Source organism: Schistocerca serialis, chromosome 1, assembly GCF_023864345.2.
Source record: "Schistocerca serialis cubense isolate TAMUIC-IGC-003099 chromosome 1, iqSchSeri2.2, whole genome shotgun sequence".
NCBI classification, from domain to species: domain Eukaryota; kingdom Metazoa; phylum Arthropoda; class Insecta; order Orthoptera; family Acrididae; genus Schistocerca; species Schistocerca serialis.
The window spans coordinates 970943257-971231614 of NC_064638.1; the positions used below are offsets into that span (position 1 = coordinate 970943257).

General features: G+C 42.2%; 1 protein-coding gene across 1 annotated transcript; it reads right to left on the reverse strand.

Annotated features, from left to right (window-relative positions):
- Nucleotides 1–11341: 11341 nt before the first annotated feature.
- Nucleotides 11342–134521, reverse strand: LOC126453251 (uncharacterized). The gene is made up of 5 exons (XM_050091126.1): nucleotides 134136–134521; nucleotides 37241–37509; nucleotides 28104–28484; nucleotides 21029–21202; nucleotides 11342–12121 (listed from the first exon to the last, which is right to left on the reverse strand). The coding sequence occupies exons 1-5, from the start codon at nucleotides 134377–134379 to the stop codon at nucleotides 11894–11896; spliced, it is 1296 nt and encodes a 431-aa protein (XP_049947083.1). The 5' UTR covers nucleotides 134380–134521; the 3' UTR covers nucleotides 11342–11893.
- Between the last annotated feature and the right edge of the window lie 153837 nt (nucleotides 134522–288358).

Here is a 288358-nt window from a genome sequence, read left to right on the forward strand (position 1 = left end):
AAATCCCAAAAAGTTTTCTATTTGGAGAGTGAAAAGTGTTAAGTGGCTTAACAACGTCCTTCTTTGCTCATCGTACTCCATATGTTGCACGTTTTCCTAATCTATTTGTGAATGACGTCCGTGTTTAATTTACTGTATAGTGCATAGTGCAGAAGATCCCATCGCGCCACGATCGCACGGAAAGGTTTGTGTTCGTTTTTCCTGCACGCTGTTCGATAGTGGAAGTCGGTTCGATGAACCATCTGCAAACACTTAATGGTGGATTGCAGATTAACCATACAGATGTAGATGTAACTTGAAATCCTTTAGACTGATATTACGTTGAATTGTTCTACATAAGCTAACTTTCACTACGAACATAGAAACAAGTCCGACGTAGTATTATCTTCTCTTAAAAGTTACAACTGTCTTGATTTTTCCATCATTTAGTGCTACTTCTTCCCTACCTACATACCTTATTCACTCGTATCATGTGCTTATTTGTTAAATATATGTTTGTCTCTACAATATATCTCCCCGACTATGTGGTCCTTTACAAATGATTTATTCTTGGGTACACCCGTAATTCTTTTCCCTTTCCTTCTAGTGCGTCTTCTGTTCATCAATTTGTAGATTTCGTAATTTATCTACACTGTTGTAATACTAGAGACAGTAGTACTGCCTTGTGCACTACTTTTACATTAGTTCAGATTTTTCGTCACTAGTGAAAAGTCGTAATCAGTGTGCATACTTCCGTGAGCTTTGTTGTCTTTTACTTCATCAGTAAATATTTGTATGACTATAGTTATTTCCGATATCTTCTTGTGTTCACTCCCTTTATCCGATACATCTGTGTCGTTTATGATGTTGGAAATATTAGTTCGCAATAATAAATTGGAATCCATCACATGACTCTGAAGCCGTCTCCAGTTCTTGTTCTTCAAACAAACTCAGTAGTACATTCTCTTACCTGTAGCAGCATTCACACATCAGATTTATAATATCTGCCGGCCGAGGTGTCCGAGCGGTTCTAGGCGCTACAGTCTGGAACCGCGCGACCGCTACGGTCGCAGGTTCGAATCCTGCCTCGGGCATGGATGTGTGTGATGTCCTTAGGTTAGTTAGGTTTAAGTAGTTCTAAGTTCTAAGGGACTGATGACCTCAGAAGTTAAGTCCCGTAGTGCTCAGAGCCATTTGAACCATTTTTTGTAATATCTTTCTATTCTTTGATTAGTTCTGGATCTTGCTTCGATTCTTACTATTCCATCTCCAGTTTGTGAGTTAGGCTTGTGCACCTATAAAATACTGAACAGCACTGGCAGCCTTCCACAACTCAGACTAATAATTACACCAAAGCGTTGGTTATAATTACCTTTCCTTCCTTTCATACTCACAATGTACATGGTATTTAAACATTCCACTGACATGTTTTACTACACTGTAGAGTCCATGTTTAAAATCCTCGGTTTCTTTCCCAATCGCTTCACTAATCACCACTAAGTTTAACTTTAATTATTCATCTATCTGTTCAGATTTTTCCTATAAATTCATCTTAATTTTCATGCTTCGTTTCAGCTACATCTATACCGCTCCTGGAGGAGGTTCTTCATGTGCCACTGTGCCCCACCTCCTCCCCCCTTCCTATCTGTTACAGTCGTCAATGGTGCCTGGCAAGAAAGAGATCCTCTACATGAGTTCCCTGATTTCTTCTTCATTGTCCTTTCGCAAGAAATATGTGGTAGAAAGTAAGATGTTGGCAAACTTACCTGAGAATTTTAATAGTAAACGACATCGTGTTGGGCAATTGGATAAGCATCCCCGTACGGCTTTTACGCTTACTTATTGAAGCAGTGACGAAACGTGCTGCTCTTCTGGATGTTCTCTACTTACCAATCTCACCTGGTAAGGGTTCCCCGATGAGATAAGATATTCCAGTATGGGTGTGTAGAATGTCATTACTTGTCTTTTTCCCCTGGTGACGTTCACAGGGGCAGTCAAATACGTAAGTCCAACGAATCATAATCTTACCTCTGAAATTTTTCTGCGGCGGAAAATTTCATCATAAAGTAATTTTAAAAGGCTGTATTGAAAATAGAAACACACATTTATTTACAGAACATGCAGTGATTTCCGTTTGTTATTCAAGGGAGACGAAAATTTAATAGTCATGGGTGATTGGAATTCGTCAGTAGGAAAAGGGAGAGAAGGACAAATAGTAGGTGAATATGGATTGGGGGGAAGGAATGAAAGAGGAAGCCGCCTTGTAGAATTTTGCACAGAGCATAACTTAATCATAGCTAACACTTGGTTCAAGAATCATAAAAGAAGGTTGTATACCTGAAAGAATCCTGGAGATACTAAAAGGTATCAGATAGATTATATAATGGTAAGACAGAGATTTAGGAACCAGGTTTTAAATTGTAAGACATTTCCTGGGGCAGATGTGGATTCTGACCACAATCTATTGGTTATGAACTGCAGATTGAAACTGAAGAAACTGCAAAAAGGTGGGAATTTAAGGAGATGGGACCTGGATAAACTGAAAGAACCAGAGATTGTAGAGAGTTTCAGGGAGAGCATAAGCGAACAATTGACAGGAATGGGGGAAAGAAATACAGTAGAAGAAGAATGGGTAGCTCTGAGGGATGAAGTGGTGAAGGCAGCAGACGATTAAGTAGGTAAAAAGACGAGGGCTAATAGAAATCCTTGGGTAACAGAAGAAATATTGAATTTAATTGATGAAAGGAGAAAATATAAAAATGCACTAAATGAAGTAGGCAAAAAGAAATACAAACGTCTCAAAAATGATATCGACAGGAAGTGCAAAATGGCTAAGCAGGGATGGCTAGAGGACAAATGTAAGGATGTAGAGGCTTGTCTCACTAGGGGTAAAATAGATACTGCCTACAGGAAAATTAAAGAGACCTTTGGAGAGAAGAGAACCACTTTTATGAATATCAAGAGCTCAGATGGCAACCCAGTTCTAAGCAAAGAAGGGAAGGCAGAAAGGTGGAAGGAGTATATAGAGGGTTTATACAAGGGCGATGTATTTGAGGACAATATTATGGAAAAGGAAGAGGATGTCGATGAAGGACGAAATGGGAGATAAGATACTGCGTGAAGAGTTTGACAGAGCACTGAAAGACCTGAGTCGAAACAAGGCCCCGGGAGTAGACAACATTCCATTAGAACTACTGATGGCCTCGGGAGAGCCAGTCATGACAAAACTCTACCATCTGGTGAGCACGATGTATGAGACAGGCGAAATACCCTCAGACTTCAAGAAGAATATAATAATTCCAATCCCAAAGAAAGCAGGTGTTGACAGATGTGAAAATTACCGAACTATCAGTTTAATAAGTCACAGCTGCAAAATACTAACGCGAATTCTTTACAGACGAATGGAAAAACTGGTAGAAGCGGACCTCGGGGAAGATCAGTTTCGATTCCGTAGAAGTGTTGGAACACGTGAGGCAATACTAACCTTACGACTTATCTTAGAAGAAAGATTAAGGAAAGGCAGACCTACGTTTCTAGCATTTGTAGACTTAGAGAAAGCTTTTGACAATGTTAACTGGAATACTCTCTTTCAAATTCTGACGGAGGCAGGGGTAAAATACAGGGAGCGAAAGGCTATTTACAATTTGTATAGAAACCAGATGGCAGTTATAAGAGTCGAGGGGCATGAAAGGGAAGCAGTGGTTGGGAAAGGAGTGAGACAGGGTTGTAGCCTCTCCCCGATGTTATTCAATCTGTATATTGAGCAAGCAATAAAGGAAACAAAAGAAAAATTCGGAGTCAGTATTAAAATTCATGGAGAATAAGTAAAAACTTTGAGGTTCGCCGATGACATTGTAATTCTGTCAGATACAGCAAAGGACTTGGAAGAGCAGTTGAATGGAATGGACAGTGTCTTGAAAGGAGGATATAAGATGAACATCAACAAAAGCAAAACGCGGATGATGGAATGTAATCTAATTAAGTCGGGTGATGCTGAGGGAATTAGATTAGGAAATGACACACTTAAAGTAGTAAAGGAGTTTTGCTATTTAGGGAGTAAAATAACTGATGATGGTCGAAGTAGAGAGGATATAAAATGTAGACTGGCAATGGCAAGGAAAGCGTTTCTGAAGAAGAGAAATTTGTTAACATCGAGTATAGATGTAAGTGTCAGGAAGTCGTTTCTGAAAGTATTCGTATGGAGTGTAGCCATGTATGGAAGTGAAACATGGACGATAACTAGCTTGGACAAGAAGGGAATAGAAGCTTTTGAAATATGGTGCTACAGAAGAATGCTGAAGATAAGGTGGGTAGATCACATAACTAATGAGGAGGTATTGAACAGGATTGGGGAGAAGAGACGTTTGTGGCACAACTTGACTAGAAGAAGGGATCGGTTGGTAGGACATGTTTTGAGGCATCAAGGGATCACAAATTTAGCATTGGAGGGCACCGTGGAGGGTAAAAATCGTAGAGGGAAACCAAGAGATGAATACACTAAGCAGATTCAGAAGGATGTAGGTTGCAGTAGGTACTGGGAGATGAAGAAGCTTGCACAGGATAGAGTAGCATGGTGAGCTGCATCAAACCAGTCTCAGGACTGAAGACCACAAGAACAACAACATTCTTCAATTACTTCAGGACTGTGCAATAACGTGCCCTGGCACGTTACCATCTCTGGGGCGTAGTATGACATTTGTTTTGTTTAGAAGATGCGGGAATGAAGCGTAGCTTAAATATTTTATTATTTTCAGAAAGCTGCACTTCTTGCGCCAAACGATAACTTCCTGTGTGGGAATATTTTTGGAGTAACTGTAATTGGAAGTACTAAAAATTTACTTTTACGAAATACGGTTTGGACTTGTGTGTTGTCAAGACAGTTGTTTCAGTAGTTTCCGTTCCGTGTCACCGTTGATCTTGAGTATATTCGGATTCAAGCTTATCGAGCCTGGCGGTGTAGCGGTATGCATTGACGATTAAGAAGCTGTAAGATTGCTTGAGTGGCCTCGTGCCCTACAGAATGCGTTCGCACTCTGCGAAGTCGCCACATGTAGTCTTGTGCCCACGCGTTGCAGGGCCACTCAGGTGCCGGCACAGTATGCATTTCAGCCACACACCAACTGGTGTATTAGTCAAGTCACTTCCTGTATTCCAGTTGTCATGAAATTGTACATACCTTTAATAATGACAATAGTTAACTGCTGTAAGAAATTAATTTCTATATTTTTGGAGATATTCATTATTACCTAAAAACTGAGTGGAAAAATTTCCGTTAAAAGCAACACCATGTCACGTTAACACGCTTATGTAAATACAGCGTAGAATGTTAGAATGAATGTCATTCTGCAGCGGAGTGAGTGCAGATCGAGAACTCCCTGGCAGATTAAAACTCTTTGTCGCACCGGGGCTCGAATCTGAGACATTTGCCCTCCGCGAGAAGATAGGAGGTGATGTACCGCTGGAAGCAGATGAAGCTGTGAGGACGGGTCGTGACTAGTGCTTTGATATCTCAGTCGGTACTGCATTTGCCCGACGAAAGGCAAATATCCCAGGTTCGAGCCCTGTTCGGCACATAGTGTCAATAAGCCAGGAAGTCACATTAAAGGTTAGCTTGATCTAACGACCTTGTCACTGAATGATCAATTTTATTATTTTATCCATCATCAGGAACTCTAGTTGTATATATCGAAGTAATAAGCAACCAGTTGCATAAAAGAAATTTAATTTATTTACCGGTTTGGGGAACTTAGCTCTCTTCTTGAGAAGATCATACCTATAGCAGTTATGAAATTCTGAAGAACGGGTAAAGAGACGAAACTTCTTTTATGCAGCTAGTTGCTTATTAATTCATTATATAGTTAATTGAACACTATTTTTGTGCATGACAGTTGCTACTATTTTGAGTAGCCTGATATCATTATTTACATTTGTCATGCCGTCGAGTTGAGTGATGGGAGGGGGATGACTCATAAATCTTGAAATTTGTTAATAATAGTCGAAGAATGAGCGTCTGAATCAAACTGTGTGATTACACAGTAGATCATATACAGGTTACAGTATATTAACTAATTAAAGGATTCTAAAAATAAATTCTTTATTGCTATTTTAAGACAAATGAAGTTCGATTGTTTTCAGTTTACTTACTTTTCAGAAAATTGTAAATTTGGAAAATGATTGAAATAAATGTAGGTTTGACGCTCTTTAAGGAAGAAAATCCGTGCTGTCCACAAATATCTATGGAGCTGGTTGGCTTTAGTATGTTCCAGTCAATTACAGAAGAGAACGTGAGAGATTTCTGCGCTCTCGTCTCGACACGCCTTAGCTTCGGTAGTGGGAGGACCTACGTTTCGGTGTAATTTCGCAGAAAAGTGTTGTAATTCTCTACTAGGGGTCTAGGAGTTACAAAGATTAAAATCTAAACTGGACTGAGCACTTAACTACAATATACAAGAAGGCATCAGCATCCCTTTGCGGCCCCCAAAAACATAACAAGGTCTTCCCTCTTGACCTGAAGAAGAAACTTGTACACTTCTACTTCCAGTTGTTGATTACATCAGTGATATCCATCAAGGTCTTTCTCAGAAAAGCCCACGGCGCCAGAAACTGGTTACGAGTGCTTGTGTTCTTAATATCTGTGGCTTTCGACTCTTTGACAATATTTCACCATCATACACAGCCGTCTTGGCTGCTGCAGATAAGAACATAGATTTTCATACACTCCGTCTTCTGTCTTATCATCTACGCTGTCCCTCATCTCTCTCTTCGATCTCAACGCTCGTGTCTGAACAACATGGCAGAAACACACATTCCCATCAGAGCAAAATCCTTCCTCTCCCATTCCACCGTTCAGCTACTTTTTTCACGTCCGTCTAGTATCATTTAACAGACTCTGGAATAATTTCCTGCATTATATCAGAGAACTGAATAACATCTCCAGCTTCAGAAACGGTTAATTAAAAATCTACTAAGTCAACAATAGTGAATATTATTTTACCGGTACACATTCGTTATCCTTGAACATACTTCTTTCAAACCAGATCTTCCTCTTTTTCCCAGTATTCTTAGCTGATGCAGTCTACTTGAATTTCTTTTTCCCCAACCCGCTACACCAGAAATCATATATTTTGTACACCTGCAAGTTCTTTTTATATTTGCAAGAATCATTATTTTTACTGATGCCATTATTACTACTACTACTACTATTATTAGTGGAAGCAACAGCAGTCATAGAAGTATTGGCAGTTTTAATATTAATTATTCATGGCTAGTTTTATTCAATCAAATTGTCGCTAGACACACTCAAATAATTTTAAAATTTTGTCGTACTAAATTTATTTCTTAGTTAAATAAGACGTGAAAAAATGTTATTTACGAGTGAATCTGAGGTCTGATTTAAGTAAGAGCCTGATGGCCCTAACCAGATCAAATAAATAAATTCGTACGTACATATTATCAAAACGAGTGTGTGTGTTTTTTCTCCACATCATCTTCTAAACCAGTGGCGAACTTAACCAAACTTGGTACATATATCGCTTACTGTCAGGAAACGATCGCTGTTGGGGTAAGAACCTATTTACCATTGTTCAGGAGGTATGACGTCATAAACAGTGAGTTACGTGAAACACTGACGCATCGTGCATGAGGTTTTAATACATTTATTCTTTATTCCTAAGACACTCCTGCGATCGAATTAACATAAGGAAACCTCTGACACCTTTCAGCACTTTTGACATGTTTCAACTGCGAAGCGCAAACAGATTTAGGCAAAAACATTAGCCAGCTATAGAACTGTTAACAGGCGTTGCCATAGAGCACCACCATCACCACATGTATAGTGATGCGTAGAGACGTCTACAAGCGTTGTAGACACATGAATCAACTCTACGTATACATTCGTAGATTAGATTAGACGAGATTAGATTAGATTAATTATTCATTCCATAGACCCATAAAAGAGAGAATCCTCCTGGGAGTAGAACATGTCAGATAAACACATTACAAAAATGTAATTAGAAAAATTTGAGCTTCATTAATTTTAATGATCCTTAGTCAATAAACAGTAAAATTATGTACATGAATTAAATTTAAACTTCTAATATTTACAGGTTGAATACTTACATCTGCTTTCATTAAATTCATCATTCAGACATTTGCTAGTTTCTTAGCTATTACAACCAAGTATTGTCAAAAATTAAAGTATATTTTTCATTTCAGTGATCCTCAGTTAAGAACACTAATTACAGACTTAAGACTTAAATCTGCTTTCCGTACATCCATCATTCACACAATAGGTAGTTACTTGGCTGTTACAACCAAGTATTGTCAAAAATTAAAGTATAATAAATTTTCATTAAAATGGTCTGCTGCACTTGTTGAGAAACTCATGGATGAATAAAAGGAGTTGGCCACCAAAAATTCTTGTAAATTATGTTTAAATTGTGCCTTGTCTGAAACTAAACTCTTAATGGTTGCTGGTAACGTATTGAAAATATGCGTTGCTGAATACTGGACTCCTTTCTGGGCAAGAGTAAGTGATTTTAAATCTTTATGTATATTGTTCTTATTCCTCCTAAATCAGACGTTCTCATGGTAGCGCTCAGCTGTTACGTAGTTTACTCGAATCCAATTGATGAACCAAAAATTATTGTTTGTTTGTTTGAGGGATCAGAGGTGGTGGCCTGCCGTTACAAACACACGGTGTAACAGTGTCGTGGGTTAAATTCCAAAACTCTGCATTAACTTACGGAGAGAGAGGGACTCCAACATTGCTGATGGCGATCTGCCGAACAGGTACGTTTAAATCGGAGTCGTCCTTGATCCATTTCCCGAAAGTAGGCTGCGGCCCCTCCATTCTCTTATCGTCATTGACCCAAGTATGGCGCAACATTCTAGACAGATTTATCACAGTCCTCTTAAGTGAAACTGTTAGCACTTCATTTGGCACGAATACCAGCAACATGGAGTCAACTTTAAAAGTTTGTCTGGAGAGTAACCCACAGGAAATGTCTGCACCTTTATCTTACTTGTGACATTGAGGGCAACGAGATTGGTGTCCTCAAAGTGATGACACATTCATCCGTTTACCTATTGTGTTCTTTTGTACGAAACACAACTTTTGCTCTATAGCCAGTTTCGGGTAATTCATTATTATGATATGGTAATCGGGTGAAGCACTCCATAGCATATGTCTCGACCATCAAAATGTTATGTCAAATCTACACTGGTTCCCAATTACACAAGATACAGTCAAATGCGACAGCTGTTGCATTGTGATTTAGAGGACTGGATGCTAATGTTGGTTTGACAAACCACATTAATGTCGCTGATATGACGATGTAGAACGTACGAGGTGCGACAATAAAGTAATGAGACTGCAAGATGTGGCAACCCTGCAGGCTTACGTAGACACAATATCTTTGACCTTGGTCTATAAGCTGCTTCTAGTCCAAGCGGCACATCGATGCAACTGTTCAATCGTGGGTTGTGCTGTAATACGTTAACACGTGTTTGTTTCTCCCGTCACGGGAATGGAACTCCATAACATTGCGCAACGGTATGCCATTTCTTTTTGCGTTAAATTGGGTGAAAACGTGACTACAGCTTACGATAAGCTTCAGAAGGCTTTTGGAGAGGAGGTTATGTAAAGAGCTTAAGTTTTTCGTTGGCATTAAATGTTTAGTGAAGACAGAACGAATGTTGAAGATGACGACCGCAGTGGACGACCGTATACTTGGTCCCTTCACTGTTTCTGGGCATGGCAGTTTTTCGGTTGGCGTGGAGCAGTGAGGAAATCTCCGCGACGCGTAGTTAGGCCGGGCTCGCTGGCGGCCTCTATGCAGTGTCAGAATGTGTGGAGCTGTCCCCATTGGTACAATGTTTGTGGCTCACCGATCCTGGACATGAAAGTTGAGTTTTGACTTAATCTGCCAGCATGACACGATTGTTCACAATGTGTCGTTTGGAGTTTGTTGTCAGCTGTTGGGATATTCCTGTGAGCAACATCATGTGTTTTCAAGTTGGCAAATTTTAGCCACCCTCCGGTGGAGTTTAACTGTTCTTGGTTATTTGAGTTGAAGTGCACCAGCGGAATCTTCTGCCTTGTGGCCGTCAATTTTCCGGTTACCTGCCTTGGCCTTGTGTATTTTGCGCATCGTGTTATCGTTGTCCAGCATGGTGTGTAGTTTGACAGCTCAATGTATAACTGGTTCAAAATGGTTCAAATGGCTCTTAGCACTGTGGGACTTCTGAGGTCATCAGTCCCCTAGAAATTAGAACTACTTAAACCTAACTAACCTAAGGACATCACACACATCCATGCCCGAGGCAGGAATCGAACCTGCGACCGTAGCGGTAGCGCGTTTCCAGACTGTAGCGCCTAGAACCGCTCGGCCACCCTGCCGGCGTATAATTGGTTGTGGGCGCCAATACCATCTACGACGTACGTTGTTCCATTGAACTCCCTGTTGTATGCTGGTCGGGTGAAGTGGAGGTTATCTTGTCGGTGGGTCCGTTGACTGTCTGTCGGTTGGGTTGTCGTCGGATCGACAATGGTTGGGCTGGCTGCCTATCTCATCTAAGTGAGTGTCAGTGTTTGAATTCCAGGCTGACCCTCAGAACTTCTGAGCGCACTTGGGTGTACTGCCTTTGCTTGTTTGTTCTTGTTGTTTGTACTTCTATGGCTTCTAGCCGACTTTTAGGTTAAGGTTGTTTTGCCCTTAAGGCGTCAGATGGTTTGGGCCTTCAGCCTAACTTAAGAATTGTTTTACATAAAGCCGTTGGCATTTTTAAAATTAATGTTATTGCATCTTAAGTGTTGGGCCTTCAGCCAATTTTGAATTTAAGTTGTTTGCTCTTGAAGTGCCAGATTCTTTGGGCCTTCAGCCTAATTAAGGAAATGTTTTAAGATATGGTTTTGCCTTTTAAATTTCTGATTTTGGTTGAGCTTTAAGTTATTGGCTTTCAGTCGTTTTTAAATTAAAGTGGTCTTAAGGCATGAGATTGTACTGCGCATTCACCGCTAATTAAGTTCCAGTTTTAAAATTTTTTGGTTCTTGTAATATTTGATCAAAAAGAAGGTTGTATGTTCGAGTGTAACTGACAGTTGCTTATTTTGGCCCCTTTCCACAACTTAAACGACATGTCCTGTCCTGAGGGCTTAGCAGGGCGTCTCAGCAACACTTTCAATGTGCAAGTGAGGTCGAAATTTTTAGAGACTGGTTTTTGAACTAGTTGGTAGTCTCTTTTCGGTCATTTCTACTTACCTGTCTGACAAACTTACTCACTGGCTGTTACGCCATATGAGCAAATATTTTTGACTCGATTTATTATGGAAACAGTGAAGAATGTTTAATCTAGGCTCTTTACAATATGTACAAGAAAGTGCTTTTCATTTTATACAGCATTCATCTAAAGGAAACATAAAAGGGGTAAGGAAACAAAACAAAACATCTTGACTCTGAGGATAGTAAAACGTTAAAGACAATGATTTTCAGTCACGAAGTGATCAGAGAAGAACCTTTAAAATGACTGGTAACGTGATCTTAACTTGTGAACATTGGTACCTGAATGGGTAGCATTACTTACAATTAAATAATAACAAAATGATGCGTACAAGAAATTACTATTAAAAAATTTTTTAGCAATTGTTGCAGTACGATTGATTTATAAGTAAAAACGAATTTAATCCTCGTTTATATAACGTAATAGCGCCCTTCGATTACAAGTGAGTGGGTAAAACAGTGTCATCGATAAAATATTGTAGGAGTCAGTGATGTAAAAACTACGTTTTACGTAAGACTGTAATAGTATACGTCAGTTTGTCAGAGGCAGTTCCCTTTCCTAAACACTACTTCTTATTAAAATGTTCATTTCCGTGCACGGCAAGGTCTGAGAGGCCCGCCCCCGGCTCCGGCCCCTAGGCAGTTTCGGCACCTGGCCGAGACCTCAGTAGTGTGATGTAGCTGCGCATGATGCTCTCGATGCGCACGCAGTAGTCGGGGCCCAGCTTGCGCGCCCACTCGCTGATGCGCTGCTTGGACAGCGACTCGCTGCCCTCCATACTGGGTACGTTCTGCGGACTGATCATCATCGCCGGCATCAGCCAGAAGCCCATCAGCAGCCCCCAGAGAGCGTGGCGTTGCACCTGCAATGTTTCACACATCTCACTTGTAGGTCACCTCTGGACCTCAAATTTGTTGCAAAATAGAAATGGAAGGTAATCGTGCTCGTGGACTCTCATATGTTGTTGTTGTTGTTGTTGTGGTCTTCAGTCCTGAGACTGGTTTGATGCAGCTCTCCATGCTACTCTATCCTGTACAAGCTTTTTCATCTCCCAGTACTTACTGCAACCTACATCCTTCTTAATCTGCTTAGTGTATTCATCTCTTGGTCTCCCCCTACGATTTTTACCCTCCACGCTGCCCTCCAATACTAAATTGGTGATCCCTTGATGCCTCAGAACATGTCCTACCAACCGATCCCTTCTTCTGGTCAAGTTGTGCCACAAACGTCTCTTCTCCCCAATCCTATTCAATACTTCCTCATTAGTTATGTGATCTACCCATCTAATCTTCAGCATTCTTCTGTAGCACCACATTTCGAAAGCTTCTATTCTCTTCTTGTCCAAACTATTTATCGTCCATGTTTCACTCCATACGAATACTTTCAGAAATGACTTCCTGGCACTTAAATCAATACTGGATGTTAACAAATTTCTCTTCTTCAGAAACGCTTTCCTCGCCATTGCCAGCCTACATTTTATATCCTCTCTACTTCGACCATCATCAGTTATTTTGCTCCCCAAATAGCAAAACTCCTTTACTACTTTAAGTGCCTCATTTCCTAATCTAATTCCCTCAGCATCACCCGACTTAATTAGACTACATTCCATTATCCTTGTTTTGCTTTTGTTGATGTTCATCTTATATCCTCCTTTCAAGACACTGTTCATTCCATTCAACTGCTCTTCCAAGTCCTTTGCTGTCTCTGACAGAATTACAATGTCATCGGCGAACCTCAAAGTTTTTATTTCTTCTCCATGAATTTTAATACCCACTCCGAATTTTTCTTTTGTTTCCTTTACTGCTTGCTCAATATACAGATTGAACAACATCGGGAACAGGCTACAACCCTGTCTTACTCCCTTCCCAACCATTGCTTCCCTTTCATGTCCCTCGACTCTTATAACTGCCATCTGGTTTCTGTACAAATTGTAAATAGCCTTTCGCTCCCTGTATTTTACCTCTGCCACCTTTAGAATTTGAAAGAGAGTATTCCAGTCAACATTGTCAAAAGCTTTCTCTAAGTCTACAAATGCTAGAAACGTAGGTTTGCCTTTCCTTAATCTTTCTTCTAAGATAAGTCGTAAGGTCAGTATTGCCTCACGTGTTCCAGTGTTTCTACGGAATCCAAACTGATCTTCCCTGAGGTTGGCTTCTACTAGTTTTTCCATTCGTCTGTAAAGAATTCGCGTTAGTATTTTGCAGCTGTGACTTATTAAGCTGATAGTTCGGTAATTTTTACATCTGTCAACACCTGCTTTCTTTGGGATTGGAATTATTATATTCTTCTTGAAGTCTGAGGGTATTTCGCCTGTTTCATACATCTTGCTCGCCAGATGGTAGAGTTTTGTCAGGACTGGCTCTCCCACGGCCGTCAGTAGTTCCAATGGAATATTGTTTACTCCGGGGGCCTTGTTTCGACTCAGGTCTTTCAGTGCTCTGTCAAACTCTTCACGCAGTATCGTATCTCCCATTTCATCTTCATCTACATCCTCTTCCATTTCCATAATATTGTCCTCAAGTACATCGCCCTTGTATAGACCCTCTATATACTCCTTCCACCTTTCTGCTTTCCCTTCTTTGCTTAGAACTGGGTTTCCATCTGAGCTCTTGATATTCATACAAGTCGTTCTCTTATCTCCAAAGGTCTCTTTAATTTTCCTGTAGGCGGTATCTATCTTACCCCTAGTGAGATAGGCCTCTACATCCTTACATTTGTCCTCTAGCCATCCCTGCTTAGCCATTTTGCACTTCCTGTCGATATCATTTTTGAGACGTTTGTATTCCTTTTTGCCTGTTTCACTTACTGCATTTTTATATTTTCTCCTTTCATCAATTAAATTCAATATTTCTTCTGTTACCCAAGGATTTCTACTAGCCCTCGTCTTTTTACCTACTTGATCCTCTGCTGCCTTCACTACTTCATCCCTCAAAGCTACCCATTCTTCTTCTACTTTATTTATTTCCCCCATTCCTGTCAATTGCTCCCTTATGCTCCCCCTGAATCTCTGTACAACCTCTGGTTCTTTTAGTTTATCCAGGTCCCATCTCCTTAAATTCCCACCTTTTTGCAGTTTCTTCAGTTTTAATCTACAGGTCATAACCAATAGATTGTGGTCAGAGTCCACATCTGCCCCTGGAAATGTCTTACAATTTAAAACCTGGTTCCTAAATCTCTGTCTTACCATTATATAATCTATCTGATACCTTTTAGTATCTCCAGGGTTCTTCCATGTATACAACCTTCTTTCATGATTCTTAAACCAAGTGTTAGTTATGATTATGTTGTGCTCTGTGCAAAATTCTACCAGGCGGCTTCCTCTTTCATTTCTGTCCCCCAATCCATATTCACCTACTATGTTTCCTTCTCTCCCTTTTCCTACACTCGAATTCCAGTCACCCATGACTATTAAATTTTCGTCTCCCTTCACAATCTGAATAATTTCTTTTATTTCATCATACATTTCTTCAATTTCTTCGTCATCTGCAGAGCTAGTTGGCATATAAACTTGTACTACTGTAGTAGGTGTGGGCTTCGTATCTATCTTGGCCACAATAATGCGTTCACTATGCTGTTTGTAGTAGCTTACCCGCATTCCTATTTTCCTATTCATTATTAAACCTACTCCTGCATTACCCCTATTTGATTTTGTGTTTATAACCCTGTAGTCACCTGACCAGAAGTCTTGTTCCTCCTGCCACCGAACTTCACTAATTCCCACTATATCTAACTTCAACCTATCCCTTTTTAAATTTTCTAACCTACCTGCCCGATTAAGGGATCTGACATTCCACGCTCCGATCCGTAGAACGCCATATGTTATCATAGAGTAAATGTGCAGTGTGAATGAAAATTTGCGCACTCTAACGCCACAGAGCGATTCGTTGTGTGCTAACAGTACAAAGATATCTGTAACAAAATTTAGTTCCGTGCATATTTTAGATTGAAAACATGTGTCAAGGAAGCCCCTCCATGAAACTTCCTGACAGATTGAAACCGTGTGCCGGACCGAGACTCGAACTCGGGAGCTTTGCCTTTCGCGGACAAGTTCAAATGGCTCAAATGGCTCTGAGCACTGTGGGACTTAACTGCTGAGGTCACCAGTACCCTAGAACTTAGAACTACATAAACCTAACTAACCTATGGACATCACACACATCCATGCCCGAGGCAGGATTCGAACCTGCGACCGTAGTGGTCACGAGGTTCCAGACTGTAGCGCCTAGAACCGCTCGGCCACTCCGGCCAGCGCCCGGGCAAATGCTCTTGGTAGGTGGGAGATGAGGTACTTTTAGGGGCGTCGTATGACGTCTGCCCACACCAAATTACGAGAACCGTGACGAACAAAATGAAGATAAAAGAAGAAAAAAGTCCGTAGAGCACTTGCCCGTGAAAGGTGAAAGTCTCGTGTTACACAGTTTTAATTTTCCAGGAAGTTACATCTCACCATACACACCGCTGCGGAATGAAAATATCGTTCTGAAGCCGAGCCACGCTTTACGGTCCATTGCCTGTACTGCTTCTCTTTTATTCAGATATCTCCCTTCTACCAATGCAAAAAGAAGGTATAAAACATGCAGAATGTCTCCACATTTATAGGTTTTATAGTTATGGTGTCCCGTCAAAAGCAAATTTATTTCCTTACTGACTAAGTATTTATGTCATATGTTTTCAATGATTATTGTTCATTGCTAAAAACGAACTATAAATGAATGTGTGTATTGGAGAAATAAATTACTACAGCAATATTGGTCAGATAAAGAAAGACAAAAAAAATCCACTGACACACCTTGACCCGAAACTACTCTCGAATTCAAGTTTTCAAACGGAGAACCGCAGCCACTGTGCACAATGGACAGTACAACTACTGAGAGCTGTTTGAGGATTCTTATCGAACGTGGTATTACCATGTTGCCAAATTTCCTACCTCTGACGTCCATTTTCTGCTGAAAATATGCACAGGGCGAAAAGTTTTTGCACGCCACAGAACAATTATCTGCACACTAACAGCACAAAATGTCTCAGAGTGGACAAATTGTACTTCACCTAACATCTAAGGAATCCGACAGTGACGAAAATGAAAAATTTGATTAATGGCACCTTGTGAACATTTATTAATTGGAAGAAAACTTCATGGCTTTACTAACAAACTTTCTCATATCGAATATGCCTCTTGAAGATGCTAAAAGTACGGAGGAAACCAACACCTTGGCTAACTGATCAAATAAAACAGTTCATGAACCTCAGACAAAAATGAAAAACTCAAGTATGCCCACACATTAACTCAAGACAGAAAAAGACCAGCTGTGCTAAGGAAAAACCTGAGTGGTTTTGGTATAGACAAAGTAAAAGCTGCAGCTGATCCCATTGTCCCAGCCAAGAACAGAACCGATACTTCACATTACCAACGACAATTGAACCACAAACGAAACGCAGTCATTGATTACTTCGTGTGGGTAAACGACTATAGCCACGAAAAATTCTGTCTAAGCCATGTTACTTGCAGCACCTACAAAAAAGGCATCAGCATCTACTGGACACGATGACGTCACAGTCCCAATGATGAAGCTTATCATTGAGCCAATTCTGCGCACAATCACATACATCTTCAACTACTCCGTAACCATAGGTAGTTTCACTGAGGCATGGAAACGTGGACCAGTTAAGCCATTACGTAAAAAGGACGCTGCCACAGCACCCTCTGATTGCCGACTTGTTTGGATTCCTCCTGTACTGTCCAAGGCCTTAGAATATACAAGGTGGTCCATTGATCGTGACCGGGCCAAATATCTCACGAAATAAGCGTCAAACGAAAAAACTACGAAGAACGAAACTTGTCTAGCTTGAAGGGGGAAACCACATGGCGCTATGGTTGGCCCGCTAGATGGCGCTGCCATAGGACAAATGGATAACTGCGTTTTTTTTAAAAATAGCAACTCCCATTTTTATTACATATTCGTGTGGTACGTAAAGAAATATGAGTGTTTTAGTTGGACCACTTTTTCGCTTTGTGAAAGTATGCTATGTAAAGCCTATGTACCATAAAATAACTTCCATATAACGAAAAAAACGAACGATTTTGATCGCAACCGTCTCTAGTCTCAGTGAATTTCATGTAGGTGGTGCGCCGCAGCTTGTAAATAGTTCACCATGATAAGCTGGTAGTTAGTATAGAGGTTTTCTTGAGTATACCATCTTCGATATCCAATGTAATCATAAGTGAGTCTAATGCACTTACGGTAATGACAATAATAAAGTGTAATCTGAGTGATTCTTTTACAATCATATTCCGTTGTATGGTATCATAGTTATAATGCTTAAAAGACGTCTGTCACATATGTGAAACGATGGATCTGATGACGTCTGAAGCCGTAACTGGTACTCCACGAAACATCTTTATTCAAACAACACCTCATTCTGGTGTTTATGACGTTCCCTCAGCCTGTTCTTGTAACAGTCTAACAGTTTGTCTATTTAAATGTAATGTACGTAGTAGTGCACAAATAGAACACGGTATGGAAATTTTCATAAGAAAAATTACAGTCAGTTTGGTAAATGGAACAACTAAGAGAAAAAGAAACAGTGGCAAATGAAGAAATAGCAGCGCACACAAGTGAATTTTAATATCTGAGACATAATCTTGAAGTATATGAAATCAGACGATGTTGAAATGAAATTTCAATGTTTTAACCTACACTGCGACCAATATTAAAATTTACTTTCAAGAGGGAACCCAACGCAAAACATACTTATCTGAAGCTCTTCGCTTATTGATCCATGAATGTGAAAGCTGGACTAATCTCTGAACTAATTTCTGACCAGCTAAGACAAACTGAAAACTCTGAAATGAGGTTTCTCCGCTTTGTAGGGATTGTTACACGCCCCTCCATCGTAAGAAGAATGTTGTCGGGCATTAAATTTGGAGTCATCTAGACACAGAAAACAGAATAAGCTGGAGGAAAAATGTTGAACGGAAGGTAGGCAGTAGGATCACTAACGGCTTTGCAATATAATCACAATGGGAAACGAAGTATGACCACTTCTCAAAAAGCGTCAATATTTTTGAGGCGGAACAGGCCAGTTGGTCTAAGCCTTGATTCATCGTCGTGATTTTCTTTTACCGACAGTATTACTGCAATACATAAAGTGCCTGTCTATTCCAGCTTTGTGAAAGTATCATATCGACTGCTCATGTAACTTCATAGCTTCAGCGGCATGATCGCTGTATCGAAAGGTTTGGGAGGAGATGGGAGCACAGGATTATTACACACTAGGTTCTTACAAAACACAGTAGGGCTGATACAAGATGTTGAAAACACGAATGTCAGCTTTTGATACAGAATTTTAACTTTCAGGGGAAGCATACACCCAAGGGGCTCCGAAGTTGTTCGTATTTCGCATTACTGTAGTACATACAGAACTCTTCCAAATGCTGAGACTTCCTGGCTGATTAAAACTGCGTGCCAGACCTGGAAAAGAACCCTGGAACCTTTGCGTTTCTTGGGCAAGTGCTCTATCAATTGATTTACTCTATAACGATGCCGGGGTAGCTGAGTTGGTAGAGCACCTGCATCCAATAGCTTAGCCGGCATGGTAGCTCAGCGTGTTCAGTCAAAGGGATAGCTGCCCTCTGTAATAAAAAAATCTGAGGGAATGGATCAACGAGCGTCATGGGAGGTCCGCCCCCAATAAACGCTCAATAACGAAGAAAATGAGATTTTTTTAAAAATAAAAAGGTTCTGAGTTCGAGTCCCGATCCTATCTGGGGACACTGCGCTGGAGAGTGAAAAAGAATTTCATTCTGGTTACAAATGGTGCTCTAGTACGATGCGCTTTGAAAAATTGATATTCAGTGCTTCATGAGCCTGCTTCTCCATTCTTCTGATTGTTCTTGAACTGGACAATTGGCTAACGGCTACATCATCTGTAGGATCGAAATAAAGTGGTTTACAACGGACCATGTAGGCAAGCAGGCAACCCTGGCTCATTCCACGAGCAGGGCACACAGGTGCATTCTGTCGCAAAAACGACATAAATAAAGTGCACATTGAATTTTCCTGAAATATTAAGATTGAGTGCCTGACTGGGACCTTTGCCTTCTGAGGGCAAGTGCTCTGATGACTGAGCTAGCCAACCGCTACTCACAACCCACTCTCACAGCTTTACTTTCGTCAATACGCCTTCTCCTACTTTCAGACTTCAGTGATGTTATCCTGCATACTCCTTGAAATAAGAATATTGTGGAGAAATGGCATAACCACAGCCTAAGGGATTGTTGCGAATCTGAATTCTAACTGCAGGTAAGTATGCAGTTATTCGAAACTTACTAGCCTACTGAAATTACACTGACTGTTAAAAATGAAGAACCCAGGAGACAAGATCATACGTCAATGAAATTTTGTCCTCGTACACACTGTCGGCGGGTATGTAAACGATTCTAGTTGCAGTTCTCTGTGGCAAGTAGAATGGCTGCCAGAGTGCATTAGTTTAGTTAGTGCTTAGTGTTGTTACCAAGCGTGGTGGGGTCGAAATGGGGTTTGAGTAGTATCAGATGTTGAGTGCTCACTGAAGGACAAGTAGATTCCGCATACTCGTGGGAGACAGTGTTATCTGCTTCTGGCAGAGTATGGAAGGGGCCCCATTGTGGGTGCCCGTTTGACCGCATGGTCGAATTGTGCTTCAAGATTTGAGGGGTAGTCGTATGTGATAGTGACCTGATGTTGGACAACACTGGAACATTCGGGCAGGAATATTCGTTGTCAAGGTTCCGGTCGACTACGCCTGATGACTTTAAGGCAGGATTGTCTTGTTGTACACCAAGCAGATCTGACCCCCTTCAAAACATCTCCGATAACAATGGACACTCTGTAACATTCTGGGTCATGTCTCACCATTAGTCTGAGACTAGCAGCTACTGGAGTAGGGAACTAACGTTTCATGCGTAGGCTGCCGTTAACGTTACAACACAAATAGCTCTGTTTCGAGTGGTGCCATAACCAGTAAGCGTGGACTGCTGAAGAACGGCGTCGAATTATGTTCATCGACAGATCACAGTTTTACACTGTCCCGGATGACCATTGTCTGCGAATCCGGCAGTGACCTGTGAGAGATCCTAGTTTTCTAATGTTTTCGGGAGGCGCAGCGGTATAATCCTGGCTTCATCGTTCGGGGAGCGATTGGGTATGACTTCAGGTCAGGACTGGTAGTGATTGACGGAACTCTGATGGCACAATGGTATGTCACAGATATCCTGTGTCCTCACGCGACAGTAGCGGGGTGCCAGTTTCCAACAGTACAAAACTTGGTCTACACATGACACATGTCTCTATGAACATTCTTGGTAATGCTGAGGTACTCCCCTGACTAGCAAGATCCACAGATATGACAGCGACTGAACACTTGTGGGAACAGCTCGGACATCAACTCCGTCCCAGTAGCGGTATTCAGGGTACCGACGACCAGTTGCAACAATTGTGCGTCAGCTTGCCTTAGGAGTGCATATAACAGCTTTGACACCCTTCCCCCAATCGAATCATCCAGTGGGCTTATTCTGCCTATTTCTTCGTAAATCTGACTCGATTTTGTAAACAGGGGTAGAACTTAACCTACCCTAACAATGAGTTAAATTTCACTTAGTTTCACCCTATCCGCCCGTGTGATTTACTTTTACTTCTGGCAGTTTATGTACTACAATGTAGCGAAAGATGAACGAAATCGGTAACCGATTAGTGTATGCCACCCTCGAGAACGGTGTAGTCCATGAAAGTACCTCCGAATGCAGATGGTCCAGAGTGATGTGGTCCGCGGCGCCGGCCGCCTCGTGCTGCAGCTGCTGGTGATAGGCGCCCACCAGGTCCTGCAGGTGTTCGCTGAGGACGGCACTCTGCACGGTCGTGAACAGCAGGTACATCACGTCGGTAGCAGCCGATGCGTACCGCAGCACCTGCCACGTGACCCATATCATTGGTAAGCGGGTACAACAGGCTCAACACAGTACAATAAAGATAGTAATCCTGGGAAGGTCAGTGGGACGGAACAGCTAATGTAAAATCCATCGAACTGGATATGCTTGTGATAAGAAAAGCACCATGGAAGCAAACTCGTGATCTGAAGCGCAGTGGGAGGCGAGAGATTTTTAATCTTCGTACTAGTTTGATTCCATCATCAATTTCTTTACTGTTTTGTGCCAATGTTTCCCCCACTTCATCTGTCTTACTCCACATCCTCAACAATAAGTAACGGTACATATACATTAGTACATCCATAAGTGGCGATCAACAAATTTCCGTTTGAGGGCGTTGCTGCAACCGATACACGAAGTAGCTCGACTCCGAGGAAGGTATATAATCACCGGCAAATAGACAAGTGATTAATGACATTCGTGTTCTTTCGAAGGCTAGCGGTAAATGCGAAAACGTGAACCATGGCGACGTTGCCTACCACATGTGTCCAAACAGGACTAATGTGGGGACTAATGTGGTGTCATTATTTTGTGGGCTACCGAAGGAAAAATAGCGGTAGACAGCCATCGGAGAATGAAGAGTGTGTATGGAGCAGCAGGTATGTCGGAAACCATCGTTGTTGAATGGTGCGCCAAGTTCCGTGTGGTGTGCTGCTACTTCATGATAACACATGTTCCCATGTCGCAAATTTCGCAACGCAGAAGTTACGCCAACTTAAGTGGGAGACACTCGAGTACCCACTCTACAGCCCTGCTCTCTCCCCATTCGATTATCACGCTTTCGGTCCCCTAAAAATACGAGGGTCGTCCACGAAGTAAGTTCCGTTTCTATCTGTGGCAGCGCTACGATCGCAGTTCTGAGCATGCGCGGCAGTTACTCTGACTCAAGGAGAGGAAATAGAAACGGAACTTACTTTGTGGACAACCCTCGCAACTTTCAAGTGTTGACGATTGCAGTGGAAGGAGAATGTGCAGCAAGCAGTTACGGACCTATTCACGTAGCAGGGCACGTGTTTTACCAAATGGGTGCCTTCAAACGGGTGCGTCGGTAGGATGAGTGCCACTGCGATTTTATCTGAGTGGCATATCGATTTTGGATTTACGGCCAAACAAACATTTTGCTCGTCGCTCTATGACCTCAGAAGTTAAGTCCCATAGTGCTCGGAGCCATTTGAACCATTTTTTTTTAGATGCTGCTATCGATCGCATTACAGTTAGTCGGTGGGCAAGCAGGTTACGTGACGAAAGCGGGCACGGAAATTTTGAGGATTATCCTCGCAGCGGCAGGACTCGTACTGCACACACTCCAGACAATGTGCAGAGAGTTAACGAATTGGTGACTGCTGAAAGACGCATCACAGTGAACGAATTGTCACGCTATGTTGGGATAGGGGAAGGAAGTGTTTGCAGAATACTGAAAGCGTTGGCGTTAAAAAAGGTTTGTGCCAGGTGAGTTCCCAGGATGTTGACAGTGGCTCACAATGAAACAAGAAAAACTGTATGCAGCGAACTTTTGGAACAGTACGAGAATGGTGGAGATGAATTTCTTGGAAGAATTGTGACAGGTGATGAAACATGGCTCCATCATTTTACACCAGAGACAAAGAGGCAATCAATGGAGTGGCATCATACAAATTCACCTAATAAAAAAAATTCAAAACCACACCTTCTGCTGGAAAAGTTATGGCTACGGTGTTTTTCGATTCCGAAGGACTCTTGCTTCTGGACATCATGCCAAGTGGAACTACCATAAATTCTTATGCATATGTGACGACACTGAAGAAACTTCAAGTTCAACTGAGTCGTGATCGACGTCCTCGGCAAAAGCAGGATGTTTTGCTGTTGCACAACAATGCACGGCTACAAGTCAGTCAAAAAACCATGGAAGCGATCACAAAACTCGGATGGGGAACACTGAAACACCCGCCTTACAGTTCTGACCTGGCTCCATGTGACTATCATCTCTTTAGGAAATGAAAGACTCTCTTCGTGGAACAAGGTTTGAAGATGATGACTCCCTTGCGCACGCTGCCAAACAGTGACTCCATCAGGTTGGTCCAGAATTTCACCGTGCGGGTATACAGGCGCTGGTTCCGAGATGACGTAAGGCAGTTGAGAGGGATGGAAATTATGTGGAGAAATGAAAATATTGTTCCTAAAGGATGTATCTACACACTGTAAATCTTTAAAACATGTAGAATAAAAGATGGATTTAAAAAAAAAATACTGTGCATTTCTTTTGGAGTGACCCTCGTACTTGTTCTTGATAATTTCCGACCGCCTTAGCTACCTCGAGCTTTGAAACCTGCCCTCCTCGTAATAGACATGCTCCACCCTCGTCTATCACTTTGTCGTATCTCTCTACTTCGGGCTGAAACTGTCAGATTAGTTTTGAAGGTTCAAAATTTAAAATGTGTTCAGTTTATTTTTACAACGATCTCTTATTTTCTAACAATACTATGTTCTCAAACAATTGTTTCCGAAATAATTTGCTCAAGCCCGTGTCAATACTTGAGATGAATAATCTGATTGTGTTTTTCTTTCTCAGTTACCACTCGCCTTAGATCGTAGAATTATTACACGATTCCACACCTTCTGTCCTGGTGTTATGAAGTCATTCATTCTCGTACAGTTTCGGTTCCCTTTATTTCTCCTAATCACTTGTTCTAATATTGTAATTCGCTATCTACATTGCTTAACTGACACGCAACCAAGACGGCAAGTCCCAACTCTGCATATTTTCTACTTCTATTATTATTATCTAATTGTTGCTGCTGTTGTATTACCCACAGCACCATCTTGTTTAATGCTACTATAAAATTGACACGAATATCTGGAAACTGAACACAGCAGCTCTTATCAACGAGTCTCCCGTAGAGCGGTCACGGACAAATGCATCTTCTGAATTAGAAATGAACTACATGTTGAAAGAAGTGAAATCATGAGCTCAGAAAGAAAATTTTCAATCCATATACCAGATATCTTCTCTTTGTAGTATTGTCAAACTCAATTTATAAACTAGATTAATTTCTACGTGTCATATTGCACTGTTTCAGCAACATTACAATGTTGATAAAGGTAATAAATATACTCTAAGAGTCCTCGATTATTGTGTTTTGTGAAGAAAACTGTCTAGCTCGGTGAATAAATTTCTTTTTTATTACATGTTTCGGCTACTGCCAACATCAGGGATCAAAAAACTCGTGAAACAAGGTTCAGAGCCAATATTAAAATACACGTATATGGCTAATCTGGATAGCAACCGAGATAACCTCACCTTGATTACGCATAAGTTTTAACATTAATACTAGACCTCGTTTTCCAAGATCAAGATTTTTTTACCTGATGATGGTAGCAGCCGAAATAGAGTGTTAAAAAAGGAAATTAATGTGGCGACATACACGGTTTTATTCGCAAAACATTACAATATGGATTTGCGAGTTGTTGCTGTAACTCATCCTACGAATCGCAGCGTTGGGGTGAAGTATTTGTGTCGCTTATTTAGCCTGGTATTGTGTATATTGCACTGAAATTTCCCAGATATATTCGATGAGGCAACTTCTAGTGGCTACTACAAATACGTTTATTTCTCACCTTGCTCCTAGGAAGTAGATGACATTGATATCGTTGGGCCACAGTAAACTACCTAAATGCAATGTAAGAACAAACGATGATGAAGTAGTAAGAAACACCTCCAATATTCCCTCTGTGCTCTTTCATCCTATTCATCGATTTACACAGGAATATTTGTTTTTGAGATTACCCATGAACGCACATATACACACAGACTGTGCAGAGTACGCATTTGACCTCTGAGCACTTGAAGGAAGTTATCGGAAGACTGTTTTCTTCGACATTTGGCAAGAGACACTATCTTATGTTCATTTGTCGGGAGCTTAAGGAGTGAGCAGTCGGCACACTTTCACTTCGATTTAAAGGTTTTTTAAATAAATGAAAGAGGAGACAATAAGATAGTCAAGTCCTAACACAAACGTACCAGAGAGCAAAGCAGTTTTAAAGAATTATAACTGCTTGTAGATTCATATGAATAAAGATGGATATTTAAAATTGTTTAACTGAGAATCGGAGGCTTTGTCGTTTGACACGATTGTAAAAAATGCCGAACTGGGAAAGGAACTTCTCTGCCCTGACATTCTGCTGCCTGCTTGTATTAAAGCACATGTCGTCATAGTATTGAATAGCATCTCTTATTCCATAAATACAGGTTTTTCCAGCTTTCTTTTATATTTTTAAATCTTTAAATGTGAATCTAAGACAATCCTAAAATATAATTTTTGTTTTTATCGTCTAAAATACGTTTCTACCTGCTTTTCAATAACAGTTCATTCTTTCCGCGCACTATACGAGATTGGAATAATAGAGAATTGTGAAGGTGGTTCAATGAACCCTCTGCCAAGCATTTAAATGTGATTTGCAGAGCATCCATGCAGATGTAGATGTGAAATAATTTACAAATGCCCTTGATGAATATATAGAAAATACTTGCTAATGGGCTGAAATCGAATGTGCAATCGTGTAACCAATAAAGGAAAAATGGCAGCTGCAGGCGGCGCTGTATCATTTGAACTCTCCTTATGTATTGTATGTACGAAAACGTGCTGAAAAGTAAAGCCTTTGAAGTTTTTAATCTGTCCTCAGTATCAGTTGAGGTATCACGTGTCAGGCATAACACACTGTGGACTTTCCCGCTTCACTGACGCGAGCAGCAACCATCTGCCACTAGAGATCTCCGAATTCTAGCGTGGAACTACGTCTGTGAGGAACGTGCTCTAATCGAGTTTCTAATCGCGGCAAACGTGCTAGTAACTGAAATCCATAGACGAACGAAAGTTGTATTCGGTGATGATTCTGTTGACAGCAGTAATGTGTGTTGTTGGGGTTTTCCATGCCCGTAAAGAAGGTCTAGGGACAGCGTATTTAATTAGTGGAAACTGCGGAAAGTAAACAACTATTCACGCTGGTATGTAGAATGTATGTGTCTGGCGACATATCATCTGACTTACGGAAAAATATCATCCATACAGTTCCGAGGACTGCAAGTGCTGACAAGTACGAGAATTATAGCACGATCAGCTTAACAGCTCATGCATAGAAGTTGCTGACAAGAATAATATACAGAAGACTGGAGAAGAAAATTGAGGTGTTAGATGATGACCAGTTTCGCTTTAGGAAAGGTAAAGGCAACAGAAAGTCGTTTCTGACGTTCCGTTTGATCATGGATCAAGACTAAAGAAGAATCAAGGCACGTTCATAGCATTTGTCGACCTGGAAAAAAGTATTCGACTATGCAAAATGGTACAATATGTTCGAAGTTCTGAGAAAAATAGGGGTACGCTATAGGGAGGGACGGATAAAGTACAGTATGTACTAGAGCCAACGTGAATTATAGGAGAGGACGACCAAGAACGAAAGTGCTCGGATCAAAAAGGATGTAAGGCAGGAATCTAGTGTTTCACCCCCACTGTTCAATCTGTATTTCGAAGACACAATGATGAAATAAAAGAAAGATTCACGAACGGGATTAAAATTCAGAGTGAAAGGATATCAACAATATGATTCGCTGGTGACATTGCTGTTACGAGTGAAAGTGAAGAAAAATAACATGATCTGCTGAATGAAATGAACTATCAAATATGCATAGAAAGCAAATCGACAAAAAATACGCAGGTAATGAGAAGCAGCAGAAATGAGAAAAGCGATGAACTTAATATCAAGATTGATGGTCACGAAGGAGATGAAGTTAAGGAATTCTACTTCCTAGGCAGAAAAATAATCAGTAACGGATAAGAGCAAGGAGGACATCAGAAGTAGAGTAGCACTGGCAGAACGGGGATTCCTGGCCAAACTAAGTCTACCACTATCAAACATAGGCCTTAATTTGAGGAAGAAATTTCTGAGAATGTACGTTTGGAGCACAGCATTGTATGGTAGTGAGTCGCAGTGCTGTCAACTAGATCAAATGACAGAGTACACTAGATGCTGTCAGAAGAAAAGGTTTCTGGGTGTATATTACTACCCAGCTTCACAAACTAAGGAAAAACCAACAAAATATAAGGAAATGTTCGCATATTTACTATAACTTACGATTGTACAAGAAAAAATTAACTTACTGAAATAGACTAGAAAAAAAACCTGAATAAAAGTTGATCTGAAGAGTTTCGATAGATATCCACAAATCTGATAGTGTATCTGGAATGGATGTACATTAAAAGTTGATGGCTATTTACATGCACAAGTCCTGATCAAGCAAACAGTGTGTGTGTTCCCATAACTATCCATACTCAAGACTAAAATGTGGATATGTTATGAAGTGCACAACAATTCATAAATTGATCACTTGGTCGTTATATTACTGTGTAACGTTATTCCGTTAGAAAAAAAAAGTGACCTACAGTACCGAACAGTAAGTGCACCCCAGTTCGATTCCCGACGATATTAGGATTTTTTTAAAAAAATAAATTGTTCCTCACAATGTTAAACTAATAATTATAAAATTTAAATGTGTTTAAACAGTTCCGTTAATGTACGTAAAATTAGTATATTCAATTTATGTGTAGGCTTTCGTGGCCGATGTCACTGAAGTTAAAATCTTTTGTGTTGTTGGGCCACGTCATACTTCTCTAAACGATCTAAGTTTCGAGCACTCCGCTGGGATCTCCTTTAGGATTTTGTGGTGTGCTCAATTTGCAGTGGACGCCACAAGGTCCTGAAGAAGATGCCAGCAGGGGGCCGAAACGATGATCGTTTGGAAGGAATTTGCAGAAGATGTTAACTTGAGATTCAGTTAGTTGCGATTACTATCACTGTAAGGAAGGAGGTATAGGGCGGGATATTGTACCCACTGAACTTCGGTCTTGCCCACCTGCATGTCGAGAAAGCGCAGGTCCTGCGGGCGCCGCTGGTCGTCGTATTGGAAGAGCATGTTGTTGGCGCTGCTGTCGCCGTGGCAGACGACAGCGGTGGCCTCGTCGACGTCGGCGAGCAGCCGCCGCAGCCGGTCGTACAGCTGGTCGCGCAGCGGGCGCACGGCGGCCACGGCGGCGCGCAGCGGCTCGTCCCACTGGCGCTCGTCGCTCAGCGACTCCACGGCCATGAGGAACGCGTTGTCCACCGAGTCGCTCGTCAGCAGGCGCGCCGCCGTCGCGAACGTCAGGTCCGGCTGCAGCATCCGCCTCAGGCGCTCCGCCGTCTCCGGGCTGTCCCTCTTCAGAACCAACGTAGTCGCGTGGAACTGGGCCAGTTTCTGTGCAGGCCAAATAACGGAGAGTTAGGGATCTGTATGCAACGGGCAATCTTACGCTTTCAGTACTCGAACGGCGATGGTCCAACGGCTACCAAGATTTAGGTTTCCGTGATTTAGTATTGGAAAAAAAAACAGTCTTAGTAGCAGTTTTAGTTTTGGTTTTTATTTTTATTTTTCAACGATGCGTTTCGCCTTATTCAGGCATGTTCAGGTTATCTACATAGAAAACAAATACATCTATTTAAGAATCGCGATCGCGTTGTGCAGATTTGGATAACCTATAAGCATGTATAAACAGATCACCTATTGAAAGAGCAAATACCTTAATTTGGTATTTCTTAGAAGAATCCTTTAATTAGTGTAGCCAAAGGGCATCGTCAAATATATCATGCCAACATCGCCTTCGTTACACTCAGTAAAAACTAGAAATATAAAATAATAAAATCATTACCTAGATGGACGCGAGAGGCAACAAAATCTGCATAACGCGTTCCCGTTCACAGGAGCGAGTAACAGAGTAAGATGGGGGCACAGGTAGTAAGCATAATGCGCCACAGCGTCGTGTGCCAGTACTGAATCCTAATACAGAGTCACCTAAAGAGGTGGCACTGCGACGCAGCGGTTATAAAAATGAGAGATCGTAAACTGGATATGCATACCCACTACAACTTTATAAACGTAATGCACATAAAACATTGATAAGATGGAATTACTAGGGGCAACACCTGTGCATAACTTATCCTAAAATTTTGACGAAATAAAATATAAATTAAGGCGGTAAATTTAAAATGAGAAAACAAGGTGTGTAATACAACACACAGATGCCGTACATAAACAGATTTTTCGTATTATATACCACTAGAACAAGAACATTAAAAACACAGGACTGTAATTTCAGATAAAGAGGCCGCCCATGTAACACTCAATAGTGCATCATTCGGCGCTAGAACTTCTAGCAAGAAAACTTTTTTTTATAAAATACAAGTGAAATTATTAGGCTTAAAAAATACACACCAACGTGGACGTTATGCGGGTAAACTTTTCCCCCCTTTTTTTATAGATACATTGAAGTGTGTAAAATGCGTCATCATTTAAAGCGACAAACTCGCAAGTATCCTATTTGAGTCATAAAAAAACCCTAATGGCATGGCTAAGAAGACGACATAAGACCAGAGAGGAACAGGGCTCATGTTTAGGCAGAATTACGAGAGCTCCAGGATTACATTAATAACACCGATTTCATAACTTCTAAAAAGGTCTGATTGGCACCAAATATTTGGCCGTTAAGGAGAGACAAATCTTTGTCTTCCATATGCCTAAATATTTCAATTTCTTCCAAAATGTTTAACTTCTTACCCTTTTGCGCAAAATGTAAAATCTTAAGATTTTGTACTTGCGGAGTACTATGGCCACTGGCTTTAAGGTGTTGGGCAAAGGCAGAGTTCTGTTTTACCTGTCCCCATCTATTAAGAAGATGTTCTTGCAATCTAATTTTGAAGATTCTGCCTGTTTGTCCAATATACTCTGCATTACAATCGCGACACTCCAGCAGATATACCCCCGATGCCAAAAGGTTGTTCGTTTTAGATGATTCATGATGTATGTACATAAACTGGGGATTGGTGATCGCGGAAAATACTATACGAGAGCCCACTGCCCGGAAAAGTTTTGCCAGTTCATAACTAAAATTGCCCATAAATGGCAAAGAAATGTAATTGTGCTGCGCGACAGAAGGTGCATTGGGGGAACTCCGAAGTGGCATTGTTGTTTTGTCTTGGTATATCCTATCAACGAGCGCAACACTGTAGCCATTATTACGGGTGATATACTTTGGATTGTTAAGTTCTCTATTAACTGCGTCTTCAGATAATGACAATTCGCATAGACGAGTGATCATAGCTCTAAAAAAACTAATCTTATGCTGGCGAGGATGGCAGGAAGAAGCATGAATAATAGCATCTGTGTTCGTGGGTTTGCTAAAAATAGCTATGGATACTTTGTTATCACGTAGCTGTAACCGCAGATCTAGGTAATTGAGGACTCCGTCAGTATTCATATCCTCATGTGTGAAAATCATCTTTGGGTGAAGGGCATTAAATTCATCAACCAAACCCGAAATTTTTGATTCATCGCCATTAAACACAACGAGAATGTCGTCAACATAACGCCGATAAAATAAATTTTTTTGACAAAAGTAGGAATTGCGTTTAAACACCTGAGTTTAACGAAGGCGATGTTGGCCTGATATATTTGACGATGCCCTTTGGCTACACTGACTAGAGGATTCTTCTAAGAAATACCAAACTAAGGAATTTGCTCTTTCAATAGGTGATCTGTTTATACATGCTTATAGGTTATTCAAATCTGTACAACGCGATCGCGATTCTTAAATAGATGTATTTGCTCTCTTTTTTCTATGTAGATAACCTGAAGATGCCTAAATAAGGCGAAACGCGTCGTTGAAAAATAAGAAAACTGAAATTGCAACCAAGTCTATTTTAACCAATACTGTTAAGCACTGGTTTGCTGTATGCCACATATGAATTGGAAGAATTCCGTGATTTACTTAATTTGCTCCAAGAAAATGCCAAAATGGTTTCTTTGAAAGGTTACGACTGATTTAATCCGGTGATCTCAACTGCACGCAGACCCGATATTTTACGTACTCTCTAAGTTGTCACTTTTCGAAATAGGTCAACTGCACGAGGTGGTCAATTTTTGAATCAAGTCAACTGGGCGCGGACGAAAGCAGAAGTTGCCATTATAGCATTTTCCTTCCTATTTTCGCAGTCTTAGGACTCTATCGCTACTATTCCAGACTAGTCATACGTATGATCTTTCACATGATTCAGTGGTAGCCTTTAATTTTACACTACTGGAAGTTATCTGGCTGTTTAAATTATCAGTGGCTTCATGGTTATTATTAGTATACAGAATATAGGTGAAGGATCATTTAAGTAAATGATTGACTTACATGGTTTTCCTTAACACCTCCACGCTATTCTAAGTTGTGTTTCTCTATCTTTCCGAAATTTAGTGCTTTCACTTGCCGTATGCTTCACAGGAATGCCACAAACCATTTCTAATCTATTAGTCACATACGAGAAGTAGGCACTGGCACATACGGCACACCATTTTACACACACTGAGATTGTGACTGACGGTAAGTGTTGCCAGCAGTTCAATGCAAACATTACCAAGTAGCAAATAAAACACTTGCGCGCAGTCTACCTGTTTGCTGAGGTAATGCTGAATTTGGTCTCGTGCACTAGGGCAAACAGTAAAACTTTTCCGCGTATTCGGTACCCACCAGATTTAATTCCCCATTCTTGACAGAGTGCGGCATTGTCCCCCGGCTCTAATGCCATTCCACATTCGAAACTCACTTTAATGTTGACGAAGTGAGACTGTTGCTGCGTCTTTCTAATTCCCGAAAGTAACTAAGAGGAACAAAAATAAAGCCGACATTTGAGCTGTGGAATGAAAGGCAAATATAACAGATCTGTTCAAATGGTTCAATTGGCTCTAAGCACTATGCGACTTCCCATCTGAGGTCATCACTCCCCTAGATTTAGAACTACGTAAACCTAACTAACCTAAGGACATCACACACATACATGTCCAAGGAAGGATTAGATCCTTCGACCGCAGCAGCAGCGAGGTTACGGACAGAAGCGCCTAGAACCGCTCGGCCACAGCGGACGGCAGCAGAGAGGAAGGTATCGCTAAACTTCCAGATAATATTTATTTACTTTTACCTGAATATGTTATTAAAACGTGTAATTCATTGAATCAATACATGGATTTCTTTCTAAATGTAACCTATTCACTTTAGTTCTGTAAGGACGAGAAGAAGTGTGGAATTTAACTTACCGTCGTTAATGTGATCGTCAAAGAAGGAATCGTTAGAGAAGGACCACAAGTTGGATAAGGATGGGGAAGGAAATTTCCCGCTCTCTTTCGAAGAAACCAGTCCGCATGTGCCTATAGTGATTTCGGGAAATCACGGAAAACATAGATCTGGATGACCGGTCGGGGATTCGAATCGTCGCCATGATGAATGCGAGTCCAGTATGCTGATCACTGCGTCACCCCTCTCGTTGCATTAGTATTTACATTTTTTGGTTTTCCCTAGGTTGTGAGGCTGTGTAGTGGTACAGAGCCAAAAATATTTTCTTCTGTCAGTATGTAGAATATTGTACGTCCTCTGATCAAGTTCACAGCATTGCGTTTTATGATTGGGTGTGGAACGTCATCGGGGTTTAGAAAATCTGAAGGTGTAGTATCTTTGGGAGCTGTCCCTTTTGTACTCGATGGTTTCTATCTGACAGCTTGCCAAATTTCAGTTACTTTTTTCATACAAAGCTTTGGTCTTCAATGTCGATTAAATTAAAAGATGTACGTGACGGTGGATCTGCTAGGTGACAACGTAAAGTCTTAAGTTAGTCTGTTCTTTTCTGTTAACTGCTATATACCAGGTTGCCTTCACATTTGATGGGTGATTGCGAATCGCTCACGGTGAAGTCATGAGAACAGGCCTTTAAAAATCCCTCATACTCTATGTTCGCAAAGTACGCTGTGAGCTGTGAGCAACATAGCCCCCGTTGTGCCGGAAGGAGTGAAGTCACATCAGGGTATGCACAGTAGAAAACAGACAACAGCGTCGATTCTCCGAGTTGATCTCTGGGGAACCTATGTGAAAAATAAGTGAAAGACGCTAAGATGAAAAAGAAAATAGTAAATGAAAAGAAACGAAAGACTGGGTTGAAGAACGACGATGGGAATGCTGCATGTGGGTGCTTTACCGAGTAGCCACGAAAAAAGAAAATGAAAACCAGAAATAAGGAGGAAGCAACAGAGTCATCGGACTTATGAGATGTCAGCGACATTCGTGATGACGTTAATGACAGTGATTACTGTAGGTAACCAGTTTACTGAAACTGCAGTTACGACCTAAAAGATGCATTCAGGTTTCAATGGAGTCGACACAATCCTCTAAATCTTCCATAAATGGAAAATCCAGTTTCACGAAGCTGAAGATGGATACTGCGTCAGTGTAATATTGCGTCAGGGTAATATTTTCACCATTATGTCTTCAGTGCTTATCAAGGCATTCTACATGTATTAAACATCATAGGTTATCTACATGTACATCTATATGACTACCCTGCAATTAACAATTCACACGTAAGTGCTTGGCATAAGTGCTTTCACACTGTTTCTCTGCCGTTCCAGTGTCGAATAGTACTCGAGAAAAGCGAACACTTCAGTCTTTCGAAGCGTTGACACTCAAAGCTGCTTCCTGACTGCTCGTAATGGACAAATACAGGCCTCGTATAGTCTTCAAGGTAACTTTTTACTGTTCTTCCTGCTAAAAAGTGGCTAGTTCGGATAACTATGAAAACGGTGGACAGCGATCATGCACCCTTCTCTCCAAAGTAGACCCCAACGGTTCAATAAAATTGAGATCTGGTGACTGAGTCGGCCAGGGGAGATGGAACAGCTCGTCCTTGAGCGCAGAAATCCAGTCCTGGACGAAAATGGTTCAAATGGCTCTGAGCACTATGGGACTTAACATCTATGGTCATCAGTCCCCTATAACTTAGAACTACTTAAACCTAACTAACCTAAGGACATCACACAACACCCAGTCATCACGAGGCAGAGAAAATCCCTGACCCCGCCGGGAATAGTCCTGGACGATGTGAGCTATTTGGACAGGTGCTATCTCGTCTTGGAACACAGCATCACAACTGAGGAACAAACATTGTATAATGGGGTCGACCTTCTCAGCCAAAATGGTCGTGGCCGAGCGGTGCTAGTCGCTTCAGTCCGGAACCGCGCGACCGTTACGGTCGCAGGTTCGAATCCTGCTTCGGGCATGGATGTGTGTGATGTCCTTAAGTTAGTTGGGTTTAAGTAGTTCTAAGTTCTAGGGGACTGATGACCTGAGATGTTAAGTCCCATAGTGCTCAGAGCCATTTGAACCATTTTTTGAACCAAAATGGTCACTTGATCCTTGGCAGTAATGCGATCGTGAATAGTAACCATGTGTCCCATGGAATTCCACGATATCGCTACCAAAATCACCGTCTCCCTCCCCCCTCCCCCACTTCCACTCCCACCCCTCGCCAGGTTTCACTCTTGTTACTTAAAAACTCTGTCAGAAGTTGGGAATAGTGTTAAATAAGAGTCCTCCAACCAAATGTCTCATTTTGTTGCTGACAGGCTTCGCGAGGACAGCTTTATCTGTTGTCGTTGTCTTGTTTTTCGTCAAAATCCTGCTCAACGACTGCTTGTCGAGATCATTCAATAGACACTTCCGTCTGCGCTGTGACTTTTGAATGTTGGGCTCCATAAGGTTCCCTTTCTGTGCAGCGACCGTGGAATATAATTTTAATAATAAATTTAGCGTATTATGTTCCTCCGCTTTTGCTCTATGCGGGAACTCGCAACAACTTGCTAACGTTCAGCTTCACTTAGCTCTGGTATAAGGCACTCATAGTTATACAGAACTCTGTTCTGATAGCTACTGACACTTACAAGGTGCTGAGGTTATTGCCAGGTGCCGTTCGTGGTCAAATGCAAGAGCGCCATCTGCGATCTTGGCTGGCAACTGCATTTTTGTCAAGAGAAAACGCTTTTCGCGGAGGTATGTACCGTCTACGCAACTAATTGAAGGGAGTTTGTTTATTGGGAAACGTGTTTCGCTTCTTTTATTTGGGAAGCATCACCAGTGGCGATTTACAGCGCTGTTAACTGATGCGTGCAGTCCTGGAGACGCATTAGTTAGTTACCATACTCCAGCTGGCCGATTTGTGGCGTTCTTTCACCCCCTTTTGTCACATCGCATGTGTCACTTGCATTCCGCCTTCAGACCACAAGTGGCCGATCGAGACAATCCGACCGCCGGGTCATCCTCAATTGAGGATGATGGATTTCTTTGACCGGAGCCGCTACTATTCGGTCGAGTAGCTCCTCAATTGTCATCACGAGGCTGAGTGCACCCCGAAAAATGGCAACAGCGCCTGGCGGCTGGATGGTCCCCCATCCAAGTGCCGGCCACGCCCGACAGCGCTTAACTTCGGTGATCTCACGGGAACCGGTGTATCCACTAACGCAAGGCTGTTACCTGCCTGTGTCACTTGCATATCACAAAATGGAAACTGCAAGTGATATACGCGATGTGACAAATGTGGCCGCGCGGTTTGAGGGGGAATGTCACGGAATGCGCGGCCCCTCCCGCCGGAGGTTCGAGTCCTCCCTCGGGCACGTGTGTGTGTGTGTGTGTGTGTGTGTGTGTGTGTGTGTGTGTGTGTGTGTGTGTGTGTGTTGTTCTTCGCGTAAGTTAGTTTCAGCTACTTTAATTAGTGTCGTAAGTCTACGGGTCTGGGGAGCGATGACTTCAGCGTTTGATCCCTTGGGAATTCACACACACTTAATGACAAAGTTGGGTGAAAGAACTCCAGAAATTGGCCAACTGGAGTATTGAAACTAAGGAATACATCGCCAGGACCACACACATCAGTTAACAGCGCTGGAAATCGCCATTGATGATGTTTCCCAAATAAAGGAAGCGAAAGACGTTTGGCAATAAACAAACTGCCTTCAATAAATTGCATAGACGGTACATACCTCCAAGAATTTAAAGCAGCTAGGGGAAAGACGGAGAACAGAAAAAATGACGAGAAAAAACGCTCTTTTTAAACATAAACGCAGATGCTAGCGAAGCCTGCAGGTGACACTGTTGTATTTGAGCAGGAATGGCACTTGTGCAATGTTATTAGTGCATTGCAAGTGTGACCTGTAGTCAGAATCGTATTCTTACCGATGGTAAGACACAGGCGTTAGTTTTCATTGTTTGCTTTGTTGTTGTGAATTTTGGTAAATAGCCTTTACCATCTACATCTACATTTATACTCCGCAAGCCACCCAACGGTGTGTGGCGGAGGACACTTTACGTGCCACTGTCATTACCTTCATTTCCTGTTCCACTCGCGTATGGTTCGCGGGAAGAACGACTGCCGGAAAGCCTCCGTGCGCGCTCGAATCTCTCTAATTTTACATTCGTGAAGTCCTCGGGAAGTATTAGTAGGAGGAAGTAATATATTCGATACCTCATCCAGAAACGCACCCTCTCGAAACCTGGACAGCAAGCTACACCGCGATGCAGAGCGCCTCTCTTGAAGAGTCTGCCACTTGAGTTTGCTAAACATCTCCGTAACGCTGTCACGCTTACAAAATAACCCTGTGACGAAACGCGCCACTCTTCTTTGGATCTTCTCTATCTCCTATGTCAACCCGACCTGGTACGGATCCCACACTGATGAGCAATACTCAAGTATAGGTCGAACGAGTGTTTTGTAAGCCACCTCCTTTGCTTGGACTTCATTTTCTAAGGACTCTCCCAATGAATCTCAACCTGGCACCCGCCTTACAACAATTAATTTTATATGATCATTCCACTTCAAATCGTTCCGCAAGCATACTCCCAGATATTTTACAGAAGTAACTGCTACCAGTGTTTGTTTCGCTATCATATAATCATACAATATAGGATCCTTCTTTCTATGTATTCGCAATACATTACATTTGTCTATGTTAAGGGTCAGTTACCACTCCCTGCACCAAGTGCCTATCCGCTGCAGATCTTCCTGCATTTCGCTGCAATTTTCTAATGCTGCAGCTTCGCTGTATACTACAGAATGAGCCGCGAAAAGCCGCGGAGAGGAACAAGATGAGACCGCGATACTCACCCTGATCGCGAGCTCGGCGTGCGGCAGGTCGAGGCCGACGCGGCGGTCGGCCATGCGGAAGCCGAGCGGGCGCAGGTCCTGCAGCACGACGACGCCGGCGGGCGAGGCGTACAGGCAGCGCGGGAAGAGCGCGGCGGCGGCGGCGCCCAGCCGAGGCACCACCTCGCCGTAGCCGCACGCCTCGCGGCTGAACGCCTGCGCGCAGCGGAACAGCCGCCGCCGCTTCGCGTCCGCCGGCCACAACTTCACCACCAGCTGCTCCTCGAACGCTGTCGGCAGCCGAAGAGCTCCCTCTAACCACTCGAAAATTCCGCAGGCCGGCCACAGAAATCGTGCAAACAAATCACCCACGCACTGTTAACTGAATCGGTTACTTTTAAAACTCCGTAAGTCACTCTTTTTGAAAATTCCATTTGTGTCTCATAGTTGATGGGAATATACATCACTGTGCTTCCACTTCACTGACTTGAGGGATTTCACAAAGTAAAACCGTTTTACTGCTAGAGAACGTTGTGAGCACCAGCTTACGTTCTAAGGCGAATTGCACTAATCGCGGGAAGCACACTGTTCTTCGTTTATTGTAAAATCATAGGATTTGTCGACCAGGAAAAGCGTTAGACAATGCAAAATCGGGCAATATCTTCGAAATTCTTAGAAAAATAGAGAAGGACTGGTTGAGCCGTGGTAAAAATTGCTGTTTTGAAGAGCGCGCCGCAGCCCGTTGTGTGAAGCAGTGCCGGCCGGAGTGGCCAAGCGGTTCTAGGCGCTACAGTCCGGAACCGCGCGACCGCTACGGTAGCAGGTTCGAATCCTGCCTCGGGCATGGATGTGTGTGATGTCCCTAGGTCAGTTAGGTTTAAGTAGTTCTAAGTTCTAGGGGACTGATGACCTCAGAAGTTAGTCCCATAGTGGTCAGAGCCATTTGAACCATTTTGTGAAGCAGTCGCCCTGCGTTTCTGGCGGTGGCGCCGCTGTGGCAATCACAGCTTAAGTGTCTCTCTCTGGTGGGAAAGGGGAAACGTTGCCTGTTCACGTGCATTGAAGGGGCGCTATGAGCTCGCCAGTCGGTCAGTCTGGGTACGTCTCTCGTCCGCATTTGTTAGGCAGTTAGTGTCTGTCTGTCGTTCGGATCAACCTTTAAAACCGGCAAAATGAGAGTCCTTCGACTCCCTCAGTAAGAGAACTCAGCGAGTGGTCGCTCGGTCGGGGCTTAGTTCCTGCATCTGAGTCTGGGCGTTAGGCCGCCAGTCTGCTCGAGTTTGCTCAGGCAATGGTCATTGGCGGTTGGGTCGATCAGTTGATCGGTCGCGCACTGAGACACAAGATGACTTGTCCGTCTTGAGCGTCACCGCATGTGAGGTCGCCACGTGAGTCCAGTGGGCCGCGGCGTATATCGAGGGGTAGTGGCTTCGCTGCTGATACGAGAGCAGCAGGAGTCAATCCACGACATCGGTCTGGCCGGTGCGAGCTGCGACGCCGTGAGACGGGAGATCAGCGCGCCTTCCTGCGTCCGTTGAAGCGGCTGGCTGCGGACGGTTCGGGAGAGCGTTTTCGAGGTGCTCCGCCAGGTCTTCGCCGGAAACCGCAGTTTATTAGAAGTTAAGTGATTGGTGATGTGTTGTTTCATTTACTTGTTAAATTCTACTTGTTTGCTTGGTGAGGTCACCAGCCGCTTTGCTTTTGGGTCGTCCCACCACCCGCGGGAAGGTGGTTATTTATGAATTGGGTTGTCCGTTTTTCCCTTGTGGAGTAGGGGCGAGTTAGAGCAACCTGCGGTTCGGGTTGTTCGGTAATCTTCCTATCACTCTGCCACACGTTAATAGTTGCCTCTGTCATGTTTGTCGGATTCGGTGTGTTAACGAATTTATTGCCTGGAGTGTAACGGCTTAATTCCTGAAATATGTTTTTATATCGCCTATCATCTTGAGAGGCGGTATATGTGTACTGTAGAGCATGTTTGGCCAACCTTGTATAATTTTATGTAAGATTGCATTTCGTGGGCTTTTATTTAAATGGTCATTTTAGTATATAAAGTTACCACCCTTCCACCGTAAGACTTTTCTTAGAAGTTAAAATCAAGTTGCACCTTCGGTGGCAAGATTATTATTTTAATTGTTAGTGTTTTGTACCATTTCCATCCCTCCTACGGAGGGTGCATAGTTTGTGTGCTTGTGTAAGTTGTTAAAAGTCTTAGTTTAAAGTTATCTGGTGTGTTGCAGATTTGCACCAGTGTAGCCTTCCAGAGGCTGTTGTGAGCGGTCGTAATTACAGCCGTGTCAAAAGGGAGCGGCAAGGTTTTCTGCCCGAAAGCTCATACAGTCAAAACTAGTTTCTTTCTGCTTCTGTATAAATTGTAACTTTGATATTTAGAGGGTGCTTTCTGATTATAATTTTAAATCTGTTTCTTCTAAAAAATGTTTTTGGCACTATTAAAGTGAATAAAATTCCCATTTGTTAAAATGAATTTGGCTATGATTTCATCAGTTACTCCTTGGAAACTACTTCCATGCTTACATAGTGTGATAAAATGTGTTAATGTTCTTGATGAATCGCTAGTAAATAAAATAAATTCTTAAGAATATTCTTTGAAAATAAATTATTGTTCACTGGTAAAATACAATATGTACAAGAGCCAAGACGGAATAATAAGAGTGGACGACCAAGAACGAAGTATTCTAATTAAAAAGGGTGTAAGACAGGGATGTAGCCTTTCGCACCAACTGTTCAGTCTGTACATCCAAGAAGCAGTGTTGGAAATAAAAGAAAGGTTCAGGAGCGGGAATACAATTCAAGATGAAAGGACACCAATGATAAGATCTGCTGATGACATTGCTATTCTGAGTTAAGCGAAAGAAGAATTACAGGATCTGCTCAATGGAATGAACAGTGTTATGAGTACAGAATATGGAGTGAGAGTAAATCGAAGAAAGACGAAAGAAATGAGAGGTAGCAGAAATGAGAACAGCGAGTAACTTAACATCAGGATTGATGGTTACGAAATAGATGAAATTAAGTAATTCTGTCTCCTAGGCAGCATAATGACCACTTAAATGTTTTATTTTTTTTTATTCCAGTCTTTGATCACAATACAAATTCATTTGACGACGACCGGTTTTAGTGACTAATGGCTACCTTCACATCTTTTTTTATATATTGTAGATCTGAAGATGGCCATTACTGACTGAAACCGGTCATCATCAAAGGAACTTATATTGTGATGTAAATGTCGTGTGACTAGGGCCTCCCGTCGGGTTGACCGTTCGCCGGGTGCAAGTTAAAAATGGTTCAAATGGCTCTGAGCACTATGGGACTTAACAGCTGAGGTCATCAGTCCCGTAGAACTTAGAACTACTTAAACCTAACTAACCTAAGGACATCACACACATCCATGCCTGAAGCAGGATTCGAACCTGCGACAGTAGCAGTCGCGCGGTTCCAGACTGAAGCGCCTAGAACCGCTCGGCCACCCCGGCCTGCCGGGTGCAGGTCTTTCGATTCCCTGAGCAGAGAAAATCTTCGAACCAGCAGGGAATCGAACCCGGGCCCTTACGATTGACATTCTGTCGCGCTGACCATTCAGCTACCGGGGACGGACAATATTGTGATCAAAGACTGTAATAAATAAACATTTGACAGTATTCGCTCACTGTTCACATTCACGACTATGTCGCAGCTGGTGAAAATAGCCAGCGACGGACGGAGCAAGGAAGATATCAAAAGCAGAGTAGCGCTGGCAAAAAGGGCATTCCTGGCCAAGAGAACTTCACTAGTATCAAGCATAGGAGTTAATTTGGGGAAGAAATTTCTGAGAATGTACGTTTCGAGTACAGCATTGTATGGTAGTGATACATGGACTGTGGGAAAACCGGAACAGAAGAGAATCGAAGCATTTGAGATGTGGTGCTACAGACGAATGTTGAAAATTAGGTGGACTGATAAGATGAGGAATGAGGAGGTTCTGCGCAGAATCGGAGAGGAAAGGAATGTTTAGTTAACATGGACAAGGAGAAAGGACAGGATGATAGAACATCTGACGGAACATCACGGAATGACTTCTATAGTATTAGACGGAGCTGTAGCGGGCAAAAACTGTAAGGGAACACATAGATTGGAATACATCCAGAAAATAATTGAGGACGTAGATTGCAAGTGCTATTCTGAGATGAAGAGTAGTAAACGTGGAAAGAAAAAAAGGAGTTTGATACACACATGTATATAATTGTAACATGCAATGATGTGATGCACACATCGGATAGCGATATGAGCAGATACAGATGTCGGTAATATCGCATACACAAGGTGTAAGAGAACAGTGCATTAACGGAGCTGTCATTTGTACCCAGGTAATTCATGTGAAAATCTTTTCGAAGTGATTATGGCCGCAAGACGGGAATTTAGACTTCAAACGCGGAGCGGTAGTTGGACCTAGACGCGTGGGACATTACATTTCGGAAATCGTCAGGGAATTCAATATTCCGAGACCCACAGTGTCAAGAGTGTGCCAATAATAACACATTTTAGGCATTACCTCTCACCATGGACAAGCCATGACCGGCGGCCTTCACTTAACCGCCGGAAGCAGCCGCATTTGTGCCGAGTTGTCATTGCTAACATACAAGCAACACTGCTTGAAAGAACTACAGGAATTAATGTTGGGCGTACGACGAACTTATCCATTAGGACAGTGCGGCGAAATGAGATGTTAATAGACTATGTACGATAGCGGAGGACCGACGCAGGTGCCTTTGCTAACTTGACGACATCGCATGAAGTGCGTCTCCTGGGCTCGTGACCGTATCAGTTGGACTCTAGACGATTGGAGAACCGTCGTCTGGTCAGCTGAGAGCCGATTTCAATTGCTAAGAGCCGATGGTAGGGTTCCAGACTGGAGCAGGCCTCACAAAGCCATTGATTCATGTTGTTAACAAGGCACTGTGCTGGCCGAGGGTGACTCCATAATGGAGTGGGCTATGTTTACATGGAATGGAGTGAGTCCTCTCATCAAGTTGAACCGATCACTGACTGGAAATGTTTATGTTCGGCTAACTGGAGACCATTTGCACCCACTCATGGGCTTCATGGTCCCAAACAAAGGTGGAATTCTTATGGATGACAATGCGCCGCCCACCTGGGTCACAAGTGTTCGCGATTGGTTTGAAGAGCATTTTGGACAGTTCGAGCGAATGATTTGGCCGTCCAGATAGACCGACATTAATCCCATCTAACACTTATGACACGTAAAAGAGAGGTCAGTTCGTGCACGAAATCCTGCACCTGTAGCACATTGGTATTTATGGACGTCTATAGACACAGTATGGCTCAGTATTTGTGCAGGAGCTTCCAACAACTTACTGAGTCCATGCCACGTCGACCTTCTGCAATACATAGGACAAAAGCAAGTCCGACATGATATTGGGAAGTATCCCATGTCTTTGGTCACTTCAGTGTAATAAAAACAGCGGGAGTGAAACAGACTCCATATGTAGGATACAATAAAGTAGTGCTTCCACGGAATTGGGATGTTCCTTCCAAATAAGTTTTATTAGTCCGTTACTAATGAAACATGATTTTATTATAAATACCTTAACGAATTCAAATCATTTCTCGTCCCTTGTTGGAACTGGTGAAAAATAATCCGTTTCATATCCAGTACAACCTTTGATCTACTGATTTGTTCTTAATACTAGGTGACAGGACATGTTGAAAGGTCTCTGTTGGATTCCCTTCATGTTAATTTCTGAAATCTGTTGTCATTTACTGTGGTGTTTCTGACTATCTGGGAGGAGACTGAGCAGTGAAACGTGTTACTTTTACACATAAACAAGAACGATCTGTCACACTACTACACTTTAAAACACAGTTTATATGTAATTCATGTCACACAGTCTCATACGGAACCTACATCCGCTTTCTTTTATATACCGTATATGATAAGATACTGTCATCCCCCTTCCCGCCTGTGTGAGAGTATGAATGAGCAAATGTATTTCTAGTTGCATGCTGGATGGTAGCAGACAAGCCTGTCTGCTAGAGAACAGTAGGACCAACGTCGGAACAGGTAGCTACGCTTTCTAAAAGCAAAGAGGTTTCTATCCTTAGTATGGTCCTGTCCATCCCTTGTCATGTTGGTATAGGAAGCTGCCTCTCTGGCCACTTCCGTTTGTATTTGTGAGCCACCCTCAGGAAGGGACCAGGTCAGTCTGTCGGCGGCGAGCGTCTGAAGTGGTAAGATCTCCGGCTAAGCGCGTGTCTGCTAAGTCCGTAGGACAATGGATTTCGTAAGTTCAGCCTAACTGAAAATTTAATCACCTTTATTTCAGGTTTAGCTCTAAAATATCTAATGTTATCTTAAATTGCAGCGCAGTGTAATTCGAGTGTGAAGTTCAGAATATATTCCGGTAGTTGCTTTGTCACTACTTTGTGAGTAAAGTGGAACCATGTGTTGATCAATAACTAACTAGCATCATCAATCTTCAATACGAATGTGCGTGAGATTATAACGTCTCGTCTTGACAATATTTTTCGATACAGCAACTTTTCTTTATGTTCAAGCCACTTGGGGTGTACTTTGTGAGACCAGTGCCACGTGCTTATACAATTGTTTGACCCATCAGGTTAATAGTATGACGACAGTAACCAGTTCGAGGTTTTTCTTTTGTAAATTGCTTTTCGATCTAATTTATTTTAATTATCAAAATTATTGTGGAGCTACACTCTTTGTGTAAACCAAGTTGACCACGTGAAGCATGTGGTGTATTCATCAAAGTAGCTCTCAGCTATTCTTTTCAGGAAGATTTCACAGAGAGTTAGTATGAATTTAGTGCACCAGTGTGTGGTAATTACATGACGGACAGGATTGTGCTAAGAACGTAACTTCTTTGGGTGAAAATTGAATCGGTTGGTTGTGGTTAATTTCCTCTTGCATATGTTTCAACGTTCTTCGTGTGTTATTTTATGAATGCAGTGTTGTATGCAGTTTCCCAATCTTGGCTCCATATTTGATGTGTTCCGTAAGATTACAATCTCACATTTTCACAGTCCTAAATAAGGCACCAGCTTAGTTATGAATCGAGTTTAATATGCTGAAATTTCAATGATCAATGCTAAAAAAAAATTTCCAAATACAAACTGATTTATTTCTTTTTATTTAAATTCTCCTTTTTATATACAGATCACCGGTTGTCGTATGACTATTAAAAGATTATAATTAATGTTAGTCTGGTTGGGGATTTGGTAAGCTAGACTGGATACATGGTGAAACAGTTGCTCAGTAATGCAAGGTTAACTTCGCCAGACATCTCACAGCTTTTAACCCGCTTTTATTGTCTATCAGCACCGCTTTCATAGCAATTAAACTAACAACGTTACAGTGTGACTGGGTACACACACTGGAGTATGTGTCAATGGTTACTTATGCATCTAGGGGTGACATATTCACAGACCACGTCGTAGATAATAATATTGTTGCGAATAATACCTGGTGGCTTCTCTTATGAAAGAAATCTGCCCTATGTGTTGAATTCCACGGTAAAGCATAACCTTAGGGTGAGGAAGTATCATAATGTAATCAACATCCTTACTCGAGAAATAATTTTGGCATAATCAGACAGCCAATGGATTATTGGCCTTGTGCGCCACAAATTCAGACTTGTATATTGTGATCGAAGCATCATTATGATACAAAAAATGATAGTATACACCAGTAACCTTCCAACTGATACAGTAGAAAGAAAATAGAGTCTCCTAGAAAGCTGAAGGGATACCTGCCTTTTGAGGAGGAATTTAGAAATTTTTGGAATAATATATGGAACTGGAATAGCACTGCAAGGAGTGAATTGGGAATTCTTATGTTCGCTGTCATTTAAGAAACAAGTTCTATGTATCATTATGTATTAAATATTTTTTTTGTGAAAAGTTGGGCAGAACATATTGGTACTTCAAACGTTACTTTTCATACTCAAAGTGAACAAACACACAAATAAATCATATGAGTATGAAATTTGTTTTTTCACACGACAGTAATAAAGCGATGTTCATCTAGTTTTAAAATCTCTTAGGTCACAGTGTTTTAAACTTATCTACTGGAAAATTTAATAAGCAATCACAGTTCATACCCTATATTTATGATGTCTTTTCATAAGTATTAATTCTCACAGGCATAAGAAATTACAAAAAACTTCCAGTTTATTCAGGCATCAGTTTACTCTGTTTTCTCAAAAGTTTTCATTACTTGACTTACCTGATGATGAAGATATAATCGTCAGATACGCGTCGTGGGTAGAGAATTATACGTGACTGATTATAGTAATGAGCATTTTCGAAATGATTCGATAATTCTTCTCTGTTTGATGTCGAGTTAAGTGAAAGAGGTGGTATCACGCCGTTCTCGTTAAGGCAGCCCTTCACTGCGTCATACGATCTTTAATCGACAGTTACAGAGACAGTCAGGAGACGCAATCGCATTATTAAGATAGCCTACATTCTGTTCTGTGGACTTTCCGACTGTTACGTTTTCGACCATTTAGCAACTGCCTCAAGCACCGTGGCATTTGAAAACCAGAGCATACCTCACAATTGTTGCTTCCTTTGACACAGCAACTGAGAGATGTATCATCAGCGTTGCTCGTTTGATTCTCAGCAGTTCAAGTTGTACTCTTGGGTTCCTGCCTAACCACACCATCGGGAAATTTTTGACAAGCAAGAATACAAGAACTCATATAATCATACTAAAAATACAAAATCGTTTAAACATGCCTATGTACTATGCGCATAGTCAGTCCTAAACCTGGATAAGATATGAAGGGATGTTCTTACTGCTGAACAGTTGGTAAAACCACGGCTCAAACCATCCAGGTTTGCATCGTGACACTTCCGATCTGAGCCTCCTCCACTGTTGCAGTTTCCTTTGGTGTTCGGGAAACCTACGCGCATAATTATTTTCAAATATTTATTTAAAATAGTAAATATTCGAATATTTTAATAAAGCTGGCGCCAAATTAAGCATAAATATCCAGTTTTTCATCATCTTCATAATAGTAAAAATGTCAAATTTTGTCATTTTGGGCGGTACGATTCCCCTTAATCGACATAAAAATATAGGTGGCTGTTGAAACAGAGCTAGTGATTTCATACAAAAGATACTAGAAAATAATCTCGAATAAAGGTAGCACACACATAATACTCCAAGCCCATAAAAGATATTAGCAAGCACTGCAAGTAGAATTCAAACTAATTTCGCTCCTGGAACAATTTTCCTCAATAATCATCACCCAGAATTCATGCAGCTCTGAGTTAAAATAATTGTTGCCTAACACTAACGTGTTGATCTATTTTTAGGAGTTCTTCTCATAAAAACAGCGCTGACAGTACGTTGTCAAGATTCACGTTACTTGAGTTACGTGTCTTAGAACATTCACAAAACTGTTGAAATATTAAGTCTGCATATTATCAAAATATCATTCTCCGAACGACAAAAAAGAAAACAAAAGCATTGTCAGATAAAAACAACTTACAACTTTTGAAAAATATCGATGGAATATTTGCCTGGTGTTTTGAAACTATAAAAAACTGTGTAACTATTTTCTTTTCAAGTGCAGTATGGAAATGGAAATGAGCGTTTGGCGTCATTGGCCGGGAGGCCCTTGCGGGGCATGTCTGGCAGCCTTGGTGCAGGTCTTATTACATTCGGCGCCACATTGGGAAACCTGTGCGCCAGGTGGGGACGAAATGATGATGAAGACAGCACAACACCCAGTCCCTGAGCGGAGAAAATCCCCGACCCAGCCGGGAATCGAACCCGGGCCCGTAGGACGGCAATCCGTCACGCTGACCACTTAGCTATCGGGGCGGACAGTTCAGTATGAAGACACGATAATAATGTTTGTGAGCGATATTAGGAGAAGTAATTCCCATAGTATCATTCAGACATACATAGAATAATATGAGTGTTCAAGATGGTTCAAATGGCTCTGAGCGGACTTAACATCTGTGGTCATCAGTCCCCTATAACTTAGAACTACTTAAAACTAATTAACCTAAGGACATCACACACATCCATGCCGGAGGCAGGATTCGAACCTGCGACCGTAGCGGTCACGTGGTTCCAGACTGAAGCGCCTAGAACCGCACGGCCACACCGGCCGGCTAATATGAGTATTATGTTGCTGTTTTGAATATAATAATCCAATAATGAAATTTGGAAAAAAACTGTATTTATGCATTTTAAATACGTATGCAGCTTTAAATTTAAAAGAGAGAAAATGTACTTGCCAATGTAGCTCTATGTGGACGAGATAGGTAATGTGGAACATTAATTACGATAGCTTGCATATTTTGTTTTCCTTACATGCATTGCAAATTTGTGTTTTGTCTGTAACCGAGAACAATGTTTACTTCCAGTCTGAGTACTGCTGCAGGCAGTTTTCATTAGAGAAGTGGTCGAATGTCTGTATTCTCGGACTCACTCGCACGTACTGAGCTGCAAATACTGAAGACACAATTTGCATTTCAATGGCTTCCTTTTGATTACATTATCGCCAAGTCAAAAAGGATTTCTGCTCTCTAGAAATGTGCTTTATTTCTAGCAGATGTGAAACAAAACTCTCTGCAGTCACTCGTTCTGCGTATGATGAATACTGGAAACTCTGTTGCCTTCACCATTTGCGTGGTAGAATGTTTAACGAGCGATAGCCAGAGGCCAGGAACAATATCATCTACCGCTGAAGATGCAAAGCATTAGATATTTAACCTCTATAATGAATGAACAATTTTCATATTAATTAGAAATCCTCACTGACGACGATTTCTTTGAGATGCTGTATGTATTTCTGTAGCTGATACATGTAAGTTTTCCAGTTTCAGTTAGTGATGACAGGATTTTTAAAGGTATAACGAGGCATAATACTGCAACTAAAAGGTTAATGTATATCAACAGGTGATGTACTCTAAGCGAACGGCATAAATAATTTAGTGTTTTCTTCATAAAAGCAAACCTCTGTTTACGGTATAATTGCCCACAAAACGTAAAAGATACTTGCAACGATAACTCGATTGAATCAAACATGTGCAGAAATTCATTCCATAAGTTTGAAAACAAAACTTCAAGTATCGTTTGTTACACCTTTTATTTTGTGTCGCGTTAAAACAGCTTGGAAAATGTGATATACCCCCGAGAGCATTTAATCTACAACTGAAGCTTTAGTGTGACACTCATCGTATTCCAGATTAAGTCAAATTAGTGCAGGGTCATTAATTTGTATTTCAGCTGATAGCTATACCGAAGTTCATCAGCGTGCAGCAGCTGCAATTATGTGGCTTAAATATGTAAGCGCCGCATGAAATTGTGGTTTCCGGGGTTATAATGATGACTGACAATGATCAAATACCGTTTGTTATCAAGTTAATGAGGTATGAGCTTAATTTGCGCTTTTGTTCAAAGTCTCGCGGTTATTGACATTGTTTTCATGTCTTCTTCACTATGAGATGAGTAGCCTACTGCCACGAACGTCAATAAAGAAAAAAATCTATTGCAGAAGAATTGCCATTGAGTTTACGATCTTAACAGAGAGAGTATCAGTGAGCATGGGAAGTGTACATTACTTACATAAAGCAATGTTTAAATAATAATTTTCGAAAATATCCATCATTCTTTAAAACCAAAGAAAACTTACCTGTTTTATCTGACGTACGAGGAATTATCGCTTAGTGAATATTATACATATTCAGGTTGCAATGGGTATTTTCTATTTCCATAAGACACATGTGTCTAAACACACTGTCACACCAACACACCCGAAATTGCATAATGCATACACAGTACAAACAACATTCTTTGTATGTGAATTCTCTTTCTTTTGTACTTTGTGCTGTTACCTAGAGGGGATAGCAGGGAAGTTAGTGCTTACCTAAATTCAAAAGTGATTTTCTTCTACAAGTCGTGTGAGTTTTAAAAAAGGCAACAAATTTGCACATTTTCTGCAGGTTTTTATTCAATGTGATGATATTGTTCTGCTTCTGGCTGATAAAAGAAAGCTTCTTCGCATCAGTGACACAAAAAAGGAAAAAGAACTCGAAATTAATAATAAATTAGATATGGAAAACGTTTCAAAATAGAAAGTTCAGATTTTCAGATATTTTATGGGACGCAAGAAAACAGGAAGCGGTTTATCCCTCTGAAATACGTAAGCTATGGGAATAATTTTTCCTTTTTATCCAAACGTTGTCAGCCGATTCAACTAAATACCAGGGATTACAACTTAAATCGGAACGGTGAAATAGAAAATTTTGTTGCCAAATCGAACGAAATGCTACGTTTCATTGGCGTAACACTTAGAAAAGCTCGAAAGCTTCTTAAGACTGCCTGCAGTCCCATTGTCCGTCCTTTTCTGTAGCACTGCAGCGCGGTATGGAACTTATGCCGAATAGGTTTTGTGGGGAATATAGACAAAATTCAAGGAAGTGCAGTTCGTTTCGTGTTTTCAACAAACAGGGGAGAATGTGACATGTGTGGTGAGAGAGTTGTGATAGAAATCATTAAAATAAAGATGTTATTCGTTGACTTTTCAAGAAAATGCAAACGTCAACTTTCTCCTCCAAGACCAAGATATTTTACTCCCACCTAAGTAGGGAGAAATGACCATCACGATGAAATAAGACAAATCAGAGTTCACATAGAAACATGTGAGTGTTCTCTTTTTCCCGTATGCTAGTCGAGACTGAAACGGTAAAGAAATAGTTTTGAAGTGATTCTATGCACACTCTTAACAACTTAACTGTGGATTGCAGACTAATCGTGTGGATGAAGACTTCTCCTTTTCTCTCTTCCAATTCATTCAGTTCAGGCAGTAACATGGTGTATAGAAGCTGCGAAGAGAAATAACAATTTAACTTGCATTACTCACCATTTCACAAGCCCTAATCCTCACAGGTCTGTGACTGTTCATTGTGCATAAAAAGCTATATTATTCCTGCGCATACTACATCTTTTTCAAAATTTGCTTAACAACCATAACAGGTTTGAAGTAAGTCATTATGTTCTTTTTCTTTTTTCCTCCATCCGCCTTCTGACTGATTTGCTACGACCCGTCACTACTTTCACTCGTTTGAAAACCTTTCCATCTCAGAGTAGCACTTGCACAGGAACAACCTCAATTATTTTTGAAACATATTCCATTCTCTGTCTTCCTCTACAGCTCCCTCTAATACCATAAAAGTTATTCCCAGATGTCTTAAAGCTGTCCTACCATCCTGTCCCTCCTCCTAGTCACTGCTCTCCATGTATTCCTTTCCTCGCTGATCCTACAGAGAACCATTTGATTCCTAATTAGTCAACCTAATTTTTAATATTCTTCTGTCGCGCCGTATCTGAAGCATTTCGATTCCCTTCATTGCCCGTTTCCCCCCAGTTCATGATCCACTACCAAGCAATGATGTGTAATAAATGTACATTTTCAGAAATTTCTTCCTCAAATTAAGGCCGATATTTGATAATAATACATTTCTTTTGGTAAAGAATTCCCTCTTTGCCTATGCTAATCTAGTTCTTATGTCCTCCTTGTTTCGTCTGACATGTATTACTTTGCTCCTAAGGTAGCAGAATTCCTTCACTTCGACGACACTACGATCACATTTTGATGTTTAATTTATCGGTAATCTCATTTCTGCTACATCTCGTTACTTTCGTCTTACTTCGAGTTTCTCTTAACTTACAATGTGTGCTGATTAGATTGTTCATTTCGTTCAAGAGGTACTGTAGCTGTTCTTCACTAGAACGGTTCAAACGGCTCTGAGCACTATGGGACTTAACATCTATGGTCATCAGTCCCCTAGAACTTAGAACTACTTAAACCTAACTAACCTAAGGACAGCACACAACACCCAGCCATCACGAGGCAGAGAAAATCCCTGACCCCGCCGGGAATCGAACCCGGGAACCCGGGCGTGGGAAGCGAGAACGCTACCACACGACCACGAGATGCGGGCTTCTTCACTATAACTAAGGATAGTTATGTCATCAGCGAGTCTTATCATTGATATCCTTTCACCCTAAATTTTAATTTCACTCCTAAGCCTGTTTCTCTAATCGTCCTGCTGTACATTATTCGTCCGTACCTATAGCTTACGCTTGTTTTTCAGAGAATTTCAAACAACTTGTACCATTTTACATCGTCGAACGCATTTTCCAGGTTGACTTTTTCTGTGAACCCGTCTGTATTTTTCTTCAGTCTTGCTTCCATTATCAAGGTGAGCGTCATAACTGCCCATCTGATACTTTTACTTTCCTGAAGCCAAACTGATCGTCTTTTAACAGAGCCTCAGTTTTTCCTTTTTCATTCTTCTGTGTGTTATTCACGTCAGAAACTCGGGTGAACAAGATGTTGAACTGATTATGCAATAGTTCTCTTTGTTATCTGCCCTACACATCTTGGGCATTGTGCGGTTGATATTTTTCGGAATGTCTCGGGTCTCATGGATTCAATGTACCAGCTTGAATAGGCTCTTGTTTGCCAATTCTCCAAATGCTCTAAGAACTTCTGATGGAGTGTTAAGTATTCCGGCTGCCTTATTTGATCTCAGGTCTTCCAAAGCTCTGTTGAACTCTAACACCGGATCTCCAGTATCTTCCATATCGGCTCCCATTCCACTTTTGTCCCATCATGCTGTTCATCATTCTCGTAAAAACTCTCAGTGTACACCTTCAATCTATTCGCTCTTTCCTCTATAGCCTTAGAGAACCTCAAGCGTACCTCGTAATTCCTTCCACTTCTTTGCGGGATGATTCCTACTGGCTGGTTTCAAACTTCAGCCTACTCTTCATCACTGCTACATTGTGATACATTTCATATATCACCATACTTATATCCTACACACCAAAATAAATAGTCTTTCATTTCCGTCATTGGTTCTGCCACCTGTAGATTGAAAAGTAGGGGTCAAAGACTACGTCCCTGATAGGAATGGCATTTTGGACAGATATAAGTACTACACTACTGGCCACTAAAATTTCTACACCATGAAGATGACGTGCTACAGACGTGAAATTTAACCGACAGGAAGAAGATGCTGTGATATGCAAATGATTAGCTTTTCAGAGCATTCACACAAGGTTGGTGTCGGTGGCGAACCAACAACGTGCTAACGTGAGGAAAGTTTCCAACCGATTTCTCATACACAAACGGTAGTTGACCGGCGTTGCCTGGTGAAACGTTGTTGTGATGCCACGTTTCCGACTTTGATAAAGGTCGGATTGTAGCCTATCGCGGCATTGCTGCTCGCGTTGCTCGAGATCCAATGACTGTTAACAGAATATGGAATCGGTGGGTTCAGGAGGGTAATACGAAACGCTGTGCTGGATCCCAACGGCCTCGTATCACTAGTAGTCGAGATGACAGGCATATTTTCCCCGTGGCTGGAACGGATCGTGCAGCCACGTCTCGATTCCTGAGTCAACAGATGGGGACGTTCACAAGACAACAACCATCTGCACGAACAGTTCGACGACGTTTGCAGCCGCATGGACTATCAGCTCGGAGACCATGGCTGCGGTTACCCTTGACGTTGCATCACAGACAGAAGCGCCTGCGATGGTGTACTCAACGACGAACCTGGGTGCACGAATGGTAAAACGTCATTTATTCGGATGAATTCAGGATCTGGTTACAGCATCACGATGGTCGCATCCGTGTTTGGCGACATCGCGGTGAACGCACATTGGAAGCGTGTATTCGTCATCGCCATACTGGCCTGTCACCCGGCGTGATGGTATGGGGTGCCATTGGTTACACGTCTCTGTCACTTCTTGTTCGCATTGACGGCACTTTGAACAGTGGACATTACATTTCATATGTGGTACGACCCGTGGCTCTACCCTTCATTCGATCCCAGCGAAACCCTACAATTCAACAGGATAATGCACGACCGCATGTTGCAGGTCCTGTACGGGCCTTTCTGGATACAGAAAATGTTCGACTGCTGCCCTGGCCAGCACATTCTCCAGATCTCTCACCAATTGAAAACGTCTGGTCAATGGTGGCCAAGCAACTGGCTCGTCACAATACGCCAGTCACTACTCTTGATGAACTGTGGTATCGTGTTGAAGCTGCATGGGCCGCTGTACCTGCACAGGCTATCCAAGCTCTGTTCGATTTCATGTCCAGGCGTATCAAGGCCGTTATTAATGGCAGATGTGGTTGTTTTGGGTACTCATTTCTCAGGAAATATGTACCCGAATTGCGTGAAAACATGTCAGTTCTAGTATAATATAATTGTCCAATGAATACCCGTTTATCGTCTGCATTTCTTCTTGGTGTAGCAATTTTAATGGCCAGTAGTGTATATGCTGAACGAAACAAAGTGTCAGTTTATCATAGTACTTAAAATATTAAGTATATGAGAACTGAGCTGGTGGATTGGTTACTACCTTAAGACAATGACGGTGCAGCTAGGTCGCTTAGGCAATTTCCACGAATAATTATGCATGCGTGATTGTGAACGGCCTTGTAAATCTTTCCATACTCGCTCACGTAAGCTCACACGTCAGATGCACTAGCTAAGAAAATATTATCTACTTCAAGAAGGACGGAGACGTCCACGTGTAGGTGTACAACGACATTTTGTGTTGCGTGAGGCAACGTAAAACAGTTTACTTGACCCTGACCTAAGCAGTACAATATCTCAGTACATTATAAGCAGTTTAAATATAAGGATTACACCTTGAGCAATACTGTGTTCTGATCGATACGGAATACTCTAGTATATTTATTGTTTTAGCAAAGGCGGAGGTAAATAGTGATTTTTAAAAGAAAACTGTCAAGATGAACGAACTGTTAAGACGTTGGCCGCCACCCCCTCATCCCCATTAGAAATATCTGAACAAATGAAGTGTCAATGGTGAAATGCGATTGTACGCATCATAGAAGGGAGAAAAACATTGATGTAGGGTCTCATGTATGGACTACATGACATCCTGGGCTATGTATCAGTTACATTATCTGTTGTCGAAGTGACTCTTGCAGTTTTAGTCCACGAAATCCAACTGTTCCATTAGTTTTGAATGGTTATAGTCTATTAAGCAGTGAGGTGAGAGTTCGTTGCTTGGGTTGAGTGGATTTTCGTTACGCTCTCCAAAACCTTATGCTTTGTGTTTCATTCCACGACTAAATTTGGTGGGCCCACTGTAGTTTATTCTCTTTCGTCCTCATTTTCTTTGCGCACACTTGTGAATATCGCTACCTAACTTTTTTCATTATTCGAATTCAAATACATTAGTAAATGCGATAAAGTCAGGTCTGTCTTTTAAGGACTAATTTCAGTGTTAAGGCAATTTACATGCATTTTACTATAGCAAATATGTTTTCCAGACTAAATCTCTTTGCTTTAAACAAAATAGTGTCATATTACATGCTCTTCGTTAGATTACGTATGTTCCCACAGCACGGCATTTGTTTTCTGGAAATCGAATTAAATGGTTAATTATGTCATTTTATGCTCAAAATAGGCTTCTCTTCCTCATAAATTTAAAGAACCGAAATTCGAATAATTTACAAGTCCGCTAATACTCTTCATTAGAGTCATGTGATTCCTGTGACGCTGCTCCTTTTTTATTTTTTTTTTATTTTGAGTCATCAGTATTGTGACTGGTTTGATGCAGCCCACCACGAATTCCTCTTCTTTGACAACCTCCATCTTAGAGAAGCATTTTCAACCTATTATTTGCTGGATGTATTCCAATATCTTTCTTCCTCCACGGTTTTCGCCCTCTACAAATCCCTCTAGCATCATAGAAGTCATTCTCCGATGTCTTAACAGCTGTGCTATCATCCTGTTCCTGTTTCTTGTAGATGTTTTCCACATATTCCTTTGCTCTTCGATTCTGCGCAGAAGCGCCTCATTCTTTAACTTATCCGTCCACCTAATTTTCAACATTCGTCTGTAGCACCACATCTCAAATGCCTCGATTCTCTTCTGTTCTGGTTTTCTCACTGTCCACGTTTCATTACCATATAACACTGCTCCAAACGTACATTCTCTGAATATTTTTCCTCAAATTAAGATCTACAGACTTCTCTTCGCCAGAAATGCCCTTTTTGCCAGTGCTAGTCTACTTTAGATATACTCCTTCCTCCACCCGTCAATGGTTATTTTACTGCCTAGGTAGTAGAATTCCTTAAATTCATCTCCTTCATGAGCATCAATCCTGATAAGTTTCTCACTGTTCTCATTTCTGCTGCCTCGCACTACTTTCGTCTTTCTTCGGTTTACTCTCAACCAATATTCTGTACTCACTAGACTCTTCATTACATTCAGCAGACCATACAATTCTTCTTCGATTTCACTCAGGATATCAATATCATCAGCGAATCGTATCACCGATATCTTTTCACCTTGAATTTTAATCCCACTCGTGAACATTTCTTTTACTTCCATCATTCCTTCTTCGATGTAGAGATTGAACAGTAGTAGAGAAAGATTACATACCTGTCTTACACCCTTTTCAATCCAAGCACTTTGCTCTTGCTGTCCACTCTTATTATTCCCTCTTGGCCTTCGGACGTATTGTATATTACACGTCTCGCCCTATAGCTTACCCCCATTTTTCTCATAATTTCGAAAATCTTGCACCACTTGATATTGTCGAACGCTTTTTTCAGGTAGACATTCTATGAGCGTGTCTTGATTTTTCTGTTGTCTTGCTTCCGTTATGAACTGCAACGTCAAAATTGCCTCTCTGGTGGCTTTACCTTTCCTAAAGCCAAACACACAGTCATCTAACACATCCTCAAGTTTCTTTTCCATTCTTCTGTATATTATTCTTGTCATCAACGTGAATCCCAGAGCTGTTACGCTGATTGTGGGGTAATTCCCGCACTTGTCAACTCTCGTAGTCTTCGGAATTGTGTGGATGATATTTTCCGAAAGTCAGATGGCATGTCGCTAGAATCATACATTCCACACAACAACGGGAACAGATGTTTTGTTTCCACTTCTCCAATGATTTTAGAAATTCTGCTGGAATTTTATCTATTCCCTCTGCCCTGTTTGACCTTAAGTCCTCCGAAGCTCTTTTTAATTCTGATTGTAATACTGGATCCCCTATCTCTTCCAAATCGACTCCTGCTTCTTTTTCTGTCACAACAGACAAATCTTCCCCCTCATAGAGGCTTCCAATGGATTCTTTTCATTTATCCACTCTCTCCTATGCATTTAAGGGTGGAATTCCCGTTGCAATTTTAATGTTACCACCGTTGCTTTTAATGTCACCGAGAGTCAGTTCTTCTTCACATTTTTCATGCAGCCATTTCGTCTTAGCTTCCCTGCATTTCCTATTTATTTAATTAAGGCTCAGTGCCTTATACTTCTGTATTCCTGAAGTTTCTTGAACGTTTTTGCACTTTCTCCTTTCATCGATCAGCTGAAGCATTTTTTGTTAGCCACGGTTTCTTCGCAGTTACCTTTTTTGTACCTATGTTTTTCTTTCTAACCTCTGTGACTGCCCTTTTTAGACACGCTAATTCCTCTTCAACTGTACTGCCTACTGATCTTCCCTTAGGGTTGCTGTGTCTATAGCTTTAGAGAACTTCAGGCATATCTCCTTCATTCCTTAGTACTTCTGTGTCCCACTTCCTGGAGTACTGATTCTTCCTGACTAGCCTCTTAAACTTCAGGATACTCTTCATCACAGCTTGATTGTGATCTGAGTCTATATCTGCGCATGAGTACCCCTTACAATCCAGTATCTGATTTCGGAATTTCTGTGTGATGATGATGTAATTAATCTAACTGAAATCTTCTCGTAACACCTGGTGTTTTCTAAGTATACTTCCTCCTCTTGTGAATCTTGAACAGAACATTTGCTATTACTACCTGAAATTTATTCCACAACTCAATTAGTCTTTCTCCTTTCTTATTCCTTATGCCAAGTCCACGTTCTGCTATAACCTTTTCTTCTTCTTCTTACTGTTTGATTTTCATCTTTTATGTACTGTATTAACGTTTCAATATCCTCATATACCTTCTCTATCTCTTTATCTCCAGCTTGTGACGGCGGCATGTATACCTGCACTATCGTTGTCGGTGTTGGTTTTCTGTTGATTCTGATAAGAACAACTGTCACTAAACTGTTCACAGTAACACACTCTCTGCCCTGCCTTCCTGTTCCTAACAATTCCTACGCCCGTTATACCATTTTTTCTGCAGCTGATATTATCCTATATTTTTCTGACCAGATGTGCTTGTGTCCTTTCCATTTCCCTTCACTGAACCCTATTATATCTAGACTGAACCTTTGCATTTCCCTTTTCAGATTTTCTAGCTTCCTTACCACATTCAAGCTGCTGACATTCCACGAGCCGACTCGTAGAACGTTATCCTTTTGTTGATTATCCATGCTTTTTCTCATGGTCACCTCTCCATTGGCAGTTCCTCCCAGAGATCCAAATCGGGGGCTATACCAGAATCTTTTGTCAATGGAGAGATCATCATGATACTTTTCCAATTACAGGCCGCATGTCCTGTGGATACACGATGTGTGTCTTTAATGCAATGGTTTCTATTGCCCTCTGCGTCCTCATGGTTTTGATCACTGCTGATTCTGTCTCGTTCAGGGGCAGTTTCCGACCCTAACGGCAAGAGAATGCCCTGAACATCTGTCCGCTTCTCCCTTTTTTTGACAAGTCCGTTGGCAGAATAAGGGTAACTTCTTATGCTGGAAGCCTTCGTCCGCCATTGCTGATTATTAATCAAAATTTAAGCGGGGGGGGGGGGGGGGTTCGAACCCCGGGATCGAGAACACGAGTCCTTGACCCCTACACCACAGGTCAGTACAGTACTCTTTATTAACGAGAAATTCAACACAGTAACGTTACACACACACATACACATACACACACACACACACACACACACACACACACACACACACACACACACACACACACACACACACACACACACACACACAGGAGCACATTTAGTTTTCGTTATAACAGATAGCCTTATCCATGGCGCTGATTTCTTGTATTTGGTAATAAATTAGAAACCTCCGTGCGAAATATACACTAAAATAAATAAAAAAGCGGCACATCACGAAAGAATTATGCGAATGGGATGCAAATCGGAGATGAGATTTACAAGTACAAACAAATGATTACAATTTCAGAAGAACTGAATTATTTATTCAAGACAAAGAGCTTCGCAAACCGAGAAAGTCAGTAACGTGCAAGCAGTACAACCGTTATTCGGCCTGGCATCGATTGGCAGGGAGAGATCCGACGACCTTGCTAACCAACATACACACAGCTTGGCAAGCAAAAGACAAGGAGTAGAACCTTTCGTCGTGTGCGACAGGCCAGGACCTTACCAAAATGTAAGCCTAGGATGGAGTGCCTTGAAGGACAAGAAAAGGTGGGCATAGGATACCTCTGACGTACCGCTGCGCTTTAAGGGTGCCGCGGACACCCAAAGGTATCCTGCTATGTAATGAAATGGCGCTCCAGACCATATCTCCTGATTATCGGGCCATATAGGAGACGACAGTCAGATTGGTATCTAACCTCTATTTGGGGGGAGGGGGGGGGGAGCGACTCCAGCACATCTTCGTCCTGGAATCTCATTGACTGGAGCAGTCTTAAGTGATGAGTTCCGTTTCGAAATGGGTCCCTATGATTATCGAAGACGTGTCTGCAGATGCCCCGGGCAGCGGTGGGATACTCACTCCGCCATACGGTCCGACACCCACAAGTGGTGGTCTTGGAATACAATTTCATAGCAGAATTCCTTTGGTTGTTATCCGTGTCGCCCTTGAAGCTCAACGGTAGATCGGAGATATTCTACGCCCCATTTTGTTGCGCTTCATGACAAGGCATCGTGGCTTTACATTTCAAAAAGATAATGCCTGCCCGCACAAGGCGAGAGTGTCTACTGCTTGTCTTCGTGCTCGCCACACAGTACCTTGGCCGGATCTCTCCGTAGCTGGGAACGTCTGGAACATTATGGGCAGGGCCCTCCAACCATCTCGGGATTTTGACGATCTAAAGCACCAATTGGACAGAATTTGGCGCGGTATCCTTCAAGAGGACATCCAACAACGCCGTAATTCAATGTCAAGCTGAATATCTGTTTGCACTGTTTGCGTGTTATCGAATTGCTTAGTTTGCAAACCCCTTTCTTTAGAATGAATTATTCAGTATTCTGAAACTGTAATCATTTGTTTGTGTGCATGTACATGTCATCTGCCAGCTTCCATCTCATTCTTATAATTCTTTCGTGATGCGGCAACTTTGTCAGAATTTATATCTTGGTGAAGATTATTATCCAGTAATGCCATTATTTCCAATTATAATGTTCGTTTTATAAGCCGCACCACGAATGACTTCTGTTCTATCACATCTCGTAGGACAAAAATACATTGCTAAGTCATACAGTTCCGCCAAAAGATGGCACTCGCCGGTTATAGTATTATTCACCTTCTACGCAAAGTAGAACTGTTTCCATTCTATCCAAATGATATAGTATTTGTATCTACCTATTAGTACACATAATTGTACCATATGTAATATAACTGTCAAGGGTAACATATTATTAGTGTTACCTTCGTAACATAATTATGCCACCTTGTTAATAACTAACCTCTAGCGTCAGCTTTCTCCCTGATCACTTTAGCTGTTACTGGGATCAGGTGACGCTCTGTTCTTTATGTAAGTCTCCTGTGCACGTAACACATGCAAATCGTGCTAGTTGAACGCTCAGCAAAATTCTTAAGGCGTTGGTACTAGCAGCCAATGAAGTTACATTTACTTGTTGTGCTAGAATATAGGAACTCTCTCTCCGTCCCTTGATGCTTTATAACGTAACTATCCCCGGTGAGTGTTTTAGAAAACCTCTTATGTAACTTAATTTTTTCCATGTATATATTTATTTACTGAACTATTGTTTCAGTTTTATTTCATGTATCATAATAGTGCTTACTACTGCAACAGAATTTCACTATTTCGTTACTGCCCATAAGACCAAGTTCTTGTATGTATCCCTTGTGTCTGAAATATTGTGGAGCGATAATGAGATTTTCATTCTGCAGCGGAGTGTGCGCTGCAATGAAATGTTCTGGCAGATTAAAACTGTGTGCCGGACCGAGACTCGAACTTGGGACCTTTGCCTTTCGCGGGCAAGTGCTCTACCAACTGTTATCACTTCTGTGAAGTTTGGAAACTAAGAGACGAGGTACTGGCGGACTTAAAGCTGTGAGGACGGGGCGTAAGTCGTGCTTGGATAGCTCAGTTGGTAGAGCACTGGCCCGCGAAAGGCAAAGGTCCCGAGTTCGAGTCTCGGTCCCTCACACAGTTTTAATCTGCTAGGAAGTTTCATATCAGCGCACACTCCGCTGCAGAGTGAAAATCTCATTCTGGAAACATCCCCCAGTGTGCGGCTAAGCCATGTCTCCGCAATATTCTTTCTTCCATGAGTGCTAGTTCTGCAAGGTTCGCAGAAGAGCTTCTGTGAAGTTTGGAAAGGAGGAGACGAGGTACTGGCGGAATTAAAGCTGTGAGGACGGAGCGTGAGTAGTGCTTGCGTACCTCAGTTGGTAGAGCACTTGCCCGCGAAAGGCAAAGGTGAGTTCGAGTCTCGGTCCGGCAGACAGTTTTAATCTGCCAGGAAGTTTTATTGTGGAGCGAACAACAAATGCTTCGTAAGATTTGCTTTTGCAAGGCATCAACCAGCCGTTATGATTAGGATTGTCTGTTATGGATGAAACACTTACACGAATATCGCCTTATGACATAGCAACGACTTGTGCGACAGTCGCACTTATGAATGACTCATTTCCCTATAGAACGAGATATGCCATTAAGGAGGATGAATGCAGCGTGTAGTATGGTAATATTCCACCCATTTCACAGTATAATTTTTCTGTTTTCCTGTTGCTTGAATGGATTGCTGTGCATGAATATGAATGATAGCTGCAAGATGCCGATGGCCTGTCGCAATCCAACGTTTTACTCGGCCAGCTGCTTCGCAAGACCCGTGTCCACGAGCAGAAACAAATGGTCACTAGAGAAGTGTCATGCTGTGTCGACGCCCTGCTGCAAGTAAACATAGCCCTTAAGTGTAGCTGGCCGGTGTGGCCGTGCGGTTCTAGGGGCTTCAGTCTGGAACGACGTGACCGCTACGGTCGCAGGTTCGAATCCTGCCTCGGGCATGGATGTGTGTGATGTCCTTGGTTAGTTAGGTTTAAGATTTTATTTAAAGCTGGTTCTGCTATCGTTAGGGAGAGGATCCGATTTACACGAAGGAAGCTGGATCTTGTTTCTCAAGAACTGTATCGTCTGCACCTGAAGATGTCTGTGGAGTTACCCAGGGACTCTTGGAACTGGATAGAGGGTACAACATGGGCCAAATCAGACTGGGTTCGTGAGGTAGCGACATCAAGACAGACTGCAAAGTTCAGCCGACTTGAGCCATCTCCACAGCAAGAAAGTATCATTCGACGCTCTGTCATTAATATGACGGATAGAGATTTGGACGACGCTACGATGATGGTCTTAAGCAAAGGACTGAATTTTGCACCCACGCCAAAGGTTTTGCCTATACCTGCATTCATCAGTGCCGTTGAAGAAGCTGTCCGACCACTCTCTACGGATTCTGCAGATGAAATAAGACGCGAAACTTGTCGAGCTGTTATGAAGGCTCGCCCCCAAAGAAGCAATATATCAGTGGCAGAGAGGACTGCACTACGTATGCTCCGCCAAGATACCGAAACGGTGGTTCTCCCTGCTGATAAAGGTAATGCCACTGTTTTAATGTCCCGTGACGACTACCATGATAAGATATACAGCTTACTGAATGATAGTATGTACCGGAAGATCGGTAAGGACCCCACCAACAAGGTGGTAAGGAAGACGGCGTCGCTTTTGAATGCCTCCCCATTTCCACCGGAAGTCATACGAAGACTGAAACCAAGTGGTGCAGTGCCTCCAAGGCTTTATGGTCTCCCAAAGATCCATAAGAAAGACGTTCCTCTACGTCCTATCGTGAGCAATATTGGTTCTCCCAACTATGATTGTGCCAAGCACCTGGCGTCACTATTGAGGCCGCTTGTGGGAAAATGTGATCATCATATAAGGAACTCTGCAGATTTCATTGGCAAATTAAAATCTTTGAAACTGAACACCTCTGATCTATTAGTCAGCTTTGATGTAGTGTCGCTATTTACTAAGGTACCTCTCTCTGAATCTTTAGATCTCATTGGAAAAAGTTTTGATAAGGAGATTTTAGCTTTGTTTCACCATGTGATGACCTCCACATACTTTTTATTTAATAACGACTTTTTTGAACAGACTGACGGTGTTGCCATGGGTAGTCCTTTGTCACCCTTGGTGGCCAATTTATTTATGGAGGATTTCGAGGAGAAGGCCCTGGAGTCTGCTAGTTTGAAGCCTACAGTTTTTTGGAGGTACGTTGACGACACCTTTGTAGTGTGGCCCCATGGCGAGGACAAATTGCAGGACTTCTTAAACCATCTGAATTCCATCCATGAACAAATTCAGTTTACAATGGAAGTGGAAAACGAGGGATGTCTTCCATTTTTGGATGTCTTGGTTCGGCGTAAAGAAGATGGCACTCTGGGTCATGCAGTATATCGGAAACCGACCCATACGGACTTATATTTACATGCAAATAGCTGTCACCATCCTTCGCAGACGAGTAGTGTTCTAAGAACTTTGGTACACCGAGCACACGTCATATCTGATGAAAGTAGTTTAAAAGACGAACTTTTACATTTGAAGAGAGTTTTTGAGGACAACGGGTATTCTCCACAACAGATACGTAAGGCACTACAAATAAAACCTAAGGTGTCCGTAAGGAATGCAGAAGATGACGAGGAAACATTTAAATCCATGGCTGTCCTGCCGTATGTGGGAAGCCTTTCATCCAAAATAGGACGGATCCTCACTAAACATAAAGTAAAAGTGATTTTTCGTCCACCGGCGAAGACGGCTGCACTCCTGGGTTCCGTTAAAGATGACTTACTACTCCGCAAACCTGGAGTTTACAAAATACCATGTGAATGTGGCCTTTCATATATCGGACAAACGAATCGTACAGTCCAAGAGAGGTGTACGGAACATCGCAGGTACACTCGGCTCTTACAACCCAGTAAATCGGCCGTGGCAGAGCATTGTATTGATTCAGGTCACTCTATGGTATATGAAAATGTCGAAATTCTGACTTCTGTGTCATCTTTCTGGGACTCCGTAGTAAAAGAGGCCATTGAAATCCGCTTGGCGAAGAATTTAATTAATAGAGACAGCGGTTTCACATTAGATAGATCATGGAATCCGGCACTTTCAATATTGAACTTACAAAGACGTCGCTACAGTTCAGCTCCCAGTAATACATCGATCTCCCAGCATGGATCGAATGCGCAGCCACAGACGTAACTCATGCATATGTTACGTCTTTGCCGCCGATCAACATCACTGGCGCCTTGTTCATCTGTGGCCGCATGCGCAGTGGCGCGGTCCGCGAGTTTAAAAGGATGGAGCGAGCGCTGGAGCGTCAGTCGTACGGCTCTCTCTGAAGATGGCTGAAAGATATACAGCCGAAATATTAGAAGAAGAAGCAGAATTTATGCGGCTGCATTCCCGAAATTTAATGGAGCAGTCTTTGCGCCGCGAAAACCTGAAGATTCACAGGTTTAAGTAGTTCTAAGTTCTAGGGGACTGATGACCTCAGACGTTAAGTCCCATAGTGCTCAGAGCCATTTGAACCTTAAATGTAAGCGATTCTCTGTTTGCCGATCATCCGCTAGAGAGGCACAGCAACAGCATTGTGTATAAGCACCCTCCACAGGCATCATGGCTTTGAACTGGTCAGAGGCATGTCTTGACGACAGTCTCACGTTGTCACCGAACTAGGCCGTACATAGGAAATACTATGCCCAGAAAACAAGCATGTTAATCCCTCGGGAGAGAACCGCTGGAACTTCGGCAGAAATGTTGCTGTTTCGAAATGACGCACCGCAAAGGGATTTTTTTTTTCAAAATGTTTGTGTACAGTTATACACAATAAGTATATGAAACGAGCAAGGCCACTACTTGCTTCCAGTTTCAAGTGATCTGCAGACTTATGAAGACAGACAGTTACCTGTCCACATCGCAGAGAAATACGTGTTTGAGACACTAAATTCTTATGTGGGAGGAACACGGTTCAAATTCACGAGCAGCTGTGTGTCAGTATGGTTGGCTGTGAATTTGATCCCTTTTCCTTCCAGGCAAGACTTCAACCATACTTACACCTTTGTTAATTATTTACAAACATCTTGTGTGGCGAAAATTTAATCTCTTTTCTTCAGTAGGATATCAGTTTCGCATCGTTTTCTATTAAGAGCTAGCGATTAATCTAAGAAAGGACCTCTGCTGAACTTGGTAATTACACTTGGAGAAACAAACACCAGCAGAGGTAATTCTCAGAACGCAACGTATACAGTAGCTTTGTTTGTCTGTGCATTACTCCCTTCTGCCAGTCTGGATGAACAGAATCTCATACTGCGTAGACGGTTCCGGCTCACGACTAATTACGACATTTGTGGAACAATGCTCCGACGCTTGTTTGATGACAATGGGAGTTGGGTTTGGCAATGGTGCTACGTTCAGTAATTCCATCGCAGAAGCAAACAGTGGCATTGTGTTCTTATCTGCGGCAAGATATTATAGGACTCACGTCTAAAGATTTGTTGTTTTGCTGTCTTGCCCAGGTGCAGGCATCGTTTCCCAATAACTTGTTGATGTGTTGCCGATACGGTAGTCTGTGTTTTGTTTCAGCGATAAACTTTACTCTAAGAAAGTTAGACCTTTATCCTTGTAGGGAAAAATAAGGAAATCAGTGCTCCTAGGCTGAAACAGAAGACTAACTAGTAGTTTATTTTTATCTGGATTTGAAAGTAGTTTTTGTCAGAATGGAACACAAATATCTGTTTCACAATTTGACAGAATACCTTATGATAAAGGAAAAAACAAATACTGTTTGAAATTTCTGTAGAGAAGAAATAGCTACAGAAAGATCCATCAGAGACAAGCTGCAGGATACATAATACAACAAGCACAACTAAAAATCATCTAGCAGAAGTTCTGTTGAAATCTCTTCGTACGCAGGAGACTGCGTACGAAGAGATTTCAACACGCAGGAGACAACTCTTCAGTTCGGTCAGAAAAGTAAATCTATCTGTCCAACCTTGAAGCAGCGTTGGGGAGGAGAGTGAAAATCCACACTGGTATGTATGAAACGCGCGCGCGCGTGCGTGCGTGTGTGTGTGTGTGTGTGTGTGTGTGTGTGTGTGTGTGTGTGTAACTGTAAAAAATCACTTTTTAAGATTCCGTACTTCAGTCAGTGAAATTGAATTCTTATAGGATGGCTTCGTTGTTCGTCCGTCTGCCTGTCAGACTCTTAAGAACCCCTTTACCGCGGGAAGTGGGAGGCGCATCAGATTTAAATTTGTGTAACGTACATATGTACATACATGACATACATTAATCCTTGTTCCACAGATCATGAATACGACATTTCGTAATGATGTGGAACGTGTCACTTTAACATAAGTATTCTTTACACAAAATAATTAATTAATTATTTTTTTTACAGTTACTACTTCATATCTAAGAATTCATCTACTGTGTGGAAGGAGGTATCATTCAGAAATTCTTATAATTTGCTTTTACAGGGTGTTTCAAAAATGACCGGTATATTTGAAACGGCAATAAAAACTAAACGAGCAGCGATAGAAATACACCGTTTGTTGCAATATGCTTGGGACAACAGTACATTTTCAGGCGGACAAACTTTCGAAATTACAGTAGTTACAATTTTCAACAACAGATGGCGCTGCAAGTGATGTGAAAGATATAGAAGACAACGCAGTCTGTGGGTGCGCCATTCTGTACGTCGTCTTTCTGCTGTAAGTGTGTGCTGTTCACAACGTGCAAGTGTGCTGTAGACAACATGGTTTATTCCTTAGAACAGAGGATTTTTCTGGTGTTGGAATTCCACCGCCTAGAACACAGTGTTGTTGCAACAAGACGAAGTTTTCAACGGAGGTTTAATGTAACCAAAGGACCGAAAAGCGATACAATAAAGGATCTGTTTGAAAAATTTCAACTGACTGGGAACGTGACGGATGAACGTGCTGGAAAGGTAGGGCGACCGCATACGGCAACCACAGAGGGCAACGCGCAGCTAGTGCAGCAGGTGATCCAACAGCGGCCTCGGGTTTCCGTTCGCCATGTTGCAGCTGCGGTCCAAATGACGCCCACGTCCACGAATCGTCTCATGCGCCAGAGTTTACACCTCTATCCATACAAAATTCAAACGCGGCAACCCCTCAGCGCCACTACCATTGCTGCACGAGACACATTCGCTAACGATATAGTGCACTGGATTGATGACGGCGATATGCATATGGGCAGCATTTGGTTTACTGACGAAGCTTATTTTTACCTGGACGGCTTCGTCAATAAACAGAACTGGCGCATATGGGGAACCGAAAAGCCCCATGTTGCAGTCCCATCGTCCCTGCATCCTCAAAAAGTACTGGTCTGGGCCGCCATTTCTTCCAAAGGAATCATTGGCCCATTTTTCAGATCCGAAACGATTACTGCATCACGCTATCTGGACATTCTTCGTGAATTTGTGGCGCTACAAACTGCCTTAGACGACACTGCGAACACCTCGTGGTTTATGCAAGATGGTGCCCGGCCACATCGCACGGCCGACGTCTTTAATTTCCTGAATGAATATTTCAATGATCGTGTGATTGCTTTGGGCTATCCGAAACATACAGGAGGCGGCGTGGATTGGCCTCCCTATTCGCCAGACATGAACACCTGTGACTTCTTTCTGTGGGGACACTTGAAAGACCAGGTGTACCGCCAGAATCCAGAAACAATTGAACAGCTGAAACAGTACATCTCATCTGCATGTGAAGCCATTCCGCCAGACACATTGTCAAAGGTTTCGGGTAATTTCATTCAGAGACTACGCCATATTATTGCTACGCATGGTGGATATGTGTACTATAGAGTTCCCCAGACCGCAGCGCCATCTGTTGTTGAAAATTGTAACTACTGTAATTTCGAAAGTTTGTCTGCCTGAAAATGTACTGTTGTCCCAAGCATATTGCAACAAACGGTGTATTTCTATCGCTGCTCGTTTAGTTTTTATTGCCCTTTCAAATATACCGGTCATTTTTGAAACACCCTGTAAATGATGGTTGCTGTCTGTCAGACTTTTAATACTATTTGGCAATTGACCAAAGATTTTTGTGGGAGCATAATTCATCTCTCTCTGTGCCAAACTGAGATTTAATCCAGAATAGTGAATATCATTCTTTCTTCTAGTGTTGTAGGTATGCACTTCGCTGTTATTTTTGAATTGGGATGTGTTATTAATGACAAATTTTATAAGTGAATATATGTATTCTGAAGGTACTGTGAATATCCCGAGTTCCTTAAATAAATGTCTGCAAGGTGATCTTGGGTGGACCCCAGCCATTATTCTGACTACACGCTTTTGTGCAATGAATACTTTATGTCTTAGTGACGAATTGCCCCAAAATATGATTCCATATGAAAGCAGGTAATGAAAATAGGCATAGTAGGCTAATTTACTGATATGTTTATCACCAAAATTTGCAATAACCCTAATAGCATAAGTAGCTGAACCTAACCATTTCAGAAGATCATTGATGTGTTTCTTCCAATTCAATTTCTCATCAATGCACACACCCAGAAATTTTGAGTAGTCTACCTTAGCAACAGACTTCCGTTCATAGTCTATATTTACCAGTGGTGTTATGCCATTTACTGTACAGAATTGTATAAACTGTGTTTTCTTCAAAATTTAGTGAGAGTCCAATTGCAGAGAACCACTTATAATTGATAAGACATACGGATCCCTAACTGTCTAAAAGAACAAACTGCCTATTGACTTCTGTCTCGGGTTCTTCCGCCAACGTTCATCTGATGATTTTACTGACGTTTCGCCAGCACGAGTGACTGGCATTGTCAAAGTTTCATCCTCCTCGCTCGAAGAACCCGAGACAGACCTGCATTGTTGTATAGATGCATGTCTGTTACTTTGGATCTCAGTATGGTCTGTCTCCGTACGATTGCTTAAATTTATCAGGAGATCCATAGTGCACCACTATACAGGGTGTCTTAGGAGAAATGTTCAATATTCATGGATATAACAGGAACGCTAATTTGAATCAAAATCTTGATATTGACATATGTCCTATTCCGAATGGTTTCCGTGATAAAACACATTTAATCTCCTTTTTTTTGTGGGGGGGGGGCTAGTAGTGTCTTACTCATCCAAACACTTCGGCATTCGTCTCGGAAGCTACGTAGTCACCGTGACAGATTGCTAACCGGAGAAGCCATGGTTCGATTCCCGGCCGGGTCGGAGATTTTCTCCGCTCGGGGACTGGGTGTTGTGTTGTCCTTACGCTTGTATCGTCGTACCTGACATTCCACTGTTGAGATGGCTGTGTAAGCACATACCGAAATCCGATAAATAAAAAAAATTAAAAAAATGATGTTTTATTCTAGCCCAGTCGACCTTATTGATTTGAACATATTATTGGCCTTATTGATTTCAACATCTTCGCTAGGGATGTATTTCTGCCACTAAACTAACTCATAGAAAGCACAGCAGTCCATGATGTGTTGTGAGTGAAGTAGTATGAGGGGCTCAGAGTCTATCAGAAAGAAGCATCGGTTAACTATGTGTGTACTCATGCTAGCTAAAATGCCACTAATTACGAATATGAAGGTACGGTGTATGTTTACAGCTTCTGTGATGGTGTTGCCCCTGCTGCTGTGTAATAATACCGGAGACAGTTTCCGACAGGCCGAGTTTCTCATCGCAGAATGTTTAGCAGAGTTTTCAGCACGCTGCACATTCTTCCAAGTTCTCATTTTTCTTCTGAACGACTAATTGAACAATCTGTGCAGCAACGGCAACAAGTTATTGAAATGGTACAGCGTAGTCCTCCTACCAGCACACGGCGACTCTCTGTACATATCAGACGGATTAGTGGATTGCGGGCATTACATGCGGAAAACTTTTACTTATTTCAGATGCAGCGCGTCTACAATCTTCACGCTGTCAACAACGCTAAACGACTTGAATTTTGTCACTGGTTAAATGAAAGTCGCCATTTTTTCCCATTAATACTATTCGCTAAAGAAGTCACGTTTACACGGAATGGAATCGACAATACACGTGATAATCATCGATGGTAGCAGGAAAATTCACATGCTATAGTGGAAACAGATTTCTAAGTGCGTTTTACGATCAGTGTTATGCGTCATGATAGGTAACATTTTGACACGTTTAGTCATTTTAGAAGACTGACTGGACAGAATTGTTGGAACATTTTGGAAAACTGTTTTGTTGAACATCTCGAGCACGTTCCTTTGGTGCAGTGTGCTTCTACTTCCAAAATTACAGAGCTCCTCTGTTTTATTTTACCAGACGTGTAAGGGATCATAAGGGATCACTTCAACCGCATTTACCCAAATCGCTGGACTGGTCGTGGTAGTACGACGTGTGACATATAAAAGTGGCCCGGATGAGTCGATACGATTGGACGTGAAGGTATGCTCATAACCACAGCCTGTTACTTCCAACAGGATGGAGCAGCTGCCCATGCAGCCGACAGAACCGTGGAGCACATTTACACAATCTTCAGCCTCACACAGTTGTTAGCACAGGTCAATCTGGTCGCTGCACCAACTGGCTACCCAGGTCACTAGATGTGGCAGTGTGCGACGACGTCGTGTGGGGAGCCCTCAAGTCTAAGGTGTATCACAACAACCTTGCATAGTCTTCAAGAATTGCAGCAGAACATTTAGGATGAGACTGCTGCAGTTCCAACAGACCAGCTTTGACTAGCCGTCAGCAGCTTGCTGACGAGGGCCCAGAAGTGCCAAGAGATGATTGGTGGTTACTTTCAACATCTGCTGTAGTCACGTTAGTACTGTGTTTCCTTTTCTGTGCTGTGTATCGTTGTTCGATGGAACTCTGGTTTCGGTTTCACTTTTATTTGCCCCAACCCCTACAATTGAAAAGCCACCAAGACCACCAGGTGTTTATGGCGTTGGATGAAGTCTGAGGTGTAGAAACGAAAGTTGAATAGGCGATATGAACAGTTTGCATCATGGACGCTGTTGCCCTCATTAGGGAACGAGTAGAGGCGCTCAGACAAGCAATACAAACTGTTCTCCTAATAGTAATGGCAAGGAAAGCGTTTCTGCAGAAGTGAAATTTGTTTACATCGAGTACAGATTTAAGTGTCAGGAAGTCGTTTCTGAAAGTATTTGTATGGAGTGTAGCCATGTGTGAAAGTGAAACATGGACGATAAATAGTTTAGACAAGAAGAGAATAGAAGCTCTCGAAATGTGGTGCTACAGAAGAATGCTGAAGATTAGACGGGTAGATCACATAACTAATGAGGAGACATTGAATAGAATTGGGGAGAAGAGGAGTTTGTGGCACAACTTGACCAGAAGAAGGGATCGGTTGGTAGGACATGTTCTGAGGCATCAAGGGATCACCAATTTAGTACTGGAGGGCAGCGTGGAGGGTAAAAATGGTAGAGGGAGACCAAGAGATGAAAACACTAAGCAGATTCAGAAGGATGTAGGCTGCAGTAGATATTGGGAGATGAAGAAGCTTGCACAGGATAGAGTAGCATGGAGAGCTGCATCAAACCAGTCTCTGGACTGAAGACCACAACAACAATAATAGTATACTAGGTAGTGTATACTAGTCCGCAGCTCGTGGTCTCGTGGTAGCGTTCTCGCTTCCTGAGCATGGGGTCCCGGTTTCGGTTCCCGGCGGGGTGAGGGATTTTCACTTGCCCCGAGATGACTCGGTGTTGTTGGGTCGTCTTCCTCATCATCATCATTCATCCGCATTACAGTCAGAGGAAGGCAACGGCAAACCACCTCCATTAGGATCTTGCCTGGTACGGCGGTTTGGGTCTCCGGCATCGTTCCCCTACGCTCTGTCAAGAAGCATGCGACTTCATTTCCAATAGTATACTAACGCACTGAAGTTGAGTGGGATAGTCGAGCATTTAATGTGAACTGTGCGACATCTGTAATGGTCGTGTAGGATCATGTTTAGAGGTGACTGTGTGAAAAACGTATTTTTATTTGATATCATGTAAGAAGCATTTTGTAATGATTACTAAACTGTTGTAAGCGTGTAAATCTGGCAAAGTTTTTAATAATACAGAAAATACATTTAAAGCAAATTGTTATTTATCTCGCAACCATTCGTCCACCATACGTCCATATGAAGTTGTTTTGCTTCAGATGATCGTTTCTGGCGCTATAGTCTGGAACCGCGCGACCGCTACGGTCGCAGGTTCGAATCCTGTCTCGGACATGGATGTGTGTGATGTCCTTAGGTTAGTTAGGTTTAAGTAGTTCTAAGTTCTAGGCGACTGATGACCTCAGAAGTTAAGTCCCATAGTGCTCAGAGCCATTTGATCGTTTCTGTCATATCCCTCAATATCGACCATCCCTCATGGCCACCCTGTATGTAAGTGATAGCTGTCCGCTCACGTTTAAAATCGCAATACCAACACTTTGAAACCATAGAAACAAAGAGGAGTAGAGAGTGATATTTAAGTGGATATGATGAATTCTCCGAATGGAAATCCACATGTATGATACTGATTAACTTGGGTTTTCTCATTTGCATCACGTAGATACGGTAAGTTAAACCTTAGTATGTTCGCTAGGACATTTATCTCTACGCGATCATCATAGAAAATACAGAAACTGCTGCACCCCCATGAGCAAGTACAAACACTGTTACCAAACAATGTTACCTGGAGTGGCTTTGTCAACCGCAGTCACGACCTTCTGTTCCTCTCATATATAGTACCTCTCTGAACCTTATTTGCCTTTGTTTCCTACAGCGGGGACTTGCCTTTGACCATAATGTCACACTCTTAATATGAGTGTCCTTCCTTCCTCCCTCGATACTTACCAAATGAAACATTTTAGTTGAAACTTTGACATCCTCGTTCTTGATTCTCACTTTGAAATTATTTGTATCGCATGCACATTGTTCAGTTAATTCACTCACAGTTAGATTCTCAATTAATCGCTTGTACTATTCAAGTTAGCCTTCGATCGTCCGAAGTTAGGTGACAGTCTCTTACATCAGCTTCCTATCACTCAGGTACTAGGTGGTGTCTAATGTCCCCAAATGTGTTATGCACTATTTTTGTGTAGTTGATGCAACCTCGTGTACTTGTATCTGCAGTGAAGGATTTAAAACAAATAACTGAGAATTTATGAAAGTAGGTACAATTGGTTTTTCGAAGCTTGGTCTCTGTCTCCAGCATCTGATCCATTCTTGAGAGAGACCTCGACTTTTCCCTCCTTAGATACTCATAGCACAATCGGGAGATTATAGGTGGTTGTGTAATGTAACAATCGTCGTACTCATTGTAAAACATAGGAGTCGCTCATGGTTAATTCGCAAATAATTGTCCGTGCACATTTACATGGGGCTTCCAAAAGACAGCGACTTCTTCATGGTCACAACGGTGTCCCGTAGTTACAGGTGTTAGCTGAGTTTTCAGGATATGGATTCTAAATTAGTTCTTTGTTGCACCGAAGAGGAATGTAGCTTTAAAGATGCGGTTTAGGCTCTCCTTAAGTCATAAGGTTTTTAACATGGCTGTCAAAAAATGTTTCAAATGGCTCTGAGCACTAGTGTAGCGGTCGCTCGATTCCAGACTGTAGCACCTAGAACCGCACGGACACTCCGGCTGGCTCATAGCTGTCAATCATCGACTGTTGTATAATACAAAATGGAATTGAGAAGAATTTTAACCTAGGTTATGAAGCTCGGTTGGTAGATGATATTCTCAGAAATAAGACTGGCAAGAAGGGTACTACACTTGGTTCTTTCATCAGCGTTCCAGAAGAATCGGAGAAAAAATTCTTCTCAATTCCATTTTTAGGTCCAGTGTCATACCAGACTCAGAGGTTGCTTCAGATTAAATACAAATGTAATATTGCCTTTTCTACAAATGACAACTTGAGAAAAAATGTCATCCATAATTTAAAGTCAACTACTAGCCCTCTGCAGAATTCTGGTGTCTACAAGATTTCATGTGACTCTTGCGGTGCCTATTTAATTGGTCACACTGGTCGTGCCTTTTAAATTCGCTGTAAAGAACATTTACTGAGGAAAAAAGGTTCGTGTGCCTCTAATTCTTATTTTGCAGATCACCTATTAATCACAGGGCACTCTCCTAAAGGGGTGAGGAGTGGGAAATTTTGTATAATGAAAAAAAAAGGGCGTAAACTTGATATTTTGGAGGAGCTGGAAGTTTTCAAGCATTTACTTTCGAATGATGGACTTTTTCTCAACGAGCAGGTGCAGTTGCGCGGAAGAAGTTATTTCAATGGTATAAAGCCGCTGCTTGACGAGATCTAACACTTTGATGTACCAACTACTTCTTGCAGATTCAGCGATACCTTTTCTTTCTACTTTTTACGGCTCATATACGTAAATTAAAAAAAAATAAATAAATTTGGTTTTTATAACGTATCTATTATAGCAAGCAGTAATGTCATTTAATGGATTATTTCGTATATGTCTTCTTTATGCATTTATTCTGGAATTTTTGTACTACAGCCAGTCATTCATTTGTCGTATTTTATATCATTCAGTATCCCGCAATTGTAATTACTTCATGTACATCTTTCAGGTGTTTGTTTATTTCCCCTCTCTGCAGTTACGTGAGGTGTTTACAAAATACCTTGTTTTACCAATTAGCCACCAGATGGCGGTATTGTCTTGACGTTGCCGTGGCGCACAAGCCACATGGTGTTTCAGTTTTGTGTTGACTGTAGCAGAGGACACATGGCAGTCCCTAGGGGCATGCACCTCTGGTGCATTTTATTTTAATTCTGACTATCTGACATTGCCAGGTATGTCCGCAGCTTTCGTATTTTTTGGTACGTTATGCTATAAAATTTAGTTTTAATTTTGTCCGAAGAAGGTGTCCCTTGTAACACCGAAACCTAGGTTACAAATTAAATGTGCACGCGACTGAGGGCTGTGTGCCGGCCGGAGTGGCCGAGCGGTTAAAGAAGCTACAGTCTGGAACCGTACGACCGCTAGGTCGCAGGTTCGAATCCTGCCTCGGGCATGGATGTGTGTGATGTCCTTAGGTTAGTTAGGTTTAAGTAGTTCTAAGTTCTAGGGGACTTATGACCACAGCAGTTGAGTCCCATAGTGCCCAGAGCCATTTGAACCATTTTTTTTAGGGCTATGTTTTTCAAAATTTTGTACTCCTGAAGATGTTCATTTCCAATTGAAGTTCCACGTGAAAGACACCCATTTGGATTTTGGCTGTCACCGTACACACGTGTACCAATGAAAAACTTGATACGTAACTACTAACTCAACAGGCTCCCCAATGTAGGTATGTAGATGTAGAATGTCTCTACTGTTACGGAATTTACCTGCTCTCTAGTCACAGGCGCAAAGCCACACCTCCGACGTGAATACGACACCGAACTACAGCTTTCCTGATGAAAGCTTGGGTTTCCAGTTGGGCATGAGTGTTGTGATACCATCAGGCTCCGACGGATATCATAACCATTGTCTTCTGACGAAGAAGAAAATATCGCCAGATGACGATGATAAGTAAAATACCCGTTACAATTTTGCGGGGTAAGTCAACACGGCCACCAGGCGGGAAAACCGAGGGACTTTTATCAGTGTTATACGCCAGGAAAGACTGCGTTCTGTAATTTCGCTACTTTTATCTTGACTCTGTCTGACAGTATTCGGATGAGGATATTGTGTAACATGTGCACGTGGCTCCTTTATGCGACTTCGCTGCACTGCGACCGTGCAGTCATAGCGATTGCACTTCCTGCTCGCAGCACGGAAGCAGCCGCCCGTCGCGTTATCTGAATGGCAGGCCTTCGACGCGCGGCACGTGCACCGGGCCTCTCAGCAGCGGCTGTGGCGCAACGGGGCCGGGCGATTATGTGGCAGGCTCAGCGTGAGCCACGTGCGACGGGGAGCTCCTGTCCCCTGTTATGAATGCGCTCCGCGCGGCCGCGCTAGCTGCGCAGTTGCACAGCCAAGGCCGCGGCGCGCGCACTTGCGCAACCTGCAATTGCATTTCCGGCGCTAGAGCCGGGACGCTCGCTCAAGGCCGCTGCGACCGCCCGCTGTCCACTCCACTGCGGCTAATGGGCTCAGAGCTGCACCGCGCCGTGTGGGCTGTTGCTAGATGCCGTTCCGGCAGCGCAACGCGCTCTAATACTATGCTGTGCAAAGTTTTAAGGACGAAAGTAGCTTTCGCATTGATGTGTCAACTGTCAAGTAACAAAGCTCGATGAACTTACAACGGGAGGCGACGACGTTGGAACGCGGATTTACTTCAAACTTCGTACACTCGTAGTACTCCATGAGGACAACAAAATGTGTAAGCAGTAGCGCGTACTTCTCAAGCGTTGCTGAGAAAATTGCAAGATAATTTCAGTCGTCAAATACATACCTGTGGTTCATGGTGTGGGTTCCTGTAGTCATGTCCTAGTTCATGAACCACGGGCAACGTATGAGTGGCCAAGTAAGTGGCCCCGACAGTCGGGATACCAGTTACCTTGGAATAAGGCTGGGCATCTCGGACATATTCTGAGTCGTGGTCACCTTTGTGCTCATACGGCAAAGACTACCAAATCCACCGGTTAGTCCCTCAACCGTTAGGGGTAAAACCCAATGTGACTCGGGGCAAGTAAGGCTAACAACCTGCTTCCCTGGTACTTTAAATATGGTGCTGGCAACAATCAGAGCATAATGCCTCGGACCTTTGGAGGTGACGGAGTCCCACCTCTAACTGACAAACCAGGGACTCCTAAGATACGACTTGGCAAACAAATGGTAATGAGATGGGGAGCTATTAATATCAATGGGGGCTACTCTGGGAAGAAGGTAGAGCTGGCAGAGGCTGCAAGTAAGATGGGGCTGGACGTTTTAGCTGTTAGTGACATTCGGGTAAGGGGTGAGAAAGAAGAGTAAGTGGGAGAATACAAGGTCTACCTGTCAGGAGTCAAAGCAGGAATAGCACAATGGGGTGTAGGGCTTTACATCAGGAAAGAAATGGAACCCAGCGTAGTTGCAATGAGGTATGTAAACGAACGACTGATGTGGATAGATTTGAAAGTGTCTAGCAAGAAAATTAGGATTGTGTCAGTATATTCTCATTGTGAAGGGACAGATCAAGATAAGATGGATAGTTTTTATGAGGCACTCAGTGATGTAGTTGTTAGAGTAAAGGACAAGGCCAGTGTTCTGATCATGGGTGATTTTAACGCCAGAATTGGAAATCGAACAGAAGGGTACGAAAAGGTTATGGGTAAATTTGGAGAGGATATGGAGGCCAACAGGAACGGGAAACAACTCTTGGATTTCTGTGCCAGTATGGGCTTAGTAATCACAAACTCCTTTTTTAAACATAAGAACAGTCACCGGTATACTTGGGAAGGCAGGGGAACCAGATCTGTCATTGACTATGTAATAACAGATCAGGAATTCAGGAAGGCTGTGAGGGACACACGTGTATTCAGGGGATTCTTTGATGACACTGATCATTATTTAATCTGCAGTGAAATTGGGATTGTGAGGCCGAAAGTGCAGGAGGTCAGGTCCATATGTAGGAGGATAAGAGTGGAGAAACTTCAGGATAAAGAAATCAGGCACAAGTACATAACAGCGATCTCAGAAAGGTACCAGTTAGTAAAATGTAGTCAATTACAGTCATTGGAAAAGGAATGGACAGGGTACAGGGACACAGTACTAGAAGTGGCTAAAGAATGTCTTGGAACAGTAACGTGTAAAAGTAGGATGAAGCAAACAGCTTGGTGGTATGACAGTCAAGGCAGCCTGTAAAAGGAAAAAGAAGGCGTATCAAAAATGCCTACATACTAGAACTTAGGTAGACAGAGAAAGTTATGTTGAAGAAAGAAACAAAGCCAAACAGATAATTGCAGCATCCAAGAAGAAATCTTGGGAAGACTTTGGAAACAGGTTGGAGACATTGGGTCAAGCTGCTGGAAAACCATTCTGGAGTGTAATTAGCAGTCTTCGAAAGGGAGATAAGAAGGAAATGACAAGTATTTTGGACAGGTCAGGAAAACTGCTGGTGAATCCTGTGGATGCCTTGGACAGATGGAGGGAATATTTTGAAGAGTTGCTCAATGTAGGTGAAAATACGATCAGTAATGTTTCAGATTTCGAGGTAGAATGGGATAGGAATGATGATGGAAATAGGATCACATTTGAGGAAGTGGAGAAAATTGTAAATAGACTGCAGTGCAATAAAGCAGCTGAGGTGGATGGAATTAAGTCGGAACTCATCAAACACAGTGGAATGTCAGGTCTTAAATGGCTGCACAGGATAACTGAAATGGTCTGGAGGTCGGGACAGGTTCCATCAGACTGGACAAAAGCAGTAATCACACCAATCTTTAAACATGGAAACAGGAAAGATTGTAACAACTACAGAGGTATCTCTTTAATCAGCGTTGTGGGTAAAATCTTCTCAGGTATTGTTGAAAGGAAAGTGCGAGTATTAGTTGAGGACCAATTGGATGAAAATCAGTGTGGGTTTAGGCCTCTTAGAAGTTGTTAGGACTAGATCATTAGCTTACGGCAAATAATGGAGAAGTGTTACGAGTGGAACAGGGAATTGTATCTATGCTTTATAGATCTAGAAAAGGCATATGACCGGGTTCCTAGGAGGAAGTTATTGTCTGTCCTACTAGATTATGGAATAAGAGGCAAACTTTTGCAAGCAATTAAAGGTCTTTTCATGGATAGTCAGGCAGCAGTTAGAGTTGACGGTAAAATGAGTTCATGGTTCAGAGTAGTTTCAGGGGTAAGACAAGGCTGCAACCTGTCTCCACTGTTGTTCATATTATTTATGGATCATATGTTGAAAACAATAGACTGGCTGGGTGAGATTAAGATATGTGAACACAAAATAAGTAGTCTTGCATATGCAGATGACTTAGTTGTGATGGCAGATTCGATTGAAAGTTTGCAAAGTAATATTTCAGAGCTAGATCAGAAATGTAAGGACTATGGTATGAAAATTAGCGTCTCCAAAACAAAAGTAATGTCAGTGGGAAAGAGATATAAACGGATTGAGTGCCAAATAGGAGGAACAAAGTTAGAACAGGTGGACGGTTTCAAGTACTTAGGATGCATATTCTCACAGGATGGCAACATAGTGAAACAACTGGAAGCAGTGAGCGCTCAGCTACGATCTACTCTCTTCTGCAAGAAGGAAGTCAGTACCAAGACTAGGTTATCTGTGCACCGTTCAATCTTTCGACCAACTTTGTTGTATGGGAGCGAAAGCTGGGTGGATTTAGGTTACCTTATCAACACGGATATGAAAGTAGCTAGGATGATTGCAGGTACTAGTAGATGGGAACAATGGCAGGAGGATGTCCACAATGAGGAAATTAAACAAAAACTGGGATGTAGCAGTCAGGGCGAACAGGCTTAGATGGTGGAGTCATGTTACACGCAAGGTTACCCAAGAGACTCATGGGTTCAGCAGTAGAGGGTAGGAGGAGTCGGGGCAGACCAAGGAGAAGGTACCTGGATTCGGTTAAGAATTAGTTTGAAGTAATAGGTTTAACATCAGAAGAGGCACCAATGTTAGCACTGAATAGGGGATCGTGGAGGAATTTTATAAGGGGGGCTATGCTCCAGACTGAACGTTGAAAGGCATAATCAGTCTTAAATGATGATGATGATGATGATGATGATAATAATAAAAATTTGTAGACCGCCAAATGAATTTAGTAGAAGTTCATCCCATTACACGTATTTTTCCTATTATATCAACTGCGATATAAATGGTAAAGAAAATGAGTGTGTTAGAAATTTAAAAGAAAACTGACGAACGGGACTCGATCCAGCAATCCAGCGACTACGGGACTTGAACGCTAACCACGTTTTTTTTTTTCTTTTTTAAAGGGTCCGTTGTTGATCGTTGTGTTTGGTCGTTGCGGACATCACATGACATCGGTTCAAATTCGTTTGTTGAGCCTTCCAGGCCACGCACAGGTATATATTTGACGACCGAAATTATCTTGCGATTTTCTCAGCAACGCTTGAGAATTACGCGCTACTGCTTACACATTTTGTTGCCATCATGGAGGACTAAGAGTGTACGAAGTTTGCAGTAAATCCGCGTTCCAAACGTCGTGGCGTCCCTTGTTAGATCATACATAGAACTGTTACAGTATAGTGTAGTCAAGTAGAGTATAGTACCGTACAAAAGGTAACTGAAAGAAATATTCAATGAGGCGAACAGAGATGACACCTTTACGCAAAGACACTGAATCACGGTGATTTATTATGGTACCCTGGACATTACAGAAGGCGACACATTTTTCCTAATAGGATGTGTGCTCACGACGGACGGCAATTCGTGCTCTGCAACGTGCTACAAGGTTGGTAAGATGTTTTTGTCTTCGGGCAGCCCATTCTTCCACCAGCGGGGTTGACAGCTCCTGGATGATCGCTGCTGCATGTGGACGTGCTGCAATAGGTCTGCCCAGCGCATCCCAAAATTTGCTCTATGTGATTCAAGTCTGGGCAATGGGCTGGCCAGTCAATTTGCCGAATAGCTTGTCATTCCAAGACATCCCCCACCTGTGCCGTTCGATTCGATCGCGCATTCTCATCCATAAAAATTAAGTCACTGCCGAATGAGGTCATGAAAAGACGCATATTGGAAAGGACAACAGCGTCACAATAGCGTCGACTGGTGAGTGTGGCAAGTTCAAAAATGGTTCAAATGGCTCTGAGCACTATGGGACTCAACATCTGAGGTCCCCTAGAACTTAGAACTACTTAAACCCAACCAACATAAGGACATCAACCACATCCATGCACGAAGCAGGATTCGAACCTGCGACCGTAGTTGTCGCGCGGTTCCAGACTGTAGCGCCTGGAACCGCTCGGCCACTCCGTCCGGCGTGGCAAGTTGACAGATTTTTTCAGTGCGCTTATCCATTGAGGGAAATGGAAATAAAACGACTATTCACGTTAGTGTGTAGAATGTATGATTCTGGCGACATACCATCTGACTTTCGGAAAAAATATCATCCACACAATTCTGAAGACTGCAAGAGCTGACAAACGCGAGAATTACCTCACAATCAGCTAAAAAAGCTCTGGCATCCAAGCTGCTGACAATTATACACAAGAATGGAAAAGAAAATTCAGGATGTGTTAGATGACGATCTGTTTGACTTTAGGAAATATAAAGGTACCAGAGAGGCAATTCCGACGCTGCGGTTGATAATGGAAGCAAGTCTAAAGAAAAATCAAGACACATTCATAGGATTTGTCGACCTGGAAAAAGCGTTCAGCGCTGTAAAATGGTGCAACATGGTGGAAACTCTGAGGAAAATAGGGGTAAGCTATAGGGAGAGACGGCTAATATACAATATGTACAAGAGCCAAGAGGGAATAATAAGAGTGGACGACCAAGAACGAAGTGCTCGGATTAAAAAGTGTAAGACAGGGATGCAGTCTTTCTCCTCTACCACTCAACCTACGTTTCGAAGAAGCGATGGTGAAAATAAAAGAAAGATTCAGGAGTGGGATAAAATTTAAGGTGGAATGATATCAATGATACGGATCTCTGACAGCATTGCTACCCTGAGTGAAAGCGAAGAAAAGAATTACTTGATCCCCTGAATGGAATGAATAGCCTAATGAGTACAGAATATGGATTTGGAGTAAATCGAAGAAAATAATGAAAACTAGTAGAAATGGGGACAGCGAGAAACATAACACCAGGATTGACGGTCACGAAGTAGATGAAGTTTAGGTACTGTACTACCTAAGCAGCAAAATCCAATGATGGACGGAGCAAGGAGGACATCAAAAGCAGTCCAGCACTGACAGAAAACCATGTCTGGCCAGTAGAAGTGTACTGGTATCAACCATAGGCCTTAATCTGATGAAGAAATTTCTGAGGATGTACGTTTGGAGTACAGCACTGCATGGTAGTGAAACATGGACTGTGAGAAAACCGTAACAGAAGAGAATATTATCATTTGAGATGTTGTGCTGCAGACGAATTTTGAAAATTATGTGGACTGATAAGGTAAGGAATAAGAAGGTTCTGCACAGAATCGGAGAGGAAAGGAATATGTGGTAAACACTGACATGGAGAAGGGACAGGGTGATAGAACATCTGTTGAGACATTATGGAATGACTTTCAGGGTACTAGAGGGAGCTGTAGAGGGCAAAAACTGTAGAGGGACAGAGACTCGATTAAATCCAGCAAATAATTCAGGAAGTAGGTTGCAAGTACTGGCAATCGGGCAAAGCGACGAAACCCATTTAGTTACAGTGCAATTGTGCAGCGTGATACTCCTTGATTCGGAGCGCTGTTAAACCTGATTGGAACTGCACACTCTGTTTGAGATGGGTCCCTACTTGCCTGTTCCAATAGGTATCATTTGCTGCCGTAGTTGATCCTGATTGACTATCTCTTGGCGTTCGGGCAGCAGTGCTTATGGTACGGAACGCTCTCCATGCACGTGAAAGAATTCTGCGAACAATACCAAACAGCTGGGAAACCCTCATGACTCTGTCTATCTTCCGTTTTCCCAATGATTCTCCCCCCCCCCCCCTCACCAACATGAACTGCAGATGGTTCAAATGGCTCTGAGCATCTATGGTCATCAGTCCCCTAGAACTAATTAAACCTAACTAACCTAAGGACATCACACAATACCCAGTCATCACGAGGCAGAGAAAATCCCTGAAAATGCAGATGTCTGAGAGCCATATTGTAATGATGAATACCGTATGAGTGCACCGGAACTGCTCGCTGATTGACCAATACTGTGTTTTCTCTTTCTTTCAACTGCCTCGCGTTGCCATCCGCATCGGCTCTCTAGTCATGCTGATCTCACGCCATGTGATGTCCGCCTTTCTGTGCACTATAGGGAGACTTCCGACAACATGTGCCCACACTTCCACTCATTCGCGCCAAGTTGTTAATGCGTTATATTACTTTATCTATTTCATCCTTAAGTTTTGCACAAATATTTATTTTCCCCCAAGTTCACTTACAAGCTACGTACAGAGACGAAGGAACAGTCGTGTTAGGTGTCGGAGAAATAAGCTTCTTCCCTCTTCCTCCCTTTCATATTCTGGGTTATTACACGGTATCGAACGACAAGAGTCTTTACTTTAGACGAGTAGTGTCTTACGAAAAGTGTCGAACTTATAAAAGATGAAAGGAAAGTATCGGCCGGCCACGGTGGCCGCGCGGTTCTAGGCGCTCCAGTCCGGAACCGCGCGACTGCTACGAAAATGGTTCAAATGGCTCTGAGCAGTATGCGATTTAACTTCTGAGGTCATTAGTCGCCTAGAACTTAGAACTAATTAAACCTAACTAACCTAAGGACATCACACACATCCATGCCCGAGGCAGGATTCGAACCTGCGACCGTAGCGGTCGCTCGGCTCCAGACTGCAGCTCCTAGAACCGCGCGGCCACTCCGGCCGGCCGACTGCTACGGTCGCAGGTTCGAATCCTGCCTCGGGCATGGATGTGTGTGATGTCCTTAGGTTAGTTAGGTTTAAGTAGTTCTAAGTTCTAGGGGACTGATGACCTCAGATGTTAAGTCCCATAGTGCTAAGAGCCATTTGAACCATTTTTTTGAAAGTATCGATACTTTGAGATATCAATGACTGTCGTTGAATAAAAGTTTGGAGAGCTACCAGTAAACGAAATTTCATTCATATGATTTAGATATTTTAGGAGTTTCGAGATTCCAACATTATTAAAATTTGTGAAAAATTAAGAAACCGAGATCGCAGCTTTGAGGTTTAATTTGGATGTATTATCAACAGACTGATATTTTAGGAACTTTACACACGCACACTTTTCTGTCTGTGATCGTTTTTTATATATTTATTTTTTGTTAAATGGTACAAAATGTGTCCGTTTATGGCAGAAGGGCATAACTCAGAATCGAAACACAGCTGATAAGTCCCGGATTTATAGAAGTATTTAAAGTGAATTTTTACGGATACTCAAATTTATCATGGGAGGTCGCGCTACTGAGATTGATTTGCTAGGATAGCTTTTCTTTTTTTTTTTTAATAGATGTTTGAACATCGACTATCTCAAAACCACAGTTTTTAATTACACAATTCCTCCGTTGGTATCCTCATGTATTTAAACTAACCCATATGTAATACTCTATTCACTCTTATTATCTTGTTTAGCAACTAAATTTACCTTGCTGTCACGGTGGGATGCGTGGTACTATCTGAATGGCACGACTACAGCGGAAGTCGGCGATTCTATCGTTAGACGAGGACCCAAGTCCAGTGTTTTTGCAGTACTATTGATTGATTTTTTACAGATTTCACCCCACGAGTTAAATTTGACAACCTGCTGATGAAAGCATTATCTCCCGAAATGCATTTTTAGGTTGTATGTAATACATAAAACGATTCAGTGCAAGCTTTTCTACTGTAAAATATAACAACCGCTACCTCACATTCTTAAATGGATAATTCTAAGTTAGTTAAATGACTTTCTATGTAGTAAGTATTTCCTGAAGATTTCCCACTTTTGAAACGGATTTTGCGCTTCATTATTAACCAGTTTTTCAAAATACTGCCAAGCTTCACTTTTGACAGGTGCCATTCCGTCAGCTGAATCAGTAATTCTTGCACTTACACCAATAGCGTTCGTTCAAATGCTAGCATTTGCAGCTAGATTGTTGAAAGTGTTGGAACTGGGTCATGAGGCCAAAATTTTGGATAAATAATGAAAACGAAATAAATCATAACTACTAGCGTTCCTACGATACCTGTTATAAGGAACTGAGTAAGAGTATCAGTTGAAAAGCATCGAGTTTAACAATACTGATATGGAGACGGAAGTAGTCGATATCAGACTGTAGGTTGTTTTTGAGGGAGGAGACCAAACAGCGAGTTCATCGGCCTCATCGGATTAGGGAAGGAAGTTGGCCGTGCCCTTTCAAAGGAACCATCGCGGCATTTGCCTGGATCGATTTAGGGAAATCACGGAAAACCTAAATCAGGATGTTTCCTTTAATTTACGTCTATGGTCACAATCTTTTTTGTTTAACAGATTACCGGTTTCGGTCTTTAATGACCATCATCAGATCTGTTTCATTAAAAACAAAGTCCTAATGTACTGCAGCCATAATGGCATCGTCAAATGTTAAATGCGGATGCGATGCCACTATGGCTGCAGTACATTTTTTTTAACAAAATAGCTTTTTTGTGAGAGTTTTCTTCGTAACACACATATTACAAGAAACAGATAAAGAAGCAAGCTCGTTGTACTAAAATGGTCCACTGATCTGCCATCAAACTATTAAGTTCTAAATTGAACGGTCATCAGACTCGGAGGCTAGATTTCCAAGTCACGACAATGTGCGCGCACGAGAAAATCATCTATGGATAGTTAAAAATAAGGAAAATGATGTAGCTAGTGCCAAATCTAACGTTTTTAAGAAAGAAACGCTTGCAGCGTACGTCAAGTACTGGAATTTCAAGACAGTAGGTAAGTGAACGACAAGGAAATACTCTTGAACGAAACGAATCCTAACCGTTAGAAAATACAAAGAAATTAAACAGCTTACGAGAATGTAGGCATATATATCAATGTGAAATGCTGCCTGAGTCACCTCTACTAACAAGGGGCATGTAGATGTACGTGTGCTGCGTCATATTACACTGGTCAATCTGACAACGGATGTTCAATCTAGCCTGAAAGTCTCTGCGAACACAGAAAGGAACAGTTTCCACAGATTTTAAAAATTCAGCAAAAAACTCATAGAAAAACAACCAGAGGTCAAGAAAATTTTTTAGAAAGCAAAACGTTTCATCGCGTGAAATTTATTAATGTATATTGTACTCTATATTCCTACGATAGATCGGGGATCAGGTTGTTGTTGTTGTAGTCTTCAGTCCTGAGACTGGTTTGATGCAGCTCTCTATGCTACTCTATCCTGTGCAAGCTTCTTCATCTCCCAGTACCTACTGCAACCTACATCCTTTTGAATCTGCTTAGTGTATTCATCTCTTGGTCTCCCTCTACGATTGTTACCCTCCACGCTGTTCTCCAATGCTAAATTTGTGATCCCTTGATGCCTCAGAATATGTCCAGCCAACCGATCCCTTCTTCTTGTCAAGTTGTGCCACAAACTCCTCCTCTCCCCAATTCTATTCAATACCTCCTCATTAGTTATGTGATCTACCCATCTAATCTTCAGCTTTCTTCTGTAGCACCACATTTCGAAAGCTTCTATTCTCTTCTTGTCCAAACTGTTTATCGTCCATGTTTCACTTCCACACATGGCTACACTCCATACAAATACTTTCAGAAACGACTTCCTGACACTTAAATCTATACTCGATGCTAACAAATTTCTCTTCTTCGGAAACGCTTTCCTTGCCATTGCCAGAGTACATTTTATATCCTCTCTACTTCGACCATCATCAGTTATTTTGCTCCCCAGATAGCAAATCTCCTTTACTACTTTAAGTATCTCATTTCCTAATCTAATTCCCTGAGCATCACCCGACTTAATTCGACTACATTCCATTATCCTCGTTTTGCTTTTGTTGATGTTCATCTTATACCCCCATTTCATGACACTGTCCATTCCGTTCAACAGCTCTTCCAAGTCCTTTGCTGCTTCTGACAGAATTACAATGTCATCGGCGAACCTCAAAGTTTTTATTTCTTCTCCCTGGATTTTAATACCTACTCCGAATTTTTCTTTTGTTTCCTTTACTGCTTGCTCAATATACAGATTGAATAACATCGGGGAGAGGCTACAACCCTGTCTCACTCCCTTCCCAACCACTGCTTCCCTTTCATGCCCCTCGACTCTTATAACAACCATCTGGTTTCTGTACAAATTTTAAATAGCCTTTCACTCCCTGTATTTTACCCCTGCCACCAATAGAATTTGAAAGAGAGTATTCCAGTCAACATTCTCAAAGGCTTTCTGTAAGTCTACAAATGCTAGAAACGTAGGTTTGCCTTTCCTTAATCTTTCTTCTAAGATAATTCGTAAGGTCAGTATTGCCTCACGTGTTCCAACATTTCTACGGAATCCATACTGATCTTCCCCGAGGTCGACTTCTACCAGTTTTTCCATTCGTCTGTAAAGAATTCGCGTTAGTATTTTGGAGCTGTGACTTATTAAACTGACATTTTCACATCTGTCAACGCCTACTTTCTTTGGGATTGGAATTATTACAGGGTGTTACAAAAAGGTACGGCCAAACTTTCAGGAAACATTCCTCAAACACAAAGAAAATATGTTATGTGGACATGTGCCCGGAAACGCTTACTTTCCAAGATAGAGCTCATTTTATTACTTCTCTTCGAATCACATTAATCATGGAATGGAAACACACAGCAACAGAACGAACCAGCATGACTTCAAGCACTTTCCTGTTACAGGAAATGTTCAAAATGTCCTCCGTTAGCGAGGATACATGCATCCACCCTCCGTCGCATGGAATCCCTGATGCGCTGATGCAGCCCTGGAGAATGGCGTATTGTATCACAGCCGTCCACAATACGAGCACGAAGAGTCTCTATATTTGGTACCGGGGTTACGTAGACAAGAGCTTTCAAATGCCCCCATACATGAAAGTCAAGAGGGTTGAGGTCAAGAGCGTGGAGGCCATGGAATTGATCCGCCTCTGCCAATCCATCGGTCACCGAATCTGTTGTTGAGAAGCGTACGAATCTTCGACTGAGATGCGCAAGAGCTCCATCGTGCATGAAGCACATGTTGTGCCGTACTTGTAAAGGCACATGTTCTAGCAGCACAGATAGAGTATCCCGTATGAAATCATGATAACGTGCTCCATTGAGCGTAGGTGGAAGAACGTGGGGCCCAATCAAGGCATCACCAACAATGCCTGCCCAAACGTTCACAGAAACTCTGTGTTGATGACGTGATTGCACAATTGCGTGCGGATTCTCGTCAGCTCACCCATGTTGATTGTGAAAATTTACAATTTGATCGTGTTGGAATGAAGCCTCATACGTAAAGAGAACATTTGCACTGAAATGAGGATTGACACATTGTTGGATGAACCATTTGCAGAAGTGTACCCGTGGAGGCCGATCAGCTGCTGATAGTGCCTGCACACGCTGTGCATGGTACGGAAACAACTGGTTCTCCCGTAGCACTCTCCATGCAGTGACGTGGTCATCGTTACCTTGTACAGCAGCAACTTCTCTAACGCTGACATTAGGGTTATCGTCAACTGCACGAAGAATTGCCTCGTCCATTGCAGGAGTCCTCGTTGTTCTAGGTCTTCCCCAGTCGCAAGTCATAGGCTGGATTGTTCCGGGCTACCTAAGACGCCGATCAATTGCTTCGAACGTCTTCCTGTCGGGATACCTTCGTTCTGGAAATCTGTCTCGATACAAACGTACGGCACCACGGCTATTGCCCCGTGCTAATCCATACATCAAATGGGCATCTGCCAAATTCGCATTTGAAAACATTGCACTGACTACAGAACCACGTTCGTGATGAACATTAACCTGTTGATGCAACGTACTGATGTGCTTGATGCTAGTACTGTAGAGCAATGAGTCGCATGTCAACATAAGCACCGAAGTCAACATTACCTTCCTTCAATTGGGCCAACTGGTGGTGAATCGAGGAAGTACAGTACATACTGACGAAACTAAAATGAGCTCTAACATGGAAATTAAGCGTTTGCGACACATGTCTTTTCTTTATTTGTGTGTGAGGAATGTTTCCTGAAAGTTTGGCCGTACCTTTTTGTAACACCATTTATATTCTTCTTGAAGTCTGAGGGAATTTCGCCTGTGTCATACATCTTGCTCACGAGATGGTAGAGTTTAGTCATGACTGGCACTCCCAAGGCCGTCAGTAGTTCTAATGGAATGTTGTCTACTCCCGGGGCCTTGTTTCGACTCAGGTCTTTCAGTGCTCTGTCAAACTCTTCACGCAGTATCGTATCTCCCATTTCATCTTCATCTACATCCTCTTCCATTTCCATAATATTGTCCTCAAGTACATCGCCCTTGTATAGACCCTCTATATACTCCTTCCACCTTTCTGCTTTCCCTTCTTTGCTTAGAACTGGGTTTGCATCTGAGCTCTTCGTATTCATACAAGTGGTTCTCTATTCTCCAAAGATCTCTTTAATTTTCCTGTAGGCAGTATCTATCTTATCCCTAGTGAGATAAACCTCTACATCCGTACATTTGTCCTCTAGCCATCGCTGCTTAGCCATTTTGCACTTCCTGTCGATCTCATTTTTGAGACGTTTGTATTCCTTTTTGCCTGCTTCATTTACTGCATTTTTATATTTTCTCCTTTCATCAATTAAATTCAAGGTACAAATATTTAAATCTGAAGGTTTCATCTATTAAATGAAAATATTGATGATTTCTGCAAACGGGTTTTTCTCCCAAAACTGATCAGCTATACACCACGAAAGAAATAGCCAAGTCCGTAATGACATGCCCTCCTGACAAAGAATTCTCTAGAAAATACCAGTCATGAATCTCCCGTCAAAGATTCCGATCACATCTATTCTTAGGTAGACCATGATGGGGTTTTCTCTGTCAGTCCTCTGCCTATTCGTTGTCTTCGTCTAATGTACTCTCCAACTAACCCTTGTAAATATTATTTTACCGAACATTGTGGCACTGTTTGTTACAATACGGTTCTGTCGGTATGATGGTACAAAGCACAAGAGGAACACAGTGAGCTCGACAGCAGCCTTTGATCAGGAACAGACTACGTAGTTTTAACAAGTTCAGACCACTCTTCTCATCCACAATACACGACATTCAAATGTGTCCTGTTAACGAACCGTACAACAGCAACAGAAGTGTAAGATTATTTTCTATTGAATTCGCCCCCTCCCCTCCTCCTCTCGCTTTCCCTTTCTGTCTGTCTGTCACGCTCACGCACACTCACATACAAACACGCAGACACGCCATATTTTCATTTAACCGCAACATAAAAACACTGACAAAATAAGCATTTCTCTTATCATTCTTACGTATCTCATCATATTAGAAAGAAAATATTTAAAGAAGACAATGACAATACCGGAAAGCAATGTACGTAGAACACTACAATTTGTGCCAAGAATCCCGTGATACAATGTATCATACCATCCAGCTTTACATTGACTTTCACTCAGGTACTTTGGAAAAAGAGACCGAATTACGAATTATATTTACACTACTTGGATAGACACAGTTTGACTCTCTTCATGCCTCCATGTCATTGTCGATTCTGTACGTTTTTCTCGTTTCTTCACGTCGGAGTATACAGATTAGTGTAGTAAATTTCCAATATCGTCTGCTGGCATCTTCAGAAATGCTCTAAACGTTCAGGAACAATCCAATAGCATATTTTAAACGGTGCCATTACTGGATTCTATCGATCCCAATGTTATTATTTTTGTCTCCATAGAAAGTATTTTTTAAACGTATGACTTGTTTAAGCTCCATGATCAGATATAAAATGCTTGATTACGAATAGTACGATCCAGACAATAATTTATTATAATAGTTTTCTGTTATGTCTTCAGTTGCTGGTTGGATCCTTTACATTGATAGCAATAACGTGGTTAGCAACACCAAGCGTGATGGAAGCAACAAATCAATTCCTCCCGTACGAAATGTCGGGAAAATGTGAAGAGGTGCTGTTACAGACAAACTAAAAGCGTTCTGTCACAATCGTCGTATGGCGGTGCAACGATCGAAGGCCTTGTGATAAGAGAAACTAGCTCGCCTAGAGCGATATTTGGTAGACACCTTTCTGTCTTTAAAGAGGGAGCTTATTCAGAAAGAGTTTGTTACTGATTTCAGCAACGCTATGTGACACAAATAAGCATATACCACATACACACAAAAATTATTTAATGAGCGAGAATCCTAAACGATGATTTTGAACAATGAATTACAGTCGCATGGCTTTTACTGACAAAATAGCGACTTGTGTAATAGTTCCTAGTTTGTAATGTAGGCATTACATCATTCACACCGCAGTAATTGCCTTGCCTTTCCCCAAATTCCAGCGTGACATTAATTTTCTGACAAAAGCGTAATTTATCATTGCCAACAATATCTCACCCGTCCGTAACGTTAATTTGTTGCTCACCGCTGGCATTTATGGAAACAAATGCGGCTATATTAGAGCACAAACGCAGGGCCCGTAACCACCGTGAGCTTCTAAACATTTCCATTGACGTATAATACATTGTCTGTAAGGACTTATTGTAATATGAAACAGCTGCATGTCACATGTTACTGCAAACGGTACCTGGTTGCCTCACCTTCTGACGGTTGGGCAATTACACTTCCTTCTTTAGAAGTGTAATTATCTTCGAATATTGAATCCTATTATTGTCAATAATTTAATCAGTTTCTGTATACTGGCTTCCACAAACTTTGCGGATTAAACCATTTCTACAATAAAAATTATTACTTTACGAAACTTCATGGCAAATTGAAACTGTGTGCCGGACCGAAACGCGAGCCCGGAACCTTCGCCTTTCGCGGGCAAATGCTCTACAGACTCAAATACCCAAACGCGACATATGACCTGTACTCACAGCTTCACTTCTGCCAGTACCTCGGCTACCTTCGAAACTTGTGCACTTACCCGCTAAATGCAAAGATCCCGAGTTAAAGTCTCGGTCCGGCACACAGTTTTAATCTGCGAGGAAGTTTCATATCAGCGCACACTCTGCAGCAGAGTGAAAAATTTCACTCTGGATTATTACAAAATTTTGAATTTTATTACTACACTGTTGGCCTGTCTCTGTCCTGAAGGCCATATTCAAGGAAAACACGTAGATATACATGTACGCTGCGGTCATAATGACCAAAAACGTAGACTGTCATTGACTTTGAGATACATCGACTGATGACACATCAAGCAGACATCAGATATATATTTACTTGCGTGTCAACAAGAATAGACATCATAGACGACCGACAGCCTTACCAAATTGGTTCAAAATATATTAGCCGAGTACGAATATCTAGGCATCGGCTGTGTTAATACAGATATACTTCCCGTAAGTGATATAAAAATTTGTTCCGGTTTGGGACTCTAACCCCTAAGGATGTAGGCAGTATGACATACAGAAGCTTGGGTCGGTCCAGGAGGCGTTTACGGATGATTCAATTCCTGGTTTGGCACAAATTTTTATATGTCACTAATAGATAGTACACCTACACCTAACATAGCAGATGCCAAGATACTCGCACTCAGCGAACTGATTTCGAACGTCAGATTTATGTGACCTCCAGTCTAAACGGGCCAGTGACTGTATCATAGAATTCCAATTTTTTTTCCAGGAAATACGTTCTCCTGGTGGAATAATGGTACCGTCTGTCAGTATTGTAAATAGTATCTGATAGTAGCCCAGGTACACTTAATAGGGGATTAGGCTGTTACGACATTATCTCTCCATATCTATTCCACTCTCGTTTGCTCTTGGGGCGCACAAAAACGAATGGGAACAAGAACATCTTCGTCTTATGTACTGTGTGTGTTGGGGGTATGGGGGGGGGGGGGCGGGGGAGGGGAGAGGGCCACTTGAGGAGCAGGAAGAGTGGGAATAGGGTGTGTGTGAGGATGGAGACACTGCTCAGTTTCTAGGAGAATGATTAAATAACTCCGAGATTTCGCAAAAATACACTCCTGGAAATTGAAATAAGAACACCGTGAATTCATTGTCCCAGGAAGGGGAAACTTTATTAACACATTCCTGGGGTCAGATACATCACATGATCACACTGACAGAACCACAGGCACATAGACACAGGCAACAGAGCATGCACAATGTCGGCACTAGTACAGTGTATATCCACCTTTCGAAGCAATGCAGGCTGCTATTCTCCCATGGAGACGATCGTAGAGATGCTGGATGTAGTCCTGTGGAACGGCTTGCCATGCCATTTCCACCTGGCGCCTCAGTTGGACCAGCGTTCGTGCTGGACGTGCAGACCGCGTGAGACGACGCTTCATCCAGTCCCAAACATGCTCAATGGGGGACAGATCCGGAGATCTTGCTGGCCAGGGTAGTTGACTTACACCTTCTAGAGCACGTTGGGTGGCACGGGATACATGCGGACGTGCATTGTCCTGTTGGAACAGCAAGTTCCCTTGCCGGTCTAGGAATGGTAGAACGATGGGTTCGATGACGGTTTGGATGTACCGTGCACTATTCAGTGTCCCCTCGACGATCACCAGTGGTGTACGGCCAGTGTAGGAGATCGCTCCCCACACCATGATGCCGGGTGTTGGCCCTGTGTGCCTCGGTCGTATGCAGTCCTGATTGTGGCGCTCACCTGCACGGCGCCAAACACGCATACGACCATCATTGGGACCAAGGCAGAAGCGACTCTAATCGCTGAAGACGACACGTCTCCATTCGTCCCTCCATTCACGCCTGTCGCGACACCACTGGAGGCGGGCTGCACGATGTTGGGGCGTGAGCGGAAGACGGCCTAACGGTGTGCGGTACCGTAGCCCAGCTTCATGGAGACGGTTGCGAATGGTCCTCGCCGATACCCCAGGAGCAACAGTGTCCCTAATTTGCTGGGAAGTGGCGGTGCGGTCCCCTACGGCACTGCGTAGGATCCTAAGGTATTGGCGTGCATCCGTGCGCCGCTGCGGTCCGGTCCCAGGTCGACGGGCACGTGCACCTTCCGCCGACCACTGGCGACAACATCGATGTACTGTGGAGACCTCACGCCCCACATGTTGAGCAATTCGGCGGTACGTCCACCCGGCCTCCCGCATGCCCACTATACGCCCTCGCTCAAAGTCCGTCAACTGCACATACGGTTCACGTCCACGCTGTCGCGGCATGCTACCAGTGTTAAAGACTGCGATGGAGCTCCGTATGCCACGGCAAACTGGCTGACACTGACGGCGGCGGTGCACAAATGCTGCGCAGCTAGCGCCATTCGACGGCCAACACCGCGGTTCCTGGTGTGTCCGCTGTGCCGTGAATGTGATCATTGCTTGTACAGCCCTCTCGCAGTGTCCGGAGCAAGTGTGGTGGGTCTGACACACCGGTGTCAATGTGTTCTTTTTTCCATTTCCAGGAGTGTAGTTCTTGGTATAACTGCATGTAGACTCATATGTATTCCGCTAGCCACTATATGGCATATGGTGGAGGAACTTACTTTTTAGTACTACTTGTTATTCCCTTTCTACGGAAAATTTCGTAGTACTTGCGTTTTATCACACCTATGCGCTTTAATTTCTTCGATGTCCTCCTCTAATTCGATCTAGTGGGGATCCCAAACAATTGAGCAGAACTCAAGAATGGGTCGCACAAGCACATTTTATGCTGTCTCCTTCAAAAAAGAACAATACTTTCCTAGAATTCTCCGAGTAAACTGAAGTCAATCGTACCCCTTTCCTGTAACTGACCATAAGCGCTCGTTCTATTTCCCGTCGCTTAAATCTCGATACTTAATTGACGTTTGAAGAAGCCTAAACAAAATCTTAGGTGGAATAGCCATTATATGCAAAAAGCCTAAACTTGGTGGTCTTAATTCATTGCAAAATCATAGCAAAACTTGCCATTTTATTCAAGAGGCCGCTTAAAACTTTTAGAGATAGTCTTCATGAGAATCGAGAATGACAGGCGGGCCACTCAACAATTCAGTTTTAATTAATTCGTACCGTACTAGTTGTATATCAAAAGAGTAATGAAATTTTATGACATTTATTGTACGAGGATCTTAAGTCCCTTACCTTAAGGTGAGACAGAATATACCGAGAACATAAATTCAATGACATTCATTCAGACGACAGAAAACGTACTATTAGTAATGAAAAATATATTTCGTGGGACAACGTACTAACCAATTTAATACAACACACGTCTAAAAAGTGGAAAGGAAAAGTTACATATTGCTCGGTTGGACTTCTTATTCAGGTGGAAGAGCTTGGAGAAATCACTGTTTGCTACTGAATAACGTGGAACCTTGCGAAACAGAATGCGTTGCAACACAAGCGTTACGAAGCTTGCAGTCGTATACTAGCAGATCCTAATGGAACTAAAGTCACATTTATCAGCACACAACGAAAAGTGTCGTAATTTCACAAAAGTTAAGCGTAATATACATGAAATTATTAAGCAAAATACTCCTGTGATGTTTTAAATAATGAATGAAACCAGTTAGGAGTTATTTACTGCTGTTACGATATGAACAGGCTAATCTATATCCACGTGGTTCAATCTACAATGAAAACACCACTGAAGTTAAAATCTTCTGTGTTCAGAATGAAATTTTCACTCTGCAGCGGAGTGTGCGCTGATATGAAACTTCCTGGCAGATTAAAACTGTGTGCCCGACCGAGACTCGAACTCTGGACCTTTGCCTTTCGCGGGCAAGTGCTCTACCATCTGAGCTACCGAAGCACGACTCACGCCCGGTGCTCACAGCTTTACTTCTGCCAGTATCTCGTCTCCTACCTTCCTGAGCTTCGGTAGCTCAGATGGTAGCGCACTTGCCCGCGAAAGGCAAAGGTCCCGAGTTCGAGTCTCCGTCGGGCACACAGTTTTAATCTGCCAGGAAGTTTCATATCAGCGCACACTCCGCTGCAGAGTGAAAATCTTATTCTGGAAACATCCCTCAGGCTGTGGCTAAGCCATGTCTCCGCAGTTTCCTTTCTTTCAGGAGTGCTAGTTCTGCAAGGTTCGCAGGAGAGCTTCTGTAAAGTTTGGAAGGTAGGAGACGAGATACTGGCAGAAGTGAAGCTGTGAGGACCGGGCGTGAGTCGTGATTCGGTAGCTCAGATGGCAGAGCACTTGCCCGCGAAAGGCAAAGGTCCCGAGTTCGAATCTCAGTCGGGCACACAGTTTTAATCTGCCAGGAAGTTTCATCTTCTGGGTTATTAGGCAACGTCACATTTCTTGTAAGATGAACGACGTTTCGACCCCTCTGCTGGGATCTTCCTCAAGATCTTCCGGTATTTACTACTGCTAGAAAACTGCAGCGGGGTCGAAACATCATTTATTTTAGAGGAAATATGAGTCGGCCTAATAACCCAGAAGATTTTAACTTCAGTGGCAACGGCCACGAAAGCCTGCAGACTTACATAAAACAATATCAGTTTACGTAATTAAATCGGAATCTATATGAAATCGATAGTCAAAACACTGCCGCGATACTTTGAACAGTCAAAAGGCACTCAGAGCTCTATATGGAAGAGACATACCAGTTCCTCGAGCTGGACCAAAGTTTACCTGTGGAGACTAACTGGACTTGTGTCCGATCTTAACTCCCGCCAAATTGAAAGTGTCGTTTGACCGCTGGAAAAACCTCTCGCTCCCTTAGTGGTTCCCGCCTGCGTGGTTTTACCGTTACCTTGTTATTGTCAACTTAGGTAGAAAGGGCTTCTACAGATTCGCCAACTTCTCTGGCCGAAGACTTCAGCGTGCAACAATGAGATCGAAGATACCCTACCCAATTTCGTTTAAAAGTCGGCGGGAGTATCACTAGTCGTTAAGAGGACTACCACCAGATGGAATGGGGAACAGGATTCCAAATGTACTAAATACGAATGGGGAACAAGTTTCCAAATGTACTAAATTCTCAGTCATTTCCCTAGTCATATGTAACTCTTTGGCTTTTACCGTATGGAGGAGCTTAATATGTCAAGTTATGAGGCTTGTCGGCACGTCTGTGCTCGATGCGTCTTACAACGTTACTGTATTCAAGCAGCACACCACCATTGCTGTATTCGACCATTACAGTGCTGTTTTTCCTTTTGACCTGCACTAACTTTGATTTTTGCACATTTATAGCAAACTGCCATTCGTCACAGAAAGGTAGTATTGCGTCCCGCCATGAGGAAACGGCGAACTTGTTTCATAGTTTAATTAATAAAGCACGCAATGAATTACTTTTTACTGCAAAGAGCAGCTTTTGTTGAATTTGAGATTCCTAAATTACGGAAGGCTGATGGCAACCCTCATGGCAGGTCTCTGCATTTTAAACTAAAATGGCTAATTCGGCCTAAACCGGTCGTTACAATAGTACTTTCTAGACGGCGTTTTGTCCGTAATATCATGTGATTGAATTTGGAAGGGCACATTTTTATGTTCTACAAAACATTCGAGAAAGGAAAATGTTAGTGTAAGCTCTATTTCATAAATGGTTTTACCAACTTGAAGTTAGATTGCTGTTTAGCCCTTTTCAGAAGTGCGAAATGCACACAGTACACGTAGACTTTAATAGAGCGTAGGAGGTGCGTCAACTCAGGCGTATATAAAGATTACTGGGCTTCTTGTTATTAAGCAGGCAACGGAAGCACGGACCAAGCAAAAACGGAATGGACGGTGTTACTGGACATGGCTCATAATATCAAAGGCAGATCGTATTGGGAGATTCAGGACAGATTCCACGCTACCCTTGTTTTCTCAGCTCGTAACTCACGAGAAAATACACTACTGGCCATTAAAATTGCTACACCAAGAAGAAATGCAGATGATAAATGGGTATTCATTGGACAAATATATTGCACTAGAACTGAGATGTGATTACATTTTCACTCAATTTGGGTGCATAGATCCTGAGAAATCAGTACCCAGAACAACCACCTCTCGCAGTAATAACGGCCTTGATACGCCTGGGCGTTGAGTCAAACAGAGCTTGGATAGCTTGTACAGGTACAGCTGCCCACGCAGCTTCATCAAGAGTAGTCACCGAAGTATTGTGACGAGCCAGTTGCTCGGCCACCATTGACCAGACGTTTTCAGTTGGTGAGAGATCTGGAGAATGTGCTGGCCAGGGCAGCAGTCGAACATTTTCTGTATCCAGAAAGGCCCACACTGGAACTGCAACATGCGCTCGTGCATTATCCTGCTGAAATGTAGGGTTTCGCCCGCAGGGATCGAATGAAGGGTAGAGCCACGGGTCGTAACACATCTGAAATGTAACGTCCACTGTTCAAAGTGCCGTCAATGCGAACAAGAGGTGACCGAGACGTGTAACCAATGGCACCCCATACATCATGCTGGCTGATACGCCAGTATGGTGATGACGAATACACGCTCCCAATGTGCGTTCACCACAATGTCGCCAAACACGGATGCGACCGTCATGATACTGTAAACATAACCTGGATTCATCAGAAATATGACGTTTTGCCATTCGTGCACCCGGGTTCGTCGTTGAGTACACCATCGAGGGCGCTCCTGTCTGTGATGCAGCGTCAAGGGTAACCGCAGCCATGGTCTTCGAGCTGATAGTCCATGCTGCTTCAAACGTCGTCGAACTGTTCGTGCAGATGGTTGTTGTCTTGCAAACGTCCCCATCTGTTGACTCAGGGATCGAGACGTGGCTGCACGATCCGTTACAGCCATGCGGGTAAGATGCCTGTCATCTCGACTGCTAGTGATACGAGGCCGTTGGGATCCAGCACGGCGTTCCGTATTACCCTCCTGAACGCACCCATTCCATATTCTGCTAACAGTCATTGGATCTCGACCAACGCGAGCAGTAATGTCGCAATACGATAAACCGTAGTCGCGATAGGCTACAATCCGACGTTTATCAAAGTCGGAAACGTGACGGAACGCATTTCTCCTCCTTACACGAGGCATCACAACAACGTTTCACCAAGCAACGCCATTCAACTGCTGTTTGTGTATGAGAAATCGGTTGGAAACTTTCCTCGTGTCAACACGTTGTAGGTGTCGCCACCGGTGCCAACCTTGTGTGAATGCTCTGAAAAGCTAATCATTTGTATATCACAGCATCTTCTTCCTGTCGGTTAAACTGCGCGTCAGTAGCACGTCATCCTCGTGGTGTAGCAATTTTAATGGCCAGTAGTGTAAGTTGTAACTACACCGACGGAAAAAAATTGAACGTCAAGAAGAAGTTATGCGTCGTAAACGAAAGTTTGTAGGGGTCTTTCTACATTTGAAAGATAATGTCTATTCGCATTTCGCACCACTTGCATAACAGTAGCGGAAGTAGCGTCACAACGAGGATGCAAATCAGATTTGCTTTAAATACACTCTGTGACGGTCATGTGCGTTAGTTACTTTTAAGATTGGACGTAGTGATTTGATGTTAGTCACGAACGCTATTAAGGTGGCAAAGACGCCATTATCAAAACTTCACTGTGTTTGAACGAGGTCGTGTAACAGGGCTACGAGGAGCTTGATGTTTCGTCTGCGATATTGTAGAAAGACATTTCAGGAATGTAGACCCTCTACAGTACTGCTGGCAGCGGCGGTCACGAGAATGCACTTCACAAGAAGGCGAGGCTCCGGATGTCCACTTGTCACTACTGAGAGCGAAGACCATCGTGTTCGGCCTGTAACTCTGGCTCATGCCTGCGCCGTCTGCAGATCATACAAAACAAAGTACTCAAAATCATAAGCAATGCTCCATGATACACACGTATCGCGGACCTTCACCAGGAATACCGACATGAGACTCTCACGAAGGTAATCCACAAACTCACCACAAGACTTTACAGAAATTCCAGACGTTCGCAGAACCCGTTTATTCTGAATCTAAGGAACTACGACCACAACCATAGATGGAAACATAAAAGACCAAAAGACATACTTGTAAGGACCTAACATCTATGGCCAAGTACACGCAAACACAACGGTACAGGTGAGCCCCTGTTAATCAGCTACCATTACTGGATATCCAGTTGGAACGCACTTGCCGAATAACTGGCACCACGCAGGGAAGCCGTACCGTACACTACACGAAGACAAGCTCCATCTCCCCCTTCGCCCCCCCCCCCCCCCACACACACACGCAGTGAGATGATCTATAGCCAATCTCCCACTAATATATAACGATCCTGATTGTTCCAGGAATGCAGCAGCTGCAGCCAAGTCGGATGCATCGCCATCGCCTGCCACGGTAATGATGCATGATACCCATACTAACAAACCCAACCTTTCATGAACTATCGCAGCTAGTAGGCCACTACTGCTCTTACTACCCCTCCCACTGTCGCAGAGGTTTTTTTTCCCACGGCACGAGCCTTGGCACTTCTTTCCCTTGCTCTTCAAATTGCTACCCTCATTCGCGTTTCGTCCACTATCTATCACCTGATGGACCGTGTTAATGCGTAGTCTTACCCAGACGCACGAATAACATCATAGCCCAGCATCCTGTGATCCACCTACTAGATAACTAACATGTTGACGGAGGTGACAGTAGAGCTTATGGTTTGGTCACAACGTTGGTGCGGACGTGGAGGGGCCCCACGGATAACATCACAGCCCAGCATCCTGTGATCCACCTACTAGATAACTGATATGTTGACGGAGGTGACAGTAGCGCTTTTGCTTTGGTCACAACGTTGATGCGGACGTGGAGGGGCCCCATCTCTTTTTTTTCTGGCTCATGGTACTGCATCTGCAGCAGCAATCTGAGAATCATTTGGCACCGCAGTGACACAACGAACTGTTACTTGAAGGACAGCGCCGAGACAGATGCACTTGTAAGGGGTCCGTACGCCCTTACTATAAATTTGCGACAGCACAGGTCGACAGGACAAACAATCGATAGTGTGTGTCGGGTTGCGAGAGCGAGAGCGAGTGTTGAGACAGTAGAGTGTGGTACGCGCTGCGGGCCGAGCCGGGCGGAGTTCTGTTGCTGGAATGCAAGACCGTACCGACAAAGGGAGTGGCCATCGCCGTGGTTTAACCCCTTTGTGTTAGAAATATACGGGAAAGTGAAAAAGAATAATTACTAGTGTGATTCAGTGATATTTTTGTGCCGATATTTGTAATTACGCGTCTACCGCGCCGGCATCATTTGGATTACAGTGTTGGATTGCAGTGTTGGATTACAGTGTTGGATTGCAGTGATTGAAATTGCGTGTGACGATAATGAATAACGAAAGGGCCTGTGCTGAGATTAGCCGTTATTAACTCTGTACGACGAAGGCAGTGGCTGTCTCCTTACTTTGTGTTTTTGTGATGAATATAGGTTGTTGATTAATGAAGCTGTGTTGTCGTTCTTCTTGGCACCAGACATGTCATTGTGTCATTATTACAGCATTTGAGAAGGACAAAATGGAATGTAACATCTCTGTGGCAGTCCAATCCGATTGCCAGCCCCATTAGGTACACGGTCACATTAATTATTATCTATTTGGGCTGCTATCAGATCCCGATCGAGCGGGATAAGTCAGTAGATTAAACCGGAGTGTTACACCCTTGGCTTACCGTGAAAGGACAAGTGCAATTTTCGGACGAATCGTAAAGAACAGTAGGTAAATTTATCTTGCTTAACGCGAAAAAATATATATATATATATTTTTTCAATTTTGGATCGAGACAGAGCATAAACTTTCAAATCGCGACAAGAATCAGTGCATTTTTGAACAATACGAAGTAATAATATCTTACGATTGTGACTAAACTTTTTCTTGCCATTTTAGATGAGAATAATAGTGTCAATAAACTGTGTTATAATGTGCAAATGCGTAAATCTGCACGAAAAACTGTGAAAAGTGAACACCAAAGAAAGACACGTGTGAATATTATTACGACCAAAACGAGCCAAGAATTCGTCACGAAAGTTTTAAAGAAATGTTTAGTGATAATATTTTGACTGGAATTGCTTTGTAAATAGTGAAAATCGGACAGCTTCTTGTGGAACCATAAACTGTTATGTGGACGACAATTCGTGTGGCGACGCAATTGTTGAGTGACGTCACACAGACCCATGTAGCAGTTGTGCCAAAGAGTTTCGATCTGCGAGGTGATTTCACATGTCATCCCCACTACCTGTGCAAAGAGTAGTTCAGGTACAGACGCACTACACCGAGCGCCGTCCCGACATCTAGCAGCTGAACTACAAACTACGCCCGCCTGCAGCGCCACGAAGCAGCCGACGGAGAACTACGACGTCCAACCACAGCGAGCAGCGCGACTTCACGCGGTTCCGGCGGCAGTACAGCGCCACGCCCACTTCAAACGTCAAAACATCGCGACTAGTGGTAAAGTCGGTTGGTGAGTGGAGACGACTTGTTGACATAACATTAAAATGCAATGTGCAGTTTTCGCGGTAAATAAACGTTTGTAAACTGAATTGCGTGTTAGGAAAAGTGCCCAACTGCAGTAATTTCCGAAAAGTTTGCGAAAAATACTCTGAAATTGAGCATACTTATTTATGCATACTGCGCTGTCTAAATGATAATTATACAGGTATGCTTATTGTTTTTGGGGGATTTTATATGTATAGATTTTATGAATGGTATGATTTATCTTATTTAAAACATTTTACATAAGCTGTGTATGTGAAAATTGATATTTGAAGTGATTAATGTTTTGAGAGTTGTTATGTTCGATGCTCTTGCATATTGTATCAATTTAGGGATTAACTGAAAATACTGCAGGTGCTGTTTGATTAGTTTCATGGTAATTAGGAGTGTTTTGGGTTACTAGAGGTTATTCTATATTACTTCCTGTGTGTTAAAAATAAACAAACATGTCTACTGAAGATAAGCAGTTTTGTGAGGCGGTAGTTGAAAGGAAAGGGATAGGACAAGAAGACAGAGATGATTCGGGAATCAGTGATTATGGAGTGTCATTAGATAGCCCATTAGCACATTCAACTAGTTATCCCGAAACACCGGGACAAACGACGAGAAATAACTCAGTTTCAGAGGATGCAGATAAGTGGTCAATGTTGGTAGACTTGATAAAGGAGACTAGCGCATCGTTAGGGAAGGGTTTACAAGAAACAAGAGAATCACTAAAAGGTTTACAAGAAAATAACGAATCATTAGAGAAAGGTTTACAAGAAGCTAGAGAAAGGGAAGAAATATTCCGTAAATCATTAAAGGAAGATTTACAAGAAACTATAGCACTAGAGATCAAAACATCGCAGATGAAGATGGAATGTAATCTGAAGAAGGAAATGCAGGAGTTACTTAAAAAGGTCACTGTCTACGTGGATGACCTCTTGATAGCAAGCGAATCATGGGAAGAACATTTGAGTAGATTGGATGCAATCTTGGCAGCTTTTGAAACCGCAGGGGTAACTGTAAACCTGGAAAAGTCGGAATTTGGCAAATCAAAGAAAAAATTCCTGGGCCATATAATATCCGAGGAGGGTATCTATCCTGATCCTAGTAAAATGGAGGCTATTAGAAATTTTCCGACCCCCCATAGTAAGAAGCAGTTGCGAGCATTCTTTGGGGTCTGTGAGTTTTATAGAAAATTTGTCAAAGGAGCGATACTTAATGCCCCGAGTACGAGGGAATTGACCAAGGCGAGGATGTCGTGGCATTGGAGTGCAGAGTGCCAAACCGAGTTTGAGAATATCAAGGAAGCACTATATAGTGCAGACATATTGTACCACCCGGATTTTTCCAAGGATTTTTATTTAGGAGCAGACAGCTCTGACTATGGACAAGGAATACATTTGTACCAAATGGAGAAGAGCGGAAATGGTGAGAGTGTAAGAACAATAGCGTTCGGTAGCAGAAGTTTAAATGCTTGGGAGAGGAAATATTCGATTACTGAAAGGGAGGCATTGGCAATTGTGTGGGGGTTTAAGCGTTTCCGGTATTATTTGGCCAGGAGGCATGTGAAAGTCGTGACTGACCATAAGGCCCTTACATTTCTGACCACAAGCAAGTTGAGGCATAGCAGACTAACGCGATGGGCCCTGGCATTACAAGACTATGACTTCGAGATAATTTATGAACCAGGAGCAACACTCATAATACCGGATGCTTTGTCAAGATTACCAGCTGACTCGAGAGGAATGTTGGTGGACAGGCCAGAAGGAGAAGGAGTTAGAATTAACCTGATGAAGGGAGTACAATATGAAGAATTCATAAGGAAATTTCTGAAGAATGTCCGCAGGGAACAGAATGAGGACGAGAAATTAAAGACAATTAAAAACAAATACAGGTGTGCAGGAGAGGAAAGGATTCGGACATTTTATTATATTCATAATGGGATACTTTATAAAAGAAACAAGGAGAGTGAGGAGAACTGGAAACTCTGTGTGCCTGAGCATGTGGTAGAAAAGTTAATTTGGTATACGCACTATAGTAATGCGCATTATGGACCGAAGAAGTGTTTGGAAAAATTGAAGTTAGATTGTGCATTCAACAACATGGGAAGGCGTATACGTAAGATACTGAGTACATGTGACACCTGTCAAAAATCCAAAACGACTACAGTACAACACAAAGGATATATGCATACGATTGTACCAACAGCAATTAAGGACATAGTTGCAGTGGATCTCTTTGGGCCACTTCCTGCCTCACGAGGGAATTACACACAAATCTTAGTAGTGGAAGAACTGGTTTCCAAGTACATAAAATTTTACCCGTTGAAGAAAGCTACTAGTAGAGCCATTATTAACCATTTTGAGAAAGACTATTTTCAAAAGGTGTGTATTCCTAAGCGAATTTTGAGTGATAATGGGTCACAATTTAGGTCAAAGGAGTGGACAGAGATGTTAAATAAGCACGGAATAGAGAAAATTGCCATTTCTAGGTATAGGCCAGCTTCTAACCCAGCAGAACGAACAATGAAGGAATTGAACCGTTTATGCCGAACATACTGTCATAGGAAGCATGGTTCATGGAAAGAATATCTGGAAGAATTTGAGCGGGTCAGGAATCACCTCCCACATGATTCTACAGGGTTTGCACCATGTGAAGTATTGCTCAATCAAGAACCCGACAGTATTTTTCGTGAGTTGCTAGTCTACCCACCAGGAAGTTCATTGACTTGGGAAAGGAAATTGGAGCTAGTGGAATTAAGTATGAAGGAGAAGGCTAGGAAGAGACAGGAAAGACACGACAAGCTAGTGAAACCGATAACTTACCGAGTGGGAGATTTGGTACTAGTAAAGGTTCATGCAAAATCAAAGAAAATAAACTCTGAAATAAATAAATTCAACCACGTTTATAAGGGACCATACAGGATTATAAAATTGGTCATCCTAACACTGTGGAGTTGGAGTATGCACGGACAAAGAGAGTGCATGGTAAGGAACATGTGGAAAACATAAAAATATACTACTCACACGAGAACAGGGATAACCCAGATGAGGAAGAGGTACGAATTGAAGAAAGAAAGGTGTAGGGAGCTAGCGACTCTTTTGCTGGTATACCAAGTGGCGACTGGTACACTCCCAGCTGGGTGAGACTTTATTTCTAATTTCAAGTGTCACTCCTCTACCATCTTTCTCTATCCTTAGGTTAAGAAAGTTAGTGAGTAGTAGTTAGGATTGGTAGTGGTCATCCAAGTAATTCAGTCAGGAACCATGCAGTAAATTTATAGTTGACTTAAAATAAGGATAAGTAGTTACTGTTGATGTAGTGTGTGAGGTGTCAAAGAATCAATAAGTTGAAAGCTCAGGTTAGTGTGAGTACATTACAAAGTGAATAGTGCCAGAAGTAATAAAATGAGAACCAGATAAAAAAGCTAATGTATACAAAATGTCGTGGGAAGCTAATTGGTCAAACAAGATTTTGTGTAATCTTATAGAGTTGTTTTATGAGACATGAAAAGGTCAACTGTGGCAAGAAAATTGAAGTAGTGTATCAGCTTGTAAGTAGATGAACATATAAAGAAACAAATACATGGGGAGATAGTTGTTCGAATAAATGATGTGAAATAATGATGTATATTGAGTATGAGATGTTTGAAGTATTGAAGTATATGGGGGATTGATATAGGTTGAAGATATATATTTATTTGCAGTCGAAGTTAGTGTTAAGTTATGTGTAATGAAGAGTATGGAGCATGAGATGTTTGAAATATTGAAGTATGTCATTTAGCACATGAGCAACATCTGTTTGCAAGTTATTTGTAGGTATACATGTTTATCTGAAGTATGCTGATAAAACAAAGTGTAACTAATGAATAATTAGTAATTCATGTATCCAATTAGCTATCAGAGTCAATTATGGTTATACGTAGGTCAAGCTTTAGAAGCAGGATTCTGGCACTGAGTAATGAATGACAAATATACATATAGTGGATTTGAATTAATGTGAATATAACAGGAAATATTGTACCTCTCATCTAAGCTTTCGTGATAACAATTCACATATGGAAGTGATGTTTGGCAAAATGAAATGATCAGTAGTTTAAAATTTTTCATTGGGTGACCACATTAGTTGTAGTGTTGCAAATAATTATGTAAGACATGCTTAGCGGTACAAGGTAGCATTTAAATTTATGGAATCTGTAATGAACAAGTTGTGAATTTCTTCCTTAATTTTTATAAGTGTTGGCCAAGTGAGTTATAAATTAGAATGATAGTAGTATGGACGGCACAAACCCCGCTGAAAGGACGGCATACCAAAGGGGTAGCTGGTATTCAATGTATAAATGTCATATTTTGTCTCAATTTCAATTTGCTTGTGTTAAAGATTTTAATAAGTTGTGATTTTTTCTTCCTTAACTTTTATATGCGTTGGGAAGGGAGTTATAAGTTAGTGTGGTAGTAGTATGGACGGCACGAACCCTGCTGAAAGGACGGCATACCAAAGGGGTAGCTGGCATTCAACTAGTTTGTTTTCTTGTCTTTGCTGTAGCAATAAGTTGTGAATTTCTTCCTTAACTTTTATAAGTGTTGGCCAAGTGAATTATAAATTAGAGTGATAGTAGTATGGACGGCACGAACCCCGCTGAAAGGACGGCATACCAAAGGGGTAGCTGGCATTCAACTAGTTTCTTTTCTTGTGTTTGCTATAGCAAGTTATAATAGATATGTAGTTAATGACTCGTACAAACCTTTGAAAGTGAAGAGTTTTTGGAAATTTTTGGTAAGACAAGTTTATAAAAAATATTTACCATGCTATGTTAAGTAAGTAGGATTGATGTTGTGTGTTATTTGGACAATGCCATATTTTTGAGATGTAATAACTTTTTGTAGAAGATTATTGTAGAGGCAGCCCACTACCGGAGTCAAGGATTTTCTTGGTGATTGTAATTTCATTACTGATTTGCACTGTGTGTTTTGTTCATATGTAGTGATGTCTAATTCCCTAGCCGATTCTTTTACGCCTGTGGCTTCAAAGAAGTTTTCGAGGGCGGGGATGTAAGGGGTCCGTACGCCCTTACTATAAATTTGCGACAGCACAGGTCGACAGGACAAACAATCGATAGTGTGTGTCGGGTTGCGAGAGCGAGAGCGAGTGTTGAGACAGTAGAGTGTGGTACGCGCTGCGGGCCGAGCCGGGCGGAGTTCTGTTGCTGGAATGCAAGACCGTACCGACAAAGGGAGTGGCCATCGCCGTGGTTTAACCCCTTTGTGTTAGAAATATACGGGAAAGTGAAAAAGAATAATTACTAGTGTGATTCAGTGATATTTTTGTGCCGATATTTGTAATTACGCGTCTACCGCGCCGGCATCATTTGGATTACAGTGTTGGATTGCAGTGTTGGATTACAGTGTTGGATTGCAGTGATTGAAATTGCGTGTGACGATAATGAATAACGAAAGGGCCTGTGCTGAGATTAGCCGTTATTAACTCTGTACGACGAAGGCAGTGGCTGTCTCCTTACTTTGTGTTTTTGTGATGAATATAGGTTGTTGATTAATGAAGCTGTGTTGTCGTTCTTCTTGGCACCAGACATGTCATTGTGTCATTATTACAGCATTTGAGAAGGACAAAATGGAATGTAACATCTCCGTAGCAGTCCAATCCGATTGCCAGCCACATTAGGTACACGGTCACATTAATTATTATCTATTTGGGCTGCTATCAGATCCCGATCGAGCGGGATAAGTCAGTAGATTAAACCGGAGTGTTACACACTGTAGCTGCATTCCACCGACTCCCAACTACCGCTATTTGCAACTCCTCTGGTGCCAAGTAAGAGTCCATTGGAGGGCAACTAGGAGGTCTCTGGCGTTTTTTGATGAAAGCTGCTTCTGCCTCCGGGCCAGTGACGGCCATGTGTTGGTTAGGAGGAGGCTAGTTGAGAGCCTGCAAACAACTCAACTGGAGCTACACCTGGAGTTATGGTCCGTGGTGTGATTTCGTTTGACAGCAGGAGCACTCTCGTGGTTATTCCACACACCACGTCTGCAATTGTGTACGCCTGGTGATTCGACCTGTTGTGCCCCCATTGACAAACATTCTGGGATGTTTTCCAGCAGGATAACGCTCGGACACATACCGATGTTGCAACCTAACACGCTCTACAAGGAATCGACAGGCTGCCTTGGCCTGGTGGATCACAAGATCTATCTCCAATCAGATGACAACATCATCAGATGACAACTCCAGTGTCGTCCACAACCCTGTGTTGACACACCAAGTACAACAGGTTGCAACTCCATCACACAAACTGACATCCGGCACCAGTACAACAAATCAACGTATGCACGTTTGCTTGCTTGCATGCTTGCGTTCAACATTCTGGCGGTAACGCGGATTATTGGTGTACGAGCATTTCTCATTTGCAGTGGTTTATCTCGCGTTTACATTAACATGTGACCCTACAATGTGACTCAATTAAATATGTTATCTAGACATTTGTATTCCATATAATTTCGTTGTTCTTCATTCTTTATTTTTTGATGTTGCGATTTTTTCTGTCAGTGTATTAAGAGACTAAGAACAGATCAGGTGTTTACTCATAAAATGAGACGTTTGTTAAAACCGTCTTTTTAAGATGGCACTATGGCTTCATTGTACTAGGTCGTGCTTTAAAACATATCTGAAGATGGTCCTCGCTGGTAGAAACCAGCAGTCTGACCCAACAGTTCTGCCATCACAGACTAAAATAAAGGAAATGTATCCTAAAATTAATATATTGTCCCAGTTCAGATTCCTGTCTCATTCCAAATATGCTGACAAAGACATTCATCCAAAAACAATTATGCTTACAACATATTAAAAAGTAAGGATTATTTTTCTCTTAGAGTAGCTCTTCATGAATATGTCCTTTGCCTAATGTATTTTCCATTTCTTCCGTCTCTGGAAACGGGAATTTTAAAATTTAAGGAGCGTATGTTTTGAAGTCTGTGGTTTTTATTGTAATGGTGCAGTTAGATTTATGTAGCTTGTAGACTAGTTACACCGTACCATTGTCCGATTATCTTCATTCCGAAAGGTTATGCAATACATCGTCCACTTTGTTGCTGAGTGGTCACGACGGGACCTGGATTCGATTACCGGCATGCCTGTGAGTTTTTCTTGGTGGGAGTATTGGTACGGGTGTGCTCAGCTTCTGTGGACAACTGAGAAGCTACTCGACCGATTATTCGCTGTTCCATGGTCAAAAAACAAATAGCTACCGGAAGTGCGGTGTGCTGACAACATGCCTCTCCATACCACATAGACGCCATTGGCAGAGGATGACACAGTGGTCGTTCGAGCCCGATTGGCCAGTGCAGGGCCAGAACGCGGAACGTTAACTGTTGCCTATGTAATACACTGAGGTGACAAAAGTCATGGATACCTCCCAATATCGTCTCGGACCTCCTTTAACCCGGCTTAACGCAGCAATTCGACGTAGCATCGACTCAACAAGTCGTTAGCAGTCCACTGCAGAAACATTGAGTCATGCTGCCTCTATAACCGTCCGTAATTGGGGAAGTGATGCCGGTGCAGCATTTGGTGCACGAACTGGCCTCTCGATTGTGTCTCATAAATGCTGGAAGGGATTCACGTCGGGCGATCTGGGTGGCCGTACCATTCGCTCTAATTGTGCAGAATGTTCTTCAAACTAATCGCGAACAATTGCTGCCATCTGACATTGTGCATAGTCATCCATAAAAATTCGTTGTCTGGCAACATGAAATCCATGAATAGGTGCAAAAGGTCAGGAAGTAGCCGATCATAAACATTTCCAGTCAACTATCGGTTCAGTTGGACCACAGGCCTCAGTCCATTCCATGTAGACAGAGTCCACATAATTATGCAGCCATCACCAGTTAGCACACAACTTGGATCCAAGACTTCCTGAGGTCAGAATCACTCTCGAACTTTACCATAACTCTTACCAACTGAAATCGGGGTTCATCTGATGAGGCCACGGTTATCCAGTTGTCTGGGGTCCAATCGAAATGGCCACGAGCCCTTGAGAGGCGGTGCAGCTAATGTCGTGCTATTAGCAAAGGCCCTCGCGTCGGTCGTCTGCTGCCATAGCCCATTAACACCAAACTGCGCCGCACTGTCCTAACGTATACTTCTGTCGTACGTCCCATATTGATTTCGGCTGATATTTCACGCATTTGTTTGTCTGTTGGTCTGACAACTCTACGCAAACGCCGCTGTTCTCTGTCGTTAAGTGAAGGCCATGGGCCACTGCGTTGTCCCTAGTGAGAGGCAATGCCTGAAATTAGGTATTCTCGGCACACTCATGACACTGTGGGCCTCCGAACACTGAATTCCCTAACGATTTCAGAAACGGAATGCCCCTCGTGTCTAGGTCCAACTACCACTCCGCGCTCAAAGTCTTAATTCCCGTCATGCGCCCTTAATCACACTGGATACCTTTTCACATGTATCACCTTACCGCAAATGACAGCTCCGCCAATACAGAGCCTTTTTACACTACCGCACATTAAAATTGCTACACGACGAAAATGAAGTGCTACAGACGCGAAATTTAACCGACAGGAAGACGATGCTGTGATAAGCAAAAGATTAGCTTTCCAGAGCATTCATACAGGGTTGGCGTCGGTGGCGACACCTACAACGTGCTGACATGAGGAAATTTTCCAACCGATTTCCCATAAACAAACAGCAGTTGACCGGCGTTGCTAGTGAAACGTTGTTGTGATGCCTCGTGTAAGGAGGAGAAATGCATACCATCATGTTTCCGACTTTGATAAAGGTCGGATTGTAGCCTATCACAATTGCGGATTCTCGTATCGCTACATTGCTGCTCGCGTTGGTCGAGATCCAATGACTTTTAGCACAATATGGAATCGCTGGGTTCAGGAGGGTAATACGGAACGCCATGCTGCATCCCAACGGCCTCGTATAGCTAGCAGTCGAGATGACAAAAAAAAAAATTGTGTGTGAAATCTTATGGGACTTAACTGCTAAGGTCATCAGTCCCTAAGCTTACACACTACTTAACCTAAAGTATCCTAAGGACAAACACACACACCCATGCCCGAGGGAGGACTCGAACCTCCGCCGGGACCAGCCGCACAGTCCATGACTGCAGCGCCCCAGACCGCTCGGCTAATCCCGCGCGGGCCGAGATGACAGGTATCTTATCTGCATGGCTGTAACGGATCGTGCAGCCACGTCTCGATCCCTCATTCAACAGATGGGGACGTTTGGAAGACAATAACCATCAGCACGAACAGTTCGACGACGTCTGCAGCAGCATGGACTATCAGCTCGGAGACCGTGGCTGCGGTTACACTTGACGCTGCATCACAGACAGGAGTGACTGCGATGGTGTACTCAATGACAAACCTGGGTGCATGAATGACAAAATGTAATTTTTCCGATGAATCTATGTTCTGTTTACAGCATCATGATGGTCGCATCCGTGTTTGGCGACATCGCGGAGAACGCACATTGGAAGCCTGTATTCGTATGCGCCATACTGACATATCACCCGACGTGGTCGAGCGCTTCTAGGCGTTTCAGTCCGGAGCCGCGTAACTGCTAAGGTCGCAGGTTCGAATCCTGCCTTGGGCATGGATGTGCGTGATGTCCTTAGGTTAGTTAGGTTTAAGTAGTTCTAAGTTCTAGTGGACTGGTGACCTCAGAAGTTAAATCGCATACTGCTCAGAGCCATTTGAACCATTTTCGTAGCAGTCGCGCGGTTAAGTCCCATAGTGCTCAGAGCCATTTGAACCATTATCAGCCGGCGTGATGGTACGGGATGCCATTGGTTACACGTCTCGGTCACCTCTTGTTCGCATTGACGGCACTTTGAACAGTGGACGTTACATTTCAGATGTTTACGACTCGTGGCTCTACCCTTCATTCGATCCCTGCTAAACCACACATTTCAGCAGGATAATGCACGACCACATGTTGTAGGTCCTGTACGAGCCTTTCTGGATACAGAAAATGTTCGACTGCTGCCCTGGCCAGCACATTCTCCAGATCTCTCACCAATTGAAAACGTCTTGTCAATGGTGGCCGAGCAAGTGGCTCGTCACAAGACGCCAGTGACTACTCTTGATTAACTGTGGTATCGTGTTGAAGCTGCATGGGCAGCTGTACCTGTACACGCCATCCACGCTCTGTTTGACTCAATACCCAGGCGTATCTAGGCGGTTATTACGGCGAGAGGTGGTTGTTTTGGGTACTGATTTCTCAGGATCTATGCACGCAAATAGCGTGAAAATGTAATCACATGTCAGTTCTAGTATAATATATATTTGTCCAATGAATATCCGTTTATCAGCTGCATTTCTTCTTGGTGTAGCAGTTTTAATGGCCAGTAGTGTATATCTTGTGTACGCGAAGCTACGGCTGTAAATGTGTGTATCGCTATCCGAAGACTCTACTTTTCATCTCAGAGCATATAGTATTTTGTATTTTATAATGGAATCTTTCTTCATCATGTGAGGATACTGTATCTGGTGTAATGTCTTTTGGCTTAAACTTATAAATCATAATAAATAATGCGAAATAGGGCAAACCAGCAGCTACACGAGACTGCCTTTCTGACGAGAGGGCTTCGTTTCACAGCGGCTGCTCTTCGTATAACAGTGCTTCGTTTTACGCCCGGCCGGCCGCAGTGGCCGAGCGGATTTAGGCGCTACAGTCTGAAACCGCGCGACCGCTACGGTCGCAGGTTCGAATGCTGCCTCGGGCATGGAAGTGTGTGCTATCCTTAGTTTAGTTAGGTTTAAGTAGTTGTAAGTTCTAGGGGACTGATGACCTCAGATGTTAAGTCCCAAAGTGCTCAGAGCCATTTGAATCATTTTTTACGCCGGAACACTGCGTTTTATAAGGAGAAGCTGGCGCGGCTAGCAGACACGCAGAGTGAGGGGCGTGTCCTGATGGAGAGCGCACTGTCCGGTACAGGCGACAGACGCGGCAGCCGGTTGATAAGGCGGCTGCGCGGTACGAGGCCCACTGACCCACTGCCTGGACGGCAGAGCCGTATGTGCGCATGCGCCCGCGGTCAACGACTCGCCGGCGGCTGACGCAAGCCGCTATCTCGTGGCCCGCCGCCCAACAGCTTGCGCACTGTCAGTTGAGGCGGTCCCGCGTCCTCGGGGACGCCAGATAACTCTGTGCTACATGTTTCACACACACTGTTGACTTTTGCCGATAATTGCGCGCATGTCTCTGCCTCGTGACATCAATTACTTCTATCAATACAACTTGAGAACTGGAGTGGTCAAGACTAGAATGTTCGTACGCATGAACGAACTCCTCTCGGGTGCGCAGATTTGTGTGAGGCTTTCCGTTATCGTGGAGAAGCAAACGTTCTTTTGCAGTTTTATGGCGACGAACACACTGAAGTCGTTTCGTCAATTTCCTGAGGGTGGCACAGTACAAATGGTTCAAATGGTTCTGATCACTATGTGACTCAACTTCTGAGGTCATCAGTCGCCTAGAACTTAGAACTACTTAACCCTAACCAACCTAAGGACATCACGCACATTCATGCCCGAGGCAGGATTCGAACCTGCGACCGTAGCGGTCGCGCGGTTCGAGACTATAACGCCTAGAACCGCTCGGCCACACGGGTCGGCAGTACAGTACACTTCAGATGTGAGTGGTGCACCGTGAGGGAGGAGAGCCTTGAGAATAACCCCTTCAGAGCCCCAGAAGGCCGTCGTCATGATTTTATCGGCTGAGGGTGCAGCTTTGGACATTTTATTCTTCCTACTTCTTTGGAGTAGAGGTGGTATGGCGACACAACATGGATTGCCGTTTTCTTTCCGGTTCGAAGTGATGAATCCATATTTCATCGTCTGTGACAATGTTCGACTAAAAATTTGTGGTGTCACCGCGAGACACTACACTTGCTAGGTGGTAGCCTTTAAATCGGCCGCAGTTCGTTAGTATACGTCGGACCTGCGTGTCGCCACTATCGGTGATTGCAGACCGAGCGCCGCCACACGGCAGGTCTAGTCTAGAGAGACTCCCTAGCACTCGCTCAGTTGTACAGCCGACTTTGCTAGCGATGGTTCACTGTCTACATACGCTCTCATTTGCCGAGACGACAGTTTAGCATAGCCTTCAGCTACGTCATTTGCTACGAGCTAGCAAGGCGCCATATTCAGTTACTATTCTGAAAAGATAATATTGTGAATCATGTAACGTCAAGAGCGACGTTCACCATTAATGGATTAAAGTTAAGTATCAAACTAATTACGTCCGCTTTCTGAATTCTAATTCCTTGTCATGTTCCAGACCTCACGTCAGTATAGTCCTTCCCTCCTCACGCCAGCCTGGGTGAGCTAAAAGGCGTGCATTTTCGCCTCCTCTAGTAACACGGTGTTGGCTCTTCTGCCAACACAACAAAATTGTCGCCAGCCGCCTCGTAACGCACAAGCAAGTTCTCACAGATGGTCCTTCGTTGCTCTTAATGGTCTTCTGTTGTGGGGCGAGAAACACAGCGGGCACTTCACTTTCGGTGCTCCAACTGATAGACGAGTGTGTCAGCACTACTAGCAGAGCCGGCCGGAGTGGCCGTGCGGTTCTAGGTGCTACAGTCTGGAGCCGAGCGACCGCTTCGGTCGCAGGTTCGAATCCTGCCTCGGGCATGGATGTGTGTGATGTCCTTAGGTTAGTTAGGTTTAATTAGTTCTAGGCGACTGATGACCTCAGAAGTTAAGTCGCATAGTGCTCAGAGCCATTTCAACCACTACTAGCAGAGACGTCCAGTTGTGTAGCGAGGTGTTTGATTGTGATCCGTCTGTCACCTACAGTTAGAGTGTCCGCACGTTCCAACGTTGCAGGAGTCACAGCTGTGTGCGGCCGGCCCGCACGCGGGAAATCGGACATGTTTGCGGAACCTTGTTACGATTTTAGCAGACGCCTCGCCCAATGACTCACCGTGCTTTTGTTCACTGCCAGGTGTGCAAGCGATTATGAATATCTGCAATACTCTGGTTTTCTGCCGAAAGAAACTCACTGCTAGAGCTCTATGCTTGCAGCGCACCTTCATTACAGATGTCATTTTGAAGGCCACGTATAGCACCGCCAACTATCGGAACTTCATGACACTATAGGGGCTACAGCGGGAATGTTCAATGATTTCCCACAGCACTTCGTCTATTTCATTGTCACCAACACTGATGTTAAGTTCCCGCTTTTCCCATATCTGCTACTTCTCATTACATTCGTCTTTCTTTGATTTACTGTACGTGCATATTCTGTACTCATTAGACCGTTCACTGCGTTCATCAGATCCTGTAATTCTTCTTCACTTTCACTGCGGATAGAAATGTCACCAGCGGATCTTATGAGTGATATCCTTTCACCCTGAATTTTAATCACCCTCTTGAACCTTCCGTTACTGCTTCCTCGATGTATAGATTGAACAGTAGGGGCGAAAGGCTACCTCCCTGTCTTACACCCATTCTAATCCGAGCACTTCATCTATATCTACATCTACATTTATTCTCCACAAGTCACCTAGCGGTGTGTGGCGGAGGGCACTTTACGTGCCACTGTCATTACCCCCTTTCATGTTCCATTCGCGTATGGTCCGCGGGAAGAACGACTGCCAGAAAGCCTCCGTGCCCGCTCGAGTCTCTCTAATTTTGCATTCGTGATCTCCGCGGGAGGTATAAGTAGGGGGAAGCAATATATTCGATACCTCATCCAGAAACGCACCCTCTCGAAACCTGGACAGCAAGCTACATCGCGATGCACAGCGCCTCTCTTGCAGAGTCTGCCACTTGAGTTTGCTGAACATCTCCGTAACGCTATCACGGTTACCAAACAACCCGGTGACGAAACGCGCCACTCTTCTTTGGATCTTCTCTATCTCCTCTGTCAACCCGACCTCGTACGGATCCCACACTGATGAGCAATACTCAAGTATAGGTCAAACGAGTGTTTTGTAAGCCACCTCCTTTGTTGATGGACTACATTTTCTAATTATTCTCCCAATGAATATCAACCTGGCACCCACTTTACCAACAATTAATTTTATATGATCATTCCACTTCGAATCCTTCCGCACGCATACTCCCAGATATTTTACAGAAGTAACTGCTACCAGTGTTTGTTCCGCTATCATACAATCATACAATATAGGATCCTTCTTTCTATGTATTCGCAATAAATTACATTTGTCTATGTTAAGGGTCAGTTGCCATCCCCTGCACCAAGAGCTTATCCGCTGCAGATCTTCCTGCATTTCGCTGCAATTTTCTAATGCTGCAACTTCTCTGTATACTACAGCATCATCCGCGAAAAGCTGCATGGAACTTCCGACACTATCTACTAGGTCATTTACATATACTGTGAAAATCATATACTGTGAAAATCAATGGTCCCATAACACTCCCTTGTGGCACGCCAGAGGTTTCTTTAACGTCTGTAGACGTCTGTCCATTGAGGACAACATGCTGTGTTGTGTTTGCTAAAAACTCTTCAATCCAGCCACACAGCTGGTCTGATATTCCGTAGGGTCTTACTTTGTTTATCAAGCGACAGTGCGGAACTGTATCGAACGCCTTCCGGAAGTCACGGAAAATGGCATCTACCTGGGAGCCAGTATCTAATATTTTCTGGATTTTATGAACAAATAAAGCGCGTTGGGTCTCACACGATCGATATTTCCGGAATCCATGTTGATTCCTACAGAGCAGATTCTGGGTTTCCAGAAATGACATGATACACGAGCAAAAATGATGTTCTAAAATTGAGCAACAGATCGATGTCAGAGATATAGGCCTATAGTTTTGCACAGCTGCTCGACGACCCTTCTTGAAAACTTCGTTCTTGATCTTCCACTTTTATTGTTCTCACTTGTTTCTTGTACAAGTTGTGTATTATCCGTCTCTCCCTATAGCTTATCCCTGTTTTCATGAGTATTTCTAACATATTGCACCAGTTTATGCTGTCGAACGCGTTTTTCACGTCGATAATCCCTTTGAACGCGTCTTTATTATTCTTCCTTCTCGCTTCCGTTATCAACCGCAACGTCAGTACTGCCTCTATGGTACCTTTACCTTTCCTAAAGCCAAACTGATAGTCACTAACAGATTCTCAATTTCCTTTTCCATTCTTCTGTATATTATTCTTGTCCGCAGCTTGTTTGAATGATCCGTTCAGTTGATGGTGCTATAATTCTAACATTTTGGCTGTCGCAATCTTCGGAACTGTGTGGATGGTGTTTTTCCGAAAGTCTGATGGTACAGGGGATAAACGGATATTCACTACTGGCCATTAAAATTGCTACACCACGAAGATGACGTGCTACAGACGCAAAATTTAACGATCAGGAAGAAGATGCTGTGATATGCAAATAATTAGCTTTTGACGCCGGTGCTGACACCCACAAAGTGCTGACATGAGGAAAGTTTTCAATCGATTTCTCATAGACAAACAGCAGATGACCAGCGTTGCCTGGTGAAACGTTGTTGTGATGCCTCGTGTAAGGAGGAGAAATGCGTACCATCACGTTTCCGACTTTGCTAAAGGTCGGATTGTAGCCTTTCGCGATTGCGGTTTATCATATCGCGACATTGCTGCTCGCGTTGGTCGAGATCCAATGACTGTTAGCAGAATATGGAATCGGTGGGTTCAGCAGGGTAATACGGAACGCCGTGCTGGATCCCAATAGCCTCATATCACTAAAGTGTGCGTCATTTATGTTGGCGGCCGAGTTTAGGTTCGTTCTGCGCATCTGACGTCAGAAAACACAGTTAGCCAATGAACAGAGAACGACGTTGCCAGATCTCGACTGCAGTGCATAGCATGGACGAGTGTCTTCAGTTTCAGAAACGTTCAGTCATAAATAATGTAATAGAACAAAAGCAATGTCTTGATAGCAGACTTTCTTTTATAGAAAGTTTGGAAAAAGCATTCTTTATACCAACTGCTTCATATTCTATTAATTAATTAAACCAAACAAGCAATAAGACTTCTAATTCAGGCGATAGCAAGGAAAGGTGTTTGTATCAATCTCACGAACCGCTTTTTCGCAATAAAGAACAGCGGTAATTGTTTATTTCCTACTGTACTTCGACGCAGCGTGAGTAATTCATAGTCATACCAACACTGTTTGTCAGAATTTTGCGTGACATGTTAGAGTCCTCATGGCGTTTTGTAGTCAGTCGAGCTGCGTTAGCGTAACGGTTAAGGTGTTGGTATTCTACGCGAAAGGTTATGGGTTCAAACTTTGTGCGCTGCTTAATATTTTCATTATTTAAAAACAATATCGAAGTGCCTTACTTCACGAATTATATTCGTTTGAATGCAATTTTTTGAAATTTCTTGTGCTTTGTCTCTTCATTAACCCTTTCGCTGCTGCAGACACGTGCTCCCTGCATTCCGCGCTGTGCGCGATTTTGTCATCACTGCACTGCTCGCCTGTGCAGACACATGGTGTTCCCTCTGCTTTTACACACTTATGATTCGATTTCACAAAAACTATTTGGCCCAAAAATTTGATTTTTACACGTCTTCTTGACTGATACCTTCCCCCCATAAATGACTTAATTTTGTTTCGATGTTCAACGCAGTTATTATGCAGCATTAAATGTAGTAAACCATTGCACGAAATTTCGAAGAGTTTGCAGTGTGGTACGTAAATGAGATATTGTTATACAGTAAATTTTATATGAAATTTAGGTATCTTGTCTACATTTCATTCTCAACATTGTGGCAACTAAAATCGACCATACGGAAAGTATACTCTATGGACTTTTACCTCTGCAAACTCTTCAAAATTTCGTGCAATGGTTTACTATATTTAATGCTGCATAATAACTGCGTTGAACATCGAAACAAAATTAAGTCATTTATGGGGGGAAGGTATCAGTCAAGAAGACATGTAAAAATCTAATTTTTGGGCCAAACAGTTTTTGTGGAATCGAATGATAAGTGTCAAAGCAGTCGGAAAATGATGTGTCTGCACAGGCGAGCAGTGCAGTGACAAAATCGCGCACAGCGCGGAATGCAGGGAGCACGTCTTTGTAGCAGCGAAAGGGTTAATGCGGCCGTGGTGGCTTTACTTCATGAACTACGCGCTCCCCCCTAAACTCTCCCGCGCCTGGACGGGCATGCGCGAGCTGCCAAGATAAAAGAATTAAACTATAGCAGTCGAGACGACAGGGATCTTATCCGAATGGCTGTAACGGATCGTGCAGCCACGTCTCGATCCATGAGTCAACAGATGGGGACGTTTGCAAGACTACAACCGTCTACACGAACAGTTCGACGACGTTTGCAGCAGCATGGACTATCAGCTCGGAGACCATGGCTGCGGTTACCCTTGACGCTGCATCACAGACAGGAGCGCCTGCGATGGTGCACTCAACGACGAACCTTGGTGCACGAATGGAAAAACGTCATTTTTTCGGATGAATCCAGGTTCTGTTTACAGCATCATGATGGTCGCATCCGTGTTTGGCGGCATCGCGGTGAACGCTCATTGGAAGCGTGTATTCGTCATCGTCATACTGGCGTATCACCCGGCGTGATGGTATGGGGTGTTATTGGTTACGCGTCTCGGTCACCTCTTGGTCGTACTGACTGCACTTTGAACAGTGGACGTTACATTTCAGATGTGTTACGACCCGTGGCTGTACCCTTCATTCGGTCCCTGCGAAACTCTACATTTCAGCGGGATAATGCACGACCGCATGTTGCAGGTCCTGTGCGGGCCTTGCTGAATACAGAAAATGTTCGACTGCTGTCCTGGCCAGCTCATTCTCCATATCTTTCACCAATTGAAAACGTCTGGTCAATGGTGGCCGAGCAACTGGCTCGCCTCAATACGCCAGTCACTACTGTTGATGAACTGTGTTATCGTGTTGTAGCTGCATGGGCAGCTGTACCTGTACACGCCATCCAAACTCTGTTTTACTCAATGCCCATGCGTATCGTGAACGTTATTACGGCCAGAGGTGGTTGTTCTGGGCACTGATTTCTCAGGGTCTAAGCTCCCAAACTGCGTGAAAATGTAATCACCTGTCAGTTCTAGTATAATATATTTGTTCAATGAATAACCATTTGTCATCTGCATTTCTTCTTGGTGTAGCAATTTGAATTGCCAGTAGTGTATTTATGTCGATGCCGTTGGTGACATTTCTGTAATGTTCTAATACTGTATCAATGCAATAGCTTGCTTCTGTCACGCAGATTAAATATCCGAGGGTAACGTTGCAGACGGCATTGAATAGAATATCCGCCATCGGTTTGTTGGGATACGTCTCGGAAAACATAGCACATCTATCAAGAAGGCTAATTGTGTGGCCCGTTCTTGAATGTTCGTGCACTGCAACGGGTCAGATTGTAGGAGACAGCTAAGTAGTACGGTGCCAGATTTATTCAGTGCTGGACAATAAAAATACTTTCTCGTGGATGCCGTAAAAGGAAGACTGGTGCCGCGAAACGAGAGAGCGGAGAAAGTCCAAAATTGATTGTTGTCATCACAGCCCTTATCTTAACAACTATTAATATCATAATGAGTCCTGCAGTTACAGCAATTTGTATACAACCACATTAAATTTAATCTTAGAGTTAAATATTATTGCTTTGAAAGACATGCGTATAACCATCACCCCGAAGTAAAAAGCGGAATTTCAAAATAACACTCTGAAAAACTGCCACTCGTCAGAAATGAAAAATGGTGAATACACATTAATTCCGCTACAAATTTTTACTGCTGTGGTGGTTACACAATCATAATCACGTGTACATCACGTTGCGTGCAACAGCACAGAGTATCACGTGAGAGCTTCAGGGAAGAGGGTTAACCGCAAAGCCAATAATCACCCACAGTGAAGTGGTTACGCAGTCTTGTTCCTGGAAAACAAACCCGGCCATATTCATCAGAAGATGCGGAACGCATTCCTTTAAGCTACCATTTTGGCAGAACAAAGTGGTTCAAGTGGCTCTGAGCACTATGGGACTCAACTGCTGTGGTCATAAGTCCCCTAGAACTTAGAACTACTTAAACCTAACTAACCTAAGGACATCACACACATCCATGCCCGAGGCAGGATTCGAACCTGCGACCGCAGCGGTCGTGCGGTTCCAGACTGTAGCGCCTTTAACCGCTCGGCCACTCCCGCCGGCTTTGGCAGAACAAATCTTGTGTAACAGCTGCTTATGTAATCACACTAAACGAAGAACTCGATACAATGTTATTTTGTTTTGATCGAAGTAAGCTATTTTGTGTGGCAAGAAATACGAATCTTTTAAATTAATAAATTAGAATTACTATCAGAATTTCAATATGGCGTTTGTGCACGAGCACAATTGGTATTAGTCACTTTGGGGGACAGTGGATATTCTGGATTATTCATTTAACATCAAACGTACAAAAACAATGTAGTGACATTCTCAAGTCATTAATGATACTCCATGTTCTAATGTGTATAGTTAGAATGGCATCTGTGCGTAACTACATGATAGCACGGTGAGGTGAGTCCACAGTGCTCAGTGCTCACTTACGCACTATTTGCACGTCGGGCTATTCATGAAATTCGCAGATACTTTATGCTCTGGTATTACATCTCCCCTCTTTACTACCATCGCCAGCTGCTCGGTGAAATTGTGCTGCAGCGTAACACATTCATCCATCGTCTGCCGAAGTTTATGGATTTGCATTTTCTGTTGAAACTTGTATGAAAACCAATTTGTGACCTATTTACATAACTCCTTCGTGATGCGCCTCTTTTTTTTAAGAGCCTGTTTTCATTTTGACACTTTATTAAGTCATATTTTGAGAGCGACCGAGTGGTGAGACAAAATACGTTTTAACTAATAGTGTGTGGCAATATTGTTTCTCTTTCAATTAATGGGGTAATTGAGGCCTCGTAGCATTTCAGACGCTCCCCACTGTAAATGATAGCTACCGTTTTCCTCATAAATTTTATGATAGTTATGTTAAGTACAATAATAGAATTCATCATCGATTACACGGGAGGAAAATTTAAGCAAATGGATTGGATCGTGGAAAAATGCTATACATTTGTTTTTGTCTAACTAGCCGCTTATTTAGTATCTGTATATAAGCCCTTCCTAATTTCACATTTTCTGTTTCTGAGTCTGTAGAAACCTGAAAATAAAATGTCATCCAGAAACGATTATGTTTTATTCCGATCACAGAATAGTTTTGTGTCATGAACACACAGTATTTCTTAATTTGCATTATATATCTTTAACGGGCGTGTATGTCATTGGTAAACAATTATTTGAACGGACACGCAACGCTCCACGCGTGAGGTGCTATGGGCAAAATAACCGCAGTGTCTCGCGTAGTTAGTACATCTGTACATTGAACTAATGTAGTAACAAGCACCCTCCTGAAATCTACATGGAAACTGTAATTCTACACATTGTTTCTTAAAACTTCTAGGCAGATTAAAAACTGTGTGCCGGATCAAGACTCGAATTTGAGGCCTTTGCCTTTCGCGGGAAAGTGCCCTACCAACTGTGCTACCTAAGAATGGCTTGTTGGTTGGTAGAGCACTTGCCTGCGAAAGGCTAGGCCCCGAGTTCGAGTCTCGGTCCGGCATACAGTTTTAATCAGTCTGGGAGTTTCATATCAGCGCACACTCCGCTGCAGAGTGAAAATCTCATTCTGGAAACATCCCTCAGGCTGTGGCTAAGCCATGTCTCCGCAGTATCCTTTCTTTCAGATTTCATTCTGGAAAGATTTTCTTGGTCGTCTGACGCTTCCTATCACGTTAACGCTGGGAACGATTAAATTGTTTGTTGTACAATCGGCGCATGTTCTGGCTACGTACCTCTTCACACCAGTTGCTATTCGGTGTTCTCTACATGTCTGAGGTGCTTATAAGAGGAATTTAGCATAAGACAATGTATGAATATGTGAGGACGGGACACGGACATTTCCGAAGAAATCTGATGCTCATTGCTTTTCGGTAGCAGAGCTCTTTTTAAAAGCAAACGAGGCAGAAGGGCCTATCCAAAAGCGTCCAATGCTACGCTCAGAGACGTGCTTATCGCATATTAACTACGACTTAGAGGTGGCTTGTTAGTTGTTTACAATGAGTCTTCTAGGATATTAAATCGCCTTTTAGGTGTTTTGAAACATATGAACCCGTTGGATTATTAGTATGGTAGTATCGTCCGCTTTCTGCTTCCTCTGCTTAAATATTATTACAATTAAAATATTAGAAGTTTAGAACAGGCTTATTACAATTTTCAGCCGCAGTAGTAGATCTTTAGATCTATGACTCGTTTCGACGTTGATGTTATGAGATATTGGCCTATTGTGGATTCTAGCCAGTCTGTCTTGTCCTAAACACTTTCCTCAAGTGAAGATGCAGCTGCTGGTCAACTATTTTTTTTAAGGTGACAATTTCAGATAGTCTTGCATCACATGATATGGGTACTTTAAGCTTACTGAGCAAATCAGGTCAACTTCGACTGATACGTACCATGCACTTGGTGTCCACGAAGAGCCTTTCTTACTCCAAGAAAAGCTTGCATTAGCCAGCTGTGGTACACACCAAGGGAATAAACAACATGCAACACTTTCAACTATCGAACCATCTCACTATGAAGTCAGTAACAAGGGAATAAAATGTATTCACTTATCGGTGTCGAAGTAAGTTCTCGCTACATGGGACGCCACCGACAGTCTTTAAATGCTTTTTTTTCTGTCGTTAGATTATTTATAACCATGTCGTTAGACACGTCATTACATACATCTAAAGTTAGAAAGTTAAATGACGCCAACTGAGTAAAAACGATGAGTTCCATAGAGGTACGCCTATGGAAGCAGCTAAGTGAAATGTTGTCCACTTGAGAATTCATCTTGGGAATGAAAAACTTTCATGACGCATCACTAAATATCACTGATACTTGTTGTCATATCAGTGTAAAGATCTTCTCTGGGGCTCTACTCGAATGGATTATGTTAATGACCACAATTACCACTACTAATGTAGTTGTAGTGGTGGCGCAACACGATGTAGACTGTCAGTGGAGGAAGAAGCCTCAAGTATACGATATAAGGTCACATCTTGCACAAAATATTGTTTGGGTTAATGTGTTTGATAAAGGAAACAAGGCGCCTCTCTCTGTAGAGAGAACAATAATGTGGAATCCACTACTTTTACAAAAATATTGTTGGCATTTTACTGTATTGAGAGAGAGAGAGAGAGAGAGAATAATAACGCTTTTCAGTCCACGTAGTGCGGACGTGTCGGCACGTACCATAACATTGCGAAACGGATACACGTGGCAGAGACAGCGTGAGACCTCCTGCCGCATTTTCTTCAAGGCTTGGCCGCATTAACATATTAAAGTGATGTATCGGCTTACGCTACGTCCAAAGCACGTCGGAGGCAGCGTTAACGCAGCCAAAGCGGTGCTGCCGCTCTTACCTCGCAACAACGTTTATCCGCTGCTGTGTACGCTTAGTGCAGGGAACAATTTTGTTGCGAAGTAGTTGATATGCAACGTCTTTAGTAGTTAATTTTACCGGTATATAAGAGTTAGTTTACAAATAAAACATGCCAGTTAAGCCACGTTAGCTGATTTCCATCTGTGCAGAAACATGATCGCCTAAAATCGACTGCAAGTTGTGAAAAGCAGTTATTTATTTAAAGCCTACCGGCCGCTGTGACCGAGCGGTTCTAGGCGCTTCAGTCCGGAACCGCGTGACTGCTACGGTCGCAGGTTCGAATCCTGCCTCGGGCATGGATGTGTGTGATGTCCTTAGGTTAGTTAGGTTTAAGTAGTTATAAGTTCTAGGGGACTGATGACCTCAGATGTTAAATCCCATAGTGCTGAGAGCCATTTGAACCATTTGTTCAAAAACTGCTTTCCGCATTAAAGAGCCATTTTTAGTCTGTACAACTTTTTTTGTTTTTTTTTTTTTTTTTTTTTTTTTTTTTGAGACCGAAAACCATCTCTTATTTAATTAATCACGGTAGAAATCTCACGTATTTTACTGTACTTCTATAGAAATATGAATTTAACAATGAGACCACGTTTCATTTCATTTTCGACATTTCTATTTTCGGTCTGAGCACTGGGTAGAGTACCAAAGTGAGAAAAAAACCATAATACATAGTGAAAAATGTATAGTCTTGTTAAATACTATAAAAATAGGAATAAATATCTGCTACGGATTACATCAAAATGCATCCACAGATTAAATATTGTGATGTAGCTTGTCCTTCATTGCAGCAGTGTAACGAGATAGACCTTGGTAACGAGTACCATTGATAAATTTTTGGAAAAATCAGAGATTTACGGCACATATCTGTCTCCGATAAGCCGATGTTTCCTTCAGTAGATGAATCAATCATTTTTGATGAGCAATTAGAATGCCTACTGGATTCTAAAAGCAGGATCTTGAACTTGTTGTCCTTTCTGTCTATTCTGTCTGTGTTTCTAATGCTACTTCAGCAATTAAGAATATCAACTATCAACAATAAGTGCTTAGAGACATACTTTACTCTGGAAAAAGCCCGGTGTGTGTGTGTGCGCGGCGTATCACTTATCAATACTATGTTTTTTGTTAATAACAGGAAGGGTTTTAGGACTATTCACGTGAATTAATGACAAATTATGCTTCATGTGGATCGATGCCACGGCAGGAGACTGAAAGACGAATTAATTTGTTGGGTCGTTCGCGAACTACCTCCGCTTAGTCTACGCATCTGACTGACACCAAGTACTTCGAACTCGCGGATGTTAAACGTTGCGTTTCTCTTTTTCGCGTACCAAATATGGAAATACTAAAAGGTTTCGACAGTCACGAATCCTCAGAATCGTTACAATGGGATTACGGTGGATTTCTGAAAATAATTATTTTTATCAGTGTTTCTTTAGCAGATGAAACGTAAACAAGTCTTTCTAGCCCACATTTTTCTGTCTTACGTTGTACAGCTCACGGAATAGCTTCGCGAAACTTTTGAAATCTTTGCCATTTATGTATTTTGCGAGAGTAGCATTTGATGAGATAAACGATTCATTTTATAGAGCGCACATGATATCTGTGGCAAACTAAAGTGGATGCTTTATACTGGAATTTTATGCCATTCCCTGTAATTCCCTCGTCCTCCTATAGTTACGCTATAGAGCGTACTAGAGGCAGTTCTTCTAGTGATGAAACAATAAGTCGCAAATAGGTATTCTCTAAGCAACATACCATAGATACAATCACAAATTTTAGTGAAAGTCTTTTGGAATCCCGCTGAATGGCGTATTATTTGATGCAGTGGACTAAACGTAGCAACGTTTTCAGTGTTAACTCCATCCGTGTTTGAAAAACATTTTATTTTTCAAGATTACACTGTAAGTTAAACGTGACAAGTTCAACTGTATACCAGAGAGGAAAATGCCCGCCACCAAGTGAGCTACTCGATAAAATGGTAAACTCTACTCAAAATCGCAATATAACACCATACGCAGTTCTATTCTTAAGCTATGCAGTTGTCTTCGAACGCCTGGACGTTATAGTTAAGTGAACGACTAGAATATTCAATGAGGACACACAACGTCAACATTTTACCGGATTTAGAAAACCAGTTTTGAGGTGAAAGTACGTGTCATACGGGAAATGACACTTTGCATCTGTTATCAGTTTTCTTCGAACAGTAAAGGATTATTTAGGTAACACGGAGAAGGTACATCCGAATTTAGATAGAGCGAATTCTGGAACACAATACAGCTGACATCATAACTGTATGCAATAAGGAAATGTAGATCACTGACATTGCCATCCCAGGTAGCAGCAGAGTCGACGAGAAATAGCTTCAAAAATTTCAGGTACGGGACTTGAAAAATCGAACAACAGAGATGCTGGTGTAAACCAATGAAAGTGCTCCCATTGGTTCTCGGCACACTGGAAGCACTGCTAAAAATGTTAATGGATACTTGAAATGCGTTGACACTGATAAAATACACATCTGACAACTACAAAAAGCCGATTACTGGGTTCTGTACGAATTATCCAGCGAAGCATCACACAGTGCTCGACTAGTGGCAAAATGGTAAATCCAGTGTAGTAGTCATTTGCCATGTTTACTACAATAATAATAATAATAATATTTCATATACCATTTTCATCCTACTGCTGTTGTAGTGTGTGTGTTATGATTTAATATAGGAAATTTTTATGATACACATTAACTGCGAAACCGGGATCAGTTAGAAATTTTCAGACAATCGGTTCGAAATTATGTTTTTGAATTTTTTTGTCGCGGAGTTTGTTATTCTGACAGCCAGTATTTCAAACTTTACTATGATTTTCTATCGATAACGCATCTTTGAAAAGAAATATTTTCATTTGCTTCTACAGTGAAGCGGACCTGAGGCCGAAGACAATTCTGTCAGTAGCACGAACATGAACCTCTGGCTTGTAACTAAATGGTTGCGAAATCAATTACAAAGAATAAAGGAAAACAGGTGTTTCAAAGAAACTACACAGTCAATTTGTTGGTGGCTGTGAGAATAGGACTCCTCAACGTATATTGGTGATCGCGCCAGCATCACGTTACTCTCTTTCATAGGTGCAGTAATAATTCTCAGGTGCTCACCCACGTCACCCTGGAAGAGATATGTGGGACTAACATATGTATCTTTATGATTTGGTGCTCCAAAGTTGTGAAACCAGGAAGGAACAGCCATAATTATTACGCAAGTCGCTTGTTGAGTCGGGAAACAAGGAACAGCACGTGGGCTAACACAAAAGATCAGCTTCAGGCAAATTCATGGCAGCTGTTAAATGTGTCATTTTCTAGCAGCCCCTTAAACATGTGCTACTCACTTGCAAACAGTTTGAACCTTCTGAGAGAACATGAAATTTTCTAAAACAAATCTGGTACGTTAAGTACCTCCTGGCTGCTGCAAATCTGTCTTAATCAACACACGTTGGTTAGCATATGGAATTGCTTTCGGTCCAATAAATGGGAAATTCTTCGAAGTGTACAAAGTCGTGTACTGACTAACCGGCATAATTTTAGAGAAAACTTCAGCGGATTTAACCCTCTGTGCACGTAAATATTGAGGTCCGGTATTCTTTTTTAGTGCACTTCTCTCAGTCGTTTTGAATACATTTTCGATAACGGTCTTTATGAGCACAGAGGGTTAACAGCAGAAAAAACGGAAAGAGCATGAAATATAGTAGAATTTTCTTCTGCCTGTTGTAATGACAGAAAACAGAAAGACAGTTCAGGAAGATCATGCATGACAAACTACGTGCTACGTTAATGGTTCATCTGAGGTCATCAGTCCCCTAGAACTTCGAACTACTTAAATCTACCTAACCTATGGACAACACACACATCCATGCCCGAGGCAGGATTCGAACCTGCGACCGTAGCAGTCGCGCGGTTCCGGACTGAGCGCCTAGAACCGCTCGGCCACCGTGGCCGGCGCTACGTTAAAGATCCACACTTATCGCTTACTTTGAGATGGGCAACTCAGTCTCTCCACTCACAGGATACCTGTTCCCTAGAGTATAATTTTTTGGGCGACATATGAAAATGTGTACACTTTCCCTTGAGCTACATTTTATTCTATATTTATATGTATCTCCAAACATGACGCATAACATAGTTTGAAAATTGTATTTGTACTATTTGAATCTACAGCAAATAAGAAGAATTTACTGTTAATTTTCTTGACGAAGAGATTTTTGCGTTCTGCATAGCGTCAGAACTTGTATTTACATGAAATTACTTGTGGTGAGTACTGACAAGTGAACTTTCCTTAACGGCACACTTGGGAACGTTATCTTAGTAGAATTATCAGTAGTGTCTGCTGCAGGAGATTGTGAGAAGCGGCAGTTCTTGTGCGATATTCCGGCGTACTGTGAATGATCTCGTAGATGAATGGCTACAAGGCGTCCACAGTTATTCACTTTAACTGGACTATCGGTCGGATTGGCGGTCATCAAAGAATCACAACTGTCCGCATTACCTGCCAGAATAGTATTTTGATGGCAATAATGATCGATACCAGCGTCAACAAGCCAGAATGATTTCAGCTGAATCGTGGTTAATTATAACGGGCGATTTTGCTTAGCTAAGGGTGCAGCACACTTTTCATCGCACAGAGCTATTGCAATATGACAATTACGTGATCGTGCAATAGTGATCTCTCTATTATTTGTATTTTTGGCGAGGTCGATTGCTGTACCTCCTCAATTAGCCGACAGATCGGTTTCCCTAGGCTTCAATGAAATTTGCCAATTTACATGAACGATAGCACGCGGCTTGCGTGGCTAGAGCACTAGATGGTTCAAATGGCTCTGAGCACTATTGGACTTAACATCTGTGGTCATCAGTCCCCTAGAACTTAGAACTACTTAAACCTAACTAACCTAAGGACATCACACACATCCATACCCGAGGCAAGATTCGAACCTGCGACCGTTGCGGTCACGCGGTTCCACACTGAAGCGCCTAGAACCGCACGGCCACATCGGCCGGTTAGAGCACTAGAGAGGAAGGACATCGACCATATGCGATGACTTACATGTTAGCCGGACCTGAATCCTTCATAACATGCGTAAAGTCGCCTTTAGGAGACGTGTTTCGCATAGGATGTCACTACTTTGTATCTTTCTGGGATTGCAAATGGCATTGAGGGAAACTGGGAAAGGTACCTCTTTCTCCACAATGCTGTTCAGTGGAGAGAAATTAACAGTGATTATTTTATGCTGGTGTTTATATTTTTTTCTTCTAAACATAAACACTTATTGATGGTTCTCTTAAGATTAGAGTATATTGTTCTTACTAAGTATTATTTTTCTTATTGAATTTGATTACGATTATTTTTCCTGTTTTTTAGTTTTTTCTGTTTGTGAGGGAGCTTTGGGTCTTTCTATTTAGGTTTCAATGATTCGTTCTCGTGGTAATGATTTTTTTATTTCTTTTGGTTTGTCTTTTAGTAGCCGTGGATGCCATACTCACACTTTCACAGACGCAGTGAAATGACAGGTTCCTGTGAATAAACTTTATTGTTTCAAATATAGTGCGCTGTTTTTCCTTCTTATCTTCAGTCTAACTGCTGGAAAATTCTCAGCATGAAATTTAGGTGAAACTAGCATCTACTGTAAATATCTAGTTTTTCGATGCAACGATTACAAGAAAACATGTGATTGATCCTTAGCAAGTATAGTATAATTACACAGAAATATCTTTAATAAATCGTCACATATTATTGCTTGAGTGATTTCTTCAGTCAGAAATCTAGGATAACGTTCAATAACTGATTAGTTTTACTAGACAGTACATAATTATTAGAGTATATTTCTTTTGTGCCAAAATTAAGCACTGTGGGAGGAGCCTTAAGTAAGAATTTTGCTGAAATAGATAGAGCATACGACAAATTGTAGTTCCTTCTCTAAAGAAAATTCTAGCAAATAAAGATTGAAATGAGAATGAAACTTTTCGCGTTCCATGTTATATAACAAGAACCGGATCGTAAAATAGTTCTTGAAAAGAATATATATATTTATAAGACGACTAATTAAGAAGATTTCTCAGACCAGTGCCTCAACCTATTTAAACTTTACTGTAATCCAACACATACTAAAAAAAAACTTTGTATGTAATCATGGTGCCCAGTACTCATTACATATACATTCTTTTTTTACTTTGATCTTTGGCTAAATAATTTCTGGCTGCATTGTCAGATCCTATGGATGATGCTGAAATTTCGTTTAAGAAACCATTAAAAAAAGCTAAGCAGGACCACACACTTATGGATCGTTGTATGAGACTATCAAATGAAAAGCTCGAGATTTAGTCTTCGTTCGATTTCAATTACTCGATTTTTAGAATACAAGTATATAGACACTGTATGACTCCGCTGTTATTGTCGTATTGCCACGACAAAGTTTATATGAAAAATCTTAGTTGCCAAAGTGAATGAGGAGTTATAGGAAGAATTAATTCGTAATACTACCGTACCGTCGCTCTTCCTCGCTTAAAGTTTCAGAGCTGCTTTTTCTTTCCTGAATTCCAGTATGTATGGTATGGACACTAACACAATCTTGTTTAAGTGGAAAGTTTTACGACATTTTCTCCCGCATATGTACATGTTTCTAAGGTACACGTTATTAAAGAATAGGTAGCGGAAAAGTCTTATTCACAAAATTTTCATACTCAATAACTATTACTTTTCATTAGTTTCTTTATGGCGAATAGAATTTACGTTGAAAGTACTCCTAGTTCAGCTGATTTGGGTTTGCCTGCTATGAAATAACTAATCAGATCCATCGCACAAACAACAATGCTCGCGGCTACTGTAGACCCAGAGGTGTGGAACGATTTACAGCTCATTCGATGCACTAACTGCGATACTCTGAAATCATATGCAACTGGTTAAACAATTTTATTAAAATGAAAGCAGTGAAATGCTAAAGGTTACGCAGAGCCAGTAACCTCTGCCCAGTTTCCAGACTTCTAAGTTATGAAATATGATGCAGATTAAAAAGAGTTTCCATCAAATGTTACGTCTGTCAATGCTTTAATTTTTTGTTTCTTAAAATATTTTCAATTTTTTTCCATAACACGGCCGTGAGTGAAGTTTAAAAGTCGCAACCTATACTCTAAAAACTGAGGGGAACGTTATTCTCTGTTCAGAAGACAATATGGTTGAACATTCTATATCATTGTATGTCTAGTAATTATTATTACCTTGAGTCTTAACCACATGGTTTTGCAACACTCTGCTACTTGTTAAACATAACATATCAAGTTTCCGATTTACTTAAACAGATTTAATTTTAGATTCAGAAAAAAGACGGAAGAAGGTTCACTTGCATAGACAACATCATAGACAACGTTTCTGTAAGTTGTGTGTGGCCGTGCTGTAAAGCCACTCCTGTCAAAAAGAGACATTTCTGGTAGCTGCTGTAATAAGTACATTGCTGAAATTCCACCCAAACTGGAACGAAAACCGAAATCGCCGGTGTTTCAGTGTTGTGTTACAGAATTTCTGATACGGTCACCCCTGGAACTAATCACTAATTTTCTCTACAAATTCTAGCCGCCTAAGCGTTTACAATGTCGTTAGTAAAATTTGCATGAAAAGAAACTTTGTAAGAAAAGGACATGACAATCAGACTTTATTAGTCAGCAATAAGCCAGAAATTTTTTTACAAAATCGTTCTACGACGACCAAAGAATTACGATAGTCCACATACATATTACCATTTGCCACGCCCTGCTCTTAACATGCGAAGTACAAGATTGTTGACGATTCCGTACACATCAGTCTGTGCAAACATTATGACTTATCAGATCTTAAATTGAAGATAATATACAATTATGCAAATATCATGATGTTCAGTAGGAAAAGGAATGATACTACCGTACTTCATTATAACGTAAATGGCACCCCGTTCGGTGACAAGTTATACTTTCCGAATTACCACAGTAAGAAGACTGATACTTTAGTTTCTGTGACAAATAATGCTCAGTATCCCGCGTTTCAGGTATGTTTATTTAGTGCATATAACAACATACCCTTAGGATGTTCGTTTATGATGGCATTGCATTCCCAGTAGGCCCGTGCTGTCAACAATAATCTTCGTCCGAGTAGATTTAGGGTAAGACACTTGTTTATTCTTTTACAGCTGTCGCATAAAAATCTAACGTTTAGTTTGTAAGTTCAAGTGTAATATTTTGGTATGAATAATCTGCAACCAGAAATGATCAATTTACGTTACTGTATATGACTATTTTTGAACTTCTAGTTTATGGCACTCAGTACACATAAATTCATTACAAAATATCTGTGGGTGTATTCCTCTCCATTGATAAAATCGGATGTACAGTTTTAGACCGTACTTGGTAGATGCTATTAAAACAGACGAGGCAGGCGAGTTTCATAGTTTCAAGCATTTCATATTAACACATATGCTCATGAGATGTTACAGAGAAGACGCCTGCGATAATAAGTGTGTACGCTAGCGGGAATTTAATCTATAACTTTGGCTTCCGCAGGAAGCGCACTATCGTTCTAAGTGCAGTCTTGGCACGACAAACAATGTCAGTTGCACTACGTCATGCGTTCCCATGCACGGAGAAATATTCAGTCTCGAGGCGATAGAAAAACGGAATGTAATCAATTGATTATTACTTTAACTGATATTGTTTGATACCTGATAACGAGAAATGAAAATGTCGGAAACAATGTCGGCAAGAGAGCGGTTTCTGACACTCTATCTGTGAACCGTTGACAATTTCTTGTCATGCTGCTATTGCAAATGCACGACAACTCCCGTGCAGGTAAAAAACCGTTTTCTAGCCTATAGAAGTCAGGTCGTTCACTGTATTTACGAGAAAGTGAATAAATGGAAAGCAGTGTTTGACATGACCGATGTTTTAAGGCGAAATAAAGGAGGACTGTCTGCAGCAGTCTAACAAAATTGCCACTCTTTATGGCTATAACAACTTTTTACGGTCGGCTTTAAGTGCTGTTAGCCACCGTCAGACCTGTTTCGATACTATTCTGACCTGCTTCAGCCTGCATAGGTTAGCTGACGTCAAACTACGTGTTACATGAGAATGTGGTGGAGCTAGTTTGCAGATAGCGCCTGACACACGAGAGGCACGAGTAACGCGGAAGCGCAAAAACGTACAGCTAAGAGGGGACTGTTGCTGTCAGGTTTAGTGTTTAAACAGAAACAACTTCCTTGCACGGTTCCTCGAGAATAATTTTGTTTTCACTCACTTCTAGTATGCTGGATGGCAACAGGCAGCAACTCACAATAATTCAATGAAATTACAAAACCGTCAAAGTAGTACAGAAATTCATTTTTCTTTAAATTGCGACCAGTTCCGGACTTATGTCCATTATAAAGCCATCCAAATTAGTCTTACCATAAGACAATGTTTGCACGCTGGCACATTGCTTTTGTGAAGGCTAAGTGCAACGTACTGTTTAAACACCACAGTCTATCGGTGCGTTGCACCTAGCCAGTCATAGAAGCAATGTGCGCATCGTACATACATCATGGTGTTACTGTAGGACTTATGTAGTTGGGTTGACAATGGACTTAAGTCCGAAACTGGTCGCTATTTAAATGAAAACAAACGTCGGTGCAACTTTGACAGTTTTGTACTTTTACTGAATTTTGTCTTTCACTTAGCCTGTGGTTCGATTCCCGGCGATGTCAGGGATTTTCTCTGCCTCGTGATGACTGGGTGTTGCGTGATGTCCTTTGGTTAGTTAGGTTTAAGTAGTTCTAAGTTCTAGGGGACTGATGACCATAGATGTTAAGTCCCTTAGTGCTCAGAGCCATTTTGAACTTAGCCTGTAAATGGGACACGTAAGCTACGACTGTTTGGCAAGAGGTACAGTCAGGATCTTTGACAGTTCCGCACGAGCAACACTGTGATCTATATTGGCTCTTATTTATCCTTGATTGTAGCTGTATGTAAATGACTGGAGACAGCCACATAATATTATTAATGCACATGTTTTTGTTAGCTAAATGTGCACAGCAATGAGCATTTCGGACTTCCGCCCACCATTTGGTGTCTTATTTGCGTAAGTCTAACACAGAGCAAATCTACAGGCAATGCGTATGCAAAAACACACACACACACACACACACAGCCCATGCGATCGACAGGCGCGTCGCTGCGTTCGGCCACTCACCCTCTAGTCGTCCCGTCTTGCCACGTACTACGGCACTGTACACAGTGCTCATGTAGTTGTCCCCGGGTCCACTGCCCGGACCGACATCGACTTTGTCCACGACGAGTCCGTCGTCCCGGAGGTGGCTCCGCAGCACACCCTGGAGGAAGGGTTCGTCGATAGCAGGAAGCGGCTGGTCCACCTCCTCCTCTTGCCCTTCCCCGGGCACTTGTTGCTGCGGCAGCTGCTGTTCCGCATCGGCCATGCTACGGACTGGGAACGCTGTGCTACCCACGTACGCTCGCTCGCTTGCACGCCGACTGCAGCGTCGGCACCTACCTGCCCCCTGTCACCGGTGTCAGCCTTTTATAAACACGAGTTCACCGCCAGCAGTGCAGCCTGCGACTCGGACGTTAGCCGCTAGGAGCGATGCGAGGGACGGCGCTGCCGCTGTGACAGGGAAGGGGAAGTGCGAGGACGCCGCCACGGTTATCTCATCCGCCGTCCTCGTCACAGATGATCGTCCCGATACTGCTGATATCGGCCCGTGCGAGGAGGCCGCCTGCGCCCTCGCGCGGTCAATGACCGCTGGCGGGACTACTGTAGCGAGTGTGCTTGAAGATAAAAGTGCCACTCCACTTGTTATCGTAGATCATTATCGTGCCATTAGAGCATTTGAGTTACGAGCAACGTTACCTGCTGTAAAATCGTCGAAAGTTAACAGAAACCGCAAAAGAATAGCAAAATTTTATTAAGATTTATACGAGGCGTGTTTTTTAAGTAAGTACCTTTTTGAAATTAAAAAAAAGATGTGCTAAGATATCTCAATAATTTTATTTTTACATGAAAGCCTGTACCTTAATCTACTTTTCTACATAATTACCGCCAATATTGAGGCACTTGTCATAACGTTGTACCAGTTTTTGAATACCCTCCTCATAGCAGTCTGCCGCCTGACTTTTTAACAACTGCATCACCACTGTTTTGACTTCGTCGTCGTCTTGAAGACGATGACCGCCCAGGTGTTTCTTAAAGTGCAGGAACAGATGGTAGTCACTGGGTGCAAGATCGGGGCTGTACGGAGGATGATCTGGAGTTTCCCATCGAAAAGATTTGATGAGATCTTTGGTCTGATTCGCCGCATGCGGACGGGCATTGTCTTGCAGCAAAACGATGCCCTTGCTCAACTTCCATGGACTGTTGCTTTGATTCTGGTGCGACGTAGGCCACCAATGTTTCATCGCCCGTAACAATTTGGCTTAAGAAATCATCACCTCCTTGTGGTACCGGTCAAGGAAAGTCAATAACTGTCTAAACCTTTGGTTTTGTGTACATCCGTCAACATTTTCGGTACCCAACGTGCGCACAATTTTCGGTAATTCAAGTGCTCGGTCACAAAGCCATACAAAACACTACGAGAAACATTAGGAAAGTCATCTTGCAAGGAGGAAATCGTAAAGCGTCTGTTTTCTCTCACATTATTGTCCACTTCCTGCACCAAACTTTCATTAACGACCGAAGGACGCCCACTCCGTTGTTCATCATGCACATTTGTGCGGCCATCTTTTAATGCTCTCACCCACTTTCTTGCCATGCCATCACTCATAATGTTTTCTCCGTAAACTGCACAGATCTCACGATGAATATCGATCGCTTTTAGGCCTTTAGCACTAAGAAATCGTATAACAGCCCGTACTTCACAGTCGGCGGGACTCACGATTACCGGAGGCATCTTAAACACTCGTAAACAGGGAAGAATCAGACTGTAATAGCGTCAATGACTCGATTAAGGCACAGGCTTTCATGTAAAAATAACATTATTGGGATATCTTAGCACGTCTTTTTTAAGTTCAAAACGGTACTTACTTAAAAAAAAAAACCACGCCTCGTATCTTCCCCCTGAGTTTTATAGAATAGTGAGTTGCCTATTTTATGAGTATTATCTTACTAAACCTGGAAGTGAACGAGGAATCTATCGAATGACACAATTAGCTTCCTTGCACTTGTACACGAAGCTCGAGCTTGAAGCTTTCGTCACACTTGTGAAGCTGATTCTTGTGTCTTGCCATGTACGTTCCTCAGATAAGAGACAGAAAAAAATGCCTTTTCGTCAGTTGCTGTAACAGACAAAAAAACAAATTTTGTGTTATTTTTACTACTATTGCGAACTGCACCAGACCTGAAGATGATCTACATGGCAGATCGAAACCGGTAGTGAAATTGTGTTCAGGCTGTGTTTCCATTTATTAGAAAAGAATGCAAGTAGCAAGCAGCTTCTCCCTCTCACCCATCCACCTACCTACCCACCAACACACATATACATGTGCGCGCGCTCATACATTACTTCGCAACAAAGTACCCAGGCAATAAGCTAGAAACGGGGAGCAGGACGACACACGTTAGTTTCACGGTGAATTACGGAAGTGTTCAACTAATTCATGACAAATTGCTCTGGGCATACTTGTTACTAGTCAACGCCAATTACAGGTCCTAGTTTGTTTCATTCTCATGTTGAATTGTTTGCCGGTGGAGTAGGTGTGTGCAGATTGTGAAAAAAAATAAAATAAAATAAAAAATTGAAGCCTCTGCCTGTAGCAAAGCCTTTTCGTGATGGACATTTGAATGCTGGGTACAACATACGAACATCATAATGAAATCGGCGATCGAGGACCCTGTAGATCATGCGCCGACCTCACAATGCTCCTCCACAGATGGCAATCTTGTGCACTTTGGATCCAGTTGTCACGGACTCTTTCTGTAGCTCATCTTCCCATGGCTTCCTGGGTCTTCCGTTTAGGACGGGTACCATCAGGTTTTCTCATATTACGGCTTTAGCCAGAGAGGTGGCTGGACTAGCAATGTGGCCTGCCAAGCTTATTCACCGCGCTTTCAGTTTTTTAACGATGTTCGGTTGCCTCATCAGCTCATATAATTCTCGTTTTTTTCTACGTCTCTACGAGCTCCCATGCTGGACAGACCCAAAGATCCTTCTCACAATTTTTCTTTAGACCAACAAGTTTTCTTAATCCTTCTTTGTTGCGGTTAGCGTTTCAGCACCATACAACAATACTGGCACTATCACGGTCAGATTCTTGGATGGCATTATCTGTTTTAGACTGAAATAAGTTTTAGACCTATTCACAATACGTTGGTTTGTTTCCTGTTTTAATTATTTCGCCTGTTGAACCATGTACAAAGGTATTTAAAATTTTCCACTTTAGCAAATTTCCATATTCCTATCTGTAATGGGATGTCATTTGGGGCTCCTCTTGTTACCTCCATTACCTCAGTCTTTTCCGCATTGACCCATAACCCGATCTTACATGCATTTTGCGCAAGGTCATCTAGAGATTCTGCCAGCTCTTCCTCTGCTATGTCGTCTTCGTAATCCAATAATTCTGTCCTACCATTTAGCGTCATCCCTTCGTTTTGTCTTTTCATTTATCGGATTACTTTCTCTAGCACCAGATTAAATATCAGTCGTGAAATAACATCACCTTGTCTCACACCCGTTCTGATATTGAATTCCTTGGACATCTACCCTTAGTATTTGACACTGACTTTTGTCTCCGCTGTGCGCACCTTGACCATATTTATTAACTTCATTGGTATACCAAGCTCTCTCGGGATGTTGTACATACTTAATCTGTGGATACTGTCATAGGCCTTTCATAAGTCCACGAACGCCACCAGAAACCTATGGTTGAATTCTTAGCACTTTTCCCAGATTTGCCTCATGGTGAAAATTTGATCGATGGTCGATTGTCCTTCCTGGAAGCATTACTTCGTACTCTCCTACGATATTTTTTGCAAATGGTCTATGTTTTTCAAGTATTATTAAAGGCAGAACTTTATAAGGTACACTTAGCAGAGAAATGTCTCTGTAGTTGTTGCAATTCGTATTCCTGTTCTTTTTATGCAGTGGGATAATGACGGCTGATTTTCACTCTTCTGGGATTTCCTCTTTTTCCCATCTTTCTTTTATGAGATTGTATAGCTCTTTCTGAAGTGTTTCTCCTCCTGCCTTCAACATCTCTGCCGTCGTCCTATCTTCTCCTGGTGCCTTATTATTCTTTAGTCTTCTCATTGCTCTTTCTATATCTTGTTGAGTCACTTGAATTTTTGTGGCTTCCTCTTCATCCTCTATATTACTCTCATGTGGAAAGACACTCTATGGATCTTTTACTCTCATGTGCAAAGACACTCTATGGATCTTCAGCATTAAATATTCTTCAAAATATTCAGAATTTTTTCTTGTCTGTTAGCACATTTCCATCCTCATCATTAATAACTAAAGCTACGTTTCTGTGACCATTCCTCACGTGTTTCAACATCTGCAACGTTTACCTACTGTCAGATATTGTATTTTCCTGTTTGATTTCATCAGTCATATTGTTCATGACCTTTGTTTTTTCTGTTTTCATGATCCCCTTTGTTTCTTTTGTTACGGTCTTGAGTGCTTCCTGTTGTTCCGCACGTTGTCTGTCCAGCATGTGCACCGCCATTGCTCTCTTCCTGGCCTTCACAGCTTGTTCACAAGTTTCACTGAACCATTTCTTCTTAATTGTTACCTTTTTCTATCCTAGAATTTCTTAAGCTGCTTCAGTTACAGAGGTTCTTATTTCTTCCCATCGCTTGCTACCACTTATTTCATCAGCGTGGTTTGATGCCAAACTTTTACGCACTTTAATGTTATACTGAAGTCATATCTCTGGATCCTTAAGCTTCTCAATATCAAACTGTCTTTTGGCCATGTTTTCTTTTTCATTTTGTAGCACAGCTGTAACCGTAATTTGGCTACGACTAGGAAGTGGTCTGTGTCTGCAGCTGCTCCTCTGTGCGATCTCACAGCCATCACACACTTCTTGTGCCTCTCATCTATCAGTGGATGATCTATCTCACGGACGGTGCTACCATCTATGGAAATCCAGGTGCCTTTGTGGGTCTTTTTGTGGGGCAAAGATGTTGAGCTCACTGACTTAACGCAAAACTGATTTACAGCAGGCCATTTTCATTTGTTTTCGCATTACTCTTTTCCAATTGTTGGTCTATACATCTCTTCTTGTCCCACTTTGGTATTGAAGTCTCCCAGAATAACCTTAAGATTTCTGTTGCTAATGCTCTACACTGTTCTTTCCAGTTCTTCATAGATTTCACTCTTCTCCTCTTCATCACTTACGTTTGTTGGTGCTTATGCATTCACAAGAGTGAGGTCGCCATACCTATGTCTAATAGTTAGACACAATATCCTGTTGCTGACTGCACTGAATGCCTTCACTAGCCCTATCACACGCTCACTCACCACAAATCCCGTTCCATGTTCATGCTTACCATTTTCTTCAGAACCTCCATAAAAGATTACTGATTTCTTCTCACGTAATATCCCTTCCCCTAACCATCTTGTTTCTTGTAATGCAGTAACGTCCATTTCTTTACTGTTCTAGTTCAGAGACTACTGTCTTAACAGCTCCAGGTCTATACAGACTTTTAATAATCCATGTGCCAAGTCTTAAACCAGTGTACCTAGCCATTTTCGACTTATGGGGCTCCACCCTATTCCGCGGCACATTTGTGAGTTTCTTTTTGTGGGGGTAAAATGTCCCCTGGCCACGTTACAGGCGTTGCGCAGGGTTAGCCCAGTAGTGGGGCTGCCAGTGTTCTGCCCTGAGTGGGCAGGATTTCTTTTCAGGATTCACTACGCCTCTAGAGCCTTCCCTGCTCTCTTCGCTGGAGATAGAAAAGAAAAAACACCCTTGGGCCTCTAAACCTAATACAGTTGGGGTCCAAAATGTAAGAGTTGGCCAAGGGAGGCGGATAGGAAAGAAAGCAGAAGAAGCCTGATACAAGTAGGTGGAAGTAATGTCAGACTTAGCTAAGGACCCATGTGATTGCCACCCACATACTCCCAAGGCGGGAGCCCCCTTGGGGGAACTACTCTTTGTCTCGAATGTCATCAGCTGACCTGTCTGGCATGGGTGACCCTACCAGGAGCGTAGCTCCCGCCAGCATAGCATAGTGCAGGGCTTCCCAACGTGTGGTCTGCGGACCCCTTAGGGCTCTTTTTAGGGGGTCCGCGGCCATCCTTCACCAAATCGTGTAAAATAATGAGTAAAATTATTGAATAAAAATGTGAAAATCGAGTTCATCACTTTCTTGTGTACATTTACTTCAGGTCGTATTCCCAAGCAGCCATTGCAGTTCCTAAATGATAACGCATACACAGTTTCGTGTCGGAGAATGCGGCTTCTCTGATTGTTTCGCAACAATAGGGGGGTTGTCACTCACGGTGATAGATGCGCTGAAAACTTTTACGCATGGCGAAGCGAGCTTTGTAGACCAATCACAGCACTCGCTGGTACGTATGCGGACCCAGGCATCATTAAATGTTAAACTTGCTTTGTCAGTGCACTACCTATTTCATAAGTCGATTTTTGACCTCCAAGTTGTTTTCATTTATCTCTAAACCAAAGACTATTGATATTTCGGGGAGGGGGGGGGGGGGGGGGAAGGGGGGATCACTAGGAACATGAAACTTGTATTTAGAAGCTTTCAGTTCCCATGAGTTTCGCTCTGAAATTGAAAGTTACTGTGCTCTTGACTGTCTAGGGGTCCGCCATCGATTTTCGACTGAAGAAGGGGTCCACCTGCTGAAAAGGTTGGGAAGCCCTGGCATAGTGGATTACTAAGACACGCAACCTCCCCACCAACGTTAAGGTGGTGTAGCTCTATCATGGATCTGGATTCTAATGCAGAAGGCACATTGCTAATATGTAAACATACGAACACCGTAGCTTTTTCCCAGAACGGATCTTTCTTGCTGTCGAGGAGAATAGTTCGAAACTTTATAATGTCTATCTGCCGAATCGGAACTGCAACCAAAACGTTTGATTTTAAGGGTTCTCCATGATGAATCCCAAAAACTCAAAGTCTTCCATGTATCTCTCTCGTATTCTTCAAAATACCACAGAACCTGTATTTGGCGCTATAATCTCGAGAAACGATATAGCGGAAAATGAGTTAGACACAATTTATAGGCCGTTTTTGAAATGAATCTTTCGCCGTGTACCTCTGTAGGCTGTTGTTGCAGATTGTAGCTTTATGATGAATCTGTATTGTAGTCCGGAAGGCATATTACTAATATGTAAAGGAGATCCAATACAGTTTCTTGATTTTTTAATTCACTGACGAATTATGTCATAATAACTTGCTTTGACATCAACAGAATAACTAAAAGAACGATTCCCTAATGAAGTCTTTACTCGAAAGAGCGAACCATATATATTAGAAAACCTGCCGAAAATATTCAGATTTTGTGTAATCACAAGTGTCATCCACATGGAAAGTTTGAAGTTTTGGCCTTAGCCGGTATACTGATTTTACACATAGTGAATATAAGGCCGTGGTCGTTACAGAGTTAAAATGTCGACTTCACCACATAGCGAAAAAAATTGGTTTGTGTAGGACTAAAAAATGGATTGCCATTCTTCATCAAATCAGCGATCATCAACTGGCGGTGCTGTAGTGCTACTCGAACTATTGTCGAAGCCAAGGTATACGGCCTGGTAAATTCATGACTTGATAGCTTCTACATTAGGATGAATATCACTGAATGCATTTAAATTTGATATTGCGGCGTAAGCTGATTTGTTAGTATGTCTAATTACGGGACGAATTTTTCATGTTACGGTGGATTATAACAGATTCTACACCGTTTCTTTGTATTTACTTGGACAGACACAGCTTCTTCCGCGCTAGGCATTTACTTTCATGAAGCAATGCTCTTGATATCTTCAGCTTCTTTCAGAATGTTTGACCTTGTCGCGCTCCTTTTGGCCTCGCAGAAAAGGGCCTTGCGCTATAAAGATCATGAATTGCGCTAGCGTTCTGCATGTCTGTGTACTTGTCCCTACTTCTCGCGTCTGTCAAGGTTCAGAAGGAGATTTGTCGGTTGTATAAGCTTGCAACATTAACACATTTTTATTGGGTCGCTTTCTTGTTTGTTTATCTGTTCGGTACAAATTTTACAATTGATTTTAAACTAGCTTCTCGAAGAACCAGCTCAGAACTGAATGAAAATCCTAAATTAACTCGCTTTCATGTCTGGTGTGTGGTGGAAGGTACTCTGTGTACCATTGCTATTTTTCTCTTTTCCGGCTCCAGTCGCGAATATTTCTCGGTAAGACCGATTGCTGGTAAGCTTTCACGTGAGCTCTATCCAGTCTAATTTTTCGCTTCAAGGTCTTTCTGTGAGATATAGTGCGAGAGAGCAATATATTGTTTGACTCAGGTGAAATAAAGATGAAATGTAGCACGTATCTATGTTGGAATATTTGAAACCTGTTAAAAAATTGCACACATAAGAATAAAAAGCAGAAAATGGTTACTTACATAAATTTAAAACTAAAAACGTGGGGCGCATGCAGTAGCTAACAGTAAGGAGTGCAGAGAGTCGCTGTCGTTGAGAAAAATCACACAATAATTCATATAATTTCCGTTGCAATAAAAATTGTTAGTGACTTAGGTGAACCATTCATGCATCAATTATCTGTTGTTACGCCCCACGTTTTTCGTTTCAGATTTTACAAGTATTGTCAAAGCTATTAAAAATTGACAAACACCAATTTTCTGGACTGCAATCAGGAATCCATATGGGCCGAGGAGAGATCACTTTATACCTTTAATCCGTTTTAAAACAGAGTTTTTTTTTAAAAAAAAAATATTATACTCGTATGCTGTTCTGATATAAACAAATATGGCTTTATTAAAAATTAGTATTTTTCGGTACATTAAACTAATTTATTCACAAGCGGTGTTTTCATGCTCCAAGAGACAGAGAAAAACACATCCCTAGACGTCTTGCTATGTGTTGTTGAAGGAGTTCCTGGAATATCTGTTTATCCTTCTCTCAGCGTTTCATAGTTAATGCAAATGCGGGGAACAGGCTAACAGTACACACTGTGTCACAGCTGCTTCCATCATACATTAGAGATTGTTGGCCAATATTTGTACCTGAGTTCATATACTGACTATGCTTTCCACTTCGAAGCGCTGATTTATAGGCCTTTGATTTACCGTGCTTGTCTACGTTGCTATATTGTAAATAGATTATAAGGAAAAGAAAAAATAGTCAGTAATCTGATATCAAAGCGATCACTCTTCGTCACTTATCTGACTGGGTATGTTATAATGCGTATTGCAAGTTACTGACAGAATGCCGCCGGCCGTTGTGGCCGAGCGGTTCTAGGCGCTTCAGTCTGGAACCGCGTTGCTGCTACGGTCGCAGGTTCGAATCCTGCCTCGGGCATGGATGTGTGTGATGTCCTTAGGTTAGTTAGGTTTAAGTAGTTCTAAGCCTAGGAGACTGATGACCTCAAATGTTAAGTCCCACAGTGCTTAGAGCCATTTGAGCCATTTTTGAACAGAATGCCACCGTGTGATATTCCTAGAAAAAGTAAGTCCAGAGTTTTCTGTAAACTGCCTCGATTCTCTCTCTCTCTCTCTCTCTCTCTCTCTCTCTCTCTCTCTCTCTCTCTCTCTTCCTCTCTCTCTCTCTCTCTTCCTCTCCCTTCCTCCCACATTCTCTCTTTCTCTCTCTACGTCTACTATTCTTTCTAGCATAAGCACACAGTCAATTACCACTGCTCCCCCCCCCCCCCCCCCCACTCCAGACTCCCACCGCCCATCCACCCACCCACACAAACACACACACACACAAACACACACACACACACACACAGAGAGAGAGAGAGAGGGAGAGAGAGAGAGAGAGAGAGAGAGAGAGAGAGAGAGAGAGAGAGAAGGAACAAATTAATTACCCTCTCACAGATAAGTGAACGATCTTTTCACTCAATTGAATCTTCTAGTTTACAGCAGTACAATTTAGTACTTCAGTCTGTGTCTCTTTACCCTACATGATATCAATAAAAGATTATGGCAGTTGTCCATAGAGTTATAGAATGTACAAATTCGAACGCATTCTTGCTGCATTCTCTGATTTTAGGGAGAAATCTATTGTTTCGAAATGTATTTACTAGTTTAGTGTTACCTTATAATTAAAAATGATTATTTTGTAAGCCAACATTATTTTTACCACTCTATAAAGTTAAACTTTTGTCGGATACGTCTAATACGAATGCCGTTTCTATAACATTGATTATTTTCGAGTGTCGGACAGTCTACGTCATGGTAGCAACGAAATCGTTATCTTAAGTTGGAGTTTTGTAATATTGGCGAGACTATGATTCGCAGCGATCGTTTTCATAATTCGAAAGACTCAAAGGCGAGTTTCGTTAGAAGTGGCCAGAGGTTGTCGATTCGCACCCAGTTTACCTCTTTTGAATGACGCTTTCTATGAAGCAATCTCTCGAAGATTTTTTAAATCGTTTGGTCACAATATTTGCTTGCTAGATATAGCAGCTGTGTGCTTTAATGTACTACTTTCTATTTCAACACCTTTTAATTTTCATGATTAGTGTTTGGATTCACATAGCTGCGGCCTCCAAAACTCATTAACACAGCGTTGTCAAAGTATTATCGTTTGTTGACAGTTCCTTGAGAGTTGCTGTACCATCATCGGCCACTCAACAGTGACCACTTTCCTCCCCCTCCAAGCTTCACTCGCGTGTAAGTGCGTAGATCAGTTGGCAGTTCTAGTCTTGCAGTGTGGGAGCGCTTTCTCTCTTTGATGCCTCTGCCGTAATTGCTACAGATTCTGAGTACATTTTAAGCACTTGTCGCGCTGGCCACTATTAAGGGCCCGCATTTCGTGGTCGTGCGGTAGCGTTCTCGCTTCCCACGCCCGGGTTCCCGGGTTCGATTCCCGGCGGGGTCAGGGATTTTCTCTGCCTCGTGATGGCTGGGTGTTGTGTGCTGTCCTTAGGTTAGTTAGGTTTAAGTAGTTCTAAGTTCTAGGGGACTTATGACCATAGATGTTGAGTCCCATAGTGCTCAGAGCCATTTTGAACCACTATTAAGGTACTCTTTCTGGAGCCCGTTATACCCGAGCGACTTTCTGGTCAAAATCGACACTCACAGGGCGTGCACCTGTTGTGCCTACTTGCAAGTCAGTAACCAGCCACGGCCCGAGTGTGTCTATGTCGTCAACGATCTATAGATTGTGCTGAGTGTGAAGTTCTACAGGGTGATTATAATTAAACTTTCGAAACGCTGTAGAAATAGCACCACTGGTCAGAATGACGTCAAACTGCAACGAAATATTATCGGAGAAGGGGAAAAAGTAGGGCAGAATTAAAAAATGTGAAAATTGATCAATAAATGGCGCCGTATATGTCAGAATACGTAAATGAAAACACTGTGCACGGAAATGGAAACAAATGCGCACGACCCATTGAAGTTGGTATAAACACACCGGGTAAACGGTGCTTTTCCTCCTTTTGTGTCTGCGAAGTTCGTCATGACTGTCTCAGTGCAGGATCGCGCTCTGCTTGTAAAGCTGTATTACAAGAATGATGACTGTACACACGTCGCTCTGTAGAAGTTCCGGACACTGAAGGGTTGGAAAAAAGTCGTTGGTCCGATGACTGCCTTGGGTCTGGAGAAAATGATTTGGAAATTCGAAAAGATTGGTTGTTTTGGTGTGCAACCTGGTAGAGGGAGGAAACAAACTGATTCGACGTCAGTGGAAGTAGTGGCCACAGCAATGCAGGAGGAGACGAGTGGTGGTGTGCAAACGTGTAGCGCACGGAGGACAGCCCGAACATTGGACATACCCGTGAGCACGGTGAGTATAATCCTACGAAACATCCTATCCATTCAAAATTACTCATGTGCACGTGCTGCTTCCTGTTGACCTGCCAGCAAGAGAGACCTTTACTTTAGAATTTCTTGCTCGCATGGAAGTGGAAAATGATCGGCCGTGGAAGATTTTGTGGACAGACGAAGCGCACTTCCATCTGACAGGATATGCCAATACACAGAATTGTCGAATGTGGGCAACGGAAAATCCTTACGCAAATCAACCAGTACCACTTCATCCTGAAAACATCTCTCTCTGGTGCAGTTTTTCGGCATTATTTATCATAGGGCCATATTTTTTTGAAGAGGCAGGTGCTTCCGGTCCTGTTACCCGTACCGTCACTCGTGAGCGCTGTGTGTGTCTTTTGCGCAACCACGTCATTCCAGTTCTCCAACAGCATGGATGTGTGGATAGGATCATTTTTATGCAAGATGGCGCACCTCCGCACATTGGAAATCCAGTTAAGCAGCTGCTGAAGCGCCATGTCGGAAATGCTAGACTTATCAGCCGCCATTTCTCTACAGCCTGGCCGTCTCGGTCACCGGATCTTAATCCGTGTGGCTTCTGGTTGTGCAGCTATTTTAAAGATGTTGTGTTCAGTGTTCCCATTGCAAACTTAGCTGCATTGAAGGCACGCATTACGCAACACATTCTGAACGTGACCCGGAAACATTTCGATCAGTTGTGGAACATGCCGTTTTTCGATTTCAAGTTGTTGTAGGAAACGGTGGACAGCATTTTGAACATGTTTTGCACCAGTCACACGGAAATTAATAATCCGATTTGATTTTGATTGACGCTTTTTATGCGGTTTTTGAGCTCAGGGCAGTTAAAACCGATGTGACTGACGTTTTTTGTGCATCAGGACAATTAAAAAGCGATTTTTCGCATCTGATTTCATATGACCTTTCCGTGGTTGATGGGCTTACGTAACTAACAGTATCACACCTGTATATCCATGCACACTGAGTAGTACAGTTTGTTTAGCGTCAATCGTACACCTTATACATAGTTGTATGATACATTTGCCATTTTTAGTCGACCACTATTATATTATGATGCTTACAGCGCCATCTATTGGTATATTTTGTAACTATTTCTTTTTCTTCTGCCATGGATTTTCTCTCTTCTCCCATAATTTTCCTTTGCAATTTGACGTCATTCTGACCAGTGGTGCTGTATCCACAGAAAGTTTAACTTTAATTATAATAGCCCTGTACATTTCCGAGTATGCTGCACACTCCTCGTGCTTAGAAACAAAGACCTTTGGCTGCATCTACTAAAATCAAAAGTTAACCAATTCTGCTTGAGCTCACTCCTGTTATAGAAATGGCTTTTGTACTTTCGTGTTCCGTTAATTAATCTTTATTGTGTTGTTTCGTTTGTTTTGGTAACATATTGAAAAGTTACACAAGGTCCTGACATTTTTTCCCACTGGTGTTTTTTACAAGATAGACGAAATATCTGAAACCACCCGCCAGGTTAGCCGAGAGCTCTAATGCGCTGCTTCCTGGACTCGGGTAGGCGCGCCGGCCCCGGATCGAATCCGCCTGGCGGATTACTGACGTCGGCCGGTGTGTCTGCCAGCCTGGATGAAGTTTTTACGCGGTTTTCCACATCCCGCTAGGCGAATACCGGGCTGCACCCCACGTTCCACCTGAGTTACACGACTCGCAGCCATCTGAACACATTCGCACTATTCCATAGGTTACACTAGACGCAGACAGCTGTGGTACACTAATTCTGTCCCTGGGAGTACGGGGTGGCGGCAGGAAGGGCATCCGGCCACCCCTTAAACTAACCTCGCCAAATTCGTTCTTAACAGTGCCGACCTTGCGAATCCGCGGGACAAGGCACCAGCAAAAGAATGAAAAAAAGAAAGACGGAATATCTGAAACCGACAACGTCTCTACGTATTACAGAGAAAAATTTTCGATATTATTTGGCACTTAGGAAGACATACAAAAAAAAAAGGTTCAATTGGCTCTGAGCACTATGGGACTTAACTGCTGAGGTCACCAGTCCCCTAGAACTTAGAACTACTTAAACCTAACTAACCTAAGGACATCACACACATCCATACCCGAGGCAGGATTCGAACCTGAGACCGGAGGGGTCGCGCGGTTCCAGACTGTAGCTCCTAGAACCGCTCGGCCACCTCAGCCGGCCAGCAAGACATCAAGATGTAAAGGATAAAGCAGAAAGTCACTGTTTACTGCGTTCAGGATATTGTTTGATGTGTTTGCATTTTGCAATTGTATATTTTCTTGGGGAAATAAACGTACACCGGTATGTTCTTAAATGTCTGAATGACACATTTCCTAGTCTTTCACTGCTCTGCAGTGTAAGGAATTTACCACACGCCATTTTACAAGAACTTACACTATGAATTCCGCTGTGCACATTGATAAGCTCTACTGTGGTTGCTTGTTTCAATATTTTGTTACTGCATTTCTATATTTTTGGAAACAGGATAGTCTCACATAAATTCAGTTTCACCGTTACGGTGCCATACTGCACAGCGGACAGCTCTCACAATACGCGAGATTTTGGCGCTGGCGTGTAAACGAAGATTAGATTAGATTACTTTTTCGTTCCATAGATCCGTGCTGAGGAGATCGTCGTGGATGTGGAACATGTCAATTGCTTTTTAAGCTGAAATAACGATACTAATGGTATGAGTATATACAATACATCATTTGTTTCCATTAAAAAATTCGTCAGTGGATTAGAAGGAGTTGGCCACTATTAAGTCTTTCAGACTCCTTTTAAACTGATCTTTATTTGCAACTAAATTTTTTATGTGTGCTGGCAAATTATTGAAGATAAGTGTTTCTGAGTAGTGGACCCCTTTTTGAACGAAAGTAAGTGCTTTTAAGTCCTTGTGCAGATCATTTTTGTTCCTGGTATCGTATGTATGAACTGAGCTGTTTGTTGGAAAAAGAGATATATTATTTAGGACAAATTTCATTAAGGAGTAAATATACTGAGAGGCAGTAGTTAGTATACCCAGTTCTTTGAAGAGGTTTCTACAGGACGTCTTTGAATTTACTCCACATATAATACGTATTACACGCTTTTGGACTCTGAAAACTTTTGGTTGACTTGTAGAGTTACCCCAAAATATTATACCATATGACATTATGGAATGAAAGTAAGCAAAGTATGGAAGCTTTTTCATTTTTATGTCGCCTATGTCTGCTAACACTCGAACTGAAAATACAGATTTGTTAAGGCGTTTCTGCAGTTCTGTGGTGTGCTCCTCCCAACTGAATTTATTATCAAATTGTAATCCCAGGTATTTAAGACTGTCAACCTCTTCTATCTGCTGTTCTTCATACTTTATGCATATGCTGGGTGGAAACCTCTGACAGGTTCTGAATTGCATATAGTGAGTCTTTTCGAAGTTTAATGTCAGTGAGTTGGCTTTAAACCATTGATTAATATCCATGAAAATATCATCAGCAGATCTTTCTAGAACTACACTCGACATACTATTTATTGCAATACTTTTGTCATCTGCAAACCAAACGAACTCTGCTTCTGCCAGTGTACGAACTCTGCTTTTGGCAGACCGTTCGAAACAGGCGAGACTCAGTACAGGAATAAAAAGCCAGGGCCACTGAAGTAGACACTCTTGTCTCGAGTAGTCAGCTGAGACCAGAAAGTCTGTCGTGTTAAAGGGGCTTTACACATCGCACGTGCGCGTTCTGCGCCCCGGGCGCTGGACCGGGCAGCGGACCCTGGCGCCACGCTGCTCGCATTGGGCGGCCTTGCTGACGACATCGGGCGTTGTCCCAGTGTCCGCGGGTCGGTCACTGCTCCCGCAACGGCGCTTTATGCCGTGAAATTCGCAGTCGCAAGATCGGCCGCGTGGCCAAGCCAGGTCCGTGTTTAACCTATTGCCGGAAGTCCAAGTGTCCTCTCTCAGTATCTCAAATATTGAAGACATCACAAATACGTCAACTTTCCCCACCACGTCACAGTTTCGACACATTCTCCTCAAGTGTGTACTTAATGTTACCTCCGGATGTCTTTTATTTTATTGTGATCTTTAGTCCGAGTTTGTACTGCTGCAGCTCTCCATGTTAGTCTGTCCTCCTCTTTTCCGCATAAATAGAATAAGCGGCCTATTTGAACCTGCTCGTTACAGACAACCATTGGTTTCCCCTTCTCCACCCCCTCCTCCCCCCACTCCCCCACTCCCCCACTTCCGCCATTACCAAATCGACAATTTCTTAATGTCTTAGGATATGTCCCACCAACCAGTTCCTTCATTTAGCCATTTTATGCTACATATTTATTAAGTCAGTGTATTACTTCTTCATTAGTTGTCCGATCCAACCATCTAATCTTTAGAGTTCGCTGTAGCACTACATTTTTATTCTCTTCTTGCCTAGACTGTTTATCGTCCATTTTTCACTTCTGTAGAAGATTAAACTCCAGACTGGTGCCTTCGGCAAATACTCCCTGACGGTAAAATTGATATTGGACGAGAACAAACTTTTGTTTTTCAGACATGATTTTCTTGTTATTGCCATGGTCCGTTTTATATACCCTCTCCTTCTTCTTCCATCAACAGTTATTTTGCTACAAAAATGAAAAAAAAACTCACCTACTACTCTTAGCATCTCATTTCCTAATTTAACCCAGCATCACCTGATTTCGTTCGACTAAATTCCACTACCCTTGTTTTGCTTTTGTTGATATTCACCTTATAATCTCTTTTCAAGACAGTCTCTATTCCATTCAATTGATCATTCAAGTCCTTTGGCAACTCTGGCAAAACATCAGATCTCATAGTTTTATGCTTCTACATGAGCTTTAACTGATGAAGCTGTATGTGTCGTTGAGGCAAGAAAGCTACACCACCGTGGTGAGGTCCATGCTTCGTTTGAGAGGTTTGGATTGACAGGTTATGTACACTAGGTTTTCGGTAAGAATGGTTTCATGGACACAGGAAAAAACCGTTGATTGGGCAAAAGAAGTATCTGGATCGTATGTTAGTCACAAAAAGAGACAGAACTACTCATGAAAAATGATAGAAATAAATAAAACGTATTCCGAAAATAATGTATCTTTCTAACTGTCGCAGCTGCTCAAAATTTATATATGGGACTTACTCCTAGCATCCAATAGGCTTTAATGCCAACATGACAGTCTTATTAAAATACTACACTCCTGGAAATGGAAAAAAGAACACATTGACACCGGTGTGTCAGACCCACCATACTTGCTCCGGACACTGCGAGAGGGCTGTACAAGCAATGATCACACGCACGGCACAGCGGACACACCAGGAACCGCAGTGTTGGCCGTCGAATGGCGCTAGCTGCGCAGCATTTGTGCACCGCCGCCGTCAGTGTCAGCCAGTTTGCCGTGGCATACGGAGCTCCATCGCAGTCTTTAACACTGGTAGCATGCCGCGACAGCATGGACGTGAACCGTATGTGCAGTTGACGGACTTTGAGCGAGGGTGTATAGTGGGCATGCGGGAGGCCGGGTGGGCGTACCGCCGAATTGCTCAACACGTGGGGCGTGAGGTCTCCACAGTACATCGATGTTGTCGCCAGTGGTCGGCGGAAGGTGCACGTGCCCGTCGACCTGGGACCGGACCGCAGCGACGCACGGATGCACGCCAAGACCGTAGGATCCTACGCAGTGCCGTAGGGGACCGCACCGCCACTTCCCAGCAAATTAGGGACACTGTTGCTCCTGGGGTATCGGCGAGGACCATTCGCAACCGTCTCCATGAAGCTGGGCTACGGTCCCGCACACCGTTAGGCCGTCTTCCGCTCACGCCCCAACATCGTGCAGCCCGCCTCCAGTGGTGTCGCGACAGGCGTGAATGGAGGGACGAATGGAGACGTGTCGTCTTCAGCGATGAGAGTCGCTTCTGCCTTGGTGCCAATGATGGTCGTATGGGTGTTTGGCGCCGTGCAGGTGAGCGCCACAATCAGGTCTGCATACGACCGAGGCACACAGGGCCAACACCCGGCATCATGGTGTGGGGAGCGATCTCCTACACTGGCCGTACACCACTGGTGATCGTCGAGGGGACACTGAATAGTGCACGGTACATCCAAACCGTCATCGAACCCATCGTTCTACCATTCCTAGACCGGCAAGGGAACTTGCTGTTCCAACAGGACAATGCACGTCCGCATGTATCCCGTGCCACCCAACGTGCTCTAGAAGGTGTAAGTCAACTACCCTGGCCAGCAAGATCTCCGGATCTGTCCCCGATTGAGCATGTTTGGGACTGGATGAAGCGTCGTCTCACGCGGTCTGCACGTCCAGCACAAACGCTGGTCCAACTGAGGCGCCAGGTGGAAATGGCATGGCAAGCCGTTCCACAGGACTACATCCAGCATCTCTACGATCGTCTCCATGGGAGAATAGCAGCCTGCATTGCTGCGAAAGGTGGATATACACTGTACTGGTGCCGACATTGTGCATGCTCTGTTGCCTGTGTCTATGTGCCTGTGGTTCTGTCAGTGTGATCATGTGATGTATCTGACCCCAGGAATGTGTCAAAGTTTCCCCTTCCTGGGACAATGAATTCACGGTGTTCTTATTTCAATTTCCAGGAGTGTATTTCCCACTGTCTCCTAAACACGAGTTTTCTGACCTACATCTGCGTCTGTGATCAGCAAACTAACTTATGGCGCTGGGAGGGGACACTTTGGTGTTACTGCGTCTTACTATTCCATGAGAGAGTCATATTAAGACCTCGGGATTCTTTGATTTTCCCGTCACCTCATTTCATGATGTATATGAGATGAGGTAATATGTTGCTTGACTCTTCATGGAACGTACGTTGTGGGAATGACAAAAATAAACTTCTCCGCGCTGCGTAACGCTTCTTGGCAGACTTGCTTCACGAGTCTGATTAGCCGATTCGTGACGTTCACGGGCTTGTTATATGATCCCGCCCGGAGACCCTCTGCTCTTCTTTCGATTTTCTCCAGCTCCATTATTAATGCTACTCGGTAAAGGTCCCAGACTGACATGTAAAATTAAAAATCGATCGAACGAGCTTTTTGTTGACTGTTTCCTCGTGGGTCAATTATATTGCCTTAGAAAAAAATGGTTCAAATGGCTCTGAGCACTATGGGACTTAACTGCTGTGGTCATCAGTCCCCTAGAACTTAGAATTACTTAAACCTAACTAACCTAAGGACTTCACACACATCCATGCCCGAGACAGGACTCGAACTTGCGACCGTAGCGGTCGCTTGGTTCCAGACGGTAGTGCCTAGAACTGCACGGCCACTCCGGCCGGCTATTGCCTTAGAATTCGACCAGTTAATGTCAGACTAGCATCTACTTCGCCTACATCTGTTTTATGTGGGTATTCCACTTTGTAACCTAGGACGGATACTTCAAAGTATTGTATAGTTCTCGTAGTAGTGAATAGATTATTGTCATTAGTGTAATCCAACAATAATCTCTTTCTGTGGTCGTTGAATTATACAAGTTTACTTCGTTGAAGTGAAATGTACGGCTGTACAGTGAAAAAAGCTGTAATAATTAGACGCCATGATAATAATTAGGGTAACAAGCCCGTTTCAGTGGTTGTTGCTAAAGTTTCCTTAGTGCACGGCAGTACTCTGCTAATAGTAGAAACTGAAGCAGCAATTAGAAAGCATGTGTGTAGCAGTGAAAGCGTTCTACGGCATGTGATATAAGAATTACACTGCGATAGCGCTGGTGTGAAACGAACAGCTGCCTTGGAGGCTGGTGGGGAGACTTTTAAATAGAACTTGCAAATGAACCGGTGCTAGTAAATCTTCAAATGACAACTTTTGTCACAATCTGAATATGAGGCTGACGGCATTCTATAGTTTTACCACCGAACAATAAGACGTCATTCTGTAAACTGCTGATGACTGAAGAGCCACTTGCAGCTGAAAAAAGACTATTCTGAAAATTAATTTTCTTGTTACTAAAATTAATGTTGTTTACTTCAGACCCTCCCTATAAATGTGTCGTGATTAGGGCTAGTATTTTAATGACCTAAAAATCTCCGTAATATGCACAAAGAGCATGCTCTTAAGACCAAATATTCACAAAATAAAAACGTGACTTAACAGTATTAAAACGAAATCATTTTTCTGTTGTAAAGTAAATAATTAAGTCGGTTTATATTAATGAACTATATATTTAAAAATAAAATACTTCAACTTATGAGCTGTGATTTGGACTGTACAATGAATAATTTCTGCAAATTTTCGAATAAAAGTTTTCCCTATTGTCAGCTAAGAAAGCCATGTATGTCTAAAAAAAATCTTTTACTTCAGTTGACACAAGAAGAGCATAATTAGAATGGACAGTATCGTTTTAATCTACATATAAATGATTGAAAGAGAATGTTTCACCTAACAAAATCACTGAAATGGAACACAGTGTATGATAATCGATATTTTTTCTAACGCCTTTCCCATCTTATTTTCTCACTTTACGATGAACAGCTTCCAATTTATTCACAATTTTTTTTCTGTCCACTTCACTAGTGGCACTTTTGAATGCTCAAGAGCTGTTATGGCAGCAGAAATAAATCCGCAATTTGTTTTTAGGTACGAAAGTTTGCCTGAAATTTCAGCGTTATGGATTAATTCTTGTGTTAGTCCAATTAAAGCGGCTTCCTCACAGCTCACAACCGTTTCACAACGTTGAAGTTCTGATGGTAATAGTTGCAGGCATCAACCCAGTAACACAAGAAACTAGTTGTCTGCAGTCCAGAGTCCAGAATGGAAAAAGCAGTTAATAGTGTAACTATAGGTTACAGAAAATCGCAGTTACGTAAGGGTGAAGTGCATATTGTGAGTTAAAACGAAATAGGAGAAGAAGGTAGATTTTTATCATTTTCCAGAAAAAAAAATGAAATGTGCAACTCTGAGAAATGTAACAAAAATGGTTCAAATGGCTCTGAGCACTATGAGACTTAACTTCTGCGGTCATCAGTCCCCTAAAACGTAGAACTACTTCAACCTAACAAACCTAAGGACATCACACACATCCATGCCAGAGGCAGGATTCGAACCTGCGACCGTTGCAGTCGCACGGTTCCAGACTGTAGCGCCTAAAACCGCTCGGCCACTCCGACCGGCAGAAATGCAACAGGGAAGAAAGAAATTGCACGAGGAAAGTTCTTCTTGTAAGAGTAAAGGTATAACGAATATTGCCACCTACTCACTAAAATATGCTCTATCAGAGAGAAATGGCTATATAAGCGTAAATATGACTTATTAAATAAAGCAATTCATTTAGGTTTTCCATAACAAGCATTTATATGTATTTCAGGAAGATGTCAGTCTTACCGCAAAGTGCGAGGGGCGCTCTGTAAGCAATGCAACACTTTTTTTTCTCTCGGCCCATTTCAGTTGAAGAAAATGCGGAATCTGTTGTGCGACATCGTGGAATATTCTCGCTTCAGCCACTATAGTTTTACGAAGTTTCGACTGGTTGCAGAGCTATACGTAGCCTCCAGGATGGCGTCTGTAGCGGAGCTTCGTTCCAAGCATACAGCTGTCACTTAATTTCTTTTAGTGGAAACCTTCGCAGATATTCATAGGCGTCCGTTGGGTACCTTGCCGCCTAACAGAAGACCACAAAGAGCAACAGACCACCTGTGCAGCATTGCTTGCACCTGACGAGGCTGATGGTGACAAATGTTTGTCGAACATCGTCACAGGCGACGAAACGTGGGTTCATCACATGGAACTGGAAACAAAACGGCAATCCATGCAGTGGCACCACGCCACCTGACCTCCGAGGAATACCTTCAAAAACGCACCCTCAGCCGGTCATGATGGCGGTCTTCTGGGACTCTGAAGGGGCTATTCTATTTGATGTCCTCCCTCATGGTGCAACGATCAACTGTGAAGTATTTTGTGCCACCCTGAGGAAATTAAACAAACGGCTTAAGCATGTTCGTCGGCACAAAAATGCAAATGATCTTCTTCTCCATGACAACGTAAGACCTCATTCAAGTGTGCGCACCCGCGAGGTCTCTCATCTGTTTGGCCTAATAAAGGATGCCGTCCGCGGGAAAGCAGTACATGGGTGATGGGGAGGTTACTGCTGCAGCAAGACGTTGGCTCGTACGTCGACCAGTAGAGTGGTACCATGCGGGCATATAGGCCCTCCCAGTAACGTGGCGTAGGACCATCGCAGGGAATTGAGATTAAGTTGATAAATAGGGTTGTGTAGCCCAAAGAGTGAGGAATAACAGGATGTATCCAGAATGAGTATTTCACTCTGCATCGGAAACTTTCTGGCACATTAAAACTGTTTTAATCTGCCAGGAAGTTCCATATCAGCTCACACCCACACCGCTGAAGCGTGTAATTCTCTTTCTGGAAACATCCCCCAGGCTGTGGCTAAGCCATGTCTCCGCAATATCTTTCTTCCAGGAGTGCTAGTTCTGCTTGGTTCACAGAAGGGCTTTTGTGTAGTTTGGAAGGTAGGAGACGAGGTACTGGCAGAATTGAAGCTGTGAGGACGGGTTGCGAGTCCTGCTTGGGTAGCTCAGTCGGTAGAGCATCTGCCAGCGAAAGGCAAAAGTCCCGAGTTTGTGTCTCGGTCCGGCACACATTTTTAATCTGCCAGGAAGTTTCAATAGGATATATTTTGATTCTGAATAAAATCAACCTGCTTTTAGAGAAAAAACTGTTGCACTACTTACTAAACGCCCCTGGTATATGTCCCCTCATAAAATTCCTAGCTCTAGTCGTCATACTACTGGCAATCCTTCAATTCTCTTTTTTTTGTACTATATTTGTGTTACGTTGCGATCATCAGATTGTATAAAGACCGGTAATGTATCATAAGCAGTTCAGAATGTCAAATCTATGTTTAGTGATATTCGAGAGGTAATATAAGGAGGAGTTTAATCATATAAGCTTTCTTAATTGTTATTTATTGAAATGTACAGAACACGAAAGTCATAAGAAAAGCCACGTATGCACGCTCAGACTTCCGGAGTAGCGCAATTTAACGACCATAAACATCTGAACAAATAGTCGGGCAGCTGCGTGCGGAATACATGCTTCCCATATTTTTAGTATTGCCTACAGTTTTAACAGCAAGTTTCCATGCAACTATGAACGAGAGTTCCACCGTTCCAACCTGAAACAGATTTGCAACTTATTTTCCGCGTGATTATTCACTCGCTGTGTATATTAGTAACTTAGTCAAACTGTGCCCTCTTTTATCTTGATACATTTGGTGCACTCCTTCTGCAGGCTCTTTTAAGTCAAATAAGAGCAGAAAATATATTTATGAGCGAGGTTTCTACGGCTGCCGCCGCCTCTCGCATCCCTATCTCCATCGTTCACGGTCATTCCAGTCTCCTTCATTAAGATCTCTGGCCGCCATTGCTTCTTTGACGTCGTCTTTCCAGCATCTCGCAGGTCTACTGCGCTTTCTTCTTTGATGTGGAGTCAATTTCCATACCCGTTTTGGCGATCTTGTGTCTGGCATACGCTGTAAGTGACCATACCAGAGTAGGCGCTTCCTTTCTATGTGGTCTAGCATTGTGCTTTTGACATTCATAATCTCTCTGATCCTATCATTTCTAATATAGTCAAGTCTGGAGTATCCACAACTCCGTCTCCAGAAATCCATCTCGACAGCCAGCAGGCGATCTCTCTGCCTTTGAGTTAGTTCCCACAACTCTCCGCCATATGTTGTAATACTTTCAATAATTGTGTGGTAGGTGGTATGTCTTGTTTTGCGCGTTATGTTTTTGTTCCAGACAATACCATTTAGTTATTTTATGGCTCGCTTGCCCTGGCCTATTTTATTATTTACATCATCCATACTTCTACCATTGGACGACAGTGTCACTTCCAAGTACTTAAAATTATGACACCCTTTAACAGTATCAGAACCGAGCTGTAAGTCGTTAACAGTATTTTCTCCCACTTTCAGATATTCTGTTTTAGATACCTTTATGACAAGACCCCATTTGTCATATTCTTCTTTTAATTTGCGGAGCATGTAATTTGCATCCAGCTACTAACACTTGGTCGTCAGCAAAAAATAGAGCGAACACGATCTGGTCGTCTATAGGGACACCCATTCCTCTTCATTTCCTTTTCCATGATTTGAGTGCCTCCTCTAGGTAGATCTTAAAGAGTGTAGGGGCAAGTGTGCATCCCTGGCGTAGTCCCTTTGTCACCTCAAATTCTCGAGATAGTTGATTTCTCACTTTAACCATTGCCGTACAACCTTGGTAGAGGAGTCTGACAGCTTTCACATAGCTCGGTGACACACCATTATCAATTAGACTTGTCCATAGCTTGTTCTGTGGAACTGTGTCATAGGCTTTTTGGAGGTCTACAAAGACAAGACGGGTTGAAAGGCCCCTTGCTGTCCTTTTCTCCACTAGGTTTTTGAGGGTAAATACTCCAACAGTACAGGAGCGACCAGATCTGAATCGATTTTGTTCTTCAGATTCAGTTATTTCTTCGACTATCCTCTTTTTTGGGATACGCCCATGGACTCTCACCATGGATGGCATCACACTAATACCACGATAGTTTGCACAATTCCTCCTGTTGCCCTTCTTAAATATTGATGTAATTGTTGCCTTTTTCCACTCCTTTGGGGCCTCGTCACCTCTTATTTAACTAAACCTCAATCGAAATTTATTTCACGTGTTCTACCAGTTGATACAGAAGAATATTTTCTCCTCCTGAAAGGAAGCAGATACTACTGCAAGGCCTTCCTACAGTATACTGACAAATATGGAAACAATCTTCATTTTATATTTCGTTTATCGTCATATTTATTTTTACCTCTTCTTCGCTGCAGACATGAGAGATCTCAGGAAACTTACAGGAGAGCACTTCATCGTAGCTCGGAAATCTTACCTCTTCTGAATTACGTGCAGGTTCACAAAATTTCTCATCGGTTCCTCCAAGTTGTTCTTTCATTACAATCCTTGAGTAACACTACTGCATCCAGCTGTACGCAACGACTGAGCACAGTGAATATTATTCTTTTCGTTTTAAAAAGCTCGTTAACAGATAGTCTTATAAGGGAATATGTGTTTTATTTATCTTAAGGCGAAGCTGTTCTGAACCTGAAGAATGCTGTAAACACAGCAGTGCATTGTCCTGTATGACTTCTCTAGCCAGTTCGAGGTGCCGTGCAATTTAACAGGATCTACCGAGACGGTGCAACTTTGCATTTTTCGCACATGCAAATCATTTCCAGATATGAAAGAAGTGATGAGAGGAAAAGCATTACGACAAAGAACTGAACCAAGGACTTCCGAGTTTGTGGTCTGACGCTGAGCCACTGAGCTACGTTTTTAATTTTTTTATACTATTGGTAATTGCGGTAGATTACTTATTTCCTAATCAGGTGTAGTTCCAAAGTTAATATATGTTCAAGCAGCTGTTATTTTTGTAGAAGAAAGGGATATCAGTAGATGTAGCAGCACTGCCCAACAGCTCTTCACTTTTCTGATGGGCGGATTATCTTCGCTAACCATTAAGAAGATGCAGCTCGCATAACCAGAACACTGGGAGAGAGTGGGCGGAAGGGCTCTGTCAATGAATGAAGGTGAAAATCTAAGACAAACGAGGAAAAAAGAAAACATAAGCCTACAAATCAGGGAATTTATAAATTACAACATAAGAACCTATTTAGAAGAGATGAACACTACTGGACCCTACGAGACCATAACAATTGTTGGATACAGTTTACTGATATGGTGAAACGCGACAGCTAAGTACGACGTTGTCAACCTTCAGAGCGTCGTTTCGACATGTTTGTCAAAGTTTAGGAAACGAAAAAAGGAGAAAGGAATTTGTCAGACATGAATTAAGTAGTGGCTATATACGAGGGTTATTCCAAAAGTAAGGTCCGATTCGCCGTAACTATTGAAATTTGGCGCCAATGACAAAACACGCATGCGCGCCGACTCCCGACAAGCCTTGCGCGTCAAACGCCGCCATTCGCTTTGTTACTGTTGCTGAGTGTAGTTCACAGTGTCACTTTACAATGTTTAAGACAATTGATCAGCCCGCCGATTGTGAAGTAAGGGCAGTGATACGGTTTTTGTCTGCAAGAAACAATTCAGCGGCGGAAATCCATCGGCAGATTACTGAAGTGTACGGTCCTAACATAATGAGCGACAGTAAAGTGCGCAAGTGGGTGCGAGCTTTTAATGAAGGACGGGATAATGTGCACGATGAACCACGGTGTGGCCGACCATCAGTGATTTCAGACGATTTGGTCAATGCGGTTGACAAAAAAATTCGTGAAGATCGCCGATTCACTATTACAGACGTAGACATGCATTTTCCGAATGTGAGTAGAACAACTTTGTACAGAATTGTGTCTGAACATTTGAAGTTTCACAAATTGTGTGCCCGTTGGGTTCCCAGGCTGCTTACTGAGCCCCAACGAATGAAAAGAATGGCTTTTGCTCTTGATTTTTTGGAGCGATATCATAAGGAAGGTGACAGTCTTTTAGACAATGTTGTCACAGGGGATGAGACATGGGTTTCTCACATCACTCCAGAGTCTAAACGTCAGTCAATGCAATGGCGTCACACGTCATCGCCAGTCAAGGTCAAGGCAAAGCAGACAATCTCAACACGTAAGGTTATGGCGACTGTGTTCTGGGATAGACGTGGAGTATTGTTAGTCGACTTTATGGAGAGAGGAACAACGATTAATAAAGCCGCCTACTGCGCTACCCTGACTAAACTTCGACGTGCAATCCAGAATAAGCGACGTGGTCTTTTGTCGTCTGGAATCTTGTTGTTGCATGACAATGCCAGACCCCACACTGCAAATGAAACGCAAGCTCTGATCAAGAAATTTGGATGGGAACAGATGGACCATCCTCCTTACAGTCCGGACCTGGCGCCAAGTGATTTCCACCTGTTCCGTTACCTAAAGGAGTTTCTCGGCGGCAAGCGCTTCGACACAGATGATGAAGTGAAAGAAGCAGTTAAGGACTGGTTATCGTCACAGGCGGCCGATTTCTATAACATGGGCATTCAAAAGCTTGTTGAACGATGTGACAAATGTTTAAATAAGTATGGAAGTTATGTAGAAAAATAGATAAAGATGTAAGGAATGTAAATAAAACAATTGTTTTGAAAAAACATTTTAGTTTTGATTTTTTTTTTATAACCGGACCTTACTTTTGGAATAACCCTCGTATCTAAACTTGATATTCTGTCCAATGAATAGATCAAAGGTGTTACGTACAGCAGTATGGAGAAGATTGACATAGAGGAAGTAGCATTATATTAGTACATAACGACGACGGGAGAAGAAAGATGGCCGGAACAAGAAGTACAATACACGGTTTAACATTCTTTCCCGCCACACCAAGCCAGTAAGAAAACCCTTTATCTATTGTTATCTTACGAGAGACTGGATGTTAAAATGTCCTCCTTGAACTGGCAATCACTGAAAATTTTCTCTTACTCAAGTACGAATTAAATGGTAACTAGATAGAACAGACTCTCCATTGTAAACCTACAGCGATGTTATTAATCTTGCAGCCACATAAATAGCGCGTTATCTGTATTGTGTGTGTGTCCACCCAGTAACACAATCAGAGCACAAATCTGATTTTTCTTTAGTTTCTTAAGGTTGAAAAATTTTATGGTCATTCATGTATCCCTGTTACACAGATAAAACTCAATAGAAGACCCTAATCGACTGAGAGACCAAACAAGTTAATGCCGTGAAATTACGATGCATTAGGTTGATTGTTCTGTCCCTAGTTTTACAGCCGGCCGGTGTGGGCGAGCGGTTCTAGGTGCTTCAGTCGGGTACCACGCGACCGCTACGGTCGCAGGTTCGAATCCTGCCTCGGGAATGGACGTGTGTGATGTCCTTAGGTTGGTTAGATTTAAGTAGTTCTAAGTTCTAGGGGACTGATGAGGAGGAGAAGGAGGAGGAGATTAGTGTTTAACGTCCCGTCGACAACGAGGTCATTAGAGACGGAGCGCAAGCTCGGGTGAGGGAAGGATGGGGAAGGAAATCGGCCGTGCCCTTTCAAAGGAACCATCCCGGCATTTGCCTGAAGCGATTTAGGGAAATCACGGAAAACCTAGATCAGGATGGCCGGAGACGGGATTGAACCGTCGTCCTCCCGAATGCGAGTCCAGTGTCTAACCACTGCGCCACCTCGCTCGGTGGGACTGATGACCTCAGATGTTAAGTCCCATAGTGCTCAGAACCATTTGAACCAACCAACTTAGTTTTACAACCCCGCCCCGCTGAAACCCTAGAAGGTTGATGATATCACAACGGCTAAGGGAGGATTGAGGAGAGGTAGATCTTGAGTGGAAAGAATGAGAGTTCCTTTAAATTTGATTGATTGGCCTATATCTCTGACGTCGATCTGTTGTAGAATTTTAGAACATGTTTTTTGCTCGAGTATCATGTTGTTTTTGCAAAAACGCAGAATCTACTCTGTAGGAATCAACATGGATTCCGGAAACAGCGATCGTGAGAGACCCAACTCGCTTTATTTGTTCATGAGACCCAGAAAATATTAGATACAGGCTCCCAGGTAGATGCCATTTTCCTTGACTTCCGGAAGGCGTTCGATACAGTTCCGCATTGTCGCCTGATAAACAAAGTAAGAGCCTACGGAATATCAGACCAGCTGTGTGGCTGGATTGAAGAGTTTTCAGCAAACAGAACACAGCATGTTGTTATCAATGGAGAGACGTCTACAGACGTTAAAGTAACCTCTGGCGTGCCACAGGAGAGTGTTATGGGGCCATTGCTTTTCACAATATATATAAATGACCTAGTAGATAGTGTCGGAAGTTCCATGCGGCTTTTCGCGGATGATGCTGTAGTATTTAGAGAAGTTACGGCATTAGAAAATTGTAGCTAAATGCTGGAAGATCTGCAGCGGATAGGCACTTGGTGCAGGGAGTGGCAACTGACCGTTAACATAGACAAATGTAATGTATTGCGAATACATAGAAAGAAGGATCCTTTATTGTATGATTATATGATAGCGGAACAAACACTGGTAGCAGTTACTTCTGTAAAATATCTGGGAGTATGCGTGCGGAACGATTTGAAGTGGAATGATCATTTAAAATTAATTTTTGGAAAGGCGGGTACCAGGCTGAGATTCATTGGAAGAGTCCTTAGAAAATGTAGTCCATCAACATAGGAGGTGGCTTACAAAACACTCGTTCGACCTATACTTGAGTATTGCTCATCAGTGTGGGATCCGTACCAGATCGGGTTGATGGAGGAGATATAGAAGATCCAAAGAAGAGCGGCGCGTTTCGTCACAGGGTTATTTGGTAACCGTGATAGCGTTACGGAGATGTCTAGCAAACTCAAGTGGCAGACTCTGCAAGAGAGGCGCTCTGCATCGCGGTGTAGCTTGCTGTCCAGGTTTCGAGAGGGTGCTTTTCTGGATGAGGTATCCAATATATTGCTTCCCCCTACTTATACCTCTCGAGGAGATCACGAATGTAAAATTACAGAGATTCGAGCGCGCACGGAGGCTTCCAGACAGTCGTAGTTCCCGCGAACCATACGCGACTGGAACAGAAAAGGAAGTTAATGACACCGTTGGGTGGCTTGCGGAGTATAAATGTAGATTAATGTAGATGTAGAAATAACGATAGTAGTTTAATGGCTGCTGGAGGGATCGATAGAAGTGGGGACTGATGTGAACATTGCCGACAGTAGAGTAACAGTTTATTGATTGTATTGTGTAATGACACACACTTACTCGCAACCTTTCTTTGGACTTAAAAGAATGTAATAAGCTAATCTTCACGAATGCGTTACTGTAAACACAGCCACTTGTCAGTTCACTATAAAAGCATTTCAGGCTGGGCCGGCCGCGGTGGTCTCGCGGTTCCAGGCACTTCAGTCCGGAACCGCTGCGGTCGCAGGTTCGAATCCTGCCTCGGGCATGGATGTGTGTGATGTCCTTGGGTTAGTTAAGTTTAAGTAGTTCTAAGTTCTAGGGGACTGATGACCTCAGATGTTAAGTCCCATAGTGCTCAGAGCCATTTGAAACCGTTTGAAGCCATTTCATGCTGCAGGTATTTACGAAGATCAGGCAGACTGTGCGTGAGAATTTCTGTCAGCACTCGGCAGTGCTGACGCCGCGGACTGGGACACGGGACAGGCTGTGCCACTGTCCGAAGGGCGCTGACAGGGCAGCGCCGTCCTGAGTGTACAGCTGACGTGTGGAACGTGGGGGCAACGACCCCTTCGACGAGACACGCTAGCACCATTTACCGCTTCCCGCACGCGTGTCGCTACGTGATAATTTGCAGGGCACTCCTTACCAGTGAAGAGCTTTGATGATTACACTGCGGCTGGGGTGTGGTGGTTTTACAGTAAACTCCATAAATTGACTGTGAACATGAAGTATAATCTATCGGTATAGAATGATTTTGGGTAATTAATCTCCTGACAGGTTGGATAAGCCCCGCCACGAATTCCTCTCATTTCTAAACCTCTATGTCTTCGAGCAGCATTTGCCCTCTACAATCTAAATTACCTTTTGGATTTATTTCAACCTTTCTCTTCCCTTGCAGTTTTTACCCTCTAGTATCACGGCCGTTACTCCCTGATGTCTTAACTCACGTCCTGATGTCTTAACACACGTCCTAAGATCCTATCACTTAATCTTAGCCCGCATCTCGTGGTCGTGCGGTAGCGTTCTCGCTTCCCACGCCCGGGTTCCCGGGTTCGATTCCCGGCGGGGTCAGGGATTTTCTCTGCCTCGTGATGGCTGGGTGTTGTGTGCTGTCCTTAGGTTAGTTAGGTTTAAGTAGTTCTAAGTTCTAGGGGACTGATGACCTAAGATGTTAAGTCCCATAGTGCTCAGAGCCATTTGAACTTAATCTTATTAATGTCTTCCACACGATCCTTTCTTCGCCGATTCTGCGAAGATCCTCCTCATTCCATAACAGTTCATCAAATTTTTAGCATTATTCTACAGCATCACATCGATACTCTTCTTTTTCAGTCAAATTAAGACCAATTCCTGGTACTAGTAGATTTTTTTTTGGCTAGGAATGCCCTCTTTTCCGTATGACAGTCTGCTTTTTAAGTCCTCCTTTCTTCGGCTGTGCACATGTTATTTTGCTTCCATGGTGGCAATATCTTTTAACTTTGTCTACTTTGTGGTCCCTAATTTCGATGTTAAGCTAATCACTTTTGTCATACTCCTCATTTCTTTTGTTTGTCTTCGTTTTACTCTCAATAGATATCCTGTACTCGTTAGATTGTTCATTTTATTCAACAGGTAATTCTTCTTCACTTCTTATCAGCAAATTTTATCACTGATGCCCTTTCACCCTGAATTTTCATCTCAATTTTAAAATGTTCTTTTATTTCTGTAATTGCGTCTTCGATGTATAAATTGAACAATAGGGCCGAAAGACTGCATATCAGTCTTACACCCTTTCTAATCGGAACACTTCTTTCTTGGTCTCTCAGTCTTACTCTTCGCTCTTGTACATATGGTATATTATCCTTTACCAGTAGCTTACACCGATTTTCCTAAGAATTTCGAACATCTCGCAACGTTTCGCACTATCAACGCTTTCCCTTGTCGAAAAATCTTCAGTCTTGCATCCATCATGAAGTGCAACGTCAGGGATGCTTTTCTGGTCACTTTATCTTTCCTAAAGCTAAACTGATCGTCGTCTAACAGATCCTCAATTTTCTTTTCCATCCATCTGTTTTTTATTCTCGTCAGCAACTTAGATGCATGAACTGTTAACCTAACTGTGTGATAGTGATCGCAATTAGTTGCTCTTATCGGAGAGTCTCATAGATGATAACCAACCTCAATACTCGTTTGCTTGCCATTTCCCCCAAAGATTTTAGAAATTCCGATGCAATGTTTTCTAACACTGCAGCCTTGTCTGATCTTAAATCTTCCAAAGTCTTTTAAATCTGACTCTAATACTGGATCACCAATATCTTAATCTATCACGTCGTCACACAATCTTTCCGCCTCATAGAGACCTTCAAAATACCCTTTCTACCTATACGCTCTCTCCTCTGCGCTTATCAGTGGAATTCCCGTCGCACACGTAATGCTGATGTCCTTGCTTTTAATTTAATCGAAGGTTGTTTCGTCTTTGTAATGCTGAATCCGTCCTTCCGAAGAACATATCTCTTTCGATTCCTTCCCAATTTTCCTGTGGGCATTTCGCTGTGGCTATTCAGCACTTCCTATTTATTTCATTCATATGTTGTATTATTCTTGAAGGAACAAACTACCTAAGATCAGTAGCAGTTCTCTGTATTAGAATAACTGGCTTCGAAAGGTCTACGCTGTCATCATTTGACCTTGTAACATGATTAGTTGTACATGCTTGTTACAATACTGAAATCAGATAGTGATGTTGCGTCAAATAAAACGTGATAGGGAACATCAGCTTGTCACAAGTAAAATAACACAAATTAAAACATACATATTCTGCTGGTGTCCCATCAGATGTGAAAAACTGATACATTAATAACGGGTAACCAGTAGAATGTTGGATACATGCATGCAAATGAGTCATCATTGTGTTATACAAGTGCAAGATGTCAATTTGTGGTATGGAGTTCCATGTCTATTACACTTGGTGGGTCAATGCACGGACGGTTAATGCTGTTTGTGGAGGATGCTGGTGTCGTAGTGCGATGATATCTCATACGTGCTCGATTGGAGACAGATCTGGTGATTGAGAGGCCAAGGCAACGTGTCGACACTGTGTACCCTGTTGGGTAACACCCCCCTGGAGTACTTTACGCGAATGACAGCACAACAGGTCGAATCACCAGACTGCAGTCAGGATGCATGGGGTAACCACGACACTGCTCCTGCTGTCATACAAAGTCGCATCTCAGACTACAACTCGAGATGTCAATGGTAGTCAATTTTTTTTTAACCTGCAGCCAACTTTTGTATCTCTGTTAGCAGTAATGTTTTTTTAACCAGACACCAGTTCTAAAGTAATGGTGAATAGTAAAGTAAGAATGTAACTTTATAATAAGTTTGAAGCAGAGTTGCAGCTAATTAAAGCATCCAATAATAATTACTTACCAAATGCTTTATGTCAAAATATTATGAAAACCTAATGAAAATATCTTTGACCCCCAACCGTCTACCACCCATCATGAAGCTGGAACGCCCACTAGTGGTCGGTGGGGACCAGATTGACTACCATTGTGTTAAATGGAGAAGGTGGTAACTTACCACACGTCAACATCAGATGGCAGTGGACCAAGCAGAGCTCAAAATGTACGTAATATTTAGTAAATGACTCAGATAAAATGGAAATGAGAAAATACACTTGCTATCAGATCGTATAATTGTTTCCAAAATAAAGTCAGCATTTGAAACAAAGAACTTAGCATCGGAAAAACACGTTCGACTGCTGTCACTCGAGGAAGTTAGCACTATTCCATGAAGAACATAAAATGAGCAAAATTGATAGCTAGAGTGGTTGAGTTGACGGCATAATGCTTCAGACCGAATTATAAGAACGGTTTTTTTAACAGCTTCAAGCCCAACGAATTCACAAAAACATGGAAATTTCCTAACACTGTGCGTATTGATACATGCTCGCCTTAGTAATTAATGGGAACTTTAGCACGAGAAATTAATGAAAATAAATGCGTGGGACACGAACGCCACACGGATCAAATAATAGTAAAATCTTCCCAATAAACAACAGCGTAGAATAACCGGAAATAAGTGAAGCATTTTAGCAATAAATACAAACACGTCGCAGCACATCTAACCTCCAGCTACACTACTGGCCATTAAAATTGCTGCACCATGAAGATACCGTGTTACAGACGCGAAATTTAACCAACAGGAAGAAGATGCTGTGATATGCAAATGATTAGCTTGTCAGAGCATTCACACAATGTTGGCGCCGGTGTCGATACCTACAACGTGCTGACATGACGAACGTTTCCAACCAATTTCTCATACACAAACAGTAGGTGACCGGCGTTGCCTGGTGAAACGTTGTTGTGATGCCTCGTGTAAGGAGGAGAAATGCGTACCATCACATTTCCGACTTTGATAAAGGTCGGACTGTAGCCTATCGCTATTGCGGTTTATCGTATCGCGTCATTGCTGCTCTCGTTGGTCGAGATCCAATGACTGTTAGCAGAATATGGATCCCAAATGCCTCGTATCACTAGCAGTCGCGGATGACAGGCATCTTATCCACATGGCTGTAACGGGTCGTGCAGCCACGTCTCGATCCCTGAGTCAACAGACGGGGACGTCTGTAAGACAACAACCATCTGCACGAACGGTTGACGACGTTTGCAGCAGCATAGACTATCAGCTCGGAGACCATGGCTGCGGTTACCCTTGACGCTGCATCACAGACAGGAGCGCCTGCGATGGTGTACTCAACGACGAACCTGGGTGCACGAATGGCAAAACGTCAATTTTTGGGATGAATCCAGGTTCTGTTTACAGCATCAGGATGGTCGCATCCGTGGTTGGTGACGACGCGGTGAATGCACATTGGAAGCGTGTATTCGCCATCGCCATACTGGCGTATCATCCGGCGTGATGGTATGGGGTGCCATTGGTTACACGTCTCGGTCACCTCTTGTTCACACTGACAGCACTTTGAACAGTGGACGTTACATTTCAGATGTGTTACGACCCGTGGCTCTACCCTTCATTCGATCCCTGCGAAACCCTACAATTCAGCAGGATAATGCACGACCGTATGTAGCAGGTCCTGTACGGGCCTTTCTGGATACAGAAAATGTTCGACTGCTGCCCTGCCCAGCACATTCTCCAGATCTCTCACCAATTGAAAAGGTCTGGTCAATGGTGGCCGGGCAACTGGCTCGTCACAATACCCCAGTCACTGCTCTTGACGAACCGTGGTATCGTGTTGAAGCTGCACGGGCAGCTGTACCTGTACATGCCATCCAAGCTCTGTTTGACTCAATGCCCAGGCGTATCAAGGCCGTTATTACGGCCAGAGGTGGTTGTTCTGGGTTCTGATTTCTCAGGATCTAGGCACCCAAATTGCGTGAAAATGTAATCACATGCTAGTTCTAGTATAATATATTTGTCCAATGAATACCCGTTTATCATCTGCATTTCTTCTTGGTGTAGCAATTTTAATGGCCAGTAGTGTATACATAGCCCTCGAACACATCCGACTGTTTCAAAGCCAGCCGCAAGGATGTATTTTTAAACGGCAGCCTACTAAGTGGCAGAAAGATCCCGGAAGACGTCAAAGGAGACCAAGTTTCATCCACAACAAATCAGACAGACAAAATCAAAGAATTTGTACTGTATAAATCGATACTGAGACATCTTTGCCAGCTATCAGCAAAGATAAGTTCGTTACTGAATGAAAATTGCTGACACATTGAAAGTGGCCGTTCAAAAGGCATCTTTCAAACAGTTCACAATAACTCACTTTATGCCCTAAATTCCTATTCATAATGAATTCTACTCGTGTTATATCATGCATTCCAGCTGTTGGTATTATCCTATATTCAACTGACCACAAAGGCTTACCTTCTATTACACTTCACTAACACCTACTACATTTAGATCGAGCCACTTTCTAACTTCCCTACAGCGTACATAATTTTGAAATTCTACGCTTCAGTTCTTAGTGTATCAATCTTCCTGTAGTAATTCTTTTTTCATGGCCACGTTAGCACTATATAACAACAAACCCAGAAAAAAATCAACAAATCACACTCTGTGTGTCGTGGCAAGCACATCAGTGTACCACCCTCCTTCGTCTGGAGGACCTTACTACTGTATTCTCGCCTGCAGATGAATTTAGAAGTGTAAAATTTACCGCGTTAGTATGAGGTCCCTCAAGGATTGTTTTGCCGCAACGCTAGCTTGTAGGCATGGAACAAGGAAAATGATTTAATGTCCCATCGACGACGAGATCATTAGAATCAGAGCACAAGCTACGAATGGATTGACGATGGAGTAAGAGAACGAATTCTGCATTTGCCTTAAGCAGTTTAGGAAAATCGCACAACTCGCAAATAGGGATGGCATATCGGACATTTGGATCGCTGGCCTCACCAATACGGCTCCAGTGTTGGAATACTGCACTGCCTCGTCCGATGGTGACTGACTGCATCACACAGGTGCGTGTTCACACAGAGCGAGGTCTGAGGATTTTGCTGGACAGAGCAGTTCTTTATTTGTTAACGCGAAAAATTCCGAGTTGCTTTGTGGTTCAGAGACCACTTTAAACTGTAGGTTGCCATATAACGGGCTAGGTAAGTTAGTTCGAAGGTCGGAGGAACGGAACGGCATACTGCTTACTAGAGTCTCATGGCTAGTGAAGCACTGTGGTGTTCAATCTAACCTTCGGGTTTATGACAGCGCTACATTTTTTAATGCTTCGTCTAGGTCAACCACTGGAAAGCCGAGAGATTTTCTTAAAAAAAAAATCTCTAAAGCTCCGCCTTGAACACCCACTGATAATGTTAAACTATTCATCCGTTTTTCTTTCCATCCACGAACACAAATGGTGAAGAGTTGTAGCTGGCTGTCGCAAACATGCTGAATGGGTCTTTTGGTGCTGCTCATTATGTTAACGTAGTACACCTTCACAATCACCACTTGCATGCTGGATCTTTTCAAGTGAGACAACAGAACACGTTCCATTTGTCAGCTGATCCTTTCATACTGTAAGAGAAAACTTGCAAGCTCTGATGACTGGCGAAAATCACTAGCCAGTTATAGATCTCCAAGCAAATGGTGTTGCTTGTATTCAAGACGCCACTGCTGTCTGCCGATATGCGTAAAACACATCTATCTTCAAGTAATAATTTTGAAAACTTTGCTGGAAAATAACATCGATCTTATAGATACTGACCAGTCTTGATCGCAAGGATCTATTAAAATTAATTATCACACGTAAAAATGATAACCCAATAATCATCCTCAGACGACGGTGAACAGAGACGTCGACTGGAGCGTTGGTAAGTTTCGGAGGACAATTACCAGTGGTGTCCTTTGACACTTACCAACGCTCCAGCTGAACTCTCTGTTCACCATGTGGCGAGATAACGTCCGAAGATGATTTTTGATAAACTCGAAACCGGTTACCATTTTGACGCATGACTCTTAATTTTGAATTAACTTGCAATTAAACCTGATTAGATTTTAATCATCTTCATGTAGATCTGTATTACGCAGGCGTTCCGCATTGGGGGTGAGGATGCTCAGTAAACCACTATTGAAAGCAACTGCACTCAGCCGATAAAATGTACTAAAAACTAGTACTAATCCTGACGCTTAATAGCATCCCACGTCTGGCATCATGCCAAGCCTGTTAACTGTTAGCTGTTTGCAAGAAACTTGATGCATTAATCATTGTCTCGTAAACCTCTTAATTTGCAAATAGCGTTATGAACGCCTCCCAATAAAATCAGCTCTTCTGGGCATCAGCCAGTGATAATCGCATAACGACAACACGTAGCAATAGTAAGTACAGTGTCCATATCAAACACCCACTGCGAGTTTCACCTACTTGAGTTAACTGCCGTGTGTAAACCCAGTGGATATCAGAACCTGCTAATTACCATGCATAATACTTGAAATTAGCTTGCATAATACTTGAAAGCCGGCCGCTGTTCTAGGCGCTTCAGTCCGGAACCGCGCGGCTGCTACCGTCGCAGGTTCGAATCCTGCCTCGCGCATGGTTGTGTGTGATGTCCTTAGGTTAGTTAGGTTTAAGTAGTTCTAAGTTCTAGGGGACTGATGACCTCAGATGTTAAGTCCCATAGCGCTTAGAGCCCTTTGAACCATTTTTTTGAATACTTGAAATTTTATGTGCTACCTCACTACGATATCCGATGAAGATTACAGAATTAGGGCTCTCAAAATAAATATGCCGAACCTAACTTTCTTAAGTAAAACTTGCATTGGAAAATGTGTCGTTAAAAACGATTAACTAGCTGTCGACGACGGATCATTTAACGTAATCGTGAAACACACAAACGCGCACCCTTTGGTATTAGATCAAATAATTAAAACTAGTTTTAAAATAAGTGCTGAACAAATATTAGGCTTTTCTTATACTTTTCATTCTCTGTTCGAAGAGGTAGAGCTCGATGTTGGAGATCTCGACATTTATATATTCATTTCGTTTCAGCCAAATATCATACGAGTTTCAGTGACACCGATCAGACTGGTAGTGTGACTGAGCGATGTCCGATTGGTAATAAACGGAAAGGGATTACCATGTTCGGCATTTGCTTAAGAAAAAAAGGAAAAGTTCCGAAAAAAACTTAATTTCAGTGTTGTCCACTGTCCCACACAAAATGAAATAAGTGTGTAATAATATGTATGATTGTGTACTGCGTGCTTTTTCCACATATTTCATTCCCAACCAATTAGAGTAGGGAAAGCTACTGTAGGACTTTATTTTTTCAACCAAAAGTATCTGGCGAGCTGGTAATGCGTCGAAGTGTTTTCCAACTCCGGCATTCGCCTAAGACCCAACGGAAACATCCCGAAAATCTTTGCCTGAACGGGAAAACGGGAACTATTTTAATTTATAGCTGGAACAATGTTGTCCATTATCTCTCACCAAAAATGAAACTTGGTTTACGAGGGTTGTCCAGAAAGTAAGTTTCGATCGGTCTCGAAATGGAAACCACTGGGAAAATCCGGTAAAGCTTTGTACAGATGTCTTGGGCAGTGTCTCTAGTATGCCCGTAGATCGTGTCGCGTCGCTCTTTTCAGTCTTGAGTGAGCAGTGAGCACGTCAAGATGCATAGGGAATAGCGTCTCCCGCCAAGTATAGGGGCCTGGTTAGAGGTTTCGCCTCTGACATGCAGTCCACATAACACAATTGTCGAGCAGTTCCTTCTTCATGCCAAATCTCGGCCACACACTGCAGGGGCAATGAAGACGCTCCTGCAGCGTTTCCGATGAGAAGTGTTTGTTCACCCACAATACAGTCTGTAATTGGCTCCTCCTGAGTCTCATCTCTCCTCACAAGAACCGCTGGCTATGACGACAAAATTTTTCCACAGACAACGAATTGCAGACCAGTGCAGATAACTGGCAGAAAGCACAGGCGGCTGTTTTCTATGACGAGGATATTGGAAAGTTGATACAACACTATGACAACACTCGAAGTTAGAGCGGCGACTATGTAGAGAAGTAGTTGGAAGGTGTACCTAACTGCCGCAAATAAAACGTTTCTGGTTTTCACTGTGGTTTCCATTTCGTGACAGATCGGAACTTACTTTCTGGACAACCCTCGTATTTGTATGAATGTAAGTGTGAGAGCTTAACTCGATGTATTGGATTAGAATATTTTGTGTTTAATCTATGTCTGTCTCTCTCTGTCTTTTTTCTATTTTATTTTACACCTTCCATTCGCAGCTCGTGAGAGCAGGGCTACAACCTTTGGGAGAGGATATTCATTTAGGACAATCGCTTGAAGCCCAGCGAAAGCTTCTGAAAACAATGGTCGTACTGGTTGGTAGTGGAACAGAGGGGCTTCCCAATTGGAATAAATGAGAGAGGCTTACCAGTTTCGGTAGTTACCCGACAACCAAGGGAAATGTTCCAATAGCCTTGATTGGAAGTGCATTACTGGAACTATTTTAATTTATTCTGGGAAATCATCATTCGGTGTCCCAGACAAAAATGTAAGTATTGCGTGAATGTATGTGTTGCTATATGGAGCGCACTATGATTTTCTTACGTATTTTTCATTTTCTAATCCAAAGGATAGGGCAGGTTGTACGAGTAATGACCCATTAGAGAATCAGACACTTACTTTCGTACTTTTAATTTGAGAGATTTTTCCACTCTTGAGTTGTTGTCCTACATTCCCATTCGCCAACTTCGACGGTCATGGCAGTCTTCCTCTTTCAGATCGCTCTTTGTCATCATTCAAATCATTCCCGCATTCCGTGTTATTCTCTGCCCTCCGCGCTTCCCCCTTCCCGGCGGCGACCGATCTAGGATTGCATTTGGACGTCGTTCTTACTCCATTCGCCTTTCATGACCATACCATTGAAGAGCTTTATTCTTAATTCTTTGCACGACTAGTTGTTCCGTATCCATCAACTCCCTAATTTCCTCATTTCTTCTCCGCTCTGTTCTTCATATCCTGTCTTGCCCTCCTTATTCCGTCCATCTCTAGTGCCTGTACTCTGCTGCTCTGCCACTCCCCGGCATCTATCCTTCTGGACTGTATGTTAGTATACTTTCCACTACAGTTTGCGTATTCTTCTTCTTTGTTCCTTTTGATATTCCCTGCTCCACAGAACTCCATTTAGCATCTTAATTGCTCCTCTTGCCTGCTGGATCCTGTGTTCCACATTCGCTTCACAGTTTCCCGAGGAATGGATAATCGATCCTAAGCATTTAAACCGCTTTACACCTTTAATAGTTCCTTGAGGCAGCACTAAATTCTTTCCATCTCCTCCCACTAATAGATATTCTATTTTGCTCACATTGATTCCAAGTCCACCTCGTTCAGATGCTTCCATTAACTTTCGTATCATAAACTTGACATCCTCCCTACTTTGTGCTATCAGTACATGATTATCCGCAAATGATAGTGAGTAGCTAGCACGATGCTAGAAACGAGTTCCGACACTTCACACGACTGATTCCACAGTTCCAATATAAACTGCATATATATTTTGAACAGGGTAGGAGATGAGCTGCAGCCCTGTCTAAGTCCTTTGGAAGTTTGAGTAGCTGTTGCGTGCGATTCCTGATATGTTCCCGAATTAGGAATATTTGCTGTCCATTTATATCTATATTCTCCATCCCTTCCCATTATATGTTGATGGGTACAGAATCATACACTTTTTCTAAATCCACAAATATGTCATTTGACTAAGGTTAAAAATAAGATTCATACAAAATCATCCAACAGCAAAACAAACCTACCTGGTACCCTCGTATCTTTCCCTCAATCTCATTCTCCAACCTATTTTTCAGGACGGCGATAAAATGTCTTCTCATAAATGCTATAACACTAATTCTCCCATAATTACTTGGGTTCTTCATGTTTCCTTTTTTATAGATAGCAGATGTGGACGAGACAAACGTTTCCCTCACTCCACAATCCGAATGAAAAGTTTACATATAAATCTCACCATTTAAGGAGGGGCCATATTTCCATAATTCCATCACAATGACTCCCCGTCCACTTGCCTTTCTGTTTGTTACCTTTTTCAGCATCTCTTTTACTTCTTCCTCTAGTATAGGTTCTGTAATACATATTGGACTGCTTTTGTTGTAGACTTCTATCACGTAGTCTCTTCTTTCCACTACGATTTCTTCAAAGTGTTCTTCCACTGTCCAATACGCATAATTTGTGTCGGTGGTGCGGGATAGGTAACCATTTTCATCTTCCTTACCATCTTCCACTCCTCAGTCAATCTCCTACATCCAAGCGAATGGTTTATTTCTTCAGATAATATTTCCTATGATACTTCGTTAATGTTTATTGTTAGTTTCTTAGTCCTCATTTATGTAACTTGTACCTACTCGATCTGTTTCGCTCCCAGAGCTTAAACAAATGTTATACAATTTCTTCTTTCGTCAGCCATCTCCAAAACCTCAGTGGTCACCCATTCAGTACTTACTATTCTATCTCTTTTTCTTCCTAAAGCCTCCTCCACTGCTTCCGTTATCGACTGTCTCAGGAAACCATATAGTTCACTGGCACTCCAGTCCTCCTCCACTTCACACAATCTCATTTTAACCTTCGCTGAAACAATCTTTCCGCACTTTCTTCTTGTGTCCTGTACTTTGTATCCTTTACAGTTATACTTTCAGCATCCTCCTCTTTCCCTTTCTGTTTTATCTTGGTCTTAATAAGAAAAGAAATTTCTGAAGCAACTATAAAATGATCGGAATCACTCTCTATTAACAATTCACTTTCAGCTGGGCATTCATCAACCACTTTTTGTAGGTTATCGGAGAAGTTCCCCTTTTTCTATTCAGGGACTTCTTCGTTATGACTATACACTCCTGTTAATTGCAATTTTATTATGAAATTGATTACCCTTTTCACTCCAAATGATTATTCCTTGATTCCATTTTCTTCTTGTAAGAACTGTTGCCCCTGATTTCACTCTTTTCAGTTTTCCCACTCCACTCGGGAACAGAATATAGTCGCCAACCACTTTTTGTCCACATCCATTCTTTTCCATTCCTCTAATTGCCAGGACGTCCATTTTTAGGCCTTCCATTTATTAATTACATTCTCAATTTTTCCCGCTAACCCTTGTGCAGTCCATGTTCCACAAATCGGACTCCTTGTTCTTAACCAGAGTCAACACCTTTTGTTTCATCCGGCTTTCTTATTTTGCTGGGAAAACAGAATAATAAGGACTTTGCAGACAAAATGTTAGTGAAGTAAACGGAATTACAGTTAGGAACACTCGGGAAAAAATTGCCAGTTCCATCGTTTATATTATAACAGCCGGAAAGTTCCTGAGTACTTGGTCAGAACCGGTGAATGGGATCTATCTTTAAATTGTGGGTTGAGAATATGTGTAACCATGGTTTGTTCGAGTATATATACGTCGATGACTTGTGCACTATCTATGCCATGGGACAAGGATATCAGAAAAAGAGAAGAGTCAAATATAATTGTAAAGACACGTGGTTGGCTGCGAGAGGGATACACTAGGGTGAAGCGATAGTACTTCTCGTTTGAAGTAGTAGCGGAGGACTAAATTGTATCGCGAAACTGAGTCTGGGCTATTTGAAACAGAGATACTTGTATGAGCTAATTGGTTGTCTACTATATATAGTTCTGCAGCCGTAAACGTATCTCTAAAGAGAATCGAAGCTTCCTTCTGGAGCAGCGAAGAAACGACCCAAACAGCATAGATATAATATCAGTCCAGGTTTTACTCTTCAGCGTTTTCGACTGGTGAAGCAATGATAACGAACACTGAGAATGGCAGGGAAGCTTTTATGTTATGACCCCACAGTAGAATTACTGTTGTTAGGTCTAAATGACGAAATAAAAAATGAATCGTTTAAAAAATGTAGTTGAGAAACAGTAAAGTACTATTGAGAAGCACTGGTAGATAGAGATTCTGTTAAGACTTCCATGATCACATGCTGTACTTGGCGACGAAAGCAGTCGCGAATAATCTATTATGTCATTCGCTTTGTAGAGAGAAAAATGTTGCCTGCTGACTTTGAGGAACACCACGTAAAATACGAAGAAAATGGCTCTTTAGTAACAAGTTTCATACCCTCCGGAACTCAGCAACACTATTAGGAAGGAGGAAATATCTCGGCATACATAATGGCACAACAATAGCTGAATTTCATGTGAAAAGAAACTAATCTCGTCTGAGAGAATGTTTAGTAAGCGTGGTATCCAGTTAAACGTATGACTCTTTGTATAAGATACGCTGACGGGAAAAAACCGCAACACTAAAAAATAATTAATGAAATATCTGGAATACATTTGTCTAGATAACACATTTATGTGATTAACATTGCTAGATCACAGGCTTATGTAAGCAAGAGGTAAGCCACTGAAAATGTGAAATGCTGGTACGTTAAAAACCGGTGTAACCACAACAATGTTGAATGTAAGCATACAAATGTGCATGCGTTGTGATGTGCAGGTGGCGGACTTCAGTTTGTAGGATAGCGTTCCATGTCAGTGGCACTTAGTTGGTCAATACGGGGGTCAAATGGTTCAAATGGCTCTAAGCCCTATGGGACTTAACATCTGATGTCATCAGTCCCCTAGACCAGGGCTTCTCAAGCTTTTCAGCTGGCAGACCCCTCCTTCAGTCGAAAATCCATGGCGGACCCCTAGTCAGTCAAGAGCACAATAACTTTAAATTTCAGAGCGAAACCCATGGGAACTGAAAGCTTCTCTGAAAGCTTCTTAGTGTAAGTGCCATGTTTTTGCCTCGTTTTGCCACTCAATAACTAACCAAGAAAGAAGCTTTTAATGAATTTTCATTAATTGTTTTTGCATGAGTTTTCATGCAATGCTGAGAGCTGAGAAGCAGCTAGTTCAGCACTCTTCCTTTTGAAAAAATCGATGTCTTTAGCCTGGAAATCCTGGTGAGTACCTTCAGAATGACGGCGCAATTTAACTGTAACCATTGAACTGTTCGGAAGGAATCGCACACAAATTACACACTGAGTTTTACCCTCCTTTGTCTCCATAAAGCCCATTTCTAAATAGCTTTCGTTGTACTTACGCTTCTCGGTTATTCCACTTCCACAGGATATTGCAACCAATGGAGTACTTGCAGAGTTTTCACATAATAAATCCGGCTGCGGAGCTTCTTGTGATTGTTCTTCCTTTGGTCGTCCTCGCTCCTCATTCAGTTCAACTGGAAATTTCCCTTGTTGTGAAGGCGATGGAGAAACTGCACCCTTCTTCAATGATCCTGACTTCAGCCACCGATCCATGTTGGAAGTAATAAACTGGTCAAAAATCGACTTATGAAATAGGTAGTGCACTGACAAAGCAAGTTGAACATTTAATGATGCCTGGGGCCACATACGTGCCAGCGAGCACTGTGATTGGTCGACAAAGCTCGCTCCACGCATGCGTAAAAGGTTTCAGCGCATCTAGCGCCGTGAGCCGGCGGCGCACAAATGACCCCCGTATTGTCGCGAAACAGTCGATCAGAGAAGTCGCATTCTCCGGCAATAAACTGTGTATGCGTTCTCACTTAGAAACCGCAAAGGCTGCTTGGGAATACGACCTGAAATAAAAGTACACATGTTTTTCACACGAAAAAAACTGTGATGAATTTGATTTTCACATTTTTATTCAATAATTTTATTCATTACTTTACACGATTTGGTGAAAGGTGGCCGCGGACCACACGTTGGGAAACCCTGCCCTAGACTTAGAACTACTTAAATCAGACTAAGCTAAGGTCATCACACACAGCCATGGCCGAGGCAGGATTCGAACCTGCGACCGTAACAGCAACGCGGTTCCGGACTGAAGCGCCTAGAATCGCTCGGCCACAGCGGCCGGCGTCAATACAGGGATGGTTTATGCTGGCTGTGGATGATGCTGGTGGTGTCATCCGATGATGTTCCATCTCTGTTGAGTATGTTGGACTACGACAGCGATATGTAAGTGAGCGTCATCCTGTTGGAAAATACCTTCTGAAATACTGTTCATGAATGACAGCACAACAGACCGAATCACCAGATTGATGTCTAGATATGCAGTCAGAGTGAGTGGGATAACCACGAGAGTGCTCCTGCTGTCATACGAAATCGCACCCCAGACCATAACTCCAGCTGTCGGTCCAGTGTATCTTGCACGCAGACCAAAACTCCATGTGTAGGTAGTGCGTCTAGCACGCAGAAAAGTTGGTTGCAGGCCTCGTTCTAATTAACACACGGCCATCACTGGCACCAAGGCAGACCCCTCCCTTGACACTACTGGTGTCGTAAATGGCGGTGGTTTGGGGTCAGTCGAATGCACTCTACAGGGCGTCTGGCTCGGGGCTGCCCTTGAAGTAACCGATTTGTAACAGTTCGTTGCATCAGTGTGGTGGAAACTGCTTCTCAGCGTATTGCTGCAGACGCATTACCACGCCCCAGAGCCTACCCCGAACACGATGGTCTTCCTTCTCGATAGTCCCACGACACCGTCCGGAGCCCGGTCTTCTTATGACAATACAGTCTGGTGACCACCGCTGCAAGCAATCATGTACGGTGGCTACATTCCTATCAAGTCTTTCTGCAGCGTCACAGAAGAAACATCCGGCTTCTGATAGCCCTATTACACGACCTCGTTCAAACGCTCTGAGGCGTTGATAATGACGTCTTCGTCAACTTAAAAGCATTCTTGACTAACATCAGCTAACCATGTCCAGTCTCAAAGGTAACTAACGCTTACGACCTTTACAGAGTGGGTTTAAGGCAAACCTGATCACCATCCTCAAAGTGACGCTTCTAGTGTCACTCTTACGCGACTGGCGCAAAATCTGAAATGACGTCATCTTTCAGATGTCGAAACACGCCTATGAACTTTCGTTTCTGTCGCACAGGCCCTTCTTGCGATTTTTCTCCGTCAGTGGATCAGAGAGCTGACTGGTACGACCTCCCCGTGGACAGACAGAGACATTTTATTTCTTCTTGAACTGATGAATTCTTTGACCAGATACTCTTCTAGAACGAGAGAAAACCACCCTAGTGTATATTCATGAAGTACTTCGCAGTTGCATAAAAACTAAAAACTCATTATATTACCAACCTTTCTACTTACGGAGTTGAAATCTGTGTGTTTTCGACGTTGTGGATGTTAACTTGCATTCAGCTTTACGACCGCACGAAAAGCATAAAACAGAATACAAATTGTACCACATAACCGGGCTTATCCCTAGCTTAGAGCCCTCGCAAAGAGAAGTTCCTGGCGCATTACGTACGCCGCACAGGTGGAGAATACTTAGGAATGCCAAAGCAGCGTGTTCTTATTGGTGGAGAATTAAGTACCGAAAGACAAAGACAACTGGAACTAGCTTCCTCCACATAGTTTGTTTTGTTCGTGTTTGTTTCAAAACATTGCTCTGCTCATGTCGCACTTTTCATAGCGATAGTCTTTTTCTGCCTACTTTCATGATTCTGTTCGGGATAAATCATGTAACTACACGGTTCTTCTCGCTTGATCTTTTGTCATCCGGAAGAAAATAATTTCCAACTGATGGAAAATAAATACTGTGTTGAATTTCATTCCACGACCTGGAATCGTTGGTTATACACATACTGTTCAGACAATAATAATGTTGTAACATTCAACCACTCTGTAAAATGTATTCACGTTACATTATATGAAGTTGACGGCCCTTATATCACGTCATTAAAAGTCACTACTACCTTACTTTAAAAGCATCTGCCATTCTTCAATGTGTCACGGCCGCTCTCCAGGCCGTGTCCTCTTCTACTAGCTGACGGCCGAGAAGGTTGCTGCTGCCCCAGAAGTCATGTTGCCGAGTGTTATGTCCGAGTTCACCCCTTTGCTTATACAAATATGGCGCACATGTCGAAAAAAATAAATTTCAATGCTGCAGAACTATGTTAAAACGTAAAAATGAGTATGGAAATGAGTCTCTGAAATGAACCAGCTACAGCGTTGTACACAGATCCCCATAATGGTTCATCATACACATGTTGGTTAGGTGCAAAGCTTTAGAAACTATTGCAGTAACCTCTTCTTCCTCATAATACAAAGGAATTTAGCCTTTGTTATTCGAAAGGCAGTGAAGTTCTCGACAGATGATTCTCACTTAAACTCCACACTGCCACGCTCCACTCCATACATCATCAAGCAAGACTGGATTCTAAGTTGCTCTGAAGACATCCGTGTAGCTACAGCATCAGATTCGTGTGCGAGAAATGGAATCAGAACTGAAGCAAAGAACTACCGCCTGGTGATACTAAAAATCTGTCTGGAATAATATTGACATTCCCCATGGCTCTATCTTCTTTAAGGCTCTCGATTAAGTACCACTCTGCCTCCAACAGAGGGAAAAACTTTCAGACTAGATATCGAACCACTTTAGAAACTGGAACCAAGGACGTAAGTGTGATGTCAAGGTTTTTACATGTCCACATGCTCATAGTTCTCATTGGGATACGTACAACGGGAGCTCTTACGCAAAAAAAATGAAGGCTGAACAACTGAATTAAAATGCAGGCGAGTGGCTGCGAATGTATAGCTATAAGCTCCGGCATAGCGTAACGGCGCGGAGTGACAAGAGGATGCCTGGAGAAAGGCTAAGCAAACATGCACTTAGCCCTTCTGAGCTAGAGGGGAAGTAGGGGGTAGTAATTCTGCTGAGCTGCCACTGAGACCGGGGAGAAAGTTTTTAAAAGTTACACGAGTAACTTGAGTTCAGTGCTAGTTTTACTTTTGGACCATGATAGGTTTTTAATTATATCGAAGTTCTTGCAGCCTTACTCCTAAACGCTGTTTTGCTTAAAACAAACTTTACCTAACATTCGGAAAATGTATAACTTTAAAGTGTAAGTCAAAGGGAGGGCATTAAGGTTAGTGTACAGAAAAAGGTAAAAAAGAGTAGAAAAATTCTGAAATCTCAATTTTATAAAAGGATGTACTGTCCCCAGTGCACTTCAATTGTGCTCTTGAAAAAGTTGTTAGAGAATGGAAAAAAGCAGGTGCACCAGCACACAGACTGGGACCAAGACATAAGGGCATAGAATTACATTGTTTAGCATTTGCTGATGACATGGCACTGATCGCACAAGACATTACCGATGCACAGAAACAGCTAGAATTATTACAAGAACAGGCAGCTAAAATAGGATTACAAATTTCATTTGAAAAAACAAAATCTATGACTGACGTCAAAGATGCACCTTCTGATCTCAAAATTGGTAATAACTACATCTCTCGAGTAAAAGAATTTAAATATTTAGGTGAATGGATTGCAGAAAATTGTAATGAAAGGAAATCTGTTCAGATCAAGAGTCCAAAAAATGGAGACGGCGTTTAAGTTAGCAAGAAACATTTACAACAAAGAGTCTCTCGTGGAACTGCAAAATATGACACTACACAACAGTAATTAGACCCGAAGCTCTCTACGCGTCTGAGACACTAAACCTTCAACACAGAACACTAAAAGAGGAATTAGAAGTGAAAGAACGTAAGATAATGGAGAAAATCCTAGGACCAAGAACTAAAGATGGGGTACATTATCCAAAACCCAATGCAGAAATATATAAAAATATCTCCAAAATAACAGACACAATGCGCATGAGAAGAATTCAAGTCGTGGGCACTTAGAAAGAATGGAATCAAACAGGTTAACGCACAAAATCCATACATTTTCAAAGAACAAAACTACAAGACCGAACTGGTACAAACAGACGGAAAAAGACCTGAAAGAATTAGGGTCTCCAAATCTACATGATAGAAATGAAATCAGAAAAATGACAAACACACGGGGTTTTGAGGAAGAAGAGAGAAAAACTAACCGACATACATGGTCTACGCAACGAAAGCTAGCCCATTCGTTGTTTATGAAGGAATACTGGGCGAAAAGGAAGGCCAACAAACGTTGATTACGCGTGGTCCTAAGAGATCCATCCGCGAAGAAGAAGAAGAAGAAAAGGATCTGTAAGGAATGTTACATGCAAAATTACATTCAGCTAAAATTGTGTAATCCTAAGTCATCGTCAAGCTGAAAAAGAAGAAAACAAAGTTGAGTGCTCACTGAAATTAAATTGCAACGTAAAAAGAAGACTTTAATTAAATGAAAATTTTCCCAAGCGCAGACTGGAATTAAAAATGTGGTTCGGGAGCATACGTGTGAGAAGATTAAAAAAATGTATAAAGCAAGTGTTGCGAAAGGTGTTTCTTGAGAGGAAAGTGAAACAGGATAAGAAACTTTATAGAACAGGTAACTAGTAACAGCGTGAAAGCGAGCTACGACAGCCCACGTACTTCAGTATGCATCCAGGATTTGATAACCTAACTGCCATTACGTTCAGAGTAACGATGAAGGACGTGTTAAAGGTTATTTGTATTAAATGTTGTACGTATTATGTTCTACAACGATCCAGCAATTAATTAAAGAACTTTTGAGGAATTGGTTGTTTCCACAAAAATAACAGCATGCTTAACAAATTATATCGTAACGAAATTGATCACGTAGGTCCCAAATCACCCAAAGTTAAAATAAAATAAAAATATTTTGGTTTTATCCTTTTTTAAGGAGTAGGAGTGACGGTGACTAGGCAGTTAAAAATGATCAGATAGGCAAGAGATCAATCAAGGAAAATCGTGCGGATGGGAATATCATTTTTATCAAGGTAGATAAGATTCTCGAAGAGGCATAGCGTTTTGAGAAAAGTTTAACTTTCTCTTCTGCTGACACTGACGTCACAGAGAGCCCAAGGTATGTAACGGCAAGTTTATAAACGTAGCAAAAAGCTACGTGTTTTCTGCTATTGGACGTCGAAAAGACAAGATGCCTAATCATCTCCAACAGCAGCTCAGATAAAGGCAACAGCTAATTGAATGCAAGGACTTTTGCGCCTGATCACAAGTTTCATTTATTTCGGTCCTAATGACAAGTTTTATAATCATAAGAATGTCTTTTCCTTAAGGCTCAACTCAGGACTATGGCTGATGTTGGTATTAATGGCCTGCAGCAAAATGTTTTAAAGTCTGGCCAGTATAAAGTTAAGAAAATTTTTTATTATAAACATCACTTGGACGATAAACTCTTTCTTGTAGGTAGGAATGAAGATCCAACGAAATAGTGAAGATATTTAACGCATGCCACAGAAAAATCTAATATGTCTTAGAAAACGCCATTAATAGTTGCTCAATTTCAACATCAAAAGACATACTGCTAGCATATAATTAATGTTTAAAGCAGACTTTATTCACGCCGCCGTTGTTCTTATAAAGTAGTTTCATTTAGAAACCTATTAGTCGGTAACAGTAAACGTACACATGGCAAATCAAGCTAAACAGAACAAAACATTTAGGAAATAGTGGTAGATAACGATGTCAAAGGAAATACTGTCAACTATATTATACGCAAGAAGAAGAGAAAAGAAAATGGGGTCTGGGATAGAATGAAAGTTGTCGCTATGCCTTATTACGGCAGGAATTCGCAAAAGACGAAGAAAATATTTAATTCCTACAGCGTTAAAGTGACTTTTCAGACCAAGATTTTAGTAAGAAACAGGCGGTGGCATGATAAAGGAGCCGGCCGAAGTGGCCGTGCGGTTAAAGGCGCTGCAGTCTGGAACCGCAAGACCGCTATGGTCGCAGGTTCGAATCCTGCCTCGGTCATGGATGTTTGTGATGTCCTTAGGTTAGTTAGGTTTAACTAGTTCTAAGTTCTAGGGGACTAATGACCTCAGCAGTTGAGTCCCATAGTGCTCAGAGCCATTTGAACCATGATAAAGGAAACAGAAAGGAGCAAATGTAGAAGAACGTGTGCCTTAAAGGTACAGTGCTAATTTAGTCGCGAGTAATACGTAGGACGTATTCAACCAGCTAAAACGAGCGTAAAAACGCTTTCAGGCTCACAGATTACAATAGGCCAGCAGTTGCTATCTTCTTAAATTACATCTAAGACGATCTGAAATATTTACATATGCAACACAGGGAAGGGTACCGGAAATATGATAATGTTCTTAACGGGCAAGTGAGAGAGAATGGCAAACAGATATTGTAAAATTTCATCTATTTATCCTAAGATACTAATAGTTGTAAGGCTGAGTCGTTGTAACACTTTACTCATTGTTTGAGAAGTTATCTGCTTCAGAAATAGTTTTGATTAGCCGAGGATTTACCAATTAACGATATTTTGTTTTGTTTTGAGTCATCAGTCTTGTGAATGGTTTGATGCAGCCCACCACGAATTTCATCTCAGACTGCCACTTGAACAGAACTTAAGCAATTATTTGTTGGATATATTCAGATCTTTGACTTCTTTCCCTGCAGTTGGAAGTTTTTCCGATGTCTTAACACATACCCTAACTTTATTTTCAAACTCCTTTTCAGTCTTTTCCATATTTTCCTTTCTTCTCCGATTCTGCGGCGAACATCCTCGTTCGGTACCAGCCCACCTTATTTTCAACATCCTTCAACATCTCAGAAGCTTGGGTTCTCTTCTTTCCCGGTTCTCCCACAGTCCATTATTCGCTGCCTTACAGTATCTTCATCAGATTAAAGCCGATGTTTGACAAGCAGACTTCTCTTGGACAAGAATGCTCTCTTCGCCTGTGCTAATGTGCTTTTTATATCGTAATTGGTTGGTCCACCATATGTTATTTTGTTTTCAAGGTAGGGGAATATCTTAACTTCTCATACTTCGTGATCCCCAATTTTGATGTTACGCTAAGCTTGTTTCAGATATTCCTCATTTCCTTAGTCTTTCTTCAATTTACTCTCAATCTATATTCTACACACATGAGAGTGTTCATTCCATTCAAACTGGTCTTGTAAGTCTTCTTCACTTCCAGTGAGGATAACAATGTCATCAGCGAATCTAATAATTGATATCCTACCACCCTGAATTTTTCTCACTAACAAACATTTTCTCTATTTCCATCATTGCTTTTCGATGTAGATTGAACAGTCGGGGTGAAAGACTGCATACCTGTCTTAAACGCTTTTTAATCAGAGAACTTCGTTTTGGTCATCCAATCTTACTACTCTTGGTTGTCGTAAATGTTTTATTTTATTCATCTTTTCCTATAGCTTACCCCAATTATTCAAACACTTTCAACATCTTGCGCCAGTTTACGACGTCGAGCACTCTTCCTTGGTTCACAAATCTGTGAACATGTCTTGATGTTCCTAAGACTTGCTTCTACTATCAGTCGCACTTTTCAGCTCTTGCTATCTGGATGTGGACGATGGTCTTCCGGAAGTCTGATGGTATTTGACCCGTCTTAAAGATTATGTACACCTACTTGAATAGTCGTTTGGTGGTAATTTTAGAAATTATGATGGAATGTTATCTGTTTATTCTGCCTTCTTTGATCATAAGTCTTCCAAACCTCTTTTAAATTGTGTCTCTAATACTTTTGAGGTAACAGGCGGGTTGTGTTACCCTGAAAATATTCAAAGTTCGGGTTTGGCGTAGCCACGTGGGCCGCTCGGCAGACCGGCCACGTGGTGCTGAGCATCGGCCAGAGCAAGATGGGTAGACGGGTAGCCCTAGTGCGTGGTCCAGGCCGACTGCGTTGCTGGGAATTCCATGTTACGCGGTGTCTGAGGGTACATAGTTGAGGGTACGTAGTCTGAGGGTACATAGTTAAGGGCCACATTTTTATTTGAAAGCCAGCAAACAGGATCAACTATCCCTTCTACATGGACTCCATATTCATCTGTCTAGTCATCAAACAACTCCTCTCCCTCATAGAGGCCTTCAAAGTACTCTTTCCATCTAACCGCTCTTCCCTCTGCATTTTATAGTGAAATTGCCAATGCACTGTTAATGTTGCCACCCTTGTTATTAATTTCACCAAAGATTGTTTTGCCTTTTCTCGATTGTGAGTCAGCTCTTTCCTGCTCCTATTTTGTCATGGCTTTTCCGCCCTTCCTATTTACTTCATTTCTGTGTGATTTACCTTGCTGTATCCTTGTTCTTTCTGAACGTTTTTGTACCTACTTATTTTCACTATCAATTGAAGTATTTATTACGCTATCAGATTTGTCTTCACAGTTACTGTCCTAGAACCTATAGTATGTATGTCTTTCCTACGTCTGCGATTACTCTTATTAGAGACGTCCACTCCTCTTTAACTGAACTGGCTACTGTGGTATTCCTTATCACAGTATACAGGGTGGTCGATTGATAGTGACGTTTGTGACTATTACAGCGCCATCTATCACAAAGCGAAAAAAATGGATCAACTAAAACATTCACATTTCTTTACGTACTACACGAATATGTAATAAAAAAATGGGGGTTCCTATTTTTAAAAAAACGCAGTTGATATCCGTTTGACCTATGGCAGCGCCATCTAGCGGGCCAACCATAGCTCCATCGGGTTTCCCCATTCAAGCTAGACTAGTTTCGTTCTTTGTAGTTTTTTCGTTTGATGTTCATTTCGTGAGATATTTGGCCCGGTCACGATCAATGTACCACCCTGTATAAAGCGTATGTACAAGGGCGATGTGCTTGAGGGCAATACTATGTACATGGAAGGGGACGTAGATGAAGATGAAATGGGACATATGACACCGCGTCAAGAATTTGACAGAGAACTCAAAGACCTAAATCGAATCGAAGCTCTCGGAGTAGAAAACAATCCATTAGAACTACTGATACTCTTGGGAGACCCAGGCATGTCAAAACTCTACCATCTAGTGAGCAAGATGTATGAAGCAGGCACGCAGCAAAATACCCTGAGACTTCAAGAGGACATTAATAAATCCAAAGAAAGCAGATGTTGACAGATGCGAAAATTACCGAACTATAAGTTTGATAAGTCACGGCTGCAAAATACTATCATGAATTCTATACAGACGAATGGAAAAACGTAGAAGCACACCTCGGGGAAGATGAGTTTGGATTCCATAGAAATGTTGGAACACGCGAGACAATACAGACCCTATGACTTATTTCAGAAGATAGATTAAGGAAAGGAAAACCTACTTTTCTAGCATATGTAGACTTAGAGGAAGCTTTTGGCAATGTTGACTGGAATACTCTCTTTCAAATTCTGAAGGTAGCAGGGGTCAAATACAGGGAGCGAAATGCTATTTACAATTTGTACAGAAACTAGATGGCAGTTATAAAAGTCGAGGGGCATGAAAGGGAAGCAATGGTTGGGAAGGGTGTGAGACAGAATTGTAGCCTATCCCCGATGTTATTCAGTCTGTATACTGATCAAGCAGTAAAGGAAACAAAAGAAAAATTTTGAGTAGGAATTGAAATCCATGGAGAAGAAACAAAAACTTTGACGTTTACCGATGACACGGTAATTCTGTCAGAGACAGCAAACGACTTGGAAGATCAGCTGAACGGAATGGACAGGGGCTTGAAATGAGGATATAAGATGAACGCCAACGAAAGTAAAACGAGGATAATGGAATGTAGTCGAATTAATTCAGGTGATGCTGAGGGAATTAGATTAGGAAATGAGACACTTATAGTAGTAAAGGAGTTTTGCTATTTGGGGAGCAAAATAACTGATGATGGTCGAAGTAGAGAGGATATAAAATGTAGAATGGCAATGGCAAGGAAAGCGTTTCTGAAGAAGAAAAATTTGTTTACATCGAGTATAGATTTAAGTGTCAGGAAGTCTTTCCTGAAATTATTTGTATGGAGTGTAGCCATGTATGGAAGTGAAACATTGACGATAAATCGTTTAGACAAAAGAGAACAGAAGCTTTTAACACGTGGTACTACAGAAGAATGCTAAAGATTAGATGGGTAGATCACGTAACTAATGAGGAGGTACTAAACAGAATTGGGGAGAAGAGAAATTTGTGGCATAAGTTGACTAGAAGGAGGGATCAGTTGGTAGGACACATTCTGAGGCATCAAGTGATAACCAGTTTAGTATTGGAGAGAAGTGTGGAGGGTAAAAATCATAGAGGGAGACCAAGAGTCGAATAAACTAAGCAGATTCACAAGGATCTAGGTTGCAGTAGTTATTTGGAGATGATGAAGCTTGCACAGGATTGAGTAGCATGGAGAGCTTCATCAAACCCATCTCTGGACTGAAGACCACAACAACAACAACAAATGCTGAGTGTGTGATATGCATATCCTTTGGATATGCATATGGTTTTTGGTGGTACTTGCATAAAACGTAGAGAGTCGAGGAACTGGAGCATAGTTCTAGGCGTCATTCATTTGGAGAATGAAACATATTCCTCAACGCTCTCAGGCAGGAAAATGACCTGATCATTCTTCACAACGAATTTAGCCAAGTGCTTGAAATGAAAGTGAGCATGATACCTCCTCATTTTATGGAAGAGAACGAGTAGCTGTCTCAGTAACTAATACTTCAGGTTGCTTGCATTGTGAACTGCACCTCGAAATTTCCCCGTAAGATGACAATGGTCCCTACGAGGAGTTTCCACTTCCCAATCTAATGGCACATAAATATGATAGTCAACAACGTTGTTGTACAGAAAATACTCTTCTACAATTTGATCATGGTAATGTTAGCGCTGTAAAGGTTATCAACCTCCCATGAAAGTTTCTTGAGCTCAGCGACCAACCAAATTGCAGGATTATCCTCGGCATATGATCTGTGGTGGATGAGACGGGAATCAGCGTTACGTACCACCTGGAACATCAGCACATACAGTACGTGTTTCTCGTTGACGGTCGAATGTGAGGCTGCAGGAACACCTTCACATCTTTCTCCAAGTTAGGATGGCACGTCAACAGGAAATTTGTAGCAACCGTGTACCACCCTGCTGGATTCTCGAACCCTGTAAACAAGATGTGCTGAACAATTACATTATCAGTCACTACGTAGTCTAGTTCTAGCATGACGTTTGTTATCTGATGTCCTCTAACATCACCAGGGTGGAGGCTGCTACTAGCCATTTCACTGTCACTGTTACTACTACTAGAGCTAACCGAAGGCGTTGGTGGTGGCGGTGGCGTAGGACACCGTTGCCAGAACGAACAGCCAGGTTTGGGAGATGCTGGTTGTTGCAGCTGCATCAGAAGGTTGTGGCGCAACTGTTTCCCTGGATGGCGAGAAGTGGGCCCGTCCTTTATGGGTACTGCAGGGCCGGCCGGTGTGGCCGAGCGGTTCTAGACGCTACAGTCTGGAACTGCGCGACTGCTACCGTCGCAGGTTCGAATCCTGCCTCGGTCATGGATGTGTGTGATGTCCTTAGGTTAGTTAGGTTTAAGTAGTTCTAAGTTCTAGGGAACTGATGACCACAGCAGTTAAGTCCCATAGTGCTCAGAGCCATTTGGTAATGCAGGCTTTTGCGCAGGCAGCGCATGTGGCAACCACGCAGGAGTCAAGTGTGGGTGTAGCTCGCCACCAGATACTGCTGGTGGTCTAGGTGTAAAATGAAAAAGTGTATTAATTAAACACATAGGCTGTAGGCGGAGAAAGAAAAAATACATTGATTAACAAAACACAGATATCGCAAACAGAAAGAACGGGTGACTATAATAATTTACTTGAGTCAACAGTGCAGCTAACGCCGTCGTTCTGGTGTCAGCAGGCGATGGTCTTTCCCAAATCCTCAGGCAGTGCATGGTCTCATTCAGGCAGCAGCAGGTTGAATGCTGATTCACCCTGGGTTTCGGCTAATCTTGAGATCCAGGAGACCAAGCTACCCTGCAGCCGCTGGTCAGCTATGCTGAAATCGGGGGCTGTAACAATGTAATGATTTGTTAGGGATGTTGGCCTTTTCTTATACTATGGATAAAAAAGGAAATATATTTTAACACTACAGAAATATTTTTTATCTACTTACAAGGCTGCTCTGATGTCTCATTGTCTACTGGAAGCTGTTCCAGCGCCTGTTGTTGGTGAACAATCTCTATCTGTCCGCCTATAAAGTCAAGAACCTCTAGAATGGTTGCTATAACAATATGAAACGATTATTTTTTAGAACTTTGAATTGAACACAAAGAAAGATTACATGGCTACTACAGAGATACTTTTTTTATACTTACATGACTGTGGGAGAAGACTGAGGGGGAGAAGGAGATACAAGATGATAGACGACGTAAAGGGAAGAGGAAATTACGCGGATCTGAAGAGGTTGTCAGAAGACCGGACAGCCTGGAGAACTACCATGTGAAAACTTGCCTTTTGGCGCAACACTAATGATGACATGACAGTTACTCCTGTGTTTTATCTGCTGGATGCTGTTCCACAGCATGTTGCTGTTGTTGGTGGTGCCTTTCAGTCTCCAGCACTGCCTGGAGCTCAACTTGATTTCCTTGTGTGTAAGCTGTAATAAGGACAAGCATGAAATAAAACTGTGAACGTCAAAACATCGCTGCTACTATTATTCTTGCTATTACTACTACTACTACAACTACTACAAGAACAAATTACACTACTACTACGAAAAACTCTTTTGTGCTTACAAGGCATACCTGGCTAGGCATTTTCTACAGGAGGCCGGACTTCAACAGGAAACAGTGAGATTCAAACTTTGACCAAAAATTCCAGAACACAATGTTTGACTGTAGGGGCCGGCCGGAGTGGCCGTGCGGTTCTAGGCGCTACAGTCTGGAGTCGAGCGACCGCTACGGTCGCAGGTTCGAATCCTGCCTCGGGCATGGATGTGTGTGATGTCCTTATGTTAGTTAGGTTTAATTAGCTCTAAGTTCTAGGCGACTGATGACCTCAGAAGTTAGGTCGCATAGTGCTCAGAGCCATTTTAACCATTTTTTGACTGTAGGGCGGTGTGGTCTGTGATGTCACACTTGTTTGTCAGAGTGAGGGAAGTCTCTCTCTCTCTCTCTATCTATCTCTCTCTCTTTCTCAGCATCCAACAGGTCTTTTTAGTGGACTTGTGGTCCTGTTACAAACCCATAGTTGGCACCCTATTCAGCAGTGAACAGTGCTAACGATCGCTTGCACAGTCTATGCCGGTCGCGTTGCATCTCATAAAAGCACGCATGGCAGCGGGACGCAGAATTCGAAGCTTCTCCTGGGTGGTGAAGCATGTTTCGTGACTATTATTACCACGGGGGTGCTTTTTTCTACTGATTAGGTCAGTGCATTTTGCTTTTAGACAAACGATTTTGCTTTCTTTCGCAGTTTTCTCGCCTGTAGGATTGTGCTGTGAATTCCATTGTCTTTTGAAACACAAGGCCTGTGGGGGGGGGGGGAAGAAATTTGGCGTCAAACAATAGCTGCAGGTAACGGTACTGTTACTTGGATGCTGCCCAACTCACTATGGGTCTTGGCTATAGATCGCCGCCAGTCGTCAGGTACTGCAGCAGTCAGCAGTGTGTGCAACAGCCCCTGTAGAAGCTGTTGTCGCTTGCACCATGTTGGAAAAGCTTATAGTTAGAGTCCTGCCAGCGCCCGTCAGGTACAGCAATAGTCGGTAGCGTGCACAGCAGTCCTGCTAGAAGCTGCAGTTGCGGGATGAGCACTGAACGAGCCACACTACCTCAATACGATGCAACACCCACTGGCAACCTGGGACATCGCACTGTGCCACACTCTGCTTTTACCACTCTGTAATTTACAAAGTTTCTTTTGTTGTTTTTATATCCTGCAGAATACGGCCGTAATTTATAGACAAAGCGGTATTGCACTTGGCACAGTCGTTTGTAACACAGTATTATTTAAAATGGCTGGTATGTATAGTCTGAGTTTTTAACATCACTGCAGCTCTCCATAATTTCTATGTGTATACCAGTAGTAGGTTGTTTCAGTTATCGTTTTAGGCTGAGTCTTCTTCCAGCCTGACAATACTACACTACTGGCCATTAAAATTGCGACACCAAGAACAAATGCAGATGATAAATGGGTATTCATTGTACAAATATGATATACTAAAACTGACATGTGATTACATTTTCACGCAATTTGGGTGCATAGATCCTGAGAAACCAGTACCCAGAACAACCAATTCTGGCCGTAATAACCGCGATGATACGCCTGGGCATTGAGTCAAACAGAGCTTGGATGCCGTGTACAGGTACAGCTGCCCATGCAGCTTCAACACGATACCACAGTTCATCAAGAGTAGTGACGGGCGTATTGTGACGAGCCAGTTGCTCGGCCACCATTGACCAGACGTTTTCAATTGGTGAGAGATCTGGAGAATGTGCTGGCCAGGGCAGCAGTCGAACATTTTCTGTATCCATAAAGGCCCGTACAGGACCTGTAACATGCGGTCGTGCATTATCCTGCTGAAATGTAAGGTTTTGCAGGGATCGAATGATGGGTAGAGCCACGGGTCATAACACATCTGAAATGTAACCTCCACTGTTCAAAGTGCCGTCAATGCGAACAAGAGGGGACCGAGAAGTGTAACCAATGGCACCCCATACAATCAAGCCAGTTGATATGCCAGTATGGCGATGATGAATACACTCTCCCAATGTGGGTTCACCGCGATGTCGCCGAACACGGATGCGACCCTCATGATGCTGTAAACGGAACCTAGATTCATCCGAAAAAATGATGTTTTGCCATTCGTGCACCCAGGTTCGTTGTTGAGTACACCATCGCAGGCGCTCCTGTCTGTGATGCAGCGTCAAGGGTAACTGCAGCCATGGTCTCCGAGTTGATAGTCCATACTGCTGCAAACGTCGTCAGACTCTTCGTGCAGATGGTTGTTGTCTTGCAAACGTCCCCATCTGTTGACTCAGGGATCGAGAGCTGGCTGCACGATCCGTTACAGCCACGCGCATAAGATGCTTGTCATCTCGCCTGCTAGTGATACGAGGCCGTTGGGATCCAGCACGGCGTTCCGTGTTACCCTCTTGAACCCACCGATTACATATTCTGCTAACAGTCATTGGATCTCGACCAAAGCGAGCATCAATGTCGCGATACGATAAACCGCAATCGCGATAGGCTACAATCAGTCCATTATCAAAGTCGGAAACGTGATGGTACGCATTTCTCCTCCTTACACGAGGTATCACAACAACGTTTTACGAGGCAATGCCTGTCAAATGCTGTTTGTGTATGAGAAATCGGTTGGAAACTTTCCTCATGTCAGCACGTTGTAGGTGTCGCCACCGGCACCAACCTTGTGTGAATGCTTTGAAAAGCTAATCATTTGCATACAACAGCATATTCTTCCTGTTGGTTAAATTGCGCGTCTGTAGCACGTCATCTGCGTGGTGTAGCAATTGTAATGGCCAGAAGTGTGGTTTTGAGCCGTAATGCGATTTTAGGCACTCATGTGTAGCACTGAGCGTATAGGTATGTGTATACCAGTTAGGGGTTGTTTCAGTTATCGTTTTAGACTGAGTCTTCATCCAGCCTGACAATGCTAGTTTTGAGCTGTACTGCGATTTTAGGCACGCATGTGTAGCATTAAGCATATAGGTGTGTAATTAGGAGCGACTTTTACTTCCGTTTCCTACCAAAAATAAATAAAGTACACCAACCTAACCTTCCCCTCTAGTAGCTGGACACAGACTTACCGTTTCTCGCCATTTCCAGAGGTGGGGTGGTGGTGGGGGTGGGAGATGTCAAAGGAGTTGGGGGAGAGGTGGAGGGATGTTGGGTTAGTGGAGGTACCACAGCTCCCTATTTCCAGCCAAAATTTGTATTTGTACCATGAAACCAGTGTGATGTTGCCTCATCTATAGATGCCATCTTGGCTCCACCACCTTGGTTAAATTTGGAAACAACGCAAGCTGCGCCAGTAACTGGATAGCTCCACTACTCTTTCGTTTTTTAAAATCTTAGTATTCATTATTGTCCAGGTTTCTTTGATGTCCAATGACCTCATAAGTGGTTCTTTCACATATCAGTTTTTGCAGTAATAGGGAATGGTCTTTCATTCTGCTCTTTCAGCTATAGTAACACACACAATATTGTCTTTACACACCAAAATTACATCGCGTAACTTACCTCTTATCAAATTAGCTTCATACAAGGTGATTTCTCTCTTTGTACATATTTCATACATTCATATTTCAATAATACAATAAAATAAGTGTTCAGTAAAACTATTGCAGTTTCTTACACCTGAAATGGAAACAATAAAAAAAAGCAAGATTCCTACAAAGGGTATATGTTCTCTTTGGGTGACTTGTTGGATGTTAAAGTCATAGAATGAGTCAGAAATAGGTTGGTTAATTGGACTGCTCCATCAGGAATATGCCATTTGATCCATCCATGAAAAGGCCTTCAAAGCATATCCGAGATGTACTATGGTTCCCAGTACTTTTGAGGAATGTCTACCTCTTTCTTAATTGATAGTTCACATGAAACAAATATTTTAATAGAAATTAGATAAGATCGTGTACTACATACATATAAAAATATACATAAAGTAACTACGTTCTCCTGTATCATTTCATTCTCGGTAATCTGAGGTCTGGGCTGTCTCGAGATTTTTCCTTTTCTGTTATCAAAAGAGCCTTTGTGTGGATGCATTTAATCCATCCTGCACAAATTCCCTCTATATGCACTTGCTTAACTGTCTTTGTGATGTGCTCTTCTTATTTTTGAATTCAAATTGTCTCTATGTCTGTTGGGCGGCAAGTATGCTGGTTGGATACATGAGCGCATACACAACAACCAGTGCGGTTTCACGGCGCTTTAACAGATCTTCCCATCCATCACAGTTGAGCGGTGCAGCACACTTTATAACCGTACGTGGGTTGCCGAATGTTTTCTTGCATCGTGGTATACGAGTACTGGCTCCATCACACCTAGAGAATAGTAGCAGGGTTCTCGAAGAAGCCGAGAGTCCTTTCCTTACTACTGCCTCCCGGTAAGTAACACACTTGACGTTTATTTGCATGCGCCATGCTTTCTTTAGACACAATTACTGTTCACCACTGAAAGTCGGGAACAACTTTTCCTCCGCAACGTGACAGTCATTTCTTAATTTAACTTCATAGCAATCTTCATTCATAATGCCCTCGTTCATCAGCACAGTCCTTATTTGTTTGACAACATCATACAGCCGCATACTCATTTATTTACAATTGATTATTAACAAGACAATTATTTAAAGTATTGCTTTCTGTCACTATCATTTAGGGAGTTAGCAAAAATGGATTACGCGAGACAGCCTTGTGCTTACACCGTACTGAAACGCAAATCGTGTGTAAACGCGGGTCGTCTGGAAAGCACACGTTGTAAAGTTACAGTACTAATTTTTCTCATCACAAATGCACTTTGCTTAATTTTTTGGTTACTTTCGCACCAAAATTTCGGATCACCGTCAAGCGCTCGGAACCGTCTCAAGTTTGAGACTTTTTATCGCAAGTTAACTGCAGGGGTGGAGGGGTGGGGGAGAAGAATTTCTTTCCCCATGACCCAGAGCGCAACTTCGCGGTAGTAACTTACACTAATAATAATTTAAAAATATATTCAATAGACAACTCTAGAACAGAGAAATTCTTTTCTTGTTCCTCTTTACTTAGTGACATCTTTACATAGATAAAAATGGTTCAAATGGCTCTGAGCACTATGGGACTCAACTGCTGAGGTCATTAGTCCCCGAGAACTTAGAACTAGTTAAACCTAACTAACCTAAGGACATCACAAACATCCATGCCCGAGGCAGGATTCGAACCTGCGACCGTAGCGGTCTTGCGGTTCCAGACTGCAGCGCCTTTAACCGCATGGCCACTTCGGCCGGCTTACATAGATAGTTTTGTATCAAAGTGTTATTCTCCTAGTTGGTTCACCATATCCATTGATCTGGTCGAGTCAGTTATTTTTGTGGTTCATGTTCATTCCCCTCCCCCCATGAACCATGGACCTTGCCGTTGGTGGTGGGGGGGGGGGGGGGGCTTGCGTGCCTCAGCGATACAGATAGCCGTACCGTAGGTGCAACCACAACGGAGGGGTATCTGTTGAGAGGCCAGACAAACGTGTGGTTCCTGAAGAGGGGCACCAGCCTTTTCAGTAGTTGCAAGGGCAACAATCTGGATGATTGACTGATCTGGCCTTGTAACAATAACCAAAACGGCCTTGCTGTGCTGGTACTACGAACGGCTGAAAGCAAGGGGAAACTACGGCCGTAATTTTTCCCGAGGGCATGCAGCTTTACTGTATGATTAAATGATGATGGCGTCCTCTTGGGTAAAATATTCCGGAGGTAAAATAGTTTAATATATTTTGTATGGGATCTAAAATTTAAAAACTTCTCTCACACCGGCCTGATTTAGCTTCACTGATCAGGATAGTAAAAACATGCGTATATTAAGGGAATTTTCATTGACAAAGCAGGCTTATCACATTCACACAGTTCAATACTGTTCTATCCTGATTAAATTAAGCTTAACTTAAATTCCATAAGGCAGTGAAGCAATTTTGAAGTCTCGGTGCGACGAAAATTGTCAGTCGATCTCCTGGAAACATTTGTAAGAATTATTAACTTTCGGTGATCACATGGGGAAGACCGGAGATCTGCTGGTAAGACCGTGTTAGCCTATTTATTTGAAGTAACTGGATATCTTGAGCATACAAAACGGCAGGTTCGTCCAGTGTAAATCAGACGTTCCCCACTGATCCCGTGCAACACAGCGTAGTAAGCAGACACTGTCAATAATAATAATCCGTTAAATAATACGCGAACACACTTACTTTAGTTTAGTTCATGTATTAAATTCCTTCTCTTTACAGAATCTCATCAAGATGGCGACTAGCTCAACAATACATACATATACATCCTTCTTTCACGACTCATCGGCAAGAAGTCCTCTATTCTTTTTCCTAAGAGAAAACATAGATAGCAGAGAAGCTATTACATGGAGTAAATGGACGCTCCAAGGAATAATTGGGCTTGAAACTACTTTGCCTTGATAATCGGTAAGATAAGAAGAGATATTTCGAGATATGTACTGAGTTATATGATTTATAAAATTTCTGTAAATATCGCGGAGAGACCGCTGCAAGTGACATTACATCGCCCCTCGCAGCGAGCAAAGTTGATATGTATCCACTTTGCGATCTAACTATTGGCTTAGCTAACTCGTTAGAATTTGTGGAACATACGTTCCTATAAATTTTAAGAAGTTAGTAAGAATTTTTTGATTACAAGAATTGAAAGAGATTTGGTATCTTCGTTACCTAGATTCCTAGTTGTTGCTTTCACGTGTACTGGGGCATACCCGCATCCCACGTACACAACCAGGGAAGATGGACTTATATAGTTGTTCATCAGGTCTACCTATTCAGGAACTGGCCTTCACAGGGAAACCCCGGAAAACCTGGAGGCTTAGACCCCAACGAGGTATCACAGATGATAGGAAAGACAGAATAATTTAGAAATTTGAGAGTTATCTAGAATTCATAGGAAAGATAAAATCTGCCTCATAGCCAAAAAAAACTTTACGCATGCAAATTTTTTTTACAATCTTTTGAAAAATTTTCTTCATCGATGTCTTGCTGAACTGCGGTGAAACTGATCGAACTGGAACATGGGACACGGCACGGAGGACAGGCGTCGCATTGGCGTACCGGACAGGAGACGTAACGGATTTGAGAGACCAGAAGGAACCTCAGGAACAGGTACTCAGGATTGTGGCATGAAACAATCGAAATTCGTCTAAGGAATCGTCAACTATTAAAGATTCCTGGAAGAGAATGGTTAGTCGAAATTTTCCAGATTCATTTTGAACTCAGATATGGACCTGATCCATCCAATCTTCCATCTGAGGAATGGGAAAATCCATTCGTCTTATACTTTCCACACTTAGGTGTCTTAATCGATACTGTAGTTGCACAATATCACAACTTCAGATCGGAAAACAAGTTTGAAAACATGGATAATTTCATCCATCTTCTTGAGTAAGTCGAAAGGTTCTAATCCTGGTTTTATTTATTTATTTATTTTTCGTTGGCTTTTCCAGGTGGAAGTAGATCTGAATCTTTCCTAATTTGGTTTCAAGTACGAATGTGGATAGCATGTCAGAATGTTAAAAAGTTTATTATTGGAGACAATTTAAAAAAAAAAAATTATATCTTACTCATACATGATTAAAATGAAATTTTGCTGAAAGAGAACGTTTGATTAAGTCTTGCTGCATGACCTCTCCAGCTGAAATCAATTTTTCTCTTTTATACTCCAAATGCCGCATTTTCTCATGAACATATATGAATGAAATATAACAATAAACAAATCCAACTGGAAAATGACACATTATTATAAATTCAATGAAGAACTTTTATATTAACTCTAATTTTATAAACACACACTAAGCTGGTTAATTAAATTCTCTTGAATAGAATTTAGCTCGCGCAAAAAAAAAAAAAAAAAAAAAAAAAAACCAGCGAGTCTTTATATCTGTGGACAGTAGCAATCGATTCTAATTTCATAACGCGGTTCATTTCTTCTCCTGTGAACTGCCAGTTTACAAACACTAACTTCACACACAAGCGCCGTATTCGACCATATAGTTTCAGTAAACTTATTCTCACTGAATGTATATTATTTCACACGCACAAGCTTCTTTGGTGATCATCGTGTAGACAGATAAACCGTAAGTCTTCACAGCAGCAATAGCTACAGTTCCACTTACTTTTCTAAATATTCCTATACTATCACAGAAGCAATCGCTTACTGTTCATTGAACTATCACAGATGCTTGGCATGCTGTCATTTAACCCATCACAGTAGCTGAGGCATACTGTCCTTCGCACTTCATTTTTAATACCCAAATACTTCATACAGACTTTTCATTTAATTTGAAACACTTTTCTTAAAAGTACTTCTTTAGGTCTACATGGGGAAATAATCCTTTTATTCTTCCAGAATTTGGATATGCTAATAAATACGGACCAGGATTCGGTATATCAACTATTATGTATGGACCTGTATAAATTAGATTCCATTTTCTGATTGTCTTCTTCAACCTTGATGACTTGATGTGTGTTCTTAAAAGAATTTTTTGTCCGATATTGAAAGTCTGAATCCGTTTGATGTTTCTGTCATGGATTTCCTTTCGCTGTCTTGCTTTCTCCGTAATATTAATGAGAGCATTGCGAATTTCTTCTTCCCATGACATTTTGGTGTCCTCGAGTTTAGGCAAGTTATCTACCCAAAAGTTTCTTTCGTTATCTCTGAACATCAGTTCATTCGGGGTAAAGTTTGTAGAACTATGAGGTAAATTATTATAAATCTGCTCAAACTCGGTCAAGTAGTTTATCCAGGTAGTTTGTTTATCATTACAGTACGTTCTCATGAATCTGTTTAGTTCTCGAAAAACCCGTTCAATTAAATTCCCTTGTGGATGATAGCAAGATGTAAATTTATTCCTAGTTGTGATACAAATTTTCTCCATAAATATCTTCGCATTGTCGGAGATTATAGATTTTGGAATCCCTGCATGAGGAATGTAGTCATTTACAAACTTTACTGCGGCAGCTCTTGCAGTTGCTGATTTTATAGGATATAATTTAACATATTTTGTAAACACGTCACAAAATCCAATAATGTACTTAACACCACCTCTGGCTCTAGGAAGTGGTCCACAAATATCACATGATATAAGTGATCTTGGTGCTTCAGGTATTATTGAGTGAAGCGCAATTTTATTTCCCTTGTTGTCCGGCCTAGCCTTTTGACAGAGAATACATTTCTGGATGACTTTGTGCACTTTTCGCCTTATAATTGGGAAGTAACAATAATATCTAATCTTATTAGCACACTTTACAACACCAACATGACCCCAGGTCAAATGTGTAAACCAAATTAATCGTTCTTCATATTCTTCGGGTATGCAGACACACCACTTTGGATTCTCAACCTTCCCAGATTTAAAAAATAAAATATTATTCACAAGCCGGTAGTATTCCAAATTGACCATAGGATTTTGTTGATTGAATTGTCGTATTATAGCATTCTTTCGTCGATCCTTCTTCTGAAGCTGAGCCATTGTCTTACATAAATGAATATAATATAACTTGTAATTATTTTCTTGAAGAAGAAGCACTGGAAATTCTGCCTTATTATTTACATCCAGTTCAGGTGTTATTCCTTCTGGAGATCTTGACAACGCGTCAGCTACAATATTTTCTTTTCCGGCTACATGAATAATATTCTTGCAGCGCCAGCGTCCACCTTGACAAGCGAGGATGCAGCAACCTACAAGTTTGTAAAAAGGCTAGTGACTGGTGGTCACAATAAACGGCTATCCTTGAGCCATATACATAATAATTAAACCTTTTCAATGACCAAATAACTGCTGAAGCTTCTAATTCCGTAGTGCTATATGCTCTTTCACAGGTGGATAAAACTCTGCTAGCAAATGCAATTGGACAAAAGGTTTTTACACCATCGATGTACCTAATTTGAAATAAACAAGATCCTAATCCGACATCTGATGAATCAGTGGCTAAACAGGATCCAACATTCATATCAGGGTGGTATAATAACGGAGCATTTATCAGTTGATCCTTAATTTCACAAAAAGCCTTTTCACAATCATTAGACCATTGCCATGGTACATCTTTCCACAGGAGCCGGTTTAGTGCTTCAGAGTTCATTGCTTGAGTTTTAATAAATCGACGAAAAAATGAAGCCAAGCCTATAAAGCCTTTCAATTGTCTTCTGTTTCTTGGAGTTGGAAAATTTTTTATCGCACTAATCTTCGCTTCTGTTGGAAGAATGCCTTTTGCATTAATCATATGTCCTAAGAATTTAATTCTCTGTAGAGAAAATTGGGATTTTTTTAGATTTGCAGTTATACCAGTTTGTTTGAACACAGCAAAAATCCTCCTAATAAGTTGTACATGTTCCTCCCAAGTTTTAGAGGCAATTAATAGATCGTCCACAAAAATTGTTATTCGACTACGTAGTTCTGGTCCTAGGGCATAGTCCAACGCAGAAATAAAAACTCCAGAGCTGATATTGAGACCAAACGGAACGACCTTGAACTGATAGCTTCTCCCTCCATATATAAAAGCAGTATATTTTCTTGAGTCCTTGTCTAACTGGACTTGCCAGAACGAACTTCTCAAGTCTATACTGGATAAACAGGATACATCTTGAAATTTCTGTATTAACTCATCGATGTTCTCCGGATGTGTGCGCACAGGTACTATAATTTTGTTAATTTCCCTTTCATCTAATACCAATCGAACTTTCCCTCCTGGCTTTGGTACAACAAGCAACGGAAAACAATATGGGCTGTTCGACGGTTCAATAAGATTCCAGTTTAACATTTTTTGTATCTCTTCCTGAACTGGTTGTTTTAATCGCCAGGGAATGGGACAGTGTGTGCGGCAAAATGTCTTATGGGGCTTAATCTGTAAGTACAAACATATCCTCTAATAATTCCGGGCTTTTCATCGAAAACTGACTCATATTCTGTTAATATATTGAATAATTGTTCGCTCTGACTATCCGTTCGGAAATCTGACGCAGCAATCTTCTGTTCGACTGTTTGTCTGAAATCCTCTTCTTGAATTGACTTGATCGGTAGTCGGCACATATTATTATTTTCAGCACAAATCAACTGCACAGCAGCACCACGGAAATATCGCTCATACACTGCCTCCTTTCTCAGTAAGATCAGTGTAACAAATTGATCTTCGATTTTAAAATGCACCTTTCCTTCTACCAAGTCCAACTTGCAATTGCAGGCTTGCAAAGTTCCAATGCCAAGAATACAATCTACTAACAACTCTTCCACTACAAGGAATGTGCATTGTTTAGCTACATTTCCCAGTTTTATCTCTATAAGCGTTTGTATCTTGACGTTCCTGGATTTTGCTCCCACTGCACCTATAACTCGGCAATTTTGTACTGGTAGGACAGGGATTTTCTTAATTTTACTAATTCTGCGAAACAAAGTTCCGGATACTGCGTCTGTAGATGAAGCTGTGTCCAATACAACATTGGTTAAAATTCCTCCCACTTCTGTGATGATCTCAGACACAGGAGCCCTTTTATCTTCGACTACACAGGCCTCTAAGTCTCTTGTCAATTCATCTGTCATTAATTCGCCATCATTATATCTCAACATTGCCACGGAATTAATTTCGTTTAAAACAGGTTTGCCCCTTTTGTATTCCCCGGCCGACTTTACGGAGCATAAAGCGGCCCTCTTCAGTTTAATTGTCGATTATTATTTCCTCTTGAATCATCTACTACTTCTGTTATGACTGGTTGTTGTTGATGACTGGTTGTGTTATTTGCTTCAAATCGAGCGTCAGAATTTCTGTACTCATTATTATTATTTGAAAACTGCTGGTTCTGATAATCTCTTGCATTTCCAAACATTGGGTTGTATCTGCGACCTGTTCGATTGTCTCTGAATCTGCCCCTCGCAGCACTGTTATTGAAATTTCCATTTACGTTGAATCTCTGACTGTTCCTAGTATAATAATTATTAAATCCGTTTCCATTCCGGTTTGCATTTGGCGCCTCAATCGCTCTCCTCTGCATAACCGGTTGTCTTGGCCGATGTTCATCTTCCTCGATCATATCTATAATGTCAAGCGTAGTCATGAAAGAGTCAAGGTCATGCTCATTAATATACAGCATTCTATTTCTGATGCTGGCCGGAAGTAGAGATTTTAATATGCCAATCACGTCTTGTAGAGGCATAGGCTTATCCCAATACCGCGATTTGTTTATATATTTCTCAAAGTATTTCTTTAAAGACCCACGTGAAACAGAAAAAGGTTCCGGGTATAATACCTCCTGCCTTAAACGTTCTTGTACTCCTTCGGACCAGTATTTGGATAAAAATGCTCGTTCAAAATCTTCATATGTGTCCCAAGTTGATATCATATCAGATGCCCATATAGCTCCTGACCCCTGAATATAACCGGTCACGAAACTAACCTTTTGCCACTCACTCCAAATTTTTGGCAGTACTCCCCTAAAACTTCTTATAAACACTACGGGATGAACATTTTTCTTGTCTGGGTTGTAGATCTGGAATTGACGTTGTTTCAGCATTTTCTCCTCAGTATTGCTTTTACAATTACAGGCATTATGACTACCCTCATAGTGTTGTGATTGATGTTGATTGCAAAAACGAGCGTGTGCATTAATGTCCCTGTCTGTGCTTGATCGGATAAATAATGTAGCTTCATTGATAGATCTTGTCATGGGTTCATTTCCTTGCGTGGAACACAAATTTTCTCGAGATAGATTTTAAGATCTCTCAGTGTTTACTTTCCATTGTTTAAGTTCTTCGCATAGTTGTTCTTTGGCTTCGAAAACTTTTATTAAATAAATTTTCTTCAGATCTCTCGGTTATAGATTGTGTAACTGCTCTGACCGTATGTTCAATATTGTCTGAAGAAATGGTTTTCCTTTCTAAACTTAATTGCGAGAATTTTCCCACGAGAATGTTTACCTTATGATCAACCTCGTCTTGTCTCTCCTTTATGTTATTTATGGATTTATCCAAATTTTGGATGTCCTTCGGGATCTTGTCTTGTGATTGTCTCAAATCTTGCATATCTGCTGACATCTCGTTTACTTGTTGCTTTAACTCGTCTTGAACTTCAACTAATACCGGAAATACTGCGATAGAACATTGCATCTGTTCTTGTGCTTGAACTATCTGTGGGATTGACTAGATCTGCTCTTTAATAGTATCAAGCTTAGTAGCAACATACTCAGTTAGCTCTAGGCGTAACTTCTTCGCATTTTCATTACACTGCTGAGTGACTTGCTCAATTTGAGCAGCTAATTTTAATTCTGTCTTTTCATTCTGAATTTTCAATTCTTCCGCAGTTTTATTTAATTTATCATCAAGTTTCTGGAAACTCTCTACTAATTTATTATTTAATTCCACTTTATTGGCTGCTAATTGTTCATTTATTTCCCTTTTAGTCTCTATTTGCGCTTTAGTTAATTCCCTTTTAGTCTCAATTTGCGCTTTAGTTAAGTCAGTTACATTTTTGGCTAACAGTGTTAACTGCTGCATGATTACAGTCAATGGGTTTATTTCGTCCTGCTCAGATGACATCGAAACACTTAAGCTTTGTTGTGGGGCCTGACTAATGCTGCCGCTAGGCACTACTTCAGTTAAGCTAGCGTCTAATGTTTCACTAACCTCAGAAACAGCTGAGGGCTGTTGTGATTCGCTCTGCTGTTGCATTGCCATTTTATAAGCCGCCCTAGTAAGAAGAGACATTACAATAGTCCCCCATTCGGATCTCTTGGCGGGGACTACTCAAGAGGATGTCGTTATCAGGAGAAAGAAAACTGGGATCCTACGGATCGGAGCGTGGAATGTCAGATCCCTTAATCGGGCAGGTAGGTTAGGAAATTTAAAAAGGGAAATGGATAGGTTAAAGTTAGATATAGTGCGAATTAGTGAAGTTCGGTGGCAGGAGGAACAAGACTTCTGATCAGGTGACTACACGGTTATAAACACTAAATCAAATAGGGGTAATGCAGGAGTAGGTTTAATAATGAATAGGAAAATAGGAATGCGGGTAAGCTACTACAAACAGCATAGTGAACGCATTATTGTGGCCAAGATAGATACGAAGCCCACACCTACTACAGTAGTACAAGTTTATATGCCAACTAGCTCTTCAGATGACGAAGAAATTGAAGAAATGTATGATGAAACAAAAGAAATTATTCAGATAGTGAAGGGAGACGAAAATTTAATAGTCATGGGTGACTGGAATTCGAGTGTAGGAAAAGGGAGAGAAGGAAACATAGTAGGTGAATATGGATGAAAGAGGAAGCCGCCTGGTAGAATTTTGCACAGAGCACAACTTAATCATAGCTAACACTTGGTTTAAGAATCGTGAAAGAAGGTTGTATACATGGAAGAAACCTGGAGATACTAAAAGGTATCAAATAGATTATATGATGGTAAGACAGAGATTTAGGAACCAGGTTTTAAATTGTAAGACGTTTCCAGGGGCTGATGTGGGCTCTGACCACAATCTATTGGTTATGACCTGTAGATTAAAACTGAAGAAACTGCAAAAAGGTGGGAATTTAAGGAGATGAGACCTGGATAAACTGAAAGAACCAGAGGTTGTACAGAGTTTCAGGGAGAGCATAAGGGAACAATTGACAGGAGTGGGGGAAAGAAATACAGTAGAAGAAGAATGGGTAGCTTTGAGGGATGAAGTAGTGAAGGCAGCAGAGGATCAAGTAGGTAAAAAGACGAGGGCTAGTAGATCTCCTTGGCTAACAGAAGAAATATTGAATTTAATTGATGAAAGGAGAAAATATAAAAATGCAGTAAATGAAGCAGGCAAAAAGGAATATAAACGTCTAAAAAATGAGATCGACAGTAAGTGCAAAATGGCTAAGCGGGGATGGCTAGAGGACAAATGTAAGGATGAAGAGGCTTATCTCACTAGGGGTAGGATAGATACTGCCTACAGGAAAATTAAAGGGACCTCTGGAGACAAGATAACCACTTGTATGGACATCAAGAGCTCAGATGGAAACCCAGTTCTAAGCAAAGAAGGGAAAGCAGAAAGGTGGAAGGAGTATATAGCGGGTCTATACAAGGGCGATGTACTTGAGAACAATATTATGGAAATGGAAGAGGATGTAGATGAAGATGAAATGGGAAATACGATACTGCGTGAAGAATTTGACAGAGCACTGAAAGACCTGAGTCGAAACAAGGCCCCCAGAGTAGATAACAGGCGAAATACCCTCAGACTTCAAGAAGAATATAATAATTCCAATCTCAAAGAAAGCAGGTGTTGACAGATGTGAAAATTACCGAACAATCAGTTTAATAAGCCACAGCTGCAAAATACTAACACGAATTCTTTACAGACGAATGGAAAAACTAGTAGAAGCCGACCTCGGGGAAGATCAATTTGCATTCCGTAGAAATACTGGAACACACGTGAGGCAATACTGACCTCACGACTTATCTTAGAGGAAAGATTAAGGAAAGGCAAACCTACGTTTCTAGCATTTGTAGATTTAGAGAAAGCTTTTGACAGTGTTGACTGGAATACTCTCTTTCAAATTTTAAAGGTGGCAGGGGTAAAATACAGGGAGCGAAAGGCTATTTACAATTTGTACGGAAACCAGGTGGCAGTTATAAAGGTCGAGGGACTTGAAAGGGAAGCAGTGCTTGGGAAGGGAGCAAGACAGAGTTGTAACCGCTTTCCGATGTAATTCAATCTGTATATTGAGCAAGCAGTAAAGGAAACAAAAGAATGGAATGGACAGTGTCTTGAAAGGAGGATATAAGATGAACATCAACAAAAGCAAAGCGAGGATAATGGAATGTAGTCGAATTAAATCGGGTGATGCTGAGGGAATTAGATTAGGAAATGAGACACTTAAAGTAGTAAAGGAGTTTTGCTATTTGGGGAGCAAAATAACTGATGATGATCGAAGTAGAGAGGATATAAAATGTAGACTGGCAATGGCAAGGAAAGCGTTTCTGAAGAAGAGAAATTTGTTAACATCGAGTATAGATTTAAGTGTCAGGAAGTCATTTCTGAAAGTATTTGTATGGCTTGTAGCCACGTATGGAAGTGAAACATGGACGATAAATAGTTTGGACAAGAAGAGAATAGAAGCTTTCGAAATGTGGTGCTACAGAAGAATGCTGAAGATTAAATGGGTAGGTCACATAACTAATGAGGAAGTATTGAATAGGATTGGGGAGAAGAGACGTTTGTGGCACAACTTGACCAGAAGAAGGGATCGGTTGGTAGGACATGTTCTGAGGCATCAAGGGATCACCAATTTAGTATTGGAGGGCAGCGTGGAGGGTAAAAATCGTAGAGGGAGACCAAGAGATGAATACACTAAGCAGATTCAGAATGATGTAGGTTGCAATAGGTACTGGGAGATGAAGAAGCTTGTACAGGATAGAGTAGCATGGAGAGCTGCATCAAACCAGTCTCAGGACTGAAGACCACAACAACCACATGTTCATTTTTTTGTGTCTTTTACTTACCTTTATAATAACTAGCTTTCGGCGACTTGCTGCGTAGATCGTACCTATTGAATAAAATTAGTGTCTGCTAAAAGTGAGCTGTTCCAGCGCTGCTACATGAATTTATGTTTTTTTCATTCGTTTCTATACTTCTGTAAGGGCACCAGTTAATGCTAAAAATTTGTAAACGTTTTGGTCCTGCCCGTCATCACAAAACGTAATACCTTGCTGGTTCTTCTCAAGTAGTTTGTACTTCTACTCTTATAGAGGTTAGAAGTGGTTTTTCCTTCCAGTTTCAAAATTTAGACTTGAGTACTCACGTATTTCTCTTCAAAATAAATGTAAAATTAAACTACTAGTCTTAATAGTATTCGTTCTTGTCTATATATTCCGAACAGTTAACACGTATGGCCGCCAAGAGTAATATTGGCACTGAAAGTCACATGGGTCACCTATATTTGTGCAAATACAAAGAAAAATCTACTTGTACTCATTTCTGTATTCCATTCCTTAAAGGAGGTCCATTTTTTGTCCCATCCTTTATCCACTCATCTTGGGCTCCGATGTACAGCCTTTCTTTTTTTTTGCTATTTTTTGGTCTTAGTGTTATCTACATAAGCATTGTCTCTGCTGTTTGTTTTCTTTACGTTTTCCTACTGGAAGTACTGCTTCAGGTCTTGATATACACTCCTGGAAATGGAAAAAAGAACACATTGACACCGGTGTGTCAGACCCACCATACTTGCTCCGGACACTGCGAGAGGGCTGTACAAGCAATGATCACACGCACGGCACAGCGGACACACCAGGAACCGCGGTGTTGGCCGTCGAATGGCGCTAGCTGCGCAGCATTTGTGCACCGCCGCCGTCAGTGTCAGCCAGTTTGCCGTGGCATACGGAGCTCCATCGCAGTCTTTAACACTGGTAGCATGCCGCGACAGCGTGGACGTGAACCGTATGTGCAGTTGACGGACTTTGAGCGAGGGCGTATAGTGGGCATGCGGGAGGCCGGGTGGACGTACCGCCGAATTGCTCAACACGTGGGGCGTGAGGTCTCCACAGTACATCGATGTTGTCACCAGTGGTCGGCGGAAGGTGCACGTGCCCGTCGACCTGGGACCGGACCGCAGCGACGCACGGATGCACGCCAAGACCGTAGGATCCTACGCAGTGCCGTAGGGGACCGCACCGCCACTTCCCAGCAAATTAGGGACACTGTTGCTCCTGGGGTATCGGCGAGGACCATTCGCAACCGTCTCCATGAAGCTGGGCTACGGTCCCGCACACCGTTAGGCCGTCTTCCGCTCACGCCCCAACATCGTGCAGCCCGCCTCCAGTGGTGTCGCGACAGGCGTGAATGGAGGGACGAATGGAGACGTGTCGTCTTCAGCGATGAGAGTCGCTTCTGCCTTGGTGCCAATGATGGTCGTATGCGTGTTTGGCGCCGTGCAGGTGAGCGCCACAATCAGGACTGCATACGACCGAGGCACACAGGACCAACAGCCGGCATCATGGTGTGGGGAGCGATCTCCTACACTGGCCGTACACCACTGGTGATCGTTGAGGGGACACTGAATAGTGCACGGTACATCCAAACCGTCATCGAATCCATCGTTCTACCATTCCTAGACCGGCAAGGGAACTTGCTGTTCCAACAGAACAATGCACGTCCGCATGTATCCCGTGCCACCCAACGTGCTCTAGAAGGTGTACGTCAACTACCCTGGCCAGCAAGATCTCCGGATCTGTCCCCCATTGAGCATGTTTGGGACTGGATGAAGCGTCGTCTCACGCGGTGTGCACGTCCAGCACGAACGCTGGTCCAACTGAGGCGCCAGGTGGAAATGGCATGGCAAGCCGTTCCACAGGACTACATCCAGCATCTCTACGATCGTCTCCATGGGAGAATAGCAGCCTGCATTGCTGCGAAAGGTGGATATACACTGTACTAGTGCCGACATTGTGCATGCTCTGTTGCCTGTGTCTATGTGCCTGTGGTTCTGTCAGTGTGATCATGTGATGTATCTGACCCCAGGAATGTGTCAATAAAGTTTCCCCTTCCTGGGACAATGAATTCACGGTGTTCTGTTTTCAATTTCCAGGAGTGTACATATAACACTTTTATCTTCCCACTCCTTATCATAGTGAATTTTTTGTACCTTGGCACTTTCTGTTAAGATATTATACTTGCCTTACCTTTTCTTTAAGAGATACTTCCTCGCTAGGTATACGCAAAGTCAGTGTAACCCATCTTTGTCTTCCTTATTTTCGTTTATTAGACCGGATGGTAGTCTACATATGGTGTATTACACAACGGAATGTTGTTAACGATCTGCTTTAGCTCCTAATTTGGTGCATTCGTTGCCACCGAATGTGAATTATCGGTGACTTTGATTATATTCGCCGCTGATTTGGAATTCGCCAATAAGGTGCGCCGTGCGGATCCGGGGCCGGATTCGATTGTGGTAAGTGTTTCGCTCCTGGTTAAAATGTGGCTGGTTTCCCTGGTGGCACTGTCACTGTGGAATCTGAAAACTCCTGGTCGTACTGTACTGTGAGCGACTATTTGGCGGTGATCTCCATCGACTTCTGTTGTTCTGGTCATTCCAATTGCCGTTACCATGGTTCGAATAGCAAGGTTGGTACCTGCCATATTTCCTTCTTCTCCTTTTATGATTCGGAGGGATGCCGCCGGCTGTGCCAGGCACTGACATCGGCGCAGCTTGCTACGTGTCAACAAACGCGGGAGGCGCGTCAGGTGCTCGCCTGTGACAGTTGTCATTATACTGCGGCCGGGTGGGCGTAGCCTGTCCTCCGCCCCCACCATCGCAATACCTGTTCTGGTTATTACTGTTATTACTACCTTCATATCTTCGTTCATAAAGTCAACAGATTCGAAACAGACAAAAAGGTTTCTTAGTTAGTTTTTGGGACCACTACCAGTTTTTCTATAATGTGAAACGGAAAGTTTTCTTTCGAAGTGCGTAGAATATATAACACTACCGGATACTTTACAACGATAATGTTCGTCCTGTGAAAGGATTTTTATTTTGTGACAGTGACTGTGTCTAACGAAAAGGTATCGGATTGTTTTTCGTCTCTGGAAAGATTTTTTTGGAAATTTGTGGTTAGGACTGTAGGGCCAAACTGCTGAGGTCATCTGCCCCTACGCTTACGCACTACTTAAACTAACTTAGGCTAACGACAACGCACGGCTATCCCACGCGGCCTGGAAAGATTCCTACTGAGAGAAAACAATAGCAAAACAAACGGTAATCGAACGAAGGTTCTATTCGTAATAAAGTAACCTGTAACTATGTAAAAGCGAACTGTCGCCAGCCTAATTAGGCGAACTTGTGTCAAGTACTAGCACTGTTCATACAGCAAGTTAACTACTTAGACAGACTTTACTTGATACAGAAATTCTGTTGTGGTAATAAGATACAAAGCAGTAGCGCAGTTTAGGAAGTAATGTCCTTGTGGCTTGACATGAACTACACAGGAGAAGTATTAACACGTTTGGGCAAGAACTGACTCTTAGTAACGCTTACTATCTGTACATTAAAGTATTGAGCTGTTGATCGTTATAGGTAAGTGATTACCAATGGTGGAGCAACACTAATTTGGGCAAGGGGTTCCATTGCCAGTTTAGTTACTAGAAATTACAACCGACCCAGAAACTAATCCGTCGTAACACTCGGATCTAGGCTGAACATTTTAGATACAGCACAATATTAGAAACAATGTTAAATGTATAACACAGAAAATAATAAACACTGCTGTTTCAATAAGAAGAATCTTTAAATTGAGTACTTTAAATCACCCATAGTGACTGAACTTTGAAGAAATTCACTGACCTTTTCTGAAAATTACGTGGAGTACTTCAAAACTTATGCTCACTGAGTAATTATGAAACTGACTACTCAAAGATTTCTGAAACGACTTTTCAATTCAATGAAATAGGATAGTCGGAAATATAGTGGCACTTGGGATAGGATACTGTCTAGGTAATTGACTAAGGATAAAATATGGGTGCTCAACACAAAGTTTATAGAACACAAATTTATTACTGAAAAAGAAACAGCATAACTGGTCCACACAGTTGTACGGTACTCAACTAGTAATTTGCGATGAAGGTGGTAGTGATGTCGTACTCCCTTGTTATTTAGAAAAGGTGGTAAAAATATCCATGGCTCTTGCTGTGAAACTAGCTCTGAAAATTCTCTTATAGGTGTCGAATTTTCTTAATACAGAGCCGGCCAAATTATGTCGACATCCGCGGCTACAGGGTGACGCACGAAATGTGTTACCATTTTCTTTTTGAATATAAACTTTATTGTCAATACAATTTGAAAGGAACATATACTACAATAAAGAGCCGTCCATGGAGATTTCTTCTAACTCAATATATCCACATTTCATTTCCTAACTTCCTTCAAACGAACACTGAAGTTAGTGATTACCCTACGGCACATGTCTACCGTAATTTCACTGCAAGCTTGAAGAATAAGTATTCTGAGCTCCATTAAATCACGTGGACGTTTCGGGAAAAATTTTTCCTTTAGGTACCCCCAAAGAAAAGAAGTCACATGGATTGAGGTCTGGACTATTGGGGGGCCAAATTTGTCCGTCATTGAAGCGACCTGGAAACCTGAGTGAAGTGATCCGCATGTCGAAATGCTCGTGTAAAAACTCAAACACAGTGCTTGCACTATGTGGCCTTGCTCCATCTTGCATGAACCACTGCGTGTTGAAGGGCAAGGCAGTAGCAAGAAGCTGTGGAATGAAGCTATTGCGAAGCAAGCTCAAATGACACTCGCTGTTCACAGTTTCTTCAAAGAAAAAGTGTCTAATAAGTCCGTGACTGGAAATTGCTGACCACGCTGTAATCCTCGGAGCATAATGTTGTCGTTTATGAAGCACTTGTGGGTTTTCAGTGGCCCAAAAGCGTAGATTTTGTTTGTTAACCATACCGTCTAAATGCGCCTCGTCTGAAAACCAAACGTTGTTGAGAGTTTCTTCCCTATCCTCTGCCCACTGCGCAAACAGTGGTCTCTGCTGCTTGTGTTCTTCAGTGAGCTTCTGTGGCTTGTATGGGTACATATGGAGGTCACTTTTAAGAATGCGTTGAACGGAGCGTCTGGATATTCCTAGTTGAACTGCTGCGTTTCTACACGATTTCCCGGGACTTCTCTGTACAGCAACTCGTACCGCTTCAATATTCTCCGTCGAACAAACGGGCTTAGGCCGAGGTCGCTTCGCTTCCAACACTGTTCCTTCCTGTACAAATTTATCGTACAACCTGTGGATGGTCTTCTTGAAAGGGCCCCATCGTGTGTTAAACTGTTGTCGAAAACGCCTCTGAGTCACAACAAGGCTTTTCGTTTCATGAAAAAGTAACGCAATTGCCGATCATTGCTGTGTCGTCAGTTTTCCATTGTCAGCCATTGCTGCTTACTAGTCTCCTAGCAGCAGTACCGTGAATTACACGTCATTTCGTAACTCATTTGTTTTTCCAAGCTCTGCTGGTACTGCTGTAGAGATCGCAGCGGGATATCTAATATGCGTCGTAAATTGTGAAAGAAACAATTGGTAACACATTCCGTGCGCCACCCTTGTAAGAGGTCCATGATTAAAGAATTTGTTGCTAGCGCACTCGAGCAGATGTAATTTCGATGGATTGCTCACTCGCTGCCTGCGATATGTAAGCTATAAGAAAATCTCAGACCAGAGAGCATGTTGTCAGCAGTAGGAACTGTGTGTTAGTTGGAGTAAGTAGTTGCTATCGAGCAGTCTGGTGTATCGTGTTGGCTGGGCCGGTCATGTGGAGTGATGGCGGAGCCTGAGCGTTGTAGTGTAAGGTAAAAGCAGCGTCGCGCATACGTAGTATTGTTATATTAAGTCCCATGTAAATGTTTAAAAAAATCTCTTAATAATAATCTTTCTCATAAAAAGTAACTTTTGACAATCATTCATTTCAATTTAAAGAATTTACTAATTTCTCCATTCGTTGGTCATCCCGATTATTGAAAGGAAAATTCAGTTGTTTCTTTTTATACATGACAAATCTATCGGTCAGCATTGCACAGAGCTGCGCCAGACAAATTTTTTATAGGAGCAGATATATACGCGTTATCCGGAGACCTAATTGAGGTAAGATTTTTCGATTTATTCAGAATGAATTTTCAGGGCCATGACGCAGCACTGCTGACGTCCTAAATTTACCAGTTTAAATTCACAGTCAATTATTGAAAGGTTATAAGTGAGCCAAAATTTTATTGAGTTACCTCCCAACAGTAAAAGTTCCGAAACCTCCCAACAGTAAAAAATATAACCATAACATTGACATTTAGCGTAACCTACACCAAGTGTAACCTCGCAAAGATATTTATTTAATAACCTCCCAACACTAAAATATATAATTCTATAATTCACATTCAGTGTAACTGCCCAACAGATAAGTTCCGAAACCTATCAATAATACAATGTGACTACTCTCTCAATAAAATTATGGCTCACTTATAACCTTTCAATAATTGACTGTGAATTTAAACTGGTAAATTTAGGACGTCAGCAGTGCTGCGTCATGGCCCTGAAAATTCATTCGTCATGAGTCAGCTGTAGCAAGGTTATGAAACAAGTACAGTATATGTGATCACATTCATAAATGATAGACACAACTGGGTAAAAAAAAATTCAAGTACTAGAACAGGTTTAATAACTAACTGCTTATAGCATATTAATATCATGAGAAGCTTCTCCTGGAAAAATACAAAGTGTATTATTGAGCTAAAAGAAGAAATATATTCATATTATGCTGAAAAGAAGTAAACTTCGAATTAACAGGTAATGAAATGTGTATTTAAGATGTATGTCCTCTAGCTGTCTTTCCCAAAACATTCAGTCATTACACTATGCGACATAAGACATACTGTCAAAAGGAACTGCAGCAAATACTTTAATAACTACATAGCATCTCTTAACTAATAGTAAATATATAAACTTCATTATTATCATCATCTGTAAAGAAAAACTTCATTATTCATATTACCATATTCTTCATATAACTATTCATGATCATTTATTATCATCTGCAAAAAATAGACCCTTCATTATTCATATTCATATTACCATTCTCCTCATACAACTATTCATTATTATTCATTATTTCATATAGTGTAGAGTTTCTTACTTCTACCATATTTCATCACTAAAATTAACATGTGTAGTTCTGTCTGACAGCCTGCAATAATCGCCTCGTATTCTGAAAGAAAAATAATTAGTTAAGACTGCTATCATACAGTGTGTATAGTATATTCTTGTAAATGCTTGTTAATTCTGATCCATTTACTCTTCATGACAAGGTATTGCATTTTCTTTCTTTCATTCCCATGGTAAAATTTCCATTCCATAGTAAACCACTGTAGTTTGTTTAATTTATTTCTTTTACACGTTATTGATTTCTGAAAATGATGAAAATGGATTAATATCTTGCATTTAAATCATATCCCCTTTAAATAAAAACTTGTTTCTAGTGATATAACTAAGCATACAGCATAGTGTGACAGAAAACGTATTATGTCAAAAACATAGACAGTTTTCAAGTGCAAAAAATGTACACACAGTATCATAATGTAGTAGCACAAAATGTAGAATAGTCAAGATGTTGAGATATCATAAGGCAAAATGCCAATGTCAACTGGTGTTTGTTACACCTTAAACATTTCATAGTTCATACAGACAAAAATTCTACTTTCGATAGGAAAACAATCATACATACACAAAAAAATGGAAAATGTGCACGGTCTGATGTGTAACGACAAGAAAAGCGACCTGCTAACCTTACCTTGCCGGGCACTTGTCAAGAAAAAACATAATCATCATCAGTATGTAGTCACATATATATATAATTGCTTGAGTGGTCATACAAATATCAGGAAACGGCATTACGGTGTGATAAATCGTAAAGTATTTTCATTCAATAAAGGGTTTAATATTGGAGACAGGGTGATTGCCTTTGTTTTTTCTGGTTCTCAAAGTTTCAACATGTACTACATTGGGGTGAGGAATGCTGCGAATTCTATATGGACCTGCGTATAGAAGCTCAAATTTACTCCATCTACTCTTTCCTCTGTTGGATAAATAGTGTGTGCGTACTAATATCTTCTGTCCTATGTGAAAGTCACGGCGTGTACAAACCTGTTTTTGCTGTCATCTTCGGCGCTCTGCGGCACGTTTGATGTTATTGAGTGCAATGTCAATTATTTCATGGTGGCGTAGACGACGAGATGTAGGAAAGGATACTAATTCTTTAATTTTGTTAGGTGGTTCAACATTTTTCAATATAACAGTCGAAGATAGCATAGTAGATTCATTTGGTATGGAGTTAATTACATCCTGGAATGAGAGTATGTGTGTATCCCAATCAATATGTCTTTTATGGCAGTATATTCTACATAATTTACCAATTTCTTTCATTAGTCGTTCACAAGGGTTCGAAGAAGCGTGATACTTGGCTATATATATCGGAGAAATGTTTCTGCCTCGTAACATACGGGTCCATATTGCAGATAGAAATTGTAGTCCATTGCCGGAAATTACTTTCAATACATGTCCTACATGGAATAAAAAATGTTTTACAAATGCATTCGAAATAGATTTAGCAGCAGCTTTGGGTAACGGACTGAAGGTAACAAATTTCGAAGTGAGTTCAACAGCGACAAAGATGTAGCAAAAACCTCTATTAGTTCTGGGAATTGGACCAAAAATGTCTACAGCGGCCATGTGTCTCAATTTAACGGGTACAATGGGATGTAACGGAGGAATATGTGAAGTCGTGTCTGATTTAGCTTTCTGGCAGATTTTACATGAAGCTAAAACTCGTCGAATACGTTTCTCCATGTTAGCAAAATAACAGTTCTGTCTCGGTATAAGAAAACATTTTCTAGCTCCGTAATGTGCGTAACTTAAATGAGTATACCAAATTAATTTGTTAACCAGCTCGTCAGGAATACATAATAACCAGTTGTTGCTGTCAGGGTGAGAGCGGCGAAACAGAATGTTCTTGCGTACAGCATAATGGTTTCTAATGGTAACGTTATTCCTATCTTGCCAAATGAGTTTAATTTCTTTCCACACGTTGTCTTTGTTCTGTTCTTGTGCTATGTCTCGTAATGACGACGAAATGAAATTTTCAAAAGCAACTTGTTGAATATACATGACGCTAGAATTTGCTTGGCAGAAGTTGGTTGCGATGTCTTGCTGATTATTGCTGAGAGAATGGGATAGTGCGTCTGCTACAACATTTTGTGTACCGGGAATGTGAACAATTGTAAAATTAAATTCCTGTAAATAAAGTTTCCATTGCTTAATCTGTCATATGTAAATTTAGCTGAAAGTAAAAACTGTATAGCTCTATGATCTGTGTAACCGGTAGTATGTCTTCCATAAAGAAAATGCCTGAATCTCGTAAATGTCTATACAACACATAATGTTTCAAGTTCTGTAACAGAATAATTGCGTTCAGCAGGTGACAGAATGCGACTTGCAAAGGCGATGTTTTTAATTACTGTATTACCGTCTTCTTCAAGTTCCTGAAAAATGTGTACGCCTAAAGCTGTGTTAGAACTGTCGGTGGCAATGGAAAAATTTCTGGTAGGATCAGGGTGTGATAAAAGTGGTGCGTTAAAAAAGCTTGTTTTAGATTGAAAAATTCAGACTGTGCTTGGCTATCCCACGGCCAAATAGCGTTTTTACCCGTCAACTGACATAATCTAGGGGTGTCTAAAGCAGAGTAATGAATAAATTTACGGAAAAAGTTAACTAAACCCAAAAAGCTGCGTAGTTGTTTCTTCGTCGTAGGAACAGTAATGTCACGTAAAGCTTGAAGTTTTTCCGGGTCAGTCGCAATGCCTTCTGCTGAAATTACATGTCCAAGAAATTTTATGGAAGTTTTGCCAAAGTGTGATTTGCTAAGATTAACTGTGAGTCCTTGTGCACGAAAAGTTTTCAACAGTTGCTCAAGAATCAGATTGTGTTCGGACCAGTTAGCTTCTGCGATAAGGATGTCATCTACATATGTTGTGATTCTGTCTTTAAGTTCAGTCGGAAGTATACTATTCAAACCGCGAATAAATGCTGCTGAAGAAATTGTTAAACCGAAAGGTAATTTTCAAAACTGGTAACAGTCACCAAAACAGAGAAATGCTGTGTACTTTCCGCAGTTCGGATGGAGCTGAATTTGCCAAAATCCCGATTTCAAATCTAATGTGGAATAAATAGCAATACCAAGAAATTTCTGTAGAAGTTCTTCTAGTGTCTGTGGGCGATCTGTTTCATTAATAATAATGTCATTGATGTGACGCGAATCAAGTACGAGGCGAAGTGAACCGTCCTTTTTCTTAACAATATGGAGCGGGTTTATGTACGGACTAACTGCCGGTTCAATAATTCCTTGGTCTAGCATAGCTTGTAATTCTTTCTTAACTTGTTCTCTGTGGGTATAAGGAATGGGATAATGTTTAGCTTTAAATGTGTCGTGCTGTTTAACTTGAAATTCATACATAAAACCGGACATAGTACCAGGGACGTTGTCAAAAACTGGAGCTTGCTGTTAAAGAATATTACGTAGTTTAGTACGTTCGTCGTTTGTATTTGCACTGCTTTGTTTTACTTTATCAGAAATCATTTGCTTAACGTCACAGTCAGCTTCGTCTGGTGTATTGTCGTTGTGAACATACGTATCTGCGAACAATGTGGAATGACAGTCTTTGTTACGTGACGCAGAAATGCCCTCTGTCCGATTAATTGTTTGTTCTCCTGCAGATAAAGAGTGCTGAAATTCTAATGCCAGTTGTACATTTTCATCCTTTAACATGAAATAGGAATTTTGAAAGTCAATAATTGCGTCGTGTTGTACCAAAAAATTCGTACTTAAAATAACGTCTGTTGTCAATAAGGGAACAATGCAAAAATTTGAGTGGAGCGTATGACCTGCAATACAAAACGATAAGTGTGTCTGTAATTTTACATCTACTCCTTTACCAGATACTGCTCCTTTTACTTTAGCTTTGCCTAATGGTAACGTAGGATGGGTATTCTCTTTGTTACATTCGCTGAAAGTTTCTTCATTTATAACTGACATAGGTGATTCAGAATCGATTACTGCTGAAAATGTGAATGCTCCAATCCTTACTTCAATTACAGGGTGGGAAATGGCTTTTTGAATAACTGGTTTTTCATGCAAAAGTGTGTCTCGGATGTCGCTAAAAGTAATAACATTTTCGTGAACAAGATTCTGTCTATCTGAAGTATTGCTTACGTTGCTGGAGGATGCAACCTGTACTGTATCTAGTCAAATTCTTTCTGACGTGCTGTTATTTGCGGGAGGATGCTGTGGCATTTCAACTATTTGTACTGCTCTGTTATTTCTTCCTGACGTATTAGGTTCGGGATGATATCGACTGTCTGGTTTGTTCATGATAATTTGTTGTTGCGGATGATTCTGCTGCTGGAAAGACCTACTGTTATTAAATGTACGTTGAAATCTGTGCTCATTACTTTTACGTCTGTCATGGTAGTCATTGCTATACGGCGCGTTGCGATAGGAATTGAAATGATGTGTTTTCTGTACGTACTGATGAAACAAAGACAAAGCAAAAATGGAACAAATACAATTACAACAAAGAGAAATAAATTGCCGATGATCTGTGAAAGAAAGAGTGACAAATTAGTAAATGCGTTGCGCCAGATGCAAACTACATTTAATATTAGGTAAATAAGAGCAGATATATAACTGACTACCTCTCAGAAATTCACAAAATTACGGTCCTGGCCGGTTGTCACCAAGTGTAACCTCGCAAAGATATTTATTTAATAACCTCCCAACAGTAAAAAATATAATTCTATAATTCACATTCATTGTAACTGCCCAACAGATAAGATCCGAAACCTATCAATAATACAATGTGACTACTCTATCAATAAAATTAGGGCTCACTTATAACCTTTCAATAATTGACTGTGAATTTAAACTGGTAAATTTAGGACGTCAGCAGTGCTGCGTCATGGCCCTGAAAATTCATTCTGAATAAATTGAAAAATCTTACCTCAATTAGGTCTCCGGATAACGCGTATATATCTGCTCCTATAAGAAATTTTTCTGGCACAGCTCTGTGCAATGCTGCCCGATAGATTTGTCATGTATAAAAAGAAACAACTGAATTTTTCTTTCAATAATCGGGATGACCAAGGATTGGAGAAATTAGTAAATTCTTTAAACTGAAATGAATGTTTGTCAAAAGTTACTTTTTATTAGAAAGATTATTGTTAAGAGATTTTTTTTAAACATTTACATGGGACTTAATATAACAATACTACATATGCGCGACGCTGCTTTTACCTTATACCACAACGCTCAGGCTCCGCCATCGCTCCACACGACCGGCCCAGCCAACACGATACACCAGACTGCTCGCTAGCAACTACTTACTCCAACTAACACACAGTTCCTACTACTGACAACACTGCTCTCTGGTCTGAGATTTTCTTATAGCTTACATATCGCAGGCAGCGCGTGAGCAATCCATCGAAATTACATATGCTCTAGTGCGCTAGCAACAAATTCTTTAATCATGGACCTCTTACACCCTGTATATTATATAATCTTGCAGTTCTTCTCACCACGTCCGTTCACAAGATACGCACACTTTGCCTACTAGCAACCGACTGACTGATGCCAGAATGGTGCATCGCAATTCGGCCTCCAGGTCCACCTTTTCTATTCCTGCCAAACCACTTTCGTTCAGAGGTTTCCCTTCATGTTTTACATGATTACAAGCCAACTTTCCTTATGCATTAACAAATATTACAAGTAAAGTGTTAACATTTTCATCCTTTTAAAGAACATTACTATTGGTCTTACATCCACAGATTAATTACAATTACACAAAATTTCGTAACTAGCGATAAAACATTTTCATGGATGTTACATCAAAGAGCATATTATACATAAGTCACATTAAGTAAAAACAGGTAGTATCGATAACAGTGCTACAAACATCACCACGGCAACTGGTTCATCGGGGAAACGAGTCACATTTATGTACTTATGTTGTATGGCACTAAACTAAGTACTTGTTTTCTTAATCTTTCGTGCAGACAGCGCTGCCAGTATTTCGTAAGAAATGCATATCGTGTGGCACTATACTAAGTACTTGTTTTCTTAATCTTTCGTGCAGACAAGGCTGCCAATATTTCGTAAGAAATGCATTTCCAAATTGTGCCAACGGCGTGACAGCTCTCTGCCGTCCCGTTTGCTCGAAGAACGTCCTCATATTGTATAAAACCTAAAACATACTGGATCTTTTGTTGTTCAGACCAAGCTGTAGGCAGCATGCTTGTAAAAGCTTATAAGAAAATAACTGTATGAACAGATTTCTTTTCTGTGATGAACACCTGGGATTGTCGGATTTGGGAAAGACTTCCTTCTCGTATAACTGATGGGAGTGTGGCTTCCGCCCTCACATTTCGTATAACAGCATTTCGTGGTACTATATTTGTGTTAGCTACTGTTCTTTACGTACAGGCATTTGCATGAGAAACTGGACTATGGCATTCATCATCGCTTTTATCTGTAAAGCTACTCTCATTCGTTGCTTGTTCCATACTTCAACTAATTTCTACGTTTAGGTTCCTATTTGTGTTCTGCACATGATCCTTCCAGTTAGGTAGATCCTGTGCAAGTGTTCTTTGCATCTTGCATCTTTAATGACGTATTCTGCTCTGCGTACACATCGGTAACCGTTTGCTCAACAAACTTCAGTAGCTCTGTCTTTAACTTACACTCCTGGAAATTGAAATAAGAACACCGTGAATTCATTGTCCCAGGAAGGGGAAACTTTATTGACACATTCCTGGTGTCAGATACATCACATGATCACACTGACAGAACCACAGGCACATAGACACAGGCAACAGAGCATGCACAATGTCGGCACTAGTACAGTGTATATCCACCTTTCGCAGCAATGCAGGCTGCTATTCTCCCATGGAGACGATCGTAGAGATGCTGGATGTAGTCCTGTGGAACGGCTTGCCATGCCATTTCCACCTGGCGCCTCAGTTGGACCAGCGTTCGTGCTGGACGTGCACACCGCGTGAGACGACGCTTCATCCAGTCCCAAACATGCTCAATGGGGGACAGATCCGGAGATCTTGCTGGCCAGGGTAGTTGACGTACACCTTCTAGAGCACGTTGGGTGGCACGGGATACATGCGGACGTGCATTGTCCTGTTGGAACAGCAAGTTCCCTTGCCGGTCTAGGAATGGTAGAACGATGGGTTCGATGACGGTTTGGATGTACCGTGCACTATTCAGTGTCCCCTCTACGATCACCAGTGGTGTACGGCCAGTGTAGGAGATCGCTCCCCACACCATGATGCCGGGTGTTGGCCCTGTGTGCCTCGGTCGTATGCAGTCCTGATTGTGGCGCTCACCTGCACGGCGCCAAACACGCATACGACCATCATTGGCACCAAGGCAGAAGCGACTCTCATCGCTGAAGACGACACGTCTCCATTCGTCCCTCCATTCACGCCTGTCGCGACACCACTGGAGGCGGGCTGCACGATGTTGGGGCGTGAGCGGAAGACGGCCTAACGGTGTGCGGGACCGTAGCCCAGCTTCATGGAGACGGTTGCGAATGGTCCTCGCCGATACCCCAGGAGCAACAGTGTCCCTAATTTGCTGGGAAGTGGCGGTGCGGTCCCCTACGGCACTGCGTAGGATCCTACGGTCTTGGCGTGCATCCGTGCGTCGCTGCGGTCCGGTCCCAGGTCGACGGGCACGGGCACCTTCCGCCGACCACTGGCGACAACATCGATGTACTGTGGAGACCTCACGCCCCACGTGTTGAGCAATTCGGCGGTACGTCCACCCAGCCTCCCGCATGCCCACTATACGCCCTCGCTCAAAGTCCGTCAACTGCACATACGGTTCACGTCCACGCTGTCGCGGCATGCTACCAGTGTTAAAGACTGCGATGGAGCTCCGTATGCCACGGCAAACTGGCTGACACTGACGGCGGCGGTGCACAAATGCTGCGCAGCTAGCGCCATTCGACGGCCAACACCGCGGTTCCTGGTGTGTCCGCTGTGCCGTGCGTGTGATCATTGCTTGTACAGCCCTCTCGCAGTGTCCGGAGCAAGTATGGTGGGTCTGACACACCGGTGTCAATGTGTTCTTTTTTCCATTTTCAGGAGTGTATTAATTAAAGTAGCCTTTTCTCGTAGAAATCATGAAGTTGTTTTTCATGTTTGGTCGCTATGTCATGTACTCTTTGACTAACTGTTGAACTGTAGACTGAAGTGTTGTGTGTTCTAAGCGAACTGAATAAAAATTTTAATCAGTCTTTTAATCTTTTCTGGCATGTCTTCTACTGTAGTTTTCAGTGTTGAAATCCCATTAGTTATTCCTTCTAAGCCGCTGCGTATCACTTCAATCACGTGATTCGCAACGTCTGTTTTCAAAGTGTTCTGCATCTGAGTAAGACTACTAACATCGTTAGTCAAAGCTTCTAATCTAACTGAAATGATGTCAATTATTTGTTTCCGTCAATTGTTTTATGAAGTTTTTGAATGTTTTCATCAAAATTTCGACTTAGTAAAGCTTCTTTCATTTGCATGAGTGATAATGTTCTTTACCTGACGTGCTGTTTTGCTGCTGCCAACAAAAAATTTCAAAATCGGCTGTTTTCCAGATTTTTCTGTTCTATTTTTACTGTTTCAGAGTTTTGGGAAATGTTTCCTTGTGACTGTAGTTTGATCAGCGTCATGTGGTCAGTTGCATATAGGATGAAACTAACAAACATGCATGTAACAACAGTTTTGTTGCTTTTACATGAGTATATAAGAAATATGATAAATGTGTGCATATTTACGTTATGTAAAAGGGCAGCCAGTCTAATCTTCTTCTGTATGACTAGCGTTTACTGATGGGAATAGAAAAATTTTTGAATGCTCAGTGAGAGAAAAATAATTTAATAATTTTAAAAATCGGATACTCCCGCAATCTGGGGATGATTCGCGATGGAATCGTTAGTCGCAGCACACACAAGCGATTTACGTTAGCGAGAGAGGTGCCACCGGGTTATTTCCAAGTGTCGTATTTTATGATTATTGTTAGTTTTACCATCTAAACAAAATACCTGTGCAGCTTTACATCGATATGCAGGAGACTGAGGGCTTCTCTGATAAGATGACTTGGAGCAAGCTATTATTCGTTTTATGTTTTGACCGCGAAATCGGAAAGTTGAAGGCTGCAAGCTCTTGAAAAGGATGAGAGTTATACGTGCTTAATTTTTTTCGTACCGCGCCAGTGGCCATTTTGACAGAGTCTAAGCCAGCCAGGAATTAATCTGTTTTACTTACCTCCTTTTACAGCCTCTAAGAGCCGCTAAATTTCCTTCTTCTTCCCCACGGTAAAAGATGCTGTGGGACGCAGGAAAATAATAATCTTGTTGACTAATTTCTTCACTTGAATGTTTATTATTAAATAATGAACGAAAATACTCGCATCTGCTGAAGCTCTGTTCAACGCTAAAAGTGAAGATAGAATTTGGCAGAACAAGATCAACCGTAACATATCTACGGTACTTCTGCAGAGATAATAATGTTCTCTCTGGCAGCGGAATTATCTTTCGTAACGTTGCAGCCCATATACGTCGCGCCTTTAATATAGCTGGTTAACTTGCCTAGCTGTTGGTAGTTTTCGAGCATTTGATATAAGAAAGACCTTGACCTATCTTTTGGTGACGTACCTTCTGCAATGTGACTAACCACCTGTTCTTCTGCATAATTTAATCTAAATGGCCCTACAATTCGTTTCCATCATCAACACATCACCCATTGTCTCATCGACGTGCCGGCAGTTGTGGCGGAGCGGTTCTAGACGCTTCAGTCCGGAACCGAGCGACTTCTACGGTCGCAGGTTCGAATCCTGCCTCGGGCATGGATGTGTGTGATGTCCTTAGGTTAGTTAGGTTTAAGTAGTTCTAAGTTCTAGGGGGCTGATGACCTCAGATGTTAGTGTTCAAGCCATTTGAACCATTTGTCTCATCGACCTCCTCTTCCCTCCCATGATGTACGTGGGTTAATTTCTGTATAGCGTGTCCGAGTATCATGTCAATAACAATCTGTTTCTTCACTTGCTCTAACATTTGTCCTTAAATATAGCAACCTTAAGAAATTCTAACAACTCCCTTTAGCATTAGCTGCAATCAAGGTTAATAAATCTTTGGCTCTAATGCCTAAAGTTCACCCGTATCTTCTAATACAAACAAAAATTTCGCATCATTAATCGAGTTATCGCGAGAAACTCCCGTATCGGATTTGGCACTTTAGCAAACACGTTAACCTTCTTAATGTATTACATTGGTATAACTGTGTTGATTCTGGGTTCCCCATCCTCATTTCTGGTACTACCTTCTCCGCTACCCGATCCTAGCCTCTCCATTAAGTCATGTAAGTAATCCTCTACTTGTTCCATTTGTTGATGTGGCTTCTTGCCTCCGCTGGCCTCCGCTGTGCTCATAGCACAACACACTGGCCTTCAGCGTTCACTGCTGGACTAATGATGGTGGTCCAACCTCAGAAACTAATACCTGCTTTTAAAGGCACCAATATGTTACTCAACATTTTGCTGCTGCAAGCCGTTATCATCACCAGCACATCAATGACTTTTTTAAGCATATTAAGTTGTTCTGGTACTGCATTCTCATAATCGCTTCCTCGAATATGTAGTAGACTTCGCAGTTCACCCTCTTTGAGCGGATGTGGATTTCATACTGTACGGGCACCCATACTGAAATATATCAGAACGTGTTACAAAACAAGTTCTAACTTACCAGCTCAATCTCAATCGGCTTTCAATCAGAACCATGTTCTGCAGCTACCAGCTGGACCGTAGTTTTAGAGGTGTGTTAATTGACGGGGTTCCGCTGAATATCATTTATTGAAACTTCCACTCGCGGAATGCTGAGTACTGGTGAAGGCTACAGTAGACAGTTCATTGTGACTTCGGTAACACCAGCCACCAACCCGTTAAAGCTTGGAAGTCTCCTCGAGCGGTATCTTGGAATATGCCTGGTTAAAATGTAGTGTTCTAACTGTTCTAACATCCCCGTATCAGGAAAAAATGAACAGACATCGGGCAGGGGAATGGAACGTAGAATAATCTTCTGTTCAGTTCTCTATAATCAAATACCACGTAACTCCTCTCTGAGGCTTACTCACCGAAAAATAAGTGACGATATAAGGAGCACACTGGTAGCAAATAAGAAAACTGGTCATACAGCAGCTTCATTTTCTGCTTATCGTTACTTGATAAATGTTGAAACTATCCAAGAATTTCGCAAACTCCTGCTTTGTGTCCTGACCTCAGCCTTTTAGAGCGTGAAGTTTCATGACGTTCATCAGTTTGATGCTCACAAAACAACAGATGCTAAACGACTGATGTTTACCGTTACACACACCATTGTAATACAGTTCTTTGAAACCGACAACTCAGAAAAGCCATGCGGAAGTGACAATCGCAAAAGCCGCAGATTAACGACGTGACCACGTACTCCAACCATTAATACTTTGCCCTATTGTGTCCGGGCCGCACAACGCTATTTACGCGATCAAAACGAGAGGGTTTAACTGGCACCAAGTCAAAGAGCCGGCAGGCAGCTCCTCGCTTCCGCCTTGCACCGGGTGTCCGCCACAGAGGGAGCTTTCGTGCCAGTCTAGAGGCTCTTTGTGCATCAGCGCCTCTCGAATCCGGCGCCGGCGTACGTACCACAAGAGCGATGGGCAGCATTTGGCGCAGTGCTTCTAACGACTCAGCCTACATTCTCCTCTGGTTTCGAACTTAATATTGGATGTTTTATAATAAAAATTACCTAAGGATGTCCAGCTGTTTTAATTTTCTCTCTTCCATTATAGAACGGTGGATCAGTATGGATAACATTTATCAGTATTGATAAATTTATACCGTGTTTTAGGGAGCATAAGGCGGAAGTTTTTCTTCCAAAAGTTGCCTCCTAAATTCAGGTGCGGCCGATGCTCGAAATTAATGTAAAAATGTTCAGTGTTTGATTTAAAATCCCGCCAGTCTTAAAAATGACCATATATTCGACGCCAATGGGAAACCTGCAGAGTTTGCTGTTATTCCGAGAGGACTTACTTCACAGCTGAATCTCTTGACGTCTCGATAAATAAACCATTCGAAGTGTATGTGAGAGAGGGATGGTGCAAATGGTGGATGAAACCCGACATGAATTCACGCCGAAGGTAGCTTTAAAACGACCTACAATCAAAGAAGTGCGTCAGTGGATAAGCCAGTCGTGGACTAGAGTGAGAGGAGACATTATTGTTAAATCTTTCAGGGAGCGCTGCATAAGTAACTCTCTCGATAGCAGTGAATACCATCTTATAAATGAGGAGGATAACGATGACGACGAAGAGGAAAAAGAAGGAGACGAAGAAGAAGAAAGTTCAGATGACGATTTTCAGGGATGTTAAAGATCAGTTCGGTTTTATAAACTAAGAAATTTTTTTGTGTCTTTTCAATCCCAAACATCCACTTTGAAAAATTAATGAATTACTGTGCTGGTTATTTGATTTTCAAACAGCTGAGCAGAACTGTACGTACTCAGACATTTCTCTCTTTATTTATTCTGATCAACACTAAACTGACACATAATATTTTTAGCGCAACGCAATCTGACTTTCAATAATCCCTACAAAAGAATGGCCCTGACTAACAATAACCTATACCTGTCATGAATCACTTATCTCACAAAAATATTCGTTACTCAAGCTACTGCAATACAGCGTGCGCCAATACTGCCAGATGAATAAAAGATTCTAACTACTGAAGGCACTAACTACTGATAGGCATAGTTAGCAAATGAAAGATTTTGATAGAGATCAAACAATGTATTAATAATGTTCAAAGGTCATCATATATATATATATATCTGTTCATGATATCCAATATTACAAATTTACTCTTTCTGATGGACACCCGTCCGGATCGTCCGCTCTCAAACTTCTGCCATCTCTATCCCCACATCCACCACTGCTGGCGGCTCACCTCCAGCTGCGCAACGCTACGCGCTGTTCACATCCAACTGCCAAACACTAAAATAGCAAATATTCCAATAATGCAAACCAGCCACAGACTTCACACAGCACAGTCACTGATTTTCATATAGAGCGCTACGTGGCGTTACCAACATAAAAACCTAAACAGCCTACTTACAAATCTAACCATAAAAATGGTAAAACGTTATTTTAAAAATGCTTAAAATTTAAAATGCATCTTATTGTCCGTAAAATACGGTATTTTTTATGTTTTCTTTTAAATATTATTCTAGTTAGCATTGTATAGCTGTGATATGTCACATTTCTCGTATTTAGTCGTGGTTTCTTCAGTTGTGCAATAATATCGGTTTGTCAAAAGCTGATGATAAGTTTCTGTTCGTAGATTCTGCACAGTAGATTAGATATTATTCTAGTTACTGAGGAATCATTCACGTAGGTGTAAGTCATAGGGTGGACGCCCCTTCTTTCAGATGGCTCCGTACACCACTGGGAGAGTGCTGAACTGCGCTGCTGTGCAAACTAATGCACAGAGCCCGAGACTTCTGAGTACATAAAACGTGCTCCCAGGCAAGATGACCAGAAGATGTCAGCAAGGGGCTGGATTCCCTGTCATACGCTGGACAGCCCAAGAGAAATTTTCCACGATCCTGAACAAACTTAACGCAAGACGGTATTCCGCTCTGCATGCCTTATTAAGGGACATGCTAAGTTCGATGAAAGGTACTTTCGGAGTAAGAATAATTGAACTGTCCAGAATTAACACAAGTGTGACCGCCGACATTGCGGCTATCGAGCGTACGGGGTGCAGTCGTCTGCAAGTAGTTGCTCACGTCGGCACCAATGATGCCTGTCGCTTGGGTTCTGAGGCGATCCTCAGTTCGTACAGGCGCCTGGCGGATTCGGTGAAGACCGCTGGCCTCGCACGCGGGGTGCAACCAGAGCTCTCTATTTGCAGCATCGTTCCCAGAGTGGATCGGGGTCCTTTGGTTTGGAGCCGAGTGGAGGGTCTCAACCGAGGCTTCGTCGACTGTGACGGTCTTGGCTGCAGATTTCTAGACTTGCGCTATTGGGTGTTGGCTTGTAGGACATCCCTAGATAGGTCAGCGGTCCACTACACAAAGGAAGCGGCTACTCAGGTAGCAAAGTACTTGTGGCGTGCACATGGGGGTTTTTTAGGCTAGGCAGTAGTGCGAGGTGTCCTGATGAACACTTACCAGTCGACGTGCAGGCAGGGAAATCAGGACGCGCTCAGTGTAAAGACACTTCAGCAATCAAGATATTAGCAGTAAATTTTCAGAGTGTTTGGAATAAAGTTCCTGAATTTACTGCCCTCCAGGAAGCGGAGGAAGTGCGCTTGCCTACAATGCGGGCAGGTGGGGGCCTCACGGCGCTCGGCTGTTGGGTGTGCATTATAGCACAGACACCTCTGGCAGTGCAGGGATTGAGGAGGGGAACGGGAGGGGTCGACCTTACAGCGCTAGTTGAAGAGGAGGGCACCCTCCTTCAGGAGACGGTCAATGGAGGAGGCGTCCTTGAAGAAAAGGTGGGTGGGGCGGGCCGAATTGAAAATGCGGCGGACCGCCTGCATCTCCAGCATGGAATGCGCCTTGAGCTCCGTCAACACCTCCTCCTCCGTGATCGACAGACTGAGCCGAGTGATCACGGCGGTGAGGGTCGACGGGCGACGCGGGGATGGGTTTTGGGGGTAGGAGATGGAGAAGGAGCAGGGGTGAGGGAGGCGTTGGGGCCAAAAAGGGTGATGGGGCAGCAGGAGAGGATGTCCGGGCCTCGAGAAGGGAAGGATCGAGACGGGAGAGGAGGTACTTGTATAAAGAGGGGGGGAGGAGGAGGAGGAGGTGGAGGGAGCAGGGTCAGTCGGGGAGACCTCCATGGAATCCTGGGGGGGGGGGGGGGGCGAAGGAGGATGTGGCGGGTCCTTTTATGGAGCAGAGGAGGTGGTGGTGCCACTAGGGCGTTTAACGGCGACAGAAGGGTGGGTGGTGACATGAGGGACAGGAGCTATAGGGAGGTGGCGGGAAGGGGCAGGTCCCGGCGTGGACGCAGCAGTTGGCGCTGGAGGCGGTGAAGGCGACGGCGACGGCGACGGTGGTGGCGGTGGCGGTGATGGCGAAGGCGATGGGGAGAGTTGGGCATGGGCAGTGGCCCGATGGGCCACCACCCTAGCTGGAGCTGCAGTGACAGGCTGGGGGAGTGGGGGGAAAGGATCAGAGGTAGAGGAGCGGGAGGAAGAAGCTGGAGAGGGGGCGACAAAGAGCGAGGGCGAAGGGGAGTTAGGAGAAGAGGGATGGAAAGAGGGGGGGGGGCGTGACTGGGCACACCATGTAATGGTGGTGGTGGCGGCGGAGGGGAAACTATAAACTATGGCTGCGATGGTAGTGGTGGTAGTGGTGGTGGGGGCTGACATGACGACAGGGATAAACAAAAATGCACAGGACGAAAAGGAAAGGAAAAAACTGGGGACAGATGAAGACGAAGACGAAAACGGATGAAGACGAAGACGGACGAAGACGAAGATGGACGAAGACCAGAGTCCCACGCTGCTGGCGCTGACGCCGACGACGGCTGGCAGGAATGCCGCAGCAGCTGCTGCTGCTGCCGCTGCCGCTGCTGCTGCTGCTGGAGGGCTGACTGGCTGGCTGGCTGGCTGGCTGGCTGGACTGCTGCTGCTGCTGGAGGGCTGGCTGGCTGGCTGGACCGCTGCTGCTGGCTGGAACCGCTGCTGCTGCTGCACGGCTGGACCGCTGCTGCTCCGCTGGACCGCTGCTGCTCGGCTGGCTGGCTGGCTGGCTGGCTGGCACCTGAAAACCTAGCGCTTCGATTAGTGCTGGAATGGCACAATCGAAGGGCGGTATCCTTGAGGAGTACCGCCGGAGATGTTCGTCAGAACTTGCGACAAGTTAATATTATAATGCGTTAGTAAATTATATTAGGTATGGTCATCCTACAGGATGCAATGTATAGTACTTACATATATTATTATTTAAACGTTTGCCTAAAACAGGCCATGTCCTAAGTCAACTTCATAAAACTTGATGCATAACCATAAGGTTTTGTCACTTCTATTAAACCAACTGTATAAATTCACTTTAAGCCCGTTGTATGGGCCTTGTCGTGTGACTAGAGACTGCGGACTGCGAGGGCTTCGCGGTCTGCCCCACGGAGGGCGGCGCGCATGCGCGAGACGCGTAGAGTGAAACTCTTACTGCGCACGCGTCAGATAACCTTTTTGCTATGAATTAGTTTTATATTTAACTATTGTAAGTTAATTACAGTATCCAGCATGACTACGTTTTACGTTCTACTACAGAGCTTTCTAAACTGACCAACAAATCTCGTATGAACATCTGTAGGAAAGGATGTATTATTACAGAAACTGTGAGGTCACATGCGTTATGAATTATTGTTAACCTAGTATAGGTTGGAAGCCTTCGAAGTATGCCCTATTTTTTAGATACAGTTGATCGTTCAGTAAATTGCCTCTATCTGAAATTAGGTGTGCATAAATTTGTAGTTCCTCAAGCGTGTCGAGTCTATATCCCTTAACTTCATGATGTAGTAGCTCTATATCACGTAAAGGTTTAGGTGTATGAGCCATTTGCATCAGATGTTCCGCAAAGGCTGACCCCCGTGTTCCTACGCCCTTTATTGGAAGATGTTCTTTAAACTTTACTGCTATAGCTCTGCCTGTTTGACCTATGTAATAACATGGGCAATCGTCACACACAATCTTATATACCCCTGATTTCGCTGACTTGTAACCGTCTTTCTCAAGGGAATGAACCAAATTTTGCTTTAAATTATTACTCGTCGAGTAGGAAATTTTAAAACCTGAATTTTTCAACAGGCGCCCTATCTTGTAGGAGACATTACCTATTTAAGGAACCGACAATCATTTCTTGGTCTGATCTTGGGTTTGAGTATTTGTGTTTACTAAAGTCGTTGTCCTTTTTCGCGTTTTCTTATGATATAACTGCCTCACTATCTTTGGATCATAGCCATTATTCTGTGCAATACTCTCGAGAAGTTGTAATTCTTTTTCGAGGTTGACATCTGACAACGGAATAGAAATCGCCCGGTGGATACTAGAATAGAAAAACGCCATTTTATGCGCTTGGGGGTGGGTTGAATCGGCCGGGATCATGTTGTCTGAATAAGTTGCCTTCCGGAATATGTTGAACTCTATTTTAGCATCTTTAATAGTCAACGTTAAATCAAGATAATTTAGTGATCTGTCAGCTGATTCCAATTCTTGAGTGAATTTTATTTTTTCATGTAGACTGTTAAACGTTGGGAAAATTTGCTCTATTCCTTCTGGAGAATTATTGACCAGTAGAAGAATGTCATACACGTATCTCGCATAAAATATGATGTTCACTAATTCCGGGTAATTTTGGAAAAAAACCAATTCGAGAGAAATTATAAAAATTTCGGACATGATACATGCATGTGGACTCCCCATAGCTAAGCCACATGGCTGTGAATATAATTTTTATTGAATGAAAAATAATTGTATTTAAGAGCAGCTCTAAGAAGTAACATTAGCTCATCAATTTCTATGGTGGATAATTTTTTGTGGTACTTTAAGTTTTGTTCTGTAATGTTCAAGGTTTGATCCACCGGTACGTTTGTGTACAAGCTAATGATGTCAAATGACACCAATTTGGTGTTTTCGGAACATGTTACGGTTTTAAGTCTGTTGGCTAGTTCCACTGAATTTTTAATCAAAAAATAATTTTGAAACACGAAATATTCTTTAATTTTATAATGTAAATGTCTCGCTGATTTATGATAAGCACTATTAGTGTTGTCGACAATAGGGCGGATCGGATGGGAAATTTTGTGGAGCTTAAATTGACTCCTTAGCGTCGGGGGCTTGGGGTTCATGTTTATCAATGCCTTTTTTTCTATAGTCTCTGATCAACTTCTTAGTATTGCTAAGACTCGCTGTAATATCCCTCTGTATGGCGGGCGTTGGGTCTACCTCTAGTGGTACGATGCCATTCTCTTCAAAGAACATTTCCGTTTCCTGAATATATTCTTTTTTAGTAGAAACGATAGTCGTGTTCCCCTTATCGGCCTTAGTTATTAGGGCTTTATTATTTCTTAGTTTTTCGTTAATGTTTTTAACATTGCACATATCTTTCGTGAACGTATTACTACCTAGACACTCTTTTTGTATTATTTTACAAGCATCGTAAGCAAGCCTCGTTTGGATACTTTTATCTACTTTACCGCTATCAAGGCCAACCTTAAGATCCACTACCAACTTCCGAAGATTTTGAGGGGTCAAACTAGGTTCTATATTATATTTGAAGCCTTTACTTAACAATTTATTTTCGTCCTATGTGAAAATGATATCTGTTTTATTTACAACGTGTTGATGAAACACAGACTGGGCAGCCTCTCTTTTGCGCGGATTTTGGGATACACCGGAATTAACTCGACTAATTAATTTCTTAAACTTTTTGTCATGTCGCTGAGCAATTTCCATTTTACGATTATCTAACCATAAGTTGACATGTAACCAGAACCCATCTATCTGAAAATTGGAGTTATCTCTAAAGGTTTTAGACAAAAATAATTGGAGGTCATATGCTTCAGCGTTGAGGTTATCTTTTTTCGTGTGAAGTTCCGCCGTTCTTTCAACTAATATTTGCTGTATCAATTTCCGTTTAAAAAACTAGGCGACTTATTGCACATTTTACTGTTTAAAAAACCTTTAACAAATTCCGGGATTACGTTGCAAAATTTACATTGTTTAATAAAAGTGATGGCCATACCTGTTTTGCAGATCTTATGCATAACATCTACATACTTATTAGCTGTTTTCTGGGCCTCGGCTGGCACGAATTTCATAATTTTTAACATTTTTATGCAGCGACAGCAACTGATATTGTTTATATAAGAATATACAGCCTACAGTTGCAGGTAAACTTCTCGCTTACCTAGGTTTCAACGTTATTAATAACGTCTTCTTCAAACCTGCAACAAGTTAATATTATAATGCGCTAGTAAATTATATTAGATATGGTCATCCTAAAGGATGCAACGTATAGTACTTACATAAATTATTATTTAAATGTTTCCCTAAAACAGGCCATGTCCTAAGTCAACTTCATAAAACTTGATGCATAATCATAAGGTTTCGACACTTCTATTAAACCAACTGTATAAATTCACTTTAAGCCCGTTGTATGGGCCTTGTCGTGTGACTAGAGACTGCGGAATGCGAGGGCTTCGCGGTCTGCCCCACGGAGGGTGGCGCTCATGCGCGAGACGCGTAGAGTGAAACTCTTACTGCGCACGCGTCAGATAACCTTTTTGCTATGAATTAGTTTTATATTTAACTATTGTAAGTTAATTACAGTATCCAGCATGACTACGTTTTACATTCTACTACAGAGCTTTCTAAACTGACCAACAAATCTCGTACGAACATCTGTAGGAAAAGATCTGTTATTACAGAAACTGTGAGGTCACATGCACATCTCCGGCGGTAATTGGAAGAATGCCACCCTTCGATTGGCCTTTCGGTCCTAATCGAAGTGTTAAGTATATTGCAGGTGCCGTCCAGCCAGCAGCCAGCAGCCAGCAGCCTGCAGTCAGCGTCCAGCAGCGGTCCCAGCCAGCGTCCAGCAGCCGTCCAGCCAGCAGCCAGCAGTGGTTCCTGCCAGCGGCCAGCGGCAGTTCCAGCCGGCAGCCAGCGTCCAGCATCGAGCAGCGTTCCCAGCCAGCAGCAGCAGCAGCAGCAGTGGGCAGCGCCCACACCGGCCAGCCAGCCGAGTCGCCTTCCCCGCCAGCAGCAGCAGAATGGGGCTTCGGCCCCAGTCTCCTTCATCATTCTCCCTCACTATTTGTCGCCCCATCCCCGGCTCCTCCCTCCTGTGCCTCCTCTGATCCCTTCCCTCCACTGCCTCCCTCTGCTCCTTCCGTTTCTGCAGCCCCCACTAGGGTGGTCGCCCGGAGGGGCACGGCCCATGCTCAACTCTCCCCTTCACCTTCATCATCATCATCATCATCACCGTCGCCTTTGGCATCGCCCTCACCATCTCCGGCGCTGACTCCAGCACCAGGATCTGCCACTCCCCGCCAAATTCCAGTCCCTCCCATCCCTCACACCTCCTCCACTGCTGTCAAGCGCCCCAGTGGCACCCCTGCTTCCTCTACTCCCAAAAAGGCTCCGCCTCGTTCCCCTTCCCCAGCCCATGATGCCATGGATATCTCCCCACCTGTCCCTGTCCCCTCCCTCTCGTCCTCCTCCACCCCCTCCTCCTACCGTTACCTCTTCTCCCGTCCTGATCCCTCCCATCTTGAGGCCCGGAACCTCACCCTCTTCCTTCGCCAGAATTTTCCTGGTGCCCCCATCTCCATCCTCACTCCTCGCCGTGATTCGGTCCTCATCTCCTCCCCCAGCCCTACCCTCCACACAGATCTCCTTTCCTGCATCCCTGTCACCTGCTTTGGCCCTAATGCCTCCCTCACCCCAGCTCCTTCCCCACCTCCCTCCCGCCAACCCCAACCCCCGCATCGCCCGCCGACCCTTACTGCCATGATCACTCAGCTTAGTCCGGCGATCATGGGGGAGGAGGTGTTGGCGGAGCTCAAGGCGCATTCCCATCTGGAGGTGTGTGCAGTTCGCCGCATCCATAACTCAGCCGGCCCCACCCGCCTTATGTGGGTCTTTTCCAAACACGCCCCCTCGATAGACCGTCTTCTGAAGGAGGGGGCCCTTCTCTTTCACCAATGCTACCAAGCTGACCCTTCCCGTTCCCCTCCTCAATCCCTCCACTGCCAAAGGTGCTTGCAGTATAATGCACACCCGACATCTGAGTGCCGCGAGGCCCCCACCTGCCCGCACTGTAGGCAAGCCCACTTTTTACGGCAGTGCCCCAATCTCCAGTCCCCCCCCTCCTGTAATACCTGTAACCTCCCTCATCCTACTTATTCCCAGAAATGTAAGGCCCGACACCGTCCTACCACTCCTGAACTCACCATTCCCGTCTGCCCTCTGGACGCCCCCACCTCTCCAGGAAATTCCCTTTGCCCAGCCCCTACCACTGAGGACATCATCAGATTCCTAACCATTGTCCTCCAAAATGTTCACCCGTTCCAGTGCCCCCACACCCTCCAACAGATATCCCTCGCCACACGTTCCGTTTTCCATTTAAAAATGTGTGCCACCTACTCCAACAACCAGACCCATTTCAGCTTCTCCTGTCTTGACACCCTTGTCTAAATCCCTGTCATGGCACGACAGCACCGTATCCTTTTCAACAACATCCGCTCCCTTCCTGCCAACAAGAACCTCTTCCTGCACACCCTTGCCACCCACCGCATGGATGCCTTCCTCCTCAATTAAATCTTCCTCCAACCCCACCATAATGTCCACACTTCGCTCTACCTCCTTCACTGCTCCGATAATCCCCTCCCGATTGCGCGTGGCGGAGTTGCCATTGGTCACCACCGCCAGATCCCAGTTCGGCTCCAACCTCTCCTTCTCGACCCCACCATACACCTGATCCTTAGTCTCTTCTTCCCTGGCCTTACCATCACCTGCGCCACCGCCTAACGCCCCTCTTCCCTTCGACTTCCTCTCCCACATTGACCGTACCTTCTCCTCCTACATGATCGCCGCAGACCTCAACATCCATAGTCGTTCCGCCGCCCAGTTATGGCGGTGGCATTGGTTCCTCTCCTCCCTTCAAGGCGACCTCATCCCCATTCCCCAGCACACCCGTCCTGAATCCAACTCCACTCCCGATGTTATCCTTTCCTCCCCTACCTCCTTGGCCACATAACGGTGGATATCATGGAGCCTATTGGTAGCGACCATCTCCCTGTCCTCCTCACCGCATATGGCATTCCGGTCTCCTCTTCAAGCTCCAAACCTACGCCCTTCCGATTAACTACGTCCGTCTGATCAGCTGCTTTCTCTCCCACCGTCCTTCCTATGTCACCATCCATAACACAGATTCCTACACCTTTTTCCCCTCCGCCGGTGTGCCCCAAGGCTCCGTCCTCTCTCCCCTTCTGTACCTTTTATATAGGCGGACATGCCGCCGGCGTCACCCCCTGTCCACCTTCTCCAGTTTGCCGATGACACCGGCTTCCTTGCCCTTGCCCCCACCCTGCAGCACTCCCAACACCTTCTCCAAGCCCATCTTCACTGGTTCACTGCTTGGTGCAACCAGTGGTTGCTCAAGGTCAATCCCTCCAAAACCCAGGCGATCATTGTAGGCAAAACCACCCCTTCCTTCCGCCTCCTTGATTTATATCTCACCATCTATGGCCGTCCTATCGCCCTCACCCCCACCCTTAAGTACCTTGGCGTCACCCTCGATCGTCGACTCTCCTGCACCCCCCATCTCCGGACAATCCAAGCCAATGCACGCTCCTGACTCCATCTCCTCAAGCTCCTTTCCGGCCGTACGTGGGGTCTGGACCCCTCCACCACCCTCCACACCTATAAATCCCTCATCCGCCCTATCCTTTGTTATGCCCATCCGGCCTGGATCTCCGCCCCCCCCCCCTACCTTTTATAAATCCCTTCAAATTGTTGAACGGCATGCTCTCCGCCTCGCCTATCGCATCCGTCTCCCCTCTCCCATGCGGATCCTGTACGATCTCATTCCGTTCCCCCCACCTCCTCCTTTTCCTTGAAAGGATACGCATCCTGTACACCTCCCACAAACTCAATCCTCCTCACCTATTTGTCTCGCCCATCCTCTCCCACCCCCACCTGGTGATGCACCTGTATTCCCATGTCTCACCCGGTCTCCATCTCTCCACCCTCCTTACCCTCTCCCAAGGTGGCTTCTGCCAGCTCCCCCTCCCTGATGATGTCATCCTCCCCTCCATCTACCCCTCCTATCAACTTTGATCCTCCCCCCCCCCAATTCCTGTGTCCTTTCTTTTAGGCACCTTCCCTCCCTTCTCATTCCTTTTCCCCATCCCATTCCTCCACCCCTCTTCTCCTGGGCTTCCCGTCCCCCTTCCTCCCTTCCCTTATCTCCCCTGCCCATGGCATCTGCTCTCCCCTCTCCCTCTCCCACCCCCCCCCCCCCTCCTCCTCTCATGGCAGGTCCACGGAGTCGTACATGGTTAGTGAACTTTCGCGGGCCGGAGATCAACGCCTAGTGTTTCTGTGTGTGCTGTCGTTTTGTGCTTAAGTGGTTCAGCGTTATTCGTTTTGTGCACCTACGTTCACGTGTGACAATTTTCGTCTATGTATGTGTCCAGGTGTCTGAAGAAATTTTATCTTGGACTCTATGCCCGTGAACGGCTCCATGTGTTTTAAAAAGTGTTTGTCTCAGTTTATATGTCCAGCATATTTATTTCTCTAAATGTCTTCATTTGTATCTTTTGTGTTTCTCTGAGACCAAAGAGCGGCGTAGTATGCTGCTGCTGGCCTGCCTGTAAACAGGTTTAAAAATAACAATAAAGAAAAAAAAAGTCACATGCATTATGAATTATTGTAAACCTAGTATAGGTTGGAAGCCTTCGAGGTATGCCCTATTTTTAAGATACAGATCGGGAGAATAAGGACAGGCAAAAGTTAGTAGAGATTTGTGCTGGTGTAAAAAGGCCGATGCGCGAAGCATACAACCACTACCTCCATCATACCTTAGCAAAAGATCTTGCTGATAACCCAAGGAAATTCTGGTCTTGCGTAAAATCGGTAAGCTGGTCGAAGGCTTCCATCCAGTCACTCACTGATCAGTCTGGCCTGGCAACGGAAGACAGCAAAACGAAAGCTGCAATTTTAAATTTAGCATTTGAGAAATCTTTCACGCAGGAGGATCGTACAAACATACCACCGTTTAAGTCTCGTATAGATTCCTGTATGGAGGACATAGTGATAGACGTCCCTGGGGTTGTGAACCAGCTGAAAGGGTTGAAAATAAATAAATCGCCAGGTCCTGATGGGATTCCAATCGGTTTTACAGAGAGTACTCTACTGCATTGGCTCCTTACTTAGCTTGCATTTATCGCGAATCACTTGCTCAACGTAAAGTCCCGAGCGACTGGAAAAAGCGCAGGTGACGCCTGTATATAAGAAGGGTAGAAGGACGGATCCTCAAAATTACAGACCAGTATCCTTAACATCGGTTTGTTGCAGGATTCTCAGTTCAAATATAATGAATTTTCTTGAGACAGAGAAGTTGCTGTCCATGAATCAATACGGCTTTAGAAAGCATCGCTCCTGCGAAACGCAACTCGCCCTTTTTTCACATGATATCTTTCGAACCATGGATGAAGGGTATCAGACGGATGCCATATTCCTTGACTTCCGGAAAGCGTTTGACTCGGTGCCCCACTGCAGACTCCTAACTAAGGTACGTGCATATGGGATTAGTTCCCAAATATGTGAGTGGCTCGAAGACTTCTTAAATAATAGAACCCAATACGTTGTTCTCGATGGTGAGTTTTCATCGGAGGTGAGGGTTCATCGGAGGTGAGGGTATCATCTGGAGTGCCCCAGGAAAGTGTGGTAGGTCCACTGTAGTTTTCTACTTACAAAAATGTTTCAAATGGCTCTGAGCACTATGGGACTCAACTGCTGAGGTCATTAGTCCCCTAGAACTTAGAACTAGTTAAAGCTAACTAACCTAAGGACATCACAAACATCCATGTCCGAGGCAGGATTCGAACCCGCGACCGTAGCGGTCTTGCGGTTCCAGGCTGCAGCGCCTTCAACCGCACGGCCACTTCGGCCGGCTTTCTATTTACGTGAATGATCCTTTGGATAGGGTGGATAGCAATGTGCAGCTGTTTGCAGATGATGCTGTGGTGTACGGGAAAGCGTCGTCGTTGACTGACTGTAGGAGGACACAAAATGACTTGGACAGGATTTGTGATTGGTGTAAAGAATGGCAGCTAACTCTAAATATAGATAAATGTAAATTAATGCAGATGAATAGAAAAAACAATCCCGTAATGTTTGAGTACTCCATAGTATTGTAGCGCTTGACACAGTCACGTCGATTAAATATTTGGGCGTAACATTGCAGAGCGATATGAAGTGGGACAAGCATGTAATGGCAGTTGTGGAGAAAGCGGATAGTCGTTTTCGGTTCATTGGTAGAATTTTGCGAAGATGTGGTTCATCTGTAAAGGAGACCGCTTATAAAACACTAATACGACCTATTCTTGAGTACTGCTCGAGCGTTTGGGATCCCTATCAGGTGGGATTGAGAGAGGATATAGAAGCAGTTCAGAGGCGGGCTGCTAGATTTGTTACTGGAAGGTTTGATCATCGCGCGAGTGTTACGGAAATGCTTCAGGAACTCGGGTGGGAGTCTCTGGAGGAAAGGAGGCGTTCTTTTCGTGAATCGCTACAGAGGAAATTTAGTGAACCAGCATTTGAGGCTGACTGCAGTACAGTTTTACTGCCGCCAACTTATATTTCGCGGAAAGACCACAAATATAAGATAAGAGAAATTAGGGCTCGTACAGAGGCATATAGGCAGTCATTTTTCCCTCGTTCTGTTTGGGAGTGGAACAGGCAGAGAAGATGCTAGTTGTGGTACGAGGTACCCTCCGCCACGCACCGTATAGTGGATTGCGAAGTATGTATGTAGATGTAGATGTAGATGGCCAAAGCAACGTTGCATCTCAGAGAGTGGTAAAGAAATGGCGAGGAACGCTCTCATCAGTAACGCAGGCAAGTCTGCAGCAGTGCAACATTGTAGCTTCGAAGGATACGCTTTCATCTTTGAAGAAGCAAAGAGGTACGTCGGGCTAAATATTTCCTCGATTCCACGATCAAGGAAGCGAGAGAAATAAGAATCCACGAAAATAAAGTGGACACAGACAGCAGCTTTCATCTCAGCTTGGGACGGCGTAATAAAAAATATTCAGCAGGAGCTTTCTTTGATTAAAGCGTCAGCAATGGACAGGACGGACTGGCGTCACCGCGACACGACATGTCATGTCCATGTTAATTTGGTTTCCCAGTATACACACCTTTTTATCTGGTTATACGCTATTTTTAATATAACTTTGGCCGTAGATGGAAATGATTCCAGATATCCGCTGCTACTGTTTCCATTACATCTTCAGCTTACTTTAAACTGGTGTCCTATGTTTGATATATTCATATTTTTCAGTTGAAAGATAACAGTATTATAGCACGGCGATGCAGTTGTTGCAGACAGGAAAGGACAAATCCATTGGTAGGCTTTTTAATTTAAATTAATGTAAGGCAAAGCCTCGATTTCATGAAATTTTATTATCTCTGCATTAGGTATCGTAGACATTATTCTTGTTCAGAAATCGATTGAATCCACTTTCAGGCTTGCATCATTATAATACATGCTTTTAGCGAGGTTCCAGAGTCAGTCATCCTGTTTTATTCTAATATCTATGTGTACAACTTAGTACAGATTATTGTGGTCTTGACCCAAAAGTCATGGTTGTACACTTATTATAACTGAAGGGATTATGTCAATACGTCTTGATCTTGGTGAGACTAATTAATTGCCCAAATGCACATTTCACATGTTGCAAGAGATATGTATGGTATGTTGGTTGGAGCAGGTCTTTATCTAACAGAACCATTTGTTTGCTTCTTTTACCGTTCGCTTCACTGGTATAATTTTATAAAAGTTAAGAAACCAACAACAAGTATTTGTCAATCTTTCTGTATGACAATAAATAACCAGTATATCAACTAATGTACGTGACAAAAAGCAATGTGCTCTTTACTTAACTGTATCTGAGCTATCAAGTAAAGAACGTTAATTACTGGGTTTCAGTCCAAATATTCATAACACCAAAATGGCGGTCTCCGACCTTGAACATCGTTGTCTGTACGTTATTTATGGAAATGCGGCTGCGATTGCGTACTTTTAACGGACATTCGGTGATGATAGTAACTGAACAGCATACATGAAAAGATCGAAATTACTGGAAGGAAAACTTGTTGTCATGGAATTTTCTAGGTGGTTATCAGTGTACGTATTTAGCCAACACATATCATCTCATACTTCTATATCCATTCTCTAAAGAAGGATGCAGTCTTAGGAGGATTACACTAACATAGCTAGTCACACAGTATAGTCTTATAACATTGAAATATTTGTGGGAAGAGAATACAGCTGTAACACCACAAGCGATGTTTCACAGCTACTATATCTACAGTCCGACATGTGCCGGTCAAATGTATTTTTAATACACGCAGTGGCGAAAAGTAATTTCAGTGCTAGCTAATGAATGATCTAGGTTTTCAGAACATTAAACGACGATTTCATTTTACGTCATGGTTGTATTATGATCACAGTCACCTGTTCGACTTCGGCGATGAGCCGTTTTCAAGCGCTTAATTATATTGCGTCCTTGTACCTATACACAGTCACCTTTGAGGCGTTGTACATACTTATATGAAGCAAGCACGTACATTGCATACAGCCGCACAGGGTGGCCGTTTTCAGTTACAAGGATATAATATAAATAAGCATTTGAAAATGGTACATCGCTGAAATCGGCTGATGGTGTCAAACGTACAACTGTGACTATAATACAGTCAAGTTTGTAAAATGGAAGTGTGTTTCAATATATTTGTGGCTGTGGCAGCCGCGAAATCAAAGTAAAAGAACTGCGAAAGTGTTTTCCGTTATTAATTTAAAAGTACCATTTTCTCCCCATAGCAAAAAAATCTCTGCACGTGTTACACAGTTGTTCATAAATCGTTTGAAATGAAGCGGAACCGTAACTAGCAAACGTAAATTACGTGCGAGATCAATTATCTCTTTCCTGCATTAATGAGAGGGAATTTGAATTTGTGCCCTCTAGCAAATACCTGGGATTAAAGTCAAACAGTCAACGCATGCGTAGCGTTGGCAAAACCAACAGTACGGAAAAAAGCTGCTGCATGGACATCAGCTAGCGAAGTTTAAGAACGGATGTGGTACGAGGCTAACGTCACGGCAGACTATTACGTGCGGCTGTGTGTGTGCGTTTATGATGTGTGTTCTGTGTGTGTGTTGTGTGTGTGTGTGTGTGTGTGTGTGTGTGTGTGTGCAAAATGACAGAACGACAGGAAGAAGTCACTACAAGCTATTGGTTTTGCATTCTCAAATAATGTACGGTTTCACGCACTAGGCAAAATAAGCTCTAAGTAGCGAAAATATGTGTTTTGGGCAGCGCTAGTTATTGAAAGAAGAAATAAGTGACTGATAAAAAAAGATTTGCTTCCATCACCATCAGCAACGTGACATGTTCACTTCATTTAACTTTTGTTTTCGAGTAGTCTTTTCGTCTCATGAGTTGTATCTTCTATTTACGTTGGACATTTTCCGCTTGACATGATAGAATATGAGTTCGGTTTATAATTTGCCTATTATAAGTGCTGCCTCTTCTCTGAGTCTCTGCACTTAGTCATGCCTAAGATAAATAAATACGTATCTTTAACAGTTTGTACACAGGGTGTCCTAAATCTCTAAAGTAACAAACAATTTATGCATACAATAGGGGAACTCAACCAAGTGTGTTGAGATACACAAACCATGCTCTTAAAATGTTTAACGCGGTACAGTCTGTGAACGAGCAATGAGACTGGAGACATGTTTGGTGTTCACAGCATGTAGCTGCAGCATATTATTGTACGTAAGCAGTATGTCTGTTATTTGAAAGAATGATGTTTTATGTACAGACTATATAGGACAGGAGCTCTCTATAGAAATACTTTCAGTTGTATGGACAAGTTAAAATACGACAAGTTAAAATACCTCAAAAAGCTTTTGTTGATTCTTTACGTTGTTTCATTTCCTGATGCAACAGGTGATATTAGCAGGAAATTGACGATTTTTTAGTTTCCTGCACGTAGTGTACCATTCATGTGTCATTTAAAACATGTGAACGAGGTGGGGTATGTGTGATGCCTATCCTGTGGAGGTTAAGACCGGCGGTATGACCGCCACAAGTCAACTTTGTAAATCACAATCTTGTGGTGGAAGGAAGGGCATTATGTGAGGTAGACGGGGCTAATTGTGCAGAGTATGGTGCCAGTGACCTGTTTTCCCATCCTCAAGCTGTGGCCTGATGCGTGGAATCGGGGGTAAGCCTGCGTGCCGGCCGAAGTGGCCGTGCGGTTAAAGGCGCTGCAGTCTGGAACCGCAAGACCGCTACCGTCGCAGGTTCGAATCCTGCCTCGGGCATGGATGTTTGTGATGTCCTTAGGTTGGTTAGGTTTAACTAGTTCTAGGTTCTAGGGGACTAATGACCTCAGCAGTTGAGTCCCATAGTGCTCAGGGCCATTTTAAGCCTGCGTATCATCCTTTGTCCGGAGGTCCGTCTTCCTATTTTGTTACCGTTTATAGCAATACTCAAGCGTCTGACGTACGTCTGCAGTGAGATTACCACTGTCTACTGTTCATGGCCGGTTGCGAAAGAAGTAGAGCATAAACTGATACCCAAACTGTAGGTTTGCATTTAATCTATAACGCAGCAGGGTGCACTGTCTGGGAAGCCGAACGAATATAAAGATGAATCTTTCGCTATAGGTGATTAATGGAAATCCGAGAAGAAACTAAAGTAATGGTTGGTGGGATCCTAAGCTGGCTGTATGGTTGTACAGCAGACGAAAGAAATGTATGACAAAGTGCAGCCAAATGTTATATACGGCGTTGTAAAGCGTGCGTTGAGACTGATGGCCGTTGCTTTGAACAGTTGTTACAAAGTTTTGTTCTAAGATGCAAATGTCAACAAAAAAGTGTTCATTTCCGTTCTTTAGTTCTTGATCTTAAAGTATTCCTTCTAGGATCCTCTACCACCAGAAAAGTTATTTCTTATAAATCAGTGGGCACTTCATTGATTTCGTGGCGTCTCTAGATGTGAGGCATCGGGAAATAAAGTAGGGTAGTGATTATGCGCAGTATATATTAAAAACACAGTGATAATGTCAGATGCAGAGCTGCACGGAAAATGTTTTTATCGTCCATAAAGACTTGCAACGATCACCCATCATATGGAAGTGCAGTACAGAGGATACCGCGGCAGTTTGTGACACTGGTTTGTCGTCAAAAGCCTCAGTTTTCAATCGCTGCTGCTTCCTAGCGTTCTAACCTCAAACCACAGAACGATCACGTTGTTTCGCGTAGGGTGTGCGGATATTCTAGTTCCTGGCAGCAGATTTCCGGATTTTAACGATTTTTTTGTGTTTTTACAGCTCTTAGTGTCATGTATTGACAGGCATATAATCAACTCTCATTTTGAACTTTTAATTCGGTCAAATATGTATCCCAGATATCGATTTATAAGAGTCGCACTATGTCATTTTGTACCAAAACTGAGGTGCAGCTGTAAGTGTTCACTTATTGACATTATTAATTCTCAGAATTTTCACTTTTTATTTAATGAAGTTTAATATTCCAGTTATCAATTTGCAAGTTACACGACGTTGTTCTTAACCAATACTGACGTTGTAGTAGGGTACTGGCGATGCTGGTGCAGAGTTGGTATCTAATTGATATCAGTTTGATATTGATGTCCCAACCAACCTCCCACCCGTGACGTGGCAGGAAATTAAAAATAGAGTGCCCTCTCTGGGACTCGAACCAGATGCTCCTGGACAGCCAGCACAAGTGCACCCACCTAACACAATTATACCACCGGCGGCGCTTGGAATTGGTGGCAATTTAAAAGTGGTGGTCCCCATTTAGGAACTCGAACCCTGGTGCTTGTGGAGGGAGAGCCCAAATGCACCCCCTAACACATGGAAACTGCCCAGAAGCAGGAGAGGAAAGTTAGGTTAGTGTATTTTATTTATTTTGGCTCGGAAACTGAAGTAAAAATCGGTCCTAATTACGTAATTAATCGTACAGATCGGTCCTAATTACACAACTATATGCATAGCGCTACACAAGGACTAGTTAAAATCGCAATACAGCTCAAAATTGACGATGCCACACAACTAGTGTTACCCTGCTGGGAAAAATTTCACACTGCCACTCGAAAATAGTGACAGGCGCATTCAATCTCCACCCTTCACCAACAAACTGGCGGGAAAAAAGGCTGAGGTGTAAGATACTATCTTAATTTTGTCTTGTTGGGAATTATAATCAACGAAGAGATGCTGGTGTCGAACAGAGAGGAGTTTAATAAGTGTATTACCTGTAATCATGCAGCTAAGAACTGTACCTATCGCTGCAGACACCAGCTCGACAATCACCCTGCAGCCCAATTAATGAAAGCCAATATATGCCACCACAACCGATGAAAAAAAATGCATCACTGTAGTAATTACATTTCGAAATTGTTGTACAAAAGAAAACCATCACTCACAATGTACTACCGTAAAAACCGATACCAGACGATTGCAGAGGGGCAGCAGTTTCAGATGTATCCTCCTCAATGGGTGCTCACATACTAACCAACTTGGAGGCAGTCTTACCGCCCCCTCCACCCATCATCCGTCAATCCCTCCCTCGCTGTCCTCACACTAGGCAGGGCTAGAGACCTGTTCAGTCTTGCCGCCGATGGTCCACAGATCCTTCTGGTGGCACTGGTACACTGTCTAAAGTCTGCGGAAATCAATCACAGTCTTACAAAAGGCAAGAACAAGACGCTTCTACAAATCTGTTAAACGTATTTCTCAGAAAGGCTGGATCCCTCATGGAACAACAATGAGTTGGAAAACAGGAAGCCCTCCGCCTAAAGCGACCGCAGACCCCACCGTAACTTGAGGCACAGCCTTCCTTAGATGTGGTCAGAGCAGCCTGCAAGGCATGGCGTGAGCTCGCCATGGTCACCGACCACCCTGGGGCGACGGTCCTTCGCCAACACATAAGCGTGTGTAATCAGCTGAGAATGGCAGATAAATGGAGGTCCGCCCCAAATGCAACTTGTTTGTGTAAAATGTAACGATACAGCCCCAATCCCATATTCCACGCCCTCTTCCTCCCCCCGGTCAGGGCGTAGCTGCATCAGCAACCTCACACACAGACTAGGGTCGCCCTCAAAGCCTCCAATAGGTATATCGTTCTGCGATGGAGAACGCTTTTATTTGACGTCAAAGCATCTCTCATAATCGAGCATTTATTAAAATGGAGAACTCAATCGCCATGATAATAAATGTCCTCTTTCAACGAAAATAGCCACGGTCGATTTTATTTTAGTTTTGTGAGCAAAATTGGTATTGGGAAAATTGGGGAAGAAAGCTTCCACTATTTTACTGCTAAAATTAGCGATCATCGCAGAATGGTTGGTTGGTTGGTTTGGGGAAGGAGACCAGACAGCGTGGTCATCGGTCTCATCGGATTAGGGAAGGATTGGGAAGGAAGTCGGCCGTGCCCTTTCAGAGGAACCATCCCGGCATTTGCCTGGAGTGATTTAGGGAAATCACGGAAAACCTAAATCAGGATGGCCGGACGCGGGATTGAACCGTCGTCCTCCCGAATGCGAGTCCAGTGTCTAACCACTGCGCCACCCCGCTCGGTCATCGCAGAATGGCCTCGTTATTTCTAAACCGTCATCAGAGTAAAGAAAAAACGAGAATTAAACTCCGAAAAAATCTATGTTAAACAATTTCTTTCAGCTTTATGGATAAATTATACGGCCTATGAGGGTCTATCGCATTCTAATCAATGTTTGTAAATAAACTGTCATGTACATGTGTATTACAAACATTTCAGACAAGTGAAATAACATTACAGAATACAGTCTTTCACGTCATTAACTCACACGTCGAAAAAAAAACAAAACACAATCATTCCTACACTCGACAACAATATGCTATATTTCATGAGGACGTTGCTGTTTTGTACACTATGGCAAGTCCCGTTTTACGAAAACAATGCTATATCACGCTGGCATTTACAAAACAAATTGTGTGAGTCTGTCTTGTAAAAGAACCTACTACTAGATTTTACCACATCTTTCTCTGTCTCTCATCTCTCTCTCTCATCTGTTATATCGAAAACAATTACCGTCTGCGTACTTACATTTGACATTTTTGCTCCATAACTCCACTCTATTGACATGTCTGTAAACTTTCTATCATACAGTAGAGTCTTGTGTTTTAGTTTTGTAAGCAATTTGATCAACACAGCCTGTTTCACGCAATCTATTGACATATCGGCAAGAAAGAAAAAAAATGTAATTTCTAGGTTCTACAATGAGCTGTAATTCAAGTGGTGTCTACTTTATAACTATAGGTTATGAAATATGAAATAATACAGGACTTGTGATGACACCTATTTTTAAACACGCAGTCGTGACGATGATGGTAAAAAGTCATGATTTCACATAAATAGATACATCCGATTTCTATTAGTTTAATGAGCAAAATCGGTGTAGTTTTGAGAGAACTATTTGCATTCAGACTTTAACCAATTACATCACTCTTTATGATAGAACATCTTACAAGATTTTACTATGTCTCTCTTTTCCGATATGTGGGAAAAACAAATACTTTCACAGTGATCTTTCGCAGTGACGGAGAAGCGGATGTCGAGGTGTTCCATTTCGACTAGCATTGTTTCCTCATACGCAGTCATGTACGTGATTACTTTTCTAGTGTTGACCATCGCCAGACGGTGTCGATCACAACAGGCGCGATGTAGTAGAAATAAAAGAATGTACTGTTGCCTTAATGGTGAAAAAAAATGTGGAGGTCATCGTAGCATATGGGAATAGGAGGAGTCTGCAACATTGAGGAACGATTCCAAAGAACTGTCTGAAGATGATGACCGTACATGAGAATAATAGTCATGAAGGACTCTCTCCATCCTTCCGACAGATATCTAGCACCCAAAATAGCGGAATTGGGATGATGATGAGTCATCATCATTGATCTTTACGAGAATAAAATGAGATGCAACAGGCGCAACAGGATGCTAGTTAGTTAGTTGCGTGTTCCATTGATCAATAGCACGGAAGAACCGCTATGATGTGGAATGTGTCAAATGCACAAGAAATGCTCGCAGGAAACAAGTTTTTTTGTTTACATTACAGTGTTATACCTAAATATTGCTATTATGTATCCCATTCCCTTAAATGGCACAAAATGCATATATTATATCTCCAGATTTATTTACTAATATTCAAGAATTCATCTATGGTACAGCAGGAGTTGTCTAGGAGATATAATATCAATTTGTTTTTGAAACTATTACTGCCATCTGTCAGACATTTTATTTCACCTGGTAATTTATCACAAAATTTTATAGCAGCATATTTTACTCCTTTCTGTGGCAAAGATAGGTTGAGTAAAGGACAGTGTAGGTATTTCTTTTTTCTGGTATTGTAGTCATGAATGTCGCTGTTGATTTTAAACTGGTCCACGTTGTTGAGAAAAAATTTCATTACTGAGTAAACGTACTGTGAATCAGTTGTAAGAATTCCTAACCTTTTAAACAGATGCCTACAAGATGTGCGACTATGAACCCCATACAATATTCTTACTACTTTCTTTGGAGCAGTGAATACCTTTTGCCTTAGTGTTGAGTTGTCCCAGAATATGATTCTGTATGAGATCAGAGAGTGGAAATACACAAAGTATGTTAGCTTACTAATTTCTACATCCTCAAAATTGGCAATTATTCTGATTGCAAAAGTTGCTGAACCTAGTCGCTTTAGGAGATCCAAAATATGAATTTTCCAATTAAGATTCTCATCTATATGTATACCCAAAAACTTAGTATGCTCTACCCTGGATACTGACTTCTTTTGATGTGTTATGTTTATTGAAGGAATTATACTTTTTGCAACAGAAAATTGGAAGTACTGTGTTTTTTCAAAGTTCAGAGCAATCCCGTTCGCAGAAAACCAATTAATAACTTTTCCAAAGGCCTTATTTGTATCATTTTCTATCAGACTTTCTTTTACTGGATTAACAATTATGCTTGTATCATCAGCAAACAGTGTCAGTTCACCATCCTGTTCCACATAAGAAGGGAGGTCATTCACATATATCAAGAACTGGAGGGGACCCATGATTGAACCTTGTGGGACACGTAATGTAATTTAACCACTATTAGATGAAGTGGCAAACTCCTTTGAATCCCTTGTAGCATATAAAGATACCTTTTGCTCCCTTTTCTGTAGATATGACTTAAACCACTCACATGCTGTTCCGTTTATACCATAGAATTGTAATATTTCTAACATAATGTCATGGTCCACACTATCAATTACTTTGGATAAGTCACAGAATATTCCTACTGGTGACATTTTACTATTTAAAGACTCTATTATGTGGACAGTGAAACTCCATATTGCTGTCTCAGTGGAACAGCGTTTCTGAAATCCGAACTGTGATTTACTAAGTATCCCCTAACTGTTGAGATGGCTAACCACTCTTGAGTACATTACTTCCTCAAAGATTTTTGAAAATGCTGTAAGCAAGGATACTGGCCGGTAATTATTGACATCTGTGGTTTCCCCCTTTTGTAGAGAGGCCTGACAATAGCATATTTTAACCTGTCTGGAAAAAGGGTGATGCATTACACATGTGACTCAAAACATCAACTATAATTGCTCCACATTGTTTTAATAAATTGTTAGAGATATTATCTACTCCAACAGAACATTTATTTTTCAAAGATTTAATAATTTTCCTTATTTCACGAGAGGTCGTTAGATGAAACTTAATTTGACTAAAATTTTTCAAAACTGACTCTTCCATGTACTGCCTGGCTTTTTCTTTTGAACTATTCTCACCAATTTTTTCTCCTACACTTATGAAGTGATTGTAAAATACACTGGCTACCTGTGTACTGTTGGTTAAGATGGTCTCATTCTCTTTAACAGTAATACTACTTACCCCAGTGGTTACTTTTCCTGTCTCCCTTCTACCAACATTCCATATTGATTTGATTTTATTGTTGAAGTTGTTAATTTCTTTTCTAACATACATATTTCTTGATTTCCTTACAACTTTTCTCAGTATGTTACAATAATTTTTATAGTGTAAAACTACTTCTGGGTCTTTACTAGTTCTTGCTGTCTCATATAGTTTTCTTCTTATTTCTGAAGACACTTTAATACCTGTAGTAATCCAAGGTTTCCTTGAAAAGATTTTGGTGTTACATTTAGTAATTTTCTTTGGAAAACAATGTTCAAAAAGGGATATAAATTTGTCAGGTAATATGCTGCATTTATCATTAGCATTTGGCCCATTATATACATCTTCCCAGTATCTTCCGAAACTTTCTCTGAAGTGATCTATAGATACTGGGTTGAGCACCCTCACACTTTTACTTAATGGTTTCTGAACTGTACGCCCTGTTAGGTTTTGTAAGTTAATCAGTTGTGCATCATGATCAGATAATCCATCTACCACAGGGAAAGCATGTATTTGTTCTACATCCTCTTGCTGTACAAATACATTATCTATTAGAGACTACTGTCCTGCGCTATACGTGTAGGGAAATTGATCACAGATTCTAAGTTATATGTCGTTAACAACACTTCTAGTTCACTTTTCCTATCAGAATTACTTAGAAAGTTAACATTGAAATCACCACAGATTAATAACTTCTTCTTTTTGTCTGACAGACAGCATAATAGGGATTCAAACTTCTTGATGAATAGCTCCCAATCTCCTAGTGGAGACCTGTACAGTGTTGCTAATGTCAACACAACATTATCTAGCTGAAGTTCACATGCACAAACCTCAAAGTGCTGATCAACACATAATTTGGTTACTTCAACAGGTCTATATTTATACCCTTGTTTTATGAAAATTGCAACTCCACCTTTATCCATACTAGATCTACAATTGTAAGATGCTAAATTATACCCATTTATACTGACATTTTCCACCCCAAGAGTTGCATGGTGCTCAGACAGACAAAGTATATCAATCTCATTCTTATTTTTGAGATCATCTAAACACATTATCAGCTCATCTACTTTATTTTTTATTCCCCTAAATTTTTGGTGAAGAAAGTTGATACCACCCTTAGCTTTATCCCTATTCGCTATGCATGAAGTTTCTTTTCTTCTATTTTTCCTTCGTTGTTGTTTGTCTGGAGTTTGGCTTTAACCTAAAAAACCTGTCTGCCTGGTCCCAATAACCACAGGGATGACCCCTTGTGGGACTGTGGTCCCCCTTACAGTATCTGCTAATAGAGAAGCTATCTTATCTTTTCCCTTCCTACTAAGGTGCAGGCCATGTGTAGCGTAACCCCAACTACCAATAGCATTAACTGGAACAACACTCATGTGAGACTTTGCCAGTGGCTGGAGCATCCCATTCAGCTCAGTGTTAACACGCGTTACAGCAGTGTTTACCCAGGGCTGATCGTAGCGCTGAAAGACCTCCACAAACCCCATATTCGTGTGCCCAGTTTCTGCTCTTATTTTATCCAGGTCACTCCTATTACTATATCTTGGATTCATAGCCAGGTTGTTTCCCGCTCCCCCAACTTGGTTTTATGTCATTACTGGTGAATCTAGATGATATAGTTACGAAATATCGGTAATATAACTTGCACTGAAGATATTATGGTCTTTAGCAGTTTAAGGTCAGTGTTTGAAGCTGTCTTCAGCTGAAATGTCTGTTTAAGATTGTTTATCATATAAATTTTGGAGTTGGTTGTCATAAGAAAAGACAAACGAGGAGAAGTTGCTAGCGGTATTATGCTTGTAGCATTGGGGAAGGTAGAAAGAAAGTGGGGATTATCAGTGTATAAAGATTCAGCTTATCATAAAATCAGTTATCGAAATTTGGCACGTCACTGTGAGAAAAAGTCCCAAGAACCGACTACGAAGTGATAGTACAGCTTTGAGCCACTGCTGGTTGTTCTGCAGACAGAAAAGTTGTTTAATGACAAGGGAGCAGACACAAAAATTAAATCAATTTGTTCCTCGAGCATCCGATGTTTGCTACGGTTTAACGCCAATTGAAACGTCGGCAAATTATCATTGTGTGTCAGATTCTGTTAAATGTTCACAAAGTACACTAGTCACTGCATGTACTAAGACCTTTACCAATGGCTGCCACCAGAAAAAATACAGAATGGGTCTTAAAAACGGTACTAATTCTCTCTCTTACCAGTATATAACCTATCTGCAGTTTTCTGATGTCTCCAGCTCTCTTCGAAGTATGCAACGTCATTCGTAGCTCTTATACAAAGTGTTAACATTCATTTTATTATCCTTAGCCTTTCATTTCGTTTCCCTAGTCCATATTGTCCTACTATTTTTACTTCTACTATCAAACTTCATCCTCCAAATAAAAATTAAATTTTAGTCTTTCGTAATGTGCTTTCTATTATCTCATCATCCGCTACAATAGACGGTAAATGTAGTTTCACTATTGTGATAGGCCTTGGCTTTGTATCTGCCTTCGCTATGACAACAAGTTCACTATTCTCTTCACATTAATTCATCCATATTTCTATTTTATGATTAGTGATTAGATATACTCCTACATTTGAATATATCTAACGGATAAGTGAGAACGTTTGGTGTAGATGCTGCTCTGAAATGTAGTAATTGGCTCGGGAGAGGAAATCACTCTGGGCGCCATCAAACTAGCCTGATGAATGACGACCAAGAAACAAAATCTAGAAATAATGGTCGGAAACTTACATGAGCAGACATCAAAGCTAGTTTAGCAAACTTAGTAAGAACTAAATATACATTAAGTTCTATATGCAATCACTTTTGAAGCCTTGTATATGGCACAAAGTATAAGGCCTTTATATGAAGTGGTGTAATATGACAGGGACCATCTCAAACATTCGGAATACAAGTGTAAGTTATTACTTTATCTCTCAAATAGAAATCTATTTCGCTCAATTCAGAGCGAGAGTCATTTGGAACCAAATGAGTATGATGCTAGAGTGGTAATATCGTTTCATTGCACATAGCATGGACGATCAAATAAACAGAATATTATGAGTTCATTCAACAGAGAGGACCATTCCATTTCTGCCTTCCGCTTTGTGTGACATCCCATTTTAACAACGCTATGTCGCTTAATACGTCTATTGTTGCAGATTATTTCAAATATTACATGACCTCTTATATTCGTAAGAATTTAAGAGTAACATGCCTTTGTTTGTTTATATTACACTTCACTGGATATACATCCTAGACTCCTTCCCATGATCCTCTCCGCGTATCTCCTCCTTGCTATCCTTTTTTCCCATCTCTCCTCCTCCCCTCTATTTCTATATGTCATCTCCACCCCACCCTCTACCTGTCGTCTTGGCCGTCTCTTTGATGTTAAACCTTATTTTTGTTATTGCGAAGTAAACCTTGATTGGGAACTGGTCGCTTGAAATCATGGGTAAATTGGTTGGGATCATTTATACATGGAATGTGAAAGACACCACACAATCTGCAGGACTTTTGAGGGTAGTAGCTTTACTGACAATATTCAGCATAGTTTTAACCTGTGAATGGGTAGAAACACAAAGTTCCAGTCGATTCAGATTCCATAGCAGTCTCTTCTAATAATAGGCTGCTAGTGCATAAATAGAAGTTTCCTGCTTTCTGTAGAACCGAAAACGAGGAAGAAAACAAGACAGCACATTCTTGTATATACGGTTTTGAGGATATATATATATATATATATATATATATATATATATATATATATATATATATATATATATATAGAGAGAGAGAGAGAGAGAGAGAGAGACAAGCTATTTATCTCATTCATTACGTGACCTTCGATCATAGTTGAAAATGAATGTGAGAAAGAAATTGAAACGGCACTTATTCACAACACAAAATGTTATTTCTCACAGACAGTTAACACAGAACAACCGTACACTGTCAAAAAAAAAACCTCCTGTTTCCTTGAATATAGTGTAAAAATTTGAGGTAAATCGGTCAAGAACTTTTCGAGATTTTTGAAAACGTTATTTTTCCTTTATATATTATGTAAATATTTATACATTACACACAATAAAAATGTATAGCCCATCTCGATACCACTGTTCATTTGACTATTTTGTAACAATTTAAAGTATGTTTGTCAAAAAACTTTCGAGGTTTTTGGTAACATTGTTTTCCACTTACACATTACGTATACTTTTAATATATTAAATTATTAAAAATATGTCGCCTCTATATGTCTGAATGTTCATTACAGTATCACATAAAAAACTCAAGTAAACTGCTCAAGAACGTCTCAAGATATTTGGTAACTACGTTCCCCCCTTAAGTATTATACATGTATTTATATAGTACACATATTAAAAGTATACAGCCCATGTCAATTTGAATGTTCATTAGAGTACCGTATAAAAATTTGATTTAAATCGGTCAAGAACTTTCCAGAGATTTGTTTACAAAGTTTCCTCTTTATATATTATATTTTTATTTATGTGTGTTAAAAATGTATAGTCTATGTCCGCCCGAATGTTCATTAGAGTATTGTGTAAAAATATGAAGTAAATCGATCAAGTACTTCCGAGATTTTTGGCAACAACATAGATTAAACACGTTCCCATCGCGGTTGGGTACTGTAGAGAGCTTGTAACATGCTAGACAGTTTCAAGAAATTCTCTTGCCTCATACTGAGCACGAACCAACCGCGTGGTTGGCGTCCTTCAGATGCTGTGAAAAGATCCTAGACAGTCACGAACTGTGACGAGGCGCTTAGAAGACAAAGGGCTAGGCAAGTCACTGCGCCTCGTGCAGCGCCTAGCACCCAGGCGTTCTCCTGCTTTTATTTTAGCTTTCCTGGATCTAGGCCTTGGAACAAGCAGTCAATGCCGTCAAAGCGTACGTTCAGCTGTCCATTACCGTATCTGCAGCAACTTATAAAAGTATTTTTTAACCTATTATGAGCACGAGATATTATTGGTGGATTGCAAAGATATCGATCGTATACCTTTACAATCATTGTATAAGTGTGACGCTTTTACCGTCACCTTATACAAATAATGGTACCTGGAACTCCCACTGATACTGCAATCAGTTTCTTTTTGTTGGTTAATGTAACTTGGCGATATATTTTCGCTTTTCAGCAATACATCAGTAGTTATTTACTAATGAATAAACCATTTTTATGGTTACGTTCTATATTGTAATCTTAATCCAAGCGACTGCATTCAGTTCCTTTTCGTTGCGCAAGGAGAGCAATTTTTTTCCGTAATGAGGTACTGCTTCCCATATCAAAAAAAACGTTAAACAGTATGGAGACGGTTGGCCCACTTAATGTTGTATTGTATTGAAACATGCGGCTATGTTTGAATATGACATTCATACTATGTGTTACGTGAATGTCTACTAAATTATCACCGAGGAACAAAACGTTGTAACTGCCAAATATCATATTTGAGAGGAGAATCGAAAAACAATGTATCTCTTTCTACATAACTTATTCGTATCCAAAAAATTGAAAAGCTACTTTGGTACTATAGAATTATGCCCCACCCCATCACTGCAAAAAAAGACACATTAGAAAATAATGTTCTAAGTGTCATACCACGAAACTGACAGGTGCAACTAAGGAAGTTTTTGTTCCAAGCGCCATTAATCCAGAAGAACTATGCTTTGTTTGTGGTACCACAAGTACAGAAATACAGCAGAAATATACTTGACTGGTAAGTGTGTAGTCAGCAGAAACCACTTTTCATTTCCTTCACCTTTTTTTAGAAGAGAATAACAAATTCACAAAGCAATCTCTCGGTACGACTTGTGTTTCTACGAATTTATTCTTGGGATGAGATGTTGTAAAGCGCATTGTAAAACTACCCGTGCTTTTGAGGGAAAAATGGCAACAGGTCTTTCTATTTTATAACTTATGAACATAACTGGTCTTTCAGATCCATTATGACATGGTATGTATCTTCCATGGTCATTCCACTTTTAAATAGATTGGCAATTTTCCGTTATTCTCTTTTATAGTAAGAATTTTTTGTAGCTATTTGACATGGATGGGTATGAGAGATTTTGATCATACTGCGTTTGGAGATATGACGGGCCTGCACTGTCAACAATGTTTCAGAGGCATCTTTAGGACAAATAAGCCAGTTGTATGCACTGGAATGGCACTTGGAACATCTGAGGGAAACACTGGTTTAGAACAAAGACCACGCAGCTTCTTGTAATTATTGAAGCTTCCTGGAAGATTATGACTGTGTCCCGGACGGAGACTCGAACTCGGGCCCTTTGCCTTTCGTGAGCAAGTGCTCTACCGACTCTAGCTCGTCTCCTACGTTCCAAATTTTACATATACTGGCAGAAATAAGGCTATGAGGAAGGGTCGTGAGTCGTGCTTTTGTGTAGCACGGTCTGTGCATCAATTACCCGTCAAAGGCAATGGTTCCAGTCTCAGTCGGGCACACAATTTTAATCTGCTTGGAAGTTTTATATCGCCGGCCACTCCGCTGCTTTCATTCTGTAATGATTGAAACATTTTCTACGTGATTTGGAATTTAGAACAATGACAAGAAATTGAAACAGAGTATCGAAAACGCATGGTGTTCTTGAAACAAAATGGCGTTTAGAAGTTTTCCTAGTCCATTCTTCAGGCGTGCATACATTCGAGTTATTTAAAATATCTTGGTACTATTCAATTCGATGTTATTACTAAGCGCGTTAACAAAAACTACAAAATGAGAATGTATGTCAATGCAATGTGAGAAATGTTTAGAAAACTTTACTCAAAACTGTTAGCTTACTTTAAAATAAGAAGACATACGGATTACTATAAACGTACTTTATAAATATACGTGGGATCTTCGTAGTGCTTGTAGGATTAAAATTTAAAATGAATCTGGTCTGCTCAGTTACATTATACGTTTACTACGAGACAAGCCCCTCAAATGTTCAAATGTGTGTGAAATCTTATGGGACTTAACTGCTAAGGTCATCACTCCCTAAGCTTACACACTACTTAACCTAAATTATCCTAAGGACAAACGCACACACCCATGCCAGAGGGAGGACTCGAACCTCCGTCGGGACCAGCCGCACAGTCCACGACTGCAGCGCCATAGACCGTTCGGCTAATTCCGCGCGGCACAGTCCCCTCAGAAATGTAGATCAGACATGTCGTGTGTGCAGGTAAGTAAGCAAAAAAAGTTTATGAAAGGTCTGAAATTATGCCTAAAGTTTCTTGGAAGTCGCTATCTGCTCTTATTATGAAACGCGGGTAAACATAACTGGGTTATTGGGGCTACATTTTAAGCAAAAAATAGTTTTTACGGGTCTCAATGTTTATGAAGTCATAGCTCCTAAAATATACTTCGTATACTGAAGCGCCAAAGAAACTGATATAGGAATGCGTTTTCAAAGGCAGATATATGTAAACAGGTAGAATACAGCGCTGCGGTCGGCAATGCCTATCTACGACAAGTTGTGACGCAGTTGTTAGATCGGTTACTGCTGCTACAATGGCAGGTTATCAAGATTTAAGTGAGTTTGTACTTGGTGCCATAGTCGGCGCACGAGCGATGGGACACAGCATCTCCGAAATAATGATGAAGTGCAGATTTTTCCCGTACGACCATTTCATGAATGTACCGTCGATATCAGGAATCCGGTAAAACATCAAATCCTAAACATCGCTGCGGCCGGAAAAAGATCCCGCAAGGACGGGACCAACAACAACTGAAGAGAATCGTTCATCGCGACAGAAGTGCAATACCTCCACAAATTGCTGCAGATTCCAGTGCTGAATCATCAACAAGTGTCAGCGTTTGAACCATTCAACGAAACATCAACAATATGGGATTTCGGATCCAAAGGCCCACTCGTGTATCCTTTCTGACTGTACGACACAAAGCTTTACACCTCGCCTGGACCCATCATCACCGATATTGGAGGCCGGCCGGAGTGGCCGAGCGGTTCTAGGCACTTCAGTCTGGAACCGCGCGACCGCTACGGTCGCAGGTTCGAATCCTGCCTCGGGCATGGATGTGTGTGATGTCCTTAGGTTAGTTAGGTTTAAGTAGTTCTAAGTTCTAGGGGACTGATGACCTCAGAAGTTAATTCCCATAGTGCTCAGAGCCATTTGAAACATTTTGCACCGATATTGGACTGTTGATGACTAGAATCATGTTACCTGGTCGGGCGAGTCTCGTTTCAAATTATATCGAGCGGATGGACGTGTACAGGTGCTGAGACAACCTCATGAATCCATGGAATCAGCATGTCAGCAGGGAACTGTTCAAGTTGGTGGAGGCTGTGTAATGGTATGGGACGTGTGCAGTTGGGGTAATATGGGATCCCTGATACGTCTAGGTACTAAAATGACAGTACTTAAGCATCCTGTCTGATCATTTGCATACATTAATGACTATTGTCCATTGCGACGGACTTGGGCAACTCCAGCAGGACAATGTGACACCTCACACGTCCAGAATTGATACAGGGTGGCTCCAGGAACACTCTTCCGAGTTTAAACACATCCGCTGACCACCAAACTGTCCAGACATGATCACTATTGAGCATAATTGGGATGCCTTGCCAGATGCTGTTCAGAAGAGATCTCCACTTCCATGTATTACGGATTTATGGACAGCCCTGCAGTATTTTTGGTGTCAGTTCTCTCCAGCACTACTTCAGACATTAGTCGAGTTCATTCCATGTCGTAGCCGGCCTGAGTGGCCGTGAAGTTCTAGGCGCTACAGTCTGGAGCCGAGCGACCGCTCCGGTCGCAGGTTCGAATCCTGCCTCGGGCATGGATGTGTGTAATGTCTTTAGGTTAGTTAGGTTTAATTAGTTCTAAGCTCTAGGCGACTGATGACCTCAGAAGTTAAGTAGCATAGTGCTCAGAGCCATTTGAACCATTCAATGTCGTGTTGCGGCACTTCTGCGTGCTCGAGGGGGCCCTACATGATTTTAGGCAGATGTACCAGTTTCTTTGACTCTTCAGTGTAATTTTGTAGGTACATTCAGTGACGTAGATAAATACTGTCTGCAAAGTATGCTACGAATAGAGTCAGTAGCAAAGAAATAATTGATTAAAACGTTATGCGTGATGTTAAAATTTTACTGCGCGCCATTTTTAACAAAATCTAGTTTTTCACGCCCTAAATGTTTATAACGTCAAACCTCCTGAACTATGTGTCATGCAGTGTCATATTTTACAGGAACATTTAGTGTTATATGTGGATGGTGTCTGTAAATTGTTTTATGTATAGAGTAAAGAAATAATAAATTAAAACGCCATGCCTGTTGGTGAAATTTGACTGTATGGACAGCGAAAACGTAGTTAGCGGTAAACATTTTTACTTTCATCATTCTGTGGGGTTGTCAGGTACAAAAAGTTTTGTAAAGGTTCTAAATTACGTGTTAATTTGGTTGGAAGCCGCTAAGTGGTCTCATTCTCATATACTGGATATTCGTATTCCTGGTATTTGCGCGCAGTCAGTTACGCTACTGAAGAAAAACGCACATGGTTTGTAACACTTGTCTTATTGTGTTAAAATTTTAGCTCAGAGCTATACCTCTCAAAGTGTAGATTACTACAGCATTTCAAATTATTAAACTGGGGCAATAAGGACACGAAATACTGAAAATCTAATTTTTTTATCCCTGGAAGCCTTTAGTTAGGTAACCTGCAGCTGGGAATGGATTCAAGAGAGCTGTTTAGGTATTCCTGTATATGGGTGGTCAGAAACAGTCTGAGAACCTTGTAAGGATGTTGCAGGTAGGATCTGCCCAAAAAAAATGTTAAGAAAGGAATCCCATATGTTGCGCCGTTTCCGAGTTAATTTCCTTTGATGTTAGCCAGCCAGGCTGTTGCGCGCACAGTTTCAAGCGACCCGCCAGTCGCATTATCCGTTGTTCAAAAATGGTTCAAATGGCTCTAAGCACTATGGGACTTAACTTCTGAGGTCATCAGTCCCCTAGAACATAGAACTACTTAAACCTAACTAACCTCCTGACATCACACACATCCATGCCCGAGGCAGGATTCGAACCTGCGACCGTAGCTGTCGCGCGGTTCCAGGCTGTAGCGCCTAGAACCGCTCGTCCACAACGGCCGGCTATCCGTTGTTCTCATAACGTAGAATTGTAGATGATAGCGCCCGAGACTGCTCAGCCTCTGGCTAGGGTTCGATCCTTACTACCGTCCCATTTCAAATTTTTGTATCGCTCTCCCGTTCTGTTTTAGGAAACCAGAGGAAGAACACGTTTGGCGATATTGTCCCTGGCGGGCCGCTTGAATTTTCGCGCGCAACTGCCTGATTGGGTAACTTTAATGCTGACTTACTCGAAAACGGCGTATCGTATCGAATTTTCTTCTTAGCTATTATTTCTCGGCTCAACACAACCTGCAAACTCTTACAAACTTTTCACAATGTTTCTGACCATCCTGTAGATCCATCTCAGCGTGTACGAAAATCAGTTTTTTCACTACGAAACAAGTCTAACAGCTAAAAAATAAAAATCAATCTACGAGATCGTACATATTATGCAAAGCAGTGCAAATGTTGTCTCCCACCAGACAGTGATAGTGAGACTCCTATTGTCGCGGTATACGATATGGCTATCAAAACTTTGTGGGGTTTTGGTGAAACTTTGTAAGTCCTCCTACCTTTTTGTTAATGAAGAAAGTTTCCCACAATACAGCACCTGTTCTGCTCAGAGCTGGCAGAGCATGATTAACATGCACACGTTTGTTATATAACATAGGTTCACAGATTTCATTGATGGCCTCCACGGGATGCAAAAAATTCGCTCGCATCATAAAAGACCGACCGCTGTGGCCGAGAGGCTCTAGGTGCTTCCGTCTGGACCTGCGCGACCGCTACGGTTACAGGTTCGAATCCTGCCTCGAGCATGGATGTGTGTGATGGCCTTAAGTTAGTTAGGTTTAAGTAGTTCTAAGTTCTAGGGGAGTGATGACCTCAGATGTTAAGTCCCATAGTGCTCAGAGCCATTTGAACCATTTTTGAACACCTCAGCAGAAGAAATGGATGTCGATTTGGTGATGTAGGGGATCTAATATTAAACTCGTATTGCGTAAGGGCTTTGGAAGACTTTAGAACGAACAACGAATAAAGGATAGATAACTTTCCTTCTGTGCTTCTCAAATCACCGAGAGAAGTGGTCAGACATTTTTTTCCGGTTATTGAGTAGAATCTATGAGACTAGAGACGTTTTATCTGACTTTCGAAAGAATGTAATCCACATAATCCTGAAAGAAATGAAGTCTGATAAATGTGGGAACTTACGCGCAATCCGCTTCACTGCTCTCACATTCACGTTGCTGACAAAAGTAATGTGCAGAAAAAACAGAAAAGAATATCGAAGATTTGTTAGATGTAAATCACTTTCGACTGTTAACTCCAGTAGTTGAGTTACCACACTAAGTGATCAAAAGTATTCGAACACCTCGCTGAAAATGACTTACAAGTTCGTGGCAACCTCCACCGGTAAAGCTGGAATTCAAAATGGTGTTGGCCCAATCTTAGCTTTGATGACAACATCCACTCTTGCAGGCACACGTTCAATCAGGTGCTGGAAGGTTTCTTGGGTAACGGCAGCCCAATTTTCACGGAGTGCTGCACTGAGGATAAGTATCGATGTCGTTCGGTGAGGCCTGGCACGAAGTCGGCGTTCCAAAACATCCCAAAGGTGTTCTATAGGATTAGGTCAGGACTTTGTGCAGGCCAGTCCACTAAAGGAATGTTATTGTCGTGTAATCACTGCGCCACAGGCCGTGCATTATGAACAGGTGCTCGATCGTGTTGAAAGATGGTATCAACATCCCCGAATTGCTCTTCAACAGTGAGAAGCAAGAAGGTGCTTAAAATATCAATTTGGCCTGTGCTGTGATAGAACCATGCAAAACAACAAAGGTTGTAAGCCCACTCCACGAAAAACACGACCACGCCATAACACCACCGCCTCCGAATTTTACTGTTGGCACTACACACATTGTAAGATGACGTTTACCGGGCATTCGCCTTACCCACACCCTGCCATCGGATCGTCACATTGTGTACTACGATTCGTCACTCCACACAACGTTTTTCCACTGTTCAATCGCCCAATGTATACGCTCCTTACACGAAACGAGGCGTCATTTGCCGTTTACCGGAGTGACGTGTGGCTTATGAGCAGCCGCTCGACCATGAAATCCAAGTTTTCTCACCTCCTGCCTAACTGTCATAGTACTTGCAGTGTATACTGAAGCCGGTTGGAATTCTTGCGTGATGGTGTGGATAGATGTTTGCCTATTACACATTACGACCCTCTTCAACTGTCGGCCGTCTCTGTCAGTCAACAAACGAGATCGGCCTGTACGCTTTTGTGTTGTACGTGTCCCTTCACGTTCCCATTTCACTACTGAGTTCGCTGTGGAGCACCTGGCAGTAGGTGGCAGCACAATGTACCTAATATGCAAAATGTATGTTTTTTCAGGTGTCCGGATACTTTTGATCACATAGTGTACCTGCAACTGATGGATGACGCAGCACAAGTCTTACACGTACCCAAAAGATAGCGGTGGGTAAATGGCCGCGCGTTGGAACACAACGGTAGCAGGGCACCACTGGACATCACGTATACCGTTCGGTGGTGGAGGTGTCCTCACCTGGGAGGATGCTCACTTGGAATGAAATGGGGCCCATGGTAGTATGACATCGACGAAAGATAAGGAAATCTACTATCCGATGCGCCAGTTACTCACCTACTTTAGCTACTCTTCCGGCTACCTTTTCATTCGGCAGGCCCTACTGTGATATATCTTATTTGGACTTCGTTTGTGCCTGATTGAGATCGTGTACTTTGCGATAGCTTTATCTGTGATTGTTCGCATAAGAATCCAAAGGAGCTATATGCACGGACGTTTTAAATCTCCCAGATGCTTTTTTACTTTTTATAAAAACAATTGTCATCCATTATACAATCCTATTTTGTTCCATATGCTTGAACTACTGATGTTATGATACTTTAATCCTAAACAATAAATCAAAAAAATTAATGAATTTATTTGATTCGACCAAACTCAGTCATTGATATACAAACGAAATACTTATGTAAAAAATGATGTTTAGAGATCAGATCATAAAAGTAGTGAGAATAGTATAATATATTAAAATGTGGTGCATTCCGTTTCTGTCGATTTCGTCTTGTGAATGAATCGGGATACGATCATTTTTGTTACGTATAATTTAAGAATCTGCAATTTCTAGATAATTTTCAAAGATAAAAATTTTTCATTTTCGTGCCCTGTAAGTCAATTTGCGTTACGGCGGTTGCGTGTACGTATTATCAAACATTCTGGTTGACGATGCGTAATCTGCTGTCTGCTTATTGGGCGTTCTAGCCGCCAAACGACGAAATCCTGCAGACTGTCAGATCATTTTGCTGCAGCTGTGTAGTGTTTAAAATCTACATCATGAAATCACCGTACAATAAAAGATTATGTGACAATATGATTACCGAGTACTGTGTTCGTACTGTTCTTCAACTTCTTTTTTTTTATTAATAATCAGAAATTATATTTATAGTCGGATTGGCTCAAATGGATCTGTGCACTATGGGACTTAACATCTGAGGTCATCAGTCCCCTAGAACTTAGAACTATTTAAACCTAACTAACCTAAGGACATCACACACGTCCATGCCCGAGGCAGGATTCGAACTTGCGACCGTAGCGGTCGCGCGGTTCCAGACTGTAGCACCTAGAACCGCTCGGTCATCCCGGCCGTCTATCGCCGGATTCCACGATGTTTTATTAGGGACTGTCATTAGCTACTACGTGATCTGTATATCCTTACAGGTATCATTTCTAAATATCCTATTGACCACATATGTTTGTATGATATGTACAACAAACCCAAAAGGAAATTAAAAATGCTGTTGTAGACGTTGTCATATCCACATTAGTACACAACTTGGTCAAGGCTAGGTATTATACTCAAATGTCACTGCTACGAGAATATTAAAAATTCCGCCCGAACATGCTATGAAGGCCTATACGGAACCGACCGGCCGCCATGTCCTGTTATGCTGTGTTGCCGCATTGAGCAGGCCAGTGCCATGGATACATCGTCTACTGTTTCATTGATATAACTGTTCTACAAAGGAATCTCTGCAGTAATTAAGTCTAATGTGGGCAGCAGTCGCATTCCCATACGACGCTATTGCTCGCGATTGATCACATGACGTCAATAGACGTCACCACTTGTCAATAGTTACCAAATATGGGTATCGATGTACAGTGTTTAACTCTCTTGTACAGCCATTTGCATAGGTTCAGTGTAAAATACATATAAAGACTCTGAGGATAAACGTCAAGATATACAGTATAAGAGGTATTAAACGTTCTCTCTTGGAGAGAGAATGTGTTGCTCATGAAGCACCAGTCCAGTAGTTTCAAACTTTGTGTAGATATCAAAGTATGATGTGCATTATATGGTTCGGGACTAAAGTCCTTCATCAACATCAGTATGAGGTGTAAGCCCCATGAGCACGGCACAGGGCGGCACAGGGCGGCAAACAGCCTTCGAGCGTCATCTCCAGGAATTTATTGCCATGCCTGCAACACATTTTGTGTCACTTCCTCAAGACTGCTGGCAGGGATCTAGCAACCTAGATATGGTCTATGCTTAAAAAATCAGGAGACCGTAAAATCCTCAAGGTGTCTGTGGTATGAGCTGCATTGGGGTGTTGCTGGGGCCCTCCATTACCTTTCTGGAATATTTCAACTGGTTACCTTGTCATGAAGGCCATGACAAAGGGGTTTACCATTACTGTCACATATTGACGAGCATTCAGCATTCTTCAACAATTCTCAAATCACTTATGGTGTCATAACTCCACACAGATGAGTCCAGGAGTCGGAGAAATTGGGGTCTTGAGATTTGCTGATCTCTATGACCATAAACAGTGTTGTCTATGGACACACTACCGTCGATAGCCACAGACTGAAGTGTGAATCATCGCTGTACACCGCAGAGCGCCATTCATCGTCCCAGTTCACTGTTGCTCTGCACCATGCTAGTTGCTGTTGTCTGTGGTTTGGTGTCAGCGGGAAGCGACACATGGCGAATAGAGATCACAACATAGATTCCAGAAATATGCTCCCACACTACCTATGATTCCCGGATTTCAACATTTGTCATATTTATTTTCATCAGAGATAGTCTAACACTCTTGTGATCTTCTCGTGCAAAGTCATTCTTGAAGTCCCTGCATACTCTTCTTGAGATCGTGTTGTCCAGAGTCGCCACTCTTATTATTATTATTATTATTATTATTATTTTGCGTGTGGCAACATCTCAAATAACAAACTAATGTTGTTGTTGTGGTCTTCAGTCCTGATACTGGTTTGATGCAGCTCTCCATGCTACTCTATCCTGTGCAGGCTTCTTCATCTCCCAGTACCTACTGCAACCTACATACTTCTGAATCTGCTTAGTGTATTCATCTCTTGGTCTCCCTCTACGATTTTTACCCTCCACGCTGCCCTCCAATGCTAAATTTGTGATCCCTTGATGCCTCAAAACATGTCCTACCAACCGATCCCTTCTGCTAATCAAGTTGTGCCACAAACTTCTCTTCTCCCCAATCCTATTCAATATCTCCTCACCTTATCTTCAGCATTCTTCTGTAGCACCACATTTCGAAAGTTTCTATTCTCCTCTTGTCCAAACTAGTTATCGTCCATGTTTCACTTCCATACATGGCTACTCTCCATACAAATATTTTCAGAAACGACTTCCTGACACTTAAATCTATACTCGATGTTAACAAATTTCTCTTCTTCAGAAACGATTTCCTTGCCATTGCCAGTCTACATTTTATATCCTCTCTACTTCGACCATCATCAGTTATTTTACTCCCTAAATAGCAAAATTACTTTACTACTTTAAGTGTCTCATTTCCTAATCTAATTCCCTCAGCATCACCCGATTTAATTTGACTACATTCCATTATCCTTGTTTTGCTTTTGTTGATGTTCATCTTACATCCTCCTTTCAAGACACTGTCCATTCCATTCAACTGCTCTTCCAAGTCCTTTGCTGTCTCTGACAGAATTACAATGTCATCGGCGAACCTCAAAGTTTTTACTTCTTCTCCATGAATTTTAATACCTACTCCGAATTTTTCTTTTGTTTCCTTTACTGCTTGCTCAATATCCAGATTGAATAACATCAGGGAGAGGCTAAAAGCCTGTCTCAGTCCTTTCCCAACCGCTGCTTCCCTTTCATGCCCCTCGATTCTTATAACTGCCATCTGGTTTCTGTACAAATTGTAAATAGCGTTTCGCTCCCTGTATTTTACCCCTGCCACCTTCAGAATTTGAAAGAGAGTATTCCAGTTAACATTGTCAAAAGCTTTCTCTAAGTCTACAAATGCTAGAAACGTAGGTTTGGCTTTTCTTAATCTTTCTTCTAAGATAAGTCGTAAGGTTAGTATTGCCTCACGTGTTCCAACATTTCTACGGAATCCAAACTGATCTTCCCCGAGGTCCGCTTCTACCAGTTTTTCCATTCGTCTGTGAAGAATTCGCGTTAGTATTTTGCAGCTGTGACTTATTAAACTGATAGTTCGGTAATTTTCACATCTGCAACAACCGATTTCTTTGGGATTGGAATAATTATATTCTTCATGAAGTCTGAGGGTATTTCGCCTGTCTCATACATCTTGCTCACCACATGGTAGAGTTTTTTCATGACTGGCTCTCCCAAGGCTGTCAGTAGTTCTAATGGAATGTTGTCTATTCCCCGGGGCCTTGTTTCGACTCAGGTCTGTCAGTGCTCTGTCAAACTCTTCAAGCAGTATCTTATCTCCCATTTCGTCTTCATCTACATCCTCTTCCATTTCCATAATATTGTCCTCAAGTTCATCGCCCTTGTATAAACCCTCTATATACTCCTTCCACCTTTCTGCCTTCCCTTCTTTTCTTAGAACTGGGTTGCCATCTGAGCTCTTGATATTCATACAAGTGGTTCTCTTCTCTCCAAAGGTCTCTTTAATTTTCCTGTAGGCAGTATCTATCTTACCCCTAGTGAGACAAGCCTCTACATCCTTACATTTGTCCTCTAGCCATCCCTGCTTAGCCATTTTGCACTTCCTGTCGATCTCATTTTTCAGACGTTTGTATTCCTTTTTGACTGCTTCATTTACTGCATTTTTATATTTTCTCCTTTCATCAATTAAATTCAATATTTTTTCTGTTACCCAAGGATTTCTACTAGCCCTCGTCTTTTTACCTACTTGATCGTCAGCTGCTTTCACTACTTCATCCCTCAGAGCTACCCATTCTTCTTCTACTATATTTCTTTCGCCCATTCCTGTCAATTGTTCCCTTATGCTCTCCCTCAAACTCTCTACAACCTCTGGTTCTTTCAGTTTATCCAGGACCCATCTCCTTAAATTCCCACCTTTTTGCAGTTTCTTCAGTTTCAATCTGCAGTTCATAACCAATAGATTGTGGTCAGAGTCCACATCTGCCCCTGGAAATGTCTTACAATTTAAAACCTGGTTCCTAAATCTCTGTCTTACCATTATATAATCTATCTGATACCTTTTAGTATCTCCAGGATTCTTCCAGGTATACAACCTTCTTTTATGAATCTTGAACCAAGTGTTAGCTATGATTAAGTTATGCTCTGTGCAAAATTCTACAAGGCGGCTTCCTCTTTCATTTCTTCCCCCCAATCCATATTCCCCTACTATGTTTCCTTCTCTCCCTTTTCCTACTGACGAATTCCAGTCACCCATGACTATTAAATTTTCGTCTCCCTTCACTACCTGAATAATTTCTTTTATCTCGTCATACATTTCATCAATTTCTTATTCATCTGCAGAGCTAGTTGGCATATAAACTTGTACTACGGTAGCAGGCATGGGCTTTGTGTCTATCTTGGCCACAATAATGCGTTCGCTATGCTGTTTGTAGTAGCTTACCCGCACTCCTATTTTTTTATTCATTATTAAACCTACTCCTGCATTACCCTTATTTGATTTTGTATTTATAACCCTGTAATCACCTGACCAAAAGTGTTGTTCCTCCTGCCACCGAACTTCACTAATTCCCACTATATCTAACTTTAACCTATCCATTTCCCTTTTTAAATTTTCTAACCTACCTGCCCGATTAAGGGATCTGACATTCCACGCTCCGATCCGTAGAACGCCAGTTTTCTCTCTCCTGATAACAAACAAATATCCAGACCGAATACAGTCTAGTGATCCCCCTTTTCAGGGAACATTCTTGAACTATGTGGTGAACAGTTTGCTTTACAGCACCATACTCACAACTTGGAGAAGTTATTTTCTTCCATTTGTGTAGACAGTATGCATCACTGCCAGTGTTAGATCTTATCTGATTCAGAATCTAGCACATCTTGCGTGTGAGTTCGAAGCCAGGTGGCTTGTTCCGTCGAAGCATTGATCTTCGATGTCTGTCTCCAGTAGTCATTAGTATTAAAGCTATTTGAAGTTCCAGTGGTGGGTGAAGAGGGTGAAAACTTCCTTTACTGATGGTTGGAGTGTCTGCGAGAACAGAGAGGTAGAGAGGTGGTGATTTTTATTAGTTTCTTTTGTTCTCCCGTACAAGTGCACTTTCCGTCGCAGAGGATTAGGTGTTGTGTGGGTGAGTGTGGGAGGCCAGAAAGTAGGTGCAGGTCTGACCGTACCAGCTGTAAGACGAATGCTGCGGTTGAGCTGTCTGCCAACAAGTTTTGTGTGTGGACTGTCCATACAAGCTGGGAATCGAAATTCCACAACAGGCAAGCAAAAGTGCAGTATGTCGATGCAAAGGATTCTCACGATGTGCCACAGTGTTTCTGGAGAATGATATTTCGAATTTTTGTTTTGCTAAACATTAGATAACACATCAGAACATGAATGAGCCATTGAACTAGACCCATCTGCATGTGCGATCTGTCGACATGATGGCCCCATGTGAAGCATAACAATGATTGCTCCTTTTTAATAGTCTGAAAGACACGCACGTTGTCTGGGCATGCTATATTGCAATCACCATCTGAAAAGTTCCAGTAACCTTACACATACACACACACACACACACACACACACACACACACACACACACACACACACAACAACAACAACAACAACAACAACAACAACAATCACCACGTACTTGCTTCATTTTCCATCTGTAAGAAATATCTGATTTACCTGCCGTTCGCAAACACGTTTCAGAAGGAGAACTTCAATATTCTGTATACTGATTAGTGTAATTACTTGTCTGCCTCGTGATGACTGGGTGATGTGTGATGTCCTTAGGTTAGTTAGGTTTAAGTAGTTCTAAGTTCTAGGGGACTGATGACCATAGATTTTAAGTCCCATAGTGCTCAGAGCCATTTGAACCATTTTTGTAATTACTTTGTTGTCGGGTTGAATAAATAGCTTTCGATTCGAATTTCGTTTTGACCGAAGCAGAACCGCCGTATAGCAACAATTGCTCGTTGGAGTACGATGGGTTATATGCAGACGCAAATATTTGTCATGTATGAGAGTTTTAATGGAAACAGACGCTGGGAAATACGGATGCATCGAAGATTTTTGACAGATAGACGACAGATGAATTATGGAAACACTGCTGCTATTTACAAGTGCCATACTGAGACCACGAAGGCACGAGGAAGGAGTCGGACCATGATACAAACTACCTGGATGAGCGTAATGTCTAGCACGTTTCTGATGAACCAGTTAGTAGTACACCAGTCTGCAGAAATTACAGCAGGTCGGCATCTGCATCTGTACCACCACGAAGGGTGTATAGCCTCGTGGTATAAAGTAGAACATTTTTATGAATTACTGAATAACTGCAGTTCTCCACAGTAACAAGATCACATTTTATTTCTTATTCTCGTGACGTGAACATTTTATCTTTTTAAAATAGGCACTTTACCATAGATACAGCTTACATTTATTCCTGAAATTCAGTAGTTATAAGAATATCCACGACGACTATTCTTGTTTTTGATTATAACGTTTTTCTCTTAAATCCTAAATAAACGCCGTTCGCAGTATTTTTCCCTACCAGTGTTTACAGCTTTGGTTAGGCGTGTTTGATGAGCGACATAAAGTCACGCAGGAGGGCTGCAACAATTATTTGAATAACTGAGAACGTCATTAATACCGCTTTCTGTCGCTAATAACAAAAACCCACTTACTGTTAAAATTCGTCTCGGACGTGACCCGTCATCAGAATATCAGATGAAAATTTGACACGATAATTCGTATTAAGATTTCTTACGCTTTACTGTACCTGTGGTGTGTCATTTTGTTATAGAACATAGCTTCAGGGCTTAACTAATTGAAGAAAAAATCTGTTGATGAAGTAGCCAATAAAAATATGAATTCATGAAAGATTCTCGAGATGGTTTTGGCTGGAACTGAAACAGAATTTTTCATCTGTTAAAGAGGTTTCTCGATAATATTATCCAAGCAAATACAATAGTAACATGGCAAAGATGAGAAACTCCATTCACATTAGAAGACTGATGATAAAAACTTTCAACAGTCTAGTTCCATAAACTGGAAAAAAACTGTGTAATGGGAATAGAAGTTTCAGATTATCGCCAGAAGTAAATTTTGACTAGGAAGAATTCCGGCGTACTTATACTGTTTGGTGCTTATACTGTTTGGTCAGACACGAAGACCAAATCGTTATAAAGTTCTCTATGAAGCCAAACAGCCGTTTCCTAGCGGCCGCTTCTCGAAAGAAAGAAGAGCCCCCTCGCTCGCTCTGCAGAAATTTAGAGAGGCTTTTTGCACAAGCAGAGGGGAAACAAAGTCGAAACTCCGAAGTGAAAGCTGAATCAATAATCCAATGTGTACTTGGGACTTACGATTGCGGAACTAACTTCGAATGCGGAAGAGGCGGTCGCAGAATGCCGACACTGGTTTCATTGAACGGAAAACGTAATAAAATGAATGAGTCCCATTGGCAGGCCACAAAAACGTTCAAACACTCACGAAAGTTTCGTCATATATATCTGCGCATTCTTAATTGAGTGAAACGGCGTTTGATGTTCTAAATTAAATAGCTGTGGTCAGAGCTCTCTTTATACTTCGTTATTGTGTTTAACGCAAGTAACGACCTCTTTGTTTCGACGCAGACACACGGCAGTATGCAGAGCAGCAGAGTGCTTCAAAAATTTGTTTTGTTCCAACTTATACTTCTTTATCTCCACTAAAACTGATATTGAAAATAAATGGCCCAGACACAAAAGAGGTAAATTTGATTGCTTGTTTACATGCTGTCAGCACTTTGTTTCTGAATCTTGTCTAGCTCTAAATGTCTTCAGAATTATGTGATCTCTGGAGGTTAGGGTAAAACAATCACAAAAATGACAGTAATTCAATATGTTACATTTGAACATGATAAAATGTAATGGGATTGTAGAACACAGGCCGCAATCGAATAAACATTTTTGTAGGCTATTGCCAACAGCTGTTAAGTGGTTTATAACATGCAACAGATGCAACTGTCATCGTGTCCCTTAATATCACTACCGATTTTGGTTAGTATCCACAGGATATTGCCAACAGCTGTTAAGTGGTTTATAATATGTAACAGATGCAACTGTCATCGTGTCCCTTAATATCACTACCGATTTTAGTTAGTATCCACAATCTCAGTAACACTCTACATAAAGAAATAAACAAATCGGAAATGCATAGAGTGCAACTAATTATTCAAGAAGTCGTATAACATAATACTTCAAATATTATTTACGTATTATGTCTTATCTCTAAGGCAATGTCATTAATATGACCCCTTCAGAAACGCTGAACATCAAAAGAGCAGCCAAGTTCCAGTATTTAACAGAAGAGGTGATAAATGTGAAAGCGCTGTTAAAACGGATCATCAGCTAATTTTAAACAAATTAAACAGTAAACTACCATAAAAGTGTCTTATGAACAACGAAAATAAGCATGCTACAAAAATTTATTCTACACACAGAAACAGGATGAATATATACTATAAAAATACAGTTTTGTACTATAGGAGTATAAAAGAGAAAAAAGAAAACAATGTTTCAGAGATGATAGTGAAAATATATAAATAAATTGGAAAATACCAACTGGCGTGGCCGAGCAGTTCTAGGCGTTTCAGTCTGGAACCGCGAGACCGCTACGGTCGGAGGGTCGAATCCTGCCTCGGGCATGGATGTGTGTGATGTCCTTAGGTTAGTTAGGTTTAACTAGTTCTAAGTTCTAGGGGACTGGTGACCTCAGATGTTAAGTCCCATAGTGCTCAGAGCCATTTGAACCATTTTTGAACCAACTGGCGTGCAGTAACCACAAAACGTCATATAACAAATATAATAATATGAAACCGCTTTTGAAGATCAATCATCACATCAAAAATCAGAAAAGACTGCAACACCCATGCAAAATTTTACAGTCGAATTACCATTATCTGCTTTTAATGTGAATACTTTTAGTTGTGCTGGCTTCGAATTAACAGTCTTTACTTACGAATACTGATGTTTGCTACACTGTTATTTCTTTTTACTCTTTCAGGTACCTTGCTTGTAACCAAGATTGTTGTGTAGACTTACTGACTTTATTTATTTATGGTATGACATACATCACAATACACATATATTCACAGAATAACAAAGTAACATAATTCATGTGCACATGTACAAATGTAGTTGCAAATTACCTAAGTATCGAATATGACCTATCATCTCATCTGTTGCTGCAGGGATATCGCTGAAGAGTCCCTTGCAGTCGCGTTCTGTACATTCTCCAGCTGTGTATCGGTTTATTTGCTTTTTGGATCCTCAGCCACATTTCGGAGTGGTATACTCTTCCATTCACAGACGTCGTCAGTATTTCTACCATGGCCATAGCGTATTCGGTTTAGTGCTGTCCACATGTTGCATGATTGTTTGAGATCAGGAGGCTTCTCTGTGATCGTGAAACTTTGACACTGTGACAGTCAGTGCCCTCGCCAGTTCTTTTTGTGAACGTTTGAGTTCATCAGTCATTTTTAGCAATGACTACTTTTACTCTTCTTTATTTCTGTCTACTGTACTACAGGTCAGCTATATCGTTATGTACAGGTGGGTGAGAGCATTTTTACGCTGTGTCTATGGAGTTATTAATGGCTGAAAAAAAGCAGCGATGCAGTAGGGGTGCAGCTTATTGCGCCGCCTGCACTTCGCATCGTGCCATTTAGTGCCACACGTCTTGTTCGTATGCGAGCTGTTAATCCATACAGGGTCTATAGTGTTCATATTGCATTACGTGATTTCATTTTTTAACATTTTCGTCGACTAATGACCCCATTCACATGACCTACACATCGTGTCACCATTACACAAACGCTTTGCATGGGTCTTGCACGTATTATGTGAATTTTACCTGTGATAAGTGTTCTTCAAAAACCATTTCACGTGGTTATTCACAACTCAATAGTTGTTACATGTCTTAAATGTCATTACTGCATACTAATGTATTTTATAATACTTTTTTTTTACATTTTTCTTGCACTAGGTCTAAGATATTACCATTGTTTCCTCTTTCTTCATTGTACTTTTATACTATGACCTGCATCTTACATTTAAAATCAAAATTTATAAAATATTTCAGTAATATTCCAAGCTGATTGCAGCGGGACAGTACTATAGCTTTGCTTCGATTTGTTGTTCATAACATGCGTCTATAGTCATTTATTCTTTGGTTTTTTAAATTACCTAACAATTAGTTATAAGTGTGCTAAGACAACATGTCTTGAGAACGGACACCCATTTGTTCTCTGGGTGATCAGCAGGTTTGAAGGTGCTATATCATTAAACCGTTGGGATATGATATGACATCTTACGTAGATAACATATGAACTTTAGTATTATGTTAAACGACGTCTTACATAATAATTAGTACCCCGATCATTTCTGATTGTTTCATTTTTTGGTAGATGCAATGCATTGATGGTTACTACCGAAAGCGTTAATGATAATAAAGGACTTATAGACATCCGTGTATTATTCATTTTATAACATAATCGAACACAAAGAGTAATTACTCAACGTAGCGGTAATATAATATTGCAATTATTGACGAGCCGGCCGAAGTGGCCGCGCGGTTCTGGCGCTGCAGTCTGGAACCGCGAGACCGCTACGGTCGCAGGTTCGAATCCTGCCTCGGGCATGGATGTGTGTGATGTCCTTAGGTTAGTTAGGTTTAACTAGTTCTAAGTTCTAGGGGACTAATGACCTCAGCAGTTGAGTCCCATAGTGCTCGGAGCCATTTGAATTATTGACGCTATAATACATATAGCCTAGGACTATAGATAAGGGTTGAATGCCATTCTTCTTTCAATGTTTGAATCGGGGCGAGGAAGGGTCAGCAGACCATTGAAGTCGTCCGCAATGGGATTTGGATAATGAAATGTCGTAATGCTGAGCTTTATATAGATGGAACTAGTTTTTAATCACGAGACGAGACGAGAATTGTGTAGTCCAGTACTCAAGAATGAAATGATTATATGTTGCACTGATATAAGAATGAAACTATGAGGTGTACTCGAAAAACAAAAGTCGATTTCTTTTATTTAAATGTTGAAAACTCAGTACAAAGTTGTACGAATGCAGCAGGGTCTAATAAGTTCACACCACAAATAGTTCGTATTACACGCGTTTCTAGGTGAGTTACTCCAAGAAATGATTCCATAAGACACTTGGGAAGAAATAGAGTAATCGAAGATGTCAAATTAAACACCTTTCAGCTGTCTAGTTTCCAAACTTATTTTATTTGGCAACCAGTTTCAGTGATTTACTACCCCATCTTCAGGCTCCTGACCGAGATATAGGAAGATTTCACCTCGGTTCTGATCAAAACAGGGGCCAGCAGTAATGTTATTAGTAGATTTCTGCTTGCTATAGCGATACCTTCAGCCATCATCTGCCGACTGCCTGAAGATGTGGTAGTATATCGCTGAAATTGGTAGCCAAATAAAGTAAGTTTGGAAACTACAAGGCTGAAAGGTGCTTGACATTCTGCATCGAAAAGCCGAGTCCCACAACCATCTCTCAAAAGATGGACATACAGACTAATCTATGCTAGCTGTTTTTATTTTTATGTCACGATTGTGTGACAACATACGCATTAAAACTAAATATTTTTCTATGCGTATCAGCAAATCTGTGGTACGTTTCTTCGTATTCATTTAATGTCATATTTGAGACGTATACTAGGAGGAAACTTCTTATAATTTCTGAACAGTATATTAATGTGTTTAAACCAGTTTCAAAGTGCATTTTGTAAAACAATTTTTTGTGTAGACACTGAGCAAATTCATCAGAAGGAAATGTTGCACAATGGTGTCGAGACTACAAAATTGACCATATTAATTGGAATGATGAAGAGCGCAGTGGGGCGCCCTGTATTCTCTCTGATAAAATCTGGAAAACGAGGCCCGAAGACATCGATCGCATCGACGATTGACGACAGGTGATATGAATAATGATTTTCCTCAATCTGAACGGACCATTAAGTAAGCTAAGTAATACGAATTATGTGTAAGGTGGGTATGGCCAATGCTTACCGATGAAAACAAGCTTATCGTCTACTGTCGACAATTTGGATAAATTTTCGAACAATTTACGGGACTGCAGCCATGTGACGTCTTCGGGAACCACTGGTATTTCGACAGGTGCACACCCAGTTATTTTCATGGCATAAATGTTGTGCGAGGGGTTTCAAAACCTCGATAGGCTCAGAGTATACAGAAGGACAATGTCAGAAGTTAATCGATAGGCAATATTACCATATGATGAGCAAGGAGCATGAAGCCTATCCCTATGCTGTTTGACCAAGGAGTGGACAGGATTCCAAGTAGAATTTAAGCAAAAACCAACAACTCTAATTATAAAGTCACTTTTTAACTTCATCTCAACTGCTTCCCAGTAGCGGACGGTGCACACCACAATCTCTGGGATCTTACAATCCATAGGATGATTGGTGTCGAGACAATGTTCTGAAATAGCAGAATGATGTGTTCGGCAATCGTAAGCGTGTATCGCGCTTATGCTCGATACACTGGTCATCTACGATCCTGAGGTCTTACCAGTGTATGACACGTCACAAATGCAAAAGACGCCCTTCTTACCGAAACCAAGCTCATTCTGTATATTTTCTAAAAGGGAAACGAACTCCACGTCGTGTTTCCGCAGAATACGCCCATCCCCGCAGGATATTCTGTCTTGTTTAGGCAACAAGGCCAAAGACACAGCTTAACGGAGTGTATCTATTTTCCCATATATTTATGGCCGCTGAGCTGCGGTATTCCTAAAGTAACATGAAATCAAAGCCACACTTAATACAATGGTGCCATTCGATTTCACCATAGCGGAAAATAATTTAAGTAGTATCGTTCCCCACGACGAATATTGATTGTTAAAATTGTCTAGGACGAAAATAGCGTTCATTTGGTTGATTTCATAGAGGCTGACTGAATAATTACAGCTGTCATTACTGCGAAATGCTCGTCAAACTGAGACACGCCATCCACTATGGCCAGAGTGGGAAGCTGTCGTCTAGGCTACTCCTCGGCCTCGATAAGGCGTGTCCACACACCAATGCTCGTACCGAGGATAGAAGTCAACATTTTCAATGGGAACCTATCGATCCAGCCCCGGTTTCTGTTAGCAGTTGAACGGCTTGGTGGACAACGATTTGAAGATGAAGAAGATGGCAATTATCAACGGTTTCAGTTCCTTGGCCAAGGGTTTACAGCAATTAGTGCAGCGTTACGCGAAGTGCTCAGAAGTGAGCGAATATTACGTGGATATGAGACATAGGTTTCTAGGAAAATAAAACTGGCAACAAAAGCTTTTTTATAACGAATACGCATTTTTATATCTCGCAGATATGAGGATGTCATTAGTATCCAATCCACCATTCAACGTGGAGAATTGGTTGTCCACCAATAGACATATCACCTCACATGCAGATACTCTCTTCCCCGAAACCATTCCTGTCAGGGACGTTTGATGGATAACGGCATGGTGTGGCATGTTTCCAAAGCCTGCTTTCACTTTACAAGCTAAAGTGAGAATCATCTGCGAAGAAAACAGTCCTTCACTCAACTGTATTTCAGTATATAAGATGATGAGTCTACTTCAATTTTGAGTGAAATACAGTGTACGTATCATTTGTAGTTTCGCGTAAATATCACCAAGAAGTTTACTCTGTATAGCGACTGATGAAATCTCCCTACTGACAGTTACAGCTAGAGCAGACTACAGTTCATATGTCATGGTTATATTCTTTTCTTTCTTATGTATTTATATAATATACTTAGAGACTAAAGTATAAGAAACGTAGTGGCAAATTAACAACAAATTAACACAACACAGCTGGGTAGCACAATACATGGGCAATCAGTTAAAAGTTTGTAATTATAATGCAATATGACCTGTAGCGGTACTTAGGCAGAAGGTCAAAATTCAATGTCAGCAAATACATACAACAAGCGAATAAAATAAATATTCTTTCTCATGTGTAGCTTCTAACCTGATTGTCATACGTAGCATCCTTTACCTGAAACTTCTAGATGCTGAAACTCTTGTCAAAACAGTGAGTCATAATGTATGTACAGCATTTAACCACCCAGCTATCTCATAGTTTTATGCGTGTATCAATGGAACTCCATCGCAGTTGACCAGACGAACGATGACCCCATTCGACAAAGTGGATTATTAAGCAAAACAAAATTTTACCTGTGAAGGAACATGTATTCAAATGGTTCAAATGACTCTGAGCACTATGGGACTTACATTTGAGGTCATCAGTCCCCTAGAACTTAGAACTACTTAAACCTAACTAACCTAAGGACATCACACACATCCATGTCCGAGGCAGGATTCGAACCTGCGACGATAGCAGTCGCGCAATTCCGGACTGAAGCGCGTAGAACCGCTCGGCCACAAAGGCCGGCAAACATGTCTTACACAAGTCTTGTTATTTTGTGTAGGAACGGTCATAGTATAAACTTTGAATCACAAACACAGCTTTTTTTATTCACACACGACGTTCTGCAAATAATACATAGAGGTGAACAGACATATTTCAAGATTTTTGCTAGGCGTTGCACAAAATACCACATCTTCAAGTGCTAACTAAGATAGGATTGCGAGGAATGTCTTGGCTAATCTTTGATTTGTTGGAGGAGTATGTGACTAAAGGAACGACTCATTTTACACTGGATGACGAATGTTTCACGGGAACGAGAGCAGGATCTTATGTGCTTCATGGAAGTGTGATACGGCCTCCCAGCGTATACTGCTGATGGAATCTTCTCTGGCTTTCATACGGGTGGCTGCGTCGTAATTCGGCGACGTTTTGATGAGTGTCACTGTCATCAACTTCTGCCGAAGTGACGAGATTGTGCGAGTGTCCCATATACAGGGTGATCAGGACGAGTCTGACAAGCTTGCAAGGATTTTGCACTGTACGTTGTCCTGAGAAATAATTGTTAAGAGGAAGTTCGCTACCTTGTGCCGTTTCCGTATTAATTAGCACTGAAGTTTGGCAGTCAGGCTGTAGCGCGCGCAAATTCAAGCGACTCGCCAGAAAGGATTAATATCAGTTGTTCTCATAGCGTAGATGATAGATCACGAGACCGTTTAGCCTTCGGATTGAGTTAGATCGTTGATACGGCGCCATGTCCAATTTTCGTATCGCTCTCATGTTCAGTTTTATGAAATCTAACGGAGGACATGTTTGGCGACACGTCTCTGGCGGCCCACTTGAATTTTACTCAGCAAGGTCTTGATTGGCTAACTTCAATGCTACTTTACGGGGAGTGGCGCAACGTATCGAATTTTTTTTCTTAACAGTTATTTCCCAGCACAGCTTACCCGGCAAAACTCTTACAAGCTTTCCAGACTGTTTCTGAACATGCTTATATGTACCCAAAAGGATGCCGCGTCCCCCTACCCCTGCCCCAGGCGCAGGGCTCGGCGAACTGTAGTAGAGTATAAATATGGAACGCCCGCATATTCCTCACACTTCACCAGACACGATGAGAGGGGCACTCATCGAAAAGTCATGGAACTTGAAAGCAACCACCCGAGTGGAAGGATGAGAAGATTTCATCTGGGCCTCTAATGTTCTCAGCACTTGTGAGCGAATTATTAGACAGAATCAGCTGACGATGCAGCTATGTACAGGAAAGTACCGTTGGTGAACGAACGTAAGGAATTGCACGAAGACTTGCAAAACTGTTACACTTAGTGCAATGGACGGCAGGTCTCTATAAATGTGATAAATGTAAGATAATGCCTATAACAAAAAGAAAGAACTGTATTAAAATATCCGCTGCAGGCAGTCAAGAAGTGAAGTCCCAGGTATACAATGAAAACCATGTTTATTGGAGATAAGAGAATACAGTCTTACTTCTTGGAAATGGTTAAAATGGCTCTGAGCACTATGGGACTTAACATCTGAGATCATCAGTCCCCTAGACTTAGAACTACTTAAACCTAACTAACATAAGGACATCACACACATCCATGCTCGAGGCAGGATTCGAACCCGCAACCGTAGCAGCAGCGTGGTTCCGTACTGAAGCGCCTAGAACCGCTCGGCCACAATGGCCGACACTTGGAAATCAATTTTAAAACGTGAAGAAAATAAATTCATCTGGTTTTAACACAAAGCGGTACTTCATGTAAAAAGTGTTTTATTAGTTAAAGACAAAAAGTTGTGAATTGACATTTTGGCACGCTTAGCTTTGAATCAAAGTCCTCATGGTATCAGTCAAAGTTCATAAAGATGAATTTTCGAAGTTCGGCGAAGCCGATTTTAACGACATTCACAGAAATATTACAAGTCCTCTGCTCTGTCATCACGTCAGTAGCACGTCTTCTGGATGGTCACGTTGCAGCTTCTGAGATGTGAAGGCTGGCATATAAAGCGGTGACGATGTGGTGATGGGTCAGGAGTGAGCCCGTGATTTTGAAAATGCAGCAGCACTCGCCGTCTCTAATAGGAAGGGGACTCGGAGTTAACTGGCTTCTCAGAGCCCTCGGTGCCAGGACACAATCGGTCTTGCTTCCTGTCAAGTGGCCGGCGAACTCTGCTGACTTTAGGTTGCCGCTTGGTGTCGGTGTTTAGCAGCCCTCGAGTGTCGTCTGTTAGAAAGCCAGCTGACCGCTTCACTGCGATGTAATGTGTGTTGCCGATATTGTAGGTGTGAGTCCCACGGTGCAGCAGGTATGGTATCTGATTAGAAATTTTCGTGGTGAACATTCTGAGCACATCACATCGTATAGTGCTTAGGGGTAATGCCAAGAAGAGCTAGAAAATGGAGCTATCACATAAAATCAATATTACGGAAGACTTGGATTTGCCCAAAGGGTTCTGGTAGAGTACAGTGAATTTGTATAGAAAGCCGCATACAAGTCGCTAAAGTGACCAACTATAGGCAATTGTTCTACTGTTTAGAGCCCTTATCAAGTAAGTATATCTAAAGAAGTCAAACAAATTCAGAGTGGCTTCTAGTAAAGTAAGAGGTCGTTTAAGGCCATATGAAACTGTGACAGAAATGCTCAGAGAACTTAAATGGAAACAATTGCGAGAAAGACGAATTACACTATGTGATTAAAAGTATCCGGACACCCCCAAAAACAAACGTTTTTCATATTAGGTGCATTATGCTGCCATCTAATGCCAGGTACTCCATGTTGTTGACGTTGTGGTCTTCAGTCCTGATACTGGTTTGATGCAGCTTTCCATGCTACCCTATCCTCTGCAAGCTTCTTCATCTCCCAGTACTTACTGCAACCTACATCCTTCTCAATCTGCTTAGTGTATTCGTCTCTTGGTCTTCCTCTACGATTTTTACCCTCCACTCTGCCCTCAAATGCTAAATTTGTAATCCCTTGATGCCTCTGAACATGTCCTACCAACCGGTCCCTTCTTCTTGTCAAGTTGTGCCTCAAAGTCCTCTTCTCCCCAATTCTATTCAATACCTCCTCATTAGTTATGTGATCTACCCATCTAATCTTCAGCATTGTTCTGTTGCACGACGTTTCAAAAGCTTAAATTCTCCTCTTGTCCAAACTATTTATCGTCCATGTTTCACTTCCATACATGACTACACTCCATACAAAAATACTTTCAGAAACGACTTCCTGACACTTAAATCTCTACTCGATGTTAACAAATTTCTGTTCTTCAGAAACGCTTTCCTTGCCATTGCCAGTCTACATTTTATATCCTTTCTACTTCGACCATCATCAGTTATTTTGCTCCCCAAATAGCAAAACTCCTTTACTGCTCTAAGTGTCTCATTTCCTACTCTAATTCCCTCAGCATCACCCGACTTAATTCGACTACATTCCATTATCCTCGTTTTGCTTTTGTTGATGTTCATCTTATATCCTCCTTTCAAGACACAGCTCATTCCGTTCAACTGCTCTTCCAAGTCTTTTGCTGTCTCTGAAAGAATTACAATGTCATCGGCGAACCTCAAAGTTTTTATTTCTTCTCCATGGATTTTAATACGTACTCCGAATTTTTCTTTTGTTTCCCTTACTGCTTGCTCAATATACAGATTGAATAAAATCGGGGAGAGGCTACAACGTTGTCTCACTCCCTTCCAAACCACTGCTTCCCTTTCATGCCCCTCGACTCTTATAACTGCCATCTGGTTTCTGTACAAACTGTAAATAGCGTTTCGCTCCCTGTATTTTACCCCTGCCACCTTTAGAATTTGAAAGAGAGTATCCCAGTCAACATTGTCAAAAGGTTTCTCTGAGTCTAGAAATGATAGAAACGTAAGTTTGCCTTTCCTTAATGTTTCTTCTAAGATAAGTCGTAAGGCCAGTATTGCCTCACGTGTTCCAACATTTCTACGGAATCCCCGAGGTCGGCTTCTGCCAGTTTTTCCATTCGTCTGTAAAGAATGCGTGTTAGTATTTTGCAGCTGTTACTTATTAAACTGGTAGTTCGGTAATTTTCACATCTGTAAACACCTGCTTTCTTTGGGATTGCAATTATTATATTATTCTTGAAGTCTGAGGGTATTTCGCCTGTCTCATACATTTTGCTCACCAGATGGTAGAGGTTTGTCACGACTGGCTCTCCCAAGGCCGTCAGTAGTTCTAATGGAATTTTATTACTCCCGGAGCCTTTTTATGACTTAGGTCTTTCAGTGCTTTGTCAAACTCTTCATGCAGTATCGTATCTCCCATTTCATCTTCATCTACATCCTCTTCCTTTTCCATAACATTGCCCTCAAGTACATCGCCCTTGTATAGACCCTCTGTATACTGCTTCCACCTTTCTGTTTTCCCTTCTTTGCTTAGAACTGGGTTTCCATCTGAGCTCTTGATATTCATGCAAGTAGTTCTCCTTTCTCCAAAGGTCTCTTTAATTTTCCTGTAGGCAGTATCTATCCTACCCCCTAGTGAGATAAGCCTCTACATCCTTACATTTGTCCTCTAGCCATCCCTGCTTAGCCATTTTGCACTTCCTGTCGATCTCATTTTTGAGACGTCTGTATTCCTTTTTGCCTGCTTCATTTACTGCTTTTTTATATTTTCTCCTTTTCAATTAAATTCAATACTTCTTCTGTTACCCAAGGATTTCTACTAGCCCTCGTCTTTTTACCTGCTTGATCCTCTGCTGCCTTGACTTCTTCATCCCTCAGAGCTACACATTCTTCTTCTACTGTATTTCTTTCCCCCATTCCTGTCAGTTGTTCCCTTATGCTCTCCCTGAAACTCTGTACAACCTCTGATTTAGTCAGATTATCCAGATCCCATCCCCTTAAATTCCCACCTTTTTGTAGTTTCTTCAGTTTTAATCTACAGTTCATAAGTAGTAGATTGTGGTCAGAGTCCACATCTGCCCTTGGAAATGTCTTACAATTTAAAACCTGGTTCCAAAATCTCTGTCTTACCATTATATAATCTATCTGATACCTTCTAGCATCTCCAGGAGTCTTCCATGTATACAACCTTCTTTTATGATTCTTGAACCAAGTGTCAGCTATGATTAAGTTAGATTAAGTATCCGGACACCACCGAAAACATACGTTTTTCATATTAGGTGCATTATGCTGCCATCTACTGCCAGGTACTCCACATCATTGACCTTAATAATCATTAGACATCGAGTGAGAGCAGAATGTGGCGCTCTGCGGAACTCAAGGACTTCGATCGTGGTCAGGTGATTGTGTCATACGTTTGTACGCGGGATTTTCACACTCCTAAACATCCCCAGGTCCACTGTTCCCGATGTGATTGTGAAATGGGAACGTGAAGGGACACGTACAGCACAAAAGCATACAGGCCGACCTCATCTGTTGACTGACAGAGACTGTCGACAGTTGAAAAGGGTCGTAATGTGTAATAGGCAGACCTCTATCCAGACCATCACACAGGAATTCCAAACTGCATCAGGATCCACTGCAAGTACTATGACAGCTAGGCAGGAGGTGAGAAAACATGAGAAAACATGGATTTTATGGTCGAGCGGCTGCTCATAAGTCACACATCACACCGGTAAATGCCAAACGACACCTAGCTTGGTGTAAGGAGAGGAAACATTAGACGACTGAACAGTGGAAAAACGTTGTGTGGGGTAGAGATTCACGGCACACAATGTGGCGAACCGAAGGCAGGGTGTGGGTATGGCGAATGCCCGGTGAACGTCATCTGCCAGCGTGTGTTGTGCCAACAATAAAATTCATAAGCGATGGTGTTATGGTGTGGACGTGGTTTTCATGGATGAGGCTTGCACCCATTGTTCTTTTTCGTGGCACTATCACAGCAGAGGCCAAATTGATGTTTTAAGCACCTTCTTGCTTCCCACAGTTGAAGAGCAGTTCGGGGACATCGATTGCATCTTTCATCACGATCGATCTGCTGTTCATAATGCACGGCCTGTCGCGGCGTGGTTACACGGCAATAATATCCGTGTAGCGGAATGGCCTGCACATAGTCCTGACCTGAATCCTACCGAACACTTTTGGGATGTTTTGGAACGCCGACTTTGTGCCAGGCCTCAGCAACCGTCATCGATACCTCTCCTCAGTGCAGCACTCCGTAGGGAATGGGCCTCCATTCCCAAGAAACCTCCAGCACGTGATTGAACGCTGCCTGCGAGAGTGGAAGCTGTCATCAAGGCTAATGGTGGGTCAACACTATATTGAATTCCAGCATTACCGATGGAGAGCGCCACGAACTTGTCATTTTCAGCCAGGTGTCGGGATACTTTTGATCACGTAGTGTAGTTCTCGTGGAATACCGTTGGATCATTACATTTAACTGTACTTGAAGATGACTGTGCCATCACTACGCTGCCACCACTTTATGCCTTGCGCAGGGATCATGAGGAAAAGGTAGGTCAGATTGTGGCATGTAAAGAGGAATTTAGACATTCATTTTTACCTCAATCATTATGCGAAAGCAAGAAGAAAGAAAAGTGATAATATTGGTGTAACATATTCCCCATTACGCCCTGTACAGTCGGCTGCGAAGTATTGACTTGTATTTAAACGTAGATATAACCTGTTTCGATCATATGTAGACCATCTTTAGAAACCATAAATTGGGTTTCTGAAGACGTCCGATGTATGGCAGACAATAGTAACGATTAAGAACGTGTCATGTGAATTAGTGTAGAAGAAATAAAGAGAAGCTTATAAGGGTTGCTTATTCAAACTTACCTTTTATCACTTTGCAAACACCAACTGCCATTCGAGCAATCATCTTGGCTACAAGTGACAGAAACAGATTGTAGTAGCGCTAGGGACTTACACATTGCAGTTTCGTGTGGCGCTGCTATGATTACTAAATGCACATCTTTCGAGTCAGTTTCTTTATATTTTCGAGTGTTATAGTTGATTTTGTGTTTTCTCCCAGTTTTATGAAACAGTTAAATTTAAACAATACTATGACCAGTGTTTACAATATAATTATTTGTTTACTGCAACGTTCCTCTGTCCTCCGTTCGTTATAATTTCGAATTGATAACGATTAGTAAACTATTTCTGTTTCCTTTTATTTTGTTAGGCTTAATACTCAGGTGAAAGTAAGGAATTATTAGAAACGGTCACCTCTTTGGAAAAACTGTCATGAGGGAATCAAGATAAATATAAATTTGTTTGTTGGACCAGTGTTTCAACGATGTTTGTCGTTCATTAGGTCAGATGTATTTTTGCAGATGTAATGTAGTGACGTATGCTACCGATGTGCGTAAAAATATTGGTGTTACCAGATCGGGTTACTTGGCGAGCACAGTTGTCCGGAGCAGTCCGTAAGATATTATACGGATTCCATAAAGATGGCGTGGAGCGTTTGTATTTACCATGACACAGCCCGTCCGAATGCGCTGCATCTGGAAGCAATGGAATCAAGGCCGGAGTGAAAGGTCGTTTGTTCTCGGTTAGGGCAGCCTTAAATTAGGGTCTTGAATGCTGGATGATCTGAAACCTACATAACACTAGTGTCTGTACTGCTGCGTAGCCGATTATACTTAAAGACACAGTCCTATGAAACCATACCCAACCTGCCAAACTTAGCCGCATCATACATTCTGCGAAATAAAAAGCTCCCTCCAATGTCTCTAAGCAAAAAACGAAAACCTAATAAATCTTCCCAATCTTTAACAAGACTGAGGCTAAAATAGTTATGAGTGAGTTACTCATTCTCCTACAAAATATAGCTGGTTTGTTTTCATTTTTGTGGAAAACGTAGCCAATCATGGGCGACATACATTCACTTATTCTATCGTTTCTAAGGTTTTCCCGGGACATTTCTTGTTGGTTCCTACTACCTGCAAATAAAATGCGCCATGTAGGGGCTAGATGCATCATTCATCTTTCTGCCATTAACTAACAGTTTGATTCCGTTGTGCCGAGGTGAAACGCAATAGATCTAAGTACACAATACTCAAGAAATTATTTTTAAGCACGTCGAGAGTGGGATGTCTGGACTTGCTAAAGTATATCGTGACGCCGTTTGTAATGTTTTTAACTTGAATGGATTTTTGTCCCAGACGGCAGAGGTGTACGTCGGTACTTTCCTTGTGTTGAAAGTCAAAGAATGCCAAGTCGTCAAGCCTTTTTTGTGAAAGACTACCTGTCTTGTGGCCCTAGACGTATGTGTTTCTGGTGTTCGCTGGTGTTCAGTGAACCGTTCTTTCATGGTTCTGTCCGTTTGACAGACTGAATGTGCACGAAATGTGGTATATTACAGAGTCGTGGGTATCTGGTCGTCTTTCACGCTGCACCCTAAAGTCTAATTTTGGCTGATGGGCATAAAATGCATTACACCTGATGTTTTCCCATAATTCAGACTATTCAGCTCTGCAGAAAGACCATGTACGGAAGAAAGACGGTAGCATTTAGTTGCTTTGCCTCCCTGCAGACTTTGGATGCGATCTCTAGTTTACAGGCGTGTCCTCGTACGATAGACATTCGTAAAAGCGTGATAAAGCCAACGAATGTGAGTGTGAAATAATGACTGTAGTAACAGGTAGACTTGTACTGCAGTCAGAGGTCTGCGTTCACTCCGTATTTAACGCAGTTTTGGAGAAAAGCAACTAAAACTGCAAGCTAAATTCCTGAAAGCTGTATAAGGTAACAGAAAAATCTCCGATGGCAATAGTTTGTCTTGCTTTATCCAATAATTTTTGTTCATTTGTGTTTTCCAAAAGATTGTGCGTCCTTCTTTGTTGATAGAAATTTTTCCGTAATGTTCGATGTTATGTAAACGTAAATACGCTCTCTCTTAGGAATGCGAATGTTTGATTTTGTTAACTTTTATGATCCGATGTCCTTACTGAGTGGATATGGAACTTTCCTTTTTATCTTATAATATGTTTATGGGTATTGAAGTTTTTTTTTTTGGGGGGGGGGGGGGGTTGGGTTGTTTGGGGAAGGAGACCAGACAGCGAGGTCATCGGTCTCATCGGATTAGGGAAGGATGGGGAAGGAAGTCGGCCGTGCCCTTTCAAAGGAACCATCCCGGCATTTGCCTGGAGTGATTTAGGGAAATCACGGAAAACCTAAATCAGGATGGCCGGACGCGGGATTGAACCGTCGTCCTCCCGTATTGAAGTTTTTATTTATGTGTAATACAGAGAGAAATAACATGACTAGCATATGTACAAGGGAGCAAATTAAGTATTTTAGTAGAACTAATGCAGGAATTTTCCATTTGCCCACTTTTTTAACAAACAGTACTGTTTGCGAGCCAGATGCAGCCGACAGCTGCCACCGGAGGGTGCTGCAGTTGCAAATCTCGTTAACCAACGCGTACAATGTGATGAGGGCCCTGTATCTCGTGCTGTTGGACTACCCTTCCGCGTCCGCCTCAGCGGCAGCTGCTTCGTCCCCTGACTTAAGGTCCAGATGCAAATCGTTAAACACACGGTCACGTGGATTCTCTCAAGGAGATACTTCTTCCTGGGACGGTACCTGCATTAGATC

Bases quoted from the DNA above. Each gene is read 5' to 3' on its own strand.
- LOC126453251 (XM_050091126.1), bottom strand. From the start codon at position 134,379: ATGGCCGATGCGGAACAGCAGCTGCCGCAGCAACAAGTGCCCGGGGAA. The intron at 21,203-28,103 runs GTGGGCAAGACC...GTCACGTGGCAG, and splicing joins TGCGCTTTCTCGACATGCAG to GTGCTGCGGTACGCATCGGC. The intron at 12,122-21,028 runs GTACTTTCATGG...GAAACATTGCAG, and splicing joins TGGACCATCTGCATTCGGAG to GTGCAACGCCACGCTCTCTG.